Source organism: Miniopterus schreibersii (genome assembly GCF_964146895.1).
Source record: "Miniopterus schreibersii genome assembly, chromosome: 8".
Taxonomy (NCBI): domain Eukaryota; kingdom Metazoa; phylum Chordata; class Mammalia; order Chiroptera; family Miniopteridae; genus Miniopterus; species Miniopterus schreibersii.
This window is the reverse complement of record NC_138109.1, coordinates 80,719,025-81,007,382: the sequence shown is the minus strand read 5'-3', so window position 1 is coordinate 81,007,382 and position 288,358 is coordinate 80,719,025. Positions and strand designations below refer to the sequence as shown.

Below are 288,358 nucleotides of genomic sequence, written 5' to 3'. Positions count from 1 at the left end.
TAAAGGATTTTAAAGTTTAGATGTGCAGGATAACCTATTAGCTCTGAAGGAAAATGTCACAAAGCTAAAGCTAAAGGAAAACTATGGTGGTAAATATGCTGGAAAATTGCCTCACACTGCACACAGGAACCGCAGGAACAGAAAACATTATCGTGATCTAGTTAATATCAGAAACTAAGAAGCCAGCCACATTATCAGATAACTGGCTGACTTTGGAAAGAAAACGTGAAAGGCAAATACAACAGTAAAAGCTTGTACAATAAGCAGCAATATAAAACAGTAAATTCCCAAGCAGGTGGCAGTGGCACATGTAGACAAAAAGCTTCTAAGTTACAAAGAATATAGAAAAAATAATTTTGAAGAAAATATAACATCCTACTTCTATATGATTGAAAGCATGTCCAACCCTAATATTAACACAAATAAGAAAAGTAAATAAAAAATGTACTCCAACAGAAATCCGTATTTCAATACGGGCCATTTATGCACATGCCATGGGCAGAATCACCGCGAAGAAAAAAGTATCAAAGGTTTCCACCTTCATCCTCCAAGACTAGAAAACCCGCATCTTCTACAGTCTATGAAGCTCAAGTGGAGAGGAAATAAGGGACAGTTGCTAGGTAGTAGGGAAGAGACACAAGAGACTTTGACTTTACCTATATGCTTTACTCACTTTATATAAAGAATAAACTAAAGTATATTTAGCACATTAACATGTGTCAATCTTGAAAGGTGAGCACTTGAATTTTTGTTACATTATTTTCAGTATTTGTATTTTTTTCAATACAAAAGGGAGCAAGAGACATTAAACAAAATATTTTTAGAAGAAATTTAAGATTTCCTGGGATATCTTTAGAAAATTTGAAATTAGATATGTATTTTATTTTTCTATTCCTAAATTTGTTAATAAATTGAATATTTCTTCCCTGGAAAAAAGGGCAGAAAAATTCAGAAATCACAAAGGAGTGTTTGCAACTAAATTAATATTTTGGTTTATTACATCAGCCACAACGGGTACAAATGTTCATAATTCCTCAGATTCTCTATTATCAATCTCTATTGTCAAAACAATTCCAGCAAAATTACAATTCCCTTAAGATAAATACAATTCCATGCACTTATTCTTGCATTACTTAGACAATTTCCAGTTGCGAGGAAACTGATACTCTTAGACTACTCTGGCTATAAATGGCTTGCTGCAAGCATATTTACTTTTATACAAAATGTACAGGTATATAAGATGCACATCAATCTTAGAAAAAGTTCTGAAAAAATTTAACCAGTGCTAAAGGATTTTAAAGTTTAGATGTGCAGGATAACCTATTAGCTCTGAAGGAAAATGTCACAAAGCTAAAGCTAAAGGAAAACTATGGTGGTAAATATGCTGGAAAATTGCCTCACACTGCACACAGGAACCGCAGGAACAGAAAACATTATCGTGATCTAGTTAATATCAGAAACTAAGAAGCCAGCCACATTATCAGATAACTGGCTGACTTTGGAAAGAAAACGTGAAAGGCAAATACAACAGTAAAAGCTTGTACAATAAGCAGCAATATAAAACAGTAAATTCCCAAGCAGGTGGCAGTGGCACATGTAGACAAAAAGCTTCTAAGTTACAAAGAATATAGAAAAAATAATTTTGAAGAAAATATAACATCCTACTTCTATATGATTGAAAGCATGTCCAACCCTAATATTAACACAAATAAGAAAAGTAAATAAAAAATGTACTCCAACAGAAATCCGTATTTCAATACGGGCCATTTATGCACATGCCATGGGCAGAATCACCGCGAAGAAAAAAGTATCAAAGGTTTCCACCTTCATCCTCCAAGACTAGAAAACCCGCATCTTCTACAGTCTATGAAGCTCAAGTGGAGAGGAAATAAGGGACAGTTGCTAGGTAGTAGGGAAGAGACACAAGAGACTTTGACTTTACCTATATGCTTTACTCACTTTATATAAAGAATAAACTAAAGTATATTTAGCACATTAACATGTGTCAATCTTGAAAGGTGAGCACTTGAATTTTTGTTACATTATTTTCAGTATTTGTATTTTTTTCAATACAAAAGGGAGCAAGAGACATTAAACAAAATATTTTTAGAAGAAATTTAAGATTTCCTGGGATATCTTTAGAAAATTTGAAATTAGATATGTATTTTATTTTTCTATTCCTAAATTTGTTAATAAATTGAATATTTCTTCCCTGGAAAAAAGGGCAGAAAAATTCAGAAATCACAAAGGAGTGTTTGCAACTAAATTAATATTTTGGTTTATTACATCAGCCACAACGGGTACAAATGTTCATAATTCCTCAGATTCTCTATTATCAATCTCTATTGTCAAAACAATTCCAGCAAAATTACAATTCCCTTAAGATAAATACAATTCCATGCACTTATTCTTGCATTACTTAGACAATTTCCAGTTGCGAGGAAACTGATACTCTTAGACTACTCTGGCTATAAATGGCTTGCTGCAAGCATATTTACTTTTATACAAAATGTACAGGTATATAAGATGCACATCAATCTTAGAAAAAGTTCTGAAAAAATTTAACCAGTGCTAAAGGATTTTAAAGTTTAGATGTGCAGGATAACCTATTAGCTCTGAAGGAAAATGTCACAAAGCTAAAGCTAAAGGAAAACTATGGTGGTAAATATGCTGGAAAATTGCCTCACACTGCACACAGGAACCGCAGGAACAGAAAACATTATCGTGATCTAGTTAATATCAGAAACTAAGAAGCCAGCCACATTATCAGATAACTGGCTGACTTTGGAAAGAAAACGTGAAAGGCAAATACAACAGTAAAAGCTTGTACAATAAGCAGCAATATAAAACAGTAAATTCCCAAGCAGGTGGCAGTGGCACATGTAGACAAAAAGCTTCTAAGTTACAAAGAATATAGAAAAAATAATTTTGAAGAAAATATAACATCCTACTTCTATATGATTGAAAGCATGTCCAACCCTAATATTAACACAAATAAGAAAAGTAAATAAAAAATGTACTCCAACAGAAATCCGTATTTCAATACGGGCCATTTATGCACATGCCATGGGCAGAATCACCGCGAAGAAAAAAGTATCAAAGGTTTCCACCTTCATCCTCCAAGACTAGAAAACCCGCATCTTCAAAAGCGGGGACCACCCCCCCCGGAAATCCATTCTTCTGCTGGAGTCCAGATGACGCTCTTTCGTCATCGCTGGATTCTCTCGGCCGAGCACTAAGCCATTCTCCATGGGGGGGGGGGGCATTGCTAATTCCACATCTTAAGAGACTTACTTTACCCTCCCTCTTGATACGCGGCAGTTCCTGAGGTCTTCAATCACTCAGGCGCTTGTCGGAGGCCACCTCCTTCCTCCTGCCAGGGCCACTGTACAGGCCCAGGCGGCCCCCACCTGTCCCACTCCTTCCCGAAGCCTCTAACTCGCACGCGGAGTCACATCGGAAGCTCCCAGCGGCCTCAGCCTGGCCCGAGTTACAGCTGAACAAGTGCATCTCCCAGCACTGGGCACAGGCCAACCAGCTGAGATTTCAAAAGCTCCGCAGGTGGCCAGGACCTCCTTTCTCTGTTAACAGTTTCACTCCATACCCATTTCTCCATTTGCATGGAAGCAAGTAGAAATTTTATTTGAGATTCTTCTGGTACCATATTTCTTCTTATAATTAGAAACAAGGGCCTTCCATGAAATTGGTACAATTTGCTGACACAACTCTCTCGATGTTTCCTTATTTCCAGAGGTTGTGATTGGCACAAATTGGGCCTGTTAAGAGGGTAGTCCACCTCTTTTTTTTTTCTTTTGTGATGCACAGTTACTATCAAAAAAACTTTGGTCATATTTACCATCCATGAAAGGAAAAAATTAGCCTTTTTTTCCTAGCATCATAATTTATTTGTTAAAGTTGATGGTTTCAGCTCAATATGCAGTTGGTATATTTTGTGCTGCCTATAAAACTCCATTCTCATTAACCTGTAGCAACAAAAGAGTTGATCCATCAGCCTATTGTTACCAATCATTGTTCACAATTTTTTATTTTAATGGTCACTAAATTCTCCAAGTCTGTTTCATCTCATATTTAATTTTTTTAAATGTTGTGGTTTGGGCCACCTTGGAGGTAGTTTTGTTTGTTCTTGTGCTGTGGTAGCTTCTGACTTCGCTTCTTGATTTCTAAAATCCTTATTATTTATTTCGGTTTCAGTGGGCAAAATGCCACTCAGCAACCTCGTTCATAATTTATTTTACTAAATAATCAATATGTAACAATGCTTCCACTATTTTTGAGCCATAGATCAGGGTACCAATAAATATAAAACTAAAATGTGAAGGGAATTACCAAAATTCTACTTATGAGCAAGTGGTTTGCTATTTTTTTAAAAGGCAACAATGGGTGGGAAACTGCAGGCGAGGTTGTCACTGGCCCATGTCCCCACCACCAGGAGGCCACAGTATGGCCTTGTCCTGTGGTTCACTCTTTGCAAATGGTAGGCTTATGGACTGGACTTTCTATCAACATTTTCTTGACATTTCTAGATGCATTTTTCATCCATGTGTTCATAAGTGTTTCTTAGAGTTAACAGAGTAATTAAATAATGTAAGACATTATATTGATGTTAGTTTATACACTGTTAAGTAGTGACAGTGGGTGACATGAACTTCCTTCTGCCTTTAAGTCAATTTGTTCTTTCATGTCTTCAGTGGTTTTGTTTGTTTGTTTGTTTGTTTTGTTTTTTAATATGTTCTTATTGATTCAGAGAGAGGCAGGGAGAGGGAGAGAGAGAGAAACATCAATGATGAGAGAGAGTCACTGATCAGCTGCCTCCCTCACGCCCCCTACTGGGGATCAAGCCTGAAACCTGGGCATGTGCCCTGACCTGGAATCAAACTGTGACCCCCTGGGTCCTGAGTCAGTGCTCAACCACTGAGCAACACCAGCCAGGCCATGTCTTCAGTTTTTAACATTCTATGCATAATACAGACACTGGACACAGAGTCATTCTCTGTTACAGTTCTTTGGTGAGGAAATAATGCATATTTTATATTATCAACTATAGTATATAAAAGAAAGTTAAAAAAGATAAGAAGAAATCTCAGAAGTCGCAGAGACTGAAACATCACTAAATTTCAGTCTCGCTCTGTGGTCTAACGTGTTTCCCTGAGTCCCCGGTGTGTCTAGAAGCCTCCCTTACCCAAGCGCCAGGACCTATCCTCCATTCGTCACTTGCCATCCAGGTGGCGCAGCTGCCCCCTGTCCACATGCACCCCTACTCCTTCCGTCACAACCAGCTCTCCTCCCTCGACCTTCCTCTTGGCTCCCATTCCTGGGACCTGCTGCCTAAACTACTGCAAAGCCCTTGCTTACCATCTCCCACTGCCGGTCTCTTTATTTAAAAATTTATCATTAACCCTCTAATTTGAAAATTATTTTCTGAGCACTTAATATGCAGTGGGCACTCCTCTAGGCACTGGGCATAGAGTATGAACGAAACTATAGCTCCCGTTCCCGCGAGGGCAATGAGAGAAGGGAGACGCACAAAGCACAGGGAGGGGTGAGAACTGTGACGGAAAAAGGAAAGTCAGTGAGGGAGGCGGGAAGCCCCGGGGTAAGAAGGCTGCAAATTTAGAAGGGGGGTCAGGCAGGCGGCACTGAGCAAAGACTTGGTGGAGATGAGATGCGAGGCCACCCGAGGGAAGAGGGCTCCAGCCAGAGGGAACACGCGTGCCGGGGCCCACGCAGGGCTGGGCCGGGAATGGTGCAAGAAGAAGCTAAGCCGGAGCCAAGAGTGGGTGGTGGACTTGTACAAGGTCAGAGAGGCACCGGGGTGCGACCTGTGGAGGGCACTGTCAGACTCGCGGATTGTCCTTTGAGGGATGGGGAGCTTGGAAGGTTTGGAGCCAAAGGAAAACACGATCGGATGTATATATTTAAAGACTCACTCTGACCACTCTGTGGGGAAAACTCTGTGGTAAGAAGCACAGGGTGGAAGCGCAGGGGCTGGAGGAACGGAAGCCACTCCAGGCCCCAAATGAAGGAGCAAGGTGGAGAGGTGGCAGCTGTGACGCAGGACGTGTTTTTCAGGTAAAGCCAACATGATCTGCTCGTGGATTTGGGGGAGACTATGAGTTAAAGAGAAGAACAAAATGACCCAAATACCACCGTGAAAACTTAAAGGCATGAAGCTGCAACGTAGTGACAGCCGGGAATCTGCTTTCAGAGGTGGTGTGTTTTAAAGGCTTGTTAGCCATCCGAAGGGAGGTGTCAGAGGGATGGCAAGGAATCCCAGTCTAGACTTCAAGAGAGACCTGAGCTAGAGAGAGAAATGGGGAGAGCTTTTAGGATGTTAAATTATATTTAAAACCACAATACTGGATGGGCTTTCCAAGATGTGAGTTTACTTAGACAAGAGACGGGGTCCAGCATTAATCTAGCTCAGGAGCAAGTTGCATTTAGAGGTCAGAGAGATAAGAAAGACCAGCCCGGGGGCCGAGGAGAACCAGGAGGTTGGGGAAATGAAGGCAATGCCGTCTTCAGGGAGCTCAGCAAAGCCAAGGTTTCAGTACAGAAAGAATGGTCGTGCCAAGTGCCACCGGCCATAGAAGTCCGATAAAGACTTAGATTTGACCACGGTGTTAGCGACATTGGCCTTTGGTGACTTTGATAAGGGAGGTGTAAAAAAACTCACTGACGTGGATTCAAGAGAGAGTACGAGGAGACCTAGAGCAAACCTGGGCCGTTATCGAGTGGTGGCCACAGCGGGACGCGGGGTCTGGAGAAGGGCCGCTTAGGCTGAAGGACACAGAAGCACTGCCCGCAATGACCCGGTGGGGACAGGAGCTCAGAGGGCGGAGAGGGAGGGGGCCCTGGAGACGGGCCTGCTGCTGCGCACCCTGCGAGCGAAGGGGAGACGCCACCCCTGGCCACCAAAGAAGGGGCGAGAAAGCAGGTAAATCGAGGGTAGAAGTGGCAGAAGATATTTTCTGCGTGTTTTTATGTCCTTTGAAAATGAATTGAAAGGCAGCTGAGGGTGAGAAGTGGCAGCTGAGGTACGTGGAGAAGGTGTGAGAGAGCCGGGGAAAGAGTGAGTGAGCGGACCAGGTGAGGGGGTCCAGGCTCCGCAACAGAAGGCCCACTGGAGACCCGCAGCCACAAATCTAACAGCGGTCAGCGGGGTCGTATAGTCTCCAGCTAATGTGATGGTGCATGTTAGGCTGGAGTTGGCTTTAACTAGGCGGGTTTGGTGGAAAAGAAAGGAGAGGGGAGGGGAGGGTGCATGTAAGAGACGGATACGATGGTGGAGCACAGGCTCCTCACTGGGCAAGAAAAGTGCATGAGGCGGGGAAAGAGCGGTGGGGCAATGAGATCTGGGTAAGGCCCAGGCTTTGCAGGAGTTTGGACGTAAGGCTAGTGCACCACAGAGATGAGAGGTCATGGTCTGAGTGAGGGAAGCTTGAACTGAAATGATGGAGGGATTGCCCCCATCAATACGGACAAGTCTGAAGGGGTCATCAAGGACATGAGCGACCGAGGTTAAGTGGAGCAAACTGTCTTCAAAAAAGAGGGTGGGAAGGAAGCCAGAGGCCAAGATATTAGGCAGATCATATCCATAGACATTAAAGTCGAATTTAAGATAGGAGTAGAGTTGAAAAAAATACAAAGGCAGGAGCTGAAATCTTCAAGGAATACTCTGGGATACATTGAGGTTGTTTCAGGATAAAGCCCTATATCTTTGGAGCTCCCTCTCTTAGAAACAAATAAAAGATTACAAGTAAACACTCATGAAGAATACAATTAATAGTGCTAACCACAGCCTGGCACCCTTCTGCAGCTCCTCGTTTCTACATATTCAGCTATTATTCACCGGAACCTTCTTTAGTTATCTTTTCATGTAACAATGATCTTGTAATATTTTCTGCAGAGGAAATAGCAAAATAATTCTGTCTTTTCTCAGGCATTGTTGGTGGAAATTTGAGTGGTTATTATTGTTTGTTCTTTAATTATTAAAATATTTTCTTTCAATTTCCATAATTTTTTATTGGTAATGCCACAATGAAAACTGTTTCCAGGTTCCTACTCAGATGCTCTTGCTCAGGGGCCTGCCCTCGGAACCCTGGGCCCCTGTGGCTCACGTGTAAGGCTTCCGGCTTCCTTTCCCTGGCCTGGGGAGGGAAAGCCCAGCCTTGGAAGGGACACGTGACATGAGGGTCCCTGAAACCTAAGTTTCCTTAGTGTCATGGGAAATCCCCCTCTGGTTTCAGGAGTTGGGGGTAGAAGGGGAATGGACAGAAAAGAGTAGGTACGCAGCCGTGTGGGGGTAGGGCGGTGACCCCAGAGCCTGGGCTCCTGCAGAGAAGCGTGTGAGTGGGGTGAAGAGCCCGGTGGTCTCAGCCAGGCAGCGATGGAATTTGGCTGGGCGCCTGGGGGTGAACGAGGGAATGGTAAAGGCCCAGAGTCCTCGCCACCTCTTCACCCCACAGCGGTGATATCCGGGCCAGCGGAGGAAAGATCTTAGCTGCGGGTCGTTAGGGTCCATTCTGAACTCTGAAACGCTGATCCTATGGCTTCCCCTTGCCCCTGGCAAGGGAGGTGGAGAGACCGAGGAGGGGACTGGTCCCAGCGGCACACGCAGGGCTCTGGTTCCTCTCCGTGGGAGCCGAGGATGGACCAGCCCCCGGCGTGCGGTGTGGAGCGTGGCCAGCTCAGCAGAGGAGGCTGCGTCCAGTCCAGCAGGCATGGCGTGGGTGCCTGTAGCAACCTCCAGGACTTTCTCCAGGAGAGGCGCGGCCTGCTCCTCCGGTGTTCAGTCTTCATGGCCCTCCCACTTGCGAAGCTCCATGCGGCTTCCTTCTGCTCCCTGACTCACTGTCAGACCAAAGCAGCACCAGGAACCTCGCTGGCCCCGCATTCACGTTCATCGCCTGAGGCCCCCATTCTTTTCTTCCAGCAAGAAAAGACCAGCAACCGTGTTTCTTCTCTTCTCTGCTGACATGTTTCCTTACAGCTCCCCCCTGGATACTTAGAATTGAAACTGCCCGGGTGCCCCCCTTGTGCCAGCTGCACAGGCGGAAGGAAGCCCGCGGCCCGGCCCGATGCTTCAGCAGGGCGGCCGCCCCGTCTCACCTGTCTCTGCTGTCCTCACAGTCAGCTCCCTGAAAACAGCTGCCAGGCAGAACGAGCCGAGTAATGGAAACAGCCTGAATCTGCTTCCGTGGGAGTCTGCTTCACCCTTCTTACCTTTATTAAGCAGCAATAACAACCACCAGCCTCGATTCCGGCCTTTTTCTCCCGGCTGGTCCCTCGTCACGGGCCGAGGGAGCTTCCCTGACCCACTTGCAAAGTGCGTGGCTTTGAGCGCCGGGTGGCAGGAGTGGAGGTGAAGGGATGTGCAGGCAGGAACCCCAGAGCCCATCCCCCGCAGTGCAGCACTGGGGGGGCTGGGGCCCTCAGGACACAGGAGGGGGGACTGGAGAAATCGTGCTTCTGGATCCCAGGCACCAACAGACGGGACTAGGGAGCCACCTTTGAGAGCAAAGGGGCATAAAACCTTTCAATTTGGTAAATGACTCGGCAGAGAACACGCGGGAGGGGCGGCCTCCACAGTATCGAGGGGCACCGGGGGTGAGGCAGGGAGCTAGCAGAGCCAGAGTGAGAGAGAGGCGGCCGGGGGAGCAGGGGAGACAAGAGAGCAGAAAGCAAAGAAACGAAGCTACTTTCTCATTTTTCTTGACATATCCTTTGGGTGTGATTAGTGGCGTATGGAACCGACCGGAAGCACTGAGGTCAGAAACTTACTATGTTTTTAGCAGCTTTATTGGGGTATAATTCACACACTGTAACATTCACCCACTTAGTTGTGTTCAATTTGGTAGCTTTTAGTATATTCGCAGTTGTACAGTCATCGCCACAATCGATTTTGCACACTTTATTCGCCCCAGGAGGAGCCTTGTGCCCAGTGGGAATTGCCATTTCCTCCCAGTTGTCTCCCGCAGTCTTGTCCTAGGTAACCACTGATCCACTTAATGTCCCCATAGATTTGCCTATCCTGGAACTTTTAAATGCGTGGGATCATGTACTATGTGGCCTTATGTGTCTGGCTCCAAGCATGTAACATAATAATGTCTTCAAGTTTCATCCGCGTAGCACTGCTTTTTAAGTATCACTTCTTTCCGTGGTTAAATAACAGTTCATCTCGTGGCTATGCCACCTTGTTCAGCTGCACCGCACCTTGCTTCACCATAAGTCGGTAGACATTTGGGGTTTCCCCGATTTGGCCTATTGTGTTTTTTTGGTTTTTTGTTTTTGTTTTTTGCTTTTTTGTTACTCCTTGCCCAAGGATATTTTTTCCATTGCTTTTTAGAGCGAGTGGAAGGGAGGGAGGGAGAGAGAGAGAAACATCATTGTAAGCGAGACAAATTGATTGGTTGCCTCTCTCATGCACCCCAACCAGGGCCAGGGGTCGGACCTGCAACCCAAGTGTGTGCCCTTGACTGGGAGTCGAACCCTCGACCCTTCGGTGTGCAGGCCAATGCCCCATCCACTGAGCCACACTGGCCAGGGCTGTCTGTTGTGTATAATATTGCCATAAAGGTTCATGTAGAAGTTTTTATGTGCACGTGTTTTTAATTTTGTTGGATGCATGCCTAGGAGTGCAATTGCTGGGTCATGGGGCAGCTCCGTGTTTAACTCTGAGGAACTTCCAGGCTGTTTCCAGAGGTGGCTGCTCCGTTTGCATCCCACCAGCAGCGTGTGGGGCTCAGCATCTACAGTCCTCTCCGCCGCTCACCGGCTTCCATCTTTCTTTTACAACCATTCTAGTAGCTGGGAAATGGTGTCTCATTGCGGTTTCGATTTGCATTAGCCTAATAACTATGTTTCTACATATACCTTCTTTGTATATCTTTTTTGAAAAAAAATGTATATTCAAATCCTTGACCCATTTTCATTTGGGCTATCTTTTTACTGTTGAGTTGTAAGAGTTCTTTATATAGTCTGAATATTAGACCCTTATCATACATGCAATTTTCAAATATTCCTTCCATTCTGTGGATTGTCTTTTCACTTTCATAATAGTGTCCTTTGAAGCACAAAAGTTTTTAACTTTGACGAAGACCAATTCATCTGCTTTTTTCTTTTGTTGCTAATGCTTTTAGTATCATATCTAAGAAAACAATTCCATCCTACAAAAATATCCTACCCTGAACATAGTGGTTACTTTTATGGCTTCATCTCATTCAACTTCTCAACAGGTTACCATCTGAGATGCTTTCAACCCTTGGCTTAGGTCATATCCCACTCTCTGCTTTCCTTCTAGCTACTTTTAATAGTTATGGAAGGCAAGGACTAGCCCACTTAAGAGTTCTGTTTTTAAAAATCAGAGGTAAAATACAAATCAAGAGTTAGTCTGAGATGAGTGAAGTTCTGCATCTGCAGATGAAAATAGCACACCTTGATTCAAAAGAGAAAGTATAGATCAGTCACTGAGACACATCCAGGTTAGGTTTTTGAATTTCAACTAAATTGTATGGCCCATGAACATTTTCTCCCAATACCCAGGCAGAAAAAGGAAGTCACCCACAAAGGGGAAAATTCCTGTTAGTTTCAGAGTTTTCCAACAAGCAATGCCAAGAGAAATGGAAGAAAGTCTATGAAACTCAGTAGGAGAGAAAGTGTGACTGTGGAATATTATATGTGGTCAACTTGTGATTGAAGCTTGAGAGTATAATTGAAGCTTAAAAATGGTCTTTGTGATGTCACCATCCCTAAATGTGCAAACATAAACGTGTAATTATTTACACATATTTCTATATGATTTCCCATTGTTCTGTGGGGTTTTCAGCATGGAATATAAGTTTCTTGGCGGCAAGAGTATTTCTTTTGCTCTTCATAGACCTGGGCCATAGGAGATGCTTCACACTGCGCTGACGTGTTGTAAGTATGACACCTCTGTAGCCAGCCGCTCCTCCTTGGGGCTTTTGGAAAGTTGATTTCTCCAATGCAGTCATTCTCAGACTTTAATGCTCACCAGAATCTCCTGGAGGGCTTGGTAACACAGGTCGCTGGCCCCACGCCCAGGGGTCCTACCTGGACAGGGCTGCGGTCGGACCGACACCTCTGCATCTCCACCAGCTCTCCGGTGGCTGTGATGCTGCTGGTCAGGGAGCACACTCCAAGAGCCACCGCTCTGGTGCAGTTGTCCCCAGTGCATGCTGCACGCTGAAATCATGGGGAGGTTCTAATGATGCCAGGGCCTCACCCGCTGGTGTGACGAATGATTCAGTCTGTTAGAGAGAGGACCGAGCACTCAGGTGATTCGCACACACACCCAAGGTAGGACACTCCCCTCCAGGGCCTAACCAGGCCTGCCCTTCTTCTTTACCGTCCTCTGTCTTCTTCTGCATCAAGATATGGGTATGCACACATGCCTCTCATTGAATGTGACTGATTAAGGCAGAAACTTTGGCAGGTTTATGTATTGCCTTACTTCCCAGCATCTCTAATAATGGTTTTTGAATGAAGAAAGGAGTGAAAGAAAACATTGGAACAAATCACAAAAAAGAATTGTAATGCAGTGTCGCCATGGAAATTCTCCCCACACCCGTGCAGCAACTCTAGCTTTGTGTCTGGAACAGAATCTCACTCCCCTGACAGACTTTCTGCCTCCGTTACCTTAATCTGTGTCACCTGGTGCCCAAGACATCTCAGAGTTTTGACCTCCTTCATGACGCTCCTTGAAGGCGAAGATCCACGGGGCGTAGGTGGAAATGGGGGCGAGATCCTGTCCCATGGTCTGGAGGGGACCTGGAAGCCACATCAGATTTTCCCCCTAAATTTCTCACTATTGCAAATAATGAATATGCCTATTTATTTTTCATTTTAAAAATACGTTTTTATTGATTTTGAGAGAGAGAGGAAAGGAGAGGGAGAGAGAAAAACATCAATGTGAGATCCCGTATGTGCCCCGACCAGGGATCAAACTGGCGACCTTTCGATAAATGGGACAACACATGACCAACGGGCCACACTCACCGGGGCAAGTATGCCTGTTTCTTGAATAACTGAACTCTGATGTGAAGTCTGTCAAACTGAGCTTTCTTTCCTCTATTTCACAGAAACTACTCTGTCAAGTTCACCAAGGTCCTACCTCTCATCAAAATAATGGTTACTTTTATGGCTTCATCTCAACTTCTCAGCAGATTACCACCTGAGATGCTTTCAGCTCTTGGCTTGGGTCTCATCTCACTCTCCGCCTTCCTTCCACCTTCAGGGCTGCTGTCTTATGCTCCTTTGCCAGTTCTTCCTCTTGTTTAACCTCCAAATGTTGAAAGGTCCCTGGATTCTTTCCTGAAGCTGCTCATCCTCACGGCCTTCACCAGGGATCTTACCCAAACTCTTTTTTGTGTTTTTTTTTAATATATCTTTATTGATTTCAGAGAGAGGAAAGGAGAGGGGGAGAGAGAGATAGAAACATCATTGATGAGAGTCATTGATCAAGCCTGCAACCCGGGCATGTGCCCTGGCCGGGAATCGAACCCCGATCGCCTGGATCCTAGGTCGACGCTCAACCACTGAGCCACGCCCGGCCGGGCTGCCCAAAGCTCTTGATGAGAGACTTGGGGAGCAGAGGGAAAAGAGAATGGTTCTTCCATATATATACACACACACACACACACGCACACATATAAAAATCAAACGTGTAGCATATAATTCGTAGCTAATAATCCTCTCTCTGTTGTAAAGCCAGCTTCTGAATTACCAACAATTGCCCTCACTCAGAATACATGGAGGCGAGGAAGATTCCTCATTCAGAATCTCCGGGAGTTCCCTAACGGATTCGGTTGGAAACATGAAACCTCAGTCGTTCCTCGGAGCTCCCGCCCCACTTGCAGAAGCCTGAGCTTGGGGAGGCTCTTCTTTTTGGTTATTTACATGCACAGCTAATTAAAATTCTCGCTGGGTTGGTGATCAAAGAGCCCTGTCCCGTTGCAGTCCCACATTCTTCCCCTTCCTTCCTCTTTCAATGTCTTCCAAGGTCTATTTTAAACTGGAAGTGTTGTGTACTTTACAGTGGCCCTCTGACCTGTTCTCATTAAATCAAAAGGGGGAGCTAGATCGCAGCCGTCCGCCTAACAGCCAGTGAGTTTAAGGCCTGGACAAGGTTTCCTGAGTCCAGTCCCCTCCCAGGGAGGGTTGCTTCTAAACGCTTCTCTGCCGGTCGGTCTACATAGCCGATGCTAATCCGAATCCACGTTAGCGGGTCGTTTTGAAATGAGACTCTCTGAGGTTAAGAGCGAAAGTGTGCAAAGGATGGAAGTCCCAGAGAACTTGTTCAAACCTTAGGAGACTGATACAAGCGGTTTGCAATGAGCTGGGAAGGAGCGGAGAGAACTAATATGGCCCTGGATGGTTTCCAATTCCCACCCAGTCTGTTTGGCAGCTCACATGATACCTCGACTTTTCCAAATATTGGGGGAAAAAGCAGCCAAGGTTTCATGCAAGAATGAAAAGGCCTGAAGCGCTTCAATTTCCGGGGGTGAAACAAAGGGGACACACACCAAGAAAAGCCACTCTAAGGACGTGCGGAGCGGCCGGACAGGAGCGGAGAGGCATTTAATCGAAAAAAATGGAAACGCTGTTATTATTTGGGTGCAGAGTAGAACTGCACATAGGTGTGTTTTCACAGATTTCCTGGGCTTTTTCCAGCGAAGGGATAATGCTCTAAGGTCCACAGTTCCTCAAAAATTTAACTAGAACTTGGGGATAAAGTACACAAAGGACAAAAGTCCCAGAGAACTTCTACAAACTGCAGGAGATTGACACAATGAGCTGCGAAGGAGTGGGGAGAGCTAATGTGGCCCTGGATCTTTTCCAGGTGACATTAATCATGAAACAAAAGGACTGCAAAGCCAAGCTGTTCTTACCCCAAATGCGGCTACGGCACTCACTTACTAGATGTCACAGTTGTTGTGCCAGAGGGGTCCTGATTCTACAGTCAGTACACCTGAACCCAGGGACATTATTCCCTGATTTCGCCCAGGCGCACGCTCCCCGGGAGCAGCGACCCAGAGGGAGCGGCGGCCAGGGCAGGTCCTCCCCCAGCAGCCACCCTTCCGCTACCTGTCAGGAAGCAAGTCGGAGCGGGAGGCATGGAAAGAGTTACAAATTGATTCCAGACTCCACTTCTTTTAAGCCATCCTGGAAGTAGTTACTGAACTTATTAAAAAATTCCTGCCAGGCGTGATTCCTGCAGCCCTCTGGCCCCCTAGGAACAGGCTGAGGGAGTGACCAGGGCAGGGCGGCAGGGCGCCCGGGGCCCTGGGTCTTACCTGAGCCTGGAAGGTCACCTGCCAGGGCGGCGAGCAAGGGGAGGCCCAACCTCAGGACCACTGCCTGCCTGCCTCCTGTCTCATGTTCTTGAATACCCGAAAACCCTGTGCCTGGGGACGTTTTGCTGTGCTGGTGGATAGAACCCCCATTTGGAAATCTCAAATTGACCGCTTTTAGCACTGTCTGAGGAAGCGTGTTGAACACGGAGAATGCCAAACGCTGGAGGCAGACAAATGTGCAGATTTTACATAGCAAAGGACGAGATGAACTTTAGGGTTCTAGACATGTATTTAGGGTTCAGACACCTGGAAAACTGTACAAACGGTCCCCAACTCACGATGGTTGGACTTACAATGTTTTACTTCACAATGGTGAAAAAGCAATACATATTCAGTAGAAACCATACTCTGGATTTTGAGTTTTGGTCTTTCCCAGGCTAGCAATACGGGGTACGATACTCTCCTGTCAAGCTGGGCAGCAGTGGTGATGTGATTTTGCCCGACCACAGGCTAATGTAAGTGTTCTGAGCACGTTTAAGGTAGGTGTGGCTAAGCTGTGATGTTTGGAAGCGTAGGTGTAATAAATGCATTTCCAGCTTATGATGGGTTTATGAGGATATAAGCCCCTGTAAGTCCAGGAGCCTGTGTGATGGAACAGTCAGTTTATGGATCGCTTGATTGCATGTAAAAGGAATAAAGAATGCATCCCGCCACATGAATGCATTTCCCTTTCAGCGCGGTAACCGGCATGTAGGTCAGAAGAACATGCCCTATGGTTTCTGCACAGTGTTGGACTTGACAGAGAAGGGGGCCTGGGTGATTAGATACGCTTGTAGTTGATGAAAACACAGTGACCTAAAGGGTGTTGCCAAATTCATTGATGTTGGCCTGGAAGAAAATCTCACACCACCAAGCTGGGGGGACAGCCAATATGCTAGGTGACAGAATTGACACCCAAAATGATTTCCAGGCCTAGAATAGAGAGCCAAAAAAAAAGAAAAAAAAATAGATAAAATTTATTAGAAATAAATAAATGTGAAATTCTGAATTCAGATTTCCACAAATGATTGCACAATTTTAGCGTTGATAACATCTAGCTCAGAAGCGATCTTTGAGAGAAGGGCTGGATGATGAGCTTCAAGGAGAAAGAGAGGGGAGCTTAGGCTTCATCAGAGGGAGCATGGAGCCACCATCAAGGCAGGTGGAGGGCACCCTGACGTCTCCTCAGGGCCTCCCCATCTCACCCCTCACGTGTCAGAAAGGCCACTGGCCACCCTGCCCGCAGCCCCCGCTCCCGCGCTCCTGTGCCTGCCATGCTGTTCCAGAAGTCTCAGTGTTCCCAGCCTGTTGTGCTTTTCTTCAGCCAGGATGCTAGTCAAACAGACAGGCATTGCCTACCCTTAGCAGAGCCTCTCCCACATTTCATCTGTCGAAACGCAGCGACGCACTGGTCTCCGGAGGCCGCGCTCACACCCTGCCTTCTCCGCGGGCTCCTCCGGCCCTCCCCAGGGAACCGTCTTGGGCCCTCCGAGTACTTGCGGACGGGACAGCGCGCAGTCCTGCGGCTCCCACCAGCCTTGCCAGACAGTGTGTTACTATTACATGTCATGGCATCCTACACAATTTCAAAGGCAACTGAGACTATAAACTATAGTTTTACATAGAGTTTGCATTTGCAATACAAGTGTGCTTGTCTTAGGAGGAAGAAAGGAGGGGAGGCAGAGAGGGAGGATGTGAGTGGCCAGAATGGGGCCTCCAGCCTACCTGCAGGCTGCTGGGGCCGTTGGGGTTGGTCATGTTGAGTGGCACGCTGGATCTGGCGCTGTCTGTCCATGACAAAGCTCCACGTCCATGCGAGAAGTTAATTCCACACACTTGAGGTGATCGAGTTTTGTATTTGTAGACTGACATTTCTTCTTCTGTGTTGATTAGTCCCTTAAAATAAAAACACCATTGTTGTCAGGGTCCCACCACCCCACCAGCCCACAAAGAAAGTCGGTTCACTGCTGAACATCTCACTACCTGGGGTAGGAAAACAAAGGCAGAGGAAAACGTGTCTCTCAGCCCAGCAATCATTTATTGAAAGGTCAGGGGGATGTATAAGCATTTCCCCTGAGGCACATGGAGACCAAACTAGAGGAAAATGCAAGCATAAAATATATTACATTTCAAACCAGGAAGGGCTGGCTCAGGAACTTTTAAAGAGGTGCTGGCTGCACATCTGAAGTGTAAGCGAGTCTGTCTCCAGAGAAGAGAGTGCCCTCTCAGCTCCCGAAAATGGAAAGGTGCTGGCTCAGGAGAGGAATTATTTCCGCGAGCAGGTTTTTACATTAACAAACCTAGTGTGTTTTGGAAGCAACTTTCTTCTAGAAGATTTTTAATGGGTTATTACTATTCCTATTGATTTTCTCTAATCTCTAATTTTTGTTGAGAACACAAATTTGCTAACCTGGATACCTTTGGGGAATATACCTAATGACCATGAACTCTTAGTATATCCCCCTGAGGGACCAAGTTTCTAATGAGGAAAGTCTTGGGTACCTATGGTAGGTTTACATATACAAAGACAAAAGTGTTAATCCAAAGGGGCTCCCAGACAAAGATTCTAGCCCTAAACCATAATCGCTGAAACAGACAGATAGCACAGTAGCTAGAGGCAGAGGGTCTGCCTCCAGCCCGTTACTACTGGAATGAAGGCCTAAATGTCCAGAGCCTCTCATATAATCCTTGAATTTGGACATAATTACATCAAAAGTTGAAAGAGATCATGATAAGCCATGAGAACAAAACTCAGATTTGCCTCTGACACCATCCCAGACCAAAGACCTGAAGGGGCTTTCCTTGCATATCAGGGTCATTTGACACAGAGCTGACGGTGAAATGGGCCTAAGGATTCAAAACCAAGATGGTTTCGCTTAAAGAGTGAAGGGCGTCAGCCTGTGAAACCTGCATCAGCTTTAAAAAAAGAAATCTCATTTAACTTGCTGCAAATCCAGCCCATTAAGTTCCCCTGTAAAGTGGGTTTATAGAGCATGTGGAGCGCGCTGGCTTCGGGGAGATTGCAAAGACAGATTTGTCGGTGGAGAATATTATGCACTTTTCCCTATTTCCTACTTCAAATTTATTATTTTCTCCTTTTAAAATATTTTTTGCAGAGAGTCAGGTTTGAGTCAAGCCAAAAGCTCAATCTTTATATTTTATTCTGAGCATATTGTAAGTAGATGCTGGAAACAAATGTGAAAGTCCTTGTTTTCTTTCAACTGATCCACACACAAAAAATATTCAACTCCAAGACACTTGTCAGTTACAGGATCTACAAAAAATCTGCAAACACATGGAAATCTTACTTTCAAACAGCATATTACACTATATTAAAAAGATATATTTGATATAGTTTCCTTCAACCTCCAGACAGCTTTTCAGATGAAGTACCTCTAAACTATTGTTCATCTAAAACAAACTCACAAGTACACTACAGAGTGGCCAATTATTCTTGAAACATGGAAGAAATAGTACATTTGTTGTACTTCTTCAGACTAAAGATTGGGCATATTGCTTTAAATTTAGAGTTACTTTACCTAAAAAAGGTGTCTGGAGTTTGAGGGAAAACGTATTAAGTATATTATTTAAAAATTTAACTAATAAACTATTTGAAATAAGTTTATCCTCTGTTGCCAGACTTTTCAGACAGCCTGTATATTATTTTGGCTCAAATAGCAGAGCATTTTACATGCTAATGAATTACATATGGATTGCAAAATTACTGCCCAGTAAAAGCTAAAGATACGAGTGTACATATTGATCTACAGAAAGAGGCTGATTAGGGCAAGGGGCAGGGCATTGAATCTCTCTCAACCTTCAAGAGAGAAAAAAACTTGAACAAAAGGTAGGGATTGACATCACTCTGGGGAGACCAAGTTACTAACAAGCACATGGCTACTAAAGTTCTGAGACGCTCAACAGTTGATCACATAGGTATTGACGGTTAGCGCCAAGCCAATGGTCAATTATTTGTTCATTTATTCCACACCCATTATCTGAGTATCTACCCTGTGCTAGACATCATGATCCCTGGGAAACTTTTTTATGTTTAGGCACAAAGTTACTAAAAGCTCCCAGCCTTGCTAAAATGCAGCTTAATTCACAGAAGGGATGCCCCTTCTCTGAACACCCCAGGGGAGTGTAACCACAGGTACCCACCATCGCTATGGTGCACCCGATGTGTAACTCAGCTCCTGAATCTTGGGAGGCTGGCTTTTGAGGCACCCTCTGCTGTTGAATAGCCTCAGACTATTCTTAGGATGCGGGCAGATGGAGCTATTTTGTTGCCTCTGGCCAAGAAGTGAGCCTTAAGCACAGCAGGTACCCCTACTCTTAAGTTCTAAACTCACATTAGCATAAGCATCACAAAGCAACCAAGAGTAAGTGCACATCCAATTACAATCTCCGACTGGCTGTATCACACAAATGTAGACTATTTTATTAACTAGATTGCAAATGAGCAATGACACAATTTGTTAATTACCAAATATTAGCTTTATCTGTTTAGGATGATTGCTTCTGCACTCCTGCCAAGCACCCCAACCCCATTCATTCCCTCGAGACCAATGTCCGTCCACTTCACACTCAAGCTGGCATTTAAATATACGCACCCACGCAGAGATGTGCTCCCTTAGAGTCACACCCCGCGGCATGTCTCCTTCAGCATCCCACGGGAGGCTGCCTCAGGTCGTCCTTGGTCGGGCCATTGCCCGCGACCCTCCATTAACATTCTCTCCACCTTGTCAGGCTGTCAGTCCTCAGGCTCCTTCCGGTATTACAGAAACTCTCGTCACCATAATATTAGTTTGTAAATACAAAAACTGAGGCTTAAAAGAAGTAGCAATATGAGAAGCATCAGAACTATGAAAAAGCTGAGCATAGCAGAGTGCCAACCAGAGTCACGGCAAACGCAACACACGCATAGGCCTTCTCTGCCCCTCCCTCCGAAGTTCACCCTGAATATTTCCGTAATCTGTAGTTAGAATATAGGTTGAGCCTGTTCCCAAACACCCAAAGGGATGGTTTGTGCTTGCACTCCCTAAAGTTTCTAGGCGCTCAGGCTTCATCCGCCTGATGCTCTGCTCTCCCAGAAGTGCTGCCTTCATGACCCTCTCGGAGCTGGCATTCCCGCCGGGCGGGCAGGGAGCGGGAGCACGTCCAGGGGGCCGAGGCCTGGGGGTTGCCTGCATCAGTTCCCTTCACACCCCCGCCAGACTGGCTCACGCGGCCACGCTGGCTACCAGAGCGGCCGGAGTAAAGTCTGTATTTTGCTGTGCCCACCTGAAAATTTTGCTGCTGTGGGAGATGAAGAGATGGGTGTTGGGGGACAAGTGGCAGGCTCTGCCACACCAAAATAGTTCATATTTCTCTGCTCAAAATTGCACATTGAATCTCGATATTCATATAAATAGAGCACATTATGGACTATTCAGCTTGTGTTTGTGGACATTCCTGGGCGGACTCTGCTAGATCAGTCTCATTACCAGCTCAGGTTTTCAGAAGGCCCTGAAATCAGCCGCCCTGGCTCCCTGCGCCCCGCACCTTTCAGCTGGATCAACTCCCACACCTTTCCATGAATTTCTGCCTCCTTGCTCCATCCCGCAATGCTGCCTTCCTCCTCTGACCTCATTTTGCATTTGTTGCTGGGCCACTCCTCACCCTCTCAATTCTCAGCAGATGCTCGGGGCAGCTCACCCTTTACCTGCTGGGGCCATTCTACTGCAAGAAGCCAGCCCTCAGGCTGAGGCTTTCTCTCGATCTTCACACAAGAAGCCGGGAGCGCTGGGGAGCAAGTGCGCCCAGGAGCAGCCCTTAGCCAGCCCTGGGTGCGAATGTCAACCTAACTGCCCGTCTCTCGGGCCTCCCGGCACCAGGCTGTGCTCGGCACATTTCCTGGGAGAAATACCAGTTTCTTCCTTCAGTGTCTTCCTCCCCTTCCCTGTCTCACTTGCTTCCCTTCCCTATCCATGGTTCCTGACGTCAGTCCTGATTAAGGCAGCAGTCCTCGCATCCTTGCCTCAGTGTCGGCCTCTGGGGAAACGCAAACCGAGTAGTCACGCCCTGTCTTTTCCCACGCTCCCCGGAGTTCTGGACCATTCCAGTGCCTCCATCTGATTATCACTGTGTCACGCCCCATGCCTGACACACAGTAGATGCTTGGCAGATGCCGGGGTTTGTCAGAACTGATCTTATTTATTTTTTTCTTCCTTGTTCTAAAGCCAGTGGAGTAATTTTTTAGCTCAACACCCAAATCGCTGAGGAGTAGTCGCTGAGGAAGCCCGTGGCCTGGGCAGGCAGCTCGCGGTGACTACCCGCAGAGGGATTTTGCTCTGCTGCATAAAGCACACGCCTGTTTGTTTGGGCTCCATTACGGTAGTGTCGTTACGCAGTAGAAAAGTGAGACCATACACAAAATCAGTTTGCACTAAGCTTTCTTTACTTTCTGTCGCTGTTACAAAATTCAGTTTACATGAAGCTCCATTGTCCACTATTCTCCCAAATGTTAGCAACTCAAAATGTACAGCAAATTGTTCCATTCGCACAGCAACACAGCACTTAGAGCGACACCTGGCGCTCTTCCTCCCCCCCCTCGCCCACCCTGCGCCCAGCACCCTGCTTCCCCTTCACAGAGGGGAGCTTAGGGGAGAGATACGCTCCCCGCAGTGCAGCCGCCAAAGCTGCACGCTGTTTGGGTTTGCACCTATCGGCCTGCTGTCCCTCCAGGTCAGTTATAACTCTGTGCAGTTGTGTATGGGCACAATTCTCAAGCATTTCAAATTCTGTAAAACCCAGAAGAAATGTTGCCAGCTCTATTCTCTTTTTGTTTTTGAAACCCATATACATTTAAAGGGATATTCAATACCTTTGTTTTGAGCCGGTTACTCATAGACCATTAAAGTGTTGTGTTTTAAAGCCATTTGCTATCCAAGGAGCCTGGGGACCTCATTTTTAAACCCATTTTAAATCCTTTTTCTCTGAAACAGGAAGTTGCATTTTGCCAAAAGTAAACGCACTCTAAAGGGAGGCAGGAGCGACTGAGGCCTACTGGGCTGAGCGTGCTGCCCTGCAGCTCACAGGGAAGAACCTACGGAGTAAAACCTGACCTACACATTTAGAGTCAGAAAACAATAAAATGAAAACTAGAACCAGCAAAGAACCCTTTCTTCTGGGTCAGAAACTATAGATGGTTGGAGAGATGTGTTTCTCAAAATCTGGAGTCTCACGTTCAGGGCATGGCTCAGGCAGCATGGAGCTACCAATTGCCATCTGGACCTTCCCACTCATAATATTTCATTTCACCTTTAATTGGCACAGCAGTGACTGACAAGAGGCAAAAACAGGCCATCCAGCCTAGAGAAAGCAAATTGAGCATTGCTGCTTTTCTTACTGCTTCCTATCTGTTCCTATCAGTCCAGATATAGACTGAAGAAAATGCATAGCCACTCTGTATGACAAATCACAACTGGGTAACTTAAAACAACAGCAATTTGTTCTCTCACAATTCTGGAAGCTGCAAGTCTGAAATCATGGTGTCGGCAGGACTGTGGTCCCTCTAAAGCAGGGGTGGGGAATCTTTTTTCTGCCAAGAGCCATTTGAACATTTATAGCATCATTCGCTGGCCATACAAAATTATCAACTTAAAAATTAGCCTGCTTTATTTGGTCAAACATTTAATTGAATTTATTGAATTTTGAGTCCTACCTGCAGTTGCCTTGGCAAGGCCAGATGTTTCCCCACCCCTGCTATAGACCAATATTTTCATGAACATAATTGTAAAAATCCTCAACAAGGTATTATCAAATTGAATCCAACAATATATAAAAAGAAATATACACCACAACCAAGTGATATTTATGCCAGGTATGCAAAGCTTATTCAAGGTTTGAAAATCAATTAATGTCATCTAGCACACTAACAGAATAAAGAAGAAAAAAATCACATGATCATATCAATAAATGATTAAAAGCATTTTATAAATTCCAGCACCTATTTATGCTAAAATCTCACACCAAAGTGGGAATATAGGGAACATACCTCAACATAATAAGGCCATATATGACAAACCCACAGCCAACATCATACTCAATGGGCAAAAACTAAAAGCATTTTCCCTTAAGATCAGGAACAAGACAAGAATATCTGCTTTCACCACTCTTATTCAACACAGTACTAGTAGTCCTAGCCACAGCGATCAGACAAGTAAAAGAAATAAAAGACATCTAAATTGAACAGAAACAGTAAAACTGTCATTATTTGCAGGTGACATGATACTGTATATAGAGAACCCTAAAGATTCCACCAAAAAGCTATTAGAACTGATAAATGATTCAGTAAAGCAGCAGGATATAAATATCCAGAAATCAGTTGCATTTTTATACACCATTAATGAACTCTCAGAAAGGGAAACTAACAATCCCACTTCCAATTGCACAAAAAATAAAATACCTGGAATAAATTTAAACAAGGATGGAAAAGACCTGTACTCAGAAAATTATAAGACACTGAAGAATAAACTGAAGAAGATACAAATAAGTGGAAGCATATACCATGTTCATGGATAAGAAGGATTAACATCACTAAAATTTCTATACTACTAAAGCAATGTATAGATTAAACACAATTCTTATCTAGTTTCGAAAAACTAGAAAAAGCATTCCAAAAAGTTATATGGAATCACAAAAAACCCTGAAAAGTCACAGCAATCTTGAGAAAGAAGAAAAAAGTGGGAGGAGTCACACTACCTGATATCAAACTATACTACAAGGCCATAGTACTCAAAACAGCATGGTACTGGCATAAAACAGACGTATAGATCAATGGAACAGAATAGAGTGCAGAAATAAACTCATGCCTTTATGAACAATTAACATCTGATAAAGAAGGCAAGAACATATAATGGGATAAAGATAGTCTAGTCAATAAAGTGTTTTGGGAAAATTGGACAGATACATGCAAAAAAAAAAAAAAATGAAATGAGACTGCCTTCTTACACCATACACAAGAATAAACTCAAAATGGATTAAAGACTTAAATGTAAGATTCAAACATATTAAAATCCTAGGGGAAAACAGAGGCAGTAAAATCTTGAACATTTCTAGTAGCAATATATTTTCTGATATGTCTTCTCAGGCAAGAAAAACAAAAGAAAAAATAAAGAAATGGGATTACATCAAACTAAAAAGTTTTTCCACAGCAAAGGAAACCATCAACAAAATGAAAAGGCAACCCACTGAATGGGAGAACATATTAGCCAATGATACATCTGATAAGAGGTTAATATCCAAAATTTATAAAGAACTTACTCAACACCAAAAAACAAACAATTCAATTAAAAAATGGGCAAAAGACAAGAATAGGCACTTCTCCAAACAAGACATACAGATGACCAATAGACATATGAAAAGATGCTCAACGTCACTAATCATCAGAGATGCAAACTAAATCCACAATGAGGTATCACCTCACACCTGTCAGATGGCTCCATCAACAAATCAACAAACAGCAAGTGCTGGTGAAGATGTGGAGAAAAGGGGAGCCCTAGTGCACTCCTGGTGGGAGTGCAGACTGGTGCAGCCACTGTGGAAATCAGTATGGAGTTTTCTTAAAAAATTAAAAATGGAACTGCCTTATGAGCCAGGAATTCCACTTGTGAGAATTTATCTGAAGAAACCCAAAACACTATAAATTTACAAGATGTACCCCTATGTTGATTGCAACATTATTTTCAATAGCCAAGATTTAAAAGCAGCCCAAGTGCTCATCGGTAGATGAGTGGATAAAAAGCTGTGGGACATTTCCACAATGGAATACTATTCTGCTTTAAGAAGGAAGAAAATTTTACCCCTATATGTGGAATCTAATGAACAAACTGAACTACCAAGCAAAATAGAAACAGTGAACAGGCAGACAGCTTGGGGAGGTGGTTGCAGTGGAGGCATTGAGCAAAGAAGTAAAAAAGAGAGAGAATTCATGGACGTGGACAACAGTGAGGTGTTTGTGGGGTGCAGGGTGGAGGTGGAAGAGGGCATAGAGGAGCTAAATGGTGATGAAAAAAATAAATTTAAAAAAAAAGTTTGTGTGAAAAGGCTAAGAAACTACAACAACCAAAACAATATTGAAAAATAATAACAAAATTGGAGAACTCACCTCACCTGATTTCAAGACTTACTATAAATTTACAATAACCGTAGCAGTGTAGAACTGGTGGAAGGATAGACACGTATATCAATACATTCAAATAGACAGTCCAAGTAGAGTTATGCAAATATGGTCAACAAGTCATTGATAAAATTGCAGCAGCCATTCAGTGGAGAATGATAGTATTTTCAACGAGTTATGCTGGGACAGATGAGCATATATATACAAAAAACAGAGATGAAACTTGACCTGTACTGTCCACCTTATGTGAAAATTAACTCAAAATAGAACTAAACCTAAAGCTTTTAACAGGAAACAGGGGAACTATTTGCTTGACAAAGTGTTTTTAAACATGATATCAAAAGCACAAACCATAAAAGAAAAAAATTGATAAATTAGGCTTCATTAAAATGTAAAGCTTTACTACGCAAAAGACTCTCTCAAGAGAATGAAAAGCCACGCCGTAGACTGGGGGGAAATATTTGCAAATCACGTATCTGATAAAGGATGGGTATCCAGAATATTTCACAAACCCTCAAAGTTAAACAATAAGAAGAAAACTTTAATAGGTACAATAGTTAAACAGACATCACACCAGAGGAGATATACGGATGGCAAAGATGTGCACCACCTTCAGTTATTAGCAATATGCAAATGAAACCAACCGCTGCTCATCTATGAAAATGGCTTGAAAGAAAGAAACTTACAATACCATGTTCTGGTGGGATGTGGAGCACCTAGAACTCTCATACAATCGTTTGTAGCTTCTTTATTCATAATCATCCACAAGTGTGAATCATACAAATATTCATCAGTTAGGGGATGGACAAATAAACACTGGTACATCCAAGGAATGGCATACTACTCAGCAATAAACAGGAATATGCTACATTGATGAATCTCAAATTTGTTATGCTCAGCAATAAACAGGAATATGCTACAACACTGATGAATCTCAAATTTGCTATGCTGAGGAAAGTTAGCAATATTCGAAAGACTTACATACTATATGATTTTGTCATGCAAAGTCTAAAAAAGGCAAAACCATATTGATAAAAAAGTGGTGAGTGAATGCCAGGGTTTTGTGGGTGGGGTAAGGGGACTGACTGCAACTCTAAGGAAACATGTTAGGGTGATGGAAAGGTTCTATATCATGATTTTGTTTGTCGGGTGGTTGACATATAATTGAATACATTTGTCAAAACTCATCATCAACTTAATTTTGCTTTGTGCAAATTATGCTTCAATCAAGCTTAAAAAAAACAAAAGGTGTATTTATGGACCAGCCAGTAACTGGGTTACAACCACACTCCCAAATGTGATGTACGCAGCCTCCAAAGTCCTGCCAGCACTGTGATTCTTTCTTCCTGGTGGGCTGCATAAGATACAGCAGTTTATCCCTTACTCTAGCAGCTACATCGCAACGTATCCCAGACCACCAGACCTGGAGACACATCATGGCTCTATTAGGTCCCTTAATTTTGCAGTTTATCTCCCACTCTCTGCCATGCACATGTGTCACCAAGCCATCTAGATGCTTGATCTTTCCTGCCCACTAGGGCTGTTAGCATATCATCAATATGCTATGGTCTATGGGATATTGGAATAACCAGCTTTTCCTCCAGTTTACATTATGACAGTTGGCTAGAAAACAGACATAACCCTGTGGAAGGAGAGAAAAGGTATATGCCCTGTGAAAGCAAACTGTTTTTGAGTACTTTTGTTTTGTTTTGTTTCATTTATCTTTATTGTTGAAAGTATTACAGATATCCCCTTTCTTTCCCCATTGACCCCTCCTACCCTGCACCTACCCCCTGCCCCAGGCCTTCACCGCACTATTGCCTTCATCCATGGGTTATACATATAAGTTCTTTGATTGATCTCTTCCCACCCACCCCCCGCCTTCCGTTTGAGATTTGTCAGTCTGTTCCCTGCTTCTAAGTTTCTGGGTCTATTTTGTTAATCAATTTATTTTGTCTTTTAGATTCCACATATAAGTGAGATCACATGGTATTTATCTTTCTCTGCCTGGCTTATTTCACTTAGCATAATAATCTTGAGGTCCCTCCATGCTGTACCAAAGGATAAAAGATCCTTCCTCTTTACAGCTGTGTAGTATTCCGTGGTGTAAATGTCCCACAGCTTTTTACCCACTCATCTACTGATGGGCACTTGGGCTGTTCCCAGATCTTAGCTATTGTAAACTGCGCTGCTATGAACATAGGGGTGCATATATTCTTTCTGATTAGTGTTTCAGGATTCTTTGGATGTATTCCTAGAAATGGGATCACTGGGTCAAATGGCAGCTCTATTTTTAATTTTTTGAGGAAACTCCACACTGTTTTCCACAGTGGCTGCCCCAGTCTGCATTCCCACCAGCAGTGTACCAGGGTCCCCTTTCCCCACACCCTCGCCAGCACTTGTCCTTTGTTGAATTGTTGATGGAGCCATTCTGACAGGTGTGAGGTGATATCTCACTGTTGTTTTAATTTGCATCTCTCTGATGATTAGTGACTTTGAGTATTTTTCATGTCTCTTGGCCACCTGTATGTCCACTTGAGTACTTTTCAAGGATAAACTTTAGATAGTTCAAATGCTGTATAGCAAATGGCAGCCGCTACAGGTTCATTTGCTTGAGAATATTACCTCCAGAAGAGCAGCTGGAATTATCATTGCCACCTCATTAAGTCTGAATATCTACATAGAAGTTCTCAAAAAGCAGCCCCAGGACGAGCAAGATTATCATCAGGTGGAATCTGTTAGAAATGCAAATACTCAGGTTTCACCCCAGACCTAAGGAATTAGAAATCCTGGAGGTGGGACCCAGCACTCTGCGCTTTAACTCCTCTCCAGGTGATTCTGATGCTCAGTCAAGTTCAAGAATCACTCCTCTACAATAATCCATCACAAGCTACCTGGATTTTGCAGCAGCAGAATTAAGATGAAGAGGCTAATTAAATTATGAAGTAGAAATCACTGTACTACATCTTTTAAGTCTTTGAAATCTCTGAAATTCACCGAGGGATGCATTATTCATTTGGGTTTACCTTGTTCATTCATGGAACGAATTAGAAAAGAGGCACATTTCCAGGGCCTTCCACTTCATCTTCTCCGGGAGCAAGGTAGGGATTCTGCTAGATACTAATTATATCTGTAACCAAGTATATATCTTTCTCTTTATATATTCTTGGCTCAAGAAAATAACTACAGTCCCCTTTGAGGACAGACTTGGGCCAAGACACTCAAGTCACCTGACTCCTTAGGCTTCCACTCAAACTTGTGCACCACAAGAGATCTGAATATTTTTCTTTCCCCAGCATGCAGTCAACCAGACACCCAGGTCTCTTGGGGAGACGTGGGGAGAATGGCTGTATGCAGCTGTGACCTCCTTGCAGCAGGGACTCCCCTCTTCTTCAGTCTGGGAGCTCTGGTCCTGTGCACTGCCTTAGGGGTACTGGTATTCGCTATGAATCCCATCACAATGATTTAGGTTAGGTATCTGCACACCAAAATTAGAATTTTCCCTCTGATTCACATCAAGCACCCTCTTGGTAAGCTGCTCGTCTATTTGATTTGCAGCAATTACATCCATTAGCCATCACTGCAGATCCATGGTTACCACCCCCCTATAGCTTCCTATGATAATTCTGCCCACCTCAGCTCTACCACTTAAACACCATCTATTGGCCTCTGCCACCTTTAGGTGCAGATTCTTCCATCATCATCTCTGGCCTATAGATATCAGACACAGTGCTTTCCAAAGATGCTGGTGCTCCCTTGCCAGCTCAATACCTTGGTTAAGGGGGTGTCCTCCAGGCCCTACTGAGAAAGGGAGTGAAAAGGGAAAGGGGCCTGATTACAAGGTAGTTAATCAAGTTGTACCTAATAGAGTCCATTCCGACTTTCCCATTTTATTGGGCCCTTAGGTTCCCGTACTTGAGCCTCCCTTACTCTAGGTCACAATTGAGTCCAGGCTTCAATTAGCCAACATAGTAGGCTCAAGCCAACACATTAAATTCCAAATTATGAATGTATACACCAATGGCAGTATATACAGCCAAATCAACCCTTATATTTCGTTTCTATTGGTCTTGTAATGCATTCCTATATATGCTCCCCGGCCACCAGCAGATAAAAATTGGCAAGATCTTGCAACTCTTTTGGCAGATAGCCTATCTCCTCCAAAAATAGGTCTTGCGCTCCTCCATCAGGGCTCTGCTGGAATCTAATTCCCATATGGGCCTGGAGGCAGTTAGCATTGGTAGGGACTCACAGCTGAGAGGAATCAGCATCCTTTCATTAGAAAATTCTCAGGTGCATTCATGAAGGGCATTTATACATTAGGAATGGGTTGCCTGATGGCAAGAGTTCAGGGGGATTTGGAGGTTTAAACTCAGCCTCTTCTGTGTCTGCCCAAATGACTTCATTCCTTATCTCAGGGTCCCACTCCTTCCCCATCAGTGCCATCGGCTGAGAGAAGAGCCGCGGGGCAGTACATACACTGTGCTGCAACTCCACCACCCATGTATCGGGCCGCAGGGCTTGTCCCTCAGCCATAGCTGCTGTGCAGCTACAGAATGTGTGAAATCCCTACAGAGCTGCCAGACTTTCTAACTATCTGAGTATATTCTGAGTAAATAATCGCAATTTTTAGTTTCCCTTTTTTTCCTTATGCATTTCTGACCTTACAGTCCCGATTACCACTGCTGTAGCCCCAGCCAAAGGGCACAGCCACTTGGTCTTCCATCACTAGTCCTCCACCTACACTTGATCTCCTGCCAGCCCTGGTAACTCTGGTGCACTACATGCTACAGCCGACCAGAGTCCCAGCTCCTCCTAGCAAACGACTGTAGTCCCCTCTGGTATCTGAGCAGTCCAATGCCAGAATCCCATTTTGAAGATTTGTTTTCTGGGGCCATTTCTGGTACCAATTATGATGTCAGTCAGATGTTACAGATGTTATGCTCAAATGTAATTGAGGAAAGCTTAATAAAAAAAATCTATTTCAAAATATCTGAGCAAAAATAGAGTATATAAGTGATAGGTAGGTGATTAATAAATAGATGATAGGTGGTGCTGGGCAGATGATAGATGGATGGATAGATAGATAGATGATAGGTAATAAATAGATGATTGATAGACAGGTGATAGATACATACATACATGTGTAAATGCACATATACATACATAAATTCAAAAATACATATAAAGATTGATGATGTTAAATAGACAGACAGACAGATGGCATGGGAGGGGCTCAGGGAAACCCGCCAGGGACGATGAAGTGTCTCACTTCAGCATTAGTACAGCAAGGAGCCCTTGCCGCTGCCAGGCCTGAAGGAGCGAGACCTGTTCCTGGAAGGCAGGGCGGGCAGCTTCGGGGAGGGAGCCAGTAGGAAGGGCCGGACGCACGGAGCATGCAGCCGGACCCGCGGCCCGACGGAGCCAGAGGGCAAGGGGCCTTTGCAAGCGGCCTCGCTGACCCAGAGCGGAGGCTACCTCCTGGACGGCGGGAGGGTGGGGAAAGCGCCCGAGGAAGCGCAGCACCCTGTCAATCGCAGCCGCCCCTTGCCGGGCCACCGCCCAGGGCCAGACGGGGGGGGGGGGGGGGGGGGGGGGCCGGGGGGGGGACCCCCGCTGCCGGCACTGCTGCCGTCCCCTTCCAGGTCCTTCTCTCCTCTCAGGACACTGCAGTCCCCAAACCCCCGACGGAGACGACGGAGACAGCCTACAGGGAATCCGGCTCCTCGCGGCTTTCATCGTGTGTGAACGTGTCCCGCCGGGGAGCTCTGTCCGACCCCTCTGCGGCCTGCTTCCCTGCCGCGAGCTGGGGGACCCCAGCGGTTCACGCGCGCCCAGGGGCCGCTGGTGCGCGCGCCTCGCCGCCTTTCTGTCCGCAGGAGAGCGTGGGGAGGCGGCACTCCCCGCGCCGCGGCCGGCGGGGGCTCAGGGACGGGCCTCCCGGGGAAGGGGCCTGCCCTGGGGGTGGCCGCACGGTGTCCGGGCCGCCGTGAGCACGGGCGCAGATGGCTCTGTGAATAAATATTTCCAAATTGTCAGGTAGATACCGGAAGAGGGATTGCTGGGGTCAAGGAGAACTCTATTCTTAATTTTTTGAGGACTCGCCACCTGTTGTCCCAGTTGCGCCCCAGCAGCAGTGGGTGGCGGCCCCTCCCCCGGCCTCTCCACACTGTCGCCGCCTGTCCCGCTGAGAGCGGTCCCTCCGACGCGTGCGGTGGCCTCGGTGCAGCTTGGACTCGCTTCCCCAGGCGGCCAGGGCGGCCGGCACCGTTTCATGTGCCCTGGCCGCGTGCACGTCTTCCTGGGAGAGGTGCCTGTCCAGGCCCTCTGCCCAGTTCCAGTTGGATTGTGTTTATCTGGTGTTCTGTGTGAATTCTTTGTGTTCTGGGTATGGCCCCTGTGGGAACAATTGCTTGCAGGGACCTTCTCCCACTCGCCCGGCTGCCTCTGGCTGGTTGTCGGTTCCTTTTGCTGTGCAGAAGTTTTCAGTGTGATTCAGTCCCATTCATTCGGTTTTGCTCTTATGTGCCCGCCTTTGGGATCAAGTTCATAAAATCCTCTTTAAGACCAAGGTCCATAAGTTCAGCACCTATGTTTTCTTCTATGTAATTTATTGTTTCAGGTCCTGTAGTTAGATCGTTGATGCATTTTGAGTTAATTTTCATACATGGGGACAAATATTAGTCTCGTTTCATTTGGCTTTCCAATTCTCCCAGCACCATTTATTTTGCCAGTTGTATGTTTTTTACTCCTTTGTCAAAAATTATTTGGCTATATACATGTGATTTTATTTGTGGACTTTCAATTCTATTCCGCTGGTCTGTGTGTTTGTTTTTCTGCCAATGCCATGCTGCGCTGATCATCAATGCTCTGTAGTATAATTTAAAGTCACATAGTGTGATACCTCTGGTTTGTTCCTTTTACTCACTGTTGCTTTAGCTATTTGGGGTTTTATGTGATTCCATGTAAATCTGATTAATTTTTGTTCTATTTCTTTAAAAAATGCCATTGAGATTTTGAAGGGGATTGCATTAAATCTACATATTTCTTTGTGTAATATGGGCATTTTAACTATGATTACTCTTCCAATCCATGAATATGAAATGTCTTTCCATTTCATTTATGTCTTTTTCAACCTTTTTAAATAATGCTTTGCATTTTCAGTATATAGGTCCTTCACATTCTTTGGTAAGTTATTCCTAGGTATTTCTTTCCTTTTTTTCTTTTTTTGCAATTGCAGAAGGAATTGTTGGGTTTTTATCAAATTTCTCCCTGATATTTTATTCTTGGTATATAGGAATGCAGTGGATTTTTGAACACTGATTTTGTATCCTGAAACTTTACTGTTCTTGTTTATTGTTTCTCACAGATTTTGGTGGCATCTTTAGGGTTTCTTATAAAGAAATCATGTCATCTGCAAAAAGTGAACTTTTCATTCCCAATTTGGATGCCTCTTTTTTTCTCTTGCCTGATTACTCTGGCTGGGACTTCCAGTATTATGTTGACTAAGAGTGGTGAGAGTGGACATCCCTGTCTTTTTCCTGATCTTAGAAGAAAAGCTTTCAGTTTTCACCATTAAGTATTATATTAGCTGACGGTTTGTCATATATGACCTTTATAATGTTGAGGTAATTTCCTTCTATTCCTATTTTATTGAGTGTCTTAATCATAAATGGATGTTGTGTCTTACCAAATGCTTTTTCTGCATCTATTGATAAGATCATATGATTTCTATCCTTTCTTTGTTGATGTGTGTGCTACATTGATTGATTTTCATATGTTGAATCATCCTTGTGCCCCTGGAATGAGCCCCACTTGATCGTGGTGTATGATTTTTAATGGATTGTTGTATTCGATTTGCTAGTATTTTGTTTAGGATTTTTGTATCTGTGTTCATCAGAGATACTGGTCTGTAGTTTGCGTGTGTGTGTGTGTTATCCTTGCCAGGATTTGGTGTCAGGGTTATGCTGGCCTCATAAAATGTAATAGGAAACATTGTCTCTTCTTTGATTTTTTAAAGAGTTTAGGAAGGATAGGTTTCAAATCTTCTTTGAATGTTTGGTAGAATTCACTGGTGAAGCCATCTGGTCCTCGATTTTTACATTTTGGGAGGTTTTTGATGGTTTTAATTTCATTTCCTCGCTGTTGATTGGTCTATTTAGATTTTCCAGTTCTTCATGATTTAGTCTAAGAAGGTTATATATTTCTAGGAACTTATCCACTTCTTCTAGGTTATTGAATTTGGTGGCATATAGTCTTTCATAGAACTCTAGTATGATCCTTTGTATTTCTGTGATGTCTGTGGTGACTTCTCTCTTATTTCTGATTTTGTTTATCTGGGTCTTTTCCCTTTTTTCCTTAGTGAGTCTGGCCAAAGGTTTGTGAATTTTATTAATATTTTCAAAGAACCAGCTTTTTGTTGTATTAATTTTTTGTATAGTCTTTTCTTCTCTGTTTTATTCAATCCTGCTCTTATTTTTATGATTTTCTTTCTTCTGCTGACTTTGGGTGGCTTTTGTTCTTCGTTTTCTAGATCTTTACGATGTGATATTAGGTTGTTTACTTGGGATTTCTCTTGTTTCTTGAGCTAGACCTGTAATGATATAAACTTCCCTCTTATTACTGCTTTTGCTGAATCCCAGAAGTTTTGATATGTCGTATTACCATTCTCATTTGCCTCTATATATCTTTTGATCTCATCCTTTATTTCTTGTTTGACCCAGTCATTTTTTGTTTAATCTCCACATATTTGGAGGGGTTTTTACTTCCTTTTTGCACTTGATTTCTAATTTCAAGGCATCGTGGTCAGAGAATATGCTTGGTATAACTTCAATCTTCTTGAATTTGTTGATGCTTGTTCTGTGACCCAACATGTGGTCTATCCTTGAGAATGTTCCATGTGCTCTGGAGAAGACTGTATAATCTGATATTCTGGGATGAAAGGCCCTGTAAATGTCAATGATGTCCATTTGGTCTAATGTGTCATTTAAGGCTGATATTTCTTTATTGATTTTCTCTTTGGGTGGCCTATCTATGGAGTAATTAGTCCCCTACTATGATTGTGTTTCTGTCAGTTTCTCCCTTTAGTTCTGTGAGTACTTGCTTTAAAAACTATCATCATCTTAATAAATGGAGAAAAAAAGTCACTAAAATTGAACATTCATATATGATTATAAATAAAAAATTTATTTGCAACTAATAATAGAAGAGATGTCTTTTAATTTGATAAAAGATAGCCATTAAGAGTAGACATTGGCCTGGCCGGGCGTGGCTCAGCGGTTGAGCATCGACCTAGGATCCAGGCGATCGGGGTTCGATTCCTGGTGAGGGCACATGCCCGGGTTGCAGGCTCGATCCCTAGTCGGGGGCATGCAGGAGGCGGCCAATCACTGACTCTCTCATTATTGCTGTTTCCATGTCTCTCTCTCCCTCTCCTTTCCTCTCTCTGAAATCAATAAAGATATATTAAAATAAATAAATAGAGTAGACATTGGGCTAAAGGCCCCAACCATGTAATATAGCAAGAAAAAGAAATAATAGGTGTAAGAATTGAAAAGAAAGGGCCAATATTACTTTCTTTTGTATGTAATACATTCTCATAGAAAACCCAAAAGAAACTACAGAAATATTAAAACTAATGAAAAACTTCAACAAGATTGCCTAAATACAAAAGGAACTCATAAAATATTTACAATATGCCATAAAAATTCAAAAATTGAAAGAAAAGGACATCTCATTTCCAATAGCAATGAACAGAATAACTCACATAGATAGGTATCTAACAAAACTTGCGAAATACTTTTCTTTCATTGATTACCAAACATTATTATTTTTTTAAAATATATCTTTATTGATTTCAGAGAGAGGAAAGGAGATGGAGGGAGAGAGACAGAAACATCAATTATAAAAGAGTCATTGATCAAATCCACAACCCAGGCATGTGCCCTGACCAGGAATTGAACCCAATTGCCTGGATCCTAGGTCCACGCTCAACCACTGAGCCATGCCCAGCCGGGCACCAAACATTATTAAAAGGCAAGAAAAATTGGAGAATTGGATAGATAAAAAGCTGAACTATGTTCATGGATGGAAAGACTCTCAAAATTTAAAAAATTATCAATTCTCCCTTATTTAAAATATAAATTTTAAAAATTACAATAAAAATTCTAACAAGCTTTTATGAAGTTTGTTAAACTAATCCTGAAATAAAGATGGAAAGAAATATGGACCAAAAAGAAGAAATTTTGAAAAAGAACCAGGAGGGGGAAATGCTTTATTTTCTTTTATTTTTTAAATACATCTTTACTGATTTCAGAGAGAGGAAGGGAGAGGGAGAGAGAGAGAAACATCAATGATGAGAGAGTCGCTGATCAGCCGCCTCTTGCAGACCCCTCCCTGGGGATGGAGCCCGCTGCCCGGGCATGTGCCCCGACCAGTATGTGGTGTATAGTTCTTGAGCAATGAGGAAACAAAATAAAATTATGTCCCTACTTTCTCTCTCTCACACCCCACCCCCAGATGAATTAAAGACTTCAATGTGTAAAGCATACTTTTGGAAGAATATAAAGGAGAATATTTTTCTAATCCTAGGGTACTGTATGATTTTTTTCAATATGACAGAAAAACATACTCTCTTCATAGAGGAAAAAAGGATTAAATTTAACTATACACAAATGTAAAACTTTTGTGTGACAAAAGAGGCCTTTTCTTAACGTTTTTCTTAAAGCCACAAACTGTGAAGATGTTTGAAACAAATAAAACAAAGTATTATTAGACATAATAAAAAACTCCTATGAATCACTAAGAAAATGCCAGTCCAAAAGAAACTGTAGGAAGTTTATCAACAGAAAATTCACACACACACATAAAACAATGAACATTGACAATACGAAAAGATTGTCACCCACACTAGAAGGCTGGGCAGTGCAAATTACAACATGAAATAAAATTTTACACTATCAGTTGGGCAAATCTTTTTTAAATTGACAGCAGGAAACATTGGCAAAGATATAAAGTACTAAAAATGCACATACAATGCCCTGAGAATGTGTTTGTGTTTATTATTTGTATGATTTTTTTCTAATTAAAAATTTATAGAGGGTAATACCCTCAACTTAATAAAGATCACTTATTTTAAAAATCAACAGCTATCATACTTTATGGTGAAAACTAGGTGCTTTCCTCCTAACAAGCAAGGACACCCCTTTTAACCACTGTTAATGAACATTGTATTGGAAGTTCTAACTAATGCAGTAAGATAAGAAAAAGAAATAAAAGGTTTACAGGTTAGGAAGGCAGAAATAAAACTGTCCATATTTGCAAGTAATATGATCATCTATGTAGAACATCCCAAAGAACTGACACACACAAAAAAACTCTTGAAATTAATAATCATTTATATTGAGAATTTGGTATATAAACTTAATATGCAAATTTCAATTATTTTCTTATGTACCAGGAATGAACAATTGGAATTTGATATTAAAAACATACCATTTACATTTGCACCAAAACATACACATACACTTTAGGTATAAACCTAACAAAATATGTACAAGATCTTTCAAGAAAAACTATAAAAGTCTGATGAAAAAAATCAAAGCTCTAAATAAATGGAGAGCTATCTCATGTTCATGGATAGGAAGACATACTAAGATGTCAATAATCCCAATAAAAATCCCAGCAAGTTATTTTATGGTTACTGAAAATCTAAAGTTTATATGCAAAGGCAAAATCAACACAATACTGAAGAGGAACAAAGTTGGAGGACTGACACTGCTCAACTCCAAGACTTACTATGAAGTTACAGTAGTCAAGACTGTATTCGTGGAAGAATAGACAAATACAATGAAACAGACTAGAGATCCCAGAAATAGACCTACACAAGTGTAATCAATTGATCTTAGACAAAGAAGCAAAGGCTATTCAATCAAGGAAGGATAATCTTTTCAACAAATGGTGCTGGAAAAATTGGATATAAACATGCAAAAGAAAAAAACCAACAAGCGAAACACATCTAGACAGGCCTTACACCTTTCATGACAATTAACTAAAAATGAACCATAGACCTAAATGCTAAACTATGAAACTCCTAGAGAAGATAACATAAGAGAAAAATCTAAGTAACCAAGTGTTTGGTGACTTCTTAGATACAATACCAAAAGCACAACCATGAAAGAAAAAAAATGAAAAAATTTAAATTTAAACTTCTGTTAACAAAAGATGCTCTGTAGAGGGTGAGAAGAAAAACCACAGACTGGGAGAAAATGTTTTTGAAACATGTGTCTGATTTTAAAGAAAACACCTCTTAAAACTCAATAAAAAGAAAACAAACATCAAACTCAGAAGCAGAGTAAACAATGGATACCAGCTGGTGGGGTGGGGAACAGAGGGTGTTGGTCAAAGGCTATAAAGTTGTAGTTACGTAGGATGAGTAAGTCTGGAGATATAATGTACTTAATAATGTTATATTGATACTATAGAGTGATGCTAAGAAAGTAGATATCAGGTGCACTTATCACACACCCAAAAAAAAAAGGAAGCTATGTGGGGAGATAACGTGTTAATTAGCTTTACTGTAGTAATCATTTCACTGTGTATATGTAAATCAAATCATGTTTACACCTTAAATACATACAAGTTGTCAAAATACATAAAGAAATGAAAAAAGGAATTAAAAAAGAAAACAAACTACTCAATTACAAAATGAGCAAAAGACATGTCATCACCAAAGAAAATCTACGGATGGCAAAAAACCTTAGAAAAAGACAATCAGCATCACACGTGACTAGGGAACTGCCAACTAAACTAACAGTGAGGCACCAACACACACAACTGGAATAGTAACAAAGGTTTCTATCATCAACTCGTAGAAGAAACAGGATTTGCTCTTTGATGTTTCAAAAAAAGCATGAATTTTGTCAGACAGCTAGGCGAAGCGTATTTTTTGTCTACAGAAACACAATTTGAACTAAACTAGAAAACAAGACCACTGAAAAGCTAAGAAAAAAACAATGAACCAAAGACATACATGAATATTAAAGAGGAAATAAAATAATATCAAAATCTAACTTTGTCATAGTTCCTGTTAAATATGGTCAATGCCCCATTCCTCAACCACAACCAGCATAATGAAAACATTACACAAGTAAAACTGTTATTAATTTCTTACATATTTTTCAGTTTTATGGATACATAAATAACTAACATACATCACTGTATATAAATTGAAGATGTAGAAAATAATGGTTTGACTTACATATATTATGAAATAATTACTTTAATACATTTAGTTAGCATTTATCATCTTATAAAGATACAATAAAAATAAAAATCAAGCACAGGAAAAATCTTTCTTGTAGCAAGAACTCTTAGGATCAACTCTTAACAATTTTATACATATTGTCAGCAAATGATTGTTGGTGACAATTCGACACCAACAGGAATCTCCAACTTGGGGTGCAATGAAGAAGGGAACTTGATTAGTGCAAACAGCTCGATTGTGATCCAGCGTGGCTGTGAAAGCAAGGCCCCCTCCAGCTAGACAGCTCTGCTCGCTCCACCGGCTCTGGTCCAGGTCGGCTGCCCTCTGCTCCAGCCAGGACAATGCAGCCTTCAGCCTTTGGTGGACAGGGAAAGTGGGACAGGGCTGACATATAGGCCTGATGCAAATAACAACTCCAAAGCTTCAGTTTTATTGGTCCATAAAGCACCACCTTGACTGGTCAGCATGGAGGAGCTGTGTTTGGTTAGTGAAGGTACTGATAAGGGACATAGCTGCACAACTGATTGGATGGGACAAGTCTCAGTCCTACTGGTTAAAATAAAATTCCAGGAGCTCCTTTGGAAGGGCTGGCTCAGCTGCAGGAACACAGCGCAGGCAGGAGTGAGTGCAGGCTCTCCCTGAAGCAGTTTGCATGAGAGGCCCCGGTGTAGAAATGGCTGCCAGGCTCTGGATTTTTTAGTTTCAGCTGAGTTAGCCACCAGGGGCCCTACTCAGTAGGTATTGCCTTTCTCAGGGCTCACAACAGCATGCAGCAGAGTCAGCTAAAGTTGCCATGTTGTACACTACATCCGAGTGTTTACCTCATAACTGGAAGTTGGCACCTTTTGACCACCTTCTTCCAGTTCCCTCTCTTCACCCCCACTTTCAGAACCACAAACCTGATCCCTTTTTTCTGTGAGTTTTGGGGTTTGATTGGTTGCTTTTTTCAAAGATTTTACATTTAAGTGAGATCATACATATATTTGTCTTTCTCTGTCTGACTTATTTTACTTAGCATAATGTCCTCAAGGCCATGCCATGTTGTCCCAAATGGCATGGCAGGATCCCCTCATTTCTAATGGCTGAGTAAGATTCCATTATATATACCCCAAATTCTTTATCCCTTTATCTGTCAGTGGATATTTAGGTTGTTTCCAGGTCTTAGCTATTGTAAATAATGCTGCTATGAAAACAAAAGGGCAGATATCATTTTAAGTTAGTGTTTTCATCTCCTTTAGTTTTTTTAATTTTTTAAAAAATCTTCCCTAACTGTTTTCTCTGCTGGCTGTACCAGTTTACAGAACCACAACAGTGCACCAGGGTTCCCTTTACTCCACGCCTTGCCAGCATTTGTTATCTCTTGTCATTTCGATAATAACCATTCTAACAGGCATGCTCCTCTTTCTTCTCAATAAAAAATCCAGTTGTGGAATTATTGAAGACAGTGGTTCTCAACCTGGGAACTCTAAAACTGCCCAGGCCAATGAAATCAGAATCCTTGGATAATTTTGAATTTAGTTTACTTAAGAGCTAAATTCTCTATAACTGGAAGATGCATTTCTCCTGTTTCATATTTTTAACAAGCCAGCCTTTTCCATAATAATGATAAAAATAATGATAGCTACTACTGTACACTACTTACTATGCAATGGGAGCTATAATAAAACATCAGCTTCTTCATGTGTAATGATTTTCTCTTGCTCTTTAAGAGCATAAAGTCCTCTCAGTTGGTTAAATTTAAATATGAGGACAAAATTAAAGATACTGTATTTGTTCACACAATAAAAGAGACTGCACCTGAATAAAAAATTATTTTTTAAAAATATGTTTTATTGATTTTAAGGGAGAGAGATAGAAACATTGATGAGGGAGAAACATCGACTGGCTGCCTCCTGTGCGCCCCGATGGGGGATCGAGCCCACAACCTGGGCCTGGGCCCTGACCGGGAGTCGAACCGGCAACCTCTTGGTGCACAGGACGGCGCTCAGCCAACTGAGCCACACCAGACAGGCGAGACTGTCTCGTTTGATTGCTACTAGTGAAGAGACCTAAGTTGTGAAGAACTTAAATATATGACAGAATTGTTTTAAAGTGATCTTTCATCCCACCACAGTGACAGGACGCTGTTCTTATAGCTCATCTTGACATATCTTTCGGTAGCCTGAGCAGACATTTCCTTCTCCTGACTTATCTGTAACCTAAAGTAAGCAAGGGCGCAACAGGGAACCTTATCCAATGCCCACATCATCTTAAGACCAAGCTCAGCGCTTCTCGTCTTCAGAGCAGTCCAGCTTAACAAGGCCCAGGTAAAAACTGGGTTGTTCTCTTAGGATTCAGAGATATGGGTAAAAAGCTGACTTGTACACTTTCCCAAAAGAAGTTAATCAAAATGTCCATTAAGCAGCTGTGTTCTTCCTCTCAAAGTTCCTCTTCCTTGCCAACTAACTCAACTCTCTTCTTTCCCTATAAGACCTATAAAAACTCCTTCTACTAAATCCACATTTTAAGCTCACACCCTCACTTTGCATAACCTACTCAGCAGAACAAAAACCCAACCGTTAGCTTTATGGCGCCAATCTGCTTTTCCTTGAGCAGTCCCTTTAGGAAGCTCATCTCCCAGGACAAGTTGCCTATGGAAGTATACCTCCAGTCGATACAAGGCCTAGTTCTGCCTTCTTAGAAGACCTTTTCCCATTCAATGTCTATACAATTGTGCTTCTTTACCAAAAGATTTTTATAGAAATCATATAACTAGATACTCATTGCAACTCTGTATCTGCAGCTCTGAAGATATAAAAAATGAGTTGAAATTTGCCTCCACGTTCTGGTGGAGAAACAAGGACATTATAAGCATGGTGATTTGTTTAATTTCTCAAAGCTAATGGCAAAATTTAGAGTATAACCCCAGTCTTTTGACTTATAGCCCAACTTTCTTCCCACTAAAGACCTCTTCTCCCAGTGAGAACCAACCTTTCCTAAGGTTGATTAAACCACCTTTAATCTGTATTTCTTCACCCATAAACCGAGCCTACACTTTACCCTTGAAAAGTCAAGTGGTTCCTATAAAGATGCACATTATGAATGTACATCCTTTGTATTTCTTAGGAGAAATGTATCTAATTCATACAAGGTGTTGCTCTAACAAAGATCCAAGTTTTGACATCTGATGTATGTCAATGACTGATGTCATGAATTTCAAAGCAAAATGCAGCCCAATATTGTCTAAACCAGGCATGTAAATTAATTCAGCCATAAAACCTTTATAAAAAAAATTAAAAGAGAGGGACTTTGGCAAATAGATTAAAATACAGAGCAACATAAGTATTTCAGGCTGTCGATGCTACTCAAGGCCATTCCGTATGTTATTGTGATGACACTGCCAAGCATGGGAAGGACTAGTGGCTCCTGCAGGCCGGTAGATGCTTTAACCTATTCATAGCATCGTTCATATTCATTTCTCTTGCACTGTAGCAGCAAGGAAAGAGGAGGAGCTTGAAGATACCAGCTGAGATAAAGCTGAAAAGCCTGTCTTACCCTCCACCCTCCTTCCTCCCAGGGTGCTGCCGGCCAGGAAAATGCAGCAAGTGAAGGAGTCACTATTCTTTCCCATGTGTCTGATTACACTGTGCTAAGAGGGCGATGACATCTTAAAACCTGGATAACAATTGGTGAATTGAATGGCATTCATTTCATTTCCAGGAATCTGAAGCTGCTGATTTTTTTGTTTTGTTTTTTAATACGGAGAACACACTTGAAACATATTTGTCTGGTAGGGGCATAAGATTGGCATAAAGGTAAACAACTGGCAAATTGTTCACAGCAATAAATTTGCCCAGTGGCTTTTCATTCCAAAACTTTAGAAATTAGAGACTGTTCTCCAGATGTTGTAGGAAAAAAAGGTTTTGTTTTGTTTTTTTACTCGTTTAACTACTAAATTGCTAAAAGGTACGCTCGGGTAAGTCCTCCCTTAGCTGAAAATATCTGTGTCTTGTTAAATGTTTATTGAACAGCGTAATTATATTGCCTTTGCTATTAAATGATATTGACATTTTGAGTAAAGATTTTTATTCAGTCAAGATGAAATGTGAACATCTGGCAGTAACCTTATACATAACATTGAAACAAACAAACAAAAAGCTTCGCCATGTGTACTTTTGTCTTTTCTCTCTTTCCCAAGTTCTCTGTATGTGATTCACTTCGGAATATACTTAAACATGAGGACTTAGTCACTCGTCATTGAAATGTTCGAAGTAAATCCCTAGCAAACTGGTGGCTGCTGAAGTTGGGACCAATTAAACCATGAAACAACTGCTTCTCAAACCGTGAGGCACCTGCTTAGTTCATTTCAAGTTATCGTGATAGTGAAACAGGAGAAAATATATTAAAATACACACAATGTAATGGCCATTTGTTATGACATTTTCAGAAGCTTAATATTTTTACAATAAGTTTATTGGGACTCTAAGACACCACAAGTAGATAAATTAATTTCCAGATGGCACTGTCCGTTTGCTGTAGGCTTTTTTGTCTACACAGAATGTTTCAGTTGAAGAATCTTCATTTTATCTGTTACATGACTGATCCCCCTCCACACAGTGGCTGAAATTAGGCCACAGGAAGATGATGACCAGAGTGGTTGGCTCACTGTGTCCCCAGCACTTTTCTGTCTTCTCCTTCCCATTCCCCATTGTGTAATGGAGGGTGACAGAAACTTGGCTCTCCCGCATCCTGAGCACTCTTTACTAATTTAAAAGCATATTTTGATTTATGTGGAATAAAGAAGTTCATATAGTCCTGAGTGTTTCACAAGGCATTTTCAAGGCAAATTCTTTTTTCTTTTAGGTTTCCTTGTCAAAAATAGATTTAGACATCAGAGCAAGTCAAATTTAATTAAATGCAAATGTCTAACACCAGCTGTATCTACACAGCAAAGCAAGTTGACAAGCCAATTCCCTTAATCTAAGCCCAAGTCCAAAGGCATTCATTCATCTAAAATATCCAGATTGGTTTTCAAGAATGTCCCCGGTTGGCCAATTTCTCAGCATCCTGTTTGCATTAATTACTTTAAAACATATTCCCATACATCCATGGCATAAAAAAAATGTAGCCAAACCATCTGGTGCCTGCTCTTCTGCTCATCCACGCAACTGCTTCTCATAGGTGCTAGGATGACCCTAAGTAAATGGAAAGACCCAGCTTCCACAGCCCCAGAGCAGCCCCTCGTCTGAGCGAGCTCCCCCGGCCGTGGCAATCGCCTTGAACAGGCAGGCCTGGGAACGCGAGGAGCGTCGAGACAGACACCCAAGTTGAGGAAAAGCCTGTGAGCACAGGCGTGGCGTGGCAAACCGTAGCGGTGTTTCCGGTGAAAACTGAGTAGATTTAACTGGTCAAGGTAAGAGGTCCCTGCCAGTCTTGAAAGGTGCACAGGCGGATGTGTCAGGGGGACGAGCGAACAGTAAAGAGCGTCGTGGGCAACAGCTTCGATTCGCCCGCAGGTGAGGATGGCGGCGAGGGGGCGAGCGCTGTGACCCGCGGCGGCCGCACCGGTGGGGGCAGGTGCCATGAGCCAGTGCGGTCAGGCGGGCGGGAGGAGAGACTGAGCCGCCAGGCACGCGAAGGCGCCTGAATTTAGTGCAAGAGGCAACGGTGTTTTTGACAAGAATGTACTATGATCAGCTTGGTGTTTTAAAAAGGTCACCCCTCTGACTTTATAAAGGGTGGGTTGGAGGGACCATGAGGAAAGGATGAAGAGATGGGGTGAATGGGGGAAATTCCCAAAAGGTAGAATATGGAAGGCGAGAGAGACGTTACCGTGGCTAATGGCCTGGGTCACCTTCCCTATGAGCCCGCTAGACTTACAAACGGGAAAGAAGAGAAGAGGTTTGGTCTGAGATAAGATAACCTAGAGAGTTGCTCATTGAACATTACAACTGAGTCCCTAGTAGATGGGTAGGAAATTCAGGATGGATAAGTGGAGCAAATAAATAGATTTATACAACATAAAATAATACATGTGAATTATATAATAACTAGAATAAATTATATACCACAAACAATTATTTTTCTGATTTAAAAGTAACAGGTGTTTGTTTTAGAAAACTTAAGAAAATCAGAAAAGTATAAAACATAAACTGTGCAGCTGGGTTTGATATATAAATTCAATAGTTAAATGTCCTGAATAATAATTGCCATCTAGCTCATATGTGGAGCATAAATTTTCAAAGATTTATCATATAATAAAATACATTTAAAAGTAAAACTAAACTGTATACATGGCATATTTTAACTGTCATGAACTAAGAATGACCTTAAGAAACTGAATTACCACAAGAAGAAAAAGCTCAACATTAACTATGCCAAAACTTTAATTACGTTCATATCAACCAAATTAACTCTTCAACTTCATGGGAATATCTTTGCAGCTAGTTCATCTTGGCAGGCCCATTAGAAAACAGAACTACAGAAAGTCAGGCTTCACATGAGACATAGCCTCAGGTTCATCTACAGTTAAGACAACTGTAAACACCTGCCTCTATAATTTCCCATTCTTCTCTGTATGGAATTCTAAGATCTCAAATAATAATTGCTAAGTACAGAAAAAATCCAAAACTTTCTTAGAGAATAAAATTGACTCTGTCTTTGGTCATCTCTATAGCCAGTTTCCACTAGGAAGTGGAACTGAACTTCTTTGGGGCAAGAATAAAAGTCAATATCTACAATTTTCATAGGAGATTGTAAGCTTTTGGATGGGTGTATTCAGTGTCTCTCTCATGTATGTACAATGTATGCACTCCAGGCACTTACTAAAATAATGTGACCTTTTATTTTTTAATGAGGCATAACATACGTAAAGTACACACATCTTAAGAGTACAGCTAAATAAATTTTTACATGTATTATAACAGATCTGTGTAATCAAGTCAGAGGACATTTTCAGCACCTAAAAATTCTCTCTTGTGTATCTTCTCAGTAACGACTGCCCTGAGCCCCCACAGACAAATGCTGTTCTGAGCCCCAGCATCACAGATTAGCTTTGCCTGTTCCTCAAACAGAAGTGGAATCATATAGCACCTCTAGCACGTGGCTTCATTTGTTCACCATATTGTTTTTGAGACTTCCCGGTATTGTTCTATGGTCTCTGTTATTTCTGTGTGGTGTTCAATTATACAAATATGCCACAGTTCACTTACTCATTTCCCCATGAGGGACACTTGATTTTATTCCATTTTGTGGCTACTGTGACTAAAACTACTACAAGCAGTCAAGTTCACATGTTTTGGTGGACACAGTGCTCATTTCTTGTGCACCCACTATGCGTGGGTGTATGCATGTTCACTTCTAGAATATACTGTAAAACAATTTTCCAAAGTGGCCATAAAAATGAGTACTTCCAGTAGAAAATTTAATCTTTACTTAGACACAGTTTCTTTCAGTACTACTGTGGGCAGAATTCACATTACATCAGAATAATATTAGAATCATGCTAACTTCCTGTTCTGCCGGCTTATTAAGCTCAGATCTTGTATCAAGCTAGATCATCAGAAATACTTGCCTTGACTACATTACTTTAGATACCACAAGTCAATGTCTGACTGAATTTTAACAACAATCTGTATGAAAAACAGAAATAGAACTTCTAATCAATCTGATATACAGATGAAGGATTCTCCAGCTTACATAAAAACAAAAAAATATTAGAGTTGATCATTTAAAGTTTTAAATATGTAGCTGATCTCAAAAGGAAAACAGAGAAAACTCCCAATGCCCTAAATTTTAAAAAAGATCTAAAGTCAGAGTAAAATGCAATGTCAGAATTTGGTAAGTGCCTAAGGTACAGTGGCTCAAACACTCACTTGAAAATCAAGAGTCAAATATTTTTCCATACTTCAAATTCAACTTGTCCGAAGGTAAACTACTCATCTTGTGGATTTCAAAGCTCAGTGCATTTCATTTACCCAGTTAACCAAACTAGATCCAGGGCTTGGCAAGCTTTTTCTCTAAAAAGTCACATAGTAAGTATTTTAGGCTCTGCAGGCCAGGTGGTCCCTATCACAACTACTCATCTTCACCTGTTGTAGTGCAAAAGCAGCTATCAGTGGCCCATAAATGAACTGCCATGGCTGTGTTCTGAAAAACTTTATTTACAAAAACAGCCAACCAGATTTGGGCCAAGGGCTATGGCTTTCTTACTCGTGCTTATTAGGGCAGCAAGCAGGCTCCTCCCACATGCTTCCCTTCAACATCTGATCAATCCCATCTAATTCTTTTGTAAATTGCACTACATTTGTTTCCTCTTCGTTATATTTCTTTGAGTCTTCATGTTCTTTTGTATACTTCATTCAGTTTCAACTTTTGTATAATAGGTCAATGTGTCAACATTTATTTTAAAAAAGTTATTCATCCCCTAACTGGCGTAGCTCAGCGGTAGAGCTTCGACCTATGATCCAGGAGATCACGGGTCCATTCCTGGTCCGGGCATGTGCCCCGGTTGTGGGCTCGATCCCCAGGGGGTGTGCAGGAGGCAGCCGATCAATGACTCTCTCCCATCATTGATGTTTCTATCTCTCCTCCCTCTCCCTTCCCCTCTCTGAAATCAATTTAAAAAAACATATTTAGAAAAAAAAAAAAATCTGAAAGTTAAAAAAAAAAGTTATTCATCCATTTTTCTGTTGGATATTTGGACTGTTTCTACTTTTGGGCCTCAATTTCCTTATCTGTAAAATATAATAATATCTACTTCATCTGACTTTTTATGTATTAAGTAAATAACTATATGTAAATTGCTTGAAAAATGTCTGGCTCATGATAAACCCATAAAAGGGTTGCTGTTATTGATGTATTGTAGTTGTGTCTGGGTCCTTACCTCCTTATTAGACTGCAAGTTTGTTGAGTTCAGAGGTCTTGTTCCTTCACTTTCTTATTCTCAAGACTTACTGTAGTGCTTTCTTTGTTCTTCTTCTATCATAAATATTTCTTAATTAATTAATTAATTTTTAAAAGAATTGATTTGATGTATAGATTCTAAACAATTCCATCTAAAAGCCCAACAGAGCTTTTGTGGAATTTGGTAGGCTAACTCTCAAATTAATATAGAAGAACAAAGGACCAAGAGTAGATAAAATATTCCTAATGAAGAAGTAAAAAGTAAAGGAATTGACCCACCAGATAGCTAGTACAAATATTTTTTTTAATTGGCATACAGATTTTAAAAAATATTGGCAAAAAAAGGAAAGGTGACCTGAAACAGGTTTATACATATGTGGAAATCTCATAATTGGCAGAGGTGACATTGCAAATCAGTGGTAAAGGTAAGGATTAGTCAATAAATTGTGCTAAGGCAATTAACTGTCAATATGGATTTAAAAGAAGGAAATTGGATCCCTACCTCACGCCATGCACAAAAATCAATAACCGATTGAAGACATAAATGTGAAAACAACAATTCTCTAAAAAATTTAGAACTATAGTCATAAAAGAAAACATAATATGTGCTAAAATTAAATACTGCTATTAATCAAATGGCATCACTGTAAGAGAGAAAATATAGTTACTAAACTAGGGGAAATTATTTGTAACATATAACTGACAAAGGATTCATATTCAGAATATGTGAAGAAATTCTAAAAATTAATCAAGAAAAAAAAATCAATGGAAATATAACTAAAAGATTCAAACAGATGTTTCACAGAAGACTACATATGAAGACTACATATGGCAAAACTATTAACACATATGGCAAAACCATTAACCTCAGTAATATAGTCACAGAAAACTACATATTGCAAAACCATTAACACATATGGCAAAACCATTAACTTCAGTAATTACAAATGTATAAATTAAAATCACAAGAAGATACCAAAAATTGGCAAGAATTAAGAAATCTGACAATATAAAATTTTGGAGAGAAGAAGACCAATATGAGTTCTTTCAGAGTGCCACTAGAAGTGTGAAATGGCATAGCCACTTGGGAAAAAAATTGTCATTATCTTATAAAATTTGACCCCTCTTAGCTATACACTTTAGAAAACTTAAAAATTTGTATCATAAGACATGTTTATAGCGGCACAGCTCATAATAACAAAACAAAAAAAAATTAGAAACACCCCCAAATATCCAATGACAAAAAATAGATAAATTGATTTTTTTCCACTTACACAATGGGCTACTATTCAACAGTTGAAAATTAATGAATTATACATAATGACATGGAAGACTTACAGAAATGTCATGTGAGTGTAAAAAAAAGTCCCAAACTACTTAAAATTATAAGATATAATTGTCAAGCTCAAGAAAATGTAAACAATATATTGTCAAAAATATAGATAAATGAGAATATTGTTTTTTAAGATAAGAAAATAATTTTGAAAATTGAGATACTACTCACTGCTGGCTGGTAAGTAGAGCACATGAGAAACACCAATTAGTGGGAATGACATTAGTTTCAGTGTGAGTATATGTGCTGCCATTATACTTCACAGTTTTCACAGATGTTCCATATATTCTTTTGTACCAAATATTATAAATTATAATTTAAAGAATGAATGAATATTTTCCAAAGAATTTGTCCATTTCATGACATTGTCCAGCATGGTGGCGTATAGTTGTTCTTAGTATTTTCTTATAATCCTTTGTATTTCTGTTGGGTCAGTTGTTACTTCACCTCTTCCATTTCTGATTTTATTTATTTGGGTCTTCTTTCTTTGTTTCTTTATGAGTCTGGCTAAAGGTTCATCAATCTCAAAGAACCATCTTCTGGTTTTATTGATCTTTTGTATTGTTTTTTTAGTCTCTGTGTCATTTATTTCTGCTCTGATTTTTATTATTTCCTTCCTTCTACTTACTCTGGGCTTTTCTTGTTATTCTCTTTCTAAATTTTTAAGTTGTAGGGTTAGATGGTTTATTAAAAGTGTTTGTTGTTTATTCAAGTAGGACTATAGTGCTATGAACTTTCCTCTCAGGACTGCTTTCATTGTGTCCCACAGATTTGGGGTTGCTGTGTGTTCATCTTCATCTGTTTCCAGGAAATTTTTGGTTCCTTTTTTGATCTCTTTGGTAACCCATTCATTGTTTAATAACATGCTATTTAGCCTCCATGTGTTTAAATGTTTTTGAGTGTTTTTACTGTTGTTGATTTTTAATTTCATTTCATTGTGATCTAAGAAGATGCTTGATATGATTTCAATCTTCTTGAAGTTGTAGAGACTTCTTTTGTGTTCTAACATGAGGTCTGTCTTTGAGAATGTCCAATGTGCACTTGAGAAGAATGTATATTCTGCAGCTTTTGGAGGGAATGTCCTGTAAATGTCAGTTAAATCCATCTGATCTAGTGTGTCATTTAGTGTCACAGTTTCCTTTTTGAATTTTTGTCTGGAAGATCTATCCAGTGAAGTCAGTGGGGTGTTAAAGTCTTCTACTAATACTGTATAGCTGTGGATCTCTCCATTGAAGTCCTCCAGAAGTTTTATATATATATATATATTTAAGAGTTCCTATATTGGGTTCCTATATGTTTACCGGAGTTATATCCCCTTGTTGGATCAATCCCTTTAGTATTATGTAGTGACCTTTGTTGTCTCTTGTTATGGCCTTCAGTTTGAAGTCTATTTTGTGGAATATGAGTATTGCTACCCAGCTTTTTTTTTTTTTTCTCATTTCCATTTGCATGGAAAAAATTTTTTCCATCCCTTCACTTTCATCCTGTGTGAAAATACAATCGTCCAAAGTTAAATCAGAAAGAATCAGACAACCTGAATGGGCTAAAAACAACTGATGAAACTGAAGCAGTAATAGAAAAACTCCTAGCATACAAAAGCCCTGGCCTGGACAGCTTCATAGGGGAGTTTTACCAAGCATTCAAAGAAGAGATAACGCCTATACTTCTTAAACTATTCCAAAAAATACAAGAGGATGGAACACTTTCAAGCTCCTTTTATGAGGCCAGAATTATTCTAATCCCCAAACCAGATAAAGACACTACAAAGAAAGAGAATTACAGACCAATATCCCTGATGAACATAGACGCTAAAATCTTCAAAAAAATATTACCAAATAAGATCCAGCAATACATTTAAAAGATCATACATCATGACCAAATGTGATTTATTCCAGGGATGCAAGGTTGTCACAACATTCACAAATCAATAAATGTGATACCTCACATAAACAAACTGAAAGACAGAAATCACATGATCATATCAATAGATGCAGAAAAAGCATTCGACAAAATCCAACACCCATTTTTGATAAAAACTCTCAACAAAGTGGGAATAGAAGGATCATACCTCAACATAATAAAGGCCATATACAACAAACCTACAGCCAACATCATACTCAATGGGCAAAAATTAAAAGCATTCCCCCTAAGAACAGGACCAAGACAAGGGTGTCTGCTTTCACCACTCTTATTCAACTGGAAGTCCTAGCAACAGTGATCAGAAATGAAGAAAACATAAAAGGCATCCAAATTGAAAAGGACGAAGTAAAACTCTCATTATTTGCAGATGACATGATATTGTACATAGAAAATCCTAAAGACTCCACCAGAAAACTGCTAGATTTAATAAATTAATTCAGCAAGGTAGCAGGATACAAAATTAACACCCAGAAATCCATGGCATTTTTATACACCAACAATGAACTCTCAGAGAGAGAAACTAAAAAAACAATCCCATTTACCACTGCAACAAACAAATTAAGATACTTAGGAATAAACTTAACCAAGACGGTAAAAGACCTGTACTCGGAAAACTACAGAAGGTTGAAAAAAAGAGATAGAGGAAGATATAAACAACTGGAAGGATATACCATGTTCATGGATTGGAAGAATTAATCATTAAAATGTCCATACTACCCAAAGCAATCTATAAATTCAATGCAATTCCTATTAAAATACCAATGGCATATTTCACTAGATCTAGAACAAATACTCCAGAAATTTATGTGGAATAGCCACAGCAATCTTGAGAAAGAAGAACAAAGTTGGAGGGATCACAATACCAGATATAAAGTTATACTACAAAGCCACTGTAATCAAAACAGCCTGGCACAAAAATAGGCATATAGATTAATGGAACAGAACAGAGAACCCAGAAATTGACCCAAGCCATTATGCTCAACTACTATTTGACAAAGGAGGCAAGAGCATACAATGGAGTAAAGATAGTCTCTTCAATAAGTGGTGTTGGGAAAATTGTACAAGTGCATGCAAAAAAATGAAACTAGGCCACCAATTTACACCATACACAAGAATAAACTCAAAATAAATAAAATTCTTAAAAGTAAGTCGTGAAACCATAAAAATCCTGGAAGAAAATGTAGGCAGCAAAATCTCAGACATCTCTCATAGCAATATATTTACTGATATATCTCCTAGGACGAGGGAAACAAAGGAGAAATATAAATGAATGGGACCACATCAAAATGAGAGACTTCTGCACAGAAAAAGAAACCATCAACAAAACAAAAAGGGAGCCCACTGTGTGGGAGAACATATTTGTCAATGATACATCTGATAAGGGTTTAATATCCAAAATATATAAGAAACTCATACAATTTAACAAAAGGAAGAAAAGCAATCCAATTAAAAAATGAGCAAAGGATGTAAATAGAAACTTCTCCAAAGTGGAAATACAGATGGCTAAGAGACATATGAAAAAATGTTCAGTCACTAATCATCAGAGAGATGCAAATTAAAATGACAATATCATCTCATACCTGTCAGAATGTTAACATCAACAAATCAACAAATGACAAGTGCTGACGAGGGTGTGGAGAAAGGGGAACCCTAGTACACTGCTGATGGGAATGCAGACTGGTGCAGCCACTATGAAAAGCAGTATGGAGTTTCCTCAAAAAAATTAAAAACGGAGCTGGCTTTTGACCCGGTGATCCCACATCTAGGAATATATCCTAAGAAACCCAAAACACCAATTAGAAAGAACTTATGCTCCCCTATGTTCATAGCAGCACAATTTACAATAGCTGAGCTCTGGAAACAGCCCAAATGCCCATCTGTAGATGAGTGGATAAAAAAACTGTGGGACATTTACACCATGGAATACTATGCAGCTATAAAAAAGAAGGAAATCTTACTTTTGCAAAAGTGTGGATGGACCTGGAGATTATTATGCTAAGTGAAATAAACCAGTCAGAGAAAGACAAATACCACATAATCTTTCCTTTATGTGGAATCTAATGAACAAAGTAAGTTGATGAACAAAATTAAAACAGAGGCATGAATACATGGAGTGGACTGAGCGCTGTTAGAGGAGAAGGGGAAGGCGAGATCTGGATGAAAGAAGGTGAAGAGATTAGCCAAAGAACATATATGCATAACTCATAGACACAGATTACAGCATAATGTTGGCCAGAGGAAAGGGGTTGAGGGTGCTGGGTGGAGGTGGGAAAAGGAGGGGGAAGTGGGGACATCTGTAATAGCTTCAACAATAAAAATAAAATTTAAAAACAGAAAAGAAAAATATCTATTCTATTCCCCTGCCCATTTTTAATCACATTGTTTTCTTTTTTTTCAATTTTTTTGTATGAGTTCTTTGTACATTTTGGATATTTGCCTCTTTTCAGATATGTGATTAACAAATATTTTGTCCCATTTATAGGTTGCCTTCTCATTTCAATGATGGGTTTTTTTTGCTGTGCAAAAGCTTCTAGTTTGATGTAGTCACATTCATTTATTTTTGCTTTTGTTTCCTTTGCTTTTGGTGTCAAATCCAAAAAGTCAATGCCATGACCAGTGTCAAGGAGCTTACCTGCTGTTTTCTTCTAGAAGTTTTATGGGTTTTGATCTTACATTCAAGTCTTTAATCCATTTTGAGTTGACTTCTGTAGCTGGTGTAAGAGAAGAGTTAAGTTTCACTTTTTTGCAAGTGGCTACCCAGCACCATTTATTGAAGAGACTATCCTTTCTGTCTTGCATACTTTTGACTCCTCTGTTGTCATTACCTATATATAAATGGGTTTATTTCAGTCTCTTTATTTTGTTCCATTGATTTATGTGTCTGTTTTCATTTGAATATCATACTGTTTTGATTGCTATAGCATTTAATATAGGTTGAAATCAGGTAGTGTGATGCCTCCAACTTTGCTCTTCTTTCTAAAGATTGTTTTTAAATATTCAGGGTCTTTTTTGGTTCCATACAAACTTTAAGACTGGGGTTTTTTTCTGCAAAAAATGCCATTGGAATTTTGATAAGGATTGCATTGAAATTTGTAGATTGCTTTGGGTAGTATGAACATTTGAACAATATTAATTCTTCTAATTTTGAGCACAGATTCATTTGTCTACTTCAATTTCTTTTATCTTATAATGTTTTATAGCTTTCAATGTACAGATCTTTCTACACCTTGGTGAAATTTTTTTCCTAGGTATTTTATTATTTTTGATGCAATTGTAAGTGGGAATGTTTTCTTAATTTCTCTTCCTGACAGTTAATTGTTAATGTATAGAAGCACAACTGACTTTTATATATTAATTTTATATCCTGCAATTGTGTTAAATTTATTTATTAGCTCTAAAAGTTTTTGTGTGGAGTCTTTAAAGTTTATTATATATAATGCCATGTCAACTGAAAATGGAGACAGTTCTACTTCTTCCTTTCCAATTTGGATACCTTTTTTTTTTTCTTGCCCAAATGCGATGGCTAGGATTTCCAGCAGCATGTTGAATAAAAGTGGTGAGAGTGAGCATCTTTGTCTTGTTCCTGATCTTTGAGGAAACACTTTCAGCTTTTCACCATTGAGTATTAACTGTGAGTTTGTCATATATGGCCTTTATTATGTTGTTATGTTTCTTCTATACACATTTTGTTGAGAGCTTTTTAAAAAATAAATTAATGTTGAATTTTTCCAAATGGTTTTTTTGCATCTATTGAAATAATCATATGATACTTATCCTTCATTTTCTTAATGTGGTGTATCACATTGATTCACTTATGGAGGTTGAACCATCCTTGCATCCCTGGGATAAATCTCAGTTGATCATGGTATATGCTACTTTAATGTATTGTTAAATTCAGATTGCTAATATTTTGTTGAGGATTTTGCATCTATGTTCCTTAGGAATATTGGCCCATAATTTTGTTTTCTTGCAGTGCTTTTGGTTGGTTTTGGCATCAGGTTAATGCTGCCCTCATAAAATGAGTTTGGAAGTGTTCCTTCCTCTTCTATTTTTTGGAAGCATTTGAGAAGGGTTGGTATTAATTCTTCTTTAAATGTTTGGTAGAATTCACCAGTGAAGCCAACCAGTACTGGAATTTTGTTTGTTGAAGGTTTTTTATTACTGATGACATTCTTCTTTCTAGTAATGGCTCTGTTCAGATTTTCTAGTCTTCATAATTCAGTCTTGGTTGATTGTATGTTTGTAGAAATTTATTCATTTCTTCTAGGTTGTCCAATTTGGGGGCATATAATTGTTCATGGTAGTCTTTTATGATCCTTTGTATTTGTGTAATATCAGTTGCAGTGTCTCCTCTTTCATTTCTAATTTTATTTATTTGAGTCCTCTTTTTTCTTGGTAAGTATAGCTAAATATTTGTCTATTTTGTTTATCTTTTAAAAAAAACAGCTCTTAGTTTTATCAATCTTTTCTATTGTCTTTCTAGTCTTTATTTCATTTATTTTCATTCTGATCTTTAACATTTCCTTCCTTCTTTTATTGTTAACATTAGTTTGTTCTTTTTTCTAGTTCCTTGAGGTATAAAGTTAGGTTGTTTTTGAGCTCTTTTTTTTTTCTTAATGTAGGCATTTATCACTATGAACTTCTCTCTTATAAATGCTTTTGCTGCATTCCATAAGTTTTGGTGTGTTCTGTTTTCATTTTTATTTGTCTCAAAATATTTTTCAATCCCCTTTTGATTTCTCTTTGACCCATAGGTTGTTCAACATGTTGTTAAATCACCACATATTTGTAAATTTTTCAATTTTCTTCTTGTAATTTATTTCTAGTTTCATACCATTGTGGTCAGAAAATATGTTTAATATAATTTCAGTATTCTTAAATTTATTAAGACTGCTTTGTGGCCTAATATATGATCTATCCTGAAGAATGTCCCATGCGTGCTTAAGAAGAATGTGTATCTTTCTGTTGTTGGATGAAATGTTTAGTAAATATCTGTCAAGTCCATCTGGTTTCATGTGGAGTGTAAGTGCAATGTTTCCTGGATAATCTATTCATTATTCAAAGTGGGATACTGAAGGCCCCCACTGTTATTGCAATGCTGTCTCTTTTCCTCCTTTAGGTCTGTTAATACTTGTTTTATATATTTAGATATTCCTATGTTGAATGCATATTTACAAATGTTGTATCTTCTTATTAGATTGACTCTTTATCATTATAAAATGACCTTATTTGTCTCTTCTTAGAGTGTTTGCCTTAAAGTCCCCATTCCTTCTTTATTTCTCCATAGTATTTGTCACATCTAACATACTATATTTTTTAAAATGTATTTATTGTTTATCTCTCCCACTAGAATGTAAGCCCTGGAAGTGCAGGGATTTTTGGCATTTTGTTTCTGCTGTATATACAGCAACTAAAAAAGTTCCTGACACACAGTTGACATGCACTAAATATCCTTGTATGAATGAATGAGTAAAAGGAGGTAATTTATGTTCACCTATTTCAAATAATGATGAGAGGAAAAATTACACCTAAGAGCCTTTGAGAGTGAGTCAAGTCTGTCAGTGGCCATGGTTATTAGAGTCTGCAATGCAAGTATTCAGCAGCCCTCTGGCTTCGCGCTGCTGCTGAATCAGAATTGTAAAGCAGGGTACACTCATTCAGAAGATTTTCTCCCTTACCCACTTTTGGATCAAATGAACATTATAGAAACATTTCTTATTGCCAATAGATCTTGGCAAAACCTTCCAATGTTTCAATACTGACCCCCCAAAGAAGAAACTCAATGCTGGGAATGACAAGCAATCAGTTAACAGCTGCCGTTCTTAGGTTACTTTCCACACCCTGTTTTTCTTCCCATTTAAAATTCTTAAACCTTCAAGTTCTGTTCATTCTGGTGATAGATTTGATTATTGGTATTTTTAGTGGTACATGTTCGCTCCAGGAATGATGAAAGGCGATTAGAATCACGAGTGAGCGGGGCCGAAACTAGCTGTGGCGATGATTAGAGCGAGCAGGGAACGAGCCCTGGGTGCGGGTAACAGGGCTCACTGGGCCTGAAACACCCGCCAGGACAAGAGGCTTCAAGGAGATAGGGCTCCTGCTCATTTAGAAGAAGCTCCATGTTCACCAATCAGCTCAAAAATCCTCATAGCAGTCAGGCCACTTCAGTTTTCAGCATTATCTTTTCTTCATATATTCAATTATAGACTCTTAATGCAACCTCAGCATTAAAAAGCAAATTGTAATTTGTATGTCTTTCCTCTACATTGTAGTTTTGAAGAAATAGAGTTATGGGCAGCGTTTCAGAGTGAAAATTCTTTCCTTGCATTCTGGCTTTGGGCTACAACTCGATTTCCATGGCTGGCTCAAGATTAATGTAAATATAAATAGAATAACAAATGCTTTCCCTTTTAACATACCAGCTTCTTACTGGTTCCATCCAACTCTTAATTCAACACAATTTACCTAATTTATAGAATTTGATAGTATTTAGGTGTCTGGTGACAGTCAAACATAGTGAAATGAAAACAAGATGTTACCAACTCGCCACTGCTCAGCTTCTATATCAGAAATTTATTTATCTGAAGATCAGTTCATGTCATTTGTCCTGGGAAGATAGCAAGATTTTTCAATTTATTTAATAATGCCAGTTAATTACCCAAACTCTAGAGGCAACCCTAGCCTTCTACAGAAATCTACTAGTCTACACAGGCAGATATACATCTTTAACCGGTGGACCTGATTTTATGTATGAATCTTGTTCCTTATTTAAAGTTTACAGAAAATGCAATAATCTCACTTTTAGCTGATTATGTGGAACATAGTAGATATGGTGTTTTTCAAACTCCAGGCATTATCATTCCACGTTCACCATTTATGCCATTGTACTGTTATTTCTTAATAACACTCTTTAAATTCCCTTAACATTTTTCTTCCCAAATCTTCCTTTGTCTTCACTCTAAGATAACAAAGGAACAAATATTTATTGGACATGTACTTTGTGACACATTTTTGGGAGCTGGAAACACAGCTGGGACTAGGATGGACAAAGAAGTTCTCTCACAAAAATTGCATTCTAATGGAGAAGAGAGTCAATAAGCAGAAAAGATAGTGCATCCTGTAAATACGTCGGCTCGGTGCTGTAAAGCACACTACGAGAATGTCAGGAGCAAAGAGCAGGGAAAGGAGGATAAGCGGCCCTCGGAAGGAGTGATATTTGAGTGAATGAAATCCCACGAAGGCCCGGCAGTGAAAAATAGACGGGTAAGCGCCCCGACGTGAGAGTGAGTCCACCAAACCCAAGGAACAGCAAGAGGGCTGGGAAAAGGAGAGCCAGAGGCCGAAGAGGCTTCCACGTGAGGCGGGAGCCAGATCAGGTAGGGCCTCCCAGGTCCTGGAAAGGAATGTGGACTTCCTTCTGAGTGCCCTGAGAATCCACAGGAGGCTTTTCAGCAGGGGAGGGACATGAAGTGCTTTCCATTCCTAATGTCACTCAGGCTCTGGGTGACCAGCTTGCCCTAGACTAGCAGTTCTGGAAGCCACTTCGGAAGTTCCCGCAGTGATCCGGGGGAAGGGGAACCGGGGTGGAGGGATGGGGGCGCAGCGATGGTGTAGGTGGGGGGAAGTGGATGGATTGACTATTCTCTGATGCACATCAAGAATAAACACACAACTATTAGAAAAAGTTAAGTTCCTCCATGTTCTGTCTGAAAGTATTTCATGCACCAAGTCCATCCTTTGTGAGACACGCTCTAGCGGTTAGACTTCGGGCTGTGAAATCAGTCTGCTTAGGTTTGCGTCCAGTACCTGACTTATTGCCTGGCGGACCTTTTGCAAGTTACTTTACCTCTTAAAGTTCCTATCTCTTTCCCTAGATAATGGGCATGCTAATAGCTTTCTCCTACGGTTATTAGAAGTATTCAGTGGGGTTATATATGTGCAGTACTTAGCACAGTACGTGGTGGATAGCAAACAATGACTATTCTATATCTGAAAACAATATAATTCACTGAGATAGCCAAGTTTTATTTTGTTTTCTCACAGAAACCATATCAGCACTATGTTAACCTTATAAGTATGTTAGTACCCTTAAGAAGGACTAATGTTTTTTAATTGAGCATTTAATAAACAGAATTAATATGCTGCAAATGTGGTAGTGTTTTCCCAATAATGTTATTGCTTCAGATTCAAAGTTCCGGGAGGTCTCTGCTCCAGCTCCGCAGGTGAAATAACAACTGGAACTTAGCAGAGTTCTGCTGTCAGAGAATCCGCAGGCAGTGGCCTAAAACCAACACAGGTGCCGCCGGCTGCTGGCAAAGGGTAAGCAGAAGCACATGTTGTGAAAGGTACATAATACTTCACTTTTAAAATACTACGTATGGGATATGGTCAGCTTTGTTCTGCAAATTGGCTGACACCTAACACACAGAGGAACTGCTGTGGGTGCCGCACCGCCGTGCCACCTGGATTCCCTTATCTCGTTTATTATTATTAACAGTTTCAAAAACACTTTGGAGATTTTAAAGAAAGAGATAGTGTGGTCTCTGCTTTGAGTGTGGTCCTGCAAGAAGGCCAGATGACTTTGTAAAGGTGCTTTCAGCGACAGGGTGGCATGTCTTAACTGATATTTTCCTTCTGAAAGCAACTGTCCTTTTGGGGAGAACCCAGAAAGGATATTAGGGATTATGTTTGAAAAAAACACTGGAACTTGCTTTCCATCCCCCCCCCCTTCTTTTTTTTTTTTTTTCCTCAGGGAAGAAATCCTCTCGGAATGTGGAAAAGAAATGAGTTGGAGCATTCTAAATCCAAATAACCCGACACTGATCTTTCTCGGTCACGAGTCAATACAACAGCCCAACCCCAATAATGTTAAACCTCTCACAGGCCCTGCCTGCGGGAGGCGGACGGGTGGTCTGCAGGATGCGACGGCCCTGTAAACCCACGGCCGTGTACACACGCCGAGAAAAACTCGGGAGGCCTTCCCAGGAATGTCTGTCTGCGCCACCGCTCCAGTTCTTCCCGTTAAAGCTGAAGAGGCCTCTACATTTTCGGACTTTCCCTGAGTAGCACCAAATGTTGGACCCACCCGACAGGCCTCGTCAACCGCCGCTGAGAATAACTGTCCCAGCCTCACCCTTCAGTTTTTCCCACCCGCGGCCACTGCGATGCCCGGCAGGCACGCTCATCACTCGACGGCTCCTCCGCGCGCACCCTCCAAAAGGAACGTGAAGGAGGAAGTTTCGGAGCAGAGCCAAGCCCAGGCTCTTAGGAGCACGGGGTTGGGTTACCAAGGGTACCAGCAGAATCTTTTTGGTAGCCCAAATTCACCTGAGAGTTCTTGCAAACTAATCACTTCGTTTGACAGTCTGTAGATCTGCAGAGCTGGACCCAAGTTAATCCAGATCTGCGGTGGGCGAACTGCGAGGGTAATATTGGGGACACTGCCTTCCCAATACGCTCCCCTAAAGCTGAAGAACGCATGGGTACTAGAAATACTCTCGGAAACTGGTAAAAACTAGATTTCTCTACCTGGACTAAGTATTTCTTCTTCTGGGCTCTTGTTCTGACTGAATCATTCCAAATATTAAACATTATATTAAGTGCCCTATTTATGGAGAATTTTACAGCTAAAATGTAGAAATACCATGGTCAGAATATTTTACGAAAGAGCCAAAACACATAATAAATTAAGATTGATTTGCATGAAATTTTGCAGACATCCAGATGATAATATAAAAAAAGGAAACAAACTTTGTTTGAACTCTGTAGCTCTTATGTTAGATTATCCCCTGTCTGACTCTACTCCTGTTCCTAATTTAACACCTGTAAGTTGCCATGGAAATTGTATATAAAATGTACATTTCATATTGCAAAGGTAGGAAGTTCAAATTGTATGAGAATCAGAATTTTATTAGAATTCCTGTAGTTTATGCTTTTCCCAGCCTTGAAAATGTGGGTAATTCGTTTTCTAACTTATTTTTTTGTATCTTGTAGTGTTTGGCAGTAGTTAACAAGAATGGTCAGGAGAGCAGGAAGGCATTGCTAGAACTATAAACCATGGCAAAATGATGAAGCAGATTGAGTTTGAACTTAATAGTTTTCTAATTCACCTTTTAAAATTAATTTCTTGAACAAATGGAAAAATTGGAGAAGCCCCCTGGTGGCTCGAATGATACTAAAAGCTGGAGATACTGCGCTGGGCAAGCCCAGGAAGGTAGGTCTGGCTCAGGTCTCTACAGTAGTGAGGTGGTTCTCCTGGAGTTGCTTCTGTTACATTTGCTTTCTTCTCTCCAAATGGGACTTGTTGACCCACTGCTTAAAGGCTATGAAAGCCAAGGCATCAATCAGACAAATTCCTTCTCAGGTGTACTTACAGACAAATCCTTAGGAAATGTTTCATCGGCTGGCATTTCCTAGCACAAGTGGTAGGTCATGTGCATAATCCACATAAATGTGCTTCAAATACTGTTATTGTTATTATTATTATTATGAAAAGTCCCTGTAGCAAAAAATTACAGTATCTATTTTCCATACAGATTGTGAATCTATTGCTGAGCTAGAGCTAGAATTTACACTTCCTTAAAAACTCCATTTTCAGGGCTTGCAGTTACTTCATAAACTTCCTTTGGCATGAAGCACTTAAGTTTTCTTTCCCTCCTGAGTGCTCCAGGCAGTTCGCCAGGTGTGCCAGGGCCTCAGCTGGCAGATGGCCATCAAAGACCGACGACGGTGTGACTCCAGATGGTTAAGCCTGTATGATTCTTCCTCCCCCAATAAATGTAAATTGCCCATTCTTTCTTAATTTAAAAAAGACTCTTTATTTAAAAAGTAAAACTTAAAGTTTAACTATTACTTAAGGATACTTTTTAAAGTAACCCAAAGAAATGAAAGCAGAAATTCAAACTAATGGTTATCTTTTCCCCATTCTTACACCATATGAATCTATACCTTCAATTCAAAGCTCTTTTTTGACGGCATTTTCCACAAATGTTTGAGTGTACTGCTGCTCATCAATCAGCTCCAATCTGTTTTAGAAGCTATAGGCTGGTCAAAGGTTATTCGTGCCCTAAGCTATTCACTGAGAATGTCTTAGGTGTGAGCATTGATCTACAACCTCTAGGACAGGGAAAGGAGCTGACAGTGGATCCTGCTGGAGTCCTTCCTTCTCTAGTTAAAAGGTAGCCATTGTCTCTGTTTTTTTGAGTTCCCACTACCTGTTAGTTACTTAACTTCCTAGGTAGTGCTAGGTGCAGCTTAATTTGTATATTATACTCGTTTATTTGTACCTTTACCATTGGCTACAACCTGAACTCACAAACTGCTTAACAAAGGAAAGTCTGAACGAAATGTAAACAGCTCCTTCTGTGGCAGGCAGTTAGACAGACACGAGCAGAGCAAGGTGATGGGCCAGGTACAGAAGGTCACCAGGACCCTCACCCCAGGGTGACCTTTACTTCCCTATCATATTGCTGGTCATGCACTTTAGACCCTCTGACCTTTCATATTGCTGGTCATGTGGTTCTAACCCTCCCCTGACCTTTCCTCCCCTGGCATGTTGCTAGTCATGCAAGTTAGACCCCCTTAGATGGGGGAAGGAATGAGGAGGTCAGGGAATAGCCTTTAAGCATTAAGCCCCCAGGACAATGAGATTCTGACCCCCATCAAATCCATCTAGGCCTCAATTGTGTTTCAGCTCCAGGCCCAGAAAAGCAGCAAAAGCAGGCAAGCGACACCATGGCTGACATCAGGGCCAGCGGCAATGATTAATGACCCCTCTACCCCCCCCCCCAGGGTACTGACCCATCAGTAGAGACCACAACCCTGAAAGGACATACCTGGAAATGTGTAATGACTGTTCTATTGTGACCCTCCCCCTGAGACCTCCAGATAAATACCCTCAAGACAGAGGACCCTGTGCGCCTCTCTCTGTAGAGCTCACCATGCCTTTCCCCACCCCCTCTTCCAAGGCATGTTTTCCTTGCCTCTCTTTCTTCTAAGCTCCAAGAGCCCTTCTTTTGCTTCTGTAACTTGTTTTCTGAACACATTTCTTCTATGGCTCCCTTCTTCTACCTCTGTGACTTTCTAAATAAACGTTCTCTTATAGTCTGAGTCTTGTCTCTGAATTCTTTCTTAGCCAGAACTCAAGTACTGAGGTTGCTGAACCCAGGTCCAGTCTAACACCTGTTGCCATTTTGCCTCCAACATTTAAGACAGGTCTTTATACTCAGTTAATTACACCATCCATTAACTGCTACCAACCTCCAACTGACAATCACCTGAATATGCTTCAGTTATACTGTATAGGTTTTTTAATTGAATGTATTGGGGTGACATTGGTTAATCAAATTATATAGGTTTCATGGGTACAATTACATAATACATTATCTGTATATAGTATTGTGTGTTCACTACCCCAAGTCAAGTCTCCTTCTATCACCATTTATCCCCTCTTTACCCCCTTCTGTCTATCTCCCTCTACCCTCCTTTCACTGTGGTAATCACCATAGTTTTTGTATAACTACAAGTCAAGAACTCCCAGTAGATCATAGCTATCCACTTATAAATTATAATTTTCCTCTGTGTGGAAGAAAATATTCAAAACCTATATAATTCACATACTTAGAAAAGAAAACTTATTTTTTGCCCTACTTTCTCGAATTGCTTGAAGGTGAAAAAATGTTAAACGGATAATATCTTTCAACACTGAATTGATTTCTCAGCTTAATTTAAGCATAGAAATTATGTGCCAGATGGCATGATCAGCATGTTCTGTTGAAAGACTGCAATCTTATTCTTATAAGAAAAAATAAAATAAGCATTTTCACGTGGGCTACTCAGTGGGAAAGAAAGTTTATGTATGCTCATTCCAACAATGCCATCTTTGACTAGGAAAATGACAATAGCTGTGAATGCATTAACTGAACTCTTTTGAAAACAGGAATAGTGCTTTGTTTCATTTTGCCACAGGTTTCATATAAGGTCTATGGTGAATAACTGGAAACAGAAATAGTAAAATGAATAATCATGAATATAGTAAAATTTACCTTAGCACCATTGGATATTTAAAGACTTCCAGAAATGCATTTCATTTTCAAATCATGTCATAACTGTATTCATTCGATATCCTAAACCTTGTGCTCTAAAATTAGAATATGCCCTTGACTCTCTTCTCCCAGGGAGGTCATTCAAAAATTTGCCTATCTAGGGAGAGATGGCAACTGCCTATTTGCATAACTCATTCCATTTATATGTGACATTTCTATTACCTACACTTCCATAACTCAATTAAGAGTTAAAGAGAAAAACACGATGTTTATAAAGAGGGAAGGGTATTGTCAACCAAAGTCCCCAACCTGAGGAGCAGAAAAAGAAGAAACTATTTGAGTGAACAGTTTGCAAACTGGGGCCATGCAGCCCCTGTGAAAATTGCAAATGAGATGGATCCATGGATACAACAGGGAGGGTGCCTTTCATAAAGTTCCCACCCTGGGTCTCAACTGGTCCATTTTTATGCAAATGAGGACTACAAATTTGCACAAAGTGATTGGTCCAAATAGCACTGTCCTGATTGATCAGCTTCTTGAGACCTGATTGGTCTATATAGCCATTCTAATTGGTCAGTATAAATGCAAATGAAGATATAGCCGTGCCATTCCAGTTGGATGGGGCAGGTCTCAACCCACTAGTGGAAAGATGATACCAGGAACTCCTTTATAAGATGGCAGGGGCACAGTGCAGAAGGCTGAAGGTTTAATCTTTAGTTTCTCCCTGAAATGAAGAGTGAGTGAGAGACCTCTATCGGCAATGGCTGCCAGATTCTAGTTATTCATTTGTTCCCAGTTAACCATGAGGAGTCCTTCTTGGCAGATATATTTCTTCTTGAGCTCCACAGTACAGTTTACTGATACAAATATTTGAGCACCCTGAGTGTCAAGAAGAGAGAAGGAAAAGGGAGTAGGAAAGTGGAGAGGAGAAAAAAGAAGGGAGGGCAGAGGAGATGAGAGAGGGGTGACCAGATAATATGGGAAGACAAAAATGTGAGACAATTGAGCAGTGACCTTGTTTCTGAAAAATGAAGAAAGCCCTTCCTATGACATAAATTATTGCTAGAGAAGATGAAATATTTCTAGTTACTTTGAAGAAAAATTTTTAAATGATTATTAAAACAGATATTTGGAATAAAATAAGTGTTCCAGTAAAATAATAACCTTTCAATCCTCACTTTTTTGGGAAAAAGTTCAATAATGATGTTGCTGTGGCAAGTTCTCTTTTTTAACTTCAGGTTGAGATTGTCCTCTCTGATCTTCAAAATGCCTATATTTTGATGCCTAGACAACTCTAGGCATTTCTGGCCAGAAAATCGCAGGCTGCTTGGCAGTATTATGCTAAAATATATCTTTGAAACTTCTCTTATAAAAATAATATTATTGAAGATGCATTTGCATATATCAGATGCATTGTACAAAAACCATATTTTAATTTCATTAAGATATATAAATCTTATTTCTTGAATGTCAAATGTTTTCTCTATTGTTATTCTCATGATTAAACACACTTCACTATAGTCTCTTACATAAGATTATACCATATAATAATCTTCTAGGAAATGTACTAAGCATCAAACAGATCACTACTTATACCTGATTTATAAATGACAAGTCATGTTAGTTGACACATTAATCTGTCACTGTGCATTTGAGGAGCTACAAGAAGTACTATAGCATGTCCAGTGTCAAGTCTGAATTTTCTAGGTGTTCCAATCTTATTTCTATTCTGATACAAGTGGAAACTGTTAGACAAACATGAGCATAGCAAGGACAATGGGCCATGTACAGAAACTCAGCAGGGCAGAAAGCCCTGGATGCCTAGCAAGGGGCAAAACTGGGAAAACAAGAACCTTGTCCCCAGGGTAACCTATCCTCCCCTAGCATATTGCTGGTCATGTGGTTTAGCTCTTCCCTGAGCTTTTTCTCCCTAAAAATAACATCTAGGCCTCAGTTGTATTTCAGCTCCAGGCCCACAAAAGCAAAAGAAACCAGACAAGTGGCCCGTGGCTGCCTGAGGATCAGCTACATTGACTAATGACCCCCTGCCCTGGCACTGATCAATTGAGACCCTCCCCTGAGACTTCCCCTAAGATTTCCACCTGCAAGAGAGAGAGAAATATTCTCAGGACAAAGGACTCAGTACACACTCCCCACCAAGGGAGCACACCAGCACCATCTCCTTCCTCCTTCTTCCCTGAGGGGACCCCAGGAGACTTGCAACCAGGGGAGCAATGGGCAGCAGCAGCTCATCCCGAGCTTACCCTCCAAACCCGTCTCCAAGGCTCCCTTCTCTCTCTCCAACTTCTCAGTGAGCCAGAGCAGCCCGGCCCAGGTTCTCCTGTTGCTTCTTCTGTGCTCTTCCTTGTCTCACCATCCCAAGTATATTTTTGCTGCCATCACGGACCCAATACCCTTTGGCTCAGTGCCGTGTAGCCCTTCTGTTAGGGGCAGAAATAGAATAAAGGGACGAGCTGTAGTTATGAGAAATATTAATTATGCTTTGTTACTCTTGATTGTTCTGTTCTGATTAGAGAAAGCACCTTCTAATCTGGCTGAGAGTTGCATGCCCTGGGACATGGAATGTGGTTAACCCTGGAATGTGGTTCATTCTCCTTTTCTGAGAACTGCCTATCTTCATGGAAAGATTAATAACCTTGTCCCCGAAACAGTGGAGTCCCAGAGGTGCCCACCCTACTGAACCCCCAGCCCTCATTGCCTGTAACCTATTTGCATTTTACCTTGCCTACTTCTCCATGCCTGTAATTCCTACTTTCCCATGTAATCTTTGTCCTTCTACCCAATATAAGCAGCTGGCTTATGGGGGGGTGGTAGAGCAGATTTTCAAGGATGACCAACTGCTCTCCCATCCTGCCGGCATTATTGAAATAAACGCTCAAATCCAATTTAACCCTTTCTCTGCTTAATTGGCTCAAATAGTGACAGGCAGCCTGGACCCATTTGTTGTCCAGTTTCATTTCCCTTAGGATATCCCCACCCATCTCCGTTTCCTTAAATCAATTCAATTTTTCTTTATTCACTGTCTGAGATAGCTAGTTAGCCTGCCCAAGCACCACCAACTTTAACCTTTCAGAAGCAATATGAATTAAGGAATTTTATTTTAAAATGGTTTGCCTTTTTATTTGTATTCTAAAATACAACAACCAAAAATAAATGTCCCAAATAAGTGAAACATGAGAAAAATCAGAATTTATAAGACAAAATGAACAGAAATGCCATACTTCAGCGGATTTAAGCAAGAAAAGGAAGAATCATCAAAGAGATAGAGAGAGACCAAAAGTTTGCACCCAAAAGAACAAGGAATTAGGTAAGAGAGTTTCAAACAGAAGATGGTGCCATTGCTGTCAAAGGCAGTACAGAGGTCTATGAAAACGGGAACTCAAAACTGCCCATTGGGTTTGGCCAATCTGATGTTACTGCTTAGGATTTCCAGTGGAGAGGAGGGTCTGAAGACAAGGTGCAGAGGTTTGAGGTGTGACAGTTCAGTAGGAAAAGAGGAAATAAAAAATCTGTAGAATTTAAAGCAATTGTTTTCTAATTTTTTCCTATGGAAGGAAAAGTGAATGTCTCATGCATCATTACAGCTCCACCCTCAATTCTTTAAGTGATATTGTGTATCTTAAAATTGTGTGAATTTTCCACTCTACGTATTTTGCATTTAAATGATAGTGAGTGTTCTGTATCTTAGTTTTGCATTTCCTGCAATGCAAAGCCTGAGAATAAATTTGGGTGCAAGTGAGAGAGCAGAGAGGGAAGGAAACAAAGCTATAAGGAGAGTATAGTTGAGCTGGTTGCCACTGTGGGCAAATGAAGTTGAATTTCCTTGGGATAGACTGGTAGGTACACGGTGCACACCCCCAAGAACTGTGCTTTTGAAGGACTGGAAGCTGGAGAATGTATACATGGACTCCTGCCCCAAGTGACTAAGGGTTGCTTCCAGGGGCATTAATTCCTTTGGCATTTCCAAGGCGTCCAACCGCTGGCTGGGGAAGCACTTTTGCTTTGGAGAACACCCCGTGGTAGAGGAGCTGAGAGATGCAGCAGCTCAGGGTGGGCGCTGGGGAGCAAGCATGCACGGGGACTGTCCGCCAGCCTGAAACAGAAGAGGGGTGGCGCTGTGGCACAGGGCACAGGGGCATAAAGAAAAATTACTCACGACACTTGTTAAAGACAGTAAGGAAGACTTTATTCAAAGGGGCTACTCCAACAGACTTTTCTATTCCACCAAAAGTCTCCAGAAGAATTATGACCCCAGGAAGAGCCATGCTGGTTCTGTGCTTTATGTGTTCTCACACATGGCAGAGAGCACACATGGATTCGAGAAGCATGAATTTAGAAGCTGTGTTTATAGGTGCCTTTAAAGAAACAGACAAACAGATTAAAAAAAGGCCAGGCCATCTGTGGGATCTTAGTGAGACTCAGCCTCCAGGAGCTCAGGTTGAGTGAGGGAATGGTCTAGGTGGGTTTCACTCAGAGGGGAAGAACCCAGTTTACTGCCAAGAGACAGATCCATAATGATGGGAACCAAAGATTAATTCTTCCAGCAATCTCTGCTTGCCATTTCAAAGCCAGGACAAAACCCACCCCTCCCAAAAATATGGGAAAGGGACATTCCCCTGACCATATCATCCAGGCAAACACTTCCTCTGTGAAATAGCATTAGCAGTTAATAATTCATATTTTAGACACATTGTAGTATTAATAGCACAAGGGATCAGTGAGAAATAACTGTACACTCACGTCCAAGCTAACCTCCGGGGCCATGCCATCCTCCGTCTATGTCCATGGGTCCCATTATATTAATAAATGTCACATACCTTACTCGGCTCCAAGCTCAAGGATGCCTCTAACGAAGGCTTTCTTTCCACAAGTAGACAGAAGCCCCTCAGTCTGAGCTGAACTCTGCAACGACGTGTGTATCTTCTTCCTGAGGGAACTCACGACTTTCCAAGCCTGTGCACCTCAAAACTTGGTTACAGACCAAGAGCATCAGCATCATCTGGAAACCTGCCGAGAATACAAACTCTTGTCCCCAAGACTCTTCCTTGACCAAACTCTAGTCAGGCTTCTGTTCTCAGCTAGGCCCTGACTTTTGGGCTTCCGTGTTCTTCTGTGTGTGGTCCAGTTTTAGCAAGAATCCTGCTAACTTGGTTTGGCCAGACTCCCTCACCCTTAATATCTGGTCGTCCTCCATATCTAGTCAGGTTCCCCATCCTCAGCACCCCTGGTGATGTCTGGTTCCTCCGGCCAGGGCAGTTTGTCCAGAATCCTCCTCTGCCCTGGTGTTTCCTCCTGGTAACTTTCCACCCACTGATCCCCCCCCCCCCCCCCCCGCCACTCTGCTCCTTGGCTGTAAATCCCTGCTTTTCCTTGTATTCAGAGTGGAGCCCACTCTCTCTCCCCTACTACAAAACCCTGTCAAGGTAGCCCCTTTGAATAAAGTCTTCCTTACTGTCTTTAACAAACGTCATGAGTAATTTTTCGTTAACACCCCCTCCCAGACCTACGGAGCCAGAAGTTCTGGGGGTGCATTTTCTCAAGCTCTTTGGAATATTCTGGTGCTTACTAAAGTTTGAGACCCACTGCTCAAAATGAAGTCCCCAGGAAAGGTGCACTCACGCTACAAGGGCAGGGTTCTAGGCGATGGGGACAGGGGCAAGAGCACACAGGAAAGACCAAGCCTCATTCTCAAAGACCTCCGGCTGGTGAGGGGGTTTGCCGGCGCTCCATTAGAGATGCACTCACACACAATCCAGAACACTGAGGAGGGCTGACCTAGGACCCCTGGGGGAACCATGATTATTTAAGGCACCAGGTGGTAGTAATTTAAGGATCTGGATTTAAAGCATGGAATCAGATGTGGCTCTTAAAACCCCACAGGACAGTGGCTAAAATTCTAATTGTCAGTTCTGTGGTTCTGTACTGACCTGTGGTTTCACATAAGAAATACCCACAGCTGTAGAGGAAACCACAAAGGCCTGGAAACGGCAGGCAGAGGTAAACAGAACCACAGTGTATCCTACAAACGATAATAAGGAACCCCAGAAAAGTATCAGAAAGGATACTTTTGGCTGGGAATTTATTGAATGTTTAAACTCAGGGAACAAAGTGGTAAGAAAGTGAAGGGGATCTCCTTGGCTTTAATTCCACAAAGAAATAGCAGTTAAAACCTACATTTTTATTTCCTGTTAAGGCTGGTTAAGTGCAGAATACAAAAGGAGGGTTATTTTAGAATAGGTCATTATTTCATATTGGGTTTTGATTTTTAATCTTTACAGGCATTAGGAACTTATATGTCTCTGCAAAAGTTTAAAAATATTGAACCTTATTTTTAGTAGGCATGCTTTTATTAGAGAAATATTCTGTCAGAAGAAAACTTCAATTCTCTAACTTTAGCTTTTTGATTTTTACTATTAAATCTTCTGTCCAGGAGATAGGTAAACAATGAATGAGCAATAACTGATATGATGCAAAAGTTGTTTAAATCTCCTTCCTCATTTCAGTCCAGAGGAGCATGTTGCGGAGGTTCCCTTCCATTCACTCAAAGGCCTGCTGTACTCCCTCTAGTGGTGACTGCTTTGGAGCTGGAGAGTGCAGGAGAGGGCATTCAAATGTCTGTACAACAGAATTTAATGGAAGTTTTCAAGTCCAAAAATTGCTCTATTACTATTGAGTGGCCCCCCTCCAGAAAAAGTACCTTTTCCTTAATCTGCTAGAAATATAGTGAGAGGATTTTACTTTGTGGTAAATCTCTAGTGTGTATTTGAACAGTAATTAAATTATTTAGATTATTCCTTAACTGTATAATTTTAATGTTAATATTTATAGTATGTCATTTATATATGTCACTACTAAAGACTTTAATATTAACAGCACAGAAAGACAAAGGTTAATTCTTTAATTATGAATCCTCTGTTCTGCAAAAATTTGTAGATTGTCTACAGACTTAGAAACATATCTTCCCCAAGGTTTCAACATGTTCAACTTGTTAAACAGATAAGCTCTTCAAAAAACAATATTAAAATTAGGCAGAAACCTCGGCTCTTCAACTTTAGCTTTTTCAGCATTAGTATTTATTCTCTAACGCCCTTGTAGTTCAACCTATTTGGGATCCCGGCCCCTTCAAGTAGCCTCGCCCCTCTGAACACACCGATCCCCAAAGCAGACAGACAAGCCTTACTCTTGCTCTGGACGAGGCCTCTCCCTTTACCCCACACCCCTTGGCCATCCTAACCCCACTTGTCTCTTTCTCTTTCCAGCCAAACTTTCCCACATTCTCATCTCATATTCTCTCTTTTATACACTCTGTTTTAAAGAAGTTTCCATCCCCATAACTCAGCTAAACTGGTGTTTATCAAAAGCACCAACTGTTTTCAGTCTGGCCAAATCCAGTGGCTCCTCCTACATTCTTTTACTTCCCAAGTGGTATTTAACCAGTCACCCTTTCTTTAATATCTAAGAAAGCACCTCAAACTTTACACAGGCAAATCATAGGTCTACGTTGGTCCCCTAATACCGCTTATACTTCTCGGTTCATTGTATCACCATCGTTCAACTCCTTTCTTTTCCTCACAGGCTTATGCCACCCAACTACAAATCCTGGCAACATTACCACCAGTGTAGGTTCTGAACCTTACATCTCCTCACTATTTCTAGTGCCGGCACCTTAGTGCAAATCACTGTCATCTCTAACCCAAGGCCCTGCAGCATCCTTTAACTCGCCTCCCCTTGGCTTACCTTCAACAATTAGTTCATCTCCACAGCAGCCACAATAACCTTTTAAAATATAGATTTAATCTTATCGTCTCCCAGTTTACAACTCTCCCGTGGGTGCCCACTCTAATGAGAAGAAAATACCATTCACCTCCCACACGCACACTCCACAACCAACAAGAAACTACATCATCTCACTCTTGCCAAGGCTCTTTACCTACATTTCCTCCACCTGGTCCTTCTGTTTCATCCATCTTATCTACGTTTGCAGTCACAGTTTCCTCTACTTGATGTGTAATTCCCTGTTTTGCTGGTTCCTTCTCATCTTTCATGTCCCCGGTACCTTGTCACTTCCTCTACTTCTCTAATGACTCTGTCAAAAGTCCCCCCTTGCACCAATCCATTACCTTTTTCACAATCTTCACTGCATCTTTCCCTACCTTAAACCATCTCATTTATTGATGTATCCATTGTGTCTCCACCCACCCAAATGTAAGCTCAATGAAGTCGCTGATCTCTTCTTGTTCGCCACTGGATTTGGGGTGCCAAGTACTCATTACATAGCATATTATTTGAACACATCAATGAATGAAAAAATGCCTCAGCCCGTGACAGGCAAGATCCATGGCTGCTGTGAACTGGCCCTTCCCCAGCATGTCTCCGGGGTCATGGCTCCCTGCTCTCTCCCTGGTACACTGCGGTGCTTCAGAGCCTGTGGCCCTGGAGAGCATCCTCTCCAGATTTCCTTCAGTTCCCCCAAACTGGAAGTGCCTTAAAGGGACACTCTGACTCCACTTCTATTCCTGGCTCTAGTCTCTGAGACGAGTTAATTGGACAAAGTATGAAGGATGGATTGGTTAGGGCAGACCTGAGACCGACATGAGGACCATCTTGATTGCCCAGGACGAAGGTAATAAGCATCTGCAGTAGAACCCCAGCAGTGGGTTTGGTGGAGAGTGGAGAAATTCAAGAGATGTTATAGCAAAATTGATTGACTAGATATGTAGGAATGGGACTATCTTAGCTTGCTAAAGCTGCCTGTACCAAAGAGGCACAAAATACCCACAAAATACCACAGGCTTTGGAGGCTGGAAGCCCACAGCCAAGGGATCGGCAGGGTTGATTTCTTCTGAAGCCTCTCTCCTTGACTGGTAGATGGCCATCTTATCACTGTGTCTTTTGTGAGTGTGTGTATGAGTGTGTGTGTGTGTGTGTGTGCGTGTGTGCGTGCGCTCTTTTAAGAACACCAGTCCTATCAGATTAGGGCCCCACCTTATGACCTCTTTAACCTTAATTACCTCCTTAAAGGCCCTATCTGCAAGTACCACACATTTGGGGTTAGGGCTTCAACATATGAATTTGTTGGGGACACATTTCAATTTATAACAAGAAAGAAGACCTGTTTAGGCTAAGAAGCACCAATGATGACTTCCAAAATTATATGATTTGTCTAATTGTCCTTCGTTGCTATTACAGACGTCTTATTTATTTTGCGTATTAAGCACATTACAGTAACTTTAGAGGGCAGGAAAACTTTCTGTTACTTGAAAAGCATAATTTGTAGATTGTTTTAGAACACAGAACCCCTCAACTTTCAAATTACACCCACAAATTTCCTTGTGCCAATTAGAGTATTATTTAGGTGAGTGTGTCAATCGGCTTCAATAGCTTTAAGCAACAGAACCATCGTTGCAGCTTCTCTATCTTTCCTGAAAAGATAGGAAAGGAACTGAGAACACCACGGTCCTGACAGACGTGCCATCCTAAAGGCTCAGAGTTTGAAGAGCTCGGGCTTGCCTGGTCCCAGGCAGAGGCACTCGAAGCACCCGGAGCCTGTGCCCTGACACTGTCTGCCAGGCTGTCTGCACTTCCTCACCTCCCTCTTCTCCACGGCTCACTCCTGGGGGGCCCTGACCCCACCGTCACACTGAAGCCCCTCCTATCCAAGTTGCCAGTCGCTCCAGTTACCACACTCCCCCGTCAAGCTTCCATTCCAATGTCACTTGACGTGACATTTCAGTAAGAACTAACACAGCTGACCACCCCTTTCCAGAAGCACGATTTCCCTCAGAAATGCTCTTATTTCCCCCCAACACCACGGGCTCCTCCTCCTCCAGGCTCTTCCTCCTTTCCCCACCCTCCCCTCGTTCATTATCTCATCCAAGACCCTTGCTTTAAAGATCCAGCTTAATCCCCAGCTCTGACCTTTCCCCGGCAACTTAAGATTCTCATGTCCAGTTCTGACACCTCTGCATCTTAGACTTCATGCTTCCAAAATAGAGTTCCTGGCTTTTCTCTAAATCTCTCCAGTCTTCTCCATTGCAGAAAATGGTACCAAATTCACTTAGTTGCTTAATCCACTAACAAAATAATAATATAATTAATAATTACAATTAATAATTATTATTAATTATTATTAATACTTACTAGCACATATGTGTTTATCGGAGGCCAAATTCTGCTCTACACAGGAAACCTGCTTATTTTTAAGGCCCTACATTTCCTGAAGTGGGCTTCCTTTTTGCCATAGGTTATTGGGAACGTGTATTTGTGCCCTGCGGGAGCACACTCAAGAGACATGTCCCGCTCTCCTCCCGCCCCAGACCCCCGCCGGCTCTGAGATTAGCCTGTAGACCCTGTAAGCCAAGCATACTTTGTTGAGTCCTGAGAACTTTCTCCTGCGGAGCAAATGCCATGCTTCCTTTTACGTGGTAAGAATTAGCTAACGATAATAATTCCCATGGCTGGTTTACAACTAGAAGAAAGAGAATTCATGCAGAAGATGCTGCATCTCAAAATTATAACAGGATAAACTATTAAAAAGCAGAACCACAGGAAATGCTTTGGCTGAAAATCAAGAACCACAAGGTAACAATAATACAAGTAGTGCTTTACAATATTCCAAACTACTGGTTTATGTCACCTTTTAGCCATGAAAGAGACCACATTCATGAGCCAGTCAAGGCATGTAATGATTACTGGAACCTGCACCCTTCGCCTGGATTTTGGTGGCCATCTCTCATTGAAGGACTGAGGGCATGCGGTTCAGTTTTCTAAGCAATCATGGGTCTGGGTAAACATGCTTGACTGATTAATGATAACAGCTCTTAAAACACCACAGATGTTTCCAGTGCCCTGAAGTGTTTATTATTTTATACTAAATTAAATTCATTTTCTCTCCCATTCCCTCTGAGGAAAATGGTGACAAATTTAAATTCAGAGTGGACTGCTATATGAAGGTGGCCATGTGCCACAAGCTCTAACTAGGCTACGGTTTGGTTTGTATTTCAGTGGGAGGAGGGAGGGAGGGAGGGGATCTAAGGGCAGGGGAAGCGAAAGGAAAGCCCTCAGTGAGCACCTACCAGCTCGAGCTGGTACAGTGAGCATGGAGCCAAGGGCCGTGTGCGCAGAAGTATTTACCAAATAGTAATCATCAAAACAGCACTAATTTATCACATCACTGTACATGATTTATCACATCCCTGCACGTATTTATGATGGAGAAGGAGAAGGAAACAAATGCTGAAGGAGCACTGCTCGGGCGGGCTCCACAGCGCTGGGAAACTGGAGGCCTTGTTTCCATTAAGCCCTTAGTAAGCTGAAGCCTGCCCAGCGCTCCCTTGCCCCAGGCGGCGCGGCATGTTTACCCACGCTGCCTCCCAAGCGGGGGCGACAATAGACATTGATACCCCTCTATTTATTTTGCTTATATAAATCATTCTAGGCCATTTTATGCTAATAAATTTATTACCTCTTAAAAAGCTATATTAGACTAGACAGCCATGGCATCCTGTGTGGTTTTTTCATGTTACCAGGACTCGAGTAATTCCCACCAGCTGTATATCGGCCAGCGGCCAGCAGAGAGATGGTCTCAGAAGGGCACCACCTTCCAATGGACAGCTTTCCCTGGCCTCTAAGGGTCATAGCTCTAAGACTCAGAAACGGACACGAGCTGAGGCAGGACCAGAAATTCAGGTGGTTGTGAATATCATTTAAAACACTGAGCTGAAATAAAGCTGCAGTTTTAATCAATTTCAAGGGGCAATTAGACATTGCTTGTTTCCACTTTAAAAACTGTAGTCACAAATGAATTTATAGAGGCACAGATGGTTACATATGAAACAGGAAGATTCATGGCATTGTTGTGCATTATGATCTTCAAGAAAAGGAGACATTTGAACTGCTGCTCAGGAAAGGTCATTATAAATGTTGGGTAATTCTTGACAAATGATTCTGACTTTTTTCTACATGTGAAAGAGAGGCACAGAGTTCCTTCACTTCATAAAGTGCATATTTTCTACACGTAAGTAAGAATGGGAAAGGCCTACATTTATTCTTCAATAAGTATTTGTGGCTCATTCGTGTTAAGAACTGTAGTAGATTTCAGGGTAATAGCTCGGCAAAACACTGCCCCTGCCCTTGAGTGGGTCTGTGTTCAGGCAAGAGAGCACGAATGATAGATGAGAAATCGAACTAAGCAAAATGCTGTGAGAGATCAAATTTCAGACCCTCTGTCATTTAAACAACAAACAGAAACAAACAAATAAAACTGTTGTCTAATCTAGTAAATATTAATTCTTTGAGTTAAACATTTGTTCTGGAAGAGGCAACATACTTTCTGAAACATTTTAGGCCTTCCTTGGGTAGTGCATCTGATCAGAATGAGCCTGTGGGGCAAAGTGTTCTCTGCTATCTCTGAATGTTGAATTCCTATCCATTGTTCAAAGTCCAGCAGAAAAGCTGCCTCCTCCCAGATGACTTTCTTTTTTTATTTTATTTTTTTAAAATATGTTTTTATTGATTTTTAGAGAGAGAGGAAGGGAGAGGGAGAGAGAGATAGAAATCTCGATGATGAGAGTCATTGATCCACTGCCTCCTGCACACCCCCATACTGGGGATCGAGCCCAAAACCCTGGCACGTACCCTGACCTGGAATCAAACCATGACCTCTGGGTTCCTAGGTTGACACTCAACCACTGAGCTACACCGGCCAGGCCAAGAAGACATTCTTGATTCCTTAGGCTGAATATGCTCTGTGCCTGTTTTACTCCTGTCTGATAAATACATGGTGATTTTTTTCTGATTTTTCTTTCAAGAGCACATGTCTCAAGTGGAGGCCACCTGAAGTTCCCAAGAGAAAAAGCTCACTTTCCTCACTTTTTCTTGGAGAACCTCTTCCTCTCATGGCAGCTAAGCTGATACTTCTGAAAAATGCAGTCAAATATAAGTACATGGGTACCAGGCTACCGCTGGGAAGCAGGATCCATAGCTGTCTGGATGTACTGCTATCCACCGAGGCCTGGCCTCCAAAATGCTAAGACTGTCCCATGAAGCCCTGGAGCAGAGCATGTGGACGTCTGCCCTCCATGAATTCACTTTTTGATCTTAGTACAAAAAAATGCGATCATGGTGTATATAATGACCCTGATCAAGTTTAAATTGCACAGGATGGAATAAGTAACCAAAGACCAAGTGATCTGTTTTCGTAGCAATACAATGTATGGATTGGCTGAGGCTGTGTTTAGCCGCAATAACAAACAACTCTGAAATCTCAGGGTTTATAACAGAGGTTTCTTTCTCAGTCTATAACATCTCTCAGTAATAGCACCCATCTTGGCTGTGGCTCTGCTCCATTCATTCTTTCTCCCGGGACTGCAGCTGAAGAAGGTGACAGATTATGTGATCGCTTTTCGAGCACAGGTCGCTTCTATTTCTGTTGCACTGTCAAAAAACATCTATGGTTAAGGCTGACGTCAATGGGATGAGGTTGTATAATTCCCTCAGAGGGAAAAGCCTGTAGGAGGGGCAGTAAATATTTTAAACAATAATTTCATCTACTACACCACATGAGAAAGGTATAGATATTGAAGCAACCCAGAAAAACATGATGCCAGCAGGTTCCTATTGAGTTTTAGTGGAAATACAGTCATGTCAATGGTCCCTTCTAATCTTTAACTTTTTTATCTATAAAATCAGAGATTTGGTCTACATGGGATCAAGCCTCCTTCCAACTCTGCCATGGAGCCCAAAGCCTGCATTACGGCTATTAGTTTGGGTATCTTACCCAATGTACAAGCGTCAGCATCATTTCTGTGGTTCTCAGAGTCCTCACCAAGTATGGAACCTGAAAACGGGCATTGAATGAGTAAGTTAAACCCTGCGGATAACTTAGACGTCAGTGCAGATTCATTAGATACTTTCCTGGAGGCAGGCTCCAGGCTGGAATGTGGAGAGCAGGGAGAGCGCCTGGGGCATGGTGCTGAAGGGGGGAGGAAAGAGGAGAAATGGGGACAGCCCAGGAGGGCGTGGAGCTGGGCGAGGGGCAGAAGCCGGCCGGGCCGCCGGGCCCTGGGCAGCTCTGAGGGCGGCCCTGCCACTGTGCTGCCCTGAGGGCGGCCGCCTGGGGCTCCCTGGGGCCGAGCTGCTCCATGCACTACATCGAAAGGCATATATTTGAAACCACTGCAAATGGAAAGAGGTTTGGGTTTTTTCCGCCTGCGCCTTATTTTGTATAGAACTAGGTAAGGGGCACAATCCTAAACCATTCGAGCTCAATGATAGGAAATGCCGCAGTGTTGGATAAGAATGAAATTCCTGGTTTCACTGTGAAAAGAAAATGATAGCCTCTCGAACCTCACCAAGTAGCTGATTTGCCAAGAAAATGCTCTCAACTAGAAGGAATCAGCCAGGGGGGGAACGCAGACAATGCTTTTGTTCCCATTCGCTCTGTTTCCGAGAAGTATGAAATGCTCTCTTCCATTTTAAAAAGCTTGCCTACACGTACTGCGAATACAAAGCATTGTTATTTAAATAACTACAAAATGTGATTTGAATTCGTATTTCACCTTCAGCTGGAGGGATGGGCGTTTGGCCTGTCCTTGCCCACAGTGCTCGTTCTTTCCGCCCGCAGCGGTAGATGGCCAGGTCACTGAGAGTTTATTTCTTATTTTAACAACCGTGGCCCGTAGTAGCTCCTCAGTCATTTCACTCCTTGGTTGCACAGATAAATCAGGTGTGCAGATTTACTTTTTCTCAATACAGTGTGGAGCCGATTAAAGAATTTAGTGTAACTTGAAATTTAAAATAATTAAACGATAATTAAGCTCAAGCCACTTCAGGCCACTGAGAAGCCAACCCTCCTCTTCTTAACTTGGACGTGATGAGCTGTAAACTCCAGGTGCTGCAGTGAAGACGGGAGAGTGAAACAGAAAGAAAGGCCTGCAAAGGGGGGGTCTGGGGGTGCAGGCCGGAGCAGCCCACTGTTCCCCACCTTGCCCCTCTCGGCTTTGGAACTAGAGCTGAGCTTCGCCGAAGCGCGCACCCAAGGGGAGGAGCTTCTGCACCGTGAGCTTGAACTTACCCCGCATCTCCCGCTGACTCAGGAGGGGACTGAGGACACCTACAGGCCCCTTTGCCTCTGACCCGGGCCCCTCCCCGCCGGCTGCGGTCGGCCCGCGGGCCACGCCGTCCGAGGGCGCAGCCCCGGGGCCTGGGGGCGCAGCCTGGTCGGAGACACGGGCCCCACCCGAAACCCGGGTGCCGGGGCTCAGCCGTGGCGTGGCCGGGCCGTGACCCCGCGGCGGCTCCGGTCAGTACCGGCCCCCTCGGGGGCAGTTTTCCTTGGAGACGGGCGCCCCGCCTTGGGCGCGCGCCCCCCTCCCGGCTCCCCGCGCTGCTCCGTGTCCGCGACCCGGCCTCGGGCGCCTTGGACGGATCTCTCGCCGTTTCCTGCATCCTGCACGAGCACTAATTGAAAAGTTGGGTGGCCTTGCTTATTTATTTTCCTGGAATGCAGCGGGTTATATTTTCATGGCATTTTCTCAGCAGTGCAGAGTTTCAGTTTCAAACTCCGCCGGCGAGAAGAAAAGCCGGCGCCGGCGGCTGCGCCCCGCCTGCGTTTGCAGCCCCGCTTTTGCAGATTGTAACTAAATGTCACCGCCGTCAGCAGCGCGCGCGAGGCCGAAAACGCGGGGCCGCGTGCTCCTCGACACGGGAAAACAGTGATGTGCTCAGTTACTATACAAAATAAAACATAAATAGGAGGTAACAGTAAAAAATACTTGGTAAAATTCAACAATTCACTCCCCATGTCTAAATCTTCATAAAGTGCACTGGCTCAAACTTTCTGTCAGATTAATATATTTTAAAGAGCTCGCTTCGCCAAACTGCAGCCCTGGGAGCTCAAACAAGCCCCAGCCTCCCGTGCCGCATGCACATTCTTCACTGGGATTATGGAGGCTAGCAGTGAGATATTTAATTTTATCAAGATGTTATACCACGTTGTTCTAATAGTCCACACTGCTGTAAATTTTGTATTGCCTAGCACGCAAAGATGACTCTATTTCAATGAATTTGTGTAAAAACACAGTTTTGGCAAGAATTAAATTTATACACATGGCTGACAGAATTTACACCTTAAAAGTGACTTTTGATGTCATCCTGGATGTTTGCATCTTTCACCTCTGAACTAAGAGTACATAGAGAGAGTGAAATTTTAACATCTCATATGTTTTGCATGAAATATATTGAAAGATTTAGAAAGGTTGCAAATATACACACATGTTAAATAGAGTTAGTCACCAAAGACAATTACTGTAATTCAACTACCCAAAAGTGTCAAGTGAGGGGCAAATACAGTTCCAGTCTTGTGTGTTTAAAATGAGACTGAGTCTAGTGTTTTGGGTCTTTTTAAATCTTGAGAGGGCGCTTCCCTTCACTTATATGCGTTTCTGCCATTGCTGCAATCAATGGGCACACTAACTAACTGTACATAGGTTTACCTCAAAATGGGAACACGGTAAGACCTTTCCGTGGAGCAAAGGTTGCCATGGTGCCATGGCTGAAAGTAACATCTTAAAAAACCTCTGTCCTACTTAGTTTGGGCAACTGACTTGAGAAATAAAAAATTTCACCTGTTCATTTTAATCAAACCATTAATGGTATTAAATAACTATTCTAAGTCACTTTTTATAAATTGACACAAACCACAATGACATAAATCATATCTTCACATAAAAAATAAGTATATGTGTCAAACTTATTAATGCCTTACTATAATTCATAAATAGGACTTCTTTTCCACATAGATTTTGTTTCTATATTACAGATGCAAAAGAGGAAAAAATCTGCTTGGGCTATGCTAATATTGCCTATAAGCTAATGTACCTATTTTGAATACTTACAGATATAAACTGAATAATAAAATTATGGTTTTTCACAGAATACTTACTATGTATCTGAAGAATCGCTGTGCATATAATAATGGTAACAATTTATGTTTATATAGCTCTTCATAAGCTGTAAAATACTTTCAACATATATAGTTGAATAATTTAGAAAACAAGCTCACAGACATTCACTAGCTTGGTAAATTCAAACATATTCTACTTAGTAATTCTTTTTTTTCCATTGGACTTTTTCAGAATAAAATGTTAAAAGGAACTCACACTATTCATGCCACTTTTTCCTAGTAGTGAGCATCTTCACATACCTGTCTGGTTATGTTGAATTATACTTTAAGAAATGCCGCTGGTTCATAGTCTATTTGGAGGCATGCCTTTTGTAGTTAAGCCTTAACAGATATGAGAAAAGACGTGTTTTACTATTTGTACAAAGTCTCAAAAATTAAAGTTGCATATTTCTAATGTTTCCCACTATTTCCACTTCACTGGCATTAGCAATAAATTTTAGTAGGGATGATGATTTCTTCCCTAGATGTCAAACGGCAACACTCAAGTATGTTTAATAGGCTCGTACTTCACAGAATACACAAGAACTGCCTCTTTGACTTACCCTTTCCTGTGTATGCGGGGAGCTGCCATTTCCTTTCAGATGTGTGACTCCAGAGTGTATTTTCCAGCTTGGGCATAGGCATAAGTCGTAGCTGAATTTAGGCACTGCCCCAAAGAAACGAATGCCTAAAATTTCAAAACTATTCATAATAAAAATGCAGAGTCTGGGCCGGAGGATTTACATAACAGGATGGGCCATTATCCGTTGAGCAAGCTGAGGAGGGACAAGGTTGCCAAGCCGGTGAGCGAAAAACAAAAATCACGAAAGTGTTAAGTATGAAATATCCTCTCATCTTTGCTTTCTCTTGAAACTTAATGACTTAGAGAACGGGGGTATATGTGCAGTGTTGGGTAACAGAATTACTGGATCTATGTATTGGTTTTCTACATCTGACATTCGACTGTAAACAACTGACAACTCACCTGATTTGGATTAGTTATCCAAAGCATACGGTTCCCGGTTTCTTTTTTCTGGAGAATATAAGCTGGTTCTTCTGAATAATCGCTTGTAATAAAGACAGAAAGAGGTGATATAACTAAGAGAGCAAGGTACCTAGCAGACTCCCGGGCCTAAGGATTTGCCAGTGAAGACTGTCTACTCCCTCTAAGGCTTGGAGAGAAGGGGCATTGTGGCTAGGAAGCCCCAATCCTCCCAAACACAGTTCTTCACAAATGATCTTAAGAGCTGTTGAAAGCAAAATACCAGTCAGTACACAATCTTCCTGTGATGAGCAGGTCAGCCACAAAAGAGAAATGTGTAAATCAGAGAATTTTTTAAAATTTAGAATGCTGTTCCTTTTTACATAGAATTCTGCCGAGGACCTCAATTTACATTAAAGATGAAAGAGATGTGGGGAAAATAAATATTTAAACTGTGATTGATGAGACAGGATGATGCAAGTTGGGTTAAAACAGGGCTAAAACAAAATAGAATCTAAACATTCAAAAGTCCTCAAGCCCCCACGGCCTCTCCCCCCCCCCCCAGTTCCTTACACCCACCATCTGGCCTGTGATTTCCAGTGGGACTGTCCTCACTCACCCCACGCAACTTTCTTCAGTAGTTGCGACCTCCAAATGCCATTTTCAAGCTTTTCTTATGAGTGTGTGCGTGTGCGTGGGGGGGGGGGGGGTGGCAGGCAGCAGTGGGCATGACCCATGGTGTCTACTGCTGGCCTGACCACAGCCAGCCTTTGGACTACCTGTCAGGCGAGGCTTGTCCAAAGACAGAGAGTGAGGCCCCTTGAGGGGGGACATTTTGTGCAGTTTTGGGGGACCTGCCTTAATCTGCCAGTGCCTTTAGCTTAAACAAGAGCGAAAGCTAAAATGACAAGTTACTGAAGTTACTTGTTACTGTTAAAAAAACACACACACTGATTTTCTCAGAACCACTGCTCTGTTCAAAAATTAAAATGGAAAGAAGAAAGCAAGGAAGAGGGGGAGGAAGAAAGAAGAAACCAAAGTCAGTCTATGGACAGCTTTCTCCTCTGTCCAATTACACTCTGTTTTTTTCTTTTCAATTTTGATGAGTTGGCTTGTAGTTCTCACTTGCCTGCTGCCAGCCATTTCTGGTTTTGTAGCAACTTTTTTTCCTCACCATGAAAATGTGATTCTCAGGAAATAAAAAGCTGCTGGATACAATCAATCCCTATGAATCTAAGATGAGTTATGTATGCAAAAGGAATAAGAGTTGGTGTCTGTTGCTACCATCACCCACAAACTGAAATGCTTGCTTCAGTCTTCTGGACTGTTCTGGTGGCCACCATTCCTGATCACCCCTGGAACATGGGCACTCCCTGGACTTGCAAATAGGGTTTCTGTGTGCATTATGCTTATGATGGTCTGAGAAGAACTTGGGGTGTGTCAGGATCCAAAACTAAATGGAGATTTTAACAGCTCAGACACCGATTGATTTTGTGCATTAAATAAGGATTTTTGTCTCTAAGTGTTTCTCAGCAGTTGAAGATTCTTAATTGTAAATATCATTAGCAATATTAATTTTATTAATAATTATTACAGATAAGCTGGAAAAAGACAGCATAATATCAAAGTTGTGACTTTTTTATATGTATTGAGTTATTTCATATTTAAATAAGCTGCTTGCTTATCCAGGCTTCTTAGAAGAGTTCATTAAAATATTTTTACAGTGTGAAACATTCTAATTTCTACTTTTAAAAATATAAGGCTGTCAAGTTTATAAAAGTTAATTTGCTGTTTCATTTGTCTATATGCTTAGACAATATGAAATCTCATCGGATGAAGTAGAAAGCCTTGATTCCAGGGCAGAACTGCATGCCTTCAAGAACTGTGCTGTGTGTGGAAGGCCGGCATTCTAAGTTAGTTACTCAGGTTCATGGCATGTATAACATCTCTGGTCATTTAAAACTGTTTAACGTGTAGTTATTACATGTCTAGCCAGGATGGTCATATTGGATTAAAACACATTTGAATGATTTATTATTGTCAAATGTTTTTCAAAAATAGTAGTAATTATTTAATTAATTACTTATCCTCACATGAGGCTTACAAATGCCTGTACTTCTGTATTTCCAACAGAAATCACAATAATGTGAATGTGTGCAGGTAATGTGTACTACAATATGTATATTTCTTCCAGTATAAGTTCATTAAATAAGTATATTAAAAATTTTAAGGGCTAATAGTGTGTGGGTCACTTTCATTTTACAATAGTGAGCTTACTCATACTTGCATTACAAAAAAGATGAGTTGTGCCAATAGTCTTGTGCCTGGGATTATTTCTATCCCCAAATACTACTAACATAATTATGTTTTCTAATAAGCATAACCAAAAGAACGGTCCTTTTTTGGGTCCCACTCAAAATTTGCTGATGTAAATGTATTAGACTAAGATCGAAAAGCCAGCAGGAAAGACAGCTTTTTCAGAGTTGCAACTGTTACATTCCTATTTGTCAAAGATTTTCTCTCAACAAATCGTCTTAGACAGTCAATTTGTATTAGCCCTAATTGTAAATATTTATCAAATAAGACCTGGGCACAAATTTTTTTAAAGTACAAAATCAAGATTTTTCATTATCCTCAGCACCTTCCACAATCCAAAATATGGTTTTCTTATTTTGTTTTTGGAAAGTTAATATTGCAAAAATGACAATAATCATTATGGGAGATTAGCTTAATTTATAGAAACCAAGAGAGGACATGTAGAAAAAAAGAGTGATGCCTAGAGCACAAGAGGCATTGTGTCATTGTCTGTTAGCTTGAATTGCTGTAACATACCCGTACAGAGGAGCTCTCTGAACTAGTAGCTAGGCAATTAGTTTTGTGCAGAAAGTAAACTTTTTTGAAAGTGCTTTCAGATTGCACTGCCTCTAGGATCAGTTAAACACACATTTCTTAGACATTTAAAAAATTATTAACAGGGCCATTGAGTTATAATTGATATATAAAAATTGCACATATTTAATGTATACAATTTGGAACTTAGACATCTTTAAATGAAAGAAGTACTTTGTTGTAAACCAAAAAAAGAAAAGCAATGTGAAAATCCTGCAAGCATAGAAGATCAACTGAAAATGCAAAAAGCTCCTCTCTCTGTTTGATGTGGGAAGCTGACTTGTCCAGTTCAGGAAGAACATTCTAAATTCTTTGAGGATTAATTTATCTTTTATTTCTCTTAAAACGTGCCAAAACCCATGGTGGGGCGGGGGGGAAGGATTGGTACAGCAGTGCATTTCATTTCCCTTTCCCAGCATTATAACAAAGGGAAATATGGGCTATAAATTCTGCTTTAAAACTGATTTTCCTAATGAATAAAACATACTTCTCAGTGTGTTTTAACAAATACATGCTGACAAACAGGAGGCCACAGCAGCCGTAACACTATAATTAAGCGTATCTGAAGCACAAAATGACGTGAAAAGGCTAACAGCAAATGCTGGAATTTTCTTTCACAATTTGAAGTCAGTAAATATAGTATATAAATTTCTAGGAGAAAATTATAATTACATAGAGAGATTTTCTCCATTTGTTCTCAAATAAAACGTTGTTAGAAACTCTTTCAAGTCTACAGTCCTAAAATGCTGTTGTTTATCAGAAAGAAAACATATTCACATGCTAAAATAAAATCTATCATTCATGTGTGTGCATTTACTTGAGCCTCTAATCTATGTTAGTAGGATGAATATGCATCATGTTAAATACATGTACAACATAATAGTGATGCAGATCAACACAGACCCACACAGCCAGCATCTGAAAAAGTATGGCCACACTTAGAGCAAGCTACTTCATGGAAAAGTAGGAATTCAATAAAAACAAAGTTGAAAATGCAACTCATGCATTTCACTTGTTTTCCTCTTTATTTCTTTACTTCACAGCCAACCTGGTTTCTGCCACAGTACCCTAGTCAGAAACTAAGAAGCAAAGCCCTTAGTGCACAAGGCAGGGCTGAGGAGGAGTGAAAGTGACCCAGGACAGGAGCAAAAAGCTCTGGAATCAGAAAAGGGCCCAAGTCTGCCTCAAAGTCATAGAAAGCAACCAAGAAATTCTCAGTTTTAAAATGGCTTGCCTTATAGGTAACAAATTCAAAAACAAGGTACAGAAGAGAGAAAAAAATCCCTTTAACGGAACAACAAGAAAAATTAGCATGATCCCCTGCCACTTTCATACAGGGTTATTAGGAAAAACTCCACTAACACTGCCCATGTGTCCTGTCCTGTGCAGACGGCTGGCCAGGCAAAGTTGCCAGAGAGAAGGCCCTGCAGTTCAGCCAAAACTCACTGCAGAAGGGCTGTTTGTTGAAAAGGGTGGTCACGGGATTTTAGAATTTAAAGTGACTTTCGAGTTTCTCCCTCCTGACCACCTTCTTTTAGAAATGAGGTAACTGGAACTCTCCAGCTTTCAAAGAATGCATCTGATCAGGCCTGGCGCAGAACGTGCGCTTCTGAACTCTCAGGGTAATTCATCTATACATAGGTCCTTGAATAACATAGTTTCATTCAACGTCATTTCTTTATAACATTGACGAGAAAAAACACCCAGTTGATTCCAGCTGGGGTCACTGTCTGCGGAGTGGGCACTTTCCCACACGTTTGTGGGGTTTCCTCCCACAGCCAGAGCCGTGCGTGGCCCAGCCTGCGCGTGTGGAGGGCGTGACGGGCCGCGACCGAGGGGAGTCCCGTCCGGAGTGGGGCCTGCACCCGAGCTTCCGGGAGGGCTCCAGCCACTTTTGACCCTGAGTTGGAATAAACAGGTTGGCAAATAATGATCTGACTTTTTTAATATTTCTTAAATGTATGTATAGCTCATATTTATTTCAGTTTAAAATTAGAGCTGTTGTCTTTACTTCGAGGGTTGGTGATGTTTTGTGACCAGAAATATGCTGCAGACACTTAACTATGTTCATATCGGTTAACCTAGGGAAAAACTGGTTTCGTCATTTCACGTAAAGGCCCATCTTCTGAGAATCCGTCGGTGACGTAAGTAAAAACAGACTGTATCTCTAGCTACATAAATCAATCTATCTATATTTATACAACACTGTAGTCAGCTCTTGACTTTTCAAGGACCATGGATATTTTTGTTCTTTACTTTTAGTATTTCACTGCTCAGATCCCACCGGGGGTGGGAAAATAAGTTCTTACTCAAATCAATGGGCTACGCTCTACGCTTATTGCTTTTGTTATCAGCATTCAGTCAGAAAGAACAAAGGTTCAGGCTTTAGTCTAAAGGGTAAATTGGAAATTATCTTTGGCTCTTAATTTTCCACGTATTGCTCATCCCTTCGTACCATGGAAAGTATGAGGAGAGCTCTGCCCTCTGGGGCACTGGCCCAGGACGCCGCCACGGTGCCAGCCCGGCAGCTGCCGGGAGCTGTGCTCAGGAGGCGCCGCTGCTGCGGGCGGGCAGCCGGGTCCTCCAGGGTGCGGTGGTGGCAGCCACGCCCCAGCTGCGGCGGGCACACCGCGCGGGCTCCACACGCTCGGGCTCCTTTCGCCCCTGGCAACTCTGTTCAGTACCCTCAAGGGGAGCACAGCTGAGTCAACAACTTGGGCGAAATCTCCTTGCAAACAGAGGATGAGAAAATGACCGTTAGGGAGTTTAAACTCTTTTACTGGGTTTGTGACAAACCTAGGTGTTACCCGAGCAATGAAAGGACTCAGATTAAAATTGTGTTATATTAGAACAAAAAGAAATGCGATGTGAAGCCAGGCAGACCATTCGTATGCATGGCATTTCTGAGACTTTGGGAAGGTGGAAGCCTTCATAAAGGAAGCCTTCGAATCCTATACAAAAGCCAAGAGGCCAGCACATATCTCTCTGCCCAAATGAAACTGTAGCTGGTGCTTCTGCTCCAAACGGGGTGGCAGTGCCGACAGCAGACGTGTAGCATGGCCAGCCAGCCAGTCTGCTGCCCGAGCCCCAGCTGTTAGGGGAAATATCACACGAGTGGAATAAACTTGGAATAGGGTCCCATTTTCCATGCCTTTTCTAGGATTGCAGACACTAATGATAAAGCGCAATCTGGCCTTGTTCCCACCGAAGTATATAAGATCTTCAAGTGAAAAGTTTTACAAGAAAAAGCAACACACACACACACACACAAACTCCAAACAAAAAACGACACCTAGCAGTTTAAAATAAGTTAAAATGCTCTCTTGCATTCAGTTGTAACGCTTTCATTTAGAAGATAAATAGGTCTACATTCCTAGTTACAGAAAACTAAGAATTAGATTGTCATCGTTGCCCTCTCTGCAGCAGCGGGCAGGCCGGGCAGGGAAGGGGGATTCCTGGTCAAGAAGATGAGTAGTTTTCACATTCTGACCAAGTTCCCTCTCCCCAGGTTCCATATCTGTCATATCTCTCCCGCTGCGAGTGACTTTCTCAATTCCTCTGTTCTCTTCCAGACCACCTACAGACACAACCCACGGCCGGCACACCCCGATATAAACACAGGTGGTAAACACAGCTGCAGCATTGTGCTGGGTGGCAGTGGCGGCCATATGGCTGGAGTAACACTGTTGAAACACCATATTCCTATGTAGACCCAGCTTTATTTAGTTTTTAAAAATAAAATATGCAATAGCAAGTAAGTAGAAAACCACAGAGCTCTGCTTTGCTGTAAAATTGGTTGGAGACATTTGACTATTTTAAGGACTGTGCATATACAGAGCTCTGAAGCTGATGAGAAACATAGATGCTGACATAGAGGCATTTGCCAGCATTTCACGATAGCAAGATTAAGGTAAAAATAAAATGAGGCAAGGGGTTTCCTTAACCGATAGGCCCAATCTGAGAACTGCTAAAACAGAGTTGTAATTGTTACAGCCTTTGAGGATTTTTAATTGTCCTTGTGATCATAAACCATAAAAGACTCCAGTGAAGGATGACAAAATTGGGTGGTGCTTGCTGGAACATCTCAATCATTCCTATAGTGTCAAGATTTATGTATCAAATTTTGCTCATATTTTTCTGGCCTTAAGTGACCATTAAGCATATTTTGAAATAGGCAACTGGAAATAGACCCAACTCTACCACTATCATAATGTAGTCTTCTTCTTATTTTCAGTTTTGCATTCAATACTTATTTATTGAGCATCTACTATGTGTGAGAGAGGAGTGAGCAGTACAAAGTCCCTTTCCTCAAGGGGCTTATATCCTAGTGGAAGGAGAAAAAAAAGTAAACAAATAGATAATAATATATGTACAAGTTGTGGTGAGTGCTTTTACTGGCGGCTGGTGTATTGAACACCTGCTGTATAAGGCTCTGTGGCATCTACAATGATGGATACGACAGGGATCTGTCAGCAAGGACCTTAGGATGTGAGTTAACCGAAGACCAAATAATTGTCAGTCTTTGGTAAAAGGAATCACTAAGCTATGGCAAATTGTAGTTGTTGTTTTAAGGATTAGATTCTATACTAATATAGTCCATTACAAACTGATATGCCATGCAGCATGAAACGCGTTAGTTGTTCATTTTATGTTTTTAAAAAATCTGAAGAACAGGAAATTGTGTCTACCATAGTGTTTCCGAAGGCTAAAACCAAAGAAATTTCATGCTTCAAATGATCTTTTCTAGGTCAAACTAAATCTGAGACAGAAATGAAAACACAAAGCTATAATGATATTTAATTGCCTCAATAGCCACTACCACAATTTATGTTTAATTATTTTATATGCTGTCAGCTTCTGCATATACTTCACCAACATTTGCTAGCTGGCTTTAGGATACAGACCAGAAATTTAAGAAAAGAAAAGAAAATACCACCAGTAATTTTTATATTAGCAAAAGATTCTCTTTCATCTTTTGAGTGTTTTTGTTTCAGGAATACAGTATTGTCATTTTTTTTTAATCTAGGAAAGATCTGTGAATCCTTAAGAGCCATTCATATGACAGGATCACCTCACTTGAGAAATGGCCTGTCACTGAGACCCAAAGGGGAGACAAGAAAAGGGTTTGGTTTCACCATGAGCAGGGTGCCACTGCCAGGGACACAGAAAACTTCATTTCCTTTCAAGCTCTGCTGCCAGGCCTCTGACTCATGTTTCTTGATTTTTAAATGGATGATCCCAGGACACTTGAGCTATTGCTTGTTGGAGCAACTTTGACATGTCTTCCCATGTAAGGGAGAGAAAAACGAAGTCATGCTAAGCCCCAGGACTCAAAGTGTCCATACAAAATATCACCTTCTTTTTCTTGGGATATATTTCTCTTATAGGTGTGCAAATTCAACACATAAAGATATTTGAGTCATAATAAGTATAGGTTGTTTTTGGTCTATGGTAATGACTATCTTGGCTGGATTTCCCTAGAAGCCGTCCCTGAGATATGGTTTCAAGGGATAGTATTTAACTTGAGAGGGGCTAGCAGGAAAGACCAGGAGGTGTGTGGGGAAGCCAGGTGAGAAAAGGGAAGGAAGCCAATAAAAGGTGTGTCTTTCTGAGGGTGCTGGGGCTCAGTCTAAAGGGGAACTCTGGAATACACTGAATAACATGCCTCCCAGCTACCGCAGGAGGGAGGCAGCCCGTCTGGCTGAAGCCTGCTTCTGGCCCAGTGAACTCTGGTCGGTGCTTCCCGCTTGCCCTGCACCCAGGAAGAAAGCCCTGAGCTCCGCAGGGCAGGCTTTCCCAGGAAGCAGGCTTCAGAAAGCCGAGGGCCAGCAGAGAAATATGGGTTGGCTCTGATGGCCTCTGTTACTGTCCATCCCTCACATGCCATATTGTGTTCAGTTTGCAGTTACTGACTCCTCACGCTGATGTCCAGTCACACCCACATCAGCGGTACTGATAAGTTGAGCTATGGGCTCCTGCTACAGTTGGTCTTAAGGCCATAGTGATTCCCATTATGCCCCCCTGTATCACCCATTCTAGATTCCCCTCACCCTCGACTAGCACTTCTGCTGGCCTGGGCTGCTTCCTTCATCAAGAGGCCCAGATTTTTGTCCCTGTATCTCTTTTCCCCAGACCAGGGTTTAAGCCATGGTTGCCATGTCCTGCCAGGTTGCTTCATTGCCCACTAACTGATATCACCAGGCATGGAAAAGATGTCCAGTGAGAGTCCTGAGTTCCAGAAATAATCTTTCCTGTCCCATTTCCTCCTGATGATAAGGGTTGATTTTTGTTGCTTATATGAGAAGCCCAAATGAAGAGAGGCCTTTAGGTTTAGTGGAACTTTGTGTCCCCTGGCAGAGCGTCCTCCCCTAGAAGGACTGCGACTCAATCAGGGACACTGCATCCTGATATATATATATATATATGGTATCCCTTAGCACAGCGTCCCAACCCCGTGAAAGGCCATCCCCAGGCGGAGCCCTGGCCGTGCCTCAGAGGCTGTTCTAACACTCTGTCATGCTCTATCTCCCCACTTCCGGGGGTGTGGTGTACGGCAGAATAAGCGGATCTTGGGGTATTGTCCCCTTTCTCATATCTCTTTCACTCTACAGGCAGTCCCCGGTCCCAGGTGATATTATGGGAAATTCCACGATGATAAACCAAACACTGTGAGCAACCAGAGAGCAATGCTCGCCAGGGCCCTGCAGGCAGGAAGACAAACCCAGACTCGGGATATGTATCTGGGTTTGTGGAAACGAACCTGCCACCAAGCTGCCTGGTCTTCTAGCGGGAAGCACACTACCGCTGGCTGCACACTGGCAGCTGCAGCTGAAGGGGGCGGTGCACCGTGTAGGTCTGCCTCCTTGAGAGGCAGCTCCATCGCTGCCACCAGGGCTGCTCCATTCAGGGCCCAGTGTACAAACACCGGGGTTCCCCAGGACAGAGGCTGGTCAAGGCATCCTGGGCGCTGCTGCCCCTCTGCTGTGGATGCTCTCGGGTGGGCATTCGGGTGATACATACAGATGGGCCAAAGATGAAGTCTGTGTGGTGCCCGTGTGAGCTCTTGGGGTGAGAGGAGGCAGCACCCTCACCATGGTTAGGCCTCTGCTTCACGGCTGTGCTCCTCCCGCTCAGCTGTCACCGGTCACTCCAACGGGCTCCTGCGCTCGGGAACTTCTGGTCTGGAAGCAGGTAGGATACTCTCGGTCACATACAGTCCCAGTGGCAGGTAAACTCTTCCGAGAAACTCACCCCGATGCTCGGCTCCACTGCGAGCCGAGCTCAGGCTCCTGGTGCCTGCCACGTACCTGGTTCGGAGCCAGCTGGGTGAACCCTCCTAAGCCTCGGAGAACTGTCTGACCCCACTTGTTTCCAGCTCTTTGCAATGTGGGGTGACTTTAGGGTGACCATATATTGTCCAAACGGGGCCACTTTTGACAGTAGAAGGGGCACTTTTGATAATTAAGCCAGGATAACAGGCCAGAAACAGTCATCTCAGAGAGGATCACCCTGGTCGTCCGCGCCCTTTCGTCTCAGCGGCCAGCGCCGGGTCGGCCAGAAGGACCCCTCCCGTGAGGCCGACCGCGGGCCCCAAGCCCTCTGCCGCTCCTTCCGCCTGGCAAACCCGGCCTGTGCCCAGTCCCCGCCGCCCGCCCGCGCCAGGGGCGGGAACGCGAGGCCCGCCGCGCCCGGGAACCTGCCGGTTCCCTTGGGTTTGCTCCACATCCCCCCAGACAAGGCCCCTCTTTCCCGGAGGCGCTCCTCCATTCTCACGGTGGTTTTCTAACCCTCGCCAGCGGACAATACCCCGCTTTCCAGGGAGAGTAGACGGGGGAGAGACGCGGACGGCTGCTGCCCCGGGCCCCGCGCGGGCCGAGCCCGCACAGCACGTGCCCGCGGCCGGGATCGCGCCGGGCCCGCGGCGCCCCCGCCGGGCTTCGCGACGGCCTTGCTCCTCCTTTGGCTCATACAAGAAGCACCCAGAGGAGTATTCTGTCACTGTCCGGGCGCCGCCTTCCGCGTCCTCGAGTCCTTTCCTGCCTGGACTGCTGCAGTCGCTCCCTAAGTGACATGCCCTGTCCTCTTGTCATGCCCCGGTGGCCCCAGCCCCCCGAACCCGGAGCCGAGGTGACCGCCTGTCATCCACCTTCGTACACGCGGCGCCTGTGCCCAGGGCGCGCTCGCCGAGTTGGCGGGATTTAAACGACCGCCACTCGCGATCTGCGGGCTGCACACTGGCGTTCTCCCCGCAGCTCGGGGCCCTGCGGCTTCTGTGTCACCTCAACTCCCAGGCCTCGGCCGAGCCGCTGCACCGGGAGGGAACCGGCCCACCTCGCCCCGCCCCGCGCGGATAACCCCGCCCCGCGCGCCTCGCCCGCCCCGCCCCGCGCGCCTCGCCCGCCCCGCCCCGCGCGCCTCGCCCCGCCCCGCGCGCCTCGCCTCGCCCCGCCCCGCCCCGCGCGCCTCGCCCCGCCCATCGCAGACTCGGCGGTCGGCTGCCCAGCGCATCGACGCTCTCGGCGCTCCCGGCGGGCGGAAGTGGAGGCCGGCGCTTGGGGTCGCCCGACGGGTCTTCGCTGGAGCGGCCCGGGCGCTGTTGGAGCCGCGGGAGGGGCGGCAGGCAGGCCGAGGTACGTGTCGGGCCCGCACGCCCGGCGGCTGCAGGCCCGCTGCTGGAGAGGCGGGTGGCGCGGCGGTCGGCCTGCGTCTGTCGTCCGCCTCTGTCCAACCGGGAGGGGAGCCGCGGTCCGGGCGCCGCCTGCGCCCTGCGGGGCTGGGCCTGGGGACGCGGACCTGCCCCTGCCCCTGCCCCCTGCCCCCTGCCCCCTGCCCCCTGCCCCCTGCCCCCTGCGCCGTGCCCGCTGCGTTCGGTGTGCGGCTGTGTCGGTGCGGCCGCTGCGGGCGGGAGGCGCGGCCCGCGCACGTCCGCCCCGGTGAGGGCCGTCCGGGCCGTTCCCAGGCGTCTGTCACCGTCGTCGCGCTGCCACCTGACGGACCTGGCCCAGCGGGGTGGCGCCCTTGCGGAACCTGCGCGGAGCGGTGCGTGACCGGCCCGTCCGGCCTGTGAGCTGCCCCGCACCTGCGGTCCGGCCCGGCGCCGGCCTCGGGGCTCGCCCCCGCGATTGAGTGCGCGGACGCGGGACCAGCGAGCACCGCCTAATCCCAGTGAGCACGTCTTGAATGGAAACAAGCTCGTTTTAGTCGCCGAAGGCTAATCATACTAATAAGTGAGAACATTCGTTTCATTGTTTTTACGAATCGGAGTAAACCTACAAGGAAACTTTAAAAAAATATTCTAAAAACCAGCCCAAGGTAATGAAACCGTTGGGGGCGCCGCCTCGGAAGCGGCTTCCCGCGCGGGTGGCGCGGGCCGCCTGCCAGCCGGGGGCGACCCCGCGCGTGCGGGGCTCGGGCCGGGCCCGCGCACCCTGAGGACGGGCGCAGGGAAGCGGGAGCTCGCGTCCCCTGTGCCTCAGAGCTGCTGGCGCAGGCACAGGTGACAGGAAGGGCGATGTGTGCGTCCTACTTAGTGTTCTGTTTCTGTAGAAACTGTTATTTTAAGCAGAGAATCGCCCAGTGTAACTTGGAACAAGGATTGGAAGTTTCAGAAAATGATTTTTTTCCTTGTCAAGCATTTAATTTCCGGTACTGTCATTTTGAACTATTTTCTTTTGAAAAGACAGTTGCTAACCTGCTAAGTCAAATTTCCGTTGCACAGGTATTTGAGAGCCTGTTGTATAAATCTTGGGGGAAAAGCGTTACAGAGGCAGTCTTCTAGTACAGGGCTTTGGCCAATTTCTAGGGTCAGGCGGAGGCGGGATCAGGCCATAGAGGGAATGTTGGTCATACAGTTAGCCTCTCAGTTATTTTTTCACCCATTCTCCAGCTTACTCCTCTTCATCTAGCCGGGGTTCTTAGTACAGCAGCGACCACACAGTAGGAGCTTAAATGTTTATTGAATGGATGAGTTTTCGGCCAGTGTTGAGTAGGAGGATTTTGAGATGGATTGGAATGTGAAATAGCATTGACCATGGTGCTAAGCAGAATGCTAGAGTGTCGATTGATCTCAGAACCCGAAGAATGTGGTCATGGGTTCCCCAGAGTGGCTGGTGAAATCCAGTAGTGTAGCAGTAGTTTTCAGTTGTGATCACATGATTCAGTCTATGTTTATGTTATTTTAAAAGAATTATTATTGATATAAACACACATACTTAAAGTAATTTATAGAAATTGTGAATCTTGAAGTTGTGGACACGGGTATAGGTATCCTTGAAAATTAGAGAGTCAAAAGGCATTTTGGCTTAGTAGTCAAAGCAACCACCAATCTGCCTTGTAGCCTGGGCTGAGTTACTTAGCCTCTTTGGGCTTCAGTCTCCATTTTCCTATAGTTAAGAGAATACATAAAACTAGGTTATTTTTCAGAGTTTTTCCTGCTTTGAAATTTTCCAACTCAGTGAATCCTATAATCACTTGGCACTTATCTTATCCCTGTGTTGTCTTAGGGGCTATAGCTATTACTGGTATTTACATATCTGTCAAGACTAAGCTCTTGCTGCACAGGGATTAACCTCAGTCATTTTTCTATCTACCAATTTTAGCATATGCCTGACACACATTGGGAATAAAATAATGTGAGCCTAGATTCAGAAGGGGCATTTTTGCCTTCTCAAAGAATAGCTAAAAACTAAACTAGTATTGTGTGTAAGTACAGCAGGAATTCAGAGAAGGGAAGGATCTTTTGGGGTAGAGTAATTGGGAAGGCTTCATGGAGGTCAGACCTTGATGGGAAGGATGTGGCCTTCAGAGGGAAGGCAGGTGAACATCTGGGCAGCAACACCAGTAACAAAGGCCCACTGACTGGTAGGTGAGTGCATTTTGAATTATGGAGTGACTTGAAGGTCAGACACAGGAATTTGAAACTCATTAGGCTCCCCCCCCTTAAAAATTGTATTAGGTTTGCTCAAAAACTTTGTGTACATTCTTTAACTTAATACTGGGGTGGACCATACAGTTTGCTTTACTTATAGTTTTGGTTTTAGTAACTCCTTCTATTTACTATTTCCCACTTACAGTAAATCTTGGTGTCAGTAATGGAAAGAACAGTGGACACCAGGACTTGGGAAACCTGGATTTTAGTTAATTTGAATGTAAACTGCACAGGTGGATCCAAGCAGGCACTTGGTACCTGGCACAAAGTTAGCATTAGTAATCATTGTGCAGCACTGAATGAGTTCTCCCTTTGCTACTTGCTAACTGTGCTGCTTTTGGCAGGTTTGGTCCTTAGTTTCATCAAAATGAATTTTTTTAGGCCTTTTCCACTTAGAGAGTTATGTGACTGTGGACGGTATATGATTTTTGATATTGTTGACATTATTAGAGATGTCCCTCATTTTCTCCGCCTTTACTCACCTCTACCCAGACCCTGCCCTTCCCTCCCTTTGGGCATAACCACACTGTTGTCCGAGTCCATGGGGTATGCATATGTATGTTCTTTGGCTCTTCTCTTCACTGTCCTTTCTCGTCTGAGCCCCTTCCCCATCTCCCCTCTGTGACATCTGTCAGAACCATAATTCTGGTTCTGTTTTGTTCGTTAGATTCCACATATAAGTGAGATCATATGGTATTTGTCTTTCTCTGACTGGCTTCTTTTATTTATTTTTTTTAAATCCTCACCCGAGGATATAATCCCCCCATTGCTTTTCAGAGAGTGGAAGGGGGGTGGGGGAGAGAGAGAAACATCCATGTGAGAGACACATTGATTGGTTGCCTCCCACATGCACTCCAGACGGGCCAGGGATGCAGCCAAGGTATGTGCCCTTGGCCAGAATCGATCCTGAGACGCTTTAGTCCTCTGGCTGACGCTCTAACCACTGAGCCAAACTGGCTGGGGCATTTGACTGGCTTATTTCATTTAGCATTATACTCCCCAGGTCCATCCACATTGTTGTAAAAGGTAGGAGTTCTTTTTTACAGCCACATAGTATTCCACTGTGTAAATGTCCCACAGCTTTTTTATCCCCTCGTCTACAGATGGGCACTTGGGCTGTTTCCAGATCTTGGCTATTGTAAATAACTCTGCTATAAACATAGGAGTGCATATATTCTTTCTGATTAGTGTTTTGGGATTCTAAAGATTTATTTCCAGAAGTGGGATCACTGGGTCAAAAGGCAGTTCCATTTTTAATTTTTTGAGGAAACTCCATACTTTTTCCACAGTGGCTGCACCAGTCTGCATTCCCACCAGCAGTGCACAGGGTTCCCCTTTCTCCACATCCTTGCCAACATTTGTTGTTTGTTGATTTATTGATGGAGCCATTCTGACAGGTATGAGGTGATATCTCATTGTGGTTTTAATTTGTATCTCTGATGAATAGTGATGTTAAACATCTTTTCATACATCCTCTTTGGAGGAGTGTCTATTCAGGTCTTTTGCCCATTTTTTTAACTCGATTGTTTGTTTTTTGGTGTAGAATTGTATAAGTTCTTTATAAATTTTGGATGTTAACCCCTTATCAGATGTATCATTGGCTAATATGTTCTTCCATTCAGTGGGTCGTCTTTTCATTTTGTTGATGGTTTCCTTTGCTGTGCAAAAACTTATTAGTTTGATGTAGTCCCCCATTTGTTAATTTTTTCTTTTGTTTCCCTTGCCTAAGGAGATATATCAGAAAAAAAATATTGCTACAAGAAATGTCCGAGATTTCACTGCCTCTGTTTTTTTCTAGAATTCTTATGGTTTCAAGTTTAACATTTACGTCTTTATCCATTTTGAGTGTATTCTTGTGTATGGTGTAAGTTGGTGGTATGGTTTCACGGAGGGTATATGATATTAACTTTCATTGTGTTATAATTTTACTGAAAGACAAAATGACAGAAAGCTAGGAATATTTGGTTTTAGTTTAATTTTAATGGAAGCCCCATGTGATTGACATAATGAGTATCTGGACAAATCAAGGTCTCAGCTGGAGTCGGAATTCCTGCCAGGTGGTTCAAATAAGGAGATTTTAATAAAGGGACTACCTGCAGAGGCCTGGCAGCGTGAGCGAACAAACAGGAGATAGTGAGGCCCAAAGAGAAACTATCAACATCTGGAGGGACAAAAGTAGAGCCCACTGAGAGCTGGGAGCCACGGAGGAGGGGTATGGTAATTGTCTGAGATGTGCTTGGGGGTGGGGGAGCAGGACTGATGTGCCCCAACCTGAAACTGGTTCATTTCTGAAATGCAAAGCTCAAACCTACTGCTCTTTGCTTATAAGTCTTTCATCTTTCTAAGCCCCACTCAGTTACCTCAATTACCCCTGTTCTTTTACCAGACCTTTGGTCACTCTATACTGGTATGCTCAGTTCATCATTATCCATCTGTATCCTCTGGCTGGCAAATTCTCAGCCCTGGACCATCTCATTTCTTTACCTTCTTTAATGCTTGAACTGAGTTGCTGAGACCAGGGAAAAATCCTAGCATCTAGCTTTGTAACCCTATAAATGCATGTTCACCAATTCCAACTGCCCATCAAAGACTTCTAGAGTTTTCCTTGTCAGCACCTGGTTCTCTTCTTTGAAGAATCTATCTGACGCACTTCCCACTCCTCTGAAACCCCTCATCCTTTCATATAATCTGTACTGTTAGTAGACAATCTTACCTTCTACTTCAGAACTAATAGAACTAGCAGAGGAGAATCCCATGCTCTTTTTCCTGAAAAACCTTTTCTCTTTTCCAGTTACACTGGAAGAGATTGCATTTACATGAAGACGATCCTTGAACCTGGGCCCTGGGTCCCATCTACTCTTGCGTTTGGGAGCATTTCACTCAGTCCTTTATTTCTTGGCAAAGGCTCCTTCCTGTCAGCCTTTAGACGGGCTTAGAGACAGACAGCAATAGAGCAAAACCGAAACGCAACAGTAAGAAAGCATCCTCTGCTTTTGACTTCACATCCCCGGTTAAAATTCCTTTCTGTCCTTCCCCAGAGCTTCTTGTCAGCTTTACTTGATAATATTGTCCAGATGATCTTTTTGTCTGAGGGGGAAAACACACTTTCTTTTCCTGAAAATTTATGTTTCCTAAAAATATCAAGAAGTAATGTTTTGTTCACCTGTTCTAAGTCTACTAAAGAGGGAGTGGTAGGGACATATGTACTATTGGCAATAGATTGATGAGTGAATAATGCCATGCTTTTACGTGAAACTCCTCTCCTTTCGTGCAGTAAGTAGTGTATCTTCTTTTAGTCTTTTGTTTTCACTTTTTTTTAGGGGGGTGTTAGTAAAGGGGTAATGGATCTGCACTGGCCTGTTTCATTTTTAGTCTGTCATCAATGCCCAGTGGAATGAGTTAGACCTACAGCTTTTGGCTGTGAAATGTAGTGAAGGTAATTGCTCTTTAATAAGAGACTTAGCCTGCTGAGGCAGAAGGTTTTATGGGAATAAAGAAGGAGACTTTTAACTAACATTTCTAATTAAGATGGAATCCAGTGCTTGTTTTAAGAGAAGAGCCAGGTAGTCAAGTATTTATGTAACAGATCAGTTGTGTGGGAGCTCTGGAGAGCCAAATTGACAGACTTTCCCCCTGTATACTATCTTGCTTTCAGTATTCTTTCCTAGACACCTCACATACATTCTCTTTCCTTTAATTCCTTACCTCCAGATGTTGTACCTGGGGTGAAGATTTTTTTCCCCATCCAAAAAAATTTTTTTGAAAAATTGCTATTTATGTTATTTAAAAAAATCATTGGATTTTTTCCAAATGAATTAAAATATAAATACTTATGCTCTTATTTAAAAAACAGTATATTTCACTTTTATGCTCTTTGTAGCAGTAATGAAGGAAACAGAAAGCCAGAAAAGCAGGGATGTTTTATCTGTTCAGTGCTTCCTTTCTGCAAATGTCCCTTCTGAGACCCAGTGAGTCTTCATAGTAAAAATTGTACCCCATGGATTCTTTCAAATTGGTTCATGGTTATAATTTTGTTAACCATGATTTTGAGATGGAACAGGAGAGAGATGATTATTATAGAAAACTGGACCAGAGAGTTCATGACCCTGTCGCTAACACTTATCCGACTGTGCTGTTAGATGGTAAAGTGTGTGGCAGAGCTGATATAACTTAACCTTGACCCTGCTCAGGAATAATAGAGTCTGAGTTTACAGAATACCGAGGAAAGTAAATTACCATTCTTTAAGACCCATTTCCCAGTTTCTCTGGGAGATCCCTTTTGGGGCCCCCTCAGCGCAGCCCCAGGGCAGGTCTATCCTCGGCTAGGTTGAATTTGACCCAAGGCAGATGTGGTGAAATCAGTAGTTTGATTATGTTGCTGGCTGGCCTGCAATACTTAGTTGAGTATAAGTTTATTGTCGAAACTCAGTATGCAGGTTGGCAACCAGATTTTTCTGGATCCTTTGGATCCAAGATGGCTTTGGACTAGATAAGCCTACCTAGTGCCTCTCAAACATTAATGTGTACACAAATGGCTAAATTGTAGAATCTCCATGGGATTGGCCTGGGGTCATGAGACTCTACCTTTCTGATTTGCTATCTCATGATGCAAGTTTGAGTAGCATGGGGAGAGATGATAGGGTTTGGGAATTTTTATTTTTATATTTTGGTGTTTTGTGAGGGGAAGCTTTTACTTTTTTATGTCTTGATCTAAGAAAATAGTGCTTTAACATCCGGAGGCTTTTCTTGGTCTATTTGGTGAACGTTCTCCAAGTCTTCAGTGAATAGGGACTTCTATATTCCCAATTCCTGGCCTTAATCTTCTTAGCTGAGCTGGGCCTCTGGGGACCTGCCAGGGTAAGACACTTGTACACATGTTTTGTTCAGATTTCTTGTCTGCTATTTAAAAACCAAAATTATTCTTAACTGAATAGAAAAAAATTCTAAACCTGTTTTTGTGGTTACATTTTCTCCCTCCCCAGTAATATAACTGCTACTAGTTATTTTTATATGTATTTTTAGTCTTTGAAGTTACGTGAAACAAAATAATTTGCTGTCTTTTATTCTACCAAGAAATATTTTGGAAAATTAAAGATTGTGCCACAGAGAAATATGGGAAGATTATAAAATTAAAAATTTCTGACATCTTTTGAAGAAACACTTTAAAGTTACCTTGTGTGCTTCATTAAAGGAAAGCGGCAGATGGTTAAAACTAATAAATCTAAAAGAAAATGCATTTATTTAAGTAATTATTATAAATTATAAGAAAATGTGGCTTTTCGTCTTTATTTTAATGAAATGCTTTTATAATGGTAATTTTCTCTTTTGACCTGTAATGGCTAGGAGGTTAATTGATGTTAAATGGACGCTTTGTTAATCCTTCATCAACTGCTAAATTGGTATGGGGGAGTACAGGTCAAGGCTACACAAGGCCATGACCAGCTTGTTTTCTCAGGGAGGTTTTTTCCTTTTCCATACCACACATCATTCTGTCCAGCTGTAAGTAGAGGAGACTCTCCTCAGTCCCCTCCCTCTCTCTGCCTGCCCTTTTCTCACTCTCCTACTCCCCCTTCCCCCCAGCGCTCCCCTTTCCTTCTCCCCCCTCTGTGCTGCGGAGTGACAGCTTGTAGATGTTGCGTGCGAGGAGTTCAGCTGGCTCTGTGTGGTCTGAGTGTGTGGTCTCCACTCAGCCCAGAGGCTGCTAACAGGGTGGATGAGAGAGAGCAATACTGTTTACTTTAATTTATTTCGGATGCCGGAATTGTGCCCAGAGTTTCTCCAAACCTTGATTCCATAGCTAGTAGCTTCAATCCCTCACAGCTGTGGTGCAGTCTCAGCTCTGCAACCGGTCTCTCCCATCAGGCACTTTACATAGCATCTGCCTGTTTAAATCCCTCTCGGCTCAGAAATGTTAATGACACTGATGAGTGCTGTGATTATTTTGCTTTCACTATGTCAGATATATGGCCTTGAAGAAGTTTCATTTGAGGTACATCTAGAGAAGTAAAGCAGAAAATTTAAGATAAGTCACAAAGTTGACGTATTTTTAGAAATTGGGAAAGCTATTATACAAAATTTAGGTCACTTTAATCCAACTCTGCTTATATAAAAAAAATCTGGAGTTACATGACATATTGTCAGGTTTAACAATTTTAATAAAATTAACCAATTTAAGCTGACAGTTGATTTCTTGACCTTTTTTGAGAATCTACATTGATTTTGGCATGCCTGTTTACTGTAGTTATATTTGTTAACAGTAATAATTGGCTTATTTCATCATAAAGATTTGACAAGTTGAGACAAATGAAACTGTTTTTATGCAATAATATAAATTTAGAAACAATATATTTTTTCTAATTCTTTCATTTTAAATGGCTTAGCAATAGTTTCTTCATTTTGTTCCTCTCTCACTCCTTGTTGAGGTGGTCACGTATTTTGTAATTTAAGTAAGCATGTATAGAGTCAGTATTAGTTGGGATTTTGTATTGATTGTTCATTTCTCTGTCTTCCCTGCAGTCCTGCTGGAATGGCGATGCTATTATTGATGCATTGTCCAGGACTAGAAAGTCTAGGCCATTGACATTTTCAGAGGAGTTAATATGTGTAGTTTATTGTAGTTCTGCTTTTTCTGCCACTTTTAACCCTAAGTTGCAGTATAGTCCTGTGCATTTAACGATGGGAATAAAATCTGAGAAATGCGTCATTAGGCAATTTCGTCTTTGTGGGAACATCACAGAGTGCAGTTACACAAACCTAGAAGTTACAGCTTACTACACACCTAGGCTGTATGGTACCATATTGCTCCTAGGCTTCAAACCTGTATAGCATGTTACTATACTGAATACTGTAGGCAATTGTAACTGGTATTTGTGTTTCTAAACATATCTGAAGAGAAAAGTACAGTAAAAATACGATTATAAAAGATAAATTATGGTACACCTGTTAAGGCACTTAAAATGAATGGAGCTTGTAGGACTGGCAGTTGCTTGTGAGTGAGTGAGTGAGTGAGTGGTGAGTGAATGTGAAGGCCTAGGACATTACTATACACAACTGTAGATTTTATAAACTGTACATGTAGGCTACACTAAATTTATAAAACAACACGAGATTAAATCAAAGCACAGGAGAAATGATACAGTCAAGAGACACGGATGTATGAAACTGCGGTAGGTGTAACGCAGCATATTGTTTTTCAGCAAACTTTTTTTTTACTAAGTAGAAAGAGTACTCTCTAAAATAATGATAAAAAGTGTAGTATAGTAAATACATAAATCAGTAACAGAGTCCTTATTATCCAGTACTGTGTAGTGTGCATAAGTGTATGTGCTGTACTTTTGTATGACTGGCAGTGCAGCAGTGGGTTTGTTTTCACCAGCATCACCACACACACATCAGTAATGCATGTGCTGTGCCATTACAGAGGTTAACGACGTCACTCGGTGATAGGAAACTTTCAGCTCCATTATCTTATGACACCACTGTCGTTGTATATTCAGTCTGCTATTGACTGAAACGTCATTTCGCCACACATGACTATAAATGAAATCAGTTTACATCGCTGGGTGTGTAAAGCCTTCCTCCATTCCCTCACCCTTTCAGTCCTTGCCAAGGTTTCTTTAGTCTCATTTGATCTTGAATCAGAAGACTAGGAATTTAGTAGTGTCAAATGCTTTTTTATTTTTATTTTTTATTATTTTAAAAAATTTTATTTATTGGGGGAGAGAGGGAGAGAGAGAGAGAAACACCGATTTGTTGTTCCTCTTATTTATGCATTCATTCGTCGAACCTTGCAACCTTGGCATATTGGGATGGTGCTCTAACCAACTGAGCTACTCAGCCAGGGCTCAAATGCTCTTTAAAAAAATGTTATCTTCCTGTATTTCCTTTTGTATCCTGTCTCCCCCTCCCCTCTTTTTTATTTGGTTCTTTGTTTGTGGTGGTAATGATAATCTAATGCCCCAAATAATTCTGAAGCAAAATTAGTACATTCACAAAGTTGTGCAACTATCACCACTAATTCTGGAACATTTTTATCACTCCAGAAGGAAACTGTGAACTCTATCAATTCTTTCCCATTCCTCTTCTAGCCACCACTAACCTACTCTCTGTCTCTATGGGTTTACCTATTTTGAACATTCATATAAGTGAATCATACATCATACAATATGTAATTTTTTGTGCCATTTATGGCAAAGTATGTGTATAGTAGAAGTCATGACCTTACGTCTTTTACATTACCCTATGTATTTTACCTAGCAAGTGAAAATTATGTGTGTTTCATGTGTATGGTGTCCCAAAAAATGTATATACACACATTGAATAATTATAAAGGCAGTGTTTATTACAATACATTTCATTTTCAAAATTGAGCTATTAGCTGTTAAAATATGTGTACATTTTTGGGGGTCATAGGAGCATTGGTTAGATCCTTATTCTGATACATCAACTGTAACATGATTTTTCAGACAATATAGAAAAATTGAACTCGGGTTGGGTACAAAGTTTATTGTAGAGGTACAAACTAAAATATTTATGGATGAAATGATATGTCTGGGATTCCCTTTAAAGTATTCCCTCAGAAACAACATAAGAATGTTTTGAGGAGGAGAGGTAGTTGGAATAAAAGACAAAATGTTGAAGCTGGGTAATGGGAAAATGGAGGTTCCCTATGCTGTGCTAATCTCTCTTCTTTTATGTATATTAAAATTTTCCATAATAAAAAGTGAAAATAAATCACATGGAGAATTAGAATAGCATAGAGCTAAAGCCTGGTTTTGAAACCCACTCTGTCACTTTACTAGCTGTGACTTTGGACAGGCTGTTTAATTTCTGATAATATTACCACTATTAATAAAACCATTTAGCATTTTAGAATACTTACTTCCAGGCACCTTTTCTATGTACATTTTAAAATGATAACACATAAAATTCTATATTTATAAATATATAATTATATTATCTACATTAATTAAAATATATATATTGTATTTGCACAAGCTGAAAATGCTCATATAAATTACTAGCCCAGAGCTTGGATTTCCATTGAATCCGTCACATGAAACAAGAGTCTGTCACTAATTATTGCAAGATTTGGGGCCTTTTCTAGGCCTTGGATGTGTTTTCAAGGAAGCTGATACTTTTTGAGCATTACCAGCTGAGGTGGTAGACCTGGTTTCCCTGCTTGTGGACCTGCCGGCTGTCTCTGGCCCCAGGGGCAGGAGTGATGATGGTGCTAGCCTGGCATTGCTGCTAGAGGATGGTAACCACCAAGCACGGCCCAAACCATAGGCCTCCAGGTTTGGACAAGGGGTCACCTTTTTATTAGCAGCTCTCGGTGCTTGGGTGATGTCAGCTGGACAGATGTTCCCTTTTCTCACAATAGGCTTTTGGCAGGCTGAAATTTTCCCAAACGTCTGGTTGCAAGACTCTCCTATGGAAGCTTCATATAATGTATTATACATTTATATATTAGAATGATTTTAATAAGTATAGAAAAAATTTCTGGAACTAAGTATTCCAAAATTCTAAATGGTCATATGTGTGTGTGTGTGTGTGTGTGTGTGTGTGTAATGCGTGTGTGTTTTTTTTTGTTTGTTTGTTTTTTACAGACATACTTTGGAGACTTTGCGGGTTTCGTTCCAGGCCACTACAATAAAGTGAACCACAGAAGTTTTTTGGTTTACCAGTGTGTGTAAAAGTTATATTTGTGCTATACTGTAGTCTCTTAAGTGTGCAGTAGCATTATATCTAAAAAACAATGTACATACACCTCAATTAAAAGTACTTTATTGCTAAAAAATACAAACCGTCATTTGAACCTTCAAGTTATAGTCCTTTTGTTGGTGGAGGGTCTTTTTTTTTTAAAATATTTTTTACAGTTGACATAGAGTATTATATTAGTTTCAGGTATACAACTTATTGATTAGACATTTATGTACTTATGAAGTAATAACTCCAGTCACCTATCTTGAACTACACATAGTTATTACAATATTATTGATTGTACTCTCTATGCTGTACTTTACATCTCTATGATTTTTTATAACTGGCATTTTTTACTTCTTAATCCTTTTGACATTATTTATCCATTACCCCAACTGCCCTCCCATCTGGCGACCATCAATTTGTTCTATCTATGAGTTCATTTCTGTTTTGTTTGTTTATTTTGTTTTTTAGATTCCACAGAGAAGTGAAATAATATGCTATTTGTCTTTGTCCTTCTTATTTCATTTAGATTAATATCACCCTATAAAATTTGGTTCCAGTTCCCAGGGGTCTCAATGTCTAGGCCAGTGTTGGCTGCATGTAAGTTTCGGGAATGTGGCACACTCTCTTAATACCGTCTAGATCCATTCATGTCACAAATGCCAATATTTTTTTATATGGTTGAGTAATATCCGTTGTATATACATACCCCATCTTCTTTATCCAGTCATCTATCAGTGGACACCTAGGTTGCTTCCACATTTTGTCTATTGTAAATAATGCTGCAGTGAACATAGGGGTGCATATATGTTTTTGAATTAGTGTTTTAGATTTATTCAAATAAATACCCAGAAGTGGAATTGCTGGGTCATAGGTATTTCTGTTTTTAATTTTTTGAGGAGCTTTCCTACTGTCTTCCATAGTGGCGGCACCAATTTATAATCCCACCACCACTGTGCGAGGGTTCCCTTTCCTGCATATCTCCTCAACACTTATTTGTTGATTTATTGACGATGCCATTCTGACAGGTGTGAGGTGGTTTCACATTATGGTTTTAATTTGTATTTCCTTGATTAATAATGTTGAGCACCTTTTCATGGGTCTGTTGGAAATCTGTATGCCCCCTTTAGGGAAATGTCTATTCATGGCCTCTGTCCATTTTTAAATCAGATTGTTCTTTTGATGTTGAGCTGTATGGGTTTTTAAATATATTTTGGATATTAATTCCTTATTGGATATATCAGAGGCAAATATGTTCTCCATTCAGTAGGTTGGGTTTTTGTTTTGTTGATGGTTTTCTTTGCAGTGCAAAAATTCTTTAGTTTCATGTAGTTTCAGTTGTTTATTTTTGCTTTTGTTGTCTTTGCCATAGGGGACATAGCCTGAAAAATACTGCTAAGGCTGATGTCAAAGAGTTTATTACCTATGTTTTCTTGTAGGAGTTTTATGATTTTTAGGTCTTACATTTAGGTCTCTATTTTCCGTTTATTTTTGTACATGGTGTAAGAAAGTGGTCTAATTTCATTTTTTTTTCATGTATCCAGTTTTTTCAACACCATTTATTGAAGAGATTGCCTTTACCCCATTGTACGTTCTTGCCTCATTTGTCATAGGTTAATTGACCATATAGGAATGGGTTTATTTCTGGGTTCCCTAGTCTGTTCATAGGATCTATGTATCTATTTTTATGCCAATACCATGCTATTTTGATTACTTTAGCCTTGCAGTACACTTTGATATCAGGTAGTGGATTACCTCCAACTTGTTCTTTCTCAAGATTGCTTTGGCTATTTGGGGTCTTTTGTGATTCCATATAAATTTTACGATTATTTGTTCTAGGTCTGTGAAAATGCCGTTAGAATTTTGATAGGGATTGCATTGAATCTGTAGATTGCTTTGGGTACTGTGGACATTTTAGTGATGTCAATTCTTGCTATTCATGAGCATGGTATATTCTTCCAGTTGTGTATTTTTCAGTGTCTGTCTTGAATGTCTTACAGTTTTCCAAATACAGGTCTTACGACCTTGGTTAAATTTATTCCTAGGGTTTTTTTTTTGTTTTTTTTGGATGTAATTGTAAATGGGGTTGTTTTCTTAATTACTCTTTCTTATAGCTCATAATTGGTGTATAAAGATAACACATTTCTAAATGTTACTTTTGTATCCTGCTACTTTACTGAATTCTTTTTAGTTCTAATAGTTTTTGGTGGAATCTTTAGGGTATCCTGTCATCTGCAATAATACAGTTTTACTCACCCCCCCCCCCCCCCAATTTGGATGCCTTTTATTTCTTTTTCTTGTTCATTTGCTGTGGCCAGGACTCCCAGCCCTATGTTGAGTAAGAGTGAAAGTGGACATCCTTGTTTTGTTCCTGCTCATAAAGAAAAGGGTTTCAGCTTTTCCCCATGGAGCATGATGTTGGCTGTGGGTTTGTCATATGGCCTTTGTTATGTTGAAGTATATTCCAGCCCCTCTTTGCTGAGAGTTTTTATCCTTAATAGATGCTGGATTTTGTCAGATGCTTCCTCTGCGTCTTTAGATATGACCGTATAATTTTATCCTCCATTTTTTGACGTGGTGTATTATGTTAATTGATTTGTGGACATTGAACAAACCTTGCATCAAGTGGGAATAATCCCGCTTGATTCTGGTGTATGATCTTTTCAATGTATTGCTGAATTTGGTTTCCTAATGTTTTGTTGAGGATTTTTGTATCTATATTCATTAGGGATGTTCGCCTGTAATTTTTGTTTTTTGTAGTGTCTTTGGTTTTGGTATCAGGGTAATACTGATCTCCTAAAATGAGTATGGGATCCTTCTCTCCTCTTCAGTTAGTTGGAATATTTTGCGAAGGATAGGTATTCTTTGAATGGTAAAATTCACCTGTGAAGTCATCTGGTCTAGGACTTTTGTTTATTGGGAGTATTTTTTATTACTGATTCCGTTTCATTAGTAGTTATCAGTCTGTTCAGATTTTTTTCTTTTTTCCTGATCAGTCTTGGAAGATTGTATGTTTGTAGGAATTTATTAATTTCTTCTGGGTTGTCCAATGTGTTGGTATATAATTGTCTATAGTATTTTCTTCTAATCCTTTGTATTTCTGTGGTATCAGCTGCCACTTCTCTTTCATTTATGATTTTATTGATTTTGGTCCTCTTTTTTATGATGCGTCTGGCTAAAGGTTTATCAATTTTGTTTATGGTTTTTTATTTATTTTATTTTTATTTTTAATTTTTTTTTAATTTTTATTTTTGTTTAAAGTATTACAGATGTCCCTTTTTCTCCCCAATGACCTGTTTCCCCCCCCCCCATTCTTTCCCCCTCCCCAATCACTCTCCCCACCATTGTCCGTGTCCTTGGGTTGAACCCTCTCAGTTTTATTCTCTTCTATTGTTTTGTTAGTCTCTATTTATTTTTGCTTTGATCCTTATTTCATCCTTCTACTCACTTTGAGCTTTGTTTGTTCTTTTTCTAGTTCCTTTAGGTGTGAGGTTAGATTGCTTGGTTGAGATTTTTTTGTTTCTTGAAGGTCTGTATTGCTATAAGCTTCCCTCTGAGAACTGCTTTGGCTGCCCCACAGATTTGGGGGGTTGTGTTTTCATTTTCATTTGTCTTAAGGTATCTTTGGAGTTCTTCCTTGATCTGAGTCTTAACCTGTTGTTTGCTAACATGTTATTTATTTAGCTTCCTTGTGACTGTGGTTTTCAGGTTTTTGTTTGCTTGTGTTTTTTTTTTGTAAATGATTTCTAATCGTACCATTCTGATTGGAGAAGATGCTTGATATGATATGAGTTGTCTTAAATTTATTGAGACTTGTTTTGTGTCCTAACATGTAGTCCGTCCTGGAAAATATTCCATGTGCGCTTGAAAAGAATGTATATTCTGCTGCTTTGGGGTGAAATGCTCCAAAAGTATCAATTTAATCCATCTGGTCTAATGTGTTTGTTCAAGGCCACTGTTTCCCTGTTGATTTTCTGTCTAAATATCCATTGATGTCAATGGGGTGTTAAAGTCTCCCACTATTAACACAATACTGTCATCTCTCCCTTTATGTTAGTCAGTATTTGCTTTATATATTTCAGTGCTCCTTGGTTGGGTATGTAAAGGTTTACTAGAGTTACACCCTCTTGTTAGATTGATACCTTTATCATTGTGAAATGCCCTTCTGTGTTTCTTGGTACAGCCTTTGTTTTATAAAAGTATCACAGCTTTTTTTGTTTGTTTCCATTTGCATGAGATACCTTTTTCCACCCCCTTACTTTCGTTCTGTGTGTGTCTTCTGATCTGAAGTGGCTCTCTTGTGTAGGTAGCTTATTTTTGGGCCTTGTTTATTTTCTTTATTCAGCCACCCTATGTCTTCTGATTGGAGCATTTAGTCCAATTACATTTAAAGTAATTGTTAATAGGTATATAGTTATTGCCATTTCATTGTTTTCTGATTGTTTTTATGGTTCTGTGTTCCTTTCTTATTTTCTTGCTCTCTTCCCTTGTTATGTTGATGGCTTTCTGTAGTGTTATGTTTGGATTTCCTTTTATTTCTTCGACATATCTTGTAGATTTTTGTTTTGTGTTTACCATGTACTTCATATATACCAAGTATGTCATCAATTATGCATCCATGCAATGGAGCACAAAGCAGCTTGAAAATGATGTAGATTTGTTTTTACCAACATGGAAAAGTTTCCATCATATAGTTTATGTGTGAAAATCAGGTTGAAGAATGTTTACTAAGCATGCAACAGTTTCATAAAGCACATGTGACTATATCCATATATACCTCTTGATTAATGAAGACAGTATTAGTGTATATACCAGTGAGGTGAAAAGTGGTTATCTGAGTGGTGGTTTTATTTTTCTTCGTACAGTTTAAAATATTTAGAAGTTTCTGCAATGTAATTCCTATTGTTTTTATCATCAGAGTGGGAACAGTGAAGTTCTTTTTAGGCGAGGAGGTGGAGGGAAGTTGAGGATGGGAATGGAGGCAGTGTTTTTAGACGCCTCAGATCTGTAGTCCTCTGTAGCCCTTGTCAGGTGGCCTGCTGACCAGCAGAACCCAGTGTTGCCTCTGCTGGGTGCAATGTGGAGGGGTGATACCTGGGACCTGAAGGGCCTATGGCATGTGGGATTCCCTTCTGACTGTGCTCTGGCTGCCACTCTCATGGCATCATGAAGTTTTATGCCAAGATCGCCGGCAAGAACTTTATAGAACTCTTTGTCCATGCCATAGGTTCTAAAGTTGGCAAAAGTCTTTGTGCTTCACGTGTGCCAGGGCAAGCTGTGCTTTGGGACCACTGACTCCAGGGTCATTCAGGAGGTGAGGGAGTGATGTGAGGTGAGGTGGGGAGAATTCTCCCGCCGGTTTCCCATGGAAGGTGTTTCAGAAGAGTTAAACGAGATTTATTTAGAGCTGGTACCTGAGCATTTGTTCATAGCAGTGAGAAGCATAGGGAATGTTTTTGCCCTGAAGCTCCAGCCAACCAACAGGCTTTTGTCCCAGCCTCATGGTGGCTGTGGAGCTGCCATTGCCCACAGGTTGGATCTGCCTGTGAGGGTGCTTTCCAGAAGGGTTTGGGAAGATTTCCCAGAGCTTAGAGATCAAGCCTGTGATGTTTCATTTATCTGCCAATTTTGAAGACTGAAGAGCATTGTAGAAAGGATGGCAAACGTGGGTGATCAAGTGCTTGTTGAAGCAAATCTAAATGGCAGAATGCACTCAAGTGTAGAAACTGATATAGTGTCTATAAAAGGTTATTTTAACGATCTTGGAAATTCTCCAACGCCTGCTAAGGGTATGCCTCAAAATAGAAATCTGGAAAGCATGGTGCACGTGCGGGTGAATAATAGGAAGCTTCTGCAGTTTTTTGAGGGACAAAAATAAAACCTACAATGGCCTTATGCAATATTTTGAGCAATATTCTTCATCTTCATATGTCACTCTTCAGTATTTATTTCTTGCCTCATAAAATTTCAACCAGCCTGTATATTTTTTTAAAGCTTATGGTGCCTGGCCAGGTGTGGCTCAGCGGTTGGGCGTGGACCTGGAATCCAGGCGATCGGGGTTCGATTCCCGGTCAGGGCACATGCCTGAGTTGTGGGCTCGATCGATGACTCTCTCATCATTGATGTTTCTGTCTCTCTCTCTTCCTCTCCTTTCCTCTCTCTGAAATCAATAAAGATATATTTAAAAAAAAAATAAAGCTATGGTATTTTCAAAGCTGAAACAGACCCTGAGTGAATTGGTTAAGAGTCTGTACCTCACTGGCTTATATGGGATGTACATTCTGTCGGGCACATCTTCCTTTGTAAAGCTTTCACTACTGCATGATGGTGAAAGAGTTGGATAGTTTTTTTTTTACAGATAGCAATTTTTTCTTTTAGTATATCTTTATTGATTTCAGAGACAGGAGGGGAGAGGGGAGAAAGAGATAGAATCATTGATCGGCTGCCTCCTGCACCCCCCCCCCAACCCGGGCATGTGCCCTGACCTGTAATCATAGGTCGATGCTCAACCACTGAGCCATGCCAGCTGGGCTGGGTATTTAATTTTTATGCTTATTGGCTTTGCCAGTTTTTTCCTACTTTTTCAGATGTCAACAAAAAACCTCACCAGTTTTCTACTTCAATTTTTTTTTGGGGAAAAAGGATTGTAACAAAATAAATAAAAATAATTTTGAATCCTGAAATAATTGGATCACTATTTTATTATAAAATGCTACTGTGTAAAATGAGAACTTCAGCAAGTATAAACATTTTCTGAGGGATTTTTCTTAATTTAGAGAGCTCAGTATGGTATCTGAAAGATAGAAGGTTTTTAGCATTCATATGCATTACATAGCCTTTGCTAAGCTGTGTGTCTTTTTTTCAAAATACATACTAGTGAATATTCATGGCTTTAGATTTATCATCTGCAAAGTTTGAGGTGGTTATTTATTAGGCTCACTAATAATGCATCTTACACAAGAATTCAAGGAAAGTCAAGTTTATGTGGACCAAGATGTTTCTTGTGTGTAACTTTTATGTCAACCATTTTTCCATTCCCCCCCCATAGTATTGTTATTCCATTTAGAAAATAATTATTAATGGCTTTATTATTTTGAGAAGAGGAAGGAGGGGTTTTAAAGAGCTGGTACAGTGATTAAGAGTCTCATGGAGGCCTGGCTGGTGTAGTTCAATGGTTGAGAGTCTACCCATAAACCAGGAGGTTGCAGGTTCAATTGCCTGTCAGGGCGCATGCTGGGTTTCAGGCTTGATTCCTAGTAGGAGGTGTGCAGGAGGCAGCCAATAGATGTTTCTCTCTCAATGATGTTTTTATTTTTCTATCCCTCTCCCTTCCCCTCTCTCTCTTTAAAAAAAAAAAAAAAATCAATAAAAATATATTTAAAAAAAATCTCATGGAGAGGGGAGGTTTTATTAAACTTTAGTTTTTTAATGGTTGATGCAGTAAGAAAAATCATTAACCTTGCAGCCTGTATTTTTGCAGACTCAGTAAATTTGCATGACCACATTTCCATCAGTAATGAATAATTTCCCACTAGATTTGGTGATTAAATACTTAAATTTGTTATTATTGTTACTATTACTATTATTTGCTGATTTCTGAATTCCATTCATGATGTTGCAGAAAGATCACAGAAACATGAGACCTAGGCAAGTCACTTGAACTTCTAGCTGCTTAGGATATCTTTCAGTGTGAATAGATTCTGATTTAGTACTCTGAGGGTTATAATATAAGATTAAAGAGTTGGTTTCAGAAGTACTTCAAAAGTATCTTTGAAATTGTTAATAACCATTTTGGAGTTATAGTTTAAGCTTTGTGAAGCTGTTTACTTTCTAACTTCTGAGTTGTTTGATAAATATTTCCAAAGCTGTTTGTGGAGATTTTTTTGGAAAGCTATTTTTAATGTTTTTTAAATCCCCTGCCCTCATCAGCATTTTTGTAGCCTTTAAATGCAAGATGAAAATGCAAAACAAATGTTTTAATACAGTGAGAATGTAAGATCTGCAGATTTCTTTTCTATGCCATAACACAGAAATGACTTGTTGTGCTTGTTTCTAGTAACCTTCCAAGATTTTCTTTGATTTATTAATTAATTGAGAATTTTCAAGCTGTAGTAGAAGTCTGTCTTTTTACCTATTTTGTCCCCTCTCCTTCCCTCAGATTTCCCCCCTTCCCCCTCCCCATCTATCTTTCGGAAACAAATAATTACATTTTAATCTATGGTGAATTTGTTGATGGTGGAAAACAGGCCCTTCCACGGGGATCTTGCGAAAAGCATTTCAAGGATTCACATGGGAAATTGTGGTGTGGCATAGTTTATTTGTGATGTAAAATCAAAGGAGTTCCCCTCCTGGCTTTCCAGTCTCCCATCTGTTTGTCCTACCTTGCATAAAGTCCAACCATGTTTTCAGCAAGGTCAAAACAAAAGCAAGTGCCCAGAGTTTCTGCTTTATATTCCTTTGGAGCCCGTGTAGTCTGCAGGCCCTGGTAGCTGCTAGACCTGCATGGTCGCATGGTCGCATGGTCTGGTGCTCCCTGGCTAAGGAACAAGGAGAGACCAGTGCGGGTCACACAGAGAGGGGGAGAGAGGGAGAAACATTGCTTCATTGTTCCACTTATTCATGCATCATTGGTTGATTCTTGTATGTGCCCTGACCCAGAATTGAATCTCAACCTTGGCATATGGGGAAGACTCTCTAACCATCTGAGCTACCCGGCCAGGGCCTATAAATGCTTTACTTTTAATAATTCATAAACAAAAAGACTAGGGTCTTTGCAAAGTAATTTTTGAAAATGAGGATACTTTATTCCTCTACTTAATCTGCAGGGATATGTTGCTATTAAAGGAAAATAAATAGGCCATCTAAAACTCTAACATCTGAATGTGAGGCCTTAAAAATTTATATTTTCCTAGTGATCAAGTAAAAAATGCTTTATAATAAATACAAAAATTTTAGAATAACATTATCTTATAGGTTAGTTTAATTGTGAAAAGCTAAGAAGTGCCTGTTTCTATAGTCTTACATTAGTAATCAAATTTAAAAGCTTGGTTCTATAAGTAAGACTTTCATAGGATCAAGAATTAAAAGGGGCCTTAAAAATGATCCCATCAGCTGTAAAGAAGAAGGACCTTGTATCCTTTGGGACAGTATGGAAGGACCTGAAGAATATTATGCTAAGTGAAATAAGCCAGGCAGAGAAAGACAAACATCACATGATCTCGCTTATATGTGGAATCTAAAGAACTTAATAAACTGATGAACAGAATAGATTCAATGACATGGAAGCATAGATCAGACTGACGAATGTCAGAGGGAGGAGGGTTGGTGGGTGGAGGGGGAGAGATAACCAAAGAATTTATATGCATATATGCACAACCCAAGGACAGGGACAATGGTCGGGAGAGGGACTGGGGAGGGGGAGGGGTTGGGGTGGAACGGGTCATTGGGAAGAAAAAGGGACATCTGTAATATTTTAAACAAAAGTAAACAAAACAAAAAAGTTAATAAAAGTATAAAATCATATCTTAAACATTCTAACCTGAAACATTTTAATGTATATTTATTCACCAATTTTTGATGAAGGGCTAAGTTCTCTCTGATTAGAAAAAAAAAAAAAATGATTCCATCTAGCAACCTTATTTATAGGTGAGAAAACAGTTTCAGAGAGCATAAAAGTAGCCAAAGGTTTTTAATTGTTTATATCAGAATCCAGTTTAGAACCCAGGTCTCCAAACTATTCCTATATTTTAAGTCTATCAAGGCTTAATTAAAAGACTTACAACTTGGATGTACTTTTGTTTATTAAAATAAATCTAGTTTACATCTGTTAGATATCTAAAAAGATAAAATTTAAATGAAAAAAGGTTTAAAACCTTTTTGAAGGGCATTGTCATATTGTCCTGTGTGAAGATACGTTTGCTCTTGCAGGTAGGAAGACATTTGTCACAAAATGGTAATTCTATGGAAAATCAAGAACTCACATTAAAAAAAAAAAAAAGAAATCAAGGCATCAAGTTTAGAAATTATGTTAGCTTCTTTCATTAATTTCTTTTAGAGAAATGCTACCAGGAAGCAAGAAAACACTAATGCCTTTATGTTTTACTGTATTAAAGAAAATAAATCATTGATGAAATGTATTAAACTGCCTTCTTATATCTAGAAATGTGTTTTAATTGTTCCACGAAATATACTTGCTAAAAGTTACTAAGAAAGATTGCTCATAAATATATGTTTATAAGTATAAGAGTAACTTAGTGAATAAACATAAACATCAGTGCCAACCAATATCAAAAGGAATTAGACAAATGTCTATTGGCTGGTTAACCTGTAAGGGTCCTCCTAGTCCTGTTTACCCCATTCAGGTCTACGTAGTTGAAAAATGCTTGTATATTGACATAAGTCTGGAGAAGCATTAGTATTACATTTCTTATTTTAGCAAACCTATAACTGTTTGGTAATTGACAGGATATACCTGTGTAGTTTGGCTCTTAGGCTAAGAGCTAGTATGTAATAATTTGAAGCTCCTCTACCTACACTTGTGCATATATGTAAAATTGCCAGTAGATAACTCAGTACGGTCAACCTTTATCATTTGCCCATTTTTATCATTTAATCCTTTGTTTATTATTAGCATACTTGTGCAGGGATATTGCTTAATAAAAGTGGCTTATTCTGTATCTGTAATAATTTTTCTTACATAAGACTAGCTACTTTATCTCTTGTCTTTCATTCTTATTTCAAAAGATGAAATTAGCTTTATGTATTAAGTTTTATACCTATAGTTTAATACCCATGTATTAAGTTTTCATCACACTATTTTTCTGGAAACAAGGATTATGGAATATTTTTGCTTAAAATTTGGTTATTTATAAAGTGAACTAGACCAGATTTCAAAGTAATCAGTTGAAGCCACGTGCTTATCTACAGGGTGTCCCTCCAAAATTGTATACAAACTTTAACAGCTGATAGCTCAATTTTGAAAATGAAATGTATTTTAATGAACACTGCCTTTATAATTATTCAAAGTGTGTATATACGTTTTTTTGGGACACCCTATATTTTATAGTCTAATACTGCAGAGAGGGTTTAATAGCGTCACGTTAATTAAATCACCACTCAGTGGTGGTTTAATTTTCCATGCCAATTGATTGAAGCATTTTCCTTTGTCAAGAATTGGCTTGTAGCCTGGCTGGCCGTAGCTCGGTAGTTGAGTGTCGGCCTAGGATCCAGTAGATCATGGTTCGATTACCGCTGAGGGCACATGCCAGGTTGCGGGCTCGATCCCCAGTCGGCGGTGTGCAGGAGGCAGCCAATCAGTGACTCATCACTGATGTTTCTCTCTCTCTCTCCCTCTTCCTTCCTCTCTCTGAAATCAATAAAGATATATTAAAAAAAAAAGAAATTGGCTTGTAGACATTAATCAGTGAGGCAGGTTAATATTTATTCTTAATACTTGCTTTTCCAGCAGTTTTATGGTATCTTTGTGGCAATATAATTTCTCTGGAAACTTTGTGTTGAAATATGCCTTTTTTCTCATGAAAGTTTTTATTAATATATGTTACCTTACTAAATTTCAGATTTACCCGTTTATAATAGTTTTCAAGTACATTTTCAAAACAATCTTTCCAAACTCTCTTGTCTGTGTTTAGAAACATATTTAAAGAGATACCAATAGTACATCACATCTTATTTCTGATACTTCTATAATTTTTTGTGTCAACTACAAAATTACCTAGTGTGGTTGTTTTTAATATCAGTTTATTCATTGCTTGTTGTGCATTTTGCTAATGTTAAATGTGAGAATAAATATCTTTTGGCTTTGACTGACAGTGGGTCTTGTGTGTTGATTGGCGGAAGAATATTAATTTGATGTAGTTTTGTTTTACTTTAAAAGATTACCAAAGCATTATTAATTTTATTAATATTAATTTTATTAATATTAATAGCATTATTATTACTATTAATTATCTAAAATATGTTTTTAATGATTTTAGAGAGAGAGGAAGGGAGAGGGATAGATAGAAACATCAGTGATGAGAGAGAAACATCGATTGATCGGCTGCCTCCTGCACACCCCCTATTGGGGGTCTAGCCTATAACCCGGCCGTGTGCCTTGACTGGGAATCGAACCCATGACTTCTTGGTTCATGGGTCAATGCGCAACCACTGATCCACACTGGCCAGGGCCAAAGCATTATTTTTTATTATTTTTATTTCAAATTTACAGAAAACTTTCAAGAATAGTAAAAGTAACTCAGTCTTGTAAACCTTTTTATTAATGGTAAATAACAAGCATAAATCTTTTTATCAGACATACCAATTGTTTATTTTTGCCCCATTTTTTAATTTAAAAAATATTTATTTTCAAAATTATACAGTAAAACTGACTTCTTGGGCAGGGATGGTACACTTCTATGAATTTTAACTCATTTTTCATGTAGCCACTACCACAATCAGGATACATAAATATCCCATCACTCCAAAAAAGCTCCCTTTATAATTATACCTCTCACCTCTTGCACTTATCAGTCTGTTCTTCATACCTATAGTTTGTCTTTTCTAAAATGTCAGATAAATAGAATCACATGCCTTCTCATGTTGACTTCTTTCACCCAATTTAAAACCTCCCTGGAATGTTTGTTTTATTTTTTAGAAAATTTTTCCCATATGCCTTTCAGATGATCATCCACTCAGGATAAGCTTCCCAGTTTTAAGGAAGTCAATCAGGTATTCTGAAGGTTTTTCCCCAGGAATGGAAAGTGAGATACGCTGCGGGATCCTGGTAGTCAGGTCTTAGTTTTAATGGCTCCTGGTTCTGTTCCTCCAGTATGTGTGTGAAAGTGCTCCGAGAGCTGGGAGACAGACGGCGGGAAACGGAGCACTGGCACCTTCCCTGCTGAACAGTGCACCTGAAACCCGGTGTGGCTTTATTTTATGTTGAAGCCACATGTCTTCCTAGAGAATGAAGAAAGGTAGTATTTGCGGTTTCCCTGCACTCTTCTGGTGCATCGCCAGTCCCTCCTGCAGCAGGTTTTGACTTCAGTTCTTCAGTTCCTTCTCCGGTTCTGTCCATCTTCTGTAGCGTCTGTGTTGCTATCATCTGCTTTTTGGCAAACTTGAGAAGCTCGTCCTGGGCAGTGTTTCAGCCTTCCACTCTTCAGGGGGCCTGCTAGCCGGAAGTTCCTCCTGCCTGAGACTTCCCAGTTCCAGCAGTGGCTGGGGAAGCTACCTCCTCTTGGACAGGGTCCTTCTTGGCCACTTGCCCACTGCAGCCCCATAGTTCACAGCCCAGAAGCCCAGCAGCTCAGCCCCACTGCCTCCACAACTCCTGCTGCCACTCCTCATTTGTTTTTATCGTTCTATTAGTCTATCTCTATAGACTTGTTTGAACCATTTGAAAATATGGTGTAAGCATAATCCTTTTGTTCCTGAGTACGTGAGTATGTAATTAAGAGCAAAGACATTCTCTTATATTACCATAGTACACTTATCCAAGTAAGGCAATTTAACGTGAATACCAATTTTTCCAATTATGTGCTTATAGAAAAACATTTTTTTTCTTGTTCTAAAATCTGTCCAGGATCACACATTACATTTAATTGTAATGTCTCTTTAGTATCCTTTAATATAGAACAGTTGTTTTTTTTGAACTGATATTTTCAAAGAGCACAGGCCAGTTATTTTTTAGAATGTCTATTAATTTAGGTTTGTCTGATAATCGTTTTGATTAGATTTGAGTTACATATTTTTGGTAAGAACATCACAGAAGTAATGTTAGATCCTTGGCATCTAACAGGACATGATGTCTGTCTCAACATTGGTGATTTTAATTTATGATTTCACCCAGACTTCCTTATTAGTTAACCTGCTATATAGTAAGGGAGAGCTTTCTTTTCCTTCCTATATATTTGTTCATTGGTTTATGTTATTAGGGTGGAGTTGCATATTTTCTTTTCTAAGTAGATTATAATCTATTGTTATCAATTTTTTTGATGCTCAGATTGTCTCCGATTTGGAATTGGGAGCTCCTTCAGTGTGACCCCTATACCCTGTTGACACGTCCCCATTACTCATTGAGTACACTGTAATCCCCTGCTGACTCAACCGTGTTTCAGCCTTACCTTGTACTCTCTCAGCCTCAGCCCTGAAATCAGCCGTTTCTCCAAGGACTCCTTTATTGGAATGGTATTCCAATAAGTGGAATATATAAATTCAGATATATAAATTCATGTAAGCTTATGTAGAGAAATTGGCAAGCTGATTCTAAAATTCCTACAGATATTCAAAGAACCTAGAATAGCCAAGACAATTTTAGGAGGGGAAAATGTTTTAACACTTATAGTGCATGACTTCAAGACATTATAAAATATCTACAATAACCAAAATACTATGTTGGTATTTAGAAGCTAGGTGTGCTCATTACTACTTTTGTATTATTGCCTGTAGCCTCTTTCAGGGTACAGAACTAGGAAGAAATATATCTATTTGTCTGCCTGCCTACTATGTATCTATCAACCATACATATTATATACATTAAAAACTGTGATCCATGCTCCTGACCCATGGCCAATCTTTTGTGAAGAGCCTCTTGCTCATTTTTTAAAAATTGGGTGTTCTCTCTTACTAAGTTGAAAGAAAGTTCTTTGTATGCTACTTATATAAATTCCTTTGTCAGATGTAGCTATTGAGAATATTTTCTGCCAGCCTATGGTTGTCTGTTTATTTTCTTTTGATGAGAAGGTTTTAGTTCTCATGAAGTTTAAATATAGCAGATTTTTGAATATATGGTTATTGTTTGTCATGTTGGAAACAAATCTTCACCTATATGTAGGCAATGGAAATATTCTTTTATTTTACCTTCTTTATGGTTTATAATTTTAGTTTTTAATGCTTAGGTCTATGATCTATCTTAAATTAGTTTTTGTAAGTGGGTGAGTTGCAGTTAAGGTTGTTTTACCCCCTGTATGGTGACTTAGTTGTTTCAGCACCATTTGATGGAAATATTTTTCTTTCCCTTGAATTGCTTTGTTGCCTTTGTCGGAAATCAACTATTTATATAAATGTGAGTTCATTTCTGAACTCTGTTTTATTCTACTGATCTATTAGGTTATCCTTATTCCAGCAACATAGTATTTTGGTTATTGTAGATATTTTATAATGTCTTGAAGTCATGCACCATAAGTGTGAAAACATTCTCCCCTCCTAAAATTGTTTTGGCTATTCTGGGTTCTTTGAATATCTGTAGGAATTTTAGAATCAGCTTGCCAATTTCTCCACATAAGCTTACATGAATTTATATATCAGTTTGGGGAGAATTGATGTTTTAATATTACTGAGTTTTCTGATCCATAGACATGGTTTGCATCTCCACTTATTTCGGTCTTCTTTTCTTCCCCTTCTGCAATATTTTGAGGTTTTTAGTGTGGAATTCTTGTATATTTTTATTAAATATATATAGTTTTATAATATTATCAAATAGAATTTAAAAATTTTCAGTTTCTAATTATTTTCTACTATAATATAGAAAATAACTACTATTTTTTTTTTAAGCAGCTGTCCTTTACAGATGCAAGGAGCTGCTAACACTTTAATTAATTTATTTATTTTGTTAATCCTTACCCGAGGATATTTTTTCTATTGCTTTTTAGAGAGAATGGAAGGGAAGGGGGGGGGAGGGAGGGAGGGAGATGTGAGAGAGACATCAATGGGTTGCTTCCTGAAGGTGACAGGACAGGACGAGCCATGGGATCAAAACTGCTACCCAGGTACATGCCCTTCACTTGGGAATCAAACCCATGACCCTTCAGTTGTGTGGGCCAGTGCTCTAAAAACTGAGTCACACCTGCCAGGGCAAAAAATAACTACTTTTTGTTTATTAATCATGAATACTTATAAATTCAGTTATTAGTGCTGTTAGTTGCTTAGCAGATTCCCTAGGATTTTGTATATAAACAATCATGTCATCTGCAAATAGAAAATATTGATTTCTTCCCCTGTGATCTTTATGCCATTTATTTCTTTAGCCTAATTATTGCCTTACTGTACTGACTAGAACCTTTAGAACAGTGTTAAATAGACAAGATGAAAGAGATATCCTTGCTTTATTACTGGTCTGAGGGGGAAAGCGTTGTATATTTCACCGTTAAGTATGATGGTAGGTGTCCTCCCTCTGATTGTCATTTATTGATTGAGGAGACCCCGTCTTTTCCTAGTTTGTTAAAGGTTTTTAATTATAAGTGGGTGTCGAATTTTGTCAAATACTTCTTCTACATAGATTTAGTTGAACACAGATTTTCTTTTTATTTTTAACATGATTTACAATGATTGGGTTTTGAAAGTTAAACTACTTTTTGCATGGCTGGGATAAACCCCACTTGGTCATGATGTCTTCCCTCTGCTCTGTTTTCTGTAATATTTCATGGAGGCTTGGTATTTTTTCATAAGTGTTTGATCCATTTCATCAGTGAAACCATCTAGTATGAAGTTTTCTTTGTAGGAAAGTTTTTGACAGTGAGTTCAATTTATTTAATAAATATGAAGGTTTTGAGATTTTCCTTTTTATCTTTTGTTAGTTTGGTAACTTGTCCTTTTAAGGAACTTTTTGTTTCATCCAAGTTGTCAAATTCATTGGCATAAAGTTGTTAATAATAGTTCTTTATTACTATTTAAAAAATGTCTTTAGTACCTATAGTTATTCCCTTGTTCATTCCTGAAATTGGTAATTTGTGTCTCTTTTTTGAAAGAGAATTTTGTTAGGATTTATTTATTTCATTAATTTTAAATAAATAAAAAAAGCCAAAATACTTTGGCTTTACATTTTCTTTTCTATTCTTTGTATTTCCTGTTCCTGAGGAGGATTTCTGCTCTTTGTTATTTTCCTCATTTGGCCTCCTTAGTTCCTCCCCCCTCCCCCTTTATTTTGGGTTTAACTAGCTCTTCTTTTCCTGGTTTCTTAAGGTAGAAACAGATCCTTAATTGTAAATCTTTCTCCTTTTAGTATAAGCTTTTACTGCTTTGTCTGTGCCCCACCAATTTTTATTATATTTTCATTATCATTTCAGCTCCAAATATTTTCTTATTTCCCTCTTGATTTCTTTTTGACCTTGGGTTATTTAGGAATATGTTGTTTAATTTCTAGGTACTTGCGTACTTTCCTTTATTTTGAATGGCTATTGCTTTCTAATTTAATTCTTTTGTAGTGCTTGGGAATTCAGTCTTTGGAATTTGTTGTGACTTATTTTATAGCCCAGCATGTAGTCTGTCTTGGTGAACGTTCTATAAACACTTGAAAAGAAGTTTTGTAAGTGTCAGTTAAGTTAAGCTGATCAATAATGTTCTTATCTTCTATAGCCTTCTTGAATTTTGTTTGTTTAATCTTACTGTCCTCCATACTTAAAGGGCATATTAAGATCTGTAACCACGATTGTGGCTTTATTTATTTCTCCCTATATCCAGCTTTGGCTTCATGTGTTTTGAAGCTCTATTACTAGGTATATACACCATGTAGATGGTTTTGTCCTGATGAATTCACCCTTTCACATTATAAAATCTTACAGGTTACCAGCTGGTGCAATTTCTCTTCAGATTGAAGAACTTTCTTTAGCATTTCTTGTCATACAGATTTGTTTCTAGTGAACTTTATTTATTTGAGAATATATATTTTTTTCAGCTTTGTTGAGGTATAATTGACAAATAAGATTGTAATATGCTTAAAGTATACTACCTGATGATTTGATATACATAGACGTGTGAAGGGATTTCCACTATTGAGTTGATTACTACATTCATCAGCTCACATAGTTACCCCCTCCAGGTTTTTTTTTTTTTTTGGTGAGAATACCTAGCTCTATCTTTTTTAGCAAATTTCCATTATACAATATGGTATTATCAGGTCTAGTCACTATGCTACACCATTAGATTTTCAGACCTTACTCATCTTATAGCTGCAAGTTTTACCCTTTTAGCATCCCCTCCCCTACCTCCTAACCCCTAACACCCTAATAGCCATCATTCTACTCTGTTTCTGTGAGTTAGCCTGTTTTTTTGTGTTTTTTTTTTTTTTTTTTTTTAATACCATGCGATATTTGTCTATGTCTGTCTTATTTCTTAGCATAATGTCCTACAGGTTTATCTTTGTTGTCACAAATGAGAGGGTTTCCTTTTTTAAGGCTGAATAATATTCCCTTGTGTATGTATCACCTCTTCTATAGCCATTCATCCCTGGATGAACACTTTGGCTGTTTCCATATCTTAGCTGTTGTGAATAGTGCTGCAGTTAACATGGGAGTACATACATTTCTTTGAGATAATTACTTCGTTTCCTTTGGATATATCCAGAAGTGGGATTGCTGGATCATATGAAAGTTCTACTTTTAATTTTTTTCCTCATTAAACTCTGTTTCAATTGGTCTCAATTTTGTGACAAATTTTTGGTCAAGTGGTTTCCATTAAAAAGTACTAATCTTCAAAACTACTAACTTAAACCTACTGCGTGTGCACACGCATACACACACACACACCCACACACAAAATGGTCCACAAAAATCTTTTTTCTGTTTGAAGGTTTTACAAAGCAATGCATTGTTGTCATGGCCAATTGAGGCAAACACTTCTGATGCTGTTCTTCCACCAGCGGTTAAGACTGGGGTGGCAGGTATTAGGGATAATATCCATTTTGCCTTCTCAGCTTTCTGAGCAGACTTGGTGACTGTCAGCCCCACCTGCCTTCTGGTCCACTGCTTTGGTGACACCCACAGCTGTCTGTCTCATGTTACAAACAGCAAAACAACCAGAAGAGGATAGTCAGAGAAACTTTCAACACACATAGGCTTGCTAGAAACCATATCAGTGATAGCAGCATCACCAGATTGCAAGATTTTCTTCCAACTTCTTTTCATAATGACGGTCCATCTTCTCCTTCAGCTTTGCAGATTTGCAAACAGTATGAACTGTGTGGCATTGCAGCACATGTGCCCTGGTTTGGCCTGCATGGCTTGGGATAATCACCGGGCCCATGCAGCCAGCTCCTTCCACTGGTGGGGCATTTTTGCTGTCAACAGCCATGTTGCCTCAATGAACATATTTGACAGACATGCTCTTGCTATTGAAGCTCACATTGTCTCTAGGAAGAGATTCACTCAAAGCTTCAGTCATAATGTTGACAGGAAAAAAGGTGACCACCACGCTGGATTTGAGAAAAACAGTCTAAGGGCTTGTCAGTTGGATGAATTGGTTGCAGGATGCAATCCAGAGCTTGAAGCATTGTGGTTCCACTAGCATTGCCATCTTTATAGATTATTTTCCATCCCTTGAATTACATCATGCTAGTCCTTGGCTCCAGTATATTGTCATCTTTTCGACCAGAAATTGGCATAAATGCTGCTGTGCCAGTGTTATATTTTATTAATGTAGGTGGTGACTTCCTTACCAATGTTCTTATATCTCTTCTGGTTGAAGGGTGGTTCAGTGGAATCCACTTATTTTAACACCAGCAATTGTTTTATACCCAATGTGTAGGTTAAAAGGGCATGTGTGCCCATTTTTGAAGATACTTGCTTCAAGTTCATCTGTACCAGCAGCAATAATCAGGACAGCACAGTTAGCCTGAGATGTGCCTTTGATCATGTTTTTGATAAAGTTTCTGTGTTTTGGTACATCGGTGCTGGTTACATAATACTGGTTGGTCTCAAATTTCCACAGGGAGAGGTCAGTGGTGATACCATGCTCACGTATAGCTTTCAGTTTACCCAAGATAGATACATACTTGAGGAAGGAGCTCTTTTCCATCTCGGGAGACTCCTCAAATTTTCTGATGGTTCTTTTGTTAATCCCACCTCATTTGTAGATCAGATGACTAGTAGAGGTAGAATCTGTGTGTCCAGTGACAACGATGTTGGATATGAGTCTTTTCCTAATCCATTTTGGCCTAGGTTTAGCAGTGGTTTTCATGACACCTGTGTTCTGGTGGTAAACCCATTGCCAAAAACTATTTTTAAATTATTGAGGAACCTCCATACTCTTTTCCATGGTGGCTGTACCAGTGTACATTCTCATCAGTGGTGTACAGGGATTCCCTTTTCTCCACAATCAGCAATTGCTATCTCTTACCTTTTTGATAAGAGACATCCTAACAGTTGTAGGGTGATATATCATAGTAGTTTTGATTTGCATTTCCCTGATGATTAGTGATATTGTGCATGTACTTGGCCATTTGTATATCTCCTTTGGAAAATACCTATTTAAATCCTCAGTTTATTTTTTAATTGGGTTATTTGTTTTTTTGCTTTGAGGTATATGAGCTCCTTGTATATTTTGGATATTAACCCCTTATTGGATAATGTGGTTTACAAATATTTTTTCTCATTCCACAGGTTGCCTTTTCATTTTGTTAATGGTTTCCTTTGCTGTACAGAAGCTTTTTAGTTTAATGTAGTCCCACTTGTTTATTTTTGCTTTTGTTGCCTTTGTTTTTGGTGTGAAATAAAAAAAATCATTGCCAAGACCAATGTCAAGAAGCTTACTCCCCTGTGTTTTCTTGTAGGAGTTTTATGGTATTATTATGTCTTACTTTCAGGTCTTAAATTCATTTTAAGTTGATTTTTGTATGTAGTGTAAAACAGGGATCCAGTTTCATTCTTTTGCATGTGGCTGCCCAGTTTTCCCAACATCAGAAAATGCCTTTTTTAAAACCTTTATTTGTGATTTTTTTTTTTTTTTTCCTTTCAGCAATTTAAGGATGTTTCATTGTTTTTGTTTTTTGTTTTTTTTATGTCAGGGAGAGGAAGAGAGAGGGAGAGAGAGACAAACATCATTGATGAGAGAGAATCATTGATCCGTTGATCGGCTGCCTCCTGCATGCCCCCTACTGGGGATCAAGCCCGAAACTTGGGCATGTACCCCAACCGGGAATTGAACCGTGATCTCCTGGTTCATGGGTCAGTGCTCAACTATTTAGCCATGTAGGCTGGGCTGTTTCATTGTCTTTTGACTGTCAGTTTTTCTAATTAGAAATCATCACCCATATTGCTATTCCTCCTAATATAATGTCTTTTTTCCCTCTGATTGTTTTTAAGATTTTCTTTCTCTTTGAGTTTGACTTCAGTATGTCTAGGTGTGATCTTCTTTGTCTTAATCTTACATGGTGCTTGCTGGACTTGGAGAACTAGAATAATAGTTTTCAATAAATTTGGGAAAATTTCATGCATTTTCTTTTCAAATATTATTTTCTTTTCTATCTCTCTCTTCTTACATTAGAGTGCTTGGCATTTTCCACAGGTCACTGAATCTCTCCTTTTCCTTTACACTTTTTCCTGTTCTTCATATTGGATACTTTCTATAGAGCTATATACATGTTCACTGACTTCAGCTGTCTTCTGTCTTCTGTTCAACCCAGTCAGTGTATTTTTGATTTTTAGACATTGTACCTTTCAGTTCTAGAATTTTCATTTTATTTCTGTTTTTATGATTTCAGTTTTGCTTTTTAGGATAGTCATATATTCCTTATGATTATATATATTTTTAATAGCTTATTTGTTAAAGATTCTTTCAAATTTTTGTTTACTAATTCTGATCTAGTTCATCTTGGGGTGCATTTCTGTTGTCTTTCTTACTTGACTAAGGGGCTACATATTTTACACATTTTTTTTAAACGGGTCTAGTTATTTTTATAATATCCTAGGTATATGGGTAATACATTTTAAAGACTTTGGATTTTGTTCTGTTCTTCTGATGAATGTTGGTGTTTTGTTTTGTTTTTTGTTGTTTTTTAAACAGGCATTACTCTTGTTTCCCTCTGGTGGGCAGCAATTGAAATCACTGCTTCTGCCCTGGCCCACGTGGCTCAGTTGGTTGGAGTATCATCTTGTAAACCAAAAGGTTGCGGGTTTGATTCCTGGTCAGGTTACATACCCAGGTTGTGGGTTCAGTCTCAGTCGAGGTGCATGCAGGAGGCAGCCAGTTGATGTTTCCCTCTCACATGGATGTTTCCTCTCCTCCCTTCCTCTCTCTGTAAAATCAGTAGAAACATATCCTTGGGTGAGGATTAAAAAAAGAAATCCCTGCTGCTTTCCTCCTTCAGGCTGTAATCTATGTGCTACTTGGAGCCTCCTGTGCACCCTGGAGTCTAAGGTTTTCAGTAAAATTCGTTCTGCCTCTGTGGTTCCCTCCTCTCCAGGATTTTATTCCTCTCTTTCTAGCTACTCTGTTAGCACAAAGCTCCATCCTCTGATTCCTCAGGCCGTAGACTGTGGCTTTATGGTTGCGTTTTAGCTGTCTTGTGCTGGCTAGGTCGGACTGTCCTCTCAGATGAAAACTGAGTATCCAATATATGTGTGTATTAAATGAGTGATTTTGAAGGCCTCTGAAATAGCCTAGTGAATTTTTATAACCTTTATAAAACTTCTCTCTAAAGTTACTGTCTGAAGACTTTTTTCAATTTTTTTTTTATGATAGCTTTATTCATATACTATACAGTTTATCCATTTAAAGCATAAAATTTAGTGGTTTTCAGTATAGCCACATAGTTGTGCAACCATCACCACAATCAGTTTTAGAGCTTTCATCACTGCAGAAAGAGAAGCCATACGCATTAGCAGTCCCTCTCCATTTTCTCCCAGCCTCCAGCCTCCTCTCCAGCCCTAGGCAACTACTAATCTACTTTATATCTCTGTAGATTTGCCTATTCCAGACATTTATATATAATTTAAATTATATAGTATGTGGTTCTTTGTGATTGGCTTCTTTGACTTAGTATAGTGTTTTTAAGAATCATCCATTTTTGTGGCATGTGAGTACCTCATTCCTGTTTCCTTTTTCTTTCATGCCAAATAATATTCCATTGCAAGATATACCACATTTTATTTACCCTTTCATCAGTTGATAGACTTGAGTTGATTCCACTTTTTTGGGTATTAACTACTAATGCTGTGAACATTGATGTATGTTTTCATGCGAATGTAAGTTTTCATTTCTCTTGAGTGTATGCTTAGGAGTGGAATTGATGAATAATAGAATTAATGATCTATGTTTAACTTTGTAAGGAATTGCCAAACTGTTTTCCAAATTGGTCGTAACTTGTACATTCCCACCAGCAATGTACAGTGGTTCTAATTTCTCCACAGCCTCTCTTAACACATTTTTTTTTTTCCTTTTTTGTTATAGCTTCCTAGTGGGTATAACATGATACCTCATTGTGGTTTTGACTTTCATTTCCCCAGTGACTGACATATTTCAAAATTGTATTTATTTTTTTACTACCGAGTTGTTTTTTATATATTTTAGATACAAGTTTCCTATCAGATACACTGTTTGCCAATATTTTCTCCTTTTCTGTGGGTTGTCTTTTTACTTACTTGATGGTGTCCTTTGAAGCACAGAATTTTTTCAAATTAAATTTATTGGAGTGACATTGGTATATAAAATTATGTAAGTTTCAAAATTCTTTGATATGTCATCTGCATATTGCATTGTGTGCCTACCATCAAAGTCAAATCATCTTCTGTCACCATATATTTGACCCCTTTTACCCTTCACTTCCCCCTCCCCCCTTCCGTCTAATAACCACTATACTGTTGTCGGTGTCTATGAGTCTTTGTTTTTCTTGTTTGTTCATTTGTTACTTTCAGTTTTATATCCCATGTGTGAGTGAAGTCACATGGTTCTTAACTTTTTCTGACTTATTTCGCTTACCATGATATTTTCAAGATCCATCTATATTGTCGCAAATGGCAATGCCTAATCTTTTCTTGTGGCTGCATACTATTCCATTGCATGTATGTCCCACATCTTTTCTATCCAGTCCCTATCACAGGACACTTTAGCTGTTTCCATGTCTAGGCCATGGTAGATAATGCTGCAATGAACATAGGGGTGCATATATCTTTGCAAATAAATGTTTTCAAAATTCTCAGGTAGATACCAGAAGAGGGATTGCTGGGTCATATGGTAACTCTATTCTTAATTTTTCGAGGAGTCTCCGTACTGTTTTCCATAGTGGCTGTACCAGTTTACATTCCCACCAGCAGTGAATGAGGGTTCCCTTTTTCTCCACAACCTCTCCAACACTTGTTATTACCTGTCTTGTTGATAATAGTCATTCTAACAGGTGTGAGGTGGTATCTCAGTGTAGCTTTGATTTGCATTTCTCAAGTAGCTAGTGAAGTTGAGCATCTTTTCATATATCTGTTGGCCATTTGTATGCCTTCTTGGGAGAAGTATCTGTTTAGGTCCTCTGCCTATTTTTTAATTGGATTGTTTGTTTGGTGTTGAGTTGTATGAGTTCTTTATGTATTTTGGATATTGACCTCTTGTAGGAACTGTTGTTTCCAAATATCTTTTCCCATTCTGTTTGTTGCCTTTTTGTTTTGTTGGTGGTTTATTTTGCTGTGCAGGAGCCTTTTAGTTTGATACAGTCCCATTCATTTATTATTGCCTTTACTTCCCTTGCCTTTGGGATCAAATTCATAAAATCCTCCTTAAGACCAAGATCTATAAGTTTAGTACCTATTTTTACTTCTATGCAATTTATTGTTTCAGGTCTTATATTTAGGTCTTTGATCCATTTTGAGTTAATTTTTGTACATGGAGACCAACTATAGTCTAGTTTCATTCTTTTGTATGTGGCTTTCCTATTTTCAAGATTGCAGTTCTGAAAAAACACGAGTTACAAGAAAACACTGATAGACAGTTTAATGAACTCAGAAATAAAATCAGTGAACAAAATGAGTACTTTACCAAAGAGATTGAAACTTTAAACAAGAACCAAGTAGAGATTGTGGAGATGAAGAGCTCAATAAAAGAGATCGAGGATGAGCTGGCCAGCTCAGGAAATGCTGAGCAGCTGCAGGAAAGAACTGGTGATATCAAAGTAGAAATCTAGAAATAACTCAGAGGGAAGGAGACACTCGAACCTAAAGAAGTTTTTAATTTTGATTAAAACCAAGTCAAATTGATCTTTTGTTTTTCTGTTGCTCATGGTGGTGTATCTAAGAAGGCTTTGCCTAACCCAAAGTCACAAAGATTTAATCCTATGCTTTCTCTGAAGAGATTTATAGTTTTATCATTTACATTTAGGTACGTAATACAAGTTGTCCCAGCACCATTTGTTAAAAAAATTATATTTTCTCTGTTCAAAAATTATTTGACCATAAATGTAAGGGTTTATTTTTAGACTCTGAGTTTGATTTCATTGATACATATATCTGTCCTCATGCCAGCACCATGCTATCTTGATTATGTAGCTTTATAGTAAGCTTTCAAATCAGGAAATGTGAATCCTCCAACTTTGTTCCTCTTTTTCAAGATTTTTGTGACTGTTTTGAGTCTTTTCTGTTTCCATAAAATTTTATGATCACCTTGTAAATTTCTGCAAAAAAGCCAGCTGAGAATTTGATAAAGATTGCATTTTATTTGTAGATTGAATTGGGGAGTATTGCCATCTTAATATTATCTCCTATCCATGTCTTTCCATTTATTTAGATCGTCTTTAATTTCTTTCAACAGTGTTTTGTAGTTTTCAAAATACAAGTTTTGTACTTCCTTTGTAAAACTTATTTCTGAGTATTTTATTCTTTTTGATGGTATTGTTTACAAGCGTCTTTTAAATTTTGTTTGCCTGTGTATGTATGTGATACATCTCCCCTACCCCTGTCCTCTCCTTCTTTTTGTTCTGTTATAATTCCAGTGTTCCATTAATACCATGAAACATTCAGAAAACAGTTATTTGACCTCTTTCAGCAATCACGTGACATGCTTTTTGGTGTCAGTACTGTAACACAGGCATTGGGATATAGAATTGATTAAATCTCATGTGTCCTCAAAGAGGAGACACAAATGTGATATCTGAGGTTTAATACAACAAATATTAGAATGATGTAACGGAAGCATTGTAGAAGGAAGGATCAGGGAGACTTTGTTAGAAACAGTAACATTTAAGCTTGACCTCAAAATATTGGTAAGGATCTAACAAAACTGAAAAGACTTTCTGTTTAATTGAAACAAGATCAAGGAAATCATGAGGCATAAAAGCACTTGGCTGTTCATAAGAGGTGAACAGTTCATACGGTAGGTTTCAGATGACTAAGGGAAATGACTGAGGGCGAAATAGGAACTATAGAAGAATCTCGTTTTCATAGGTTTTAATAAAATGTTAAGAATTTTGTGGGCACTGGAGACCACTGAACAGTGTGTTGTCACGGGAGATTTTTTTAAATGAGGGGATGGTGTTGATGAGATCTGTATTTTGGAAAATTAACTCTGGTGTTTGCTGAGAGTGGATTGCAGTGGAGATTTAGTAGGGGCAGAATAATCAGAACAGCGATTTTCAACCGGTGTGCTACAAGAATTTTTAAAACATGCAGTACCTGACTGTTTAGTCAGGGGCACCGACCTCTTTCCCCTTAGACTGTCAAATTAAAAAATGACAACAATAGCCACTTGGTGTGAATGAATCAAAATTATACCTATTTTTTGTTGTTGTTAGATCAGCAAAAAATATAATTTTGGTGTGTCACAGTATTCTAATTAGTTTATCTGTGCCATGAGATGAAAAAGGTTGAAAATTGCTGAGTTAGAAGTCTGTTTCAGTGTCCGGGCAGAGAAGATGAAGGTCTTAACTAGGGAAGCAACAATAGAATTGAGAGGAATAGTTGACTTTGGGTTCTGACCAGCAGATTCTGAGTATTCAGGGGATTCAGTAGGAAAGGAGGGGAGTCTAGATAACCTTGAGTTGTCTCGTTTGGTTTATTGGATGATGGTAATGTGTTTCTGGTTTTTCTCTTTTTGTTGTTGCTTTGCTGTTTTAATTTTATTAAATAAATCACATAGGTTTGAGTGCATCATTGGCCATGAGATTGAACTCAGTCCCTAGCCCCCTCCCTTTTTCCATAGGACATCAGGTTTATATCACATGGCTCAAAACCCCAACCCTCTGATCACAGGGTTGTTCTTTTGGTTTGGCCAGCCATGATACTGAGTTGTCATGAATATTACATACCTATAATATTGAGGGCTTATGAGTAACAAAGACTCTCCTTGGATTTTTAGACTCCCTCCAGAAACCAGGGACAAAGTACAGTCACAATCTTTATTATACAGCATACTCCAAACTCACTTAGCTCTCTCCTCTGGCATCCATCTCCAAGTTTCCAGATTCTGTGTGTAATCTGTCATTATCTTGATAGTTGTAAAGTTTATAACTTCCTTTCCGTCTTCCTCTTCCTTCTCTGCTCCCCAAACACACATCTGCCTCTTTGCAGCCTTATGGCATTTGGTTAAACCAGTGATCAGTTCCTGCATTGATAGGATGATATAAATCTTGTTTCTTTTGTCCCTTTTGAAGGTTTCAAGAGCCCTTATTTTTGGATTGATCCCTTTTCATGGGATCTGTTCTTTTAGGGATAAAAATGTTTTCCCTCTGCTGTTACTAAATTGGGATCAAAGTTGACAATACTCTGGAAGTTTTGTTTTTGTTTTTCTATTACCTGCTGTGTTAGTTTGCTAGGACTGCCATAGCAAAGTCCAAAAGACTGGTGGCTGAAACGAGAGAAATTTATTTTCTCATGATTCTGGAGGCTGGAAGTTCAAGGTCAAGGTGTCAGTAGGGGTGGTTCTATTTTAAAAAAATATATTTTTACAGATTTTTAGAGAGAGAGGAAGGGAGAGGGAGAAAGTGAAACATTGATATGAGAGCACATCAATCAGCTGCCTCCTGCACGCCCCCTACTGGGGATTGAGCCTACAACCGGTGATGTGTCCTGACCAAGAATCCAACCAGCAACCTTTTCGTACCTGGGAAAGTGCTCAACCGAGCTGTAGGGCAGGGTTGGTTCCTTTTGGGACTTCTCTCCGTGGCTTGTAGATGGGTGTTTTTTCCTGTGTCCTCACATGGTCTTTCTGTGTGTATCTGTGTCCTAATTTCCTCTTCTTATAAGGACACTAGTCGCACTGAATTAGGTGCCCTCTATAAGACCTCATTTTACTTTAATCACCTCTTTAAAGGTCTAATCTTTAGCTACTGTCACATTCTGAAGTACCTGGGGTTAGGACTGCAACATGATTTTTTTGGGAGCGACACAATTCAGCTTGTATACTTGTCTTACCTGTTTCCTCTGGATCTTTTTGTTTATCTGATTTCCATCTCTCTTTCCATATTTCCCTTGACCATATTATAGTCTTCGGTTGTCCTTGTATGTTTTAGAGTTAGGCTGTGAGGAGCTGGTTGGTTTAGTTTGTGTAAAGGCAGTTTGCCTATAAGAGGCTTTGCCATCAGGTAATCTGACTGCAAGTAGCCCTTCCCTTTCTGGGGCGGACCCTTACATGTCAGGATCTTTGGTTCTTTTTTCCTAGGGTTCTTCAATTTCTCTAGAGAATAATATTCTAGTTATCAGGACAGGGTGTGGAGGGCGCTTATACACCTTGCTGACAGTGGTGATAAGTGCAGGGTCAGGAAGAGGCCTGAGGAGTTCCACAGTTTGCTTTGCACATTGACACTTAATTACCCCTATTTTGCTTGGTATCCCTGAGTACTGGTCCCTTGCTTTTTAGTTTCTTCAGGGACTAAACTAATTCCTGCCTGACTGCAGGGTAAGGGCAGGGGCCGGCGTGTCTACTCCTCACTATACAGAGATAGCTAACTAGCAAGTTCCTTCTCTGTTCTGAACCTCACCCTCATCTTCTGGGGCATCTGAAGCCTTGAGCACTTAAGGAGTTCTGCAGTATTCATTAGTGGGGTTTTATTATTTATTAGTTGCCTATGTGCTTTCCTAGAATCATCCTATGTAATCTTAATTGTAACCTTCTGAAAGGTTCTGTTAGCTCCTTTTTACACACATGAAAACAGAGGTTTAGAACAGAATTAGTGAATGGGAGCAGCAGGACTTGAATACAGGTGTATTCAACTTCAGAAACTCATTTTCTCCAGTTCACACTTCTGCCTTAGTTTTGTACAATGTTCATATATTGATTTGAACATATTAAAAAAGAATTGCTATACTAAGTATAATACAAAAATAAAGTGAAATTCAGCACACCTATCGGAATATAAATATAATTTATTTTTTATGAATACAATGAATCAGAATATCTCCCTTAAACAACTTTGGGACTAGAACAGTTTCTAGCATGTATCTGGGATTCAGGTGTAGTCATGGAGACAAATGGTGACGTTAGGTTCTGTCTGTCATGGTGTTGAACATTCATAGAACTAGGGGCTTGGTTTTCTGTTATTTTTCTGATATTTTCTTCACAGGACTAGCTAGAGTGTTCTTAGTAAATTTAACATTCAGTAGATGTTGGCAGACAACTGAAAAATTCAGAATTTCATGTTTAAGAATACTTTTTATGTTTTGGTACCTAATATCTAGAATTCTTGTATTTTGAGTCAGTGCTTTATCTCTGTTGGCATTAATCCTTTTTTTATTTCTCTTTTAACAGATTCCCTTTGTAACTAGATCTCCACTTTGCTCAACAGAGCACAATGTCTCGTTCACGACAGCCCCCCCTTGTGACAGGCATCTCTCCAAATGAAGGGATACCATGGACCAAAGTCACGATTAGAGGGGAGAACCTGGGGACTGGCCCGGCTGACCTTGTAGGTAAGAGCAAGACTATGCTGTTATCCATGGCAAGTATATTTTTATGTTGGACAGTTGATGCAAGGTATATTATTTTGAAATAATGAAGGTGATAGAAAAATATTACTGTGGTCTGTACAGAATAATCTGAATAAAAATGAAAGAATTACTTGATTTTCTGATTTTTCTGTTAAAAATCATTATTTTATCAAATCTTGTCTATATTGTCTTTCACCAAGCCCTTCAGAAAGTTTCCCATAGCTGAGCTGTGCCTCCGTTTCTTCCGCTTTGCTCTCCTGCTTAGGGTGCCTACATAGTCTCCCAGCTATTTTTGCCCTCTTTAGCTTTCCTTTCGTTGTACAACCGTCTGTATTCCTTCTCAGGTGCTCTGTGAATTATGCCTCTTCTGTTCCTTATTGCTCTTCAGATTAAGCCTAAACTCCATCTCCTGGTGATATCACCACTAGGCTCTTACCCTCATTCCTCCTAAAAGAGTCCCTCCCATCGAGTGACCCGTAGATCTTACTTGTTTCCTTTTCTCTGCCGTGTGGTTGCTCCCTCGTGGTGGAGAGCACCACACTGATCTGAAATGCATGGCCTCTGCCTGCCGAGCCTGGGGACTTCAACCAAAAATCTTCAGACTCACTCTCACCCATGCTAATCTACCTTTTTATTTAGGCTCCCCTAATATTTACATATTTAGAGCAAACTAAGTTTTAGTTTTTAGGGTCAGTTTATGTTTTTTAATTCTTTTAAGCTCAAGGATATGAATGACAGAATACTATGCATCCAGTTGATACAGCACAAATATTATTAGATGTTGGTTTGCATAGTGTGTTTCTCTCCCTTGGTAACATGGAAGCCTGTACTTTGACTTACTTAAACGTTGATGTTTGTCAGTGGTTCTCACTGTGGCTTTTCTTAATCTCTTTTAGAACTTAAAAAAAATGCTCTGGCCCACTAAGTCTTTTTTTTTTTTTTTTTTTTAATATATCTTTATTGATTTCAGAGAGAGGAAAGGAGAGGGAGAGAGAGCTATGGAAACATCAATGATGAGTCATTGATCGGCTGCCTCCTGCACACCTCCTGCTGGGGATCGAGCCCGAAACCCAGGCATGTGCCCTGACCGGGAATCAAACCCTGATCGCCTGGATCCTAGGCTGATGCTCTACCACTGAGCCACGCCCTGTGGGCCCACTAAGTCTTTTTTAAAAAAATACAAATGAGTGTTAGATACAGCCAGGGAAGAGAGCAAATTAGAAATATAATTGTATGGTCAGTTAAGATTATTTTCCTCTGAACTCTGTGTGAGGTTATACTGATCCATTGAGAATTAGAAAGGGAGAGACTCTAGTATATGCTACTGAATATACATTCTCATTTCCCAAATACATTTATCTGGATTCAGACAGTCTCTTGACTCTTTTCTTAGTTTGGTAAAGTACTGGAGATTATGAGTTGGAACTTATTTTTCTTGCATTATAGCTGCTGATCGACGGATTGTTTTCGGCCATTCAGAAACCCCTTTGAAAAGAGAAAGTGAACTGAAGCTTCACATTATGTTTATTAATAACTTAATTTTACACTTCCCAGCTAATTCTTTTTGCTAGTGTTTAAATATGGCTCACTTTATATTGTTTCTCTAGTTACAATTTTTGAGTCTTCAGTAAATAAAAGTTAAGTTTTTAATCTTATGAAGATAGTCTTATCTAATCCCATCTTGATTTTTGATATAACTCATTTCAGAATTTTCTTTATCCAAAGTGGAAAAATCCCCGGAATGTATGGAAAGAATCCATACAGATGGAGGTTATGTCCCACATTTTAATTGGCAGTCATTGTGAGCTCCTAAACATGAAGGTTTCTAGTCTATGTAAGTTATAATCTTGCTTTAGCTTCAGGCAGTGCTATTCTTATTTGACTAAATGTGTATTACTTTTATAAACCTTGGTAGTTCAGCTTTCAACCTGCCTATGCATTGCCAAGAAACCATTTTTTAAAAAAGCAAACTTAACCTACTAAATTGTTTAAGTGTTTTTAACTCAGATGATATCTACACTAGCCAAGTAAAACACTATAAGAACACTTTATTTGGAATTCTACAAGTGACTTAAAAAAAAGATGTTATTATATTTCACAAAGCAGATTTCTTAGCTTTCAGTAACTTAGCAAAAGTGTGCTTAAGAACTAGGTCTTATGATCTTATTGAATTCTCATGACATTTAAAATGATCCATTTGAATCTATGTTTAAAATTATATGGTGATTATTAATTTTTTTAGTTAAAATGCAGGATACACATTAAATCAGAGGAACACTGTTAGCAGGTATGGCCAAATGAATCTAGTCTTGTTCTGGGGAGTATTTTTTCAACATGTACCATTACGGATATCTATTCATGTTTGCTCGTTTTAACATGTTTTTAAGACTTCATGTCTCTGTGGCTGGTAGCTGTTCCCATTCCTCAGTTTTAATCATAAGATAGTTCTCTAGCAGGGAACTCACTTTAGGAATGACTTCACAGTCAGCTGACATTTGTTGTTGAGTTTTTCTCCTTTCTGAAGTTAGTTAATATTTAAAATCACAAGAACCTTTTTGATGTAGTAAAATTAAAAAATACTAAGTTATGTATTGACCTGAGTAATATAAAAATGCCTACCATCTGTAATTAAACAGTTTGTAAATTAAAACATTTCCCATTCATTTAAAAAATACACAGACTGATATATGTATGCATAAAAATTATTTGAGCAAACATGCGTTGAAGTGTTTCACAAGTACTTATCTTGGAGATGGAAAGGAGTTCCAGAGATGCTTTCAGTCTCTTAAATTGTTTAAATTTTTTGTAACAAAAATTGATTATCAGAAAAGATATCTAAGACATTCCCATTTTGAAAAAAAAATTGAATTATGAATACATTTAAAAATGTGTGAATGTTATTACACATTTTAAAAAAACAACAGAAAACTTGATCTTAAAAGAATCTTTAAGTGCTTTATTAGTAAAACAAAATTTCAAACATGAATAAATAATAGATGTTTTAGGGAAATCTCTAAAATTCATTATTTCAATAAATGTCTTAAAAATGTAGTCGTTTTTATTCCTTCATTGTTAATATAACATTCTTACTTAATAGTGCTTTAAGTTGTAACAGAGCATGAATCCCTCCCAATGTTTTTTCAACCAAATTAGGCAGGTGTTCCTGGAAAAAAAATTATATTTGCCAAAACTTGACTGCTGAGCAGTATACACAGTTATATAGTGAGAAAGGAAAGTGTGGATTGGCTGGGTCTTCACCATACTTTGAGTTATTTTCTCCATAAATATTTATTATATTGGTACCTGTTCTGTGGAAATGGGAAGTAGAGAGGAAATCAGTTAGTAGACTAGTGGCAAGTTCTCTCGGTGTTCCACCTGGGGCCATGTCTTCCTCACTGAAATCTTCCAGTGCCTCCCTGTTTGGTTACTGCCTAAACTGTAATTTGTACGGAATCAGGGCCTGAGCTGCCAGGCATGAGCTGACTTTTCGGAGTGCCAGTTTATTGTGAAAGCAGAATGTAACTTTGTGACAGTATCATTAGGGAAGCACTGAGGCAGCATGAACTGTCTTTAGAGGAATAATAAGCAGATATGAAAAATGAAATAGTAAATCAGTAATGCCTGAGAACACTTACTGGATTTACCAGACTCCAGGCTATGCTTAAAGTAAAGTATCTACTTTATTTAGTTCATTCTGTTACACCATGTATAATTGAACACTAGTAAAAGTTATGCAGGTTATTTTCAGGAAGGTGTATAAATGTTTTTAGAGAATGATATATACATTTACCCTTTAGAATTTTATATCAGTATCTTAGATTTCTAATAATAACAGTAAATTCCCTTCTACTACCCATGAAAGCAATTTAAGATTCTCATAGTCTAAGTGATCTAGAATGCCTACACATTATTATTATGGGCATTATTATCTAATTCCATTGATATTTGAAGAAACTTAAATATAATCTAAAAGAAGTCTTAAATGTTAGCGTAAAAGATTAGACAAAAATCAGTAGAGACTGGTATATTTGCAAATAATATTGGGTATATACAATAATAAAAATAATTATTGAACCTTGTTATTGCTTTATTTGTTTTTCAGTTCTTGAAAAGGCCTGTGTTACTAAGAGAAAGCAAAATTGTTTTCAATGTAATAGACATGATGAGCTCTTACAGTTGTTCTTTTGAACTTTGTTATATGCATGCTTTTATTTTCAGGTTTAACAATTTGTGGACATAACTGCCTCCTGACAGCAGAATGGATGTCTGCAAGTAAAATAGTATGTCGAGTGGGACAAGCCAAAAATGACAAAGGAGACATAATTGTTACAACCAAGTCAGGTGGCAAAGGAACCTCAACAGTCTCTTTCAAGCTACTCAAACCTGAAAAAATAGGTATTACCTTTCATCATGTTATTCTGAAGATGAAAATTTAAATGGGTTTTGTCTTTTAAAATTTAGAACTGGTAGATTAGTCTAAAATTTACCTACTGTTATATCTCACTAACTTAGATTCTGTTTATGTTTATTTTGACAGGAATGGTATATTGGTTAAAACTTGTATTACTTTTGAAAAGGCACCAAAGGGTGATGATCCTGACAGAACTGTCATTATAAATTCTTTATAAAATCTTTTCATTTAACATTTTCATGTGACAGTTTTAGTTCCTTGCTCTTGAATACATTTTTTGAATATATATTTTTTTCTTCTGTTATATGGTTAAGATTTGAGGTGGAATGTCCTCCTGATTTTGCCAAATTAGCAATGATATTATCTAAATAACTGCTCTTTTCTTCCTTTTTCTCCATCCTTTCAGTTCTGGACAAAGTGTTGCTTTACCTGGAGGTGCTTTATTTCTTCAAACTAAAAATAACTCTTTATTGTACCCCATAGCACTTTACATGTTACATTTTTATATAGTTAACACCTGCTTTCTCATATTAGATGGATTAAGAACATGGTCTGAGGACCCAGACTGACTATTAATCTGGTCTCTAGCACTACACACTGGAACTTGAATGCCTACTTTGTTTGTGGGTAAAAGTGGAGTAATCATATTACCTACCTTACAGGATTAAATGAGTTAAAAGATACATGTAAAGTGCTTAAGATAGCCCCTTACACAAAGTAAGTGTTCAATAAATTAATAATTTTTCTTTTTTTAAATTAAATTTATTGGGGTGACATTAGTTAATAACATTTTATAACTTTCAAGTGTATAATTCTGTAGTATATCATCTGTATGTTGTACTTACTGTGTGCTCACCACCCAAAGTCTAGTCTCCTGTCACCATATATTTGACCTCTTTTACTCTCTTCAGCCTCTCCCCCATATCCCTTCCCCTCAGGTAACCACCGTACTGTTGCTTGTGTCTATGAGTTTGTTTTGTTTGTTCATTTGTTGCTTCCTTTTTTATCTCCCACATGAGAGTAGTATTCTATTGTACGTATGAACCACATCATCTATATTCAGTCATCTGTCAAAGGACACTTGGGTAGTTTCCACGTCTTGGCTGCGCTGTATAATGCCCCAATGAACATAGGGGCACATATATCTTTATGCATAAATGCTTTCAAATTATTAGGGTAGATGCCTAGAATAGGGGTTGCTGGGCCATATGCTAGTTCTATTCTTAATTTTTTGAGGAACCTCCATACTGTTTTTCATAGTGGTGACAGCATGGATAGATCTTGAGAATATCATGCTAAATGAAACAAGTTAGAAAAAGTTAAGAACAATATGATTTCACTCATATGTGGGATATAAAACTGAAAGCAACAAATGAACAAACAAGAAAAATGAACAAACAGAAACAGACACAGAGAGCAGTATGGTAGTTACCAGAGGGCAGGGGGTTGAGGGGGACCATAAAGGGTAAAGGGGTCAAATATATGGTGATGGAAGAAGATATGACTTTGGGTGGTGAGCACACAATGCAATGTACAGATAGATCATTTATCATAGACTTGTATACTTGAAACCTATGTAATTTTATCAACTAATGTCACCCCAATAAATTTAATTTAAAAAAAAGAATTAAAAAACAGAAAAAAATTTCTTACCAGCACTGTATGAGGGTTCCCTTTTCTCCACATCCTCTTTAACACTTGTTATTTCTTATTTTATTGATAATCATTCCAACAGGTGTGAGGTTATCTCATTGCGGTTTTGATTTACGTTTCCCTTATAGCTAGTGAAATTGAGCATCTTTTCAGATATCTGTTGACCATTTATTTCTATGTCTTTTTGGGAAAAGAGTCAATTCAGGTCCTCTGCCCATTTTTTAATGGGAACAATTGTTTTCTTGTTGAGTTGTATGATTTTTAAAATATATTTTGCATATTAGCCCCTTATTGGAGGTGTCCTTTGCAAATATTTTCTCACATTCAGTTGGTTGCCTTTTTGTTTTGTTGTCAGTTTCTTTTGTGTGCAGAAGCTTTTTAGTTTGATGTAGCCCCATTCATTTATTTTTCTTTTTACTTCCCTTGCCCTTGGGGTCAAATTCATAAAATCCTTTTTGAGACCAAAGTCCATAAGGTTAGTACCTATCTTTGACTGTTTCAGGTCTTATATTTATGTATTTGATCTGTTTTGTGTTACTTTTTGTATAAAGTAGCAGTGTTACATAGCAGTCTAGTTTCATTCTTTTGCATGTTGTTTTCTAATTTTCCCAACACCATTTGTTGAAGAGTATTCCTTTTCTCCATTATATGTTTATGGCTTCTTTGTTGAAAATTAGTTGCCCAAAGATATGGGTTTATTTCTGGGCTCTCAGTTTTGTTCCATTGGTTCATGGATGTGTTTTTTGGCAAATACCATGCTTTTTGATTATTTTAGCTTTGTAGTATCACTTGAAATCAGGGAGTATGATACTTCCAGCTTTGTTCTTTTTCCTCAGGGTTGCTTTGGCTACTCAGGGTTTTCTGTGGTTCTATAAAAACTTAGGGATTTTTAATTCTATTTCTTTGAAAAATGCCATTGGGATTTTGATGGGGATTGCATTAAAATTTGTATATTGCTTTAGGTGATATGGCCATTTTAACTATGTTAATTCTTTTAGTTCATGAATATGGAATATCTTTCCATTTCTTCATGTTGTCTTCAGTTTCTTTCAACAATGCCTGGTCGTTTTCAGTGTATACGTCCTTCATATCCTTTGTTAAGTTTATTCCTAGATATTTTATTATTTTTGTTGCATTTGCAAATGGAATTGTCGTCTTTTTTTTTTTTCCTTCCTGAAATTTAATATTTGTATATAGGAATGCAATGACTTTTTTATAATGATCCTGTATCCTGCAACTTTACTGTACTTGTTTATTGTTTCTAATAGTTTTTTGGTGACATCTTTAGGGTTTTAATTAGAAAGAATTACATCATCTGCAAAATGTGACAATTTTACTTCTTCCTTCCCAATTTGGATGACTTTTCTTTCTTTCTCTTACTTGATTGATCTGGTGAGGTACAACCAGTATTATGTGGTGAAAGTGAACATCCTTGTCTTGTTCCTGATCTTAGAGGAAAAGCTTTTAGTTTTTTACCATTGAGTATATTAGCTGAGGGTTTATCATATATGGTCTTTATATGTTTAGGGAATTTCTTCTATACTCATTTTGTTGAGTAAAGTTTTATTAATCATAAATGAATGTTGCATCTTGTCAAATACCTTTCTGTGTTTTTGATAAGGTTGTATGATTTTTGTCTCTTACTTTGTTAATGTGGTGTATCACATTCATCGACTTGTATATGTTGAGCCATCTTTGCGCCCCTGGACTGAATCCCAGTTGATTGTGATGTATTATCTTTTTAATGGATTGTTGTATTCAATTTGCTAGTAATGGTTTAGGATTTTTGCATCTATGTTCATCAGAGATATTTGCCTATAATTTTTTTTTGTGTGTGTTATCCTTACCTGGTTTTGGTATCAGAGTAATGTTGGCCTCATAAAATGAGTTAGAAAGTTTTGCCTCTTTTTTAATGTTTTGGAAGTGTGAGAAGGATAGGTGTTAAATTTTCTTTGAATGTTTGGTAGAACTCCCTGAAGCCATCTGGTCCTGGACTATTACTTTTTGGAAAGTTTTTAATGACTTTCAATTTCCTTACTGTGGATTATTTATATTTTCCAATTCTTCGTGGTTCTATCTAGGAAGGTCATACATTTCTAAGAACTTGTCTCTTCTAGGTCATTGAATTTGGTGCTGTATAGCCTTTCGTAGTGTTCTTGTACCTTCTCTTTCATTTCTGATTTTATTTTTTATTTTTTCCTTAGTGAATCTAGCCAGAAGTTTGTCAATTTTATTAATCTTTTCAAATATCCAGCTCTTTGCTGCATTAATTTTTGTATTGTCTTTTTGTTCTCTATTTCATTCATTTCTGCTCTAATTTTTATTATTATTTTTTTCTTCTAGTGACTTTGGGCTTCGCTTTTTTCCCCCCTCCGTAGTTTTTAAAAAATTAAAAAAAAAAAAAAAAATCTTTATTGATTTCACAGAGAGGAAGGGAGAGGGAGAGAGATAAAAACATCAATGATGAGAGAGTCGTCATTGATTGGCTGCCTCCTGCACACCCCCTGCTGGGGATCGAGCCCTCAACCTCGGCTTGTGCCCTGACTGGGCATCGAACCATGATCTCCTGGATCCTAGGTTGATGCTCAACCCTGAGCCAAGCTAGGCCGGGCCCCCTCCCTAGTTCTTTACAGTGAAATGTTAGGTTGTTTGTTTGAGATTTTTCTTGTTTCTTGAAGTAGGCCTGTAATGATGTAAATTTCTCTCTCATTACCACTTTGGCTCAAAAATTTATATATATATTGTATTGTCATTTTCATTTGTCTTTACGTATCTTTTCATCTCTTATTTCATCTTTGACCGAGGCATTGTTTAGTAGCATGTTGTTTTATCTCTACACATCATCTATTTTCTTTTTGCAGTTGATTTCCAGTTTCAAAGCATTGTGTTCAGAGAATATACTTGGTATGTTGTCAGTCTTCTTAAATTTGTTGAGGCTAGTTTTATGCTCCAACATATGGTTTGTCCTTGAGAATGTTGCAAATGCACTAGAGAAGAGTATATATTCTGGTGTTCTTGGATGAAGAGCTTTGTAAACATCAACTATGTCCACTTGGTATAGTGTGTCATGTAAGGCTGATATTTCCTTATTGATTTTCTGTTATGATATATATCTATTGCTGTCAATGAGGTATTTAGGTACCCTACTACCATTGTGTTTTTGTCGATTTCTACCCTTAACTCTGTTAGTAGTTATTTTATATACAGGGTGGGGCAAAAGTAGGTTTACAGTTGTTCGTATGGAAAATAATAAATAATACAAGAATAAACTTTGTGTTTCATGTACTCACAGTTGCAAACCTACAAGCCCCACCTTGTATTTTAGTGCTCCAAGGTTGGGTGCATATGTTATAATGTGTTATATCTTCTTGATGGATTGTCTTTATCATTGTAAAATGATTTTTTCTCTTTTTACCTTTTTTTTCTTGAAATCTACTTTGCCTGATATAATTATGGCTACACCTACTTTTCTATGGATGCCATTTGCTTGGAGTATAATTTTCCACCTCTTTGCTTTGAGTCTGTGTTTGTGTTTGCAATTGAGCTGCTTCTCCTGAAGGTAGCATAAAGTTAGTTTCGGTTTTTGATCCATCCCACAGCCCTGTGTCTTTTAATTGGTGAATTAAGTCTATTTACATTTATGGTGATTATTGATATGTGAGGATTTTCTGTAGCCACTTGATCTGTTTCCTGGTAGCTGTGTCTCCATTTTTGTTGTTGTTGGTTTGTTTTTTCCCTTGTCTTTCTGTTTATTTCAGTTTGGTGGCATCCTATGATTTTTTCCCACTCCGTTTTCTCCTTTTTTATGTATGTGTCTCATTTCTAGATTTCTTTTCTGTGGTTACCATTAGGTTTATACAAAAAAAGTTTCCTGTGTGCAAGAAACTCTGGTTGCATCTTATCTCTGGTTGCATCTTATCTCTATTTACCTGTGCAAGTTCAGTCCCCACCCCCCCCCTTTTATGTTTTTGTTGTACAAATTATCCCTGTTCATTGACTTCCCAATAGCAGTAGCTGTTGTCTTTTTCTTTTAATGTTTTTACCTCTTTTTAACCTTTGTGTTATATTTCAGTGTTTAATACCCTATTCTGAACAAGGGTTGAAATTTCCTGCATCTGTTAGTATCTTGCTCATAGTTTTGTATTCTTATGTCTTTTTGTTTCAAGTAGAAGATTACCTTTCAGCATTCTTGTAATGCAGAGCTTGTGGTGGTAAATTTCCTCAGTTTCTGTATGTCTGGAAAACCCTTTATTTTTTTTCTTCATTTCTAAAGCTGGATTATTTTTTTGGATATGATTTCTTGCTTTGAATATTTGATTCCTCTTTGTCCTACCTTTAGGGTTTCTGCTGAAAAATCTGATAATAATCGAATGGGATTTTCTTATAGGTTACCATCTTCTTTTCCCTTACTGTCATGGGAAGTCTTCCTTGTTAATTTTTAACAGTTTTAATATAATGTGCCTTGGAGTAGGCATTTTTGGATAGAGATAATTAGGTGTTCTGTTAGCTGTTTGGATTTGGGGATCCAGTTCTTTCCATAGGGAAATTCTCATGGATTATTTGTTTGAATAGGCTCTGGTCTCTCTCCTGCTTCTCCTTCTGGTGTTCTCCTTATTCTTACTATGCTGTTTCTAGTGGTGTCAGATAGTTCTTGTAGATTTCTTTCAGGTTTTTTTTTTTACTCTCGAGTTTCTCTCTTCTACCACCTGACTCATTTCTGGGTTACTCTTTCCTGTATCAATAATTCACTCCTCTATCTGGTCAGCTCTGTTGCCTAAGCTTGCTAGTTCATTATTCATTGTTTTTATGATTTCTTCATCTATAGAATTTCTGTTTCATTCCTTTTTAGTTTCAGTCTCTTTGGTGAAGTACTCCTTTTGTTTGTTGATTTTATTTCTGAGATCATTGAATTGCTTTTCTGAGTTTTCTTGTGTCACTCTGAGTTCTTTTAGAACTGCAGTCTTGAATTCTGTTATTTAAATCACAGTATTTCATGTCTTAAGTTTATTTTCTAGAGATTTTTACTTTCTTTCTGAGCTTCCTTGGTTATTCATTGTGCTTGATGGGTTATTTCTCTGCCTGTGCATTTGTAGGAATGAAAACTTTTAAAAAAAGTATTTTTGACATTTCACTGTTTAGCAGGTTGATAAGTGGATGTCTTTTGTTTTACAGTAGGTGGTGCTAAAGCTCCAGTTTTTATTTTCTCTTATGCACTGCTGGGGCTTCTGGGATCTTTGTGCAACAGTACAGCCTGTCCTTGGAATATTCCTGGTATTTCCTAAGGAGGTGGGTGATCCTGCCCAGCCTAAGTCTTGGGGCACCACTCTTGAAAATTCACAGTGGTTGGCTGTGGTTCTTCTCATTGTTCTCAGTGCTGCTTTCAGCAGCCAGAAGCTTTCAGGCAAGCTGCTTTGAGTTGACCCAGCTGCCTCTACCAGGTTGCGTGGAGATGGGTGCAAAAGGGTTTGGTGGGGGAAGTGGTTTCGTGAGTGTGAGGTTCTGCTCTTCCTCGTGTATTTAGCCACAACGAGTACAGATCACTTAGGCTGGAAGTTTTTTTCTGCCCTTTTGCGATCTTCCGAGTGAGAATTTTCTGCCCGCCAGGCCACAGGTGTGGGTGGTTCCCACATCTGCCGAATCCTTTGTGAAGGCTGGTTGTGGAGCTCTTTGACTGCTCCCTTCTCTGCCCCGACCCAGGGCCTAGCCTCATTGTGTGTCAGCCACTGAGGCCTCGTTGCTGTTTCTGCCCTTCTAGTTTGTCCAGTGGTGATTACACTTCACCCCTTCACTGTTACGGAGCCTCTGCAGGTAGTCTCCCCACAGCTTCCCTTTCTGTCTTGTCCCCTCCCTCTCCTGTCTCCATTGCTAGCTGAGATGCGCCCTCCTTCAGATGTTTCAGTGCAGGACGTGTTTCTGTGTCAGCAGGGAACCCTTTGTTGAATTATAACTGTCCAGCTTGTAACTTTAAGGGAAAAGACCTGGAGGTCCTGTCTTAACTGCTCTGCTGCTAACCAATAGTTTTTATTTTTCTCATAGTAATTTCTGAGCATGGCCATCCTCCCTCTTAAAATAAGAATAATGTCAGATTCATCTTTTTGGTTCTATAATGTCTTGCACATGATCAGTTCTTGATTAATATTCGTATAATGTAGGAATATCAGAGGTGCAGTGACACCCAGACTGTACTTCTCTCTGGTATAGAAAAGTAAATGATTTCACAAATTGTTTTTGCTTTCTGTCTTAGAGTATAGAGCTTTTCTACAGCATTATCTTCCTTAAATTCCTAGATTTTTTTTTTATAAATAGAAATTTAAGGAATTCAAGGGAAAATTGAAAATGGAACTTACATATGTACATATTATATGTGTATGCATACATGTGTAAGTATGTATACAATATCACTGTTTTTATGTACTCATTTTTATATTACACCTTTAAAAACTGAACTATGCAATTAAATAAGGAACTTGTTTTATGTTTTCTGGAGGAACTTAAAACATTTTGACAGAATCCAGCATTATTTCATGCCATATTTATACAGCAGATAAAGACAACTTATTTGGAAAGTATTTTATTCTGACCTCTCCCCTGCCAGGGCCTAGCACAGTGTAGGCTCAATAAAGGCTTATCTAACTGAACTCAGAAGTATCTGGACTTAAGCATAACCCCTCACAGAGTCTCCTTCCTGTTGTATCATGGAAGAAATGTGAGTGCTGATAAAATTAGTGGATCACAAAGGATCATGCATCTAGAAGTTGCCTGGGATCAAATATCCTTCCTTCATGAAGCCTTCCCAGTTCCCAGCCCCTCCTCTCTGCTCACTGGTACTTTGCCCATTTTCTCTTGCAGTCCAGATCATAAGAGAGTAAACTGTTAAGTTATATGCCAAGATGAGTGACAAGGAGCCCCAAAGAGGATGTGGTGCTGTTTTCAGAGGTCATATTTTTTTCATAGGAACTACCGAGTCATTTTTCCTGAATCTGAGTCAGTCCCATTTTATAAGCTATGCATTCCTTGGAAGGTGTTTGGTATCTTTATATAAGGAATTGTTGGATATTTTATTGAATTTACCAAATTAATTGTAATTTTTTGGTAAAATACATTTGTTTTAGCAGAAATTTTTATTAGAGGCTTAATTTGTTTTCTCTATTGAGTAATGTTCAATGAAACCATGAGCCAAAAGGTATTATTTTTGTCTTCTTAAAAGTAGATTTTTAGTGTGTTTAATTAAGCCACCAGGCATTAAAAAAAATTTAGAGCCTTTGTGTCCTCAAATTTCTTAAAAATTACCTTAGCATGCATTTAGATCCTTAAAAAATAAAGCAATTTGCAAAACTTAGAAAGTTCCTGGAGGTGTCTGTATCTTACTAAGGATGTGCTCCTTGTTTTGGTAGGTATTTTGGACCAGTCTGCTGTGTGGGTTGATGAAATGAATTATTATGATATGCGTACTGACAGGAATAAAGGAATTCCTCCCTTGTCCTTACGTCCTGCTAACCCACTTGGCATTGAGATTGAAAAGTAAGTACCATTTTTCCTTCAGTTTCCTTTATTTTCAGTTGATAAAAAGTTTTATATATTTAGAGAGTCAAACTCTGGAAACATCAGGGAAGCACGATTTAAGACACCTTCATTGTTGGGAGACTAGTGTTATTTCTGAAATCTCATCAGTTTTGCTGCCAATTAATGTTTCCATTAATTAAAACTTTGGGCGAAAACTACTTACCTTTTTAGTTTTTTGAATTTACATTTCGCGAAGAAAACTATCTTGAAATTTTTAATAACTAATTCTTTAAAAAATCAAAGTATAGTTGACATACAGTATTATGTTAGTTTTAGGTGTACAACAGTGATTTAATGTCTATATATACCTCAGAAAGTGATCACCATGGCAAGTCTGGTAACCTCCTGTCACCATACAACATTATTGCGATACTCCCTATGCTGTACATTACATCCCTTTGATTTATTTATTTTATAACTGGAAATTTGTATCTCTCAATCCCTTCATGTTTTCTGCCCATACCCTGTCTCCTCTCCCATCTGGCAGCCATCAGTTAGTGCTCTGTATCTGTATGTCTGTTTCTGTTTTGTTTATTTTGTTTTTAGATTCCACACATAGGTGAAATCATATGGTATTTGTCTTTCTCTGACTTTTTTCACTTGGCATAATACCCTCTAGGTCCATCCATGTTGTCACAAGTGGCAAGACTCATTCTTTTTTTATAGCTGAGTAATATTCCATTTTTTTAATCCTCACCCGGGAATATGTTTATCGATTTTAGACAGAGAGGAAGGGGAGAGAGAAGAGAGAGAGAACATTAATGTGAGGAAGATTGGTTGCCTCTTTTACGCACCCTAACTGGATTCGAATCCACAACCTTTTAGTGTATGGGTCAATGCTCCAGCCAACTGAGCACCTGGCTAGGACTCCATTGTATCTCTATCATCTATCATCTATCTATCATCTCTATCTATCTGTCTATCTATCTATCTATCTATCTATCTATCTATCTATCATCTATCTATCTATATCTATCTATCTATCATCATCTATCTATCATCTATCTATCTATCTGTCTATCTATCATCTATCTATCTATCTATCTATCTATCTATCTATCTATCTATCTATCTATATCTATCTATCATCTATCTATCATCTATCTATCTATCTATCTATCTATCTATCTATCTATCTATCTATCTATCTATCTATCTATCTATCTATCATCTATCATCTATCTATCATCTATCTATCTATCATCTATCTATCTATCTATCTATCTATCTATCTATCTATCTATCTATCATCTATCTATCATCTATCTATCTATCTATCTATCTATCTATCTATCTATCTATCTATCTATCTATCAATCATCTATCATCTATCTATCAATCATCTATCATCTATCTATCTATCTATCTATCTATCTATCTATCTATCTATCTATCTATCTATCAATCATCTATCATCTATCTATCAATCATCTATCATCTATCTATCTATCTATCTATCTATCTATCTATCTATCTATCTATCTATCTATCTATCTATCTATCATCTATCATCTATCTACCTACCTACCTACCTACCTACCTATCTATCATCTATCTAATCATATCTCCTTTATCCACTTGTCTATTGATGGACACCTAGGTTACTCTTATATCTTGGCTATTGTCAGTAACACTGCAATAAACAAAGGGATGCATATACCCCTTTTCATAGTGGCTGCGCCAATTTACAGTTCCACAGCACTTGTTATTTGAATAACTAGTATTTATTTATTTTTTTTAATTGTACATTTCTTGGAGTCATTTACACTCTTTATTTTATTATTATTATTTTTTAAAATATATCTTTATTGATTTCAGAGAGAGGAAAGGAGAGGGAGAGAGAGAGACAGAAACACTAATGATGAGTCATTGATCGAGCCCACCACCTGGGCATGTGCCCTGACCGGGAATCGAATCCCGATCGCCTGGATCCTAGGTCGACGCTCAGCCGCTGAGCCACGCCCGGCCGGGCTGAATAACTAGTATTTTTAATGATAAGAGAATGAATGCATTTTCTGGAGTTCATAAGTTTAAATAGTTAGATGGTACTTGAGTATTTATTTCAAGTATGAAATAAAAAAGGATTTTACATGTGCTTCGTATTTTGGGGAAAAATTTAGAGTAATTAGGCCCAATGTAGTCTTTCATTTTATTTAAAACCCTTGCCTAGCCTGGCCGGGCGTGGCTCAGGGTTGAGCGTTGACCTAGGATCCAGGCGATCGGGGTTTGATTCCCAGTCGGGGCACATGTTTGGGTTGCGGGCTCGAGGGAGCTGATCGGTGACTCTCTCATCATTGATGTTTCTATCTCTCCTTCCCCTTTCCTCTCTCTGAAATCAATAAAGATATATTAAAAAAACCAAACAAACCCTTGCCTATAATTCATACTTAATTTAGACTTACTTTACTAGAATTGTGGCAGGTGATATCTTTCAAGATGCCTTGTAATCAAATCTAGAATTTTCTTAGATCCTAGAACAATGTTGTAAGTAACTTTTATAATTAATACCTTTATCCTTGCATCTTACGTAATCAATTCTTCTAATACCTTAATTGTCTTATTTTCTGGTCTTAGTGATTCTGCTTATGTAGTGATGTATAGTGTGTTTCTTTATAAACATTTACTGAAGATGACAGATTCGTTCTGTTAACACTTTTTAAATTAAAAAAAACAAAACGTGTCTATTTCAGAGAGGAAGGCAGAAGGGAAAGAGAGAGAGAAAAACATCAATGATGAGAATTATTGATTGGCTGCCTCCTGCATGTCCCCCACTGGGGGTCAAGCCTGCAGGCCAGGCATGTGCCCTAACCGGGAATCGAACTGGGATCTCCTAGATCGTAGGTCAGTGCTCAAATGGTGAGCTGCTCAACCACTGAGCCACGCTGGCTGGGCTTAACTTTTTTTTTTTTTTAAACCCGCACTGGAGGATTTTTTTTTCCATTGCTTTTCAGAGAGAGAGAGAGAAAGAAACATGGGTGTGGGAGAGATACACCAATTGGCGGCCTCCTGCACACACCTGGAGCAGGGTCGAGGATCAATCCTCTAACCGTGGTACGTGCCCTTGGTTGGAATTGAACCCAGGACCCTTCAGTCTGTGGACCAGTGCTCTAACCACTGAGAAAACGGGCTAGAGCCGTTCTGTTAACACTTTAACTATAGCTTTATTTTAGGTTTTTCTAGGCAGGGAGAATATTCTCCACTAATCTATACATTTAACTTTGAAGCCTACACTGAACACCATTAGTAATTCAAATAGCAAGCTGCTTTTCACCTGCTGGGGTTTACCCCTAGCTGAGAGGGAGGCATTAAGTGTTTGTCTTGGGACATTATCATGTGTTGAAAAAGTCCTGAGGCTGAGCAGCTTTTCCTGAGCTAGGTCACATCTTTGAAGCTTTTCTGTAGTGTGGGTCATTCTGGAGCTGTTTTAAGGATTTCAGTACTCTTTAAATTATGAGTTTAAGAATCAAGAAAGTCCAGAAAAGAATGGTAATTGCTAGATATTTATTTGAGCGCAGTTTCAAGCATGAGTAGACTTTGCAGTTGATTGTAAAACTTTTAATGGCCTCTCAAAAGTCAGTTAATTTTATTCCAAGGTCTGCCACAGAAGAAGTGTAGAGCAGAAGGGCCCTTTTGATTGTTCTTACATAAAGAACCAGTTCTGTACATGGACACAGGGGTATAAGAATGTTGTATGAATTTTGTACAAGTGTTAGACAAAACTATCAAAGTTAGGATTAAATTGGATGTTTACTATCATAATGTGAATTTCTTTAAATTTTAGTTTTTCATACAACCCATCCCCTGTTTGATCTCTTTACTTTCTCATGTCCGCTCACCTTTTATCTCTGTTTTTCCTGTTGCTGCTGCTACCCACAAAGGTGTTTGGCTTGTACTCTCTCTAATAGCAGTTTTTAAAAATGGGTTTCAGGATAATAATATGCATTCCTTTGATAATGTTGGTAACAACAGCCAGGAATAATGGCACTAAAAGTGCTCAGCTCTTTAAAATTTTTTTTTTGCTTTCTTCTCTGAGCCATAATCCAGTTTAGCCTGGAGACATACTCTGAGTTTAAATCATAGCTCTAGCCCTTACTGGCAGTTTTACTTTGAGCAGGTTACTTTACTTCTCTTTGCTGTATTTGGAGTCCCTCCTCGCAGGGTGGTTGTGAGGATTCAGTGAGTGAGCAGTGCCTTGAAGTGGTGCCTCACTCATAGCAAGTGCTTGATCAATGCTAGTCATTATTGGTGTGATTTTTCCCTCTTCATTTGTATGTACTCTTCAGTGCTCTGCCACTTAGGAGAAGAATCCCTTTTAATGATTAAGAAGGCAGGATAATAAATTGTATTAAAATCTTAAAAGAGTATTATGTATAATATGATAATTCAAGGAAGGCTTAAATGGTGATAAAATTAGCAGTAATATTTATTTTGAGCTGTTACGTTTAAGTAATATGTGCTCATCCATGGGATAATTAAAGGATAATTTTTGAAAAGGTAAAGTCATGACATTCATACATATATAAAATGAACATCTGTCAGAGCTTTTATTAGTTCATTAGTTAGTGGGAAAACCAGTAAACCACTGAAACCAGTTCAAAGGGAATTCCAGAGAAGAGACATGAAAAGGCAATGAGGAACACTAAAAGGTGCAAAACCGGCCACTTCTGCGTGGTAATTAGTTGTATCTTCACCCGATAATGTGGCCAAGGATCCCCACTCACCATCAGCCCTCCACAAGTTAACTTCTGTTTCTATAACACAATTGCAAAATAGAGACAAAGAAAGGCACAGATCTCTATAGAATCAGAAAACCACTGGGAAGGCCCTCCAGACAGGGAGAGGACATCCAGTAACTGTTTTTGTCTGTTTAAAGTTTTTATAATTTTCCCAGTCAAAAGAAAGAGGGCAGACACCTGAGGAAGCAAGAAAGTAAAAGGTGAAAGTATGCATAGTTATATAAACCAAGAGAAGAGAGCCTTTTGATCAGATGCTCTTCCGTTTTTTTTTTAATGTCAGCTAGAATGCATTTATTTTATTGAACTTTGACCTCTGATAGAGAAGTCTTATTTTAGAAAAAGAAGAGAACAGGAAAGGAGAAGCAGATGTTAAAATACTGGTGGTGTGGGTTTTATTTCTCTGACTCATTATTTTTTAGTAAAAGCTTTGGTCTCCATAGAGAATGGTGTTACATTTAGATGAGAATCACTAAGAGCATTTTTTAACTCTTTTATTTCTGTTTATTTATGTCATTTGGAGGTTTCTTTTGTAATTAAAAGGCTGAAGAGGACCTATTTTTAATATTTAAAAAATGTCATCGGAGAAAGGTTACAGGGTTTTAATATTACTTCCTTGTTGAAATATAATAGTACAGAAATTTTGAAGAATTATGACTGCCTGTTATAAAATACCCTTTGGAAGATGAATCAGCTCCCGGGAATTGCATCGTGAAGTTTATGGAAATTCTCTTCAGCTGATAGTCATGTACAGTGTGAAACAATGAGGGGGCCAATAGGATTGCGACCAGTTCACCTGAGGATGAAAAAGCAAGTGAGACTACAGAGTATAGTTTTCTGGGTGCTCCGGTGAGAGTCAGAGTTCAGTACACATTTTATTGGTGTGCCTTACACGCATACTGTCCTATTTATCCCACAAGTTTAACACCTGGCATTTTATTGGCCGCCTTCCACTGCTAAAGTAATTCATATTCCTAAATTTTTAACTGATGTTTTGCACACATGGTGCCTTGATAGTTATAAAAATGTTACTAATTGCTCAGAAAAAAATAACTTCACTTTGAACTGAGACTAGGATTTGCTTATATATGTATATACACATACATACATACATATATATATATAAAGTATATATGTGTGTGTGTGTGTATATTTAATCCTCACTGGAAGATATATTTATCCATTTGAGAAAGAGGAAGGAAGGAAGAGGAGAGAGAGAGGGAGAGAGGGGGAGAAACATCGATGTGAGAAAAAAAACATTGATCAGTTGCCTCCTATACACACCCAGACCAGGGATTGAACCCTGCAACCTAGGTATGTACCCTGACTGGGAATCAAACCCACAACCTTTTTGGTGCACGGGACCAATGCTTCAACCAACTGAGCCACCCTGCCGGAGCTATTTATTATACTGCTTGTCACAGATGTATATGTTCTTTGCATGGGTTAAAGTGTAATGGAAACAGACTATTAAAACTGAAAAAGAAGGAAAAAACAGGTCCGTATTAAAGCTTTTACTAGGTTTCATTTCTTAAAAATAACATTTGCCTAATATGAGAATATGTATAAATAATGTTTTTGGAGATAGTACATATTTGGGAGTGAGGGCATAAAAATGGAACTTTGCCTCTATTTTTGTATGATCTACAACTCTTTTTGTGGAACTGTTACCTGGGAATGGCTATCTAGAGTAGTCAATTGGTGTACCACTATTACCTGTTTTATTTCCACATGGGCTTTATGGGTAATACAGATCTGATTTTCTTCTTATCAGTTTGGCTTTTTAATAAGTGGAAATGGTGACCACTTTTTTTTTTGCTACATTTAGAGAACAAAGTAAGGTGGCAAAATAATTCTTTGTATGAGTTTAGAAGAGAGGAGCCCTGGGTAAATTTACCTTTTAGAAATGTCATAAAAACAAATTTGTGGGATGTGATACAATGAGAAACTATATTAGACTGAAAAAAGAAAAAAACAACACACAGGCAACCAAAAACAAGTTCATAACATTTAATACAACAGAGTGAAAAAAATGTTGCTAAAATTTTAATAAAAGAATTGAGTATATTATACACATTCTTAAAAGAACTATATAAACCCGCTTTTACTGGGGTTAGCCTCCCCCGCCTTTCTTCTTCCCATCTGCCAAATCAAGAAAACATGTTCTATTCATGTAAACACAGACTGACACAACAGCAATCAGGCCTCACTCCATGTGGGCTGGTGAGAGTTTTTCTCAAAGTTAATTTTATTTTGCTTCCTCATGGGTCATTACTGCAAATTCTTCTCATACTTGAAAGCAAAGCTTATATGTTAAAAACATTCTTGTTAGTTTTATCTGACCACTCAGCATACCTGGATCTTTTCATGACATGGTCTTAAACCTTTATAGGTTTAGATTTAAATCTGCACTTATACTGCCATCTAATAGAAAGCATATATTTTAGGGGTGGCAAGTGTTGTCAGCTACTGAAACTTTTATGATTCTTTAATGAAAAGATTTCATGAATTTACAGAGTATTTGTTGCTTTCACTCTCCAATTTCATGTTATTAGATTTAAAGTGTAGATTTAATTTGAATTACTCAGAATTTACCTTTTTGACTTGTTAAGCCGTCACTTCACTTGGTTGGTTAGAGCCTCAAGTCCTGTTATTGAGAGTAAACGTGCTCTAACTCTCCATTGACATAGTGCTGCACTGTTGTTAAGACCATTAGCAACTCTCCGCATTCCAAATCAATTCTCCTTCCACTGTCCCCCTAAATTTCTAATTTTCTAGATTTGTAGTTGTGGTTTTATTTTAATACCTAAGATTCTCTGGTTCTTCATTTGAGAATGGGAGTACCAGGTTCAAATCTCGACTGTTTACATGCAACCTGTCTGAGGCTATTTCCTCATTGTAATATGGGAATATATAACTCACATATATATATTTGTTATGAGAATCAAATATTATGATACTTATGAAAATAGTCTGTAAAATAAAAAAACTAAGTATAAAGAATAAAAACCACAAATAACATTTATGAACATTTTTTCTGTGTCAGAAACTGCTAAGCCTTCCACATGCATTGTCTACTCTCATTCTTAAACATTCCTAAGAGGAAGATGTTATGATACCATTAGCCTCATGATGAATGGAACCATAGAGAAGTTACATAACTTCCCTAAGGTTATAAGACAAATCTAGCAAACTTCAGATTGAACCCAGAGTTTGAGCTCTACTCCACTACTTTCTACTTTTCCACCCATTTTAAATACTGTGATGAGTCATCTCTCTTTTTGCAGATAAGTTCCTCATAGAGCTGCATTGTTCTTGGCATTGTCATTTATTGTCCCCCCCCCCAGACCTTCTATTTCACGTTCATTTTGAGGTGTTTGTGTAAAAGACCAATATATTTAGACATATTTTGCGATAGAATATTGACTGAGGATGCCTTCAGCTATAAGTAACAGAAAATGAAAATTGATTTTGGCTTAAACATAAAGATTTATTTTCTTACAGATTTATTTTCTCAGAGATGGTAGACTACATGATTGGTTGAGTCAGTGATGCAGTAAGATGTAAGGAGCCTGGGTTTGCTGTTCTTCTACCCTTAGCATAACATTGATTTCCTTTATAATTGCAAAATGGCTTTAGCAGTTTCTAGTATTGAAACAATAAAAATACACAATAAAAAAATTAAACAAGTAATATCTAAAGGCAGGAAGATGCTATGTCTTTCTGTTTCTCCTTTAAAGTATGGAGACTTTTTCTACAAATGTTCCAGTAGATTTTTTTTCAGACATCATTGGTCAAAACAAGATCTCTCAATAATAAGTAGCAAGAAGAATGTGATAAGTAAGCATGATTTGCTTAGGATAGTTGGTATTTATTCAGGGAAGGTACTAGTGACAGGCTATGTGGAATTGTTTTGTCTGAGAGGCTAGGGAATGAATGTTGGTTCACTTGATAACAGTTGACTCTTAATTGTGTGATTTGGGGCAAATAATTTGACATCTTTGTGTTAGAATTTTGTCATTTTTAATATAATTTCTGTCTTATTCTTGTAAGTCTGATTCCTAGTGTCTCAATACTCTTTTTTCAATTTAAATACTATATATAGAGAGAGAGAAAGAGAGAGAGAGATTGAGAAAGAGTTTAATATCTTTAATAAAAAATCATAGAATAAATTCAGTTTTAGTAATGATTATGAGGGGTTGGGAGCTAGGAAATAGTATTTTGACCAAAAGATCCAGCACTTTTTTTTTTTTTTTTAATCACTAAAAGTTGTTTTTCTATTACAGTTGACATTCAATATTATATTAGTTTCAGGTGTACATCCTAGTAATTAGACATTATATAACTTACTAAGTGATCATCCTGATAAATATTGTACCCATTTGACACTATACATTGTTATTAGAATATTATTGACTATATTCCCTATGCTGTACTTTACATCTCCATGACTATTCTGTTACTACCAATTTGTACTTCTTAATCCTTTCACCTTTTTCACCCAAACCCCCTTGTCATCTGGCAGCCATCAAAATGTTTTCTGTATCTGTGAGTCTGTTTCTGTTCTTTGTTAATTTTGTGTGTGTTTTTAATTCAGTTGTTGATAAGGATATGTATTTATTGCCATTTTATTCATATTTTTGATAACTTTTTGTTTTTTCTTCTTCTTAAAGAAGATCCTTTAAAATTTCATGTAATACTGGTTTGATGTTTAGCTTTTTTGGGTATGGGAAGCTCCATATGTGTCCTTTGATTCTCAATGATAGCCTTGCTGGGTAGAGTAATTTTGGTTGTAGGTTCTTGCTTTTCATCACTGAATATTTCTGGCCAATCTCTTCTGACATGCAAAGTTTCCATTGAGAAATTAGCTGACAGTCTTATGGGAACTCCCTTATAGGTAATCAACTGCTTTTCTCTTGCTGCTTTTAACCAAGCCTGGGAGACATAGCAACTCTATTTAATACATAGAAACAAACACAGGGTGGCAGCCAAAATGTCCCAAATGAAAGAGCAGAACAAAACTCCAGAAAAAAGAACTAAACAAAATGGAGATAAGCAATCTTCCAGATGCAGAGTTTAAACACTGGTTATAAGGATACTCAGTGAATTTAGCAGAACAGTAGATGATCTTATAATTTCAACAGCATAAAAAAGGATGTAGAAACCATAAAATAGAACCAGTCAAATGAAAGATTAAGTAAATAAATTAAAGAATAATTTACAGAGAATAAACAGTAGAGTAGATGAAGCCAAGAATCAAAACAGCAATTTAGAATATAAAGAAGCAAAAAACACCTGGTCAGAACAGCAAAAAGAAAAAAGAATTAAAAAAAAAAAAAAAGAGGCTATTGTAAGGATCTTCTGGGAGAACTTCAAGCATTTGCATCGTGGGAGTACCAGAAGGAGAAGAGAGAGAGCAAGAAATTGAAAACCTATTTGAAAAAATAATGATGGAAAACTTCCCTAACCTGCTGAAGGTAATAGACATACAAGTCCAGGAAGTGCAGAGAGAGAATCCCAAACAAGATGAACCCAAAGAGGGTTCACATGAAGACACACCATAAGTAAGATCCAATACTTTTCAAACTCTCCTTGACCCATTTAGGTGCATGAAGAGGCTATATGTATGAGAACTAATAGTACATGGGAAATGAGGTACTAGTAGGTGGATTAATGCTTATAGTCACAGTTTAGAGCAGCCTTGTAACCATTATTTTGAACTCTATAGCTGATAAATTGCTTGCTTGCATTTCATATAGCTCTTTTTCTGGAGATTCCTCCTGTTCTTTCCTTTGGGGCTCATTTCTTTGTTTCCCTATTTTGGCTGTCTCTTTGTGTTTGTTTCTATGTATTATGTCTGCTGTGACACCCAGTTTTTGTGGGTTGGCCTTATGTAGTAGATGTCCTGTGAGACTCAGTGGTGCAGCCTCATTGATCTGCTGAGCTGGATGCTCTGAGAATGTTTCTTGTGTGGGTTATGTTGGCCCTCCTGTTGTAATTAGGTCTTGATTGCTATTGACCCATTTGTGGGTGGAATCAACCCTATGTCTGGCTGACTGTGAGGCTCAACTTTGACCATGTCGGGCATGCAGTTGTACTGACAGCACAACACAGGACAAAACAAAACAAAAACAACCACAAAAAGAGTAAGAAAAAAAAAAGAATAATAAAAGACAATAGAGAAGATGCATAAGAGAAGGAAAAAAGAAAGGAAAAAATATGAAAGGGAAGAGGGGAAAAAAGAAAGAAAATAGAATCAGAAAAGGAAAGATAGAAATAAGGAATATGAAGGAAAAAAGAAGAAAAATTAAGAGCAAAAATATATATAAAAGAAAAAAAAAAGAAAAAAGTGAGGCTTTTTGTATACTTCTCTGATGCTGTCCAAAGCCAGCCACTTGCTGTGCAGGTTCCAGACCTCCCAGGATCTAATATAAACCATTGTGACTATAGTTGATAACAATGTATTATGTAATGGATATTTGCTGAGAGAACTTAAATGTTCTCATAAAAAAAAAAAAAAATAGGTGATAGATGTGTTAACTTGATAGTTGGAATCCTTTCACAATGTAGCATATATCAAATCACCAAGATGTATACTTAAAATATCTTACAAATTTGTCAGTTATGCCTCAATAAAGTGAAAAAAGGTAAAAAAAAACCCCAAAACTGGATATACATGGCACATATAAAAAGGTTATATCCTAAACAGTTAAATTGCTTACACTGGTGAAACTGGAAAAGTAAAATGAAGACTACAGGGCTTGAGTGAAGGATAAAGAAGCTCAGGTGGCCCTGGCCAGTGTTGCTTAGTGGTTAGAGCCTCGGCCCATGCACTGTAAGATCACAGGTTCAATTCCCGGTCAAGGGTACATACCTGGGTTGCAGGTCACAGCCCCAGCCAGGATGCATGTAGGAGGCAACCAGTCGATGCTCTCACATCGATATTTCTCTTTCTCCCCTTCCCTCTCTCTAAAAAAAAAAAAAAATCAGTGAAAAAATATTCTCAGGTGAGGATTAATAACAACAAAAAGCTCTCAGGTGTTTTTGTTGCTTTTTTGTCAACTGTGTCTTTAATCTTTGAGTTTGGAGCTCTTCCTTTTTAGATGAAGATTTCACATAGTTGAATAATTCATATAGATTTTTACAGGGATTTAGTTGCTATCAGATGATTCTATAGTACTTTTTGACCCTGTTAAGATTATTTAATTTTCTGAGCAGATGAATTAGGATTACAGAGAACTTCAGTTTAAATATTGGACAGAAGTAAGGCTGACAAAAGTCATAGGCATGCCACTGTGCACCTCTACCTCACACAGATGACACCATACTCATTCATCAGGCCCTTCTTTCCAGTTTAGACAAAGCCACAGGATTCTTGAAACAGCACTCTAGACAGACAATGCTCACTAGTCAAGGCAGAGCCATGGGGTATTGCCAATGCGTATCAGAAGCAGGGTTTCTAGTTACTTAGCTAGGGCTCAGCCTATGTCTCCATTCAGTCATTATATTCTCCAAAAGTTCTAACCTGGAAGCGTGATGTACAAATAAATAAAATGAGAAAAACTTCCAGAGGTGACAGGATTTTATTTCTAAGTAAAATACCAAACCAGCATGAAGAATCCAAACCAAAATAAACTTATAAAAATGCAGAGTTCTCCAGCTCCCTTTCAAAGACTCTGTAAGTGAAATGACTAATGAGCTTATGCAGCATGTGTGCACGCGCACACACACATCTATGAGGAAGATTTAAATTGTAAACTTTTAACTTTTTAAGCCAGCGAAGAAAGATGTAAGGTTGGCTTAGTCTCTGAGTTACTAAAACTGAGGGGAAGCCAGGTTGATGTCCATGATTGTCTTAAAGTTTCATCTCATCATCTTGTTTGTTACTACACTGTTATGCAGTCTCCTCCCTCCCCCATTTAAAAAGAAAATGTCATAGTTTGTGGGCCTTTTTCTCTCTTCATTTAGGTACCAACATAATAAATGTTGGATTTAAGATAGAAGTCTAGAGTTTACAAAGTAAGTCATGGAGAACCAGTTTTGATGTCTACATTCCTTGCACTTTTAGGGAATATGAAGGGATAAAGTAGAACAGCCAGTAGAGAGAGGGAAGATTTGTAAGATTTCTTGAGAGCTCTACTAGGCTGTGAAGGGAAGGTGTGGAGAATGTGTGCTCTTCACTTGCGCCTGGTCAGTAGGCTTCCACGGGGCCCCAGGTACAAATGTTCCTCATAGTTATGAGACTGAAGCCCTGGCACCCAAGAGCACTAGAACACTGCAGGTGGACAGCAGATGTATCTGCCTTGGGAGGCTTTTTTGGGGGGTCTAAATGAGCACCTCACTGGAGAGAGCAGGCTCCAAGCCATTGTAAACTTGTGTCTAATGGGTCTGGTCATCTGCAAGTTGAGGGCTCAAACGGGTAATACTTTTGGGTGAAGATGGAATGTTTATCTTGGACTAGGTTGCCTAATTTCTGAACTGAAGCTGGCTTTGTAATAATGTGGCATCAAGTCTCTGTCAGATAAGAGTGAGCAGAAGTCATCAGACCTGCCAAGGTTTTCTTCCAGGATAGTGATAATTTCCCCCATTGAATAAAATTTAAAGAGACGCTGGGCTCATGTAATGCATTGTTATTTGTTCCTTCCCATCTCCTGTGTCCTACTTCTCAACTTTTCTCATTTATCACACTTCTTCCTTAACAGCTCTGTGTAGTATGTTTTTGTTTTCAATAAGTCTCATTTTCATTGTTTACCTGACATTTGAATCTCACGGGAATATACACATCAAATTCCTTTATAAAATATGATGGCTTAGGAAGCTCAGTTTCACAATAAGTGTCTTGCTAATTTTTTGAGTTGTTTAATGGACAGAGAAAGCTTTACAGATTTACATGCATTTTGCTACACCAATAAATGAACCATGTACTAGGGCCTACCTTTAACAGAGTACTCCTTTGAAAGTTTTATGGGTATAAATATTTGTAGATATTTGTAAGGAATTAAAAAAATTTTTTTGATGGGGTGCTTTGTAAATCTTGTATTTAGAAATGTAATTTAGTGTGACTGCATTAAACTAAAAAGCTCCTGCACAGCAAAAGAAACCGTCAACAAAATGAAAAGGGAACCCACTCTATGGGAGAACATATTTGCTAATGATATGTCTGACAAGGGGTTAATTTCCAAAGTATATAAAGAACTTGTACAACTTGACACCAGAAAGACAAACAATCTAATTAAAAAGTGGGCAAAGGACCTGGATAGACAGCTCTCCAAAGAGGACATATAGATGGCCAATAGACATATGAAAAAATGCTCAATGTCACTAATCATCAAAGAGAGAAATTAAAACTACAGTGAGGTATCCCTCACCCCTGTCAGAATGGCTGCCATCAATTATCAATAAACAAGTGCTGGTGAGGATGTGGAGAAAAGGGAACCCTAGAGCACTGTTGGTGGGAGTGTAGACTGGTGCAGACACTGTGGAAAAGAGTATGGAGTTTCCTCAAAAAATTAAAAAGAGGAGAATCCAAGATTGTGGCAGAGTGAGTGGAAGGTACACTGACACTCTCCCAGGACCGAACGAACTACAACTAAAATATAGACAAATCATCCTGAATAATCAACCTCAGCTGAAGACTAGCTGGAGAGCACCCTCATAACCAACTACCTAAAGTGGAGACCGCATAGAGACTGGTAGGAAGTGCAGAGGCACAGAGGGCTGGATGGGCTCCCACAGGCAGCAGCCGAAGGTCCAGAGGGATATCTGAGCTGTGGGGGTTCCCACTGAGAACTCTGGGGTCTAAACCCCAAGCTGGGCTTCCCCACCCAGAGCATCAGAACTGAGAAAGGTGCCCATATAACATCTGGCTATGAAAAGCAGCAGGGTTTCTTTCTGCCATGGGGAGACAGCTGGAAATTCAGGGACAGTGCACAAAGCCTCCTGTGCCACCACTCACCTTGGGCTCCTGTGGAGGGAGGGCAGAGTGGATTACAGGATTCTGTGTGAGGAGAATCCTGAGCTCCTGGCTTGGGGAATAGAGCTCATAGGGCAGCTTTCTGGATTCATTGCTGAGTTATTTCCCAATATGGTAGAGAATATCTGTCTCAGGCAGGCATTTACCATCCAAACAACTTTTGCCTGGGGGATAAGGGGGGAAACAATTGCTCCATCCTGTTGGAAAACAAACCTCTTGCCCCATCCTAGGAGTTTCTACAGCCTGAGGCTCATTAAGAGACTGAATAATAATCAGCCCCTGGGTGCTTTGAGTCTTCACCTGATTTGCTTCTGGACCCAAGCCTTGGGAAAGCAGACTTGGTGTGCATCTTGGTCCTTTCCAGACACACTCAGCCTCAGCAGAGGGAACCACAAGCTGTGGAGTGTGGAAAACTTCAAACAGAATACTCAAGGCGAGTCTCAAACAACATCTGACATTGACCTGCACCAGAGACCATACAAAAGACTGGGAGTTCTAGCAGATTCACCTAATACATAGAAAAAACACACAAAAAGGCAGCCAAAATGGGGAGACAAAAACACAAGCCCTAAATGAAAGAATAAAAGAATTCTCCAGAAGAGCTAAATGAAATGGAGATAAACAATCTATCAGATATAGAGTTCAGAATACTGATCATAAGAATGCTCAACTGCATGAGACAACATATGGAAACTATGAAGGAAATTAAGAATGACATAGTAGAAATTAAAAGAAAACATTGGAAGGAATAAACAGCAGATTATAAGGAAGCTGAGGATTGGATCAGCAAATTAGAAGACACAGCAGAAAAAAATCACTCAGAGAACCAAAAAAAACCCCAAACCAAACAAAAAACAGGAGGACAGTTTAAGGGAGCTCTGGGACAACATGAAAGGTAACAATATTCTCATTATAGGAGTGCCAGAAGATGTAGAAAGCAAGAATTAGGGGACCTCTTGGAAGAAATAATGGCAGTAAACTTCCCTAACCTGGTGAAGGAAAAAGTCACACAAGTTTAGGAGACACAAAGAGTCCCAAGCAAGAAAAACCCAAAGAGGCCCACACCAAGACACATCATAATTAAAAATACAAAAAATTCAAGAGTAAGGGAGAATCTTAAAGGCAGCAAGAAGAAAGCAATCTGTTGCCTACAAAGGAGCTCCTATAAGACTGTTAGCTGATTTTTCATCAGAAACTACGGGCCAGAAGGGAGTGGCATGAAGTAGTCAAGCTAATGCAAGACAAGGATCTGAAACCAAGACTACTCTATCCAGCATGTATGTTATCATTCAAAATAGACGAAATAAAGAGCTTCCCAGACCAAAAAAAGGCTAAAGGAGTTTATCACCTCCAAACCAGTACTGCAGGAAATATTAAAGAGTCTGATGTAATAAGAAGTTGAAATAGAATGAAAAACATAGGCATAAAGAAATAAAATGGCAGTAGATAAGTACCTACCAATAATAACCTTAAATGTAAATGGATTAAATGCTCCATTGAAAAGACATAGGTTAGCTGAATGGATAAGAAAACAAACCCCAAATATATCCTGTCTACAAGAGACCCACCTTAGAACAAAAGACTCACACAAGCAAAAAAAAACCCCAAAACCCACAGAACTTCTGCAGGACTTTAAAGGAGAGATTGACAGCAATACAGTCATAGCAAGGGACTTTAATACCCTGTTAACTTCATTGGATAGATCTTCCAGACAAAAAAATCAGTAAGGAAACAGTGGCTCTAAATGACACACTAGATCAGATGGATTTCATTGACATTTACAGAACATTTCACCCCAAAGCTGCGGGATATGCATTCTCCTCAAGTACACATGGGACAGTTTCAAAGATAGACCACATGTTAGGATACAAAACAAGTCTCTACAAGTTCAAGAAGTTTGAAATCATACCAAGCATCTGGGATATTCGTGCCATGGAATACTATTCAGCTGTAAAAGGGAAAGGATCACTTGCCCTTTGGGACAGCATCGAGGGACCTGGAGAGTATTATGCTAAGCAAAATAAGCCAGTCAGAGAAAGACAAGTACCACATGACCTCACTCATGTGGAATGTAATGAGCAAAATAAACTGATGAACAAAATAGAAACAGAGACATGGAAGCATCAAACAGACTGATGAATCTCAGAGGAAAGGTGGGTGGGTGGGGAGAAATTAACCTAAGAACTTATGTGCATAGATGCATAACCCATGAACACACAATAGTGTAGTGAGGGCCTGGGAGGAGGGGAACAGGGTGGAGGGGATTGATGGAAAAAGGAAGACATTTGTAATACTTTCAATAATAAAGATGAATTTAAAAAAATTAAAAATCCATCTGCCCTTTCACCCAGTGATCCCAGTTCTGGGAATATATCCTAAAAATCCCGAAAAACCAATGAGAAAGAATATATGTACTCCTATGTTCATTGCAGTGTGATTTACAATACCCAAGATCTGGAAATAGCCCCAGTGCCCATCAATCAATGAGTAGATAAAAAAGCTGTGGTACACTTATGCAGTGGAATACTGTGCAGCTACAAAAAGAAGGAACTCTTACCTTTTGCTATAGCATCGATAGACCTGGAGATTATTGTACTCAGTAAAAAAAGCCAGCCAGAGAAAGACAAATTCCATATAATCTCACTTGTATGTAGAATTTAATGAACAAAATGAAGTGATGAACAAAATACAGCTAGAGACATGGATGCATGGAACACACTTATAGATATCAGAGGAGAGGGTATGTGTGGGGGAGCACTGGATGAAAGAAGGTGAAAAAATTTGCCAAAGAACATATGTACAAAGCCCTTGGACACAGACAAGTGTGGTGATTTCCAGAGGGAGTGTGGGAGGGGTCTGGGTGGAGGTTGTCAGAGGGGGCATTAGGGGACATATATAATAGTGTCAACAATAAAGATTATGTTAAATAAAGTTAATGAAGGGTTGACAAAAATATATATACATCTTTTACAAAGATTATATACAGACTAAATACATTTAAAAGAAAATATATTTCAAAACCTGTTCTGCTATCAACAGAAATAACATCTTTTTACTGTGCTGTTGGTTTTTAAGTTAAGCTTCCTAATGCATAATAAAATTGCAATGGATAATTTTAAAGAACCCACAAATAAACAAACAAAACAAAGAGACACTGAGCTATAAAATAATGTTGTTCTGTTCATACCCTGTGAGTTAGGCTTATTCAGTGTATGGGGGTTAGAAGCTCATTTCAGTCAGAGTAACAAAGTAAGAACAAGCATGTGTGCAGGAAAATATAATGCCTTTGAAGTTGCTGAAGCTTTGGGTTAGAGGGTGAGAGTGGTAGGTACAAGTCCTGAGAGGTAAGTAGGTTTGGATCATGGAGAGACTGGCTGCAGAACTTGGACTTCGTTCTGCACAGGGGGCAGGATGGGGTGTAGTTAGGGCTGCTAGCTAATAAGCCGTCTTTGGGCAAGGGCCCCCTGTGTTACTGTTGCTCTCTGACACAACTGTCTGACCTCTAGCATGGAGTCTGACCTATAGTAGATATTTAATTAGTATTTGAACTAATACGTAAGTGAGTTGATCCAGAAGTTGACATTAAAAATACAGGGAAGAGCCCTGGCCACTGTGGCTCCGTTGGTTGGAGCATTGCCCCATACATCAGGAGGTGACGGGTTTGATCCCTGGTTTGGACTGCATACCGGAGGCAATGGATTGATGTTTCTCTCACATTAATGTTTCTCTCTCTCTCTCCCTCTCTTTCTTTCTCTCTCCCCCCACCCCTTCCTTGCTCGAACATTAATTAAAAAAACATCCTAAGCTGAGGATTAAAAAAAAAAGTAGGTATTAAAGTGAGCTGCAGATAATGTATTGCCTGTTATCATAAGCTTTTCTTAAAATTATTTCAGACTTGAACATGGTATGCCTTAAAACAGCTTTAAAGTTTTTTTAACAAACTGATTTAATATTAAATTTCATTGTATCTAGATTTTTATTTTTACCCATTGATTAGGGACTGATTTCATATTTGGATAGATTTTTATAAAGCATCAGCTTAGTCTCTTTAAATCTTATATTCTAGTATTAATGTAATTTCTATATTTTAATGAATTTCCTATCATATATATAATCAAAATTGATATATAAGAAATCTGCTGAAGTGTAGGAAGTGTATCTTGTACACACATACAGGCTTCATAATGTAGATGAATAATCATAATGGTTTATATTCATATCCATTCTACTAGGCATTCCTGGATGTCTGCTACATCTTTGTAAGTAGTAGAACTTGAAATATATTGTAACCTTTTTTTCTCCATCAGAAGTAAATTTCCCCAGAAGGAATTGGAAATGCTCTTTCCTGGAATGAGTGCTGATTTTACAAGTGAGAATTTTTCAGCTGCCTGGTACCTCATAGAGAACCACTCAACCACCAGGTTAGTTATGTGGGACTGTTGACTATGCATTGTTACACTTGAGTGCAGCTCATAGGATTGTACAGCAATGCGGGTTTTAGATCTGGCTCTGCCACTTCAGAGCACATGAACATCTCAGGGTACCTATTTTCTTATTTATAAAATGGGATTATTAATTAGAGGGCCCTTATTTCTTACTCTCATGTTGTTTCTGTCAGTTTCATTATTTGTGCAACCCATTAAAACTTTGTGGAGTCTCAGCTGGGTAGCTAAACTGATGTGCCCAATTGTGAGTTTTCTCTACACAAATAACAAAACTTTCAAGTCCTGGTGTAAAGTAGGAATCACACCTACTTCCCAGACCATAGAGCAAAGGAAGGTGACTTGGTTTATCATTTTGCAAAGACGCGGTTTAAAATTAGGCAAAAAATACACAAGGTCATATATTGAAAATTAAAGTACTCCTTTTTATCTGCTAATTACGTTTTACCCACTCTCTACAAGATCAGGTTTTTAACTCTTTGCAAGACTTTGAAAACAATTATATTTAATAAAAATGTTTTAATGAATGTAATATTGCTTAAAATGTATATTCTTGAAAATTCAACTTGTTAAAATATAATTTAGGAGAAATTCTTCACCTATTGGGAGGAAAACCAGTAGTAGATAACATGAGGAAAAGTTGGTATATACATAGAATAAATTCAGCCTGATAAATTTTTAAAGCAAATGTCTGAAATCTTTCATTATAGGAGATGCTTCTAATTTTACATTATGGATGTGCACTTTCTATTACCATAAGTCAGAATTGATCTACTTTCTGTGTATGGCTATCATGACACTCCATATAGTCAAAGTTTTATAGCCAAATTTCTTATCTCAAATAGAAATAAAAATTCTGAAATACAGAGAACTACCTATTTTTTTCTCTGCTTGAGATGTAGAGCTAAAATATTGTGGTCTTTTTAGTTATTTAGATTGCGAATTGAAAAGCTCCCCCATTTTTTTCTGTAATTTCACTGCTAATGGCAAGACTGGCTATTGATGTGGTAAGGACAGTATGCTCACTTGTGTCCAGAATATACAGGTGAACGTACAGAGAAGATCCTCCTTAGATGGCTTCCAACCACTGCATGATCCAGGCCTTAACAGCAGGGAGATGATATTCAGAACTCCTTACCTGGCATATATATAATGCTATATATTGGTCATAAAAATATCTACATGTATGTTTACTTCATAAGGGTCTTCTGTATTTGGAGTGACCACTTGAGGGGTGCTAATCTCTTTTCTAGTTGCTGTAATTTTGGCATTCACAATAAAAGTTTTAGCTCTAGGTAAGAATTTGAAAGCTTTTGTTTTCATCTGGTTACATATTATATTAGTCTGTATCTTTCTTAATGTGGGTTTCAGTATTTTATACTTAATGTGTTGTCTTATTTCTCTCTTGCTTGTTAGGACTTTCAGACTTTCGGTTTCTTTATTTCATTTCAGTTTTGAACGGCTCAAAATGGCAGCGGCCACCCTGAAGAGACAGGCGAACAAGAAGAGTGAGGGCAGCCTGGCGTGTGTGAAAGGGGGTCTTAGCACGTTCTTTGAAGCCCAGGATGCTCTCTCAGGTAAGGTGGCCCTCAGAGCCATCTGCCTGTGGCTCTCATAGAAACCTGACACTGCGTTTGCAGAGTGTTTACAGGGTGTGACATTTGGTCTGTATTTATAAAAGTAGAGATCTAAAATGTACCATAAATATTTGTTGCAGACTAGGTTGGAATCTCTTTGAAGGCTTGGTTCTTTAAATATTTGTCTCTGAGGCTTTTGTAGACATGGTACGTGTGTGAAATAGGAGACCACTTTGCCTCCACAATGCCCAGTCTCTAGGGCCAATAAGAGATTAAATCCCAACGGGTGAAAGTCTAGAATTTTAAAAATCCAAGTCATCAGTATCTTACACGTGACTGATTCTGTAAATGTGACCCATTGTGTGGTTTGGGGACTGATAGTGAGGTGTCATTCTTTTTAGCCATCACCCCACCAATCCCACGTGCAATATTTAACTGTTCACGTGCATGTCACCATCTGTATATGCAAGGGAAACTATTAAATAGAAATTACATAGTTTAGAAATTTCAGGGAAAGAGGTTAGGTAGATTTCCCCCCCTAAAACTGTCTTTAATGGAAATCAGCTTATTGTTTATCTAGTGAAAAATAAAATGTATTCATAAAAGTTAGCCCAATTCTTTTAAAAGGCGAAGACACCTATAACCTGGTACCTATATAGCTAACTACTGACTGGACAAGGAGGCCACACCTTTTTCTATTCAGAAAGTCTAAGTTTTTAAATTAATTTGTATTCTTAAAGTACAAACATTCTTTGACTATTTTTAAAGCCCCTTCCTCCTAGGCCAGCATGCACAGTTGACTTCTGATGAATGAAATGTGCACCTGGCACAGGTCTTTCCTTGCAGGTAGAAGTTACATTTTTGAAGGAGTAAAATGTGAGTGCCTAGGATGGAACAGAGAAGTTAGGTACTCTCTTTGATAAATATTCTATACCCCATATTTTTTGATGGTGTGCTTTTCTTTCTTTGTGCTTATTGATATTCTAAGTTGTCAGTGTTATTATGTCAACAATAGAAATCTGAGCATATATGACAGATTTAGTGCTATCAAGTAGAGTTAAGTTGTTAATATGTCTCGTAGCTATACACATGATAATTTGCCATATAGATTAGCCATTCTCATGGATTATTATTATTAAAATTATTTCACTTAGGAAAAACATGTGTTTGACTTTTCTGTCTACCCTTTGTTAAATATACATATTTGTATGTACACATATATTTGTACTTATTTATGGTTTTACTTCTATAAATGGCCTCACTCTTGTTAGATTTTAAGAAGTTTTATTTTGTGTATTAAATTTATGTGGTCTCACTTATTAGACATTTGCCCTAGAAGTATATTAGTAACTTAAAAGTTTAACAAAGATCCCTGGCCAGGTGGCTCAGTTGGTTGGAGCATCGTCCTGTGCACCAAAAAGTGGCAGGTTCGATTCCCAGTCAGAGCACATGCCCAGGTTGCCAGTTCACTTCCCAGTTGGGGCGCATATGGGAGGTGACCTGTCGATATTTCTGTCTCGCATTGATGTTTGTCATTCTCCCTCCCTCTCTCTCTCTCCCCCCTCTCTCTCAAAATCAATAAAAACATATCCTTGGGTGTGTAACCAAGATAATGCTGACCAACTACTAGTAAGTAACTGACAGTTCCATATAGAAAATGATTTTAATAGTAAATTTGAAAATTTTAGGCATATATACCTAGCTTTTCTACTTTTCTAGGTAAATGAATTACATATTACAAAAAATATAAAACATGAGTAATAAGCAAGAACTATTATCATTCCATTCTAGAGATAATCACATTAGTATGTTGATGTATTTCCTTTTGGGGTTCTTTCCCTTAGTTTATATGGGTACATATTACAAAATTGGAAATATATATAAAGTTGTATATGTTAGAATCTGTATTCTTTAGGTTAATCCTTTGGGTATTTTAATATACTGTAGCATTTGATTTATTAGTAGCTCTTTTTTAACTATAGTCTGAAGTGAAATTGATCTATAATTTTTATTTATTTATTTATTTTAAATATGTCTTTATTGATTTCAGAGAGAGGAAGGGGAAAAGAGATAGAAACAGCAATGATCAGAGTCATTGATTGGCTGCCTCCTGCACGCCCCCTACTGGGGATTGAGTCCACAACTGTGGCTTGTGCCCTGACCTGGAATCATAGGTTGATGCTCAACTACTGAGCCACACCATCTGGGCTGATGTATAATTTTTTAAAATGCTAATTATTGGTCATGTTTTGGTTTTAAAGTTATACAGAATCATATGAATCTTTATATGTATATGATGTACTTTGAAATGGGTTATGTAGATTAGGAATTATATGTTGGAAACTTGAAAGAGCTAATACATTAAAAGAGCTAATAAATTGCTCAGGTAATTTATTTTACTTTTTATTTTGATAAATTTCAAACATGCTAAAAGTAGAGGATAGTACAGTTATCCTGTCTACCTATCATCTAGATTTAGCAGTTGTTAATATTTTTCCACGCTTGCTTGCTTCGTCAGGGTTGGTAGGTTGGTTTGTGTTTTTCTCGTCTCATGCAGGGAACCTCAAGCAGCATGACATTTCTGTCCTGTGAGCTTTAGCATGAGCCCCACCCCTCAGGGACATTTACCTGCATAACCACAGTGCCATTATCACAGCTAACAAAAGTTCCAATAATTCTTTAATCTCATCTAACTCCCAATTCATATTCAAATTTCCCCAGTTATCCTCCAACTTTTTTTTTTTTTAAGTTGGCTTGGCCAAATCAAGATCCAAATAAGGTCCAGGTGTTTCATATGTTTTTTTAAATTTCTTAAGCCTCTTTTAAACTAAAACAACCCCCTCACCTTCATTACCCTGTCCTTTGTTTTATGCTAATGATTTATTGAAGAAATAAGGTTGTTTGTCTTGTAGGATATCTCATAGTCTGGATTTGACTGATTACTTTCTCATGGTGTTATCTAACTTATTTTAGTCTCTGTTATATTGTTTTGGACTTATCTATTTGGACATTAGTGAGATTCAGGATTTTTGTCCACACATGGTAATGTGTGCTTCCTGCTTGATCACATCAGGAGGCCATTGGCGCCTGCTTGTTCCTCTCATAGGACACTGATGGATCAGTGGGTTCAAGGGGGAAGGCCACTGGCAGTTGGAGATAGATATATATTTTGAAATTTCTGCTTTCTATGTTTTGTTTTTGTTTGGTTTCTCCTGAAATTCTCTCTTTTATCAAGAGTTTCATGTTTGTTAGCATTGCATTATAATTTTTAAGTTATTTAAAATTTATGTTCTAAGTGGGGGAAGGGGTCAATGGAGACAAAAGGGGGACATCTGTAATACTTTCAACAATAAAGATAAATTAAAAAATAAAAGTAAATAAAATTTATGTTCTAGGCCCTTCTCATTATCAGCTCAGTTTATTTGTGTATTCTTCTTCCTTTATTTACATGGATTCTTTAGTGATGCCATTTTTATGTTTTCAAAACTTGAAATGTTACTTTTCCTTTTTGATCTAATTGCTTGTTGTAGACTTGTATTTTAAAGTTAGTTTTTGTCTTACGATATTATGAAAACAAAGGTTTTTTTTTAGTTTTTTTTAATATGTCTTTATTGATTTCAGAAAGAGGAAAGGAGAGGGGGAGAGAGAGAGAGAGAGAAACATCAGTGATGAGAGAGTCATTGTTCTGCTGCCTCTTGCATGTCCCCGACTGGGGATCGAGCCCGCAACCAGGCATCTGCCCTGACCAGGAATCAAACCCTGATCACCTGAATCCTAGGTCGACGCTCAACCGCTGAGCCACGCCTGGCCCGGCCAAATGTATTTTTTAATGTATGTCAATTTTCTGTTACTGTGCCAAAGATGAAAATAGGTGGAGTGGGGCATGTTCTCGTCAGGGCACACTGTTTGATAGGTATATTATTAATGCCTGATTAACTATATTATTTAAATCTAAGTTATTGATAATAAACCTGTCAGACAAATCTCCCTCTTTAATTTTGATTCTGCCAGTTTTCCTTTGTATGAAAAACATGTTTACTTTGTAACTTTGGTTGCTTGGATTATCTTGATGGCATTATATTAAAATGTAACAATAATAACTGCCAAATTAGGGGCAATTCCATATTATCAGACCACCAACTGGTTTGATATTTTGCTAGGAGGACTCACAGAACTCAATAGAAGCTGTTATACTCACAGTTATGGTTTACTGCATCAAAAAGATAGATTAAGCCCGGCCGGGTGTGGCTCAGCGGTTGAGTGTTGACCTAGGATCCAGGCGATCGGGGTTCGATTCCCGGTCAGGGCACGTGCCCAGGTTGTGGGCTCGATCAATGGCTCTCTCATCAGTGATGTTTCTATCTCTCTCTCTCCCTCTCCTTTCCTCTTTCTGAAATCAATAAAGATATATTTTAAAAAAAAAAAAAAAGATAGATTAAAATCAGCCAAGGGAAGGCTGGTCCAGGAAAGTTCATGCATGGAGTGTCTAGTTGTCTTTCAAAGTGGAATCATGGACAGCACTGATTTTCCTGGTAATGGGGTGAGGCAGCATGCCTGAAGTATTGCCAACCAAGGAATCTTACCCAAGCCTAGGTGTGCACAGTTTTTACTGGGGCTCCGTTACATAGACACAGTCAACTGCCCCAATGGCTGGCCTCTCCAGTCCCTCTGGAGGTTGTGCTTATACCGAATGAACCAAAGCTCTCACTGTAAATCGTGTTGTTAGATTACCTGATGTGGCCCTTTTTGATATCTTCTGTGTTCTTCTCTTTGATTGAGTGGACTATTTCATACAAAGTTCAAGGATGTTTTTCAGTCTATCCCAACCAGGTATCAATAGTAGCTATTACCCTCTTGTGTGGTTCTTTATCTTTTAAGTTTTTATGCTGTGGTCAGTTTTTTTTCTTGTGTGTATCCCTGAGTATTTTAATTAGAACTTGACAAGAAGTGTGTCTGGCATAACTAATCTGCCCATGTTAACCTCAGTGTGTTTATTATAGGTTTTTCTTTACTGTATCCTACAAAAATATTTCTAGCATCATACTTTCACTTTTCCATGGCTGTCTCTCTGCCATTCTCTTCCAATTCCTTGAAGTCTTGATGAGTTAGGGTTTCGTACCAGCTACTGCTCACAGCAGTCCTCCTAGGTTACACTGATGTTTGTGGAGCATCTCACAACATTACAGGCTTTCTTTACTTCGTCAGTGCCATCTGATTGCCACCTTTGTTTCGGTGACCATTTCCCTGACTGCCCGTTAAACTTGTCACCTATATAGTTGACAACTAAACACATGTTGCTTAATGGTGCCCCCTTCCTGGTTACTTTTATTATAGCTACTCCAGCTGGTGTGAGCCACATTGATTGTTTTGGGCACATTCTGTTACATACATATTAATGTATGAAGATAATCTAGGCAAGTATGGTTATGTAAGATCCAATCATCTAAGTGAAAATCCTTTATACCTGTTAGTCTTCTATGTAGTAGTTGCAATTATATTATTATTTGTTTTTTTCCAGTATAACTGAGAAAGGAAAGGAATCACAGATTACCTAAACAGTTTAAATGTACTTTATATATGTTTAGCCACTCATAAAAATTTGGTAGAATAAGAAGTAGAAACTAAATGTTTGAAAAGCTCTTCATAAATTTAAATTATTAATACATCTTACCCTAACCCTTCCTAGTCTTTTCTATTAGTAAATATTATGCTGAGAGTTTGGCACCTGGGCCAAAGTAGGCTCCAGCCTTTCTTTGTACAGGCCTAGGAACTAACCATGGCTATGTTTTTCAAGGGTTGTTTTTTTAAAAAAGACAAAGGTGGGAGGGAGGAAGAACACTTTATAGATGCCCTATCTGGGCCACAAAGCCTAAAATATTTACTGTCTGGCTCTTTATAGAAATAGTTGGTCAATCTCTGACCTAGCTTGAATATTCTTTCTTTTTTTTTTTTTAAACATATCTTTATTGATTTCAGAGAGAGGAAGGGGAGAAAGAGAGAGAGAAACATCAGTGATGAGAGAGTCATTGATCGGCTGCCTAGCCCACAACCCGGGCACGTGCGCTGACCGGGAATCGAACCCCGATCTCCTGGATCCTAGGTCAATGCTCAACCGCTGAGCCACGCCCGGCCAGGCTAGCTTGAATATTCTGATGTCACACAGGCCAGTAGTAAGACAGTGGTTAGAATGTATACACCACAGCGTACCTGACAAGGAACCCTCAGGGACATTGCCTGTACACATACGCCATTTCCTAGTGCCTCATTTAGTAATGGCATTATGTAAATGCATGGACAAATATTATGATAATTTTGATTGAATTTTGCCTTTTTGATGTCTACATTTTACTAGAGAGTTAAAATCAAATAATTTTAGTGAATTACTAGGCAGTCTTTCTGTAACTCTGATTTTTTTCTTTGACTACAACTTTTATATACATTTTTTTGTTTGTTTCCAAAATACAAATTTATGGTGTTCAACTGCTTAAAGTTTCAATGGATTAGAAACAATAACAAACCTGTGATCATATACCGAGTTGCTTATAGAGTCATACTATTTAAAAATGTTTTCAGAGAAAATAAAAGGTCAAGTGAACCAGACATTGGGTTATTTGGTTTAATTTTCTGGAAAACAGGATTGCCTTTATCAGATCCCGATGTCTCTCGGTCCTCATGCTTGGCTGACAGCTTGACAGTGGCTCTGCTATGGTGGAGATGGTTGGCAGGAAGCCGCTTTGTCAGCAGAAAGGGGCTGTAAACTGAGCTGGGGGGAGCCAGGCTCACCTTGTCTTGACCTGTTGATCAGTGATGGGTTTTGTTAGCAACAGAAAATGTGGCTGCGTGATTCCCTTTAATGCTCATTTTGACTTTATAAAGTAACATTTGAAGCAGGGCTGTTGTAAGATATAGTATGTCTCATTGCCATGGACAAACTCCCATGAAGTGCCTGCTTAGTGAAATGCAAGTGTATCAACTGAACAGTCAGAAAATCACAGCAGCATTTCAGTAAATAGAAGGAGTAGATTTGTTTTTATTGAACATGGAAGTCTTCTAGTTTTGCTTTTTAATATTTGGTTATTTTTATATCCTTTCCTTAAAGGTAGGGAAGTGGTTTTTTTCCTCATTTAACTTATGTACAATACAAGTTAAGTTTAGGCTTTGATATTTGCAAATATTTTATGTTATTATTACCACATAATCCAAACTTGAAACATTAAAGAAATAACATTTTTTCATTCCTGAATCAGCCAAGACAATAAAAATTATAGTGGCTGATTTTCCCCCCAAATGTATTTTTCAATGAATGTGTTTCTTCAAGAGAGAAACAGTCTATTTTAGAATTTCAAACAAAATTTCAGGTTGCTTTACAAAAATAAGTGTAAAAAAGGGCAAGATCAAGATTAGGAACTAATTAAAAGAAGCAGAGAAATAGATGCTATCATGCATTGAAAATAATTGTGTACTGCATTTGAGTACTGAATTTGACCCTGAATTTTCCAGCCAAGGAGTCAAGGGAAACAGATTGTAACTTATTAAAGAAATACACTTTTTCTTTTCTTTTTTTTTTTTTGTTTTTTTGCTTAGACAGACTTTCCCCAGAAATCTGCCACCCATGACTGATAGGATGACTGGCGGAGATGAGGCAGAACCAGTAAGCTCCTTTTAGGAAAGAGTTTGACACTCATTTGAGGGTTGGAGAATAGCTAACACGAGAGTGATGTTAAGTTCAGTGTCCTGGCTGTGAAACCTGTGGAGTTACACAGCTTGCATTTGAATTTTTGCTAGAGCAAATTATGTGAAGGAATGAAATAAAAAATAGCTGTTTTAGCAGCTCTTATTTTTGAGAGATGTCCTTTTATTTGCAACTGAATGCAGTTTCCAACTGACGTAATAAGTCTATTAATTTTCATTTTACAGATGTGAAAACAGAGACTTAGACATTTGCTGCTGTTTACCTATGCTATATGAACACTATGGGGTGAAGTTTTTGTTCTGGGATCTGACTGCTTGAGTTCAAATTTTGGGAATGGCTTTGTGACCTCAGTCAACTAATTTAATTTCCCTGAGCCATGGTTTTGCCATCTGTGAAATAGAAATAATATTACAACATACATCATTGGCCTCTTACAAGAGCAGTATTCATTAGAAGTGTATCATAGTGCTTTACTTATGGTCCTGGCTCAAGTGATGTTTGGCTTGCTTTTTTTATTGTCATAACTTTGAATTTGAAGTTGTATTTGGTCATTTTGTTTTGAAAATTTCCTAAGTGCTTCACCTAAACTTGATTTGCTCTGTTTAAAACCTCCCCTCTTTGGTATGCAAAACAATTTTAAAATATAAATTATTAAATGATTTCCTGTTAATCTTGATAAGAATTATGTATACATATGTCAGTAATAGCGGAAAACTCCAGTGTAATTTGTGCACCCACAAATTCATGGTAGATGTCACTAGGTATGCCTTCGGAACTTCCAATGAAATAATTATAGTATGAATAGAACATGAATAATAAGTATTTTGCCATGTTATGTCCCAAGACTGAAATTAAATATTTCTAGTTTGGTGTATTTCAAATAGTAGTATTTCTAATTTGCAGATGGTGAACCGAAAAATGAGTATAACTTTCTTGTCACTAAATATGAAAGATATTATTTACTTAAGTCTCACTTTTCTTTTGTAATTCAACTGTTGTTACCACTCAGCCTTGAGGATCACATGATAATGTGTATAATGTACTATTTTAACAGTGTGAAATGACGAGTAATTTAGACTGGTGTCTGCTGGTTACTCTGCTGAGTCTATGCAGAATTTTTGTACATTTATGCTTCTTTCCAGCAGTAAAAATAATGTGACCACTTTGAAAGTCTGTTTAAAAATGTCATTTTGATGTAATGTATTTCCACCCACTTAAATAGCCTAGATTTTGACTGGACATTTTGTTGTAGCCATCCATCAAAAACTCGAAGCGGATGGAACGGAAAAAGTAGAAGGATCCATGACGCAAAAACTGGAGAACGTTCTGAACAGTAAGTTTTGTTCTGCTACCCAAGGCTATTTATGGACTTTATAACAAGCTATAATATAGTTCTTGGATTTGGTTTCACAGAACAAGGCAATAAGTTGCATTTTAGTATTTATTTCTAAATAGTAATGACTTGATGAACATAAAAGGGAATAAAAATATTGAAAATAAATGTCCTGGGGTTTTTTTTTGCATTATATATTTGAAAATAAGCCAATATACTTCTTAGTAAGTAAAATTTGCCACCATAAAAGAAGAGAGACCAAGAAAAGCATTGAGGCAGTAACCAGGATTTTTTATTAACCAAAAACCTGAAAAAGCATCTTCAAAAATCTGCCAGTGTTAATGCAAATATTATCAGCTACCAGAATAACAGATGCTTCAGTTGTCACTTGTTTGTTTATACCTGGCCTTTTTCCAAAATGAATTTAAGGCAGCTACATATTTAAGAGTGTTTCTAATTCTGAGACATTTTGTAAAAACTTAGGCCAGAAGAAACTGACACATGCGGAATTTGGAGATCTATCCACTTTATATCTTTTTTGTGACGTACCATCTCCCAGGTACTTACAATACTGATTTGGAAAAAACTCATCAGATGAATCAATTCCTATTATAATATTAGTGGCTTAAAAGTAAACTATCCTCTTTCATGCGTATAGTAAACATTTGGCAAGGAGCAGCAATGCCCAAAGGAATCTCCTTGATGGTTAAAATGAGTATAGCCTGTGGTTTTCCCATAGTAGAGTTAAGAATAACTGAAGAAATGAGGAACCATTGCAGCAGAGCAGCAGATCTTCAGTGGCCCTGTGAATGCAGGACTGTGATACCAAGTTAGTTTTTGCACTTCTGGCTTAATTTATTTCTATGAGCACAGTTACTGAGCTTTTTTGTAAATATCTGTTCATAAATCTGGGGATCTCTGATAAGAAAGTATTTTCTAGAAGGAAGCTTTAATTTGACATAGACTTTCCTTGGTAGTAGAATTTGGTACTTAGATTTTCTCCTCAATTTATGAGTTTAACAGTGCTTTAAATATTTTTCCCTCTGGTGGTGGTTGTTATTTTGCCTTGAGATTTTGCCTTGTTTTTGTCTGAGAACCATGTCACCAACTTGGCTGAAATGAATATATTCTGAATTCAGCCCAAATAAACATTTACTGAAGCTATTTCTATATTACCATAATCAGACATATTAAGGCCTTGGAAGGATGTTGTTTTCACTATAGAAATTGTCATTAAACCAAGATATATATATTTTAAAGTGAGATTATTGCCTTAGCTGGTTTGCTCAGTGGTTAGAGTGTCAGCGGACTGAAGGGTTGGGTTTGATTCCGGCCAGGGGCAGGTTCCCTGTGCCCAGCTGGGGCATGTGCAGGAGGCAACCAATCAGTCTGTTTCTCTCTCTCATCGATATTTCTCCCTCTCCCCCTCCCACTCTCTAAAAAGCAACGGGAAAAATATCCTCTGGTGAGGATTAAAAAATGATACTATTTCATTAACTTTTAGAATGTGATTTGTAAGGACAAGTGTATATAGTAAGTATATCATTGTTATCAGTAAAAGAAAATAGATACTTGTTAAGGTTTTGAAAAAATTAAGATCCATTTCAAGTGTTAGGTTTAGCAGAGTGTGTTAACATAATCTTTTTCTTTTATGAACTGTTTAGGGCATCCTCCCTTCGGACTTGTGGTATAAAATTTGTAAGGGAAATCATTATAACCACAAACCTTTTCTAGAAATGTGTCATCTATTTCTATTGAAGTTTATTCTTTTTGAGTGAAGTTGTGCTTAGCATAAGTGGTTACTTCTTTATGAGACTCTCCTTCAAGACTTGCTGGTATAATTTTTTTCTTAAAATGTATTCCTTTATAGCAGTACCTTTTTTCTAGGAACATTTTTATCAACTTGCTGTTGATGTTTACTACCTTATGATAAAGTTTTGCTAATTCAATTTGACCAACATTTATTTAGGACCGGTTGTGTAGATGTACCCTGCTCAGTCCAGTGTGGGGTGCTCAGCTCTGCGAGCATGTCCTCACCAACAGGTGTGTCACAGTTACCCAGGACTTCAGAAGCTGTGTAACTGGGGAACCAGAAGAGCAGCTATAGAAGTACTATGGAAAATTTAATTTCTTTTCTTTTGGAAAGGAGGGAAGAATTGATGAGTGTGAATATAGTTTAGTTAGCTTAGATTATTATTAATGCTTTAATTTTGTGTATAATTATATACTAACTTATATACATTTTTCTTGAGTTATTTTAAATGAAAGTTTTTAAAATTTGGGCAACCTTTCTCACTATAAATTAAATTTTAATGGATAATGTTAACTATAAGAACCTTAGTCCATTTTATTCAGAATTTATCAGTGCTAAAGCCTTTCATTGAAATTCTTTTGTTTTCATTGACGTGTTTCTCAGATTTGCCTTTAACTTAGTAATTTCTTCCTGATTTCAAGCAGCTGATGAAGTGATGACTATTATTTATATCAAACTCACATATCCAACTCTATTTTCTTACCTATTGCAAGAGCATAGGACAGCATTGTCCAATAGAACCTCTGCAGTGATGGAAATGTAGCTACTGAGAACTTAAAATGTAGCTATATTGCTGAGGAATTGCATTTTTAATTTTTATTAACTTTAATTAATTTAAATTGATTGAAATAGCCCCAGGTGGCTACTAGCTACCTTATTAGACAATGCGAGTATGGACAGTATAACATAAGTATTTTAGTAGCAGCTGTGGTAGTAAGAGCGAAAACATTTGCAGTGCTCAATAAGGGTTAGAGACATTCCATATATATTTAGTCCTTACAATAACTGAGGTTTGTACTGTTATTTCCCTTATATTGATGAAAAAACTGAAGCCCAGAAAGATCAGTTGAGTTACCTAATGTCTTATAAGTAGTGAGTGGTAGAGTTGGGATTTATGTCTAGAAATCTGGCTTCAAATTTGTACTTTAAACTATAGATTGACCTTGCTGTGAATGGTTTTAATATACATGAATTTCAGTTACCACTGTCCAGTTAAATACACCTGTTCCCCCAAAACACCGTTCAGATTTGAGTTGCCACAGTATATTTGCTATAATTGCATAAAGTGGAAACTCAGATGCTAGCTCTTCAGATGTGCAAGTAATCAGTGACCACCCGTGTGTCGTCCGAGTCCATCGGTGACTGGTCACTGCACGTGTTTCAGTTCACTCACAGATAGCAAAGTGGGCAGTCGTGTGGCCTCCTTGTCTCCCAGAGAGAAACTCACATGAAATTTCACAGAAATGGATAATTAAGAGGGCATTGGCCCACAAAGATGAAAATGCATTAAGAAACAAAAAGTGGTAACTGTAATTAAAATTCAAATCTCACATGACTGGAGTAATAGCAGGAGCTGCTGACAGCGGGGATGGGACACTGCTGCTGTTCGAGGGCCTCAGGCTGTGTAGCCGGAGCAGCTCCATGATGGCGAATTTATTGATGGAAATGAAGGAAGTGTGGGGGAAAGGAAGACAGTGTCCTGCAGGAGGCGAAGCCTAGAGGACGCGCAGATAACCCAGCACGTTGAAAGTGCGAGGGATAAGCTTAGAAAGGGAATGGCAGTGTGTCAGAGCATAGAAAAGGTGCTTGGCACATACAGATTTTACAGTGAAAAAACATGACAAGCAATCTTGATACGTTTTTAAAAAAGAAATAGGACACTTGAATTTTCAGTGTTTCTAATGCTTTAAATAATAGTGTACTAAATAAATAATAGTTTTACTGCATTTTAATATTCTTACTCATTTATAACCCACAGTAAGTTTTTAATATTCAACAGAGTTTTTAAAAGTCACAGAACAGTCATCATTTCCCCATTGATTATGAAGATTACTTCTCAGTTTCAGCTGCACCTTATTTGTATGGTCCTACACACTACGCAGAGTGAGGCTCTATTGGCCGGGACCACCTTTTAAGTAGAAGGAGTGCTGAGCTTGGGTTCAGAGACAGATTTTTAGTCCTTGCTCTGTAAGCATTTATTGAGCACCTGTTAGTTCTGTCCCAGGGATATGAAGATAAAACTTATGCTTTACTTCTCAGAATGTATCATCTAATGGAAAATACAGACAAAAAGTAGTGATTAGATTGTGGTGTGATGGTAAATGTTTAACAACTGGTATTTAATAGGAAAAAGAAAACTACCCTAATGGTAGCGTTTCCGATGTGCAGATTCTCCCATCATGGTTGACCTCAAGCTACCAGCCTGACATCACTGAACGGGAGCTGAGAAGAGATGGGACTGATTGGCTCTGATGAGCAGTAGGAACCAACTGCTGCTCTCTTCTCATCCCTAAGATTCCGTTCTGTGTAGTTCATGTGGTGCTGTATAATTCAGCGTAAGGCATGGCTCTGTAAACAAGCTCAGCTATCGGCAGTGACACTATCCATGTAATACCAGTATGTTACACATGGCAGCCTATCTTTCCATTTTTTGCATTCTGTTTGCAGAAACTGAGACACATACAGTAAGTAGGTTGTTAGGTCTCTTTGTGGCCCTGGTTTTGCTATGAATTTAAGTATACATTTTTAAATTACCTTAAATTACCAGGCACTTTAATGTTTCCTAATCTCATTTAACTTGCCTATTCCTGGAATAAAGTGTATGTTTGTGTGTGTGTGTGTGTGGGGGGGGGGGGTTCTTCTACCCTCTCCACAATCCCCCCAACTCACATCAAGCAGAGATCACAAGTTAAAAATCACTTCTGTGATATACTGTCTCAGGTGTCAGTGCCATGAAAAGGACCGGTAAGGTCCCTTCGAACTAAGAGAAAGCTTGTTTACTTTAAACAGACATGCTTGAAATTATAAGACACCATTAGAATTACATGCCTAGTTTGTCTAGATGACAGGAGTTCCTGGCACAATTAAAATGTTTTTTCATTGTTAAAGATATAAAGTGAACGGGAAGGAGTGTGTTTGGTCAGTGTGCACTGCTGCAGTGACTCTTCTTCCCATCTTCCCCCAGCCTGTTGAGCTGTAATTGACATGTAACATTGTGTACAACATGCTGATTTGCTGCACTTGTATATTGCAGTCTGATTACCACCTTAGCTTTAGCTAGCACCTCCAGCAGGTCACAGAATTCTGATCCTTTTTTTTGGTGAGAACATTTGAGATTTGCTCTTCGCAGCTTTCAAGTGTATAATACAGTATTATTAACTAGATCCCAGAATTTCCTCATCTTCTTACTGGAAGTTTGGACGTACTTTGGTCAACACCTCTCCACTTCCCCCCTTCCCCTCAGCCCCTGGGAACCACCGTTCTGCTCTCTGTTTCTGAGTTCACCTATCTTAGAGTCTGTATGTAAGTGACACCAGGCAGTATTTGTCTCTCTCTGCTTCTGACTAGTTCACTCGCATAACGTCCTCGCATTCCATCCATGTTGTCCCATCGCACGCTGAGGAAAATTTTATTGTTCAGTCAGCCCGATTATAACAGTCGCAGCCACAGTGTAATTATAGCCTCATTGCTGTTAGTGTTCGGGGTACATCTGTAACTGAGATGGTGACAGTCATTCCCCAGTGAGCTGGTGTTGAGAAAGGACCAATTTTCAGGTCTAGACTTGCCCAGGGCTGGTAGTTGTAAGATCAGGATTTGTTCTGCCAACTGCAAGACCCATGTTACGGTTTTCACGGCCATGTCATTCAGTAGTTTCATTTTCTTTCTTTTTTAAAAAAAATTTAATTTATTGGGGTAACATTGATTAATAACATTATGTTAATGTCCAGTCTACAACTTTACAATGCAACATTGCGTGCTTCCCACTCAGTTTCATTTTCTTATTGGTGGTTCTGGAGGATATAGACATAAAATGCACTTTGTGAACTCCTGGTAATTTTTATCTGTTTGTACAAATCTTGGTTCCACTGCTATCATTTACTGTATTACTGGATATAATTGTCTAGTTATCAAAGAGTTATGAACTCCCAAAATTTTATTGTGAATGCAGTAAAATTCATAACAGAATAATAATTTATGGACAGAAATTATATATAAATTAAGATTATAATTTATAATTCCCGTCTGCATGACTTAAAATTATATATACATACATTTCTCTCTAAAAATTATAATTTCTGCCTACAAATTCTTCTCTATAAAATGTTTATGTTTTATTTAACTATAAGTGGATTTTTCTACCTGTACTTGGTTTTCATACTTTTTAGAGGAGTTAAAATTGTTAGTTGGTGTTCTCTATTATCTTTAAAATAAGATGAGAAAATTCTAATTTTGAACTCTCATACGTTTTGCTCTAAATTCCTTCATTGTATATAAAAGAAGTGCTTAGGGATTTAGTATCCACAGCTCAGACATAAGTAATCATCCTTTTAAAAATATCTAATCTCTTTCACCTATCTATTCATTTATTAAGCCTCAATTCATGAAGTTTATATTTTTACATGATAAACAAATACTAATAATTTTCTTTGAAGAAAAAAGTTTAAACTCTAATCAGATTTGCAGTACTCATTTCGTCTCCATTGTGTGGTTTGGAGGCAAGAAGAGAGTGTGCTTTTCTCATCTTAGAGCAGAAAGTTAGTATTCCACATGAAATAGAATGTGATGAAAGCAGCTATTTTGACAAAACAAAGTTTTTATATCAGGCTTTTAAAATTTCAACAGAATTTAAACAATATTTAGATTAAACAATTATGTTACAAAGCTGACTTTTAACAGGATCAGCCCACCCACAGTGTGGAGTGGAGAATACGGCACGCAAGCCACCCAGTGAGGCCGAGGCAATTTTTTCATTTTGCTTAAAGTACAGTCACTAGACCAGATAATGTAGAAACTTTTTATGTACAGTGATCAAACAGCTGAAAACACTTTATTCTTTTTCTCCCCTTGTGGCTAATTAAAAATAATTCATAAGTTGAAAAAGTTGAACTATTTTTGAACACAGTAAATTTCACTTTAGATAAAGCAACTCTTTCATTACAGTGATTCATATAGTTTGAGGTCTTTTAGGTTAAAAAAATATATAAAATGTCCAGTTTGTGTATAACATTATAAGAATTAGCCGATTTAAGAAATATTCATTAGTGATACGTTGAAGTTTGTCATTTTAATGCTTATGTAATTTTTTGTGTGTGCCTGCTACACAAAGAGATAATTTTACCAAGAAATAGGACTTGTTCTAAAATACTTCTTTTGAACAACTTTTCTGAAAAACATTTTTCTTGTTTTGTGTATTACCACATATGTAGATGATATTGAATCCAGGGAATTTAAACTAGTGTATGTGCCTGTGCACATGTGTATATGTGTGTGTTTTGACCTATTGTCTGAATTAATGAAGTAACCGAGGGGCCCATAGTTGCTATAAAAGTCAGAAGAGTGACTAAAATAAATGTAGATTCACATTAGAGAATTTATGTGGACCTGGTAAATATGCTTATTTTTAATTGGATACCATTCTTAACAGAAGAAAAGACTTAGCAGGCAAAATGGAAATTGTGTGTTAGCACAGCATGAAAGATTCCCCTTTTGAAAAAGTTTCTTGAGTTTTAGTGTAAAGCTGCAATAGCAGTCTCACATTTTGGATTTTTTGGTCTGAATAAAATCAATTTTTATCTAAGTTTTTTTTCTTTTAAAATAGGAGCAAGTAACACTGCAGATACATTATTTCAAGAAGTATTAGGTCGAAAGGACAAGGCAGATTCCACTAGAAACGCACTCAACGTGCTCCAGCGATTTAAGTTTCTTTTTAACCTTCCTCTAAATATCGAAAGGAACATTCAAAAGGTAGAGTACATATTTATATACCTATGGTTATAGATGTCATGAATTTTAAAGAGTTGTTAAGATGTTTTTTATCTTAACCATATGTCTTCATTGTACTTTACTGACAGTCTCCAAAATATTTTTTTTCTTTTAAAGGGTGATTATGATGTGGTTATTAATGATTATGAAAAGGCCAAGTCACTCTTTGGGAAGACGGAGGTGCAAGTTTTCAAGAAATGTAAGACTTGTTTATTGCTTTTAGATCTTCTCCTTTCCTTTTACAGGAAGAATGTGGGATGTATTCTGCAAAGAATGTTACATCCCTTTTAGTTTTTGTTTATATGGTGCTCTTTTTAAAATGTAAAACAGTTACCTCAAAAATAACATATGGCTTTTCTTACTAAGATGTAGTGAAAATGAACAACAACAGCTATAGGATTGGTTAGGCTTAGAGACTCTTTGCCACTTACTAACCATGATATTATTTAAAATCTTTTTCATTGGAAAGAATCAATTATAGATATTTTGTAGAGATGGAAACCTACATTTTAATCTTCCTTCTTCAGAAAACTTTATATATTTAATGAATTCTAACCCTACATTAAAGTAAACTAAACAACTTTTGAAATGAGATCTAATGCCAGGTACAGAAAATAAGACAATAAGAAAAGTCTAAAATGCACTATGGTAATGCTTTATCAGCTAGGAGAAATATCACAGTGCTTTATTAACTTTCTAAGTCCCAACTCCATAAGGACTCAGAAAACTTGATTTTGTTTTTTATTGTAGTTAATTTACCTTTAGTGAAATGCACAAATGCACACACCTCTGTAACCCACACCCAGATAGAATGTTCTCATCTCTCCAGAAAGTTCCCTTGAGCCTCTTAGTCCACCACTCCTCAGGCAACTGCTGTTCTGCTTTCCATAATTCGATCTTAAATTTCCACTCTGTAAATCTTGTATATTTGTTTCTTTTTAAAAATAGATTATGCTGAAGTAGAAACACGGATTGAAGCTTTAAGAGAATTACTTCTGGATAAATTGCTTGAGACACCATCAACCTTACATGACCAAAAACGTTATATAAGGTAAACCTTCTGCAAAAATTTTCGCAAATCACATATATCTATATAGTACTGGATACTTCATCTAACTCTTAAAGCTAATTTGGGGAAGTTAGGAGATTGATGAAATAGTGAAAGGGAAAACACAGGAATTCCTGGTGCAGGACACTTGAACTCTTTTGTATATTAATATATTTGCAAGTACTCTTTAAGGGCAGGATAATCCTGCCTATTTGGGGAAAGGAAAAGTAGCCTCTTTGCTTAGTGACTCTTCCTCCTGCTTGACCAGGGCTTCCCTAACCTAGTGGATGGCGTGGGTGTTGCACCCTGTGGGCACCCACCGGCAGCAGAGCAGGAGGACCTCCTTTACGGTTTAAAGCAGGGGTGGGGAACGTCTGGCCTGTGGGCCGTATTTGCTCTGGCCCTGGCAAGACAACTGCAGACAGGACTCGAAATTCAATAAATCTAGGGGCTTTTTTCATAGCTAATTTTTAAGTTGATAATTTTGTATGTTAAATTCAAATGGCCCTTCGCAGAAAAATGGTTCCCCACCCCTGGTTTAAGAGTGTATCATTGTCACACACTATGTGGGAAATTCTTCATGCCACAAGAGTGGGTCATGGCTCAGCGGTAGAGAAAATTCTTAAAGGTTTTAGTCTTGAAAAGAAAGTAATAATGAAAGTGATGGACATCACAGGGTATGACGAGAAGGCCATAGATAGAAGCAGTGTAGCCCAACGGGAACTAGCTGTTCACTTCGGGTGACTTGAGTTTCCTTTTTCAGTTTATTCATCTCTGAAATGGACATGCTAACACAGTCTGTCTCAGGGTAGTTGCAGAGATAATCAAGGATACATTGAAGAATTTAATATAGCACCAGGCACATACTAAGTAGTAAGTTACAGATAGGTAGGTAGGTAGATAGATAGATAGGTAGATAGGTAGATAGGTAAATAGATGATAGATAGATAGATAGATAGATAGGTAGATAGGTAGATAGGTAGATGATAGATAGATAGGTAGATAGGTAGATAGGTACATAGATGATAGATAGATAGATAGATAGATAGATAGATAGATAGGTAGATAGGTAGATAGATGATAGATAGGTAGGTAGATAGGTAGATAGATGATAGGTAGGTAGATAGATAGGTAGATAGGTAGATAGATGATAGATAGATAGGTAGATAGAAGATAGATAGATAGATAGATGATAGATAGATAGATGATAGATAGATAGATAGATAGATAGATGATAGATGGTGTTTATATCAGGATTTGGAGACAAAGCACATAAATTTAAGCTGTTATATCTATGATTTAAAAATGTTAACTTTATTTTCTGTTGTCATATTTTGAATGTGACCTTTGTTCTCAGAATAAGCTATTATTTTTCAGACCTAATACCCTGTCTCTTTAATTAGTGAAGTTTGTTGACTATTAGGTAGTTGTAAAATGATAACAGACTACATATACTTATGCATTTGGCTTTTGTTACTATGTGACCATTGAAAATAATTCCCAAGTATGGAAAGAGGGTCTGGTGTGAAAGCTGCTGCTTTGCTTGCACTTGTGGAGGAACAGGGCCCACATGCAGTCCTGTTCCTAGTGATGCTGGAGCACGAGCCATTGGCATTGTCAGCATGTTCGTGTTGCCCATCAGGAAAGGGAGAGGAGGCTTTCGCAGTGGAGTAGAGAATGCCGAAATTGATTGCTGCCACTACCCCTTGCCTGCAGTGCGCCCGGCCACCATGCGCACCGTGCTGGATGTGCTGTTTATCATTTCTGAGCCTCCCAGCCACCATGTGGGGTGTTTGTATTATTCCGGGTATACTGGTGAGGAGACTGAGCCTCATATAGTTGTGGTTGGGGGAAAAGAAACATTGATGTGAGAGAAACATCAATCAGTTGCCTTCCGTATGTATGCCTCTGACCAGGGATTGAACCCATAATTTAGGTATGTGCTCTGACCCGGAATCAAACCTGCAACCTTTTTGTGTATGGGACAACACTCTAACCAACTGAGCCCCCGGCCAGGGCACCTCAGATTTTATTGCGTGTTCAGCACACACAGCTAGTAGTAGGATTCCTGTTTGTCTACTTTCAGAGCCTGTCTTTGCTTTTCTCTAAGCTACCTTCATAAGAAAGAATGTATTTGAAGATTTTTCTGGTTTGTAGAAATAAACTATGTGTTAGTTATCCAAGTGCTTTTTTTTACCCATATAAAAAAACAGAGTTTCAGGAAAGTTAATTGTCTTATCTGTGATACAGTTGGTTAGTGCTTTGTCTGTGTTCTTTAATTATGCTTTGTATTTATTTTACTGTTGACATTTATTCTATTAAATTTGCTGATAGTAATGAGTTAAATCGTATTGAGTGTATGAATTACATTATGTAGTGAGTTACTGAAGTGTGGTTCACTTATCTTATATAGATAACTGAAGTGTGGTTCTTATGACTGGTTAACCTACTGGGTAGCATTTAAAAGATGGTAGGTATTTAAAAACAGTCTTCTAAATGGCCTATTTAAATGCTTTTATCCTGTTATTTTAAAGGAAAAAGAACAAGAATGTCAATAACAATGTCCATTAGTTCGTTTATTTTTAATCTTTATTTTTGATGCTATGAGAAGACATTGAGCAATTCTGTTATTCTTTTGAGATTAAGTTTTTTATTAATAAATAGAAAAAATAACATCACAACCAGGTCAGCTATCTGTTGGACTTTGGAATCTATGAGATAGGTACTGTGAGTCCCTCATGGGAACAGCGACAGCTTTATCACCAACAAACACACGTCTGTTGGTTCTCTTACACAACTGAAGTTATGCTTGGTATGCGTGAACTCAGATTACCGCGGTATTGTCTTACTCTTGTTCTCTGTGTTATCTTATTAGAAACATTCCGATTATTTTTACTCTCCTTATTCTGTCTTGATCTTCATTTTTTCTAGCAAGAAGCAAAGTTTCATATATGTCTTCCCATGTCACTGTGACCCTGTTCCTGGCACTTACTAAAAATCATGTCAGAATAGGACTAAAAACTTTGCTTCTTAAATTTTAAAATATTGATCCTATGCTCATCATCAACATATTTTAACTTTTTTTTCCCTCAAAAAAAGTCTTTTACAAAGTGTTCTTTAATACACAGCTTTCAAAGAAATGGTAACAATATGTGTCATATTCTAAACAAATATTTTCAAAATGAAACTAGTACTTATTTTTAAGCTACTTACTAAAAGAAAAGAAGAAAGTTATTGGATTACATCATTTAACCAAGGAAGAGTGTAGCACAGGTTGTACTTTTAAACTGAACACTAGAATTTCTGAGAGAACATGTTTATCTTTCTTTATAAAACTTTCAATGTAATACCCATTAATAAGACAATAGAAAGAGGATTATTATTAAATTTTGTAAGCACCTAGTCACCGTATTAAAGAGACTTACAATTTTAAAAGTTACTAAGCAAAAAATGCTTATTGATTTCTCTTGCTCGAGAAAGAGTCCTTGTAATAGATCATCTGTGTTCCTAATTCCGTAGTTTAAAATTAAAAGGAGCCCTAGCTGGTTTGACTCAGTGGTTAGAGCGTCAGCCTGAGGACTGAGGGTCTCAGGTTCGATTCCGGTCAAGGGCACTTACTTCAGTTGCAGGTGGGAATTGGTTTGGGAGGCAACCAATCGATGTTTCTCTCTCTTTCTTCCATCCTCTCTGAAAAGTAATGGAAAAAATATCCTTGGGTGAGGGTTAAAAGAATAAGTAAAAAATTTAAGGGAAGCGTCTTTCCTAAAAGGATATTCCTATATTTTGCAGCTAATACAAAGCTGAGGTGGTTATATGAGCAAAAGTGTTAGGAGAAAGTGTTGCAGAAGTATTTGGAGGCAAAACAAACCTATCTAAGGAGAATGTGAAGACAAGGCCTCCTTAGCAAGAAAGAATAAAATCACGTTTTTTGGACAAATGGCACAACATCCTAATTGTCATATTTATATTCCAGTCAATAAAAGAGGAAAGCCGTATGAGAGAGGGAGAATCTGACTGGGTTTTGAAAGCTTTGAAATGAATTATTTATGCCTCGCTGAATGTAATTTGTTAGACTGTAGTTTTCTTGTAGGGATGCTATTCACTGACTTTTCACTTACTTGTACAGACACAGCCTATTTGTGGACTGTAAATAGAGAGTCACATGGAGGAGTTGAAGGGACAGCTCTCAGGCTGTCTCTGGGGCAGCCTCTGCAGTGTGAGCCAAGCTGTTTAATGGGCTCTTTTGCAGGACAAAGAAATGCCCAGCTCTTCTCAGAAACCAGCCCTCTCCTTAGCCTGGAGGGGCAGGGGCAGGGGCATGGTTCCTAATGTGATGTCAGATTTCTTCTTAACATCTTACTCATTGCTCACCTACTACTCAGCGTTTCTCCTCTGATTAGCTGCACTTTGGGCTGTCTGAGGAAGGAGAGAGGCATCAGGTGATCTGAGTTTTTAAGATTTGGCTAGAGGTCACAGCTTGTAACCATTAATTAAAGTGTCATCAAACAAAAGTCTTTAACCTCAAGACAACAGACAGCTTATGGTGTAAGAGTAATTTTAAGACGATAAATTCAGCTTTTGGAGTTGATTTAATTAGATTTGACTTGTTATATTTATATATTTTGTGAGAGCAGAGTGCCAAATCTTGAATGATACTTGGCAGAAATCTGTCAACTGAAATCTTTCACTTGTCTATCTGGGTTTGGATATTTTAGGTACAAAGAAGGCTTTAAATATTTTAAGAACTACATTAAATCTATGAAAAATGCCCATCTATGCTATATTCTAAAGAAATATTTTCTCAGTCATGGATTAGGATTTAGACTTGAGAGAGATGCTTGTTGTCACCAAGTCTCTTTCTGTAATGAAATGGCTTTAAGTTTCAGTTAACCCTTTTTTAGACTGTCTAGAGAACAGTGCCATCTAGTGACCATGTTTCAGACCAGAGAGGAATAAAAACCAACTGAAATGGGAAAAATATTCCCTGGGTGTCCTCTGCTGGCTCCCACCTGTGCTTTATAGAAAGCCAGGACTGAGGAGCAGCACTCTGGGAAGTGAGTGTAAATACGTACAAAGGGAAGTTCTCGCTGAGTGTATTGGATTATCGCAAGCGGTCTTTGTCTTCTCTATTGTCATTTTATAAATCCTAGTTTTATAAAATACAATTTTATTGTTGTTTGTTAACTTCTTGGAAAAATTTGAATCCCTTTCATTTAGAACTAAATATTAGAGACTAATACTAACAACTGCTTAAAATTTTAGCTGATAAAATTTTAGGTTTTCTAAAAAAAGTGATTTTTTGAAATATGCTCGCTTTCCTTTTACCCTTGTTCATGGCTGTGTCGAGGACGCCCACTCGGGCATCCTCGGCCTTTCTTTTTCAGGTACCTGTCTGACCTCCACGCCCCAGGTGACCCTGCGTGGCAGTGTATCGGAGCTCAACACAGATGGATCCTGCAGCTCATGCACGGCTGCAGAGAGGGCTATATACAAGACCTGAAAGGCAAGGCTGCACTCTTCCCATGCGTGCGCCCGTCACCCGTCACTGTAACACTTGATGAGTAAAGGAATGAGTAGATACCTTTCTTGATACCTCTATCTGTGGGGGTTTTGTTTTGTTTTTTTGCCCCTGGTTAGCATTATACCTGAATAAGAGAACAGAAAGTTCTTTAAATATGCCTGTTGTTATGGTCGACGGGCAGTATTGACAAAGATTTAGTTAGGGGACAGTTAAACTTTTGTGAGAAGCAACATGGTGTTAGAAAGTGTATTAGTTGTTGATGAAAGCTAATAGTCCACTTGTTATTTTTTTGAATATATGTTGAGTCCTGCTGTGTACCAGGCTCTACGCTAAGCACAGATAGATAGTCGCCATTATCTGTAAAACAGACATGGTCCCTGCCCACGTGGAATTAAACATGTCACTAACCAAATCCAAAGGTTAGCTAAGTAATATGAAGAAAAGTAACGGCGTCATGAGGGAGGAGAACCGAGGAGTGTGCGTTAGATGGCTGGGGTGGGAGGGTGTCTCAGAGCAGGCTCCATGCTGGCTAAGAGCCAGGAGGATGTGCAATAGCTGCTGCCCCCCCCCCCACCCCAGTCTGAAATAAAGGACCAACCTTTGCAGAGACCCCGAGGTAAGTTTGAAGGAAGAAGTTGCAGCTGCATTCACAACATTGAATGCCCTGAATGCTATGTACCAGCCACTGTTGGGTGCTAAGGATACAGTGGTCTGTACGCCAGACAAGAGCCTGGCTCACGTGAAGCTTCCAGAGCAGCAGGAGAGGAACAGGGAAAGGGACAAGTAGAAGACAGTGTGCTCCTTTCTAAGCCTTGGATGTTCCAAGTCTGTAGTAGCTCTTAGGAACAGCATTTGAGCCGGAGTTTTGAGGTCACGGAAGTGACATTCCAAGATTTGAAGAAAGTGCCACAGGTTTTGAGATCTGTGGGGTGTCTGTATTGGCCGATTGAAATAGAGGTGGGGAAGAAGAAAGGCTAAAAACCATTCCAGGCAGAGAAAGTAAGCGAAGGCTGCTGAACGCTGTGTTTCCAGAGCTTAGAGCATGCCCAGAGCGGCTCAAGTCAGGAGGTGCCAGGTCCTGGGTGCACTTTGTCGACTGCTTTAGGGATTTGGACTCTTATCCAGAAGGTGGTGTAGGAACCATTAAGGGTTTGAAGCAAGGGGAAGACCCAATAAGGTTTATTTTTTAAAAGACCACCCTGGCCCTAGCCACTGTTGCTAAGTGGTTAGAGCATTGGCCCGCAGACTGAAGGGTCCCGGGTTCGATTCCAGCCAAGGGTATGTACCTCGGTGTCAGGCTTGATCCCCGGCCCCTGTCAGGGCACATGTGGAAGGCAGCCAATCTATGTGTCTCTCTCACATGGATGTTGCTCTCTCTCTCCCCCACTCTGTGAAAAGCAGTGGAAAAAATATCCTGGGGTGAGGATTATAAAAAACAAAACTACTCTGTGTTCCGTGTGGTGAGTGGATAGGAGGGTGTGGGCCCGGGGCAGTGCAGGGGCGGGAGGAACAGCAGTGGCAGCTCAAGCATCTCGCTGGCATGGAGGTGGTGGATGTGGAGAAGGGGATGGGTCCTGGAGCCATTCAGAAACTAGAACCCGACTTTAACAACTAGGTAGGATGATGGCAGCATTTAGTTTGGGGAGCCTAGAGGAGAAAAACAATTTTTTCCCTTTTGTTTGGATGTGAAGTCAAGGCATTCAGTCGTAGTTGGATTTAAAGAGAGATATTTGAATATGGCCTGCATACAGATAGTTCCTGGGAGTTGATGCTTCCACCCCAAAAAATGGAAAACAAAGGAGCAAACTAAGATAGAATCCTGGGGAGCAGTATCTACTGGGCTGGAAGAAGAGAAACCCGCAGGGGGAAGGAGGTATTCCTGGGCTAGGAGGGTATGATCCCGCCACAGCAAAGAGGGAGGGAGTGATCAGCTAGGGTTTTAAAAGAAGAATAAGACTGAGGTGTCCTTTAGATTTAGCACCGAGGCTGGTGTTGACTTTGGCAAATGCAGGGGCAGTGGCCTGAGATGCCAAATGGATGATATGAAAGAAGGCGTAGTGACACTTCCTAAGGTTTCCAGGAGTAAGGGAAGTAACGTGAGAACAGCCCTGGCACAGAAGGAAGTACAGTGAAGACTTCACAGTTACTTCTTCATAGCACAGTGTTGTCATGAATCAGAGTACTTTCCACTCTGGCAGTGGAGTTCCGGCATCAGCATTTTTTAAAGCTTCCAGATGATTAAGGTACAGCCAGGCTTAATAATCAGTGCACCAGATGCTGTGCAGGGAACTGGAAGTACAGTGGCGAGCAAGACGGACATGACCTCTGACCTCTTGGACTTTGTCGTCTAGTGGGAGAGACAATATATTTTAAAAAATCATGTAAGTACTTATTACATAAGTATAATTTTGAAAAGTGTTGTGAAGCGGGAACTACACAATTCTACTCCAGTCTAGTAAGGGGGAGATCCAAGGAAGTTTTCTCAAGGAGGTGATATTTCCATTGAACCCAAATAATAAACGTCAGTTATCCAGGTAAAGAGGCATGGAGACATAGTCCACATGCCTTGTAGGTGTTCAATAAATAGCACCTCATTCTCCACTCCCCTAAATACAGTGATGATATTCTTCAGACAACTAGCAAGGTACATGGCCCGATAAAGGATTTTCCTGCTTATGCCTATAAGAAACAATCTGTATAATTTGGTTACGAAAATATTTGAATTTCGGCGTTGTGTGTATATTATGAGGGCAGCGTAGAGACTCAGATTGGAAATTTCACATATCTCATTGTCACATCCATATCTGAAATATCGGATAACCAGTGTTACAGTGCCAGGGGTCTGAATTTTTCTTGACGATAAATGGAGAGTAGCTTTATCTGATGATGCCTTCTGTCATCTTGATGTTGTGTTTTGCTGTATGTATTCATCCAGAACTGGTTAAAATCAATATTTCTTAAAAAAACAACAGTAGCTCATGTGTAACTGGAATCCTACTTTTTGAATTCATTCTGACCAAGCTTGTTGCAAAACTTGCTCATCACTTGTGAAAGAATTAAAATAGTGTACATTAAATGGATCCATTTGTTAGTGACAGGCTTTACCTAAAGTTATTTTCATAAGTTGGTCTTTTGATTAGGAAGTAAAAAAATAACAACCCTTTGAACTTACTCTACGGGTTTCATGACAAGACAACGTAAACTTCCAAAATTCATTGGTCAGATATTTATAGGTACTATTTAGTTGTCCTTGACAGTCAGAAGAACATGCTTACCTGTGCCCTCTCTTGCTGTCAGCAGCTTTCACCAATGTAAACAACATGAGTGAATTGCAAGATTGGTGTGCTCTATCGAGCTCACATCAGAAGGAGCTTTTATTATTTGATTTTGGAGAATTCCAAACATACTTAAAAGCAGAAAGGGTAATACAGTAACCCCCCATGTTTCAACAGTTATCAGCTCATAGCCAACCTTATCTGTACCCTCATTTGTTTTTACCGCTTCCCTCGCCCTGAATTATTTTTGAAGTAGGTCACATCATTTCATCCATAATTATTTCATTATGTAATTTTGAAAAAACTTTAACGAAACCATTATCATTACCTAAAATATTATTAGTGAGGTCTTTATATTATCAGATATTTAAGTACATGTAATTTTCAAATTCAGAAGCAGTTTAATATCTTCAGTATCTAAGTACATTAATACCATGGCTTTTTAACTGATACTCAGTGCAAAGGCAAATGACATAAAACCTACATAGACATAGAAAGAATATGTGTTTCCTGGATGGAAGATTAGCCTCCTGTAAACATGGTCCACTCTGGCCACTTTGCACTAAGATACTCTTCTGGTTGTCATTAATGCTTGCATGTGTCATTTTTTATGTGTTAGCTATTTAATATACACTTAGTTACATTTATACAGGTTATGTAATTATACCATATAGTATGGGTATATGGCTGTATATATGTAGAGGTATATGCAAATATAAAATATTTGCCTTAATTATAAGTTTGCTGGGAATAAGCACAATTTTTCTTTTATATAATCTATGACCAGTTGTTCATGATGGACTCTTAATTGATAAGTGCCATAATATAAATAATATAATATGGAGAAAGGCTCCTAAATGTAATTTGGACTTTCTATTGGACATCCTCTCATAATTATGATCTTTTAGTTGTGGAAGAAAACTGGAAAATTGTCTGTTCCCAACAGATGTTCAATAGATGACTTTAGATCTATTCTGCATGTGAGGACGGTATCTCAGAGAAGCCAGGTAACAACTCAGCTTCTTCATGCCTGAGAAGTGGCAGGAGGAGTGAGTGGTTCAGACTTCTCACCATCCCACCAGAGTCACGCCCTCTGAGTCAGTGAGGGAGGACAGCACGTTGCACAAGACCTGCCTGTGTTCTACTGTTGGAGCACATGCTTCCATCTCACAGGATTTCTGAACACGGTGAACATGCTGGTGACCATGCCTGCGTCTTCCCTAGCGCTTTGTTACGAAGCTTGGGTTTTTACTCAGCTATGCTCAGGAACCCGTTTTCTAAATCTAAAGAAGTTCTGAGTCCTTGTATTACAGTCTGTGCTTGGCCTTTTAACATTAGAGAAGAGAAATAGTTGTAATTTTTTAAGTAAATCTACAGGCAGGACTGTGGTTAAGAATTGAGACAGCCTTGGGAAATAAAATACAAATTTAAATAGGTAGACTAGAAGTGTTTCAGACAGGAAAAGGTTTCTTTGTGTCTTAAGTAAAGCTGGTCTCTAATATATAATTTTTTTGAGACTTAAAGTCTTTACTTGGGGGTTTGAGAGGAAAATTTTTAATTGTATTTAATCTTGTGGTCTTCAGAGAAAACTTCATGAGTGAAGATGGTGATAGATTTTAGAGACAGCAGTCCTACATAGAAAAGGTACCTTTTCCAGGGAAGATTGTTTTGTTTATGAAGCACTTGTCAGCAGAGGGAGGTCATGAGGTTGATATTCTTATGAACACTGCATAAGGATTTCCCTGGATTCCAGTTTTTATAGTAATAGCAGATACTAAGAGGGTGGCATCTTCCATATTAAAAACTCTAGGGCACAAGAACGGGATTACTGTTGCACCTTCAGCTCACTGTGCCATTGTCCCCTAACACTCTGCACTCACTTCCGTGGCCTACCTCTCTGTAGCCCATGTATGATCTTTTGTTTTTTTTAAGGGGAGACAAAGATAGGAAATAAAGATGAACATTTTAAACACTCATCCTGAAAGCTTGACTACTAATGGAAGAGTGATTTTTTTTGCAGCCTGAACGGTTAACCATTTGCTTCGGTTCCTCTGTTTTCAGACCAGCCCTGTATCCTGAACTGTTGCACAAGGAAAACTTTTACCACCTTATAAGAAGTGTCATTTGTCCCTTAAAATTCCTGTGAAATAGATCCAAAATTAGACTAAGTCTTCAGGTTTCTTGCCAGGAAAAGCCTTTGGTTAACCCCCTACTGACATTCCCAAACAGGACTTTTAAAGGTAGACTTCAAAGGTGTTTTTTCCTTTGTTCTGAAAATGGGTTTAACTCTTAAAATAGATGTTGGCTATGTGAAATAATTCGAGGGAAAGGCTTCCGTCTGCTCACAGAGGAATTACTCTCTTCTTTCAGATATGCATTTAATTAGGACTTTCCGTAAGGACATACTAGGATGGGACACATGGGTGGACATTAGAATAGGAGCAGTAACTTAAGTAGGCAAGAGATTCTTTAAAATAGTCACATAACAGAAGGAAATACATTTACATGTGGCTCAGGTTTTCTTTGAAAACTTAAATATATATGCTATGTCACACCTAAAAAGTTTATTGTGAATTATCCCCGTATGGATTTATTGTAGAAGAAAAATAATGAGAACATTGTAGAGGCTGGGCTAATACCTGCTCTGCTAATTATTCCAGACATTGAGTAGATAATTAGGTGAGTTACTTGCTGAAATAAAAATGTTTGTTTACCCAGTGACCTAAAGATATAAAAAGGCCATATGTATTTTACATTTAAAAGCTCATAAAATGCATACATCAATTATATTTTACAATTTATGTTTAATTTTGTGAATTTACATAGTACAACCATACTGCATGTTTTCTTGATATTTTTTGACCTTTATGTACATAACTTAGAGTTTGTTTTTAATTAGTGAGGTATTAAGTATTAATAAATATAATTCTGGTATTTCCATAATGCAGAGTTAGGTAGACTTTTACTTGATACTTGATTAAACTTCAACCTCTGTTAGAAAACTGGCAGCAGATTCATTGAATTTTCTGTGGGACTATAAAAATATTTTCATGGTTAAAAAAACAGTAAAGATGTGTCGTTATACACATATTAAATTTTAATAATGTTATAATTTTTATTTTAAAGTTGCTATAATGAAGTTGTACATTAGGAAGATTTTTTTAATGAAGTTTATTTTCTGGAGATTTAAAAATAGTTCATCTTCTGAATGTTTATCATAACAGTATGAACACAGAATAATAGAAATTGATTTTAAAAGAAAACAGGAAAGCACACCTGCAGCAAGAACCAATATGAGACATTAATTTGATGTTTACCTTCTCCCTGCAACCATATCTCTTCAAATGTAGATTCCAGAGCCCCAGCTTTATCTGCACACTTGTTCTTTTGCATGTTGTGACTACAGAGTACTTTTTAAATTGGCTTTAGAAGATGAAATGCTTTTAAATGCTTCTAGTGCGGTTTTATTTATTTGCTTTACGATTTATAAGCTATGAGGTATGTATAGAAGAAAATAGATTCAAGAGAGAGAAGCAGAAGAAAAGTACCAGTTTATGATTGTAATGAAAAAAACTTTCCAGCAAAGTTGGTGGTCTGATTTTCCCTTTCCTTTTGTCTTTTTTCACAAAGAGAAAAAAACCCAGGTGATACTCATTGTGCCATGGATTAAATTTACAACTACTTGTGTGCCGTTAGAATTTCTGATGCATACTATTAGAAATTGTCACTATTGTTTATAAATAGTATAAGTTTATATAAGCAGTTTTAATTATTTAAATGCAGATTAGCGGGTTTTTACATAATGATTGTAGACTTGCTTTTTAATTTAATTTGAAAAGACAGTTTTAGTTTCCAAATTAAAATTAAGTTTGGTAATTAATGCTGGTAACTTAAGCAGTTTGTTGTTTTTAAGTCTGTAACCTAGGAGTTGAGAATTTGATTTACTTTTTGAATACCATAGTGTTCATTTGTAGATCCTGTATAGTAAAATAACAGCTGTTGAATATCCTAGAAAAGAGTTGGATTAAGTGCTCTTTGCTTGTTTCTTCTATTTTATACTAGATCCTATTTACCTAACAATGAATGATCTATCTTTGTTAGATCAGACCAGCCAACAGGCTTATGTCAAAAAGACTTTTCAATTTGTTATCCTGGCAGCTGGTTCTCTTCTGCTGTCTGGGCTTACTTACTGTATATCTGGAAGAAGACTTCTTGCGGCTGGGAGCCACTTCGTGTCTAAAGCACATCCCCTGTCCTTAAGAGAAAAAGAATTTGAGAATGAATGTCATGCACACACTGAATGCTAGCGTTAACGTAATTGAAAAAATTCATCATTACAAACATTTTAATTCTGTTTTCTGTCATTTTGGTAATAAGTCTATTATATATTTTAAGCATGTTTTCTCTACTTAAATCTATATATATAGTTGCAAGAAAAGTGTAGCACTGTAATTAAAACAAGTAATTGTGTTTTGCTTAATCACCCATCCAGCTTTTACGGTTCTTGCTTAGATAGCCAGTGTTAGCTAATAAATGCTTCTTCAAAGTTCACACCTGTGGATTTGCTTTTAAAATTGTTCTTCTTTTGTCAACTACTGTTGTGAATAATATTACATCAGAATCTCTGCCTGGGACCTATTAAGGACAGTCCTCACACCCTAAAGAGTGAAGCAAAGCATGTTAAACATGTCTCCCTTTGTTTAATTTGACTAAATGATCCCCTTTAAATTGAGGAAATGCTCCTATAGGAACCTTAAATATCTACAGAAGCATAAGATCAAAAAGAACATTTTTATCTGTTGACACAGGTCTAATTCATGAGGAATTTGTAATTCTGCCTTGATACACCCTCCCTGCCCCCCAGCTTTGGCATTGAAATTCTTCTGTGTGTTGTGCTTGAAAGGAATCCCATCCTGCCTGTGTCTGTGGAGGCTCCTGGCCCTGCATGTTTGGTCAACAAGCAACAGTGGGTGGTCGTGCTGCACACGGGACAAGGGCCCGCTGTGCTCAGGAAAATGTGTTCAAAGGTGTTTAAGGGCAGTGAGGAAGTCAGCTGCCCTTCTGAGAGTTGGGGCTATAGATCAGTGTTGCCCACATTATCCTAGACTGTGAGAAAACCTGCAAGAGGCACAAAGGATGAGAAAATACAGTGAATTTATTCACCTGGCTCCACATTTGCTGGCTCCCCTGAAGAAAGGTCTCTTCTGCCCTTTATGTTATATAGGGCCTGTTAAAACAAATATTGACTGCTTTTCATTTAAAATAGGGAAAACTTGCACAGCTTGAGTTGAAAGGATTTGATTGATACATGATAAGGTTTCCGTATGATAAGCGTTTTCTATAAAGTCTTCTAAACGTCACTATCAGTTTTTGGTAAGAATCAGCATTTTAATATAAACCCTTAAGTTTTTGAGCTTTGCAAATCTTTTCAGATCTATAGATTAGCATAAAGCTGAAGACTTTTTATCTAGTAGAAATCTCACAGTTGAAGGGAAAAAATAGCAAATGTTTCAGTTTGTTAATAGCGAATTGTAAAATATTATTAGTTAATTTTCTCTTAGAAAATAAAGCAGTTTAAACTTATTTCTATACTGCAGCTTTTATCCTTTTAGTGACCTGACTAGGATTGTTTTATTAGTATTGTGAAGAAAGTACCTTCTGCAAATTCTGAAAGAAATTTTCTGTTTTTCTCATATTAAAGCAAAATGTAGCATTATATCCAAAAATGGTTTTTCTAATTTTGTTTGTTTTTAATATTTTAAATTACTCCTGTGTATTCACAATTAGAAAAAGAGTTTCTTTTGAGAGTGCTAGTAGCATGTTATAGAAGCTTTATTTAACCGGAGAATCAAATTATTGACCTTGATTGTCAGTAATTAAGAAGCTTGGTCTTTTCAAGAAATTTTAAGTGCTTAAAGGAGTTTTTCTTCCAAGATGCTTCTTTCAAGCATCTGTAGATAAGATACTTACCTTTTCTTTGATATATTGGTAAAATTGTAACTCTAACACTAGTTTGTGGAATTTAGAAGATAGAGCTACACCCAAAGAACTTCTAGAATTTTGTCTGTTATTTTTATACAAATACTGTAGTGATGGTGCTCATGCTGTTGGGTGTGCTCCTGTGTACAGTTTTTTCTCTAGCGTAGTCTTTATTCTGGAGTTGTTCCTCTCAGATAACTTTGACAGGTTATAGCCAAGTAATTTGGATCTTGAAAGCACTTATTTATCTGAGTACATTTATTGGTTACTCTCCTTAGTGCCTTTAAAATATCTAAGCTGTAAGGTTCACAATAAAAATCATAAAATTCTGATGACGTTTTCACTGTTACTTTTTTGGTCACCTGTAATAGTTACTTGATGCACTTTTCAGGATTCGTTTTTCCATATGCTCTCGGTGTAGAGGCAGACCTTTTATACATGTAGATGACAGCACTAATCAGTGTCCTAAATTGTAGCAGTGGTGAGCAGAATAAGCATATTTTCCATTTTGTTCTCAGTGGTGATTTAAAGTTTCAGAATTAAACTTCATATAATAGGATCAGACTTTTATAGCTAAAAAAGACTTTAAAAATTGCATAGTTGCAAGCCCTAATTTTTACAGGTGATAAAGCACCTATTATGACTCCTTAAGCTAGCTGCAAAACCCCATACCAATTGCATAGCCATGAGAACCTTGAGTAGAATTAAACCCTTCCCCAGTTTCAAATATAGGGAACAGTTGTTAGTATCAGCACAAATGAGGGCAGAGAGGCTGTAATCCTATTTGTTAAAAGGCTCTTAAAATTTTCCATCGAGAAAAAACCATAGGCACTTCATTTCTAGAGAAAATTTACTGTCAAGAAAAAACATAACTTCTCATAACTCATATTAATGCAGTATTAAGTTTGCAGAAGACAAAGTCAGATGCAATTTTACAAATACTTTAGTCTGTCACACCTAAAAAATGTCCCATTGCGAGCTAACATTCTAATGAAAAAACTGAAGTGTGTGTATACAGTTAAACACTGTCCTCAGCTGGATATCAAGGGACAGATAATGTAGGTTTTCAGGGAAAATATGCTAAATACTACTGTTCAGTTGCATATAATCTGCATGTAAATCAGAGCATGATATTATGAAACTTCATAATTATTCTCATTTATAACCATATATTTTCCATGAGAAATAGACATATTTCTCTTAAGCACATCAGGAGGTATTGCTATCATATTGTGAGGTTAAACAATCAAGAGAAAATAAACTGACTTCTTGTAAGATATTTTAAAACCTTTTGCTGATTTTGTTACAGAAAATGTTTTTCTGTTTCATTCTTTTTTTTTGGTTCTTTTTAGTAATGCTTTGTTATCATCAAAACCACTTCATATTTGTTAATTCTTTTGTGGGGTAAAAATTTAAAAGGAATCTGAATCTTCGAGGGTTTTTTAAATATACTTGATTTCTGACAACTGAAATTTAAAATGTTTTCACTAATTTTCTCTTCAAAGGATAATTCTATTAATTTCCTGTAAAATAACTCATCATAAGACCTTTCTTTTTGACAGAAAAAAGGTTCAAAATGGTAGGGAGTAAAACCCATTTGAGTTAATGGCCTCTTTGCTTGCTGGGCAGTGTCTGTGTGCAGTGCTGAAGCTCCCTCTTTTGGTCACTCAGCAGAAACACGCCTTGCAGATGTGTTACAGATGCCCTTAGTCCCGGGGGTGGACTGCTGTTCTAGCTTCCTGCTGCTGTGACCTACTTGCTGGTACTTCAACACCACCAATTAAGAACTTAGTTCATGTTATCTTTCTTTTACTGATATCCGAGAAAATTATGCTATGGTTTCTAATAGAAGAACAGCATATTCTTAATTCAGGGAAAGATAAATCAGTCTTTAACAGTTTAAGAATCCGAGTTACTTAAATTAAGCTACATAAATACCTCAATCTTAAACAACTTAGATTAAAGTTGTAAACATATCAGTTATATAGAAAAACTTTTTCTGAAAATTTACTTAATGATAATTATATTTTTTGTAAGAATGGTATATAGTGTACTTTCAGGAAACTAGGAAGTCTTTTCCTTTTTAGTCAGAAATTTAAAGTCCTGAAACCTTCAAGAGTAACATGTAACATTTTAAATTAAAGCATTCGTTTCTTGTACCTTTTTATATACATTTTAATATAAATTTTTATATAAATGTTTAATGTGATACTAAGTTCAAGCCTCTTTATACTTTGAAGTTGTTTCAGAAAATTGGTATTTTGATATTAACTTCCTGAATTCTATATAGAATATATAGTAGTGCTGACTATATGAATTCCTCTTTAATGTAGAAAAAATCAGTTATAAAAAGTACTATTTTTCCATTGTTTGTATTTTTTACCCTGAATTACATTTATTTTGTTTTCTTAAAATTATTTAAACCTTCGTATTTTAAATATGTTTACCAAAGTAGAAATGCATGTAAATAAAGCATTTAGCACAATAGTTGAAACACAGTTTAAGTCTTCAATAAAATTGTATTCCACTAAAAAAAATCTGTTCAAATGACTTAATTTCTATTTCTATAAAACCTACCTGGTAGAATTTGTGAGAATACAGGAGATAGCACCGTAAGTTGCTCATGATAGGACGATCCCATAAAACAGGCTCTCCATAGCACTTTTTACTGTATTTTGCTTATTTATTTATTGTTTTATTTTGTGCCTCCACCACCATAATGTAAACACCTGAGAACAAGGCCTTATCTTTTATTCATCATCTTATCCCCAAGGTCTGTACAGTTCCTGGCACATAGGAGCTGTCCAATAAATAATTGTTCAGTGTTACTGAATAGCTAACATTATCAGTGGCATAAAATTATTATTTTACAAACATGTTTTATTTTTTGCACCTGAAAACAAATATGTAAGCTTTTAATATTTTATTAATTTATGAAATAAGGAATAGGGTTTTTATTGACTAATTTAGGATCAGTGTCACTCAGTGTATTTTGAGGGAGTTATTGCAAAAGTCCAGTAACTGGACCAAGATACAGTGTTTAACCTTTACCCCGGAGAAAGTAGTTTCTGACCCGGAGACTGGCAGGACTTGATGCAGTTAGCATTTTAAAGCATGAGAGTTGAAGGGGAGAAGAGGAATGAGTGAGGCCTTTCGGGAGAGAGTGGAAAATAAGGCAGGGAGGTGTGTGATGCACTTTCACAGGGAATGTTTAGTGCCCTGTGCTCGGAAAGCACTCTAAATGTTCATTGAGTTCAGCTTGTTGGAAGATGCTCAGCTGAAGAGCTCAGAGTGGGCGGGGGTTATAGGCACCTCTGTCTATTGAACGGAACATTTTACCACTTAAAGTGAATAAATGTGTCTTAATAACACATTTAGCAACGTGAGATTCCGTTCCTAATAGCTCTTGATACTCATTTTAGAAAAAAATGTTTCCTGGTTGTAAGAATGATTTGGGTTGGAATTCTGGGGACATTTTGGAATATTTCAGTGATATTAATCCAGGACAATGAGAATTTCTTGACAGTAGTGACATATGAGGCTCCTGGAATAGTAACTGTGAGGTGAAGAGGATCCACACAAGCTTGGCTGGCACTGGCATCAGGAATAGAAATCCCTGATAGAAATCCCAGATTCCGCATCCCAAAGAAAGAAAGAAACAGGATTGGAGATTTAAGTTTTAAGGGAGAAGTCAAAGATTTGTGCTGTGGATCTGCTGCATTAAAACTCAGACCTCTGTGTCTTCCCTTCCCAGTGCCAAGTAGTTTTTCAAAAGTAGTTTTTCTCGTGCTGGTTTTTATGTTCTAGAACATCCCCCGCCCCAGCTTTACTGAACATCCATTCTAAAGGGCCATAAAGGCTTCACTCCATGATTTGTTGCATCTCTGTATTAATCCAAAGTAATGGATTGAATCCTCCAAATCCGCCATGGTGGGACTGACTTTTAAAAGCTATTTAGAGGAAATATTTTTTATTTTACTTAGTAGATGCTGTATTTAAAGGAATGGAAAAATGAGCAAGAAATAACTCAGAGAAGCAGTCTTTTAAATGAAATTAACTAAGTATGAATAGATAGAACTGACAGAATGTCCCCTCTCTTCCAGGTACCGCAGGCCTGCACGGTCCCGTGGTGGACCTGGAGAGCGATGTGCGGCCCTCAGCACTGGGCCACCTGAGCCAGACAGCGTCGCTGAAGCGGGGCAGCAGCTTTCAGTCTGGCCGAGATGACAGTAAGTGTCTCTCTTTATGCCCATTTTGTCTTTTAAATTGATACTTGTGTAATTTAAAACATTTTTCTCTTGGAAATTTCCATAATTAGTTCTATTACTACTGCTAAATATTACCAATCCTCATCTCTACTTATTAAGTAACTACCTAGTAATTAAATTTAAATAATTAAAATGCATCTTACGTTGTACATTAAATACATGCCATTTGATTTCTTAATAAGTCAGTAGCCACAGGTTAGTATCATTCAACATATTAGGTTAAGAGTCTAGTTTTATTTTTGCTGTGGTTTAATTTTTAAAAATATGCCACAGAAAAAATTCTGTGAGAACTTATTCAAGATGAATTTTGCAACAAAGTAATTTCTGTAGTCAATACAGAGAAAGACATCTTACTAATGAATTTTAAAATTTGGTTTGGAAAGAAGGATTTATTGTTAATCAAAAATTAATTGTTAGTCTTTTTTCATGAGATAAGGCATCTCAGATTGTACTATGTTACATTTCTAAACTTTGTAAGGTTGATATTTACCTATTGTTTATTTACCTATATGAGATTTAAAATATATTGATTCTAATGCATTTGTGTGCCAGTTAGATGCTCTTAGTCACTGGTATTTCTGATTCTAACCTCAATAATAGAAATTAAAAAATCCAAATAGAGTAATAGAAATACCTTTCTTTATACTAAATTCAGATACCTCTAAAGTTTATTTGGAAGTATTTCATGTTATTCTTACAAGTATTGAAGTAGGGAATTTTTTTAAGCTTTCGTTAATAAATATGAATGAATGTTCATCCTAAGGACAGCTTGCCATTATTGGTTAATTCTGTCATCTCCATTATTTCTGGATTTGTTACTGTTGAGTAATTTTTTTCCTGGTGCCTGGCTGTGGTTCACATTTCCCTGCCTTTTGGCATGGCTAATCGTGTTTTTATTGTTTCGTGTTTTTATTGTTTCCCAGACACTGAATATCTAGTGTCGAGTGTCAGGGTTTTGTTGCTTTACTTTAAAGAGCCCTGGACTTGGTTTTATCAGCTGCTTGCAGTAAGTTTGATCCATTCAAAACCTGTTGCAAGTTTGCTAGAGCAGGTCTAGAGTTGCCTTCATTCTAGGGATACTTCAGCCCTACAACTGAGGTAGGATCTCTTAGATCTCCACTGAATGGCCCAGGTAATTGGCAAGGACTGTTCCCTCTGGCTGTTGAGAACTAGAAAGTCTCCCTGCCTATGTGATCTCTGGGAATCTTTTTTTTTTTTTTTAAGGTTTTTTGTTTTTTTTAAAAAAATATATCTTTATTGATTTCAGAGAGCGGAAGGGAGAAGGAGAGAGAGAGAGAAACATCAATGATGAGGGAGTTGTTGAAGGGTTGCTTCCTGCATGTTCCCCACTGGAGACCGAGCCCGCAACCCAGGCACGTGCCTTGACTGGGAATCGAACCACGATTTCCTGGACCATATGTTGATGCTCAGCCACTGAGCTATACCTGGCCGGGTGGGAATCTTGATCTTACACCGTGTATGCTGGACCTAGTACTCGGTAAAGAAGACTCTTATGCAGAGTTTTGGAGCTTGTTTTCTGCAGATTCCTCCTTACTTTGCAGAATTCTTCCCTGCATTTCCCCGTTCACTTCCACCTCCTTGAAATTCATCTTTCCAACTCAGGCTACTGGGCTTTGTTTAGGTTCTTCCTCCCTATGCCTCTGTCATCTGGAAATTGTCAGCAGGCAGAAAGCCAGGGCAAATGTAGACTCTCCACACATTTTTCTTTCCCATTCTTTGTTCAGTGTCTCAAAACAGCTTTTTATCTCTTTTCCCTCCAGTTTTCTAGTTGTTTATGACTGAAGGTTAAACCCAATTCTTGTTACTCCAACATTGCTAGAAGTGGAAGTAAAATAATTCAAGTTTATTTTCCCTAAAATTATTACTTGAAATTGGAACATTTTGAAAAATTGCTTATATTAAAAAATAGGTATGAATAAAGTTGAAGAAACTTGTTCTTAACTTTGTGATCAAAGCAACTTTATGAGCCTACATACTTTTAATTTCTATCAAAAAAATTTGGACATTCCTACCATATCCACTTAGTTCTTTCCGTTAGTCTTGGGAAATACCTCTTGAAGGTACTCTGCCAGTGAGAGAGTATGTAGGAGTCCTTTAACTGGTGCATGTTGAATTCATAAGAAAAAATCCAAAATCATTTTTCCATGTCAGTGATCAAAATTTGAATGAAGTATACTTAGGAATGGGGGGGAAAGAATTCTTATTACATCAATACACAGGTATAAAGAATCTGCTACTAATAAAAAGATAAAATAAAACAGGAGACTAAGAATTGTTCTCTGTCACTGGGCAGTAGGCTACGGGAACCCATCTGTTTTCCAAGAACTGTTCCAACACATTAAGTAATTGCAGAACTTCCACTCAGCATGGTGATCTGACAATACCGTGTAGTACTTACGTTAACACTCCATACTATGGTGAACTCAGACAAAATAATTTTACTGATTAATGTGCCATAAAAAGATTCAGCTCAAGGAATCTTTTTGGAAGCCTCTTGGAATCTTACTTAAATTGTTTAAAGACTTCTATCATAAAATCATTGCAGTTAGAATACTTACTGGTTGATATATTTAACATGAGAGTAGCTGAGTTTACTTTATGTTCATTTATTTTGTAGTTTTCAAAACAAATTTTTCTTTTAGATTGGTGAAAAGGCTATGTTTCCTCTTTTTGCTTGAGGTGGAGGCATTCTCTGTGACAGACTGATCTTTGAGACCAACTCGTTTATATATGATGATTTTATATATATATATATATGTAGAATCTATGGATGTGTAGTAATGCAGGCCAGACAGACTGCACAAAGAGCTTGTCCAACTTCATAGCCCCTGGGGACTTGTGTTCAGGTTAGATTGCTTTCACTTTAATTTAAAACAAGCCCTGCAAAGCATATGTGATACAAGCATACCAGGTGAGTTTCTCACAAGAGGGATACACAAAATCGTGGTCAGTGTAGCTGCATGGAGGAGCTCACATCTTTTGAAACATCGATTTTGGGAATAAATCATGTAAGAGTACTTCCTACTGTATGAGGCAGGTCTTCCAATGCTCTTTCAGTGTTTAGATTTTCTTGTCCTATTTTTACCTTGTCACTGGCCCAAGACACACTAGGCCGTGGCCTGTGCTATGTAACATGCTACCTGCTGTTCTGAAAGCAGTTAGTGCTTCTCTGGAGTTAGTCTGTTTCAGCTCTGTCTGCAGATAAGATATACCTCTTATCTCACTAGACTCATGTCATGTTACCATTAGGACCCCTTTCATTGGCTGTCCATTTAACTGCAGGAGACCTGTGCTGTTGGGCATCAATCCATGGTGAGCCTCATAGACAGACCTTGGAGTGCGGCCACAGAGTTAGCACAAGGTGGACAGTCAGGAAATGTTGGCTGGTTGAACAAGTGCAAGTTTGCAGTGTGCACCTAAGTAAGGACCGTGCCTTTCCCATATATGACAAGTGAATTTAAAGCTTTCCCTGCAACTCATAATATAGACAAAGGACTAACCTGCCCAATAAATTAAGAGGCTCTATGGACCACAAAAAAGAAGTCTGAATGGCTCTTAAGCATATAAATAGGTGCTCAACTTCAGTCATAATAAAAGCTAAAAGGCACTGTAACACTGCAGTGAGATACTGGCTTGACAAAAAACGCCAGTGTTTATGGTGTTGGGTTTTATGTGGTCTGTTTGTTCATTGGTGAGGTTGTAAGGAAGCTGTAACTTGCATGTGTTGCTCGTGGGTGTGTAAATAATCCCTGGAGAGGTCATTTTAATAATACCTGTCAAAACCACAACTCTGTGTACCCTTGGATCCAAGAGAATTTATTCTATATTTATACAAACGGTCCCCCACTTAATGATGGTTTGACTTAATGGTATTTCAACTTTACGATGCCATGAGAGCAGTACACATTCAGTAGAAATCATACTTTGAATTTTGAATTGTGATTTCCCTCCCCTGGGTTAGTGATACGCAGTTGGATACTGCCCTGTGAGGCTGGGCAGCAGTGAGCTGCTGCTCCCAGGCAGCGAGGCAGTCATGTGGGTTGGTAGCCAACACTCTACAGTATACTGTGTTGCCGTTGTTTTTTTGGGGGGATATTGGCTTCTAATCGTGTTTAAGGTAGGCGAGGCTGAGCTATAACATTTGGTAGGTTAGATGTATTTGATGCATTTTTGCCTTCAATATTTTCAACTTACAGTGGGTTTATGGGACTGTAACCCCATAGTAAGCTGAGGAGCATCTGCACTTGCACATATGCTTAAATGATGAGGTACAGCTTACTGGTTGAAGCACTGATGTTACCTGGAAAAGACTGGAAACAGTCCTGTCCGTTAGGAGGGGACTTTGTAAATAATGATACTTCCATGAAACACTATGTAACTGCGGGGGAGGGGAAACATGGGAGAACTTCAGGACTCACTAAGTGAAAAAAAGCTGTGTTTTTAGTGTGCTTTCATTTGGGTGGAGGGAGAATACATATTTCTCTTTGCCTTTGTATATAAAAGACATTTCAGAAAGAATCGCAAGAAACTAATAACAGTGGTTTCTCATGGCTGGAGTTGCGAACTGGGCAGTGGAGACAAGGGTGGGTGGCAGACTTCACTGTGTACCATGGGAGTCCTCTTTTCTAACCACATATTGTCTGTTTAGAACGTTATTAAACATTCCCATTTGAGGATAAAATCCATCTTCTCCCACTAGGATAATAATGGTAATATTAAGCCACAAAACATTATTTTGCCTGGGAGTGTTTTAAAGGAAGTGGGTAGTTGATGGAGGGATTAATGAAAGCTCCCTTTCTTGACTTGCTTTGAAGTTGCGGAGCAGAAGTCAGAAGTTGGCTCCAAGTGCCCCTCCTCTTGCTGGGGATTGGGCTGTGGGGGTGCCTCTGCCCGCTCCTGCCAGGCATGCGTGGAGTGCGGAGGGAAGGGGACCGGGGAAGTGAGCGCTGCGGAGAGGCGGAGGGGCTGGCAGTGACCAGTGCTCGCAGGATTGCTGCCTTTCCGCCCACTTAGCCTTCCAGTAGGAAAGCTGTAAGACCTCATTTCCCACTTACTAAATAACTGCCTTAAGCTACATGTAACCCAAGAGGCTTCAAAAGTGTTATTTTTTCTTAAATTTCTTTGTTTTGGGAGGAGTTATTCATTACATGATTGTTCTTGAATATGTTCCTTTGTGATAACTTGACTTCTTACTGAATTTTCACTGCATAGGGTAGATAGTAGCATTTCTAATAAGTTGATATTAGCTTCAAAATTTAAACACTGGCTGTGGGGCAGCCCTGCCTTTGCCTCACTTTGCTGTTTGAAGGCATGACTTTTTAAAGAGAAATAAAACATCCTGAAGACAAACAGCGTTGAAAAGCCAAAACAACTTCCTCTGTGAAGTGCCCCCTGCCTCTGGGCTGTGCCCTCCTCACAGCCTGCCCCTAGCCCTGCCCTGCTGGCCATGCCCCAGGAGAAAGCAGGGACTTCTGGGGAGAGTGCAGCCTGGAGGTGGGGTGATGGGAAGACGACATGCTGGTCTTTCGGCATATTACGGCATATTACTGCTTTGCAGCCAAAGTGGAGCGCAGTTGCAGGCGGGAGTGGCAGTGTGTGTAAACAGGTTTTTATTCCGGATTCAAAGTATATTCATGGTGTTTCATTCTCCCCCCAGCATGGAGGTACAAATCTCCCCACCGAGTAGCATTTGTTGAAAAATTGACCAAGCTCCTTTTAAGTCAGCTGCCTAACTTCTGGAAACTCTGGATTTCATATGTTAATGGAAGCCTTTTCAGTGAGGTATGTACACAAATATGACTATAGATATAGCTGAGTTATTGTGTATTTTTAGTCTTAAAAATTTTAGATTCTGAAGTGACTTTTTTAAAACCTTAAAACACCGATAACTAGTGTCAGATATTTTAAGATTAGTTAAAAGCCTTATAAAGCCCTAGCACTTAATAACTGTATGACCTTGAATAAGTTAATTGTCCTGGGACTCAATTTCCTCAACTGTAAAAAGAAAATATTGAGTGTATCTGTTTCCAAGGATGATTGTGATGATTAAATGAGATAAAGAAAAAAAGAAAATTTGAAATATTTTCAGGGATTCTGAATGAAGTATAGTGTTAGGTGAAATTGTGGGTGAAATGATTGTGCAGTGGACTGTGAGCAAAGGATAAAATGCTTGCACACGGGTTCGAAATAATTCATATAATTAGGCGATTTCCTAGGTGGATGGAATGTAAAGGTTCTGTTCTTTAGTCCCCGTGGTCATTCTACAGAAGTTGCTATAAGCCTTTATATTTTCGCAGGTCACACATTTACTTAGTGCCTTAATCATCATTGGTAGCGTAGGGGTTATGACTTCTCTGTGTAGTACTGGAGCTTAGACTCATCACTCTGTAGTGTCACTTCAGGTGCCCGCGAGAGGCCCCTGGGTCCTGGAATAGACACTCTAATACCTTTTGCCTCCAGCTGCTAGGGAGGCCCCACTTGTAACATGCAGAAGGCAGCTCTGGCTTCATGTCTCCAGAGAGAACTCTTTACAGCCCTGGGAGAGCTGGGGAGGTCGGGATCTTCCTGACAGTAAAGCTGTTCCCTGCTGCTTTCGCACTTGCCAAAGCAGACAGTGGATGTGGAAAGGGCTGTACAGTCTTTGCCTTTTTGTGCCAAGCATTTGTTTGTGGTTCAGGACCTCTCTCCTTGGTGAAGAGTGGCTGGGTATACGGCCTTCAGTGGCCCATCCAGCCTTGTTTGACCGTGGACATGTATGCTGCTCTTAAAGAAGAAGAGTTGGGCTCTGGAGCTGTTGTTTTGTTTTTCCCCATTGTATATTTAATTCTTATTTTTCCACTGTTTCTTTTAAACCTAGTAGATCCCTAGATTCTTCTTTCTACGAATGGTTAGTTACCTAAACCATGAAGTTTACTTTGTGCATGAAAACAGAAAAATGAGAATGCATCAGAAAACAGCCTCTGTAGGGAAGTCAGCCCCCTCAGCATGAGTTATCACTGTGTTTTTCCTGCCTTTAATTTCAGTGTGTATCAGCTACTGTGCTTTCTAAGTGAACATTTAAATATTTAGCAATAATGAGTGTCACAACTTTTATATTCTTTTTGTATCACTTGGTTATATAAAAGGTATGTTGAAAAGTTAGCCATACAGAGAAAGTCAGTCTCCCATAAAATAAATGTAGGGTTTGGCTGACCTTCATAAATGCAAAGTTGCTTATTGCTGGCTGAGGAAGAAAGTGCTTTAATTTTAGTTTTTCAGGTGTCCTGAAAAAAAATTTCTCAACGTTCTGCTTTCAAACATTTCCCCATCAGTTCACATTTTTATTCACTTGTCTGGATTGGAGTTGAATGACTACTATGCTGAGAACAGATTTGGGTTTCTTGCCCTTTCCCACAGTGGGACAGCTGCACCACTCACTTCGCCTAGTTCCTCTTTTAATCTGCTCCATCTCTAACTCAGGTTGCTTGTATGAGGCCTGGGAAGGCTAGATGTTGCCATATCGGTGCCATGGCCACATAGTGCTCACATGTTTTTGTACGGAACACTGGTGTCGAATTAGAAACACTCAATGTTTATCATATATTAGCTGTGCCCTTAGCAATAACTTCACTTCTCTGCTCACTCCATAAGGCTAGTTTGAGAATTGAGTGAGTTAACATAAGTGAAGTGCTTATTTCAGTGTCTGGAAGATAAATAAGAATTTGCTCTTATTATTTGGAATAAATATTTACTCCAGTATTTTTTTTTTTAATTTTTAAATTTTATTTTTGTTTAAAATATTACATATGTCCCTTTTTCTCTGCAATGACCCGTTCCACCCCGTCCCATCTCCCTTCCCAGTCCCTCCCCCCAGCATTGTCCGTGTCCTTGGGTTGTACATATATGCATATAAATTCTTTGGTTACTCTCTCCCCCTCCACCCACCCGCCCTCCTCCATCCCTCTGACATTCGTCAGTCTGATCCATGCTTCCATGTCATTGAATCTATTCTGTTCATCAGTTTATTAAGTTCTTTGGATTCCACATATAAGTGAGATCATGTGATGTTTGTCTTTCTCTGCCTGGCTTATTTCACTTAGCATAATATTCTCCAGGTCCATCCATACTGTCCCAAAGGGTACGAGGTCCTTCTTTTGTACAGCTGCATAGTATTCCATGGTGTGAATGTCCCACAGCTTTTCTATCTACTCATCTACTGATGGGCACTTGGGCTGTTTCCAGATCTTACCTATTGTAAACTGTGCTGCTATGAACATAGAGGTGCATATATTCTTTCTGATTAGTGTTTTAGGATTCTTAGGCTACATTCCTAGGAGTGGGATCACTGGGTCAGAAGGCAGCTCCATTTTTAATTTTTTGAGGAACCTCCATACTGTTTTCCATAGTGGCTGCACCAGTCTGCATTCCCACCAGCAGTGCACCGGGGCTCCCCTTTCTCCACACCTTCGCCAGCACATGTCGTTTGCTGATTTGTTGATGGAGCCATTCTGACAGGTGTGAGGTGACACCTCATTGTGGTTTTAATCTCATTGCCCTGGTGCATATAGGTGTTCAGTGAACAGTTTAATAGCATTAAGAAATACTGGATAGCACTGCTAGATTAGTGTTGAGCAGTGTTAAGGTGGGTGAACTCATCTGAGGAATCCCCTTAGGAAATGGATTTTACACCTAGCTCTTTTCCAGCCAAGTGGTTTTTTTCCTTCCAATTGGATCAGTTCCTGTGGGTCGACCACACATCGACAATAGTTGCTTTATTGTGGGTCTTTTTAGTTTGTAAAATTCCCAGGTACTTTTGACCAGAGGTATTTTAGTAAAAGGGAATACATTTTCCTTCCTTACAGGTTATACCTAGTTGTAAAATAAATGAGCTACTTCTGAACTCATGAACATTACTACTGAAAAATTGTTTTAATTAGTTCCGAGTTGGAAATGTCTGTAGTATTTCTACCTAATCGTATTTATGAATTTTTCTTAGAAGTTTATAGTAATAATTATTAATTAAATATAATTTCTCTACATATTTGGGCATGTTTTTAAACTATTTACCCTCTATTGAAAAGCTAAAAAGACACCAAAGGGCAGCAGAAGAGAATGGGAGAGTTAAGAAAGTGTGTCTACCATTTCATTCTCTGAGTGAGATCCAGAAACTTAAAGATGGGAAGAGCTCTGGGCTTTTGATAGTTACTACTTTATCTCAACAAGAAAGCTCTATAACATTTAAAAACCCAGTTTGCTTGAAATTTCTTGTTATAGAACTTTGTTTCATTAAGAGCCCATCCGTTGAAGAGTTAGATGGAGTTTTCAACAGTTTAAAAAATAGTCAGTTCTTCAAACCAGTCAAGCCCATGTAAAGTAACATATGTGAATCAAAACAGTGAAATCTAGCCGTTGGTCTCACCACAAAGTAGTTTTGGTCTGTGTGTGCAGGAAAGAGTTAAGGTTTTTAGTTAACGAAATGGTTAATTGTAGGTTAAGATCTCACCTTAAGATATATTTTAAATACAGTGTATTTTGGGATGAAAATTTTAAAGCATACAAATAATTTTTAAATAGTAGGGATCAGAATTTTAAAAAGTTTTATAATTTATAGTATATAGCATTTTATGTTTCAAAATTAGATTTAAAAAATAGAGCAGACTTACATAATTCAGTGTGTTGGAGGTGTTCAATTATTCATTAGGTTAAAACAATAAGAAAGCTGTTTTTAATTAATGATGGCAAGAAGTATTCCTCACAGCTAACCCCCTACCTTCCATTTTTCACATATTTGGAGACGGGCCCTTGAAGTTCATAAAATAATTCTGTGCAGTAGATGGCATCATGTATTCATTAGCATGTGTGGTGGGCAAAATTGTTCTGACAAAATTTTGCCTTAATTTTAACATCATGTATTTTAATAATTGATTCTCACTTTTTTCTTTGATTTGAAAATATTTCACAGACAAAGGACTATGAAATAATCTTCCCAGTGAACAAGCCCAATATATGAAAAGTTCAGTATCAGCTGCTATGGCAGATACAACTAGAAAATACACCATCTGACGGTCAAGATATGTCACAGTTTTATATTGGCATGACCCTTCCTTGACACCTTTCGTTCAGAGTTCCATCCGTTCCTCCACAGCACTAGCCCAGGACTCTATTAGGGTTCAGGGAAACAGAATCAAGAGGATGTTGGTTCTGTGTCCAGCCATATATGTCAAGACAAAGATTTATTATGAGGATTGGCTCACATGATTATAGAGGTTAACAGGGCTCACGCTCAGCTGCAGTCAGCAAGCTGGAGACTCAGGAGAGCCCTTGTGTAGTTCCCATTTGATAGCCATTGGCCTTAAGACCTGGTAATCACCATTGTTTCCGTTCCAGTCTGAAGGCTGGAAAAGGCAAATGTCCCAGCTCAGGCAGTCAAGCTGTAGCAAGTCCCCCTACTTTGGCCTTTTTGTTCAATTCAGACCTTTCACTGATTGGCCAGGACCCACCCACATTGAGGAAGGCAAGCAGCTTCCTTCAGCCTATGAATTCAAATATTAATCACATCTAGAGACACCCTCCCAAACTCACCCAGAGTAATGTGTAACCAAATTTCTGGGCATCCATGACCCAGTCAAGTTGACACAGAGAATTAAGCATCACCATGTCCTTAACGTAGATTTCCCTGTACAGGATACCTCCTGACATCACAGTAGGTTCTGGCTTCTCAGCAACATCTAAATCCAAACCTAAAACAGTCCTCCCGGCCCCAGCATTCACACACATTTCTTAAACCTCTGCTCCTCCCTTTTGTTGACATCTTAAGTTTCCAGGAGAAGCATTGATCTGCTGGACATTTCAGGAGCATATCACAGGGTTATGCCCACAGATCTTCAGAGGGTCAGCCTACTGTGTGGAGACTCAGGTGTTTTAAAGAAGCCCTTTCAATTAAGCTGGTGGTGTTCAGGGCCACCATGCCTTCTGAAATGGGTTCCAGGAGGTTCTGAAGAGCCCTAACCTTGGTACTTCATCACCAGATATTTATTGAATGCCCTGAAAAGCCTCTGTGTGCCAGGTACTGAAACACACACATGTACACACATATGATACACCCACAAATTTTAATATACATACATATAATATAGGTAAAATAGTGACCAAGATAAACATGTCCTCTCCCCTCCATCCTAAATTTTGGTAACAGCTATACTAGAAACAGAGTGTTAAGAGAAAGAATATCAGTGGTGGGCTGGAGGTCAGGGAAGGTATCTGTGGAGATGCTGTTGAAACTGAAACTTGAAGCAAGAGGAGGAAACAGCTACACTAAGCATCAGGCAGGGTGCACTCGGCAGAGAGCAACACACACAAAACTGAGGACAGGAGCTGGGCAGGAAGAAAGACACAGCATCCAGAGTATACTGAGCAGTGGGCGAGTGTGCCAAGAGAAGCAAGGGCCGAGGCAGGGAGCAGGCCTGGGAAGGAGTTCGTATTCTAGGTGCTGTGCTAGCCATGGAAAAACTATGAGTGGTGGAGTTACCTGACCAGATTTTTTGGTTTCAGAAAGACCACTCTGGTTGCCTGTTCAAGAATGAGTTGGCAGGGAACAAAAACCAAGGTGCGATGCTCTTGAGGCCGTCCAGCCAGGAAACAGTGGTTGGATTAAGGTTCTGTTGGTAGAGTTGGAGAGAAAATGACCAGTTTTGTATGTGTTTTGGAAGCAGCATTCACCAGGATTACCAATGGGTTGCATGAGGGTGATGAGGACAGGGATTCAGGTACAGCTCCCTTGGCTCCCAAGGGCGTGGGCGTGCCGTTTTCCTAGAAAAACCTGGGAAAGAACTTCACTGGGGGAAGATCTCAGTTCTTCATTTTAATGTGTTGCATTTGAAATTCCTGTGACTTACTCAAGAAGAAATATCAAGTAGGCAATCTGAAATTCAAATTGTCAGAGGAAAGATTTGGGCTGTATATATAAATTTGAAAATGTGATATATGATATATGAATATCTATTTGGTCTTTGTCCTGGCACAGAGCTCCTAAAACCCTTGGAATTTCTGAAGTGAGGAATAATAAAGGTATCTTTTGTTAATGAGGTGGCTTAGGGTCCCCACCTAATGCTGAAGGACTGGTTGCCCAGAACACCAACCATGTGATTGGATGGTTGGAGCTTTCACCCCCAAACCTCCTAAGTAGCCAGAGACTGAGCTTAGTCACCAGTGGCCAATGATTTAACCCAGCCTCCATTGAAACCCAAAAGGAAAGGTTCAGAGAGCTTCTGAGTTGGTGAACATGTGGAGATTCTGTGTCAGTAGCCTGCTCAGAGAAGGGGTGCCCTGCCCTGCCCTGTGCGTCATTTCCATCTGTCTGTCCCTGAGTTATATTCTTTTATGATAAGTCAGTTATCTAGCAAGTGTTACGTTTCTCTGAGTTCTTTGAGCCACTCTAGAAAATTTATTGGAACTGAGGAGGGGTTCGTAGGAACCTTCAGCCTGTAGCCAGTCAGTCAGAAGCACAGGTGATAACCTGGGCTCGTGATTGGCATCTGAGTGTACACGCATGTGTGCCTGTGTGTGTGTGCCTGTGTGTGGTGAGGGGGGCCGGGGCAGTCTTTCAGGACTGAACCACTAACTGTGAAATTTGACTCCTGGTAATGTCAACATTGAGTTGAATTATCGGACACCCAGCTGGGGTCTGGAGAATTATTTGTTGTGTGGGGAGCCCCTCGTATCCCCCTCCCCCTCCCACATACACATTAGAATTAGGTGCAGGTCCCAAAGTAGAACGGCCTTAGATAGAAATGATATTTGAAGCTCTGAGAATAAATTAGTGAGGGAGTATAAAGGAAAAAGAGTAAGTGCCTAAGACAGAGAACCTGATGAAAACTCAGCACTTAGAGAATAGCTCTTCATCGGCTCAGTAAGCAGGGGCCACGTGTCTGCTTTTGCACACCTGGGCGACTCTATCACCAAGTCTTGTTTTGAATCAGAGCGTCACCCTGACAGAAACAGAAAGTAGACTAACAGCTTCAGGGCCATTTGGACTTACCTGAGTGGTCGTGACTCAGATGGAAGTCACTCTTGACATCTTTCTTGCTGAAACTCCCAGTGGAATCACTAGGTTCAGCCACTTGTGCATCAGAAGCCTCTGAGTATCTCAGCCCTCCTCCGGATCCCTCCTGCCCTCCTGGTTCCCTGGTAACTGCAGCCTCTCCCAGCTTGTCACGCTCTTCACACGACCTCTCCAGTCACTTCTCACTGCAACTCTAAAGCACTTCAGTCACTTCTCACGTGTCATAAAAATAAAGGGACAAAAACATCAGTTTCTGAGTTAAATCTTGGTGTGCAAAGAATTTTGAGTGTTGTTTGCCAGTGACCTTAGGAATTTGCTTATTGAACTATTATTGTGGTACATTTTGGGTTTGGTTCTTTTCAGAAACTAAAGTTTAATTATTTCACAGCAAAAGTGTATTTCCAGAAAGAAAAAGTGATAAAGCTGCATACTTTAACATAAAATTTTCAGTTAACTGTAGATTAGAGCCTGAAAAGTTGTGTGTCTGAGTGTATGCTGACAACTTTTTATCAGGTCTGTCTGATATTTTTGTTGAAAACATTTGCAGTCCTTACTCTTCTTTTATGCATTCACGTCAGTAATATTCATTATATAAACCGACTCTATACACTATGTTCCTAGCTTATACATAAAATATGTATAACATTACTTATGTTTTAAAATTAACTTCAGGTCAATATCATCATTTGTAATGCAATTATTCTTAACGTGAAAGTTTTCTTGACTTGTCTTTAACCAATAATACATGAACGTTTTAACTTTAAAAGATAACTTTTATATTATGTTAATGAAATACCAGAATTTTCTTTTACATTGTACCATTATGTTACTTCTTTATTTGGAAAGTTTCCTAAGCTCGCCTTTCTAAGGCATTTTATATAATAATATTTAGTTTTTAGGAAAGTTGGTAATTAAAAGTTAACTGAAATTCAATTGAATAGATTTCTCTTTAATCAATGCAATGTAGTCATCTGCACATTACTTTAAGGAGGAGAGAAATATCAGAGGAAATCATGGGTATCAGTAAATAGATAAAAAATTAATTTCAGAATTCTGTCATATATTTTATCCTAAGGTAGACTGTAAAACCTCTGAAGAAGAGCAATGATTTGTAATTTTTTAAATATAAAATGTCAGATGTAATGTTTATATGCATAAAAATATTTGTCAAGGGAGTGGAATGGATGTCCTGAGATTACTAGACATTAATCTGGAGTTCATCTTTATTTCAATTCTGGTCAGTGAGAAATGGTATTGAGAATGTTACCATGGGTATGATACTTTTAGGTTTAACTATATCAGATTTTTGATGAAAATGACATAAGAAATGTCCCTATAAAGAAAGGTAGTGTCAGTTAATACTTATGTTCATTTTGGGAATTGTACTTATGTGTTTTAGGAAGACTCCTAACTTTTTGCTAGAATAAGAAAGGTTCCTGTTAATCACCCTTTAATCAGAAAGTTAGACTGTTTCTTATGCAGTTCTTTTCATCAAGTTAGAGCCACACTTCATGGTTTTCTGTATACAACCCCTAAAGCATTTCTTATTTTTGTAACTTATTTCAAAAGATAAATGTGTGTTTGTTTGTTTTTTAATTTTTAAGACTGCTGAGAAGTCAGGCCAGATTGAAAGATCGAAGAACGTCAGGCAAAGACAAAATGATTTTAAGGTAAGTTAAGGATAAATATGTAGACTTTTCACAGGGTAGGGTTTTCTCAATCACAGTAGAAGACTATTTACGGTCAATATATTCATCCTCTCTCAAGCAGAATCTTTCATCTGATTTAATCAAATTAGTGACTTTTACTGCAGTTTATTTCTTTATTATTGTCTAGAAAATGATTCAGGAAGTAATGCAGTGTCTCGTGAAGCTGATCCGTGGAGCGTTGCTCCCGCTCAGCATCCCTGAGGGTGGCCTGAGACAGTATGGAGGCTGGGAGGTGAAGCCTGAGCTCTCTGGACAGTGGCTCGCTCATGTCATCCAGACCATAAGGTAAACAGGAACACATTTTCCTGAAAAGGGTAAATTTTTTTGTCTGTCAAAATAAATACTCGGGATGTGATAGATTTTTAATATATCCTACGAAGAATTTTACTTTGTGTCCTTCTGCCCCACTGTTTCCTGTGTCATCTAGCAGCTCTCAAAGCCTCCTGGTCTTACGTTTGATGAGCGTGTCATACTGGTTGTGCATCTTACATTGTTTAACATAGTGTTATATTATAATCCATCTTATGGTCTTACTTTTACCTTATTTTCAACATAATATTGCAGCTTCTAAGCTCTATGATGAATTATTACAGCGTGGCCAAAATGGTGATGGGCTGCTTTGTTTGCGCTCTGCTCACTTTTGTTTCATTGTGTTTATTATACAGGCTTACTTATGAATCACTGACTGCCCTTGAAATTCCCAATGACATGTTACAGACGATCCAGGATCTTATTTTGGATCTCCGAGTACGTTGTGTGGTGGTCACACTGCAACACACAGCGGAAGGTATATTAAGAAAAATTGATGACATTTACTAGACAATGGTTATCTGAATATGTCACCTCTTTCTAGTTTCCAAATCATTGAAACCAATAAATTTATGGAAATTTGAATATTTTAGAACATCTGTAGCTGCTCAATAGAACTTTCTCAAAAGGAATTTCTAAAAAATTTGAGATACCAGACCATGCAGAAATAAAGATGGATATACTTGAAAAATATTTAAGGCTATAAAAACATCCTTAGGCAATGTTAAGTAGAAAAAGTAGAATATAAAATGTATATAAACTGTTATCCCATTTTTGAAAAAATATATATGTGTATTTGAAAAGTTTAATTTAGAAAGAGCAATGTAAAATCAGAAGAAAGACCGTTAGCAGTGGTTCTTCAAGTAGCAGAAATTATAGGTAGTGCTCATTTTCTTCATACTTTCTAGAGTTTGGGGGATTTTTGCATACAGTTATAAAAAACAATTAAGATTATCATTACAAGGCTGCCCTTTAGGCATGACTATCATCATTACCATCAGTAAGAAGTTCACGTCTGTACAGAATTGGTGCTAATGCACTCTGTAAATGGAAAAGGAGTGGAATCCAGTGAGAAACTGAACAGTGTCCTCTTAATTCACCACCTCCTCCTCTCAGGGACCTAAACCAGACCACAGTGCTAAAGGCTTGGACAGGTCACGTTCCTTTAGCCAAGTGAGAATCAGACTGCCATTGTCAAGAATGCATAGGGTTAAAACAGAATCTAAATTGTTCATTAGAAATTTAAGGAAAAAAACATTGTAGAGTTATTTTGTACATGTTTAATATTATCAACGGTGCTGAATAAGTAATAAATGTCTAAAATTAGTATTAAACCTAGTCTAGCATTCTCCAAATTGGGCTATGTAGTCAAAATTTTTACTTACATTAATGTTTTATTAGAAAAATCCAGTGATCACATTTAAATCCTTGAGTCTACCAGAATTAAATTCTGTACCTAGTTTCACCAATGTTTTACAAACCTATAAAAAACAATTTAAAACCCTAACCCATAGATTTTTATCTCTGTAAAGTTCAGGGAAATAACTAAAGTGAAAAGCACTCGTGTCTTTGTTTTCCCTACAGAAGTGAAGAGGTTGGCTGAGAAGGAGGACTGGGTTGTGGATAATGAAGGGCTGACTTCTCTAGTAAGTTTAAATTCTCTTAAATGGCTAATCATTAGTGCATATTATATTCGAAGTAAATGATTTATTGTATTAATAAGGAGCATGTGCTCTCTATTGAAGCTAAATAGTTTCTGGAAATAGAAAAATAAATTACTTAAAGTTTTCTTCTCAGGGTCATTTTTGCTGAACACTAACCACACATACTTAAAAATTAATAAAAAGTGGACTTTTTTTGGAATAATCATTTTCATTGTATCACTTACTAGTTTTGTTTCACTGTATTTTCTAAGAGATTATGCTTAATTCTAAGTTACTCAGCAACTTGAATTTTTCATAAAAGCAGGATAGAAAAAAATGCTATGGCTGGTTTCTAGGCCAAAACAAAACAACAGCAAACTCCTCCAGATATATACGCTGGTCGGGTGGCCGTGATCTCTTCATTCAGAAGAATGATCACTTTTTCAGATGGGAATTTTAGGTTTTCAAAATACCTTTGGCCCTGGCCGGTTTGGCTTAGTGGTTAGAGCGCTGGCCCGCGCCTGAAGGGCCTCGGGTTCGTTTCTGGTTGAGGGCACGTACCCCAGTGGCAGGCTCGATCTCCGGCCCCGTTGGGGTGCGTGCGGGAGGCGACCAGTCGATGTCCCTCCCACATCGGTGTCTCTCTCTCCCTCTCTCCCTTCCACTCTCTGAAAAGCAATGGAAAAACATCCTCGGGTGAGGATTCAAAAAAACACCTTTGAGAATAGTTTTCATCAGTTACCGTGTTTTATGTCTTTGTCATGGACCAGTTTCTGCCTACTCAGTGAGTGGGTAAGGAAACTAGAATAAAATGGTTTTGATTTGCCAAATTTATAAAGTGGTGGCGAAGTCAGGTTTTTCCCCCTTTACCATTTTTTCCACAAAGTTGTTATAATGTCATTGACTGTATTCCCTGTGCTGCACATTATGTCCCCATGACTTATTTGAGTCAGGTTGTTGAGAAGCAATAATCCCATGTAATATTTCTTTATTTCCTCGAATTTCTGCATTTCTAATTGACAGTCTTCCTTTCACAATTGAGTTTTTGACAAGTTGACATTTTTCCTTCTGTTTCTCCAAAGGTCAAGGCTCTTTCTTCAATTGACACAAATGTGTACAAGTGTCCCTTCCTTTATATGTATAACAACGTGGTTTAGGAGAGCAGTGCTTCCTTCCACATATTTGTAAATTAAATCATGCTTGAAATTAGGGGAACTTGTTATTTTAAATAATCCCTCGTAACGATATTTTAAAGGAATTTTTTAATTAAAAAACCTGTTTTGATTCATTTGGTTTCTTTTTCATAATGATTTGTGTTTAAATACAAACTATTCTATAACTAATTCCATCATACTAAATATTTAGAGGAAGGAGGTTGGACAGACCTTGTGCCATCCAATACAGCAGCCACTTGAAGCATGGCTCATGTAAAATACACATCAGATTTGAAAGACTCAGTACAAAAAGAAAGAATGTGAAATATCTCAACTTTTTATATTTATTACATGTTGAAATAATAATTTGATATATTTCATTACATAAATTTTATTAAAATTAAGCTTTTCTTTTTAGTTCTCTTAATGAGGTTACTGGAAAACCTGAAACTGTATGCATGGCTTGTGTTTGGGGCTTAGATTATACCTTTGAGGGACAGCGCTGGTGTCGGAGCAGATGCCGCACTGGCTCTGGAATCAGTCTGGTTCAGTCCTGTGTTCTGCTCTGTCATAGCCATGCAGTCTTAAAGAAGCCACCTAACCTCTGCCCTCGTTAAGGAAGCAGCAGAACACTTTTCACAGTGCTGCTAGTTCAGATTAAATGAGATGCTGTACAATAGGGCACTGAACTACAAAGCTTTGTGCGCAATAAAGGAGTTTTATTCATTCAACTAATACCTGTAATACTGAGGCCACTCTAATAGTATCTTTTTTTTTTTTTTTAAAACTATATCTTTATTGATTTCAGAGAGAGGACAGGAGAGGGAGAGAGAGAGAGAAACATCAATGATGAGAGAGTCATTGATCGAGCCCGCAACCCGGGCATGTGCCCTGACGGGGAATCTAACCCTGATCTCCTGGATCCCAGGTGGACGCTCAGCCGCTGAGCCCCGCCCGGCCGGGCTCTAATAGTATCTTAAGTTTATTGTTATGCCGTAGTATTTTCAAAGCTCTTTCATGTAACCCTCTCCCACTGATTTATCACAGCAAGTCTGGAAGACAGGCTAAAGAAGGGGACCCTTGGACCATCAAACACTGAAAAACTTACTGCAAATGAAATAAGCCGGGGCAGAGAGACAGCAAGTTCCCTTGCTGCTTGGTTTTGATTTGTTCCAGCTGAGATTTGTGGAAATGAAATTTTAACTGTAGTAGTAAGAAACTGTCTCCTCTATAACTAACTTCACGTTGGGCCTCACACACACAAGCCAGAAAACTAAACACACTGCTCCTTGTAGCTGAATGGCCCACAGAAAGTTACACTCGTGGTGCCAGACAGTCCTGCTCATCAGATGTTGTTGAAGAAGCATGCCGACAAGACGGGCTTGATGACGCTGAGCATGGGTCTCACCATTCAGCATGGACCTCACTTAAGAGAGAACGTTTCAGTGCTTAGAATAAAAGTCTAGGTTTCAGCTTGGAGTATTTTTAACTTAACTAAAACTCTTACTTTGAATACTGACTTAAATTACATATCTCTAATGTATATTTTGTGAACATTTCTATAGCACCAGAACCATTTGGTTGAAATGAGATTCGGTTTTTCCTTCCCTGTGACAGATAGGAAAACATTCCTTTACCACATTAGAGGAATGAACACAGCTTTGCCTCCTTAGGACTGTTCTTTCAGCTGGAGTATCATCGTCAGTGTGAACTTCACTCCCACGCTCTGCAGGAGCTGGTTGGGAAGCGTCCTGGTTTCTTCTCATCTTGAATATACTTTCTTTTTAAAATGTGGATAAATCTGAGAATTTTCTTCTTTCAGAAGAACTGGAATGATTTGTGGGAATTCCTTTTGGTCAGCTAAATTGGTGATTCACTGTAATATGCAGAGATAGCACTGTTTCCTCACTATTACTTCTAGTTCAACTGAAACTGCTCATTGGGATCTTCAGTATCCATTTATTATATTAATATAGATATAAAACAAAAATAAGAAAACCTAGTTCATATTTTAACAGAAGAAATCTCAATTACCACACATGAATTTCAACATTTAACTGCCCACAGTTGAATTTTGGATTTAATTCTACTATTATGTTAACATCTTAGGTTTTCATTCCTGTTGAGTCATGTACATTGGCTGGATAAGATCAGGTATCTGGCAAACATTTTGACTCTTAAAATACTCTCTGCACAGTTAGTATTTCATCCTATACACACCAACCCCCTCTTTTTTTTTTTTGGTACTTCTGCTTTTAAGTGTTTTTCATGGTGCCCTCTCGTGGCTCCCAAGTGCAGTATTAAAATGGCATTAGAGTTGCTCTGTTTTAGCTTTCATTAAGTCTGGGTTCCTTTTTATTGGAAAATAAGCTTGCCTTCTTTTCCCCTTGTATACAGGTGTCTCTTTCTCCTTTTTCCCCAACTCTTTTAAAAATTGAAATGTGCTTTGAGGAGAGGTTCTTACTGCAGATTTTTGCACAGAGCTGATTTAATGGAGCTTTGAGACTTGCACAGTTCTACAGCCCTGAATGGAATCTGGATCCTTTGCTTCATCTATTGGCGTCCAAGCTCATGCTCAGTGGTTGTGACACACTGTGGCCCCTCAGCCCCGTCAGGCTCTGCCCACCCTGGGTGTGGCCTAGGCACATACTGCTCTTCTCCCCGAGCTCATGTCCCTCTTTCCCTTTTCTTTTTAGGGACTGGTTCCTCTTGTCCTTCAACTCTCAGCTGAAATGTTCTCACTGTCTCGGGCCTTTAACCATCCTGTTTAGAACAGATCCCCATCACCATTTTTTCTCTGAGTTCCACTTGTTTTCTTCATGACAATTAGTTTGGGTTTGCGCTTACTTTACTTCTGTACTTTTTACTTTTAAAAAGAGTTTTTTGAAAGAGCTCTGTTGATTCTTTCTTTTATGGTTGATGTCTCCCTGGAATTTACACTTAATGAGAACTCTGTCTTTCTTACTCTTATATTCCTATCACCTGGAGAATGCCTGGCACAAAGTAAAACCTTAAATACAGTTAGAAGCTAAGATGATGGGACTCATTCAAATTTCTCTTGAATGCTATTTGTTGCACATTTTTCAAATTTAATTTTCTGATTTAATGCATGTAGGAAATGACTGCCATGACTTTTTAATTTAAAGATCTTGGGTCTTTTCCAGCTCATTATTAACATTAAATTTTCTTGAACAGTACCAGCATGTGGAAGATCTGAGAGATCGAGCTCATTCAGACTATGCCCTGCAAGCAGGGTTTAAAATATGAAAGTGTTTTGTCTGCTTTTTATTGGCACATTTGCCTCTCAGAAGAGTAGAATTTTTAAGAAAAGTTTTAGTTATACCTGACTTCTGATCTTATTGAATTTGATGGACTTTAGAATTTCAAGATTCACCTGCTTTTAAATATCAGGTGCAAAACATAGCAGGCTAAACCTCGATGACTGGATTATCAGTTTGTTTCTCTGTTTCTTTCCATAAAATCTGAAAAATTGAGAGTTTTTGGCTATATTCACTTTTTTTAATATCTTAATGACCATTGCTTATTTTGAATTTTAAGATACATGTGTTTTTTTTCCCTTCAGCCATATCAGTTTGAACAGTGCATTGTCCATTCTCTGCAATCACTTAAAGGAGTTCTAGACTGTAAGCCCGGAGAAGCCAGTGTAAGTTTTCTGTTCTATTCCATCTCTATTGCAGACTTTCCCAATGAACTGTTGGGAATCACAGTTGTAAATTTTTGAGTCATTTCAGCTGAAGAGCTTTTCCCTCTGACTGCTTCGTTTGTTTTATTTCATTTATATGTATAGGCTGTTGATTTCTGGATTCCAAGAGAGGCTGATGAAAGTTAAAAATGTGAATGTAAGTGTTGTAGGTAGACTGCTTGCATTGTTAACACTTTGTATACCAGGGAAACAAGTGACTTAGGTGTTGCTAAGCAGCTCCACATCAGTGTCTTCTCAGAGCAAAATCACTGCAGGTAGAAACCCTCGCTACCTGTAATCCAGCTCTTCATTCATGTCCCTTTTCAAAGTAAGGTTATACACACTAGAAGCAGTTTTACTTTTTATACTGAACTTCATAAAATTTTATTTTCTTAGGTAAGTCCAAAAATTTTCACCAAAATTCTTCTTTACAGGTCTTTCAGCAACCTAAAACACAAGAGGAGGTTTGCCAACTAAGCATCAATATCATGCAGGTAATAAAGTAAAAACACTGATACCCTGAGCCTGAAATAATGCAAATTACTTATCAACCCCCTCTTATTTAGAATATATGTATAACATACATTATAGTAAATATATGTATTTTTATCAGTATATAATAGTTTATAGTAAGTAAGGTAACAAAGGTCAAGGTAAAATTCCAGTTTGTTTTAACAGTACTCCAATATTTCATTTATATTCTCCCTGTTTTGTGTTCGGATGAAATGACATGAGTGTGCAGTTCCTTCTTTGGGACCAGTCCTTTGTGGACACACAAGGAAAGTTGAGCATGTGTGTGAGTGAGAGAAAGGAAAAGGTGTTTTTTCTAAAATATATGCAAGTTCAATATCTATCAAAATATAGGTGCTTTTAACTTTCTGTTACTTACGCAATATACTTTGATAGATGTATATTGTATCATTTATGGGAGATATATATACATACATTCATAAATACATACCTCTTATAAGGATACGTATTTCTGAATTTTATATTTACATAAAATTATTTTAATGTTGAAATAGATTAGAATCTAAGAGTTCATGTCACTGAAACTTCATATTCTTTTACTTAGATTTTTATATATTGTCTGGAACAATTGAGCACCAAGCCTGATGCGGATGTAGATACTACACAGTACGTAAAACTGAAATTCATCTCATTCATGCATTTAGGACAATTGAAAATACAGACTGATGTTATATATTTGGTCTTATATCCTAAGACTTCCAGTAAGAGAGAGAAATTGTTATATGAAAGTTACATTTTTCTACATTTGACCTATATTCTTTCCATAATTTCTTTATCTTCTAAACTCATCTTTGCATTACGAGAGACATGTTGCGCAAACTGAACACACGATTAGCTCAGTAATTATTCAAATGAAGTTTTATAAAAAAGTAGAAAATAAAATATATAACTCTTATTTGTTAACTTTTACGATCCTGGTTTAGAGGATTTCACTAATACTCTTGTTAAAGACTATGTTAGTGGGATTAATTCTGGGTCAGGCTTTGTTATTTGCGCTGCAGAGGACAAATACTGATTCTTGGTATTTACAAATCCACATGATAATTCTTTTATTTTCTAATATTTTTTCAGAATGTGCTATAGGATTTCTTAAAAATCTAGTTTTTCTGAATGACATTGGCTTGTGTAACTTTTGTGCACCTAAGATTTATGCTCTGACACACACAATGCTGAAATAAATCCCTGTTAAATTCATAATTGAAAAATGGATAATTTTTTTCCTCTTTATCTATTTCCTGGTATTGGTTTTTGCCTCTCAGTATAGAAAACTGTCACTTCTCTGAGACTTAATAAATACTTAATTCTTCTAATTTTCCTTTAATTTGATTTTGTATGTTTAACATATTAATCCACCAGGAAATTGTATTATTAATTAGTTCCCTGATACAATTGATTAAGTCTTCCCTTCCTATTGTTTGGTTACAATTTTTGTTTCATGCATTACTGAGTTCTAATATATTATGCAGTTTATTTCAGAATTTTACATTCTGTTTCACTCATTCTGTATTTTCTGTCAGCTTGTGTTGTTTCCATTATCATTAGTTTATTTTTTAACATTTTTTAGATTGGTATATTTTTATGCTTCTCTATTTTAAAATATTGTTTGATATTTTTATCTATAAGTCTTCCTTATGAATTCTAAAATCATTTGGTCAGGTTTAAAGAAAAGAATTCCTGCTATTGTTATATCTATAAGTTAATCAGTAGATTTATGGTATTCCCTCCTTCATAATTTTGTATATCTGTTAACTTGTGAGCTATTAACTAATTCCCTAACTCAACTCACTTGTAAATGGTTAACTATGAAGGCAAGCTTGAAAAAGCTTCATGGAGATTCTGATAGTCACAGTCATTTCAATTATGTAAGTCTGTACCTAGAAATTAAATTTTGTGTTATTTTCTCCCTTGATGATTTGTTTTTAAATTAAATTAAGTCAGGATCGGGGAGACCACAAGCAAATTTCATATGGCCCATGTTAATAGTTTATAGTGTCTACTTTGAGCTATTAATTGTTAAATATTAGAAACTTACCAAAAGTTATTTGATTTTTGACCAAAAGATTAATTTTTTAAAATTATAGTTGATATACAATACTATATTAGTTTCAGGTGTAGAACATAGTGATTCCGCATTTATATGCCTTAAGAAGTGATCACCGTGATAACTCTAGTAACAATCTGTTTCATAAAAGCTGTTACATTATTGACTATATCCCCTTAGCTGTACATAATATCCCTGTGACTTATTTACTGTGTAACTATAAGTTCGTACCTCTGATCCCCTTCACCTTTTTCTTCCTTTCCCTCGCCGCCCTCCCATCTGACATCAGTTGGTTCTCTGTATCTATGAGTCTATTTCTGTTTGTTTTATTTGTTCATTTGATTTGTGTTTTACATTCCACATGTAAGGAAAATCATATGGTATTTGTCTTTCTCTGTCTGACTGACTTCACCTACCATAGTACCTTCTACGTCCACACATGTTGTTGCAAATGGCAATATTTTACTCTTTTATATGGCTGAGCAATATTCCTCTGTGTGTGTATCACAGTGTCTTTATCCATTCATTCATCTATAGACACCCAGGTTGCTTCCATTACTTGGCTATTGTAAATAATGCTGCAATGAACATAGGGTACATATGTCTTCTTGAATTAGTGTTTTCGAGTATTTTTTTAAAATAAATACCCATGAGAGGACGTTTGGATAGTGTGGTAATTTTATTTTAAGTTTTTGAGGAACCTCCATACTGTTTTCTATAGTGGCTGCACGAATTTACAATCCCAGCACCGTAAACAGGGGTTCCTTTTTCTTTACAAGCACATGTTAGTATGTTTGGTGTTGTCCCAGAGATCCGCCATACTTTTTTTCTTTTTGCTGTTCTGATTAGTTGATTTTTTACGACTTTGTCTTCCAAATCTATGATTTGTTCTTCTGCAGCATCTAATCTGCTATCAATTCCCTGTAGTTGTTTTTTTCATTTTAGTTACTGTATTCTTCACTCTGGTAGGTTTTCTCCCTCTTTGTTGAAGCACTGAGCATTTCTATAGCTGTTACTTTGAGCTCTGTTGGATAGTTTGCTTATCTCCATTTCATTTAGGCTCTTTTCCAGGGGTTTTGTCCTGTTTTTGTTTAGAACGTATTTCGCCGTCTCCTCGTTTTGCCTGTCTTGCTGTGCTTATTTCTGTGTATTTGGTGTAGTTTTGGTGTGTTGGTGGGAGGAGGTGAGCTCAAGATCTACCTGCTCTGCCATCTCTATTCCAACTACCCAGAGAACTGACCAAAAGGTTTTAAAGTCAAATTAACATAAGGTTCATTGCATGTTTTTATTGAGGCGCAGTTGACATATAGCATTTATTAGCATTTTTTACTTTAGGGCTTTGGTGCTAACTGTTCTCTTTGTTGTTTTTATATCCAGTCTTTCCATTGATGTTTCTTCCCCTGATTTGTTTGGAAGTATTCATGAAGACTTCAGTTTGACTTCTGTAAGTAAGACAATAAGTAACTAAGATGATAGCGAAACATGTCATTTTAAAACTATGAAATGACTGTTTCATAAATCCATCTCAATTACCTACTGCATTAGTGCTGTAGCATACTACTCTGTACTTTGGAGTTGTGTTTTATTTTGTGAAAATGTTAGTAAAAGTACAATTTTATATATAGTCTGCACTTAAAGTCTTTTTAGCTGAAGTTGCATCTTAACTAGTTCCACCTACTCTCTACATCATGCAGGTTCTTGAGTGTGAACTAGGTGTCCTAGTAGTTCCCTGGTGCTTGAAAGTTGGAGAGGAGGCAAAGGACATACGCCTGCTCCCTTCACGTTCCCCCTTTAAACAGAGAGGCTCTGCTTTTCTCTATTTTATATCTGTAAGTTCCCTAATAGCATTTTATTTGAACACAAAGTTCCATGGCAAAAACAAAACACTTATGTGTATGTATGCACGTATATGTGTGTGTGTGTGTGTGTGTGTGTGTGTGTGTGTGTGTATACACTTTTTTAAAAACATATTCATGTATTTAAGGATGATTCTCACACATACTTTATCACATGTATAAATTATAGCTGTTGAAATCCAAACTCCAGCTATCTTAAAAAAATAACCCTCTCTGGTTTGTCATTAGCTTGAAGTGTGTGTGTGTGTGCATGTGTGTGTGTATCAAGTAAGAAAACATAAGACCTAAATTTTCTGCCTTACATAATTTCTACAATTATTTTTATAAATATGAATTTCTAAATAAGGGATTTGTTTTTTTAATTTTTATATTAGAAATTTTTAATGTTGACATTATTAGAGGTGTCCCCACCATTACCCCCACCCTTTGCCCACCTCCACCCACCCCTCCTTCCCCCTCCCTTGGCCTTCGCCAAGCTTTTGTCCATGTCCATGGGGTATGTGTATATGCTCTTTAGCTAATCCCTTCACCTTCTTTATCCAGTCACCCACACCTTCCTCTCAGGCACCAGCCAATCTGTTCCATGCATACACATTTCCAGTTCCATTTTGTTCATCAGATTATTTTGTTCATTAGATTCCACATATTAGTGAGATCATATGGTACTTTTCTTTCTCTGACTTGCCTATTTCACTTATCATAATAGTCTCCAGGTGCCTCCATGCTGTATCAAAGGGTAAGGGATCCTTATTTTTTACAGCTGCATAGTATTCCATTGTGTAAATGTACCACAGCTTTTTTATCCACTCATCTGCTGATGGGCACTTGGGCTATTTCCAGATCTTAGCAATTGTAAATAATGCTGCTATAAATATAGGGGTGAATATATTCTTTCTCATTGGTGTTTTGGGATTCTTAGGATATAGTCCCAGAAGTGGGAATCACTGGGTCAAAGATCAGTTCCATTTTTAATTTTCTGAGGACATTTCATACTGTTTTCCACAGTGGCTGCACCTGTCTATATTCCCATATTGGGAAAAGTTTAATTTAATTAATTTTTAATAAAATCTATTCTAGGTTTAATTACTTGGGTGGCTAGGTAGATAATGGTACCATTGACAGAGAGAATTCAGAAAAAATGGGTTCTAAAGAAAGATTAATTTGGTTTGGGACCAGATCTATTAGATAATGATATTCAGGTAGAAATATTTAGTGGGGGATTAGATATACTTATTTGTCCCCCAGGAGAAAACTCTAAATACAGAATTACGAATCAGCAATATGAGGCTTGGGAGTGGATGACAATACTAGCAAAAGTACTGGTAGAATGAGAGGAAAGCCAAATATATAAAAGTAATATTGGGGGTTACCAGTGTTTAATGGACGGCAGGGAGCCTTGAAGTTTTCTGTAAAGGAATAACCAAAGAGAGGAAATCCAGATAGAACAGTGTTCCTGAGACAGATGGAAAGAGCACTTAGACAAAGGAATATTGGCAGTATATGAGACAGGCGGAGGATCGGGCTGGACCAGATGGAAACTGGAGCCTCATGGTGTTGGCAGGTAGGAGGCTGTGTGTGATGGTGGGGAACCGCATCATTGGACAGCTTAGGGGCCATCTGTAAGGTCAGAGTGAACAGGAGCTGAGGAAGTTGATGGGAGAGTTTAAACCATTCTTTCCATTGTTAGCATAGAAAGAGGGCCAAGAAGGACACGAGCTAGAGGAAAGATCCTCCTAAAGTGAGAGAGGCCTTGCCAGCCATTTTCTTGTCTTTTAGAACAGTCCTAATTTCTACATGATAATTTTTCCAGTGTTTGAAAACAGCTGCTGTGTACGCTTGGAAACTTCCCTTCTCCTAACTAACACTCTAAATCACGTAGACACCTCCCAGTTCGTATGCTTGTAGTCACTTGGTACGGTTCTTCTCTGAGTCTACTCTGATTCTTCTTCAAGGGTGGACATAGGACTCCAGTGCGACCTTGACTATTGAGAAGCAGCCAGAACTACACACTAGGTTACATCTCTCTGTTGACTTACATTGAGCTGTCAACCAAACCCCCCAAGTTTCATACTTGCTTCTGCTACTCACAAGACCTTACCTCTTCCATTTTACTCCCAAAATTATTCATTTGGTACCAAATTTATTTTCTAATTTTTCCCCCCTTCTGTGGTATCTTTTTAGATTTGGTCCAGATTATTGAAATCTTCTTAAGGTCTTGTTCTGTTATCCAGCAGAGGCAGTTAAGATAGAAAGAGGTCTAGGTTTGAAGTCGGAGACTGGTTTGTCCTGGTCTGCTTCTTACTAATTGGATAACCTTGGGCATATCACTGAGGGCGTCGTTTTTTCCTGGACAAAATTGGGATGGTCATGCCTACATCTCAGATATTTGGTGAGCAATAATTGAAATAATACATGAGGTTCTAGCCCATAATCTGCAAGTGCTACCTTTCATAGGTTGGATTGTTATTTTCAAACACATACGTTCATCTAAATTGTTAATAAACTTTTGATTATTAGATTGTGTTATTAAGAATTTGATTATTTCATTGTTCTTCCACTTTTATTTCTTCTGAATGGTTAGATTGGGGGGGGAACACTTACTAAGGATAAGACTTTAAATCACTCAAGTAGTTTTTTCATTTTGGGGGAAGAACCATTTTTCTTCAACTAAAGAAAGTCAGTAGGGGTCAGAATATGCAGCAGACTTAGGTGGACTCCTAGATAAGGCTAATATTTGGAGGGAAGAGGTGAAGGGTAAGGCAACTAAGAATTGATTTTCTAACTGGGAGTCCAGATGAGAATTTCAGGGAGTGCAGCATGTGTAGAGTGGCTGGTGAGACATTATGTTTACTTTTATTTCATGTGCTTTATTTACAAGGACCGCATAAGGGTAACACTAGGTGTGGGGCAAAAAGGGAATATGGCCTCCCAGCCCCCAGCCTCACCTGTGCACCTTTCCAGTGCTGTTCGCTGTTCTGTCTCTGATTTTACTTGCCATTTAAACACAGAGTGTGGAGGAGCTTACACACCATAGCCCTTGTTACCTTGCTTTGCACTCCATTTCCCACCCAGAGTTCATCAGGGCCATCAACAGTGTTTCATTTGCTTGAAGGTGCCTTACTAATTCTTTGGCCTTTTAATTATACTTGTTGTTGACCAGAGAAGGCATTGAATAGATACACTCTGCCAGAAATAAAGACAGGAACATATTAAGTGTCTGAACATATTAAATTTAGAAAGTTTTTAAAAATTTGATGGGGCCAAATGAAATTATTGAGAGAGATAATTTGTCAGTTTGGCAGTTGAGTTTAAAGAGTATATTTCATCTGTGGTTTATATACCTCAAAGGACAGGGGCCTATTTATTTCTGTGTTTATCATACTGACTTTATCATAAGTTACTCTGATTACATATGAAACAGGAAACAAATACGGGTGAGAAGTTTTCCTGGAAATTGGTTTTAGCCTTAGTCTTTAGTCAAAGGATCTTAAACTAAGGCCTTAAATTAGTCACATTTGACCAGAGAATGCTCCCACACCTGAGGGAGCACCAGGAAAGGGCTCTCTGTGAGCCTCAGCAGCAGTGACAGATGACATTCCTGGAATTTCATTCACAAAAATGGTTCTTCTGAACTGTAAGAGATGTTTTATTTATCAGCATTGGGGCCTGTGGTTTTGATGAGAAAGGACTTTAAGCAGCTAGAACTCTGGAGAGTACTGAACATGGGGCTCTAGTCCTGTCTATTACTGACACTGGGGAGTCAGTCCTTCACTCCCCAAGAGAGGGAGACTGTCCTGCATAAAAAATTCTGTGAAGTTCCACGTTTTTGAAGGAGCTCATCATATGGATTGTATTATAATTTTCTTATAAACAATTTTCTAAGAGTTTCTACAGTTTTTTTGCAATCACTTAAAAATATCCTCTTTATAGCTTTTTTCACAAAGTATTAAGTAGAATAACTAATAACGAGAACTGCTTTTGTTTGAACATCAGCTGATCCGACTTTAGTTAACTGTGTTTCATCAGTGTCCTTCTCTGTACAGCTGTTACATTTCAAAGGGAGCAGTATTTGACTCGTAGTGTATTATGTAATAACGAGCAGTTAGAACTGTAGAATTGTGTTATGTTCCTCTCTGTGTTAATATTGGGAAAGAGGAGCCAAGAACACCAAAGTATTGAATATTGATATTAAATACAAAGAGATTATAATTAAATGTAATAAGTGGTAAATGATACCTGTTAGACTCTCAGTTTGTTACTATAAATGTAATTTTCTAAAAATTTGTTTTACTTTTAGGAACAGCAACTTTTGATAGTCCTAAGTAATTGCTGCTACCTGCAACGTCACACGTTCCTAAATATAGCAGAACATTTTGAAAAGCACAACTTCCAGGGAATAGAGAAAATAACACAGGTAAATGAATTATGTTAAATGGACAAGTTGGTTGTTTTATCAGTTTAGTTTCCAGACTTTTTTCTCAGCACCCTTTCTTTTGCTTTCCTGTTCTTTCCTTGTCTTGCCCGCCCCACACCCACATTCCTTCCGCCGCTTCATCCCACTCTGTCTTTATGCGATTCCCGTCCTTCTCATAATTCACCTGGAATAATTAATTTAATACTCTCTTCTTTCCTCAAGAGCAAAGTTCCTCAAGGTTAGAGCTGATTTATTCCCCACCTAAGGTACTCAAAAGCGAGGAAAGAAAATAATGACCGACAGGCATAAAACCCAAACCTTTAAGAATCATCTCGAATTTGGCTCCTTTTAGATTAAAATGTTTACTTAGAGCCAACAGCAGACGCCCCGAGCCTGCAGGAAAAACCTCTCCCCGCCTGTCCGCACTTTCTCCCCTCTCCCTCTCCCTCTCCGCGTGTCTGCAGCGATGCTTGCGCTTTAGTCCTTGAGCAGCTACGAGGTGCTTGAGCACGGACACGTGCGCGCCCGCACACACACGCACACTCAAGCACACTCATGCACACATGCGCACACTCACGCACGAGGCAGGCTCACAGCAGCTGTGGGAGGCTTAATGTCTTGCTTAATATTTTACCTGAAAAACACATACTCTCCACACTCCTCCTTGGGTGTAGCGAGGTTGAACAGAAATGACCCTGTGTCAGTGGAGAAGGGCTTCAGAAAGCCCTGTTTTGTTGTTTGTGTTGTTAAGTAAGCAGAGAAGGAAAAAATGAAGCAACCCTGTTATTAAAGGTTAGTTGGTTCCTGGGCAAAAGTTTATCAGATTTCTAAGTAAAACTAAGCTGGAACCACTTTTTAATGTCAGTACAGTTTTCTCAGTGCAAAGAATGAGAAAGATAATGATCTTGTTAATCTTACAATCAAATGTACTCTTGATTGATTACATGCTTTTTACAAATGATGGTTCCAGTTCATGAGCTTGATTGGGATTTTTTTTTTCAAAGAATGAAAATATCAAAGTGGGTGGCTCTGTCTTGCTTTCCTGTCTTTTCGTAAAGATTAATCATTCTGATGAGAAATGTTGTGACTTAGGCTGTAGCGCCAAAAGTCGAGTTTATTTCCAGAAATTTTTGTGTGAGAATTGTAAGTTGTTCTCTTGCAGTAAAAAGTGGACACTTTGTTTTTATGCAGCAACAATAATGACACCAATATATTTCTTGAACTTTTAATCATTTAAAAATACATGAAATGAATAGGAATTACATATAGCAGAAACAGTAAGTTTGGTTTTCTTTAGGTTTTTAAAGTTATAAATAGGAACTATCTGTTGTTTCAGTTTATATCATTAAGAAGTAGAATGAAAGTGACATATAAATAGGCTTAGATACTGTCACTAGTCTTTGTAATCATTTTGAGACCAAAGTAACATGAAGGAATTGGGGGTGCAGCTTAGAATAAGCGGTAGGTTATTTTTCTCATTGAAAATTTGGAAATTTTTTAATTGACCAGTGATATTTGAGATTATTCAGTTGTGTAAATAGTGAACTAGATTTAAATGATAGCATTTGTATTCATTCGGTTTGTTATGAGTAAATTCATTAATTACATGTTGCCAACCAAGTAAAATATATTTTTACATTAAGGGAGAAAAGGTTGCCTACTGCTGCTGTTTTTCACAATCTGTTTTCAAATGACAGAGAGCTCTAGAGGCAAGATCCCTGAAAAGTCAGGGCGCGCAGGTTACATGAGTGACTGGCACCCGCTCTTTCCCCTTGGAGATAAAGGCTCACTGTGGGCTTCTCGCTGAGTGTCACTGGACACTAGACATTCTCTCAGGTCTCCTTCCAGGTATGAGCTGGTGGTTTGCCAAGGCTTCATCTGGGCTTATTTTCTCCTGCTTTCTCATTGGTACTTCTGGTTACCAGTAGAAGGAAAATGACCAGGTGTTAATTCCCTAAATCTTGTTCCCCATCTTCAGAAGTAAAAAGAATTTTAATATGGAATAGTACACAAATAACCAAGTGCTGGTTAGGAGTTTATTAAATTTAGTGACCAATGATCATTTAAAGCTGGAATGATTTCCTATATATAGTTATATTTGATGCAAATAACCCTGTGGAGTAATTAAGGTATTAGCATATTAACTCCATTTTGTTCATATAGAAAGTTGCTCAGAGAAGCAATGATTTGACCTATTTAGTAGCAGAGTAAAGCAGGACCCAACATTAAGTTTTTTCATTTTAAATCCAGAATGCTTTCTGGCCCAGCACCATGTATCTTAAAGTAAATAACAAAATTGCTCCCATGGAAATGCACCAAAGGAATAGGAAAATTGTAGTAGCTGTAATTATATAATTCCAAGGAAATTTTTTACATATATAAAATTCTATTTTAACCTGTTTTAGTCTTTATAAAGCAAACGTCCAATTTAGAGTTTGATAATTGCAGATTTTCAGTTTACTCGGGACTGTAGTCATTAAACAAGTCTGTCATTAAATTCTTGATTGAGGTTTTGCTCCAACATGGGGGTTGGAGGAGGGCAGTTTTCTTTTTGAATACTCCCAGGGAATATTCTTTACCTACAGCAATCAGTTTTAAAGATTTTTGTGTCACTTGAACCATATGTGCTATATTTTCATATTTGATTATGTTTAGCTTAATTGTATATAATTCTTAAATTTTGTATCAAACCATTTGAATTCACAGATATGAATGACTATAGCTTACATCCTCACTTTGTTTTATTTCTCCCATCTCTTCATAATACAAATTAGCTAAATTTTGTTTAGAGGCTATTTTAATAAAATAAATTAGTTGTAAATTAATCCATTTCGGAATTTAAGATCTACGGGCAGGAATTATAAATTGGTTAGATGTGTCCCTGCCTACTAAATACTGAATTTAAGTTTTTGTTAAATTTTTATTTATTGGTTTTAGAGGAAGGAGGGGTGGAGGGGGGGAGAGAGAAAGAAAGAGGGAGAGAAACATCGATTTGTTCCGCTTATTCATGCATTCACTGGTCGCTCTGCTTTTTTTTTTAATCCTCACCTGAGGATATTTGCATTGATTTTAGAGAGTGAGGATCATTGATATTAGAGAGAAGGGAAAGGGGAGAGAGAAAAAGAGATGGAGAGAGAGAAAGAGAAACATCAGTGCCTCCCATATGTACCCTGACCAGGGATCCAACCCATAACCTAGGTATGTGCTCTGACCAGGAATTGAACCCGGGACCTTTCAGGGCATGGGACCATGCTCCAGCCCATTGAGTCACACTAGCCAGGGCCACTGGTTGCTTCTTGTATATGCCCTGACCGGAGAGGAGATCGAACCCAAAACTGGCTTATCGCGACAGCACTCTAACCAACTGAGCTACCTGGCCAGGGCTGAACTTAATTTTCAACCCTATTTAGTGGCCTAGAGTCCCTTGTGTAAATGGGAAGGGGAAGAAGGAAACAGACAGACATAAAGTGATAGTACAGTATTAAGGACCCAAAGACCTTATAATTTATAAATTATGTAATTTATAATGTTGCTTCCCCAATACAGAAAGTAATTCAGAAAAGCTTTCCCAAATCAAGGAAGGATATAAGCTTTCACATAAAAGGTGGTGTTGCAGAGATGAGAGAAAGGCTCTAAGTCTCTTTGGAAAGTTAGGGAGGTTTAGGAAGTAAATAGGGAAAACCATTGGTTCACCAGTCCTGCAGCATGATGTGGGATTGCTACATCAGAAACCTTGAACTTGAGCAGATAAATTCCTACGCCTTAGATAGTTGTCTTTCACCCTCCCTCTGCTATTCCTCTTCCTGGGCTGCACTTTGCTCCCCCGCACACTCTATGCCGTTTCCGTAGGAGACCTCATCCTCTCCTGCTGCTTCATTTATCATCCAGGCCCATGATTCCCAAAATATTTATTTTTAACCTTCTTAGCATTCCTAGGATTCAGTTCTATTTCCTACCATACATCTTCATCAGAAGTTTCTACTGTGATTTCAGATCAACTCGCCCAAACAAAAATAATATTTTTTCTTCAAATCAGCTTCTCTTTATCTGCTTTCTGTCTTAGCCAGTAGTTGCTGAATGAGCAGGCCAGGCACCTGGCAATCGTTCTTGACTCCATGCCCCACGAGGGTTTATGCTGAGCCTTCTCAGTTCAGCCCGGAACCGTCTTCTGAACCTGACTCCGCCTCTCCCATTTGCTCTTCCTGTCTAAACTCAGTCCTCTGTCACCACTGTGTTGTTGTAGGAGCCTCCCTCCCAAATTCTTTGCTTAATCTCTCAATTCTTTCACTCTCCAGCTCGTCATCTGTGGATGGGCTTTGAGAGGTACAGGCCTGGCTATATTGCCCTTTCTCCCTCCCGCAGGTCAGTGCTCCTCTCTGTCTGCAGAGGAAAACCTAAGTCCCTTAGGCTGGCGGTTGAACAGTTGGAACCTTTCTCCCATGACACATCTCCCCTGCCCACCCACCCCCCCCACCCCCTGTTCCGCTAGCCTCTCATCTTTCCTTGGACATTTCATGCAATTTGTCTGCTCCTTCATTGACTCAGCATTAGCTTACCAGGCTCTACTGTAAGAACATTTACCTACAGCCTGTGTTGTACTGTCTGGAATGCCGGGTCCTCAGTCTCTACTCGACAGCATCTTGTCACCCCTCAAGCCTATCTCGGATACAGACGTCTGGTCCTGTGAAGAGCCCCTTCGGGCCTCTCCTTACCTGTTCTCCCGAAGTACAGGGAAAATCTAATCTTCCTCTTCCGACCCGTCTTCCTTCACACCCCAGAATAGCATTTCAGCGCATTACCTTGGGTTAGCTTAATATTGGTATACTTCTTTTTCAGATTACACACTTTTTTCAAAAATTTTTATTAAATAGCCCTGGCTGGTTTGTTCAGTGGTTAGAGCATCAGCTGGAGGATTGAAGGGTCTTGAGTTCAATTGTGGCCAAGGGCACGTGCCTTGGTCGCAGGCTCAGTCCCAGCCCCGGTCAGGGCATGTGTGACGCAACCAATTGATGTTTCTCTCACATTGATGTTTCTTAAAAAAAACCCTTTTATTTAATATTTTATCTTTCCAAAAGAATAGATCTTATGTAGATATAAGAATAATAAAATGAGCACGCGCCCCCACCACCCAGGTGAAGAAACGGAGCATCGTCCAGAGTCCTCCGTGCCTGCCCTTTGTTTGCACCCCCTCCTTTCCCTGTGGTGTCACTGCTGCACTTTGTGGATTTTAAACAATACTTTGTTTCATATTACCTGTTTTGGGTTTTTAAATAGCATAAATGGGGTTCTATGGTATGTATTTTTCTATTCTGCTTTTTCTACTCAATATCGTTTTGATATTTATTCATGTTGCTATATGTAGGTTCTACTAATTTATAAAATGAACTAGAGAGAGTCTCCTTTTCCTTCCTCTGGAAAAGTTTGTATAAGATTGGAATTATTTGTTCTTTGAATATTAAGAAGAATTCTCTGGTAAAACCTTCTAGGCCTGGCATTTTCATTGTGAGATGATTTTAGTGACTGGTTTAATTTCTTTGGTGTTTATAGAACCACTGTTTCCTCAGTTGTTCTCCTCAGTCTGGTGTGTTTGCTTTTAGGTTAGAGCCCTTTCTCAGGTTACATGGGTGATGTATTCTTTGAAGTTTTGCGTATTCAAAAATATGTTTCTGGACTCTGTTAGTGAATGGTGCCCTAGCTAAGTAAGGACTCTTGAATTGCATTTCTTTTACTCCTGCAAATGTGATTCCAGTGATTTCTGGTTACAGTGCTGCATCTGAGAAAGCTCATGTCAGGCCAATTGTTTTCCTTTGTAGGTGAATTATTTTTTTTATCTGGAAGCCTGAAAGAATTTCTGTTTCTCTTTTTATTATTTTAGAAAACTGGTACTTTAATAGTATTTGCCTAGATGTGTATAGTGTCTTATCAGTCTAGCCTGGAAGTCAGCAAGCCTATTTAGATTACAGACTCTGTCTTTAGATCCAGTTAAATTTTCTTCTATTGGTTGTTTAATTATTACCTTTTCTCTAACTGCTCATAGTTCTCTACTTGAACTTTATTTCTTTTTTTTGCTCTTGGATCTGCCTTCTAAGACTGTTCCTTCATAATTTCTACATCTTTACATTTTTACTCTGTGCTTTCCTGTACTTAACTGCACTTAATTTTAATCTTACAGTGACCAGTAGTTTCTTCAATTAATCTAGTCCGTTGCTAGCTTTGGAAATTGTGTTTTATCTTCATGAAGTCTAGTTTTTATTATGCTTTAATCTCATTAAGGGTTTTCATTACTTTTCTAAGTTTAGTTGTTGCCTTTTCTCTTACAGTTGAATCTCACTGCTTAACAGGTGTTCTTGTTGCAGCTGTGAGACTCTCGCTGTGGGTTTGGTTTCCAACATTAGCTTTCTTAAAGCCTGGTCTGATATTGAAGAGAAGCTTGTATTTCGTGATCAGTGGTGTGGAAGCAGCCAGGCTACCAGTCTACCTCAGAGGACCCTGGGCCCAGTCCCCTCACTCCCCACTTCTAGTGCTCCACCCACCCACTGTAACTGCAGAGGACCCTGGGCCTAGTCCCCTCACTCCCCACACCTGGTGCCCCACCCACCCGCTGTAACTGCAGAGGAATGTGGGCACAGACCCCCTCACTCCCCACACCTGGTGCCCCACCCGCCCGCTGTAACTGCAGAGGAACGTGGGCGTAGGCCCCTCACTCCCCACACCTGGTACCCCACGCGCCCACTGTCACTGCTTGGCCTCTTGGGTGCCAGTGAGGCGGCACAGACTTGTTGGACTGGTGCTCACTAACCTCCTCACCCTGTCTACTCCCACCTCCGGCAGGAACTCCCAGTACACATGGGCTGGACGTTCTGTAAATGACCTGTAGTCCACACATGGGATTCATCCTGATTCCCCGGAAGAGCTGTACTAAAAATGGTCTTCATTACTGTACATAAATAAAATAAAGATGTGTTTTTTGTAGGAAAATTGATATGTACTTTAAAATATGCTGAAGTACTTTTAAATTTACATTATTACCTTTTCCTTCACCCTCAAATGGACACCTTATAATTACTCTTTATTATGTGTTTTTAGGTTAGCATGGCCTCCTTGAAAGAATTAGACCAAAGACTGTTTGAGAATTACATTGAGTTGAAGGCAGATCCCATCGTTGGCTCCTTGGAACCTGGGATTTATGCAGGCTATTTCGATTGGAAAGACTGCCTGCCTCCAACAGGTAAGTGGTCTCAGTTATTCAGGTTCTCTAAAAATAGTCTAATACAGCTAGAGTAATAAATATGGATATGCTTCTTATCGATTAACATATGCTTAAAATGCTTTTTATTCACACTTCTTATATTTACTAAGAGATTTTAGTTCGTAACTTTTTATTAGCTTAAGCCTATTTCTTGATAGTCTGGAATTTAGTACACTTTTTAATTATTAATACTTAATGACTTAGTTACTTTTGAACTCCAGAGAATAATTAATTATATCTTACAATACGTGATCATTTTTAGTAATGCATACTTACTTCCTGAGATATTATCCCTTTATTGCATAGGTATAACAAACTTCGACAGTTTATGCAACGACTTTGTGACTATCATCAAAAAATTTAGTTAAGAAATCTGGGCACGTCTACATAAGACCTAATTATTGATGCTGATAGGTGAAGGGTAGAAGGAAAAAGTGTAGGAGTAAGATTATCATAGTAATTTAGCAAAGAAAATTGACCTTCAGGAGAATGACTGACACAGTTCCGGTCTGGTCTTTGTGATGTCAAACGGAAGTCTGTTACGTTGCTTTACCGTATATTACTTTATCATATGTGTAACTATTGTGCCCTTGCTGGTGTCGCTCAGTTGGCTGGAGCATCGCCCTGCACCAAAAGGTGGCGCGTTCGACTCCTGGTCAGGGAGCATGCGGGAGGAAACTGATGTTTCTCTCGTTCTCTCTCTCCCTTTCTCTCCCTCCCTCTCCTTCCCTCCCTCTCTATAAAATCAGTTAAAAAAGCACATCCTCGGTGAGGGGGGAACAAACTATTGATTGTTAAGTCAGAGAAACTCTTTGATTAATAAAATACGGTTTCCTTGTATTTAGTAGTGTGCAGCACATAAAACCAAGCTACCTATCACATTTTCTAAAAATTGGTTTTAGAGGGAGGGAGAGAGTCATATGAAGCCTTTTACCTACAGCTGGTCATAATAGATATTTTTCTCTGAACTCCATTACCTTTCTCTATACGACTCTGCTGTTACCAAACTGGGTTATAGTTTGTGTCCCAAATATATCCTTTTAAAGTTTAAATCAGATCCTGTCAGTTTCATGCTGAAAATCCTTGCAGCACATTCCCGTTGTACTCACAGTGAAATCTGCAGAGCAGCTCCGTGCCTCGTGCACCTCCACCGCCCACCACTGCAGCCACGCTCCGACACGGGGCCTTTTGGTTGCCTCTTCAAGACTGCTTTTCCTTTGCTTAGACAGCAGTTCTCCCATATCTTTAGACTCCCTTTTGTCACTCAGGTCTCACTGGATCAGCCATCCGACCTGAAGAAATGCCATGGCCAGTGGAGAACAGTCATGGTACTTTAGGCTACCTGTGAAAATCACTCCTATTTCATTTGTAAAAGAGGATTTCCAGGGAGAATATTATAATGTAGTTCTAGCAGGAGCCTTTATTCTGAGTGAGCTTATAAAGCTAAATCCCTAAGTCATAGTTTGTGAGTTCATTACCACAAGATTGTTGATAAAACTGACCTGTGGTCAGCATGGCCTCTGACTAAGTGAACAAATCTTTCAACAACAAATGCTCCTTCTCTGGCATCTCACGATCTTCAGTCAGCAGTCTCTGGGACTTTTGATCTGCAGTCTCTTCAAAAGTCTTGGGCCCAGATGACTTGAAATTTCAATATTTTTGGATTTTAGAAATATAATATAGTGTATGTACCATATATATTATGTTACATACCCAACAGGGATTCCAGCAGAGAAACATGAAGTGATAATAACATTCTATTCAGTTCAGGTGAGAAATGCCACCGCGAGAGCTCACAACTTTGCAGATTGACAGACAAAATCTTCTGTCCTCAACTCTATATGTCCAGTATCCAGACTGCTGCTTGGTTCCTAGTGCCTAATCAGTAAATATTCGTTTCCTAACTGCATGGGTGACCCCTGGGAGCTCACAGGTGCCTTTGCCAGTGGCCTCACTGCCTGGTCACCATCACCCCTGGCTGACCTGCTGTGCTTCAGGGCCACCTCTGCGTGCTTTCTCCAAGAAGTCCTCCTCCTTCCCACCAGCAGGGTGGTTCTCCTGTTCCTGTTACACCTTTTAACCTCTCTTCTCTTTAGTAGTGTACATTATACATGTATATTTATTTTGTATCTTTTTGTTACCTTGTATTAGGGGAATTTTTAAAGATCTGAGGAGCTTCCTTTCACATTCCCAGACTTCATATTATTTAAGTATTTTTATAGAGTAGTAACTGAAAGATGTAGGTTCCAAAGGACAGATATCAAAAGGATTTTTTAATAAAATGGTTTTATTTTTTACTCAAAGTAACAATATGCAATACTGAGATATTACTGGGTTCTTAGCCTGCTGGTGGTAAACTGTTTCCAGGTTTCTTTCAAATTTGTCCGGCAGCTCTTAGCAGAGCTGAATGTCACCCCAGTCCTAGGAGGACCAGACAGAAGAGCCTGAACTCTGCCAACCAGCCTGGTTACTGCTTCTCACCCTTGGGCAGCCCACCTCCGCCTTATCTTGCTTTCTCTTGACTATTTTTATTTTATTAGTATGCAGTCTTGCTAAATGTGCAGGTCATCCTCAGTTGTTATCTGCCAAGTGTTTGCTGTATGGTTTTGCAGTTATTTTTCTCAAATTTTTTCCAGTGGGAAAATAAATTATATGATGTTATAGTTTCCATGATCATTGTTCACTTTTTAATAAATAGTACACAGTGAACATTAATATTGAATTGAATTAAAATGAGCATATCAACACTCATTTTCTTATGTCCTGTGAATTCTTATATGGTAGTTTTTGTGCACTCCCTAAATTTTGAGCAATTGCAGCTGAATTAAAATATAAGTATCATATCTACCCAACACATAAAAGCAGTTCTATGGGGCATTGCTGAATGTAACATATTATTCAGGGATAGTTTAAGTTTACTAAAATTAATATTCAGTTATTAGCATGTATTGAACATAATTATTAGCAGTGACATTATTCTTAAATTATCTGGTGGATATGTTCAAGGTCATCAAATTACTTGTGATGTTTCTGTGAGAATAGGAAAAATTATGACACAGCTACTGCAAGTTTCTTGTGTGTTTAATGATTGCTACAACAAATAGGACTTGGTCACTAAGCATCAATCTCTATGAACTTGCTCACATCTGTCTCCATTTAAAGTCTAAATGTTACTGAGAAACAATTTACTTGTGAGTGATGCAGAGGAGGACTCTCTTCGCCACCCCCATCCCACCCCACCCCACGCCACGCCCCACCTTTGACTTGCAGCTTCTCCTGACAAAGTCAGGAGTCCTTCGAGCATGCTGAAGACCATCAACAGCAATGACAGAGGTCCTGACTGAGTAGGAGGCGGGCTTGCTTTCTTATCAGTTCACCTATTTCAGGGTATCTTAGGTAAACAGCAGTGATGAGGTCTTCCCCTCCCTTAAGTCAGCTCACAGCACCTCAGAGGCTGGGGTCACACCATGGTGGACCCTAAGACGGCTTCAGCGAGGATATCTCCCTCCATAGTATCTCAGCATGAAATTGAATAATTGAACTAGTAAGCCTTTCGTGTGAGTAATAATGGCTTGTGGCCTCTGGATAATTTTTTAAACAAAATTGATTCTGCTGCCTGTGTGACATTAAGTGGTGTGGTGTTTTTACCTAACCTTTTTTTTTTAAGGTAAACAGACTTTCATTAGCAGAGGGCATGTGGCAATGTCAGCAGTCTATTTTCTCTTCCTCTGTTTCCAAAAGCAGTTCGTGTTGTCAGTGTCCATTTCACTTTTATAAACTGTACTTAGTTCTGTTCTTGTGTACTTATGACTGTGATCGCTGACTGAACCTCAGTCTTGCATAGTCATCTAGTGATTTTTAGTTTGATTAAAGGTGACCTGAGACCTCATGTAAAGTGAACAGCCAAAGTGCTGTGACTTCATCTTCTAAGTAATTTCAGTTAACACCCTTAGTGCTGTCTTTAGAGTTTTCATCTCCTGGTTTACCAAATTGAAATTTGTAAATCACATAGGTAACCAATTACTTATTGCTGAAGCTAGCAATAAATTTAGTTTCTGATACTGTATGTAGTAATTTAAAATTTCAGTTGAGTAATTTCATGATTCGAGATACCATTAAAGCCATAGCTTTGCTTTTTCAACCTGACAGTTGGATATTTAAATTGTTGTCTCTTCTTTATTTGTATATATGTCAGGAAAGATTATTCTGGTTAGTTCTGAGTCACCTAACTGACTGTTTAATTGTTCTGTTGTCCACAGTTATTAAGCGCTCTGAGTATTTGTATTTGATAAATTTCAGCTAAATTAAGAATATGATTGGTCTCCATTTACAAATACACATGGATGTTCTAGTCTTTAAAACATCTAATAAATATTTAAATAAGTAAAAATTCTTCAACTTTTTACTTAAATATTTTAACTTTTTCTATCTAAAATGTATATTCCTTAAAGATATTTAATAAATGAATTTTAACCATTTTTATGTAGGTAAAGTACTTCAGTGATTTTTTTTTTTTTAATATATCTTTATTGATTTCAGAGAAAGGAAAGGAGAGGGAGAGAGAGAGACAGAAACATCAATGATGATCGAGCCCGCAACCCGGGCATGTGCCCTGACCAGGAATCAAACCCGATCGCCTGGATCCCAGGTCGATGCTCAACCGCTGAGCCACGCCCGGCCGGGCACTTCAGTGATTTTTTAATGCAAAATGCTTTTATATAAATTGTAGTCATTGAAATTATAAGGGGAAGGGAAGACATTTATATATTCGTGGCATGAATAAACATAGTACAGTTCTAAAAATATATAAATGCATAAAGAGTTGATTACTGATATATATAATCCGGAGCAGAATAATTTTCCATAGTCAGTAATATGCCAGATCTCTGGCCCTGTAGTGCTGTTTCACTCGTGAGCGGGCATTACTAGATGTCCATTGTCGCTGCAGTGTGATGTGCTGGGAGAGCCTGTCAACGTGGCGAGGAAGGGAAATGGGAATCTAACTCGGGGAGAAGGGCATCTCAGCTCAGCTTAAATCTGCGCTCCTTCTTCTCAAGGGAATTGTTGTTTTACATTAGATCTCTCCGTCTCAGAATCTTATCTTTTAGACGTTTCCATTGCCTGTCTCTGTAAGAGCTACTTCATAATACGTGATCTCATGCATCTGGTAATGTAAGTAATTCAAAACTCAGGCCAGTTTAGCATTTCTAGGGAATAAAAGAAATGTCAGAAGAATGGAGAAAGGAAAACAGTATCCCCCCCCCCCCCCGAAAATGGAAAGCTACAGACCTCAAAAACTTGTTCTTTGAGCAAATGGATCATTAAAGTGTTTGTGGGCCCTTTAAAGAAGTAAATTGTATATGCTATATGTATGTATGCATTTATGCACACATGTTACTTATATACACGTTTCTATATACACACATTTGCTGTTGTGTACGTACATGGTAATATAGTTATCTCTTACTGAGTATGTGCTGTGTGCCAGGCAGAGGACTTTACATAGGTTATCTGATTTAGTCCTCCAGAAATAAGTGACAGTTTACCCTCATTTTCTAGATGAAGCCATTGAGCACAGACAGAAGAGAGTAAATAAATTGCCCTAGATCACATAGCTAGGAAGTGGTGGTGCTGGGGTTCAGAGTTCAAATCCAGCAGCCTCTACCTAAAAGCACTGTGTTGTCATGGTAGACAAAGAGCCCATAACCTCCATTGAAAACCTATTAAGAAAAAGACAGATAACCTGGTAGAAGAAAAGACACAAGTCATGAAATTCACAAAAGAACTAGCATGGCCAGTAAATTTGAAAACATATTAAAACTAAGAGATTTAAATTAAGATTGCATTATATTGTCATTTGGCATATGTTAAAAAGCTTGATAATAGTTGCTTTTTGGCAAAGACACCAAGAAACATGCTATGCCATCATCTTCCTAGGAAGTAGATTGGCACAACTGAACACAAACACTTATACATATATGTGTATGTGTATATGCGTGCATGTATATGCATACATAATTTACTTAGAAATTCTAAGAATTTATCTTAAGAAAAACATCAGACAAGTACGCAAAGAAAATATGTACAGTGATGTTTATTGTTGAAGCATTGTTTTATATAAGCAAAATCTAAAAAACTACCTAAGTGCTCTCATTAGTTAATGGGTTAAGCAAATTATGATATATCTAATTAAATACTAAGCAGCCTTTACAGTGGGTGAGATGGACATACCTTTACAATGCATGAGGTTCACACACACACATACTCAGAGATACTGTTTACATATTTGGTAGACAGATGCATTTATTATCCTCATTTTAAAAAAGAATACATCATTTACAATATGTACAGTTTTTCATATACAAATGTATCTTTACAAGGATGGGAAGTAGAATGTCACAAAACTTTAATTTTCTACTTTAAAATTTTGCGTTTGAATACTTGCACAGAGCATGCATTTTTATTTTTAAAAAGAAATTTTTGTCTTTAAAATATGAAGGAAAATTATCCAGAGAGTCATCACACTCATGAAAAAAAAGGTGCATGTAACACTAATTTTCTTCATAGACACACACTTGATTTGACAGTCCAAAAATGACACCAGGTAATCTAGGTTTCAGCAAGTCTTTTGGCAGTTTTTCCTGATAGGCTTTTGGAATTAGCATTGCTAGAATAATTATAGCCAGAGGGTCTAAATGTTAGTCCAGAGGGAAGTCTCTAGTTATTGCAAGAAGATTTTTTTTAACGTTTAACATTTTATTAGCCATTTGAAAAATGGAGTAGTAAAAACCACTATAGCCAAATTTATGAAGATAAATCTAGTAAGGTTAGCTATCTAATCCTATCTTACATTGTACTTACAGAGTTTCTGTGATGCTTTGTGTCAGCCTCTGCTGGAACATCCTAACTTTAGTGACAGATTTAGCATCTTTATTTATTTATTTAAAATATATCTTTATTGATTTCCGAGAGAGGAAAGGAGAGGGAGAGAGAGAGACAGAAACATCAATGATGAGAGAGTCATTGATCAAGCCCACAACCCGGGCATGTGCTCTGACCGGGAATCGAACCCTGATCGCCTGGATCCTAGGTTGATGCTCAACCGCTGAGCCATGCCCCGCCGGGCAGCATCTTTATTAATTATACTACTACTGAATCAAAAATAGAACCTGCAGAGGAATTCTGGTCTCCAGAAAGGGTGGAAGAACCTGTCAGGCAGGCTAACCCTTCCATGGTTAAAAATTGTAAACTCTGCACAAAATATAGAAAACAAGCATTTTAAGCACCGAGGAATCCTAGAAAGCAAACAGAAACTGGAAGGAATGCTTCAGCCTTTGAAGGAGGTGAACCTGTACTGCCCGAGGTCTGTCTGTGTATATAGCTGTCCCCTGAGGGCTCTCTCCAGCCTGCAGCACCTGGTGATTACTACTCCAGCAGAAAGCCACAGGCCTGTGCTATAAGGAATGCTGGCGAAGAAAGGAACAGTAGGGGAGACTTACATCTAAAGGTGAAATGAAATCACTGAAAATGTTGAATATGTGGGTAAATATAAAGGCAAATGGGTTCTTTGGTTTTTAGTTTATTTTTTTTAAAATCAATTGTTTGATGGAGAAAAATCCCTAAAATTTACTAAATTTAAAATTCATAATCAAAAGCACTTCTTTGTAGAAAACTCCAAGTTCAGATTGTTTTACTAGTAAAGCCTATGAAACACTTAAGGAGAATTAATACCAGTCTTACACAAACTTTATCAGAAAATACAGGAGGAGGAAACATGTTCAATCTCATTTTATAAAGCCCACATAGTCCCAAACCAAACATCTGACAAGGGCATTACAAGGAGAAAAAGTTATAGACCAGTATCTTTCATGAACATTGTAAAAAAGGAGTTTTAACAAATTTGTTTCATGAATCAAAGCAGTATTATCTGTACATATAACCAAGTAGAGTTTATCTCAGTCATGCACGGTTAGTGAAATATTTGAAAATCAATTACTATCTTAACAGTCTTAAAAAGAAAAATGATATAGTCATCTCAATAGGTTCAGAGACATCACCTAACAAAATTCAGCATTTATTCATGATAAAAACTCTCAGCCAACTGGAAATAGAAAGAAACTTCCTAAACCTGATTAAAAGATTGATGAAAATTCTATAGCTAATGTTATAGGACGAAATATGGAATACTTTCCTCAAAGATTAGAAAGGAATCAAGGATGTCTGCTCTCACTGTTTCTATTCAACATTGCCCTGGAGAAGGGCAACATTGCTGTTGTTAAAGCAAGAAAAATATTGAAAAATAATACAAACAAGTAAAAGTGTTTTCACTCCAAGACATTATTGTTTATGTAGAAAATTCTAAGGAATCTACAAAACTGCTACTCTAAATTGTCAGGATACAGAATCAATATACAAAAATCAGTTGTATTTAACATACAACAATAGGCAGCAAAAATTGAAAAATAAACTTATAAAAATTTTATTTGCATTAAAACATACACAATTAGGAGTAAATTGAACAAAAGACATTTAACGCTTCTACACTGGAAATTACTGTTGAATGAAATTAAAACCAAAGTAAGTGGGGGATATGCTGTGTTTTTCTGTTGGAAGTCTCGATATTGTTAAGTCACTTCTCCCAAATTGATCCATAGATTCAGTGCATCCCCAATCAAAACCTCAACAGGATTTTTTGTAGAAATTGCAAGATGATCCTAAAATTTGTTTATAAGGGTTAAGGGCTTTAAATATTTAAAACAACCATAAGAATGGGAAAGTTGTCATACGTTAATTGATGTAAAGACTTTAAAGCTACTGGAATAAAGGGAGTATGGCATTAGCATAAGGATAGACAAAGAGATCCATGAAACAGAATAAAAAATACTAAAATAGATCCACACATACACAGTTGATTTTTGACAGAGACACCAAGTAATTTCCAACAGATATACTGCAACAAGTGGATAAATATATGAACAATCATTTCACAAAAGAAGATACATAAGTAGCCAATAAATGAAAAGTATGCAGTATTGTCATTGGAGGATGCAGGGAAAACAAAGAGATACTACTTCCCACCTACTAGAATAGCTAAAATTAGATTGATAGTACTATTACATGTTAGCAAAGATGTGGAGCAACTGGAGCTCGTACATTGCTGAGCCTATAAAATGGTGCAGCCACTTTGGAAACAGCTTCTTATAAAGTTAAACATACATCTACCCTGGGACCCACCATTTCCACTTCTAGGAATTTTCCTAAATGAACAGAAAGTACGTGCACAAATAGACTTGCACAGCGTGACCATGACAGCTTTATTCTTAACAGCCAAAAACTGGAAACAACCTAACTACCCATCAGGAGGAGAATGTGTGAAGTTTCTGCAACACAGGAGTGTCCATGCAATGAGGAGCAGCTTATCTTGTTATTGATACCTAGCAATGTGGATAGGTCTCAAAACATGACGCTTAAGTGAGAGATCCAAATACAGAAGAGTGCATCATATAGGAAGGGCTCCATTTAACCCACCTTCAGGCGCAGGCTCACTCATCTGTGTTGACAGAAACCAGCACGGTTGCTGCCTGTGGGGGTGCTGGGGGCTGGAGGAGACGAGGCTCCGGAAAACTGTTTCGGAGCCTTGGAGATGTCCTCCATCACGATTGTGGAGCAGGCACACAGTTACGCACTTTTCAGCAAATCCCATCAAATTGTACACTTAAGATCTGTGCATGCACCGTATGTAAATTTTACCTAAAAAATTTAATGCCTAGAAAAAAAGTTAAAGTCGTACAATAAAAATTTAATTACTACAAAAGAGCATACAAAAAATAACAAGGTATAATTAGGAACTAAAAAGTCACATGTAAATTGTATAAGGATAGTTGTGAGGGTGACAATAGGAGGGAAGAGGTAACAGTAAGAGCTCATGCATGCACTCTAAAGGTTTTAGACGTTGGCAGTTCCAAGTGCTCTGTGACGTGGCTGCGCAGCAGTGAAATAATAGTTACAATTATAAAAATTTGTCCAGAGATAGAAGAGGCCGATTCCTGTGTCCTGGAGGCATTATATAGTCATACAACCAGGCTATATGAGAAACAGTCGTCAGAACAGACTGTTTTAGCCTGGAGAAAGGGTTAGGGACAGATCTAATAGCGCTCTTCAAATATCTGATTTAAAAACCCCACAAGACTCATTCTGTATAGCTGCAGAGATTATTAGAATTACAGTCAAGGGGGTAGCAGTGTAATTGCCAGTTTTCACATGGAGGGTGACCAGCCAACTGGATATGCTGGTTACCAGGGTCTCTTGCTTGATCCGAATGGCCTTGGGACTTGGAGACGAGACCCAGCTCCTATTAGCTGTGATGACCAGACTTGCCCTCATGTGGGTATCCAGAGGAACCGGTAGGATTGGGAGTTGAAATTAGTATGGTAGGACATTCCAAGCCCCTGTAGGTTTCCAAAAACGCTAAGTAATGTACTTGACGTGAAGTGTCAAGGGAAGTTATTAATATAGTGATGGCAAGTTTGCATGGTTGTGGGTTAGGAGGTGTGAAGGGGAGACCATCCCCAAAGTCTTGGAGTAAGGTGAGGAGATTGTGAGCTTGGGTGGGGTAGATAACAGCATTATTAAATGTAATAGAGATATTTACAACTTGGGGAGAATTGCCAGGCAAGCATTTTCACATTTCACTCAGCAGTGTATCTAACTGTTTTATGCTAGAAAAAATAATTAAATTTAAAATTAAGTATGTAAAACTTCTTTTCACAGCAGGAATTGAATCTCTCATATATGTTTAGAAATTAAAGGGGAAAATCAGTTACTTCAGTTCACATAGTTTAGTGTACGTCACTGCTCAATTATGCATATTAGAGACATTGCTGGAATGTTAAACTAAGAAAGTGAATTATCTAAGTTACCTAGATTTTTCTGCACCTCTAACATCTGTTGGCTGCCTGGCGGGGCCTGCTTGGCAGTCACTGGTTGGCTCTGCTGACTGACTGAGGCAGGAGCCACACTGATGTTTCACAAGATGACACCCACGTAGTTGCAGTCATCGCTGCGTCTCGCAGCTCTTTCCCCATCCTTAAGTGTCCTAACGAATGCCTGAGTAAGTATTAGAAGATTTTTTCCTCCCACTGAATATATACTGCTTTTACTTTCCTGTCAATTAAAAAATAAAGCCATATGCAAAGTTCTCCCCTCTGTTTAACTAAACTTCACGTTCTCTCCCCTTAGCTCCTTTTTCAGTTTTTGTTAAAGCATTTAGATAAACTTCTCTTGATTCTATTGATAAACTTCTTAACCTTTAAAAGACGGCATCATACAAACTCCATATATTTTCCAGGATCAACTGTACAAATAATGGTTTCTTTCCTTTTGCCTGTAAAAAAGAACGTATATGCTTAGGTTTCTGAGTATTTAATTCTGATCAGCCTTGCACTCCACCACAAACACTTCTAACACACATCACCTTAGACTAATAGTAAATATATAAATTCAGTGGAAAATATGGTATTTTTTCATTCTGAATAGTAATAGTACATTCTCCTAAAGGAATTTAAAAATGTTGCTTCAGTTATGCAAGTTAGCACTTGTTCACCAGTAAATTTTGAAGGACCTATTCATACTTTGTGCCCTGGCCAGAGGTGGAAATATATGTATTTACAACACTGAGACTAGAATTAAAAAGTGAAATGAATCTGTTACTCTCTATACTCAGTCTATAAAATATTTTCTTAATCTACAGATAGAAAATACATTTTCACTCACACATTTAGCAAATATGAAGTCTGTTAGATACGAGGTACTCTACAACTTTCCCAAGTTGTTCCTCATTTCCACCTTTGAAATGTAAATAGAGAAGCTGGCATAGGGGAAGCTCGTGCACAGTTTGAGATGAAGCCGTGGTGATTCTTAAGCGAGACAGCACTCGCCCTGCTTCAGCCTCGTGCGCTCTCCTGTGGGACTGGGGCCGTGAGGAGAGCCAGGCGGCGGGCTCAGGAGTCCCACCTCCTGCCCTGCCTGCCGTCCCTGCCCTCCCTGCCCTCCCTGCCCCGGGCGCCTCAATGAGCCGGGCATTGCTGGAGGAGCACCTGTGGCGCATGCTTCTCCTCCTGGGTGGTTGGTGGTGTGTGTGAGAAGGGAGGTGTTTCGGTGAAACATTAGGTGGCAAAAAAGAGTTACGTGCCAAAGTAGATCTGTCTTCTCTTATGAGTTTATATTTGTTTATTTTTACAAACTGTATCTACTTGGACTCCCTTTAAAATTAAAATCCGTTGGGTTATGTGAGGGGGAAAAATATGAACAACAACTTCCGTGCTGCGTATTTTCTTTTAAATTGTCCTTTTCCTCCTTTGTATTTACCTAAGGAAAATATATTTCCACTGCCATGTGGAGAGTATCCTGGGTGGTGGTCGTGTTTCCCCAGCACTCTCCTCCTAATGCTGTTCTGGGATTTGAGCTAGGCTGCTGTGTTTCAGTGAGCCATTGCCCGCACTTCTGCATGAACTCCCAAGCGGTGGGCAGGCTGCTCCCCGTTTGTATCGTGAAATTGGCACCCCCTATTTAAGCATCCCGCTCATCAGTTGTTAAATTGTAAACCACCCATGGGGAAAATTTTTCTCTGAAGTTTTTCAGGGAGTTTACTAAAGTGCCCTTTCAGGTGATACAGGGCCTACGCAGAGATGTTGCTAGGCTGCTTTCTGGGTTTCCTCACTGATCAGTAGGCATGTTTGGATTTGGAGAAGGAGCTCTCACCCCATCAATATCTCAGCCTAAATGGAAGGAAAGACAGGAGAACACTTTGAACTTGGGGGGGTTTGAATCAATAACAGCCCTCTTCTCTGCCCACGTTTCAGACTGTTGAGTAAGACAGTAGAGTCAGCAGGTGCAGAGCCGATTCTGGAGAACACGCTATAGCTGGAAGAGCCAGGTGAGCTTCCCAGCCGCCAGCCTCCACCTTGAAACAAGCCGCCGAAGGGAGAGGCCGAGACTGCAGAGCAAATCCATCTGCCTCACGGGCCCAGGGTGGAGAGGGAAGAAGAAAGGGACCAAGCTCCCATCCCAGGGGTTGAATACATTCACTCACCCCAACCACAGGTGGGCGCGTCCATGCGCCGCCCCCTGGGAAGCCCCATCTGTAGGAGAGGAGTAGGGAGTGAGACGGGAGGCCAGGGGTGTCGGGCAGTCCCACTCCCCAGCCCAGAGGGGGGCTCCGTTCTCATTAGAAACCAAACCTCCGAGACATGGCTGGCTCTGGGTATGCAGGCAAAAGATGGGAGCCGATTCAGCAAATAAAATAGGTGTGCATTCTACTAATATACAGAGAAGCAGAGTAACTTCAGAATCTACACAGCAATGCCTATTACAAAGAAAATACCTCTGCCGGCACTTAAAGGATCAGTTGTAAAGACAGTTTGTAAAGAAATAAATTGACCCTGAAGTGTTTTTCACTCTACAGCCAACTTCTGGTTTTCTGGATGATGGAGTCCAGCGGTCAGACCCTCCCTCCCTTCTGGTTCCTTCTCAGTCCTGCCTGTGGCTTGAGCTGCACGTGTGTCCACGGTTCCTTCCTCGGCCTCTCCCGGGCTGGCTGCCCTGCTTCCCGACCAGCCGCATGCCTGCTCCTCTCCTAGCGGCTGCCTGCCCTCAGCTCTTCTTTCTCCAGGCCTTTGACGTTGCTTCTCAGCTCTGTCCATAGCTTCTGAATGGGCCCTGGCTCATAGTAAGCTTTTGGCAAGAGATTTATTGAACCAGTTGATTGATTAATGAGAAACATTTTGGCATAAGTTACTCCAGCCAGAGATGATAGGGGAAAACAAACGTCAACTAAAACGCCAATTTACAGTTTAGTTTTTAAGAGTAAAATATGTTTTTTAACAGAATATGAGATTGAATTATCTTCTTGTAATCATTAATGTCCAAGGAGAGAACTTTGGTTGAGTAGATAACAGTTACCAAAAATAATGTAAACTACCCATTTAGAAATAATTAGACTATTACAGAATAACACCCAGTATCTCTTAAATATAATTTCACCTTTCCAAAATTATTCTGAAGACTGTTGGAGCCTGGCAGAACTTTGTGAACCTCATATTCCTGGGGCTGTTTGTTTGACACTTAAAAACCTTCTCTGTGGATTGGAATGTGCGTGGTGGCCCTCAGTGACGCGCTGCTCCTCCATGACAGTCGGCCACAGGCCTTCCCCCTCTGGCCACGGAGCAGCTGGCAGCTTACTCTGCTTTTGATCAGAACAGATGCCAAGTGAGTGAGCGTCATCTCTGAAGAGAGCAGTCTAAGTCAATGACCTTTTCCTGCACTGAACTCTGAGGAAAATAGTTTTTATTAATTCCTCGGACTATTTTTATTAATTTCACTTAAAAAGTATTGTGAAGTAGATTTTAATAAACTTGTATTTGCTCTGTTGGTAAGAGAAAAGCAACTTCACATTTTCTAAAAGAACATAATCATAGTCATCTTTTTTTAAATCATAGTTTTATTATTTAATCTCACTTTCCCCCCCAGACATTTTCTCCTTTTTATAAGCAGTTTAATGTATTAAGTTAGTGCTGTAAAACCATTTGTACAACGCTTTGGACATTTGGTTATAATTTCTTTGTCTGCCAAGCATTTTTCAATAAAGCTAAATTTTGGCTCTAATGGTCTTCAATATGAAATTTATTAACTTTGAGATGACCTGTGGCCTACATATTGTCTCCATCGCATGCCTTATCTGTTAAAGTGCTTATTTTATTATGGATTAAATTGATAGCTGTAAACTATGCTATTTGGCATCAGGATAAACTAATGTACTGTTATGCAAATAAACAGTCAAAGTCATTTTTCAACTTTTTTATTTTGGACATTTTCTGACAAATCTTGGCTGACCTATTGGCTAGCTTCAACAATTATGAGCTCATAGCCAGTCTTGTTTTATCTGTACCCCTCTGCTCCCCACTACCTCTGGGATATAGTATTTTGAAGTAAATCCCAGACATTAGATCATTTCATCCATACACAGATCAGATAAGGGCTTATTTTTAAAAAACATAACCACAATACCTTTTCTGATCTGGAAAATATTAACAATTAATTCCTTAATCTTATCAAATATCCCATCAATGGTCAACATTCTCATGAAAGCTTTTTAGACAGTGTATTCAAATTAGGATTTAATCAAAGTCTACATGTTGCTTTTGGTTGATGTATGTCTGGTTACTTTTTTTATTACTTGCTCTCTAGGATCCCTCTTCAGCTTCTCTGTTGAATAAATCAGGCTGTTTGTTCTGTAGACACTCTCACTTTCTGGGCTTTTCAGGTTGCCTCTTCATGGTATCATTTTACGTTCCTCTGTCCCTTGCTTCCTATTAATGTGGGACTAATAAAGAAGCTCCATCAGTTGCAGGGTTTGATTTTGTTTTAATTTTGTTTGCTACCTCCAGGAGGTACATCGTGTTTGGTTGTCTCATTTTTTTTATGGTAAGATTGAAATTGGATATAAGTGGTAGCTTGATCCACCCTTTAAAAGTTTGTCATAACCTTTCATCTAATGGTCTTAGTACTACATATAATTGTTGCCATGACCCAGTCCTTTTTAGGGATTGCAAACTGACGATCATTAGCTGGAACACTAAGTAAAAAAAATAAGAAAATTTGTCAGCTATTCGGTTCCTACAGGAAAGGCAGGGTGAATATTTAATTCTTTACCTAGGAGTTTTCCGAATGAGTTAGTTGCCTCATAATTTTAAAGGTGATCAACAAGATATTTTTTATTTTGTATTGTTTTTATTAACTCATGGTTTGAGCATACTTAAAGAGTTTCAATTCATGATAGTAGTTGTTATTTTTTTTAATAGCCACATTGTACCCTCTCTCACTGGGGTCCTGTCCGCTTGCCCTGGCTCCTGATGCCACAGCCTGGAATGCCCCTGCTGGCAGTGTGTGAAGGTGTTCCGTGCGCACCGAGCTCGCTCGTCCTGGGTGTGGAATCGGCCACTGGAGAGGAAGGAAATAATAGGAAATAGGAAAAAACTTCCTGTCTCTTAACTTTGTATTACTCTTTCCACACTTTGTCTCTATCTTCCCTGTACCCCTGACATTTTGTAAACCTAACTCTCATTAAATCTCGTCTAAAAGTCTGTTCTAGAATTGGACAGTGTTAAAAACAGTCCCACTACCTGGTGTTTCTTAAATCCCAGCACTACCATCGCGCCTGCTCAAGGCAGCACCAGCTAAGCCCACTCCTTAGTGCCACAGAGCCTGCCAGCCTGGGAGGAAGGTCACACCCCTCTACCGTGGCATCTCCTGGGCAGTGAGGCATTAGAAAAACTGGGTGTATGTTCTGTGATTGTGAATGTGGAGCTTCTGTTTCTAGGCCCTATGGAAAGTGTTAGGGATTGGTTTTCCTAATTTACGTGATTTTGTCTTATTTTACACCTAAGAATCTTTTTCTAAAACTCATTTACACACTTCCCAAGTGTGTACGCCGTGGTAAACACCAAGATAACCGAGACAGGTATATATTCTGCACCCCCATCTATTTTTTTATCTCCTTGTGACCTTGGTTAGCTTTGGGGTTAATGTTCACCCTGAACTTAAAAGTGTTTGTCTTTAAACGGTCCGTGAAAAGCCTTAGAGTGCATTGGAGGGCCTGCCTGGCTCTGATCCCTGATTAGGACGTGCCCCGAGAGCTGCGGGTGGCTACGGTGCCCGCCAGACACGGTGAGAGGCAGCTGCGCCCACTCTTCTCGTGATTCTCTGTATGTTTCATGTCCTCTCATCTGTCATAAATTGAGTTCAGAAATGCCATCTCCATCTTTGTCTCTCTCCCAATTCCAGGGGAGAATCTGAGAGAGAAAAGGCACTTTAGTAAGTAGTTATTGGGCGAATCACACCCAACGTCCTTAACCGTCTTAATAGGCAGCAGAAGCCATGCCCGAGGTACTGACAGTGCCGCACAGCTGCCATCTTGATGACTGTTCTGAAGATCACAGTGGAAAACTTTGAGCATGTGTTTTTAAAACAACAACATCGTGAACATTTCCTGGGAGTCTACGGTAGACACATCCTTCCCTTAACAGCTCAGGAGACCGAGGCCCAGGTGGAAGGTTAACTAAGGCCGTGGAGATCGTTTGGTTGACAAAAGTGGGACTTTTCTCCTCTGCTTCAGTTTATCGCTTATCAGCAAGTTCATTAATGTGGTGAATTCTGTGTTGAATAAACAGTCCAGCAGTGGTGTAGTTTGAACCCAAAACTCAGTGTGGGGCTAGACTTTAAGTGATTGAAGCAGTAGACATGAACAAAACCAACTAAAGATAGTGTTAGTAAAATCTTTATATTTCTATTTCACAGCACAGTACTTGGGATATAGATTTTCCTTTGGATCAATTTACTTCAATTTTCAAATAATATCTCATACTAACAATCAAAATGTGTGCATGTCAACCAAAGTAAATTCATAAGTATGATGTATTTGAAAACCCATTTTTCATTTTTGAAATTACTGTCATTTCTAATTGCAAATGTGTGACAGCCTGTGATCACAGCGGCGAGGACTACGAATTATATGTAGAACGAACATCACTTTCAGCAAGTGTGTGTATTGAAGGAGTTTAATAATAGGTTTATGAAATCACAGAAATCCACCTTCAGAGACTCTAAATGTGATGGATGTGAAAGAAATGAATATTCTTGTACTCTGTGACTGGGTTACATTAATTGAAAGAAGATTTAGTGCATATTCTTGGACTTTTTTCTCTTCTTTTAAGTTTTGTGGCATAGCTTTTTTTATGCTGAGGAAAATGGGTATGTCAAATCCTTTTTTTAAAAAACTACAGCAAGATTTACTTTTGGACGCGTGGGCCCGTATTCAGCAAGACTACACATGCAGTAATGTTACAATGAAGTGCTTTCGGTGGGACACACACCGCTGCTCTTCTCCCCCACTGGGTACAGTGCCACTCAAGGTACACATGCAGCTTTGCAGTGAACCAACTTTTAGGCCAGTGTAGTCCCTAAGGGCGTTGAGTGCTCATGCCCACCGAAGACACGGCCAGCGACATTGAAGGCAGCTACTTCGATAGAGTTAAACGTCGGAAACAGCTCAGATGTCCATCAGCAGTAGAGTGGCTGTATACATTGTGGTACAGCCTAGTAAAACTCCAGGGAGCAGAGAGAACGTGCCCTTGTCTGTCTGCGCCACAGGGACGGTTCCCCCAGACCCAGGAGGAGACTGCTGCCTGCTTCTGCGCGCTCCCAGGTCTGGGGGCCGGTCAGTGGGGCAGGTCAGGGCCGCGGTCACCCTCCACTGCAGGTAGAGTTCAGCTGGGGTGGGGCGCTGACTGGGAAGGAGTGCAGACGGTCTGCTGGGTGCTGGAGACAAATAGCCTGTGTCTTGATCTGGATGGTGGTTACGTGCTACAAATATAAAAACTGTCAAGTTATACACCTAAGATTTATACATTTTACTATGTGCACCTTATACTTCATCTTAACAGCAAGGGGAAGCTATCTGCAAACATAAAAATCTTGGCAACAGAGTATCGTGACAGTCCAGCCAGTTACATACACACCTTTTCCAAACGCATGTCTGTGTGAGACTGTATAGTGCTAGTATTTTCAGCTGTGAAAGCCACCAAACCCAAGTATCCAAATAAAGTTAACTTAGATTCAGACCTTTAAATCGTGATTTCCATTCAGAAATACTTTTTATACTGTTAAATGTAAACCTTAAAAAAAAATCATAGTAGGTTCTGTTTCCCTTCATCGAAGTCCCCATTTTTCTCCCGAGGGAGGGTTGTGCTGCTCCACCTGCCAAGGCCAGGCACGGCCCAGGCTGTAGTGCAGGGGCCCTGGCCAGACTCTTGAGTCCCAGCCATGGTTTTTCTCCTCCCCTGCTCTGTGCTCATGGGGGCTTGTGTCATGTGGAACCTCCCAAGTACCTAAGATTCCCTGAATAATCACAGCGACCCCTTGCTGGACATGTCTCATGAGCAAGGAATACATTTGCTGTTGTCTTAACCTGCTGGCATTTTAGGGTGGTGATTTTTTTAATTTTAGCATAACCTAGCTTATTTAAACTAATGAAATAATTTTTATTTCTTTATTGCTTTCTTTTCTGATTTGTTTTTCTTATGCATGGAATACATAATGTACATATATATAAATTATATGTTTTATAAGTTTACATGTTATATAATTTCTGTATAATGTAGTAATATAATGGTAGATATCTTTATAAATTAGAAGTTGTATATCATATACTATAACCTTATATGTATTTATAGACAAAAACACATGTATCAAAAGGGCATAAAATTCTTTTACCTATTACTTGCATAATCAAAGAAGTTTGAAGACTACTCTTTTAGACTATGTCTCTTAATGGCAGGCACCATGCCTTAGTCACCTATGGGGTCCCCACCATAAGAAATCCCTTTATATAATAGATTCTCAGCATGTGTTTGAACAAGTGAACGCTTTATTGGATGAATGGTTTCCCAAGTTGGGAATTATTCTGTCTTAACCTTTTCTCTTGATAAGAAAACATCTCATACAGGTAGTACTAATGTTTTTAGGTGCCTGTAGGAGGAATGCAGGTGTTGCTTCCTGCATCTGTGTGTTGCTTTAGAAACTGTGAATGAGGGAGAACTTGGGGACACACCATTCAAGTCGTAACAGTGTGAATGGAAAGACAGAGCTGTAAGGTTGGCCCATTTTTGTGTTTTTTTAAAGCTTGTAGCATTGAAAATAAAATACCAAACATCAATTTGTTTGGCTCCTATCGAAAGCTTGATAAATTTCTTAAGACACATCATTTGGTCCATTTTTAAATTAAAATATTTTACAGCTTAACTGTTACTCATACACATCACTGCATTGTGTCCCCCCATTGGGGTAAGGCATTATTTTCTCCACTTGGTGGCTCTTAAGAGTTGGAGAACTAGAAAAGGTTCGGCTTATTGAAGGCACTAGAACCAGGCCCTCAGCACAGTCCTGTCTCCAGATTCTCTCTGTCACTCTGACCGGAGAAGTGTATGGGACATTGGAGATGGGCCAGACCAGACGGTAACAATACTGTGTAGTTCTGCATATCCTAGTATTTTGTAAATAGTTGGATTGAAAAAGTACTTTGTGCCTTCCTCTGTCTGAGGCGCATCTCGCCAGCCGAAAGCCGGCAGTGCTTCCCCTTCCCGGAGCGAGGCCCCCAGCTGAGGAAGCCGGGGCAGCTTAGTCAAGGCCACACAGCCTGTGTCCAGCTTGACTCGGTCCTGGCAAATTATGCTGGATCATTTCTAAGTACGACAGTCACAGAGGTCATTGTAATGAGTGGTGAGGGTGCTAGTAAGAATAGAGAGGTTGCTTTTACTTTTGGATAAAGAATTTGCACAAAACTAGCAGAGCCCTAAGCAACACGTTGGGTAGAGTGATAAAAGCAAGCATTGGTAGCGAAGATGGAAAAGCAGGGGACTGTTGTTTATATAAAGTCTCCAAGAGAGAAAAAATAACTTAGATTCAGGTAGTGGAATGAAGAGTTTGTTACAGAGAGTCAAAGAAACCACGTTCTGCCCGCGAAACGCACCCTCGCTGCCCCTCCTGCGCCGGCTCGCGCGGGCTCCGCCCCTCCTGCGCGGGCCCTCGGTGGACTCGGAGGCAGGCGCCCCGCGGGGAGCGCAGGTGCCGCGCGGCGCGCCCACGGCGGCCTCGGCCCGCGTACTCCTGTCGTTTTAATGACTTCTTACTGTGTAAACGAGACTTCAAACTCCAGGCTAGCTGTGGGCTTTTCACATTTACTTTCCCCTTCAGTCTTTCATTTCAAGGCCTTTTCTTTAGTTTAATGGTTGAAACGTGTAATAGTTGGATTTTATGTCTTAAATTGCACGTGGAATCATACACTGAGAATGGGGACTGCACCTTATTACTTCCTTACTGTGCTCCATGGCAGCGAGCCCAAGGACAGGGCTGCGGTGGCGGCGCCGGGGCGTGGGCAGTGCCCGGCGTCCTGGGGCGTCTGCGGCGCTGCTCGCGGCCCGCGGCGGCCAAGGGCGAGCCAGGGCCCCAGAGCCGCTTCTGCAGCCCCGCTTCTCCCAAGCACTTATTAGTCTTCATGTAATGGAAGTCATTCTTAGTTTTAAAAAACTCAAAACCTCGGTCAATACTCAGTCAAAAAGATCGATGGAGGTTTTGAAAATTGAGCAGTTACTACAGACTGGTTTATGAAATATTATATATAAATGTGATGCCTCATATTGTAAAACAAATACACTCATTTGCATATATAGAATGCATCCCATTTTCTTGTCACTCACTTTTCTAATTGAAGTTGCCCTCTAATGAAAAAGACTAAATTGAAACAAGTGAGTTTGATTTATCAGTTAATGTAATATTAATTAAAATTTTACCTTTAAGTCTGAAATTTAGTGTATCAAGTTTCAAATGAAACTGATACTCTATGCTAAATGTATAAAGTATTCTATAACAGTTTTTTAGTATAACCAGTCTGTTTTATACATCTGACTTTAACTTTGAAATGAGAGCGGTTGTCATTCCCTTGCCTGTATTTAGTCTTGAAAGGTGCCTATGAAGTGTACGAATGCTAAATAAATTCTTGTGAGTTTAATCCTTTCTTGCAAATGGAGAAAATAAACCATGAAATCATTTTACTGTTGTTTTCACTGCTTGCAGTATTTTCGGTTTTCATAGAAGGAAGTTTTCCTATTCACTTAAAAGTTAGGAGATCATATTAATTAAAGCCCCCCCCCCCAAAAAAAATCCCAGATCCTGAGAAGAAAATAGAAAACTGTAGAGGCTGAAGTGATTCATTCATATACTTCATATGAATGGTGTCCTTTCCTTGAATATTCACTTTTGACTCCCCTATATAGCAAAAGACATTGATTAACTTAGGAATAAGTGAACTAAAACATGAAAACCTAGGACTTAAAACCCTCTATTCTGCCCTGGCTGGTTTGGCTCAGCTGCTAGAGCGTAGGCCTGCGGGCTGAGGAGTCCTGGGTTCCATCCTGGCCGAGGGCACATACCTCAGTTGTAGGCTCGATCCCGGGCCAGTTGGGGCCCGTGCAGGAGGCAGCCAACAGATGTGTGTCTCACATCGATGTTTCTCTCTCTCTCTTCCCTTCCACTCTCTGAAAAAGCATGGAAAATAATATCCTCGGGTGAGGATTAAAAAGCACACAGACATACAAAAAAAATTCTATTCAAACGAAAGGTATTTTTGTTGCAGAATATTTAGACTTTTTATTTGTCTGGCACTATTGCTACAGTTTCTTGTTGCCGTGTTTTTAATAAGCAGTACCTTCAATGATGTGTCTTCAGAGTGTGATTGAATAGATAATTTACGTGAAAAAATAATACTTCAAAGTTCTTTCATGTAGTGTTTCATTTTGACCCAAAAAAAGTACATTGTGGGATATTTATAGTATTTTTCAATCTATTTATATCTGTAGACTAGGACCGATAACTGATTTAGGGCACAGGGTTAAAAACAGGAAATGTGGTTTATAATGTAAGTGGTAACTCCAGAGTTTCCAAAGTTTGATTTTTTTATACTATTGACTGAAGAGAATCATGTTTCAAAACAACATTAGGCAGCGTACCTTGAAATCGGTTCGTTTGAAGGAGTGTCTTCCAATTATGACAGGAAGTGCTTCATGGAAAAGTTTGCATTCTTGGTAAAGGTTCAGATAGTATAGCAGTTGTTTTCTGTAATTATAGTGTTCTTTCTCTCCAGCCCTTTTCAGACAGTCGTTACAGTCAGGTTAAGTATTTCTTGTGTAACTTTTAGTAAATTTCCTTTGACCTTTGTATTTAGCTTAAAATTTTTTTAGTGTTTTAATTGAAAGTTTTGTCGTCATAGTTGAAGAGGTGTATATATTATGGTTATTATTAATTATAGTAACAAGAGAGTCCAAGTTAAATAAAAAGGCATGAGTCAGGGGTATAATTTTCTGTGGCCTTTTGAACGACAGGTTAGCAGAATCCGTCATAACTCAAAACCTTGGGATGAGCAGCTCGCTCCTAGGAAGATGCCCCGAGGATGTGCCGTGAGTCCCCCGCTGCGGCCTTGCTGTGGCGCCGGAAGGGCCCCCGGCCGCCTGCCGGGGAGCAGCTGGGAGCAGACAGACACGCACCCGGACGAGCACAGCAGTGAGCAGCCGGGGAGGGCCAGGGCGCCGTCCTGTGGGGCCGGGTAGCCATTGAGAAGTCCGAGGGAGCCGTGTGTGCACTGGCCTGGCAGGATCCTGTGGGTACTGTGAATGAAGTCAGCAGGTTTCAGGGAGAGACTGTGTGGCATGATCTCATGGTTTAGGGAAAAGCATTTGTAGGAAAGACCTAGAAGAACACAAGGAACCAGGGAGAAGAGAGCAGCTCCTTGCACATTTACTTGTTACCGTGAAAGCTTACACTTCTTTCTTGTTTTACCCTTTGCAGTGAACACATAATTTTTTAAAAAAATAACCAAGAATAAAGGCTTGAGCGATCAAAAATGTCTACTATTCTTTAATGTCTGCCTAGCAGTTTGTCCAAACTATTAATTGTAAGAAGAATCAAAGTTGCCTTTGTACCCATTTCAGTTTATAAAGTATATCTCTTCAAAGACAACCTGAAGCCCCAGAGAATTAGCTGATTCTCAGCTAAGATTTAAACCCAAGGCATTGCATACCCACCTGTACGTCTGTGATAGTTTGTTGCTAGGCAGTATTTCATGAAATTGGCACATGAGAAAAACTAAAATCTTTTCAACAGACCAGGGAACCTTTTTTCATTTTTCCACAAAGAGTACTGAGGATTCTGATCAAATGGAAGCTCCCTGTGCGCCAGTGTGGGTTTTACTATTTGTGGATCACCTTGCTCCATGTGATTGCTTTCTGGTGCTGTATCGGAGGTGATGTAAGCCTCGCCCATGTGCAAGATGGTCACGTTTCCTTAAATCTGGATGTGTCCCCACTAGAATGTAGGTCTTGTGAGGACAGGGACTTTGTTTTGTGTGGGTTTGCTCTCTCAGTCACTGCTGTAGCATCTGGAGTAGAGTCAGGAAATATTGTTAGCAGTGTGCTGCTTCTAAAAGTCAGGTGCCTTCCCTATTAGATAAAAGAGGGAACTGACAAATACAGCAAGAAAAAAGACTCGTTTTCTACTGTGGTGTATGAAAACACAGCCCTTGCTGTTGAAGGTGGTGTGCGGCCAGCAGACCCACTTACAGGAAGCCCACCCTGCGAAAGGAAGCCTACAAGTTCTCACTCAGAGCAGCGACGAGCTCTGTTTTCTCCATGGGGAATTTCCACACTGGGCCACTAGATTAATTGCTAAGTGATAGTCTAGGTTGATACTGTGTGGGCGGGGACACTTTTTTGGTCAAATATCATGACACATTCTAATTTCATATTCAGAGAGTACAGGAGATACATATTCTAAATGTTCTTGTTCTCTTGCCTAAATAGCGTGGGAAGTCGTGGGGGTTCACCTAAGGGGAGTCTTTGTAAGAGCAGCACTTACTGCTACGTGATGATAGCACAGCACGTGCCTGTGATTTCAAGGAGCAGATCTGTTTGCCTTATTTCTCCTGTGCGCACTGTCCTCCTGGGCAGCGTCTTCCCCAGTTGTACCATAAAGGTGGCATTTTCAGCTGCTCCTGTTGAAGCTGAAACTAAAACCTAGATTTCCTGACACACTTACGGAGTGTGCACTGTGTTCTGATATATCTGAGCATCTGCCTTAGTATCTAGCAGGTGGTGAGCATTCATGATTATTTGGAATAAGCTGTGTTTAAATTTATAGCTAGAAAAATAAACATTTAGAAAACAAACGTGTTTAGCCTCAGCAATATTTTATTCTACAATGTTTTATACTTCCTTAATTCAAATTGCATTTTTCAAGTGAGTTCTGAAAAGTTATTTCAAAAGGACCCTGTGAGAAGGGAGAGATGCACTTTGTAGCAGAGGATGCCTCCTTTGCACATAAACTGAGCAACTTACATTTGTAGTGGATGACTCAGATGTAGAATTAATTATGTTTTTCTCTGATGTATTTGTTCACTCATGCAGTCACTTATCCATTTATTTAAGAGAGTTAAATCCTAGAAACTTACTAGTGAGCAAGGCATACATGGTCTTTGTCTTCTTTGATTTCTTAACTCATAAATATTTTTGAGCATCTGCTACAGGCCAGCCACTGTGGCAGGTACTGGGGATACAAAGATGAGGTAAGCGAGGTGATCCGTGTGCTTATAGTTGACAGTCTGACAGGGGAGAAAGGTTGTCCAGCAGCTGCACAAATGGGGAGCTGCTTCGGAGGAGGGGTGGGGCTCGGTGGGGAGCCAGCCAGGGCAGCACCACAGGGAAACAGAAGGGGGCGCCGGTGGGCGTGGCCAGCGCACTGCCTCCACATGCTGACCCCCTGCTACCCTTAGCTACTTAGCGACATTTCATTCAATACATGGTGTCTGTTTTATAAAGAGAGAATGACAAGTTAGAGCCGCTCAGAAACTTGCCCAAAGGTGACTGCTTAGTAAGTACATGGGTATTTGTGGTTAGCATCTGCTTCTGCCTTCTGTTCACATATAAATGGGGTGCTGCAAAAAGTAGGTTTACGGTTCCATGGGAAATAATGCAATAATTAATAAATAACACAAGAATAAGCTCTGTCTCGCAACTCACAACTCTAAACCTACTTGTGCCCCACGCTGTAGAATTCTAATTCCGGCCGTTGCTCAGATGTCACATAGGAGCCAGCCTTCCCAGCCTCCCTAGTATGTGGTGTTCAGCCTTTCTTTTCAAAACCAGCACAAGAGTTCCACTAAAATGCCAACTTCCAGAGATGTTTGTAAACCAGCAAAGTAAGAACATCATAACAGACAAGTCTCTGCGGTCATAGAGCGTTCCAGTAGCTCTAATCTGTGTCCAGGCTGCCTGCTGCCCTCAGTTCTCACCTGCACCCCCAGCTGTCCCCAGGTTCCCTGTGCCCCCATTTCTCACCTGTTGCTAGTTCCAGGCACCCTCGGAGGGGCTCCACCTGCAAGTTGGACATCTGCAGCTAGGTGACAAGACTTCTATACCAGGTGTTTCAGAAAGAGAAATTAGTGTATTTTTTCCATACATGCCTTTTCCCCAACTGTTTATGTCTTTATTAAAAAAGTAGCACCCGAAATACGCATACACCGCCACCTGGCAATGCCTAGCACATGGTACGTACACAATAGATATTTGAGGAATAAAGGAATAAACATGTTACATTTTTATAACAGCTTTGTTAGCAAAACATGTTGTAATCTCTACATTTTGCAAAGTAGGCAGTTGTCAAAAAAGTGAGCTTATTTTTGCCTGAGGCCTTATTAGTAGTATACAGGTAAGCCGGAGCGTGGGCCCCAAGTCTTCTGACTTTACATTGAGTGTTTTTCCTATTACCTCAATAAACTTAAAAGTCATCATTAACCTCTATTGTTAATAATATTAAAATTAGAATAAAGTGTAGTGGGAAGAGAAGGAACACATACAACCCAAATTAACTACAAAATGGTCACGATAATGGACCTGACCCCAAGCGCCATGACTGTGGTCCCTTTACACTCCTTCACTTCCTCTCCCGTCTGCCTCAGGGCCTCCGGCACTGACAACAGAGCGTATTGCTGCCCTCCTCCGACAGCTCCGGGGTCTTTCTCAGGCAGCGTCCTTCTTGGCGTCCTTGCCACCTCGGTCTTACTTTCCAAATCCGCCCCTTCCATTCAAGGAAGAGTCTGCCGAGTGTGGCCCAGCTGTCAGTGGAATCACAGGAAGACCCAACTTCACATCCCCAAAACCCAGGCCTCGTCTCTTCCAGCCCTGAGGCCTGCATTTCTGTCCTCTGGCATGATTTCCATACTTTCTTTTCCCAGTCAGACTAGAGCAACTGGCCACTCTAGCTCCTGAAAAGGAGATTGCCACCTGCTGCCAGCTGTGTTTTGGTGGCGTTCTTTGATGTCAGTGCCGCATGGAGCAAGCGAGGAAACCTCTGGCACCTGCCACTGGTACAGACAGGCCTCTTTTGGTGCAGACTTGACTGAACTGACAGTCCTCTTGCAATTGAATTGGAGCAGCATTTTAAAGAAACAGACAAGCCCAAGGGTTAATCTGCATTTAGTTTGTTAGAAGCCCATCTTCAGGACTCAGTGTGGCCCCCTGAGTAGGCTGGGAAAGGAAGGCAGGTGAGCAGGGTTTGATGCTGGCTTTTTTCTCATTAGATAGCTGGCTGTAGAACAGAGTGAAGAGAGAAAGGAATTGAAATTCTTAACTAGGAAGACCACAGAGATCTTATCTGTGTCATGTTTATAACCCTTCATACCTCACTCCCTAGACACTGTCTAGTCTTTAGGCCCTGACTTTGCCACCTCTCCCTAAATGCTATTCTTTAACCTTTGAAAACTGCACGAAATAGAAATAGCAAGTAAATGTTTCACACATTAAGTTGGAGTACAAAAATTTTTTTAAAACCCTTTCATATAGCCATCTAGCTCCAATTTCTACATACAAGTAGATAGATACATATAAACACCAGTAAATGAAGGTAAAAATAATTAAGCACTGTGAGGTCTTACTATTATTGGGTACTTACGTGTTCTAATGGAAGGACCTAGTGTCTGCCTGCCTCTGAGGTGTGCCTAGCAGTGTGGCCTGGAATTGCAACAAATTTATGTTAAAGGAATGAGAACTTTTAGTCATTCCCTTAGAAATAAACAGTTTCATCCCAGTAGGAAATACAAAAAAACTTATCTCTCTATTAACACAATGGGTAGCTTTGGAGAGAAGCAATCAGTGATTTGTTTATATGTTTTAAATGTTTCTTGTTAAGTTAGCACACCAGCTTATGCATCACTTCGGGAGGCTGTAGCCCTGTTTCACTGAGCTCGGCCTTGAGCTAGCGCTCCCTTTCCAGATGTGTTCAGTTTAGCGCTGTCCCCCTGAACCCTTCCTGACCTCCTGGGACTTGACTGGGAGCCCTGCTCTTTTCTGTTCATCCTCAGGACCACACACTTCCCCCTTCTCCTTTCCAACATCACCACTTACCCCTGGAGCAGTTTGTTATGTTGTTGGGGGACACGGGGTGGTGGTAGTTGTTTCATTTTTTTCTGTTGACAAAAATAAGGTCTCTAAGAAATCCAGACTTTTTTTCCTTTCCCGAGGTTAAGGCTCTGTGCTCCTTCCAATACGTTATCCCTGTGAAACCTATGGCCAGTGTAAGACAGGAAGCTCGGGCGTTGTTTTTTTCAAATTTCATATCAACAGAAATAGGATTCTGCTGGCTGAAAGTGTCCTGTGCTTTCATCCTCCTATTCACAGCTTTTTCTTTAGAGTTGTACTGAGTAATTTAGATTTATCTCTTTTACAGGGTGTTTTATTAGTAATGCTTAGTCTGATGGGCTCTTGCCAGGAAATGTTTTTCCTGTCAGGGTCAGAGTGGGAGTTGAGTTTATAGCATATGAGCATGTGGCACTGTCTTGCTTCATCTAAGTTTAATTCTTTGTTTTTTAGTCAGCACTCTGGCCCCACTCTTCTCTCTAACATTAAAAAAATTTTAAACTTAAAAACTGCCCTCCTATTTTCAGTCATCGTCACTAGAACATTGCTAGAACCCAGACTCCTGAGGTTTGTTCACATAGTAGCATTGATGGGACCCTGGTTTTCATGGAGGGCAGAGGCTGTTGAATTCCTTACTCGTAAGTTGCTTAGATCATCATTGGCCTAATGTGCTTGTGTTTTTAGTAACCATGCACACTTTATGTGTGTTTGCATTTTATGAGCTACACTTCCACGGGGTTGCAGTTTAAGATCCTAGACCTGGGTGCAGGGACCCAGACTGCCCTTCCCTGCCTCCCCCCATCACATTGGAGAGCTGCCCTGAGAGCAGGGAACAAGATGCGGCCTACGGGCCTGGTGAGCGTGGTCACCGGGACAGGGCACAGCCAGGCTGGACCTCGGGCCCCAGCTCTTGCAGCGAGCAGCCCAGGCAGCACCTCTGGCGTGGCTTCTCTCTCGCAGGAAGGAAGCTTTTCTGGCCTTGAGCAGTCAGTTTATTTCACTTTCACTTATAATAGTTCCCTGTATCTTCTCTCCCACCTCCCAGGTAAGACTTGTTACTTTGCAATTACCTTTTTTTCAGGAAGAATCAACTAATTTCTGTATTATATTTAATTATTCTTCATTCAGCTTTCTCTGTTTTTTCATTAGCAAAATGTAATTAATAACACCTGAACCTTCATATCCCAAAGAAATATATATGAAATTGGCTCCACAAAAGAAATTGTTGCACCTATTTATACACCATCGTGGATGACAAATCAAAAGCTAGTTATACATTTAGACTCTGGAGATGCCATGGAAACAGTTGGTTACAGTCTTCGCCTTTGTCTCCACTTTCCTCAGCAGGCACTAGCTTGATGATGCTGGGGAAGGTTCTCCTCGCACCATCCTGCTAGCACCCGGTTTCACAGTGCAGGAGGGTGTGCCCTCTTCTGCAGAGAAGGAATCTCGGGGTGCCGTTAATTTGGAAGGCATTCGGAGTCACTCCCCTCCAAGGGGAAGTCATTGTTTTGGAGGTACAATAGAGTGGTGTTTTGTTTTCACATATTTTCTTGCAAAATTAACTGCCTTCATTTTGAAGGAAGCTGTGTTGATGAACCCTGTGACTACCAGGGCCCATCACATGCATTATCTTCTTTAATCCTCACTGTAACCTACGAGATCGGCACTATTCTTACACTCATCATAGAAGAGAAAGCAGCTCAGTCCTCTTGCAGAAATTACAGTGTGTAGCTTAAGACACTGGGGTCTGGTCCAAGATCACCTGACTTCCGACTCGTCCACTAAGTCTCGTGTGTGCCTGCTTTGGAGTGAAACGTGTTCATTAGTTTTGTGCCATCTGAAATCTTGTGTTTTGTCCAGTCATTAACTTGCCTTACAGAATCAGATTGAGTGGGGTTTTGTCAGAAGTTTCTCCCAGAAGTAACTTTTTAAAGATCAGAATAGTTCTGCTTAACTTTTACCTTTGGAAGTATGATGCTATAATAGATACTGAGCAGATGTTTTATAAGTTTTGGTAACTATTCTTCTGGTGTCTATTTTTTGTCTTAATTGGAGTGTGTATATGCATGTATGTGAAGAATACATATATGAAGAAACCAAAGGACATTTTAAAATTTCAATTTTGAAGGAGACTGACCAGCAGTTATAGAGAACATAAACAATGACAGAATGGAAAAATGAAAGAAAACTCTTAAATAATTTAAGTTTTTTTTTTAAGCCTGTACAAAAATAGTCCTTTCACCATTTGGCTCTCTAAAGGAAATAGACAGCAGCGGTGTTACTTTCTGTTTCTCCTTAGAAAACTGTACTGTGCACAGCGATGCCAGCAGGGGGCCGGCAGCTCGCCTTTCCATTAAATGCCTTTTCCCTCCCCCACCTTGATTTCAGGTGTCAGAAACTATTTAAAAGAAGCCTTGGTGAATATAATTGCGGTGCATGCAGAGGTAAGCTATCATTAGATGCTCCTAAAAGATACAGGGAACTGGAAAAAAGAGGCTAATTTGATGGTTTTTGTGGTGGTCTTTTCCCCCAACTTTTTTGTGCATTCCTTTGTTTTTAACAAATTTGTCAGGACAAGTCCCCATAGTGCACCATTTCTCCTTATTTTAAACCTTCTTTCAGGTGTTCACTGTTTCCAAAGAATTAGTGCCTCGGGTCCTGTCCAGGGTGGTGGAAGCAGTTTCTGAAGAGCTCAGTCGACTCATGCAGTGTGTGTCATCCTTCAGCAGAAACGGAGCCTTGCAGGTACCAGACCTCTCCGGGCACATCGACTCCATTTCATCCAGACGTGCACATGTGTTCTGAGTCCTCAGTGTCATCCTAGACAGACGGTCGGGGTTGTTTTGTGTGTGTGTGGGTGCATGAGCATGTGCGTGTGTAGTTGTTTTTATGGCTCTTCTGATCTGAGGTCACACCGTGTATCTTGCGTAGCCATACCCATCCTGCCTCATCTACAGGGTCCAGAGTTCCTGTCCTTAGGACAGGGCAGGACCTGACCAGCCTGGTGGAAGTAGTTGAATGCAGATTCCCTCTAAAGTTCTGTGATTTTTTTTCTCTTCTTATTTTATAGTTGTCTTCACTACATTTAATTTCACAAGAAATTTTTAGCAACTTTTAATAAGTCTTTCCAAACTATTCAGTGTAGTTTGCTTAGAAACAACGGTCTCTTTGCTCTTATATCCCATTGGTTTATGTCATAGTTATTTAAATTACATAATCACAATAGCAAATATAACTTATATAAACCAAGTTATTCTTGGTGTGCGTGTAATAAACTCGTTGGGAGCCAAGGTGTGCAGGCAGATAGGAGCATGACCTGCATGGGGTGCTCAGTGGCCTGGAACGTTGTGTGTTTTTAAAAAGTCCTGGCCGTTTTCTTCCAGTAATGGCTGAAGAAGCTCTTATAAGGCCAAGCCCCTATAGACACCAACTATAATCTTCAATAACATATAAGAAATGTTAAGTGTTGAAAGAAAAAGAAAAATCTGAAGACACTGGAGAAATGACCATTGATGGGTGATTCTGGGAGAAATGACACTTGGGTGAATTCCACTTTTTATGGGTTTTTTAGTCTGAAGGCAGGCCCGGGGATACTTAAAACTCCACACGACCTGCATCTTTTGGGCTTGAAGAATAGGGCAGCCACAACTCCAGGAAAGCAAGGATGGTGTTCCAGAAAGCCAGAGCTACAAGTTGTGTGTATACCCTGCTAAGTGTCTAGTTGGCCCCTGAACTATATATGCATGGCGGACTCCACTACAGCCAGCCCAGTTAAGGCCAAAAGAACTGAAGTGAGAGTTAAAATGCTTCCCAAGAGCCAAGAGTTTTCAGTTTGAGTCCAAATAAGTAAATTGCTTGCTAAAACAGGCAAAACAGAATCAACACTCTTCGGAGGCATAATACAGAATCCAGAGTCTCCACAGCATAACATGCACAGTGTCTAGGATACAATCCAAATTTAATTGAAATGTACAAACAGAACAAAACAGGAAAACATGACCCATTTTCAATAGAAAAGACAGTCAACTAACTGAGAGCAACTTTGAGATGACCCAGTTGTTAGAATTCAGAGACACAGGTTTTAAAGCAGTTGTGTTCAGTGATGTAAAGGAGACTGGGCTCAAATGAATGAAGAGATAGGAAATCTCAGCAGAAAAAGGGAAACCTTACGAGAGGAACTAAATGGAAGTTCCAAAGTGGACTATGTATGTATATGAATTTTTCACAATCTGCTTGATCGGAATAACTGCAGAGTAGAGAGGACAAAAGGAAAAATCAGGGAATTTGTAGGTGAACAGAAATTATTCCATATGAAAAACAGAGAAAAGAATAATTGGGGAAAAAATTAACGGAGCTCTAGAGGTTCCTGGGGCAACGTCCGAAGGTCCAGCATACACATAATTCAGCGGAGTCAGAACGGCCACTCGGCACGTGAAAGACTGGTCAGCGTTGGCGGCTGGAGCTCACACATTGTTAAGGGTGTGAATCTTACAGCTACTTTGGGGAAAGTGCTTGCAGTTTATTTGAAAACTAAACATACATCTTCTCTGTGACCCAGCCATTCCAATCCTAGGTATTTAGCCAAGAGAACTAAAAACATACGTTCATGAAAAAACATAGAAGATGCTCATAACCAGTTTCTTTATAATAGCCCCAAACTAGAAACAGCCCAGGTGTCCATCAGCAGAATAAACAGGCTGTGGTATGTTCATGTGACCAAATGCTCAGCATGAAGGGGGACAAACTGCTGCTCCCACCTGGGTGAATCTCAGGAGCACTCGGCTGAGTGAAGGAAGCCTTACACCGAAGCACACACATGACTGTGGGTTTCTCATCTGTGGCAGAAAAGCCTCAGGAAAGGGCTTTCCTCTGGGCAGTTGAGGTTGGGTGGGAAGGGGCCTGAAGGACCTTCACAGGGTAGTTCTACGGTTTCCGTTGCTCAGGTGTATGCGTCAGTCTAAACTCATCAAATGATACACTGGAGATTTGCCAGTTGTGCAGTATGTACATTATAACTCAAAAAATAAAAAAAGAATTGAACAATCTACTGTAATTAATCATCATGGTGAAGTATGTAAAGCCCTGCAATGGACTGATCATTGGATAGATAAGTGATAATGCTACTAATGTTAATGGTAGATTCTGTGGGGCTACAGGTGTCCACTGTGAAATTCTTTCAGAGCCTCTGTACATTGGAAAATTTTCATACAAAAATATTCGTAGGCAATAGGAATGGAAAGCACTTGTTAATTTGGCAAGTTGGTTAGGGGAAAATTTGTTACAAAAATTGCTGTATTTCCAGTTGCCGCCCGTTTTCTCCAAAAATTTGATTTATCAAACTTTTGATATAAAGTTGAAAGGTAATGATTATTATAGTAGTTCTGTTGCAGGAGAGCAGTAGCATAAATGTTGTGATACTGAACATTAATTAAAAGGAAGCTGTAGCAACTACAGTTGACCTAGGCAGTTCTGAAATTATAACAAAAATCTCCCCTCCAGGCAAATGACCTCTGCAACCCATTTACCAGATGCAGAATCCCTCTCCAAGCTAGTGGGCGGAGCTTAGGAAGAGGTACCAAGATCGGCGACTTCTTCCATAGACAGCAGGTCCTCAGATACCCTTGTTTTGTTCAACGTCATTTCATTATAACGTTGATAAGAAAAGAAATTGATTCCTGGCTGGGCCACTGCCTGTTTAGGGTTTGCGTGTTCTCCCCACGTCTAGGGGGGTTTTCTCTGGGGACTCCCATATCCCAGAGCTGTGTACGTGTGTACACTGTCCCCCTCTGAGTGAGTGGGGTGCATGGTGGGCCCCATGATGGAAGGGTGTCCTGTCCAGGGTGGGGCCTACCTGTGCCCTCGGCTGCCAGGGTGGGCTTCTGCCACTCACACTCCTGAAATGGAATAAGGGGGTTGGAAGATGATAATGTTACTTTTTATATTAATTTTTCTTAAATATATATATAGCTACCTGTTATTTCAGTGTTTGATATTGGAAGTGTTTGGGGTCTTTATTTAGAAGTTTGGTGGTGTTTTTGTGACCATAAATGTGCCATGGGAACTTAACTCTTGTTTCTGGCCACTAGCCCCTGGTAAAATTGGTTTCATTGTACATTGTTTCTCTGAATGTCCTCACAGTTTCCAAGAACCTGTCGATGACATTGAGTGAGGACTTAGGTTCACATGTCCAGGAGACAACCGGCCACCATGACTCTTCGGCCTCCTAACATTTTGTACTTCCTGGGAACTGGGCTGGCCGTTTTCTATTTTGAAAAAGTCCCAATGAGTGTAACTACCCCCACTTCACCCTTTCCCGTTGAGAAAGCTGTTTTCACATCTTTTTTTGAGCGGATAACTGAGAAAGACTCCAGGTCAATGATCTCTAATAGTCGTTCATATCAAAGGCCAGGGCATGAGTTTTCAGACCTTCCCGAGAGCCAGGGCAGAGGAGTGCAGAGACTGGTTGGTGATTTTAGCTGATCTTTAGCATGATTTTTTTGGCATGCAGTTTTTTGTATGTTTTATAAATAATGACAACTTATAATTGGCATAAGTCATAGGTTAATTAAAACACCTTGTTTGAATAAAATTTCTACATGAAAATCAGTTATACAGTGATTTATTCTAAAATATTAACTAAAAGTTCCACCATATTTTTTCTCTTTGATGGTTTCCTTGTAGGTATGTCTTTTACATAAACTAGAGCGTAAACAGTAGAGGTAAATTGTCATACATGTGCTTTCTAGTTACAAAGTGCTTTTCTAGCTTCTAAAGCACTGAAAAGGAGACCAAACAATTGCTTTCCAAACAGAAAAGTTTTACTGAATATACTGTATGTTAACTAAATCAGCTTTTATCTAAGGCTGGTTACAGATTTTGCATTTAGCTCTAATTTGCAGAACCTGCCGTGTCTCCTGTGACCGTGACGTTTTACATGGTCCCGGAGAACAGGGCCGTTCCCTCTTGTCTCGTGCGCACCAGCCGCACCGGGTGCCTAGTCAGGCGAAGGACGTGGGCTTCTCGCCGGAGGCTCTTCTAGAACTTGGAGGAGCACGGCGCTGAGTCAGGCCTCACCTCTTCAGGCTTGCAAACAAGCATGAGCGTGTTAGCCTCTCTGCCATAAAGCTTTGTGCAGCTGTAATTCATATGCTGTGCAGTGTGTCCACAGGATAAAGAGCACACAGGTCAGCGATTTTTTTACTATGTTCACAGAATTGTGTAATCGTCACCACCATCAATTTTAGAGCATGGCATCACCCCAGGAAGAAACCCCAGGCCCGTTAGCAGTCACTGTCCATTCCCCCACCCCCAGCACGAGACAAACACAAGTCTGCTTTCTGTCTGCGTGGTTTGCATATGCTGAAAGCTTCATACAAATGGAATCATACAGACACGGTTTTCTGTGACTGATTTCCCTCACTAGCTGCAGCGCGGCTCAGCACGCCGTTGCTTTTCATGGCTGCATAATATTCCACTGTGTAACATGCCACATCTTATTTGCCCATTCATCATCTAGTGACTATTTGGGTGGTTTCCACTTTGGGCTGATATGAAGGATGCCTCTGTGAACATTCAGTTACAAGGTTTTTGTGGGCGTATGTTTTCATTTCTTTTGCTGTATACCGAGAAGTGGAATTGCTGGGCTGGGTGGGTCCTCTTTCTGGTTTGTATTGAGCTGCGGGCTGTGTTCTGAGTGGCTGGACCCTGTCACTTTCGGGCCAGCAGTGCCCGAGGTTCCAGTCCCTCTGCCCGCTTGCCTCTTGGGTGACAGCCACCCTTACGTGAAAGGCGACCTCTTGTTCTTTCACTTTCTTGATGGTTTCCTTCTGAGCGCAGGACTTTTTAATATTGATGACATCCAGTTTATCTAGTTTTTCTTTTCTCACTTGTACTTCAATGTCATTTCTAAGAAGGCTTGCCCAGCCAATGTCACAAAGATTGACTCCGTTTTACAGTTTTATTGCTTATGTTTTGAGTTCATGTTTGTGTTAAGGAAGGGATCTAATTTCAGTCTTTTGCATGAGGATGTCTAGTTGTTGAAGAGACTGTCCATTGAATGGCCTCAGCATCCTTGTCAGAGATCAGTCGATCATAACTGAAAGGGCTTATTTCTGGACACTCAGTCCTGGACTGTTGCCCTGCGTGCCTGTCCGTGTACTAGCATCACACTGCCGTGATTATCGTAGCTTCGTACTAAGTTTTGACATCAGGAAGTGTGAGTTTCTCCAACTGTGTTATTCTTTTTCAAGATTGTCTTGTCTGTTTGGAACCAACTTGTCAATTTTTGTTAAAAAAAAAAAAGCCAGCTGTGATTTTAATAGGCACTGCGTTGGCTCTGTAGAACTTGAGCTCAGCGTTTGTGGTTCGTGCCGGGCGCCTGGAAGGGCAAAGGCGTAAGGGAGTCAGCCAGCCGCCTCCTCAGCCTGGGAGGGGCCAGTGTCCAGGGCAGTGTCCAGGCCCCTTCCTCGCACGGGCAGGCTAGAGGAACAGTACTGCTTAGACAGTGAACGCAGATTGCTGGCAACTCCTTGTGTAGTGTGTGCCTTTTAGGGCAAGGTATCTAGCTCCCTGCCTCCACTCAGTCATACGTGACTGTGAGTTAATTTTCAGTCGGGGAACTTTGTCACAGCTGACTTCTTTGGACTCTTTCCAGAAGTCTGCTCATCACTAATAGTCACGGGTGGAGGTGGCCCGGTGCCTGTGGTATTCTGTCAGTAGTGTCTGGGTAAGAGGCTGGGGACGGGCTCCCTCCTGCCTCCTGCTGTGTGATAATCACCACAGCTCCTCACTGTCACTCTGTGCTTTTTCTCTTCAGGCGAGGCTTGAAATCTGGGCGCTGAGGGACACTGTGGCTGTCTACCTGACTCCCGAAAGCAGGTGAGAGGCTGTCGGTTCTATCTGAGCTTCTTCAGAAATAAGCTTGTCTTACACCGTGTAAACCCTGCAGAAAGATTAGTCACAGTGAGTGCTCATGATTCTCTGATGTGAAAATGTTATATTTGGTTGATAAAGTTTTTAGTTTAAAAGCGTACACCTATACTGAGCCACGGACTCCTAAGACTGGAGATCTGTAGCATAATGTAAAGGAAAAAAGATCTGGTAGCATTTCACGTTTTTCACCCTGCAAGACCCATGCGGGCCGCACACGTGCTGGAGCTGAGCACCCCTTCAGGGAGCAGAGAGAGAAGCGAGCTGCTTACAGCGACCCGAGGACAGGCCCTGCGCCGTGATTGTCAGCACCAGAGGAAGCCTGTGGTTTCTCTGCAAAACTCTGTAGTGGAAATTTGGTGATAATTTTTAGCTGTTTTGAATGAAAGTCAGGATTTTCTATCATTGAAATACCGTAGGTGGACTGAAACAGCACTGACTGCTGCTTTTACAGAATTGTTGACTCCACTGGCGACATCACCCAGGAAATTCGGGTGACGCTTTTGGAGTGCATGAGAAGCCAGTGGTAGACAGATGTTTACTCGTGTTTTGTGCAGTGCACACTCACTCATTTCCACCTTCTGATAACGTGGTTTACGCCAGCTCACCGCTGAAAGACCTCTTAAATCCTTTTCCCGACAAAGTTAGCTGCTTCCTCCTGTTCATCATGGCTGCCCAGAGGCATGTGTAGGTGGCCCCCAGGTCAGTTATCTACACCCCTTTTCCTAGCCGTCACGTTTACACCAAGTGCTGAATGACAGAGGATGGACAGTTCCTTCCCTGTGTGATGTGCATGGTGCTTCCTGTAAGGACGTGTGTTCATCTCACTCTCTCGGCCTCGCGTAGCCTGAGCCCCTCAGTGTGAAAGGAAGACGGTCATACTTTGTAGGCAAAGTTTTGGGGAAATTAAATGAGAAACTATGTCAACCCACCTTCTAAACTGTTGGTGCCCTACAAATAATAGGCAGTATCGTCTTCATCATCATTGTCACAATGTACAAATAAAGAGTAATAGCATCAGGTTTATTTGATTAATTGCGAAGAGAGTTACAGAAAATGAGGATTGTGGGGATATGCAGAGACTTCCCTGGACGCCAGGGGAGGGGGAGCTGATTTCATGCTGGGAGGGAGCTAAGGGTGCCCACTGACTGTACCTGCCCCGCACCCACACCCTGCCGCCACCAGAAACAACTGGGCATCCAGTGCCACTTTTTATGGCTCTGTTGGGACTTTGCATTGTGTGTCCTGCTCAGAAGTTCTTTTCTGGCATATACCAAGGAGGATGTTTTTACAATGCAAATCGGAGAGCACTTTCAAGTCATGAGTAATCACACTTATTTCTTTGCCTTAGTCAGCTGTTTTAGTGAATGGTGCAAGTTGTTATCAAATAATCTCCCCTAAAATGCTACTCATTTGATTCAGTAATTTTTCTGGTACTTTTTACATTAACAAGCTAAATGTACCAAATTGGTGATTTTAAAATTCATTCTTTTTCGCCCTGGCCATTGTGGCTCAGTGGTTAGAGTATCGGCCTGTGCACCAAAGGGTCATGGATTCGATTCCCGGTCAAAGGCATGTAGCTGGATTGCAAGTTCGATCCCTGGCCCTGGTCAGTGCACATGTGGGAGGCAACCAATTGATGTGTCTCTCACATCGATACTTCTCCCTCCCTCCCTCCTTCCACCTCCCTCCCTCCCTTCCTCCCTTCCTCCCTCTCTAAAAATCAATGGAAAAAATATTCTCAGGTGAGAATTAAATAAAATTCACTCTCTTCTTTTTCATGAAATGAAATAATGTTGCATTTTATACACACACACACACACACACACACACATCGCTCCATTCTCCTACAAATTTTAAACATAATAATAGCTAAGTTCTATAAAACTGTGTTCAGTTATTATAAGATACTGGCTGTAAATCAGGCCTGGACACATCAATACTATAAATGTCCCCATTTGATCTTTCACAAGATCTTTTTCTACTAAGTTTCCGTTCTGACTAGTTGTTTTATCTAGAGTTCAGTTTTGTTTTGATATAAAGACTTCTTAAAAAATTAAATGTCCTCATTCAGCTTTCATCAACCACGAGGAGCGTCCTTCTATAAAATTCCAAGGTTTCTCCTTCAGTTTTCCAAGTTCTGCTTCCTTTCCCTGAGCTTTCGACCCTGCTCCACGGAGCCTCTGGGTCTGCACGGCACTCCCCCTTTGCTGGCGCTTTTCGCTCGTGCTTTTCCTCCTGTCCGCGCGCTCCCGTCGCACCAGCTTCTTGATATTAAGGTGCCCGTCGGCCCTTAGTGTTTCCTGTGCTCCCGAGGAGCGGGAGCTGCTCAGCCCGTTGCTGCTCTGTTCCAGGTCCAGCTTCAAGCAGGCCCTGGAAGCGCTGCCCCAGCTCTCCAGCGGAGCCGACAAGAAGTAAGTGCGCGCCGGGGCGGGCGCGGGGCAGGCGGGCGCGGGGCCGGCAGCCCGAGGCTCTTGCCTAAGGAGGGCTGGGTTTGAGGAGGGGCCGTGGGCACAGCCCTGAGCCCGGGCATGGTGCATGGTGCTGGGCTGGCCTTGCTGTCTCCCGGCGCAGATACGGCACAGCCTTCTCCTGGCATCATGACAACTTAGAAACTAGTTTCTTGTTTTAAGTGACTAGGATAGAAAACGTTGTAAGAAAGTTTATTTTGACTCAGTGAACAGTATCCCTGTCTTAAATTTTTAAGAAGCTAATACTTAGAGATGTAAAAGAGAGGACAACGTATTAAGATGCAGGGCTCAGTCACTTTTTCCTTTGAGTAGCTCAGTAGTGTACATTTTGTACTCCCCTAATATAAAGCACTAAGAGAGAATAGGCTTGTAAATATGATATAGTAAAGTTATACATGTTTCACTAATACAGTATTGGTTGTCTCAGTCTGAGTTTAAACTTTGCTACTTGTGTAACAGGAAATTCTGACTTGAGACAAAATCTAGGCCAGGCCAGTTGCAGGAACACGCAGCCTGCCCTCAGCTGAGGCAGCGGGAACATTGTAGACTTTACTCATTCTCTGAGGTAACTGAAGTCTACCCACCTCTGCACTGGGCTGGTCAGCCCGTAAACATATTTATGGTGGTGGTCAGCTGCCTGAAAACTCAGGGTGGGGCCTGGGATCTAGCACAGGTGGCTGTGCAGACTCAGGGCAGAGGACACGTGGGGCTGAACTGACGGGGGGAATGTCACATGGACACGTGGACTGGGCTTGGGAGAGTCGCAGCAGACCAGCTCGTGTGCTTGTGGGCCCCGTGTGTGCTCCTAAGTGGGCCAGGGGGTGGCTGTGTGAGCCACACTCCCCCGCAGCCCTGTCTGCCATGTTCCCACTTCCTTCCCACACTGACTCTCAGGCTCATCTGAATTGATTCTCAACATGTTCATTTATTCACAATGAATATGATAAAAGATTAAAACAATTACCCTTATTTTCTCTCAGTATGGTAAAGACAGGTCTATTTCACGTGAGGACACATTTCACAGGATATGTACAGAATATTTGTACACCAGTGACTTTAATGTATCCTCTATAAAGTATATAGTTATAAATACTGTGTGCCACATAAGCAATGCAGTTCTCACACACAAACAGCAATCTAGTGTAGAGAACAAAGAGCCACAAAGATCCTTTGTGTCTAATTTGTGCTCTGCTTTTGTCAGAGCTGCTCAGGACTTGCGAAGCACACAGTAATGGCTGGTTGTTTGCAGCGTACCCTTAACGTTCGGAACTCTATGTTCAGCCACTTGCCGAATGTCATTTCCTGATAGAGGCCGAGCCCCTGAACCGTGTGTGTATTCAGACAGTAGTTCAGCCTCACAGAACTGCTGCCTGACTGGTGGGGTGGATAGTAACTCGTTTGGCTAATGGGGAGCCAGTGCCACATGCTGATCACACAGATGTTCAAAGCCACAGCTCCAACAAGTTAGTGCACATTTTGAAGCACCGCTTACAGTGATGCTGCTGATTAAAACACCAGCGCTGAAATAACTAGAACCCCAGATGCACAACATAAAACTCAAGAGTTATTTCTAACAGCAAATCCTTTGGCTGTAACAGAAGATTACTTCTATAAATAGAGTATTTTATAACATTTGAGCATTTAGAAAAGTACTTTTCCCCTATAGATTTGCTTTACTGGTGGGACAGTGTCCTAATACTGAGCATTGTTAAACCATGAACTCATCTCTTGACCTCAGCCCACTTCTTGGTTGCTTAATCTGAACCAGATGAATCTAAGATCCCTTCTGATCCTAAAGTTATATGGACAAATCAGACCAGTTAAGAAAACAAATTGAATTGTCAAGTAGTAGAATGATTTGCCCAGTGGAGTTTGAAGTAACCCTGGTTCTTCTGGCTTTAGTTACCACCTGTCAGTATATACAAAATAAGAGGAACGGAGAGTAGAAAAGTAGATGCCCTGGGGTGGGGGTAAAGGGACAGGTGGCTAAGGGGCAGCCAAGAGAATTTGGAAGAGGCTGGGCCTGTTCTGCGTCCCAGCTCTGGGAGCTGTTTGGCTGCTAAGATGCGTCTGTCAGCATGCAGAGAACTGTGTACCAACAAGAACGTTTCAATGTATGTCAATTTTTGAAAAGTGAGTGAAGGAAATGCACAGGTGCAAACAGTCTGTTTTAGGAAGGGGCTCTAATCTTGGGCAAGGGAACAGGAGGGAGAGTCTTCTCTATAAACATAAATATGTGTTTTCCTTTTTACTGCCTTCTGTGACTGACTGATCTCTATAGCTGGGTGAAGAATCCGTAGGTGAAGAGCGCAGTGGCTCCCCTGCATGTTTTCCCGAGCTCCCTTCTGTCGGGCTGTAACCCGTCTCTGCCCCTGCAGGTTCCTGGAGGAGCTGCTGAACAAGTTCAAGAGCAGCATGCACCTGCAGCTCACCTGCTTCCAGGCTGCTTCAGCCGCGATGAAAACGTGAGGCCTCCAGAGCACCGGCAATCCGAAGATACCCAGTGCGGGTGACTCTCTTTAGGTGCCCTAGAGCTGTTCCTATATAAAGCGTTAGGTTTGCAGTTTCTCTCTCTCTTTTTTCTCCTGAATTAATAGCTGAGAAAGATGTTGGTATATGCTTTATTTCAACCAGAATACCCTTATTTGAAATGCCAAGCTTATTAAGAAATATAAAGAATATTGTCTCTCTTAAGCACATTAACCATTGTAGCTAACATGGCTATGGATTAAGTTATAAAACTGCAATACTGAATGTTTGTGTTATTTTAAATATCTAGTGTAGAACATTCAGCCAATAAAGAATGTGTCTTCAATAGAAGATGTAATTTAGTTGACATTTTTTCCCTAAGCATCTTTACTTCGACATTTTTATTAGCTATATAACTTTTTAACACTCAGAATAAATATTTAAATCCCAGTTTACCTTATGTTTGTCTAATCGTTGTCAGAAGGCTTTAGTCGGGTGTCCTGCTAATTCTCTCTTGTTGAGGGCTTATCATTTGCTAGCACTGTGCTAAGTCATCTCACTTAGCACTTCCCGCAGCCTTGGGAAGACACTGGGAGCTCGGTGGTATTTTGTGCATGTCACAGATGAGGTGATCAAGGCTTAGAGAGGCGTCGGTGGCATCTCTAAGACTACAGGCTGCCAAGGCGGGCTCTGCCACACTCAGAGTTTTCAGGCGTCGGGCTCCTTAAGGTCACCGCCACCAGCAGCCAGCGGAGCGCACTGCTGCTGGCCCTGCACCGGTGACACAGCTCAGGACGTGAGGGGGTATGAAGTGTAAGCAACACAGACCAGTAAGTGCTTTCACGGCCCGGAGAGTGGAGGCAGGCACATCAAAACCCCAGACCCAAGTGAGGTGGTTCAAGGATGACTGTTCCAACAAGTCAAGGGCTCTTCTTGGAAAGAAGGGGAATTTTAAGAGCTGCTTGAGCTACAGAAGAAGAATTTAGTGGTTAAGAGGAAACAGCGGAATACAAGGTAAGACGAATTCTGAGAGGCTTGGAGCAAGCTTACAAAGAGGAGCCGGGAGGAAACTGAAGTCGCTCGAGGTGCTTGCCTTTCACACCAGGTGGCTGGGGTTTGGCACATCCACGTGTGGTCGGCCCGGCTGCACTCACCTAGCAAAGGGCTCCCCTCGGTGCTGCAGAGGTACTGGATTTACTGTGCCTTCCTGTGGCCTGTACTGAGGCACCTTCTGGAAGTGACCAGGGACACAGGCCAGCTCTGCTCCGCGGGGCCGGGCCCCCAGTCACTGCCCCATTGCCCACCGCAGCCTTGCTGTGAGCTTCCCAAAGGGAAGAAGAGCAGACTGCATTTCAGGCCCAGGCGCCGTAAAAGGTGGTCATGTGCGCTTCGGTTTGGGTCGCATGGTGGGGGATGTTTCATTATTAGTTGCATAAGGATGTTATAATGTGTTTTCCAAAAGTTATAAATCAGCTTTTAAGTAAAGGTGAGGTTTCTAAAATAAGTTAACTATATTTCATTTAATATGTGCTTAAATAAGTATGCTTGACTATAGATTGAAACTTGCATACATTTTTGCCATTAAGCATTTACCTAGCAGTATTATCATAAAAGTTTTCCTAAGGATTTATAAACTGCTCTGAAAGTAGAAAAGACAGACTGAATACTTGACATGCATACTGCAATTAAAACAACAATTTTAATGACTTTAGCTGCTTTAAGCATGGATTACATTTTTATATAGTAGAGTCGTCATGTTTTTAGTGCTGATGCCTCATTTTCTGTTCATCCACATTTACGTTTAGTCTTATTCTACGTGTCACTGGAAAGCCTGTTTGTACCTGGCCAGGTTATGAATACGTAACAGCGAATGTTTTACAAACAGGATCCGGTTCTTTGGGTTACCTGCTGTAACTTGGCTAATGAAAGCCGACAGGATGTCAGATACCTTTCTCCTGTCTGGACCCATGAACTCTTGGACGAGGTTAGCGCTGAGCTGGTTGCTGTGTCTTCAGCATCGTCACCATGATTGGCACCCACGGTTGTGTTGCTCTGATCATTGTTGATACTGTTGTGGTTGGTATTGTTATTTTGATCACATTTTAAAAAATATTCCTGTCCCACCTGCCTACAAACCCCTTAACTAGGCACTAATCCCAAGAACTAAACCACTCCCTGAACTTAATTGCCAAGGCAGGCTCACAGGGGACTCAGCACAGAGGGAGGAGAGGAAGCCGGCAGAGTGGGGCCAGAGGGTCACAAAAGTCAGGGGCAGAACAGAGCCCGTCAGAATAAAGGATCAGGTGCTGTCGGAGTGAAAATGTTGCAGGTATGTCCAAAGAGCGAGTACTGAGAAGGGTTTGCTAGACGTGGCATTTAGACAGCCATAGTGACCAGAGGGGTGAGGAAGGAATCAGGGATGCTTAACGCTTTGCA

The 288,358-nt window shown here is 39.6% G+C and overlaps 2 protein-coding genes across 3 annotated transcripts; both read left to right on the top strand.

The window, feature by feature from the left end:
* The first annotated feature begins 93,288 nt into the window (after nt 1-93,288).
* Nucleotides 93,289-286,381, top strand: EXOC2 (exocyst complex component 2). Of its 2 annotated transcripts, none has more exons than XM_081143631.1 (28): nt 93,289-93,440; nt 134,870-135,030; nt 139,267-139,443; nt 148,507-148,633; nt 167,689-167,802; nt 169,276-169,400; nt 178,346-178,426; nt 186,058-186,203; nt 186,339-186,420; nt 187,170-187,272; nt 192,654-192,772; nt 206,148-206,273; nt 211,990-212,114; nt 220,977-221,042; nt 221,209-221,366; nt 221,747-221,868; nt 222,975-223,036; nt 227,771-227,851; nt 228,325-228,384; nt 228,966-229,027; nt 231,840-231,906; nt 236,616-236,732; nt 243,819-243,960; nt 274,443-274,498; nt 274,677-274,799; nt 280,870-280,931; nt 283,337-283,396; nt 285,832-286,381. In XM_081143631.1, exons 2-28 carry the CDS (start codon nt 134,913-134,915, stop codon nt 285,920-285,922), a joined length of 2,772 nt encoding a protein of 923 aa, XP_080999757.1. In that variant the 5' UTR covers nt 93,289-93,440; nt 134,870-134,912; the 3' UTR covers nt 285,923-286,381. The 2 variants fall into 2 exon arrangements, with proteins under 2 accessions (XP_080999757.1, XP_080999758.1); XM_081143632.1 differs by lacking the exon at nt 93,289-93,440 and adding an exon at nt 93,659-94,122.
* On the top strand, nt 110,808-119,497 carry HUS1B (HUS1 checkpoint clamp component B; the record flags this gene model as incomplete). Its single annotated transcript, XM_081145380.1, is given in 5 exon segments — nt 110,808-111,054; nt 111,057-111,078; nt 111,080-111,309; nt 111,312-111,383; nt 119,442-119,497. Coding segments are annotated over 5 exon segments (627 nt in total).
* Nucleotides 286,382-288,358: the final 1,977 nt, after the last annotated feature.

Bases quoted from the DNA above. Each gene is read 5' to 3' on its own strand.
- EXOC2 (XM_081143631.1), top strand. From the start codon at position 134,913: ATGTCTCGTTCACGACAGCCCCCCCTTGTGACAGGCATCTCTCCAAAT. The intron at 135,031-139,266 runs GTAAGAGCAAGA...TTTTATTTTCAG, and splicing joins TGGCCCGGCTGACCTTGTAG to GTTTAACAATTTGTGGACAT. The intron at 223,037-227,770 runs GTAAGTTTAAAT...TTTTCCCTTCAG, and splicing joins ATGAAGGGCTGACTTCTCTA to CCATATCAGTTTGAACAGTG.